Raw genomic sequence first — 288,358 nt, 5'->3', positions numbered from 1 at the left:
ACAGAATACAAGGAAAGTGAGAGAGAGAGAGAGAGAGAGAGAGAGAGAGAGAAGAGGAAAGAGGTAATGAGAAGTGACAGCTCTGATAGATGGCAGGATGATGTCGGAGAAATGAGACAGATAAAGTTAAAAGGAAATATGAAGGAAAGATGCAATGCAAAGAGATATGGGAAGAGCTGGATGATCCACTGTCTCTTTATTCTCCATGCAGAGAAAAAGACCACATGTGTCTCCACAAGGATTTCAAGAGAGATTTCTCAAACTGTGCTCATATGTGCCAAGATACCAAAGTCTGCATTCAAAGTGATGTCAATATTAACTTTTCTCATGTCCAAACTATGTGCACTGAAATCCACATTATTTGTATCGTTATACTATACAGTGTGTCAACAATTGTTATTTTTGATTTACCCTAAGGACACATCTGAAGCAATGTTAATACCTGAGAGCTCCTTTGAAACAATAACCTCTATGCAGTAACATTTACTGATTTACTCATTTTTTTAAATGTCACTCTAAATATAACAGTAATGTGATAATTGACTATATGTTTCTTTGTTTGAAATATTTCTTACAGTGGGAGGTTTGTAATGGTTAGGTTTAGCATGTCCCCAGAGCAGATGCTTCTTATTCTATTAGACATGCTCAGAAAAGCCCTTTTATGTCCTGTGTTGCATATTGAAATATTTTTGGACTATGTGGGTGGAAGGTGCAAAGTGGATAGAGAGCAAGCAAGACAGAGTGAGAGTTTTGTATTTATTGATTAGGAGATTTACATAACCAAAATAATAGAATTTAGACTTATGTCTCCAGTTTTTCTTTTATATTTCAGTTCTGCTTCTGCCAGATTCTGAATCTTTTATGTACACGGATGAAGCTAAAATAGGTTATTCTTGTGCCTAAAACCATAAAGAAAAACATTTTCTCATATCATTATGAAATAACGTGTCCACACTGTGCAGTAAATTTCAGTGGTGCAGCAGTCATCTAAAAAGCATATTAGGCTGCTTGTGTTTGTGTGGTTTATGTTGTAAGAGAGCAGCAGGATTCACTCAAACAGGAGTATCAGCTCACAACAGCTGCAGTGAGGTTCAGTCCAAGAGATGTGCTTCAGTTCTGAAGGTCTAACACCTCTTTTTCTGCAAGCTGCTGGATGCATCTCTCTGTGATACATTTGTAGAGGAACAAAATGATATATTCAGAAAAAGCATATATTACACTTAAATATGTGTGTTCTTGGATAAGTGCTTCATAATGCAAATTTATTCTTAACTCTTACATTAACTCATATACCTAGCTATACCGTCGTTATAGATATGTACCATTCTTGCTATCATAAGCCAAGACAGCTTTGTAAGACCTACACTGCACGTAACCGCTGAGCTATATTGGTTGAATGACAAGATCATATCGTACAACGTTTAAATAGACAGAAACATCAGGCTAAGTAGCAGAAAAGATGCACAGATGTCATTTGACATGCTATCGCGTTTCATTTTTATTCATATAGTTTACATGTAGCCTATCATATTATACAATGTTTTAAACATTTAAATACACATCAAATAAAATAATACAAAATGTGTATGATGTAGTGTTTTAGGTGATAGTAGCCTGCTCTTGACAATGAAGTATGGCTCCAAATACTAATCCATCTGAAAGCACTGCAAGTTTGAATGTACATTTGAAAAAGCAACACGCGTCACACATCTTTTCAGACATGATAAGCATTTAACATCTTGTCCAACAAAAGGCAACATTTAATAACATGTTTTACTCCAAACTCACTTCATAACAACTGTTGAGCATCCTTCTGTGAGATGATGTGGTTTCTCACACAGAATAAGGCAGTCGTGTGTTTATTAGTCATGTTTAATTCAGCTACAGTGATATGATGCGTGTTATCTTCTGCAGCAGAGCATATTTTGAGTTTCTGCACAAGAGCGCATTCTGGCTTTCAGATGGAGAAGCATTTACAACTGATCACAGAGCTGTAAAGCTCTGACAAGCTGTGCATTAAATAATTGCAGCTTTTGCCAAATTGTGTGCAATTTTCGCGATAAAGCCCTAGCAGCAAATACATATATATATATATATATATATATATATATATATATATAGACCCCTTAAAAGTTTGTAAACATTGCAACATTTCCTGGTGGGCGGGGCTTAGCTGGAGGCAAAAAGAGGCACTTGACGCAATGTTGACAAGCGTAAGCTCGCACGTTTTAGGAGGGATTTATTAAACATGGATGCAGAAGAAGGTTCGGAACTGTCCGAATATGTACAGTCACTGACTCTGCGGGACCGTGACAGCTATTTTTGTAAATTAACTCTCGCGGATGGAAGCAGGCTGCCTGACCCGTATGCCATACGGCCACGGGAGTGGCATGAAGACTTGACGGGGCTGCCGAGGGTGGAGTGGCCGGACATCTACACTTATAAAACATTATAAATTATAATTATATAATTATATATAATTAATTATAATTATAATTAATATAATAATTATAATTATTATAATTATTATAATTAATTATAATTATTATAAAACAGAAACTTGCTGATTTGTACTAGATAAAACCAACACACCAGTACATATGCATAGATTATTTTACCTGATATGAAGTGTGCACTGCAAACAGGAGCATTATTTATGATCATCTCCGTCCAGTCTGTACACCGTATTGCATTCAACCACAATTGTCTTCTTAATTTCTGTGAAGGAATGTCTGCCGGGATCCGGTAAAACTTTAGTTTTGAACCAAAAGTGCTGTTCCTTCTATTCTGACAGCCAAAAACACAACAAGACGACATTTTAAAGTCAAAAACTCAAACTTTTAGCGCGCCTGCTATGAGTTCTTCCTTATGTTTTGCCTCCAGTTAGAGCGGTGACGTCACAGTGACGTAGGCGATTAAGGGGTTTATACATACATCTCATGTTTTTGCATTAAATAATAACAATTATAATAACAATTATTATTACATTCATATATATTAATGCATATTAGAAAAGATGGATAGATAGATAGATAGATAGATAGATAGATAGATAGATAGATAGATAGATAGATAGATAGATAGATAGATAGATAGATAGACTTATTGGTTGACCTCTAATGTTTATATACTTTAGAAAGTGGCTCCTAAAATATCAAGCACACAGAGATCTCTCAATGATGGACTGCATACAGCTTCCGATCCTCCAGTGTGCCCATTAAAATGATGCCTTCCCTTCCCAATCTATCCCACAAAGTCTGTGCTCCTCAAAAATGTCTAAATGTTCTTTGACACACACAGACTCACACTAGAGACTCAGTTGCCATTACATCACACTGTCTGAAAGCACCCATCTCAGGCTATTTTTACTGCTAACCATTTAATGAAGCTGCCACGATTTACATTTACACACAAACACACAGTGATAAACGCACACACGCTTAGGGCAGGAAACTGCACTCAGCACTGTTGAATTAACCTTCAGACTCCTCTTTAGCTCCCTTGCACCTGTTCTATCCCACTGCACTGAACAACACAGTCTTCTAGACTGCTTAGCACACTTATAGTGTGAAAATATAATTAAAGAACTGAATCTATTATAACTGAACTTTTTAAAATACTTAGTTCATGCATTAATCTAGTGATGATGATTATGAGTTTGTAAGAGTATGCTTACACGTATCATGTATGAGTCAGAACTGCAGTATTTATTTTGCTGTTCCATTTTAGATACAAGCAGTAACAATAAAACACGAGACTACAGATTGTTTATTTTGCGAAATAAAAAATTGAAAGAAGCAAACAATATAATAATAATAATAATATATTATATAATTATTACATTTCATATATATATCCCATTGCCCAACCTTATCTGCCAAGCTGAAGAGTGTTTTCTTGCTTGCCCTCAATACAGACTTTCAGTTAGTGCCAGACTGTACTGTGTGACTGACTCATTCACATTCAGTTTCAGCTTGAATACACACCTCTTCAATCACTCTTGCCCTTTACTAGCACTCTTCTTACTCACCTGTAATATTTGAACTGTACTTATCTTCAAAACTACTTATTTTAATTCATAATCCAATGCCTAGAGTACTTGACTCCTACAATAGTATCTGTTATTTATATTTTGATTTAAGTACTTTGCACGGTGTGGTTTTTTTTCTTTTCTTTTTATATAAGCAGCAGTCACTGCACCATCCCAGTAACAATTCTTCCAGATCCCTCCTCCTTCCCATCTCCTCCTCTATTTCTCTTATTCTTCCTCTGCACAGTGCCGTTATAGGAGGTTCAAGCCACCTTCAAGGACAACAAGCCAAGTTTGTTTACTATTAACTATAAAGACTGAATGGGAAGTTGAACTTGAATGTAATAACCAATATACTAATATAAGGTAAAACTTTTTACAGTGTCTTTAGCCACGTTTTCTCTCGCGATAAGTCATTCCAAAAATCATGGCAATGGATGTTGGTAGGTTTACTATATTCCAGCCACTGCACTAGGCATTATTTTTAATCAAAGGAGACAAAGGCGTGTTATCCAAGCATTTATGGCAAGGATAGCCCTTTATACTTGGGAGCAGCCACGTATGAGGTGTTTCTGGCTGTTTCTCCCTTCTATCTGCTTTGAGGTCTTGATAAATTCAAATTGTGGCATTTCTTTGTTGTTTAGAACCCAGTAGTCCCGTAATACTTTTGTCTTTTATGAGTTTAATGAAGAACTCTCATCTTCCGTCCAAACATACCGCGCCATCTTTAAAGAATGATCAACTTTTACATACGGCAGGTGACATGTAAATGTTTCCATTGCAGTTTTGCGAAATATTCCTTTTTTGAATTGCCTGAAAAACAATTTTTTTTAAATATATGGGAGTTTTTGCGAAATTGACGTGTTTCCATTGGCGTATTTTCAATTCGCAATTTTAATTTGCGCAATTTAAAAGGTAATAGAAACGTGGCTATTGTTACACATGTTACATGCAGTTGCTGTAGTAATAACTATAAATTATGCATAATTACATGCAATTAACTCTAAACCAAACCCTCATCCTATAACCCCAACTCTATAGTTAGTACATGTAGTTAATTATTATTACTCAGAACTTAAATGTGTAATTACACTGTAATACTGACACCTTAAAATAAAGTGTAACCTAATATAAACAAATGAATTCATAAAAATATGTTAACACTTTGTTTTGATAGTCCACTTTAGACATTCTACTAACTATAAGTAACTTTGCATTTGTGTAAACTACTCGTAATTAGAGTATTAGTAGACTTTCTGCTTACTTTCTGATAAAACTTTATTTTGAAGGTCTGCCAACAGACATTCAGTAGACTTTAAATAACTTTGCAAGTAGGCCTACATGTCAACTTATTCTACTAAGTCTAACCCTAACCTAACAGTCTACTAACAGTCTACAGTCTACTAATACTCTAATTAGAGTTAGGTGACTCTAGGGGTGAAACGGTTCTCGTTAAAAAAAATAAAAAAATAAATAGAACCGTACCATTCTGCACACTAGGTTCAGCATGCCCTTGCAGGTTCATCTTTTATCTGACGACACATACACATCTACAATATGGTTTGTAGAAAATAAATAAAAGACAGACAGACAGAGTTAGGCTAATGTATGTTTCTGTCGATGGATACACATTCTGGCTTCCCCTTAACTTAACTGTTCAATGCGAGTGCCGTATGCTCTATATGACCAGTCATTTACGTTGTAATCTAGCGTGTTGATATCGCGCGAGCGCAGGTGAGACCTAAACTACGGAAGAGGATTAGGGCCAAGCAACAATAAAAAAATAAAACCATCTCGAGATTAAAGTTGTTAAATTTAGAGAAAAAACTCGTTAAATTTCGAGAAAAAAGTCGAAATAAAATGTTGAGAATAAACTCATTAAATTACGAGAAAAAACTCATTAAATTTCAAGAAAAAAGTCGAGATAAAAAGTTGAGAATAAACTCGTTAATTATGAGAAAAAACTTGTTAAATTTCGAGAAAAAAGTCGAGATAAAATGTTGAGAATAAAGTCATTAAATTACGAGAAAAAAGTCGTTAAATTACAAGAACAAATTCGTTAAATTATGAGAAAAATGACGTTAAATTTCAAGAAAAAAAGTCAAGATAAAATGTTGAGAATAAACTCATTAAATTATGAGAATAAAGTCATTAAATTACGAGAAAAAAGTAATTAAATTATGAGAACAAATTCGTAATTTAACGAATTTGTTCTCGTGATTTAACGACTTTTTTTCTCATAATTTAATGACTTTATTCTTAACATTTTATCTCGACTTTTTTCTCAAAATTTAACAACATTTTTCTCATAATTTAACGACTTTTTTCTCGTAATTTAACGAGTTTATTCTCAACATTTTATCTCAACTTTTTTCTCGAAATTTAACGATTTTTTTCTCGTAATTTAACGAGTTTATTCTCAAGATGGTTTTATTTTTTTATTATTGCTTGGCCCTAATCCTCTTCCGTACTGAACAGAAAACGTTGCTATCTGCATTTAAACTAAACTTATTTAAGCCTTGCCAATTTAAACAGTAAAGTGCAAGGCGTGAAAAGAACATAGGCGCGCTCTGTGAGAACATTTGCGCACTCATCCGAAGCGCGCACACGGAAGCGCGTGTACAGCGCGCAAATAGTCTCTTTCAAGTCTTGTGCTTGAACGGACAAATTCACACAAAATTATGTCAACATGCCCGTCTTGCCGAGTATTCTAGCAAGTATAGTCGGTTATGTCTTAAGTGAACTTAAACACTCGAGAAAGAACGCATGTGTTCAGTATCAGTGTAGCCTACTGATCCGTGTATTATGTCTTAAAGAGACAGCAGCCCTTGCATTCCTGCTGTCTGAAAGTGTTGTTAATGTTAATCAAACAACAAAAGACAAGGAAATCACTCAGTGCTCATGACTGAAATAGACTGAAACGATATGCTCGGTCACGATATGGTATATCTTCATACTGGGTTCACGATACGATACGTTTCATGTTATTTTGAACAAAATTTTAAAAATGAAATATTAACAAAAATATTTGTTGTACATACAAGATCACATTGCAAGGTTTAATAAAAACCTTTTTTTTTTTTTTTTTTTTTTTACCGTTGTCCTGTCGCGTGACTGGAAAACCAAAATGCTGCTAGACATCGGACTTATAAGAAGACAGGGCATCTTCAATTTCAGTTTCAGCCGAACTCATGTTGCCCTACTAATGTGCAGTTCAAGTGATTTCTGCAACTGCGATGAAAGCACACACGACGCAGTTGCAGAGTAGGTCACGTCGGCAGCTCAACCAATAGGATTAAACTGCCGTCATATCGTAAATGTAACGCCACCACTCTACATATTGTAACATTTTTGCATTGTGAAATATTGTACTGCTATATCTTGTTATACCCCTAACTTAATAATTAATAAATATTGATCTTTATTTAATTTATTCAGTGAAGATTATATGCAATGTTGTTTTACATTTTTATGGCTACTTTATTCAATTTTCTGAACCTGTGAACTGGATACATGAAAAACCAGAAAAGCGATATTTATTTGTATCATTGCTTTACTGTATTTATTTGTGCTGTTTGATTATTTGTTCTTATTTTCTTTATTTTTATTTGACAGTAAATTTTTTTTACCTGAACATGGCACATATTGAACCGTACCAAAACCGTGAACCTAAAACCGTGATACAAACCGAACCGTGAGTAATCTGAACCGTTGCACCCCTATTTGACACACAGTTGTAAAGTTACTTAGAATAATATCTAAAGTGGACTGTCGAAATAAAGTGTAACCAAAAATATTTTCTTAATATAAAACTTTTAGTCTTTTTAAGAAAAATAATTATATCTTCTTTTAAAAATGTTTGGATATTTTGTACTGGAAAAACAAGAGAGAGAGAGAGAGAGAGAGAGAGAGAGAGAGACAGAGAGAGGACCAAACAAACTGTGGGTCATTTTGCAGCACTGAAATCTTCTGATTACCAATGGCTTCTAACTTCAGTTAGTTTATGGGAGAGAGAATGAGAGAGAACGTTAATGATCTAGAGACAGTTAATATGATCAAATGAGGTAGTGGTATGGCATAAATGTAATTTATGAAGAGAGATAATAATACATTATTAGGATATAATGATATAAAGCAAGACTAATTTGCACTCACAAGCCAAAATTATAAAGCTATATATGACACCTAATGGATAACACCACACTACCCCTCCGCTATCCTGCTACACCTGTGTAAAGTAAGATACCACAGCCAGTGCATAAATGTGATAATGGACAGAGCATGTGTGATTTGTGCATTTGATAGGTGACAGATAGCAGGTGTCAGACAGTTGTGGCACCACATCTCAAAAGTGAACTGGAGGCAGGTTTCAAACTGACAGAAAGATACACACCTGCAAAAGCTTACAGAGCAAAGACTCCATATCAGCAGAGAACACTATATGGTTCAAATGGGTTAGTTTAGAACCACTGGTATGATATATTTCTTTTTTCTCGTTTACATATTATACAAATGATCCCACCACTTTTCGGATTTTGTTGAGACAACCCTCCTCCAATCTGACACTTTCGTTGGAGCACCAATGCATAAATACTTTTAAATAAACAGACTCATGATAGGCCTATGTGGGCTCACGAGTGAGCAGGAAAGAAAGGAAGCAAATAAAAAAGTATAAGGAGGGAAAGCTGTGATTTCCACTCTAATCAATGTGTGTGGCACAATGCAGCGAAGACAAATAGCTTGTTTTGTGTTTTCTTTTTTAAAGGTGCTCTAAGTGATGTCACGCGTTTTTAGGCCAAAACATTTTTTTGTGACATACAGCAAACATCTCCTCACTATCCGCTAGCTGCCTGTCCCCTGAACACAATGTAAAAAACGCGGTCTCTGTAGTCGCCACAAGCTCTGAAAACGGCAACAAAAACATACTGGTGCAGCCTGGACCACAAAACATAATAAACATGCTCCAGCCAATAACCGACAAGAATGATTTTAAATGCGCGTTCATGACTGTTTCAGGAAGCACGGAAGGGAGGGGGAGGAGGAGGAGGAGGGAGGGTCTAGCTAGCCTCTGTTTTGTTTGACAACACTTCGAAGGAAGTTACTCCACCCAGGATCGCTTAGAGAACCTTTAAAGAACGTTCACATGTTAGTAACTAACCGGTGAGTAGGTGGTGCTTCTGAATGTTTACACTACAACTGCGATGTGGTAACACGTGTTTCTGAGTACCTTCATATGTGGTTTCAGCGATACGATTACAAAACGATTTAGACTCTTTTAGGTCGAGGCCATTCACAAAATCGAACTAAATTGTACTTAAGTTCCAGGTTGATGATGCAAGATGCATATCCAAAGTAGCACACATTCTCCTTGCACAGCACCGAATGAGCCAATAAGCATGTCCCAACGGGTTATTGAACCTAAGAACCAGTTTGAAATGAACTTAGAAAAAGGAACCAACTCAAAAAGAACTAATGAACCGGTTCTAACTGTTGATGTTTTCAGAGGACAACTTTGTCACATTTCGAACCGATTCTTTGGTAAACTGGTCTGTTCCAACGTGGTCCATGGTGGCCCATGAAGGCATTTTCATAATCAACCATATCAACCATCTTTAGGGTATAGTTAGTTTGAGGTATGGTTACCCCATGTGATTCAGGATGCATACACCTGAAGAAGACAAAGAATACATGAAGAAGCTTCCAGCTTCTCATGGACACAATGGCTCACAAAATACTGTGATTTGGCAATGCAGCATGTATCCACTTTCTCCTTGTGTTCTGGATGGAAACAGTGTTAAACCTAATGTCACCTGAAGTAAAAATAGAAACTGTCTTCTAGACCCTGACTCACATGAATGCCCCTGAATGAAACCATGTGATGCTGCTCCCCCCTCCCATTTCCACTCTTTTCTCTGTACACAATATAAACAATTCTAAGAAACATACAATCCACTGTGCAGGCTATTTCTACCACCAGGCTGTTTTGTGCTTGTTTCACTCATATTCACACGTTTAGATAATTGTTTTCTTTGTATCCCCTTGGGGAAAGAATGCGTTCTTTAATCATGCTGCTTCACTTCAGCGTTCTGACCATCCATGTCCAGGAGAAATCCCTCCAGGCTCTTTCTGTCATCATAATCTTGCTTATCTTGAATGTTTTTTCCTGGCTGCTGGTCTCATGTGATTGGCTATGTTCTGGTGTTTTAAACTTTGGGGGTTCTTTTGAGACATAAGGTCTGCTTTGCATTACACTGTTAAAAATAAAAGTTCCAAAAAGAGGTTTCTGCAGCAATCCCATAGAAGTTGCATTTTGGATTCCCCAAGGAATGTTTCAGTAAACAATTCTTAAAAGAACCATTTTTCCCCCAAATCCGAAGAACCTTTTTTCCACTACAAAGAAACTTTTGTGCAGTGAAAAGTTTCCATGGATGTTAAAGGTTCTTTGTGGAACCATTGATGCCAAAAAGAACCTTTATTTTTAAGAGCTTTGCTGAATGAATGAATAAAGGGGACCTTCAGTCTAGCTTCCTTCACCTTCTGCATTGAAATCAGTCTGTGCTAAATAAGAATTTTTATTTATTATAATTTTATAATGCTTCATTTTATTGTATCACGGTCATTCTTGTAAAATGTACTGAGAGCATTTGTGGAACTAGTGGTTTCTGTTACCTCAATATTGCAGTAGGAGTGCTCCTTGAGACTCGTTGATGATTGGACCTTCCTGTCATGTGACTCCTTACATCAGCACATTTCAGCTGCCCTGAACAGAAACGGTGAATTAATCAGAGTTTCGCCCTTGTGAGCAAAATAGAGCACAGTTTTACGATCATTAAATATGAAAGACTAAGAGTAAGCAATGAAGATGCTGGCATAAGGAAATTTACATGGAAATCAATGCTGTGAGGTTCAAGGGCAGGGGGATCCAAGAGAGAGATTTCTAAGTGTTTGGGTTAAAGTTAGTGCACAAACACTAACACTCAAATGCACATCATAGTTATGTAACCAAAGGAGACAGAACACTTTTAGACTACAGTGTTTCATACCTCACTGGGCTAAGGACATTTTCAGTAACTCGCTCTCTTTTTCTCTGCATCTATAGTGCTTCTTGTTGTAATATTTGGTTATGACTGTCATAACTCATCTTCTGAAAGAGAAAAAGTGATCCACACAGTACTATTAGTGTCCATGAACAATGCACACACACACACACACACACCAACCAACAAATCCATGTCCAAAGCTCTCCAGGGGGTAAAATCTGCCACAAAAAATGGAATAGTTTATTGCGCATTTATATATTTACTAGAAAGAGAAAAAGAAATAGACTGCCATTTACTCCATTCTAGAGATTCAAGGCATACTTTATCCAAATATGAAAATTCTGTCATCATTTACTCATAGCTTTCTAAATCTGTATAACTTTTTTTTTTCCTGGCTGCTCTTTTCAGTGTAATGAAAGTTAATGAGGATCTTTTTTATATGTTCCACAGAAGAACGAAAGTCATACAGTTTTGGAATGAAATGAGTCTGAGTAATATTGACAGAATTTTCATTTTTGGGTAAACCATGCCTTTAAATTGTGGACAAAATCATTCTTTTGTACCAAATATTTTCAATGAATTGGTTGACCAAGTTCACAAAATCGATCTGAATGATGTGTGTAATCTGAATCTTGAGTTCAGCTCACTGGCTCAGTTAGGGTACAAGTCATGTGGACTACTTTTATAACACTTGTAGTTATTTTGAGTATTTTTTGAAGCTTAAAAGCTCCAGTCCACATTCATTGTGATTGCATTAAAAAGAGCAACCAGTATAACCATAACTATTTCCTTTTTGTTCTACAGAAGAAAGAAACTCATACAGGGTTTGGAATGCTGGTGAGTGAATGCAGATTTCTTTTAATATGTCGAAGTCATCCTTGCAGAGGTCAGCTTTGATAATGCACATTTTACCAGAGCTCCATATCTTAACTGATCCTGGAAGCTGAGCTTCAAAAAAAAAAAAAAAAAAAAAATGCTCACAGTAATGTCATTACTACCTAAAACAAGAGCAGAAATAATGTACTGTCCTCAAGAAAATTTAGCATTGGCTTCTCCTTCGATCTCTGTAAAAACACTGCATACAAAATCAATGAAGCATAGTCGATCTTCTCTCTCTCTCTGTGTGTGTGTGTGTGTGTGTGTGTGTGTGTGTGTTTCTCCTTCAATTTCAAGGGATGATCTGTGTTATATACAGATGGAAAGATTGTAGAGGGGGAGCTTAATTCAATATTTCATGAAGGATATGGTCAAAGGGGTACATGCGTAGCATGCTTAGTGTTGTGCATCTGCATGTGTATGTGGTTTATATTTTACTAGTCTGGTGTGTGATCTATAATAAGGCTTTGTCAACATTAATTCTATAATCTTGTCTTAGTAGGCCTATGTTTAAAAAAATCTAGAAATGCATATATTCCTATATTGTACACAACTGCACGTTTTAGTCGCACCTGCCCTGTTTGTGAATTCCACACTCCATGCTTCTTTCTGTGTGTGAAGAAAAGTAATTGCTGAAGCTTTGTGTTGGGCTGGGACTCAATGCTGTCAGTAATAATCATTTATTTAGGTCCCTGCTTGCACATGAAGAAGTACTATTCCAGCCCTGACACAGACGCTGCCCTCATTCCCTGTCCCTCATATCTATACAGGTAGGTGAATAAAGGCTAATGATGTTTAAGAGCTGTTATTGAACTTAAACTGTAAAAGGTGACAGGAGATCTAACAACTAATAACAGCCCAAACCTCAGGAGGCACACCTTGTAATAAAAGTTTGCATGTACTTTAATGTGATTGGATGAATGGTAATTACAAGATTTATGCATTCAGCTCTAATTACAGAAGACAGAGAAGAGGCTTAAACTTTTAAACCTGCTCCATTTGACCATGAGAGGAAAGCCCTGAGGTACTCAGAAACGATTGAGAGGCCAAAAAGTGTATCTTAAAAGCTTATGTATACATAAAGCTTATACAGTATCTCACAGAAGTGAGTACACCCCTCACATTTTTGTAAATATTTTATTATTTCTTTTCATGTGACAACACTGAAGAAATGACACTTTGCTAAAATGTAAAGTAGAGAGTGTACAGCTTGTATAACAGTGTAAATTTGCTGTCCCCTCAAAATAAATCAACACACAGCCATTAATGCCTAAACCGCTGGCCACAAAAGTGAGTACACCCCTAAGTGAAAATGTCCAAATTGGGCCCAAAGTGTCAACATTTTGTGTGGCCACCATCATTTTCCAGCACTGCCTTAACCCTCTTGGGCAGGGGTAGGCAAGTTTGGTCCTAGAGAGCCACTGTCCTGCTGAGTTTAGCTCCAACCCTAATCAAACACACCTGAACAAGCTAATCAAGCTCTTCAGGATTACTAAGGCTATAGGCAGCTGAAGGTTTTTTTTCAGGGTTGGAGCTAAACTCTGCAGGACAGCGGCTCTCTAGGACCGAACTTGCCTACCCCTGCTCTTGGGCATGGAGTTCACCAGAGGTTCAGAGGTTGCCACTGGAGTCCACTTCCACTCCACCATGATGACATCACGGAGCTGGTAGATGTTAGAGACCTTGCGCTCCTCCACCTTCCGTTTGAGGATGCCCCACAGATGCTCAATAGGGTTTAGGTCTGGAGACATGCTTGGCCAGTCCATCACCTTTACCCTCAGCTTCTTTAGCAAGGTAGTGGTCGTCTTGGTGTGTCTGGGGTTGTTATCATGTTGGAATACAGCCCTGCGGCCCAGTCTCCGAAGGGAGGAGATCATGCTCTGCTCATTCATGGTTCCCTCAATGAACTGTAGCTCCCCAGTGCCGGCAGCACTCATGCAGCCCCAGACCATGACACTCCCACCACCATGCTTGGCTGTAGGCAAGACACACTTGTCTTTGTACTCCTCATCAGGTTGCCGCCACACACGCTTGACACCATCTGAACCAAATAAGTTTATCTTGGTCTCATCAGACCACAGGACATGGTTCCAGTAATCCATGTCCTTCGACTGCTTGTCTTCAGCAAACTGTTTGCAAGCTTTCTTGTGCATCATCTTTAGAAGATGTTTCCTTCTGGGATGACAGCCAGACCAATTTGATGCAGTGTGCGGCGTATGGTCTGAACACTGACAGGCTGACCCCCCCACCCCTTCAACCTCTACAGCAATACTAGCAGCACTCATATGTCTATTTCCCAAACACAACCTCTGGATATGACGCTGAGCACGTGCACTCAACTTCTTTGGTCGACCATGGCAAGGCCTGTTCTGAGTGGAACCTGTCCTGTTAAACCGCTGTATGGTCTTGGCCACCGTGCTGCAGCTAAGTTTCAGGGTCTTGGCAATCTTCTTAAAGCCTATGCCATCTTTATGTAGAGCAACAATTCTTTTTTTTTTTTTTTCAGATCCTCAGAGAGTTCTTTGCCATGAGGTGCCATGTTGAACTTCCAGTGACCAGTATGAGAGAGTGAGAGCCATAACACCAAATTTAATACACCTGCTCCCCACTCACACCTGAGACCTTGTAACACTAACGAGTCACATGACACCGGGGAGAGAAAATGGCTAATTTAATACATTTGGACATTTTCACTTAGGGGTGTACTCACTTTTGTAGCCAGTGGTTTAGACGTTAATGTTATTTTTTTTTTAGGGGACAGCAAATTTACACTGTTATACAAGCTGTACACTCACTACTTTATATTGTAGCAAAGTGTCATTTCTTCAGTGTTGTCACATGAAAAGTTAAAATAAAATATTTACAAAAATGTGAGGGGTATACTCACTTCTGTGAGATACTGTATATATATATATATATATATATATATATATATATATATATATATATATATATATTCAAAAAGACTGAAGATAGATGGCAAAGAGATGGCAAATGGCATTTAATCATGTTATTTATTACATTTTGATGGTTACAAATTAGTGTTAAATCATTCTAGTACACTTAAGTAAAACAGTCTACTTCTGGTGTCTTTTGGTGAGAAAAAGTTTTGTCTTGTTTAGGCGTGCACAGCATTTTATATCAGTATAAATCAATATGATGTTATAAAATACATATTGTAAAGGAGATAAAATACTTACTCTGAGTTTTCCCTGTTAAAGTAGCCACCTCGTCTGCTCCACAAGGCGATTTAAAGAAAATGTCTCTGAGAAAAGTTTAGGCATGTGCACACAGTACATAAATATCATTATACTATGATGATGTTATAAAATACATATCGTAAATCAGATAAAACACTTAATTTCTGTGTTTTCCGTTCTCGTCATCGCGAGTCAAAGAAAATGGCGTCTGTGAAAAAAGTCTCAGCTAATTTAGGCGTGCATGGCACGTAAATGTCCCGGATGTAACTAATTCCACTCATGGGGTTGGGTGCTGTTTACACTAGCCTAATCCATTGAAATTCAACACCAGAACTGTAACTTTTTAAGTCCTTAACACCAGGGTTTCAATTTTGCTGTGTGGTCGTTACGTGGAAATACTATTTTAAAAACTAATTTGGATGAGTTAGACTAATGTATCAGTTTTAACGCAGAGGTCCATGAATTAGTTTGTTAACAGACAGTCAGGATAAGGCTATACTGTCATCTATTGGTTGTATAGTGGTTAATTCACACAATCCAACACGAAATGATAAATAAGTGCCATTGTGAGTCATCAACACTATGTACAGTAGGCTATTTATAGCTGCAGCTATAGGAAGTTAACCAATTAAAAAAAAAAAAAAAAAAAAAAAAAAAAAAAAAAAACGGCCACACTCTCAGTTTCACAATAAATTGACGCATAAACAAAGGTAAGCAGGAGGGCGTGATTCAATATCTACACCGACTCGCAGGTCATTTCCTCATTAAACAGAAGGATCACAATGGACAAATATTATCCCTGTAGGCCTATTGTAGAGGGAGACTGAGGGCCTGAACACGCTGTGTTAAAAAAAAAGAAAAGAAATGAAATGAAAAAAAAAGTTTCCCTTTCAGATTAAGATTAAATCTAATGGAGGAGTCTGCGTCATCTATAGGCTAATGACAAGAGCGACTCTGTTACAATTCTGTTCAAATCAATTTTAGCTCTAGCCTACACATCCCAGACGTCATCAATTCAATAATACCTATTTATGAACATATGGTCTATCATAAAATTATGAAAATAATTTATGGTAGGCTACAGATACATTTTTAGTGTTTCTCTAGGAAGATAATTTCTCTAAAAAGTCTGGAGTAGATAGAACAAATAACTCTACTTATTTGGTAGTGCTCTATATTTACACAGTCATAAATGCTTTAAATTTTTTGTGGTTTCAGACAAAGTAAGCAGCATGTAGAAAATCAGAAAGCAAGTAAGTAATCATCTGGATCATGTACGTGCGATTTTTTATTGGTTAGGTTATCTTACTGTTACAGCTGATGTACTTAAAACACTCATATTCAAATTTAAAGACATGGATTAGGTAGTTACCTAATTGATTTAAAATTATCTTGAATTGTCTGTATTATTCGGTTCATTGAAGGGGGACTTAAACATATCAATTTTACTTTTCCTTAAGATCACTTTTACGTTCCCTTAGATCTAACTGGGATGTGTTGTGACTAATGTCTCAGTTTTAAAGTTCATGTCCATAAATCAGTGACTTCAGCGTTCTCAGAAAGTCAGGATAAGGTTGTACTGCCATCTGTTGGTTGTAAGGTACTGTTACACAATCTGATAAATAGCCTAAGCATTATTTTGAGTCATTGTACAAACACAAATGCACAGTATTTAGCTGCCCTGTATTATGTATATAGGTAGTTATACTGGGCTGCTGAATGCTTGATTTTGATTTGTTGATGAACATTTTGAGATGTGCAGTTATTTTCCAGTTAACGCATGGCTAAAGTAGTTCCAGGCAGGTCTTGGCCGCCCACATTACAGTTCCATATCACTTCTCCAAGTTATTTCAAAGGTCCTTACGGCCTACAACAGCAAAAGAACCTATATTGGCATTGATTTTTTGTATTTTTTTTATCTGTTGGTATTTTCTAGAATCTGAACAAGATGCTGTACCGTTCACACGAACCTTACACACAGGGTACTTTTTATCCCATCTGGTGGGTTTGCTGATCATTGAACCAGGTCCGTTTTGAAGTTCCAGTCGTGTCTGACAACTGAATATAAAAGATATATATAAAAGACTTTCTGAAATAATGCTAAAATATTTTGCTGCATACCCCTTTAACACTGGATAGTTGCGCCCCTGGTCCTACCTACTGTAAACTAGTGATGGGATTTATGGCTCTTTGAGGGGATCCGGATCTTCGCGATCCGTTCCTTTCAAAGAGCCGTTCAAAAGAACGGCTCTTTTGGCTCTTTTTAAATATTTAGTCAGTTTTAAGAAGCCAGCTTGGGGGCATCTCAGTTTATCCTGGAAATAATCACTGGGAGGAATGATGAGGTGAGATTTGTAGTTAAATAATTAAAACTCGGATATCACACACCAATATCTGAGTTTGAATTATTCTGAAATATTGATTATTACCTCATTTGTCATGTGTGGACTATATTCCATAGGGTTGCACAAATCCCTCTGCTTAGACAGTGACATCACTATTTTGGATTTACCTTTAGTACAAAGTGTGTGTGTGTGTGTGTGTAAAGCTACGTTGACTTATGTTATTCATACAATACCTACTCACAAATAAACATCAAAAACAAAGCCGGCTGCAATGAATTTCTGTGCAAAACAGCTTTTACTACAAACACTTCCACAGAACATTGTTATCACACAAGAACATTTTGATAGAAAACAAAAAATATTTAAAGTAGATAAAATTAGAATAAATAAAATGGAAATGTCTACATACTACATAGTATGTAGTACAGCTTTTACTACAGTATGTATGTAGTACATACTATTACTACTGTAAACTTTGCAAATAGGACATCAGCCCCTTCAAGTCAATGAACAATAACAAAGTGGGCTGCAATGAATGTCTGTGCAAAACAGCTTTTAGTGAAAAATTTCAATACATTTTTTTTTTCCTGATAATTTTTTTCCACTGGAGTACTCACGTGAAGGATGCGTGCACAACTAATAACTAATATCATCACGCTATAAAGGGTTGGCCTGCGCTGGGTGGGTGCGCCCCTCCCCTATAACTGTTCTGTCTCGCGGAGGAGCTCATTTGTGTGCATCTGTGTGAAACACGCATAGGAAAAAAGAACGACAGAAAGAACGGCTCCCCTCCAGCCGCGACTCGGCTCCCATCGTTCATGTTTATGAGCCGTTCAAAAGAATCGGTTCGTTCGCGAACGTCACAACTCTACTGTAAACGCCTCCTCAGTTTCACGTTCACAGTATTATCTCAGAAACAAAAGTGAAAATAAGCAGGAGGGCGTGATTCAACTATGAACACTTGACTCTCAAGTCATTTCCGCATTAACCAGAACGATCACGATGGAAGAATATCCCATCGTTGTAGAAGGAGACTGGGGGTCTGAACACGCAAAAAGTGTGAAAAATAAACTTCATATTCACTTTCAGAGCAAGAAGAAATCCCAAGGAGGAGACTGCGTCGTGCAATATAATGACAAGAGCGACTCTGCTACGATTCTGTTCAAATCATCTGACAGTAAGTGATAAACATAAAACATGCGTTTTTACATATATTTATAAATAAACGCATTTCATGTTGTTGTTAAACATAATATATATACTACCTACTCTATCACTGTCAGAAAGAAAGAAAGAAGAAGAAAGAAACAAAGAAATCTCACTTTGAAAAATAATGGACTTAAGGCACAAAAAAAGAACATCTGTTTGTGAGAGAGAAATGTTGTATTGAAATGTATCTAAATCTGATTGTTTGTGTTTAAGTCCGAGATGCCGTCCTCTCCCAGGCAGAACACATTATTACTATTGACACTAAGAAAATCAAGTTGAAAGTGTTCAAACCCAGCGATGTAGAGGAACGAGCAGACAGCACTGGACACAAGGTGCGTATTACTTACGCAGTTATAGCTACACATCCCTTTAGGCTATATCAAGTCTATATATTTATGAACAATATGTGTGAATTACCTCTAGCGGTCTCTAGTGGCCACTTACAATATGGTCTATCATAAAATTCGATGAACTTAACATACTTAACTTGTTTACTAGTGTTCTCCATTTATAGGCAAGTCATAAATGCTTCCTGTTTTTTTTTTTTTTTGTGTGTGTTCAGAAGGAGCAGGCATGTGGAAATCAGAAATCAAGTAAGTCAATCATCTAGACTTTGGTCTCCAGCTGCTTGTGATCTTTTATTGGATATTTTACTGTTATTGTCCATGTATTTACTAACACATTTCTTTTGGTAAAGACATCAGTTAGGTACCTAATTCATACAAAATATTCTTGTATTATTTTACTGTATAAAATTGCCTACATAGGGAGCCTTAAACTCCTACCATTAACAAGAGAAAAATGTGTTGTGATGTATCTGACCAAGCCTGATTGTTTACGTTTAAGGCCAAGATGACATGCTTTCCAAGGAGAAACATGTTATTACCACTGAGAGTCAGAAAGAGTTCAAATCCAGTGATGCAGAGAAACAGGCAGACAGCACTGGACAAAGAGTGAGTAGAATTATTTTATAATGCTAAATTAGGAACAGCAGTGCTTTTCAAATAAACCATGGACAAGTGGCAAGTGCAAACCAAAACCTTTAGATTGGATCAAGTCACTGTTTTATATGGCCTATTAGAATGTTACTCTTTTATGGTTGAGAGAAACATTTTAGAGTTTCTCTAGGAAGATGGTTGTCATTTTTTTGTAATGTCTCAAAAGGGTGGAGATGAAAGAACAAATAACTTGCCCTACTTGTTTAGTAGTGTTCTCCATTTACATATTCTAAATATTTTTCATTTGTTTTGTTTCAGATGGAGCAGGCAAGTGGATATCAGGAACCAAGTAAGTAATCGTCTGGAAATATGAATATGTGATCTTTTTTATTGATTAGGTTATCTTACTGTTTTAGCTAATGTGCATAAAACATTTTCAGATTCAACTGTAAAGACATTAGGTAGTTACCTGTATAAAATGATCCAGGTTAAGTTAATTGTAGGAGGACTTAAACAAGTGTCACTTTTAATTTTCCTGAAGATCAAAGTGTCCTGCAAACAAATTTGGATGTGAAGAAGCCTCAAGAGTCAAGGTCTGTGGTCCTGGAAGACCTTCCAGATGGTTTTAATCAAGATGTTTTGACTCTTTTGGTGGAGAACATCACCAGTCTTTCTGAAAATGACTTTGGCATGGAATTAATACCGGAATTAAGAAAAGCTGTTGTGACCTTTAAAAATCCCAGTGGTAAGTTGTTCTACTCATATAAAATATATTTACAATTATTGTTTACATAATAATATTTACATTTTCACATAACAATAATTATTATCATTTTGTTGTTATTATTATTACTTATTTTTAATCTATGCATAAAAGATGTGATATAATTTATAACACAACCCCCACCTCTCCCTCAAAAAAACAAAAAACAAAAGTCACTAAAAACTTAATTTAGCTTAATCTTCATTTAGCTCTATAGAAATATACATCAGGCAAAACTTTAATATAGCTGTAGAAAAAATGATCCAAAATGTTATCAATAGTTGTTAGTTGGTTACAATGTTCAGTTGTGTGTTGTGTCTTAAGGACATGGATCCTGACACTCCTATCTTACTTGGAATGGTTCAGTGTCTGGATCTGACTCCTCATGCTCCATGTTTGTCTTTTGTTGTGAGAACATGGCTGTTGATCTTGTTTCATTAGCTGTGTGCCATGTTCATTGTGAGCACATGGTATGTGCACTTCTCTGATCTTGTGTGTTTGGTAACACTTTAAAATGCTGTCCCGTCATTTATAAATAACTATACAAGAACAAATGAGTAACTATTAATCTATTAAATGAGACATTTTAAAATTTCATTGTTCATCTATTATTAATATTATTAATATTATATTACAGTGTAGTTAGTAATTTGTTCTCTATGAGGAATTGTAATATGTAATTACAGTATTAACAGCTTACCCAAATCATAAGTCTGCTATACTTATTGATTAAATAATCTTGTGTAACAGTAGTGGTTAAAATGTTAATGTAGCACTGGTCATTTGGCCTGCATTAGCTATTGATTAGTTTCACATTCATTATGAAACTGTGTATAGTTTCTGATGTAATAAGGAGATCCAGGTCAGCTGATTAAATTGATTTATTGCTTAATAATAAATGATCAAATAATAAATGATAGACATATTGTTTTGGAATAATCAGAATTAAAGGTGATAAAGAGGATCTTTTCGCCGACTGAGAAACCAAAGACTGTTACTGAGTTTTTGAAATGAGCGCATGCGTAAGAACACCCCCCCCTCCTTTCGAGGGAACGCCTCCCAAAACTCGTGCACGAGTATTGGAACACGAGTGTTTACCACCGGCATTCGCTGTATCGTGTTAGTGGATTCATTATGTCGGACTCACCGCAGGTAACTCATAATCTGCAGTTGTTACTCCTGTCTCCGGACAAAAACATCGCATGCGGCGCCTGTGGAGTGTGGAAAGTTACTGGAGCGCGCAGCCACGCTCGTCTCTCACAAGGAACGTCATGGCAGTGATTGACAAGCCAGAGGGCCAGTTGTTTACGCGATGATCGCGTAAACGATTGGCTGATGTTTTTAAGGCCCTACCTCGTGCACAGATGATGTATAATATTATTCCTTTCAGTGCACCTAATAAATAGTGCATAGACAGTTTGAAGTAATATTGCAAAAATGTATAAAACAAAACATCCTCTTTAGCACCTTTAAAATTTAATAAAGAAAATGAACATGATAAATAGAATAACTGTTAGAAATAAACTTCTAATATCTTGGAAATATTAGTCAAAATCTAAGTAAAATCTAAATAAAATATGAGTAAAGTCTGAGTAAAAGATTTTTGCTTAAGGAAAAATAAAGTTGTCGAGAGCTCTCTTTAAGCCAGAATGCTATAGAGCATAGGATAAGTCAAGATAGAGACTGACTAAACAGAAAATCTGTTACCCTTATATGCTTGTAAAACAATGGGCATAAGCAGTTCCCCTTTTGTATGGCTGAGACCAGTAGACCACAAAAGCCGCTGCTGCAAAAATGCTGCACTGCTGCCTTGAAGAAAAGTTCATAAAAAGAAACACTAAATAGATATTTAATAACATAAAAATATATGATTTCTTTATTATGAAAATATGATTGATTGGATGATAAAACATAAACTGGGAATATTAATTTTTTTCTTCAGATCGACACCAGTTTCCTAGTAGTAGTAAAATTAGTAGCTATTGATTAGCTAATAGTGAACTAGTGCATTCAACTGAGCGCTATTACCAAGCGGCAACCTCAACCAGTTTCTCTTGAAACCAATACAGAAGTGACATAAACTGTGATTCATCGACTGACCGCTAGGGACAGGCTCCAAAAGAGTGCAGAATCTCATTGAGTCCCATGTTAAAACACCCAACTTTACAGCAGAAAAAAAATAACGTTTACAACCTGGATCAAATAACTCATCAGTTTAAATTATATTAAGCCTTAAAGTTCTGCATGATTAAGGGCGTGGTCACTTGAGTGACAGGTTTGCAGCTGCTGTCTGTGAGCCGTCATGTTACTTCAGATAATTCCAGTCGCTGACTTTGGCATCTCTGCCGTGTTTGTGCTTTTTTCTGTATTATTTTATACAATTATCAAATAATATGGCTTGCTTTGTGGTTATATGGTTGAGACAGATGTGCGTCTGTGTACACGTGCACACATGCGGAAGATAAACAGAACACACATTGTTGGATCGTCTTGGCATTGGATAGAAGTTTTGTTGGCACATAATTTCTTGAAGAACGATGATGGAGAGCAGATCATTCAGAAGAATTATGATGCAAACAATGGACAATATATCAATATTTCGTGGATTCAATGCTTTTGTGAACAAAAAGTGTTTTTCATTGGACGCTCATGGACATTTTACCCAAGTGCGACAGATTGGATTGATCTGATTGATATTGATCTTTCATTACAAAGGTATGGAGTCCTGTTTTGATTTTGCATGTTGTCATTTGCACACCCGACACAAATTACAATTACTGGTGTTGGGAGATCTATATCGTAAAAAAGACACCGTAGATAGTAAACCTTAGAACTTTCAAATGATATAACTTGTTATCTTTATTCATATTTTAGATAGTGTCTAAGATAGATAGATAGCTCCTTTGCCTGCTAACATGATCATGTCGCGCTAGGCGGGTGTGGTTTGAGCAACCAGGCACCTCAGTTCCAACCATGTCCTGCCTCTTTGCCCATTTTCAGTGATCCGGTGACGTGCTGCTAAGATGGCAGCGGCCTCAATTTCGCTTCAAAAATGCTCTTCAGAAATCTACGGGTGACGTCACGGACACTATGTCGTCCATATTTTTTTTTACAGTCTATGGCTATTTCTTAGTAATTCGTTAATCAGAGTTTCTTGTTTGTTTAAATTGGCTACTAGAATGTTATTATTGAGTTACTTATTTTTTCCTAATGACGGAACAATATTCTAAAGTGTTACTGTGTTTTCACTGGCCATGTGCTCGTGTGTCCGGTGTGAGAACATGGCTTATGTCGTGTTTGTTTCTATGTGCCATGTGTTCTTCTTTCTAATGCGTTGACCCTGCCCCTGACCCCGTTATCTCATTATTAGTTAATTTGCCTCATCTGCTCTCCATTTTCCTTTACTTTTCATTCTTCCTATGTGCTCTGTCTTGTGGCACATTGTTGTGGAGTGGCTCCCAGTATAGGTGTCCTGTCTTGCACAGCCTGCCTTGCCCTTTGTGTCATGCCAGCGTGCCGCACCTCTGTTTTGTCGTTGCAAGCCCTGGACTGTGTTTTGTCCCCATGGGGTAGTTCATGTATTTCTTTTGTTGTGCTACTCTGTACATTTCCCCCATGCATAATAATATGAGTGAACCATCCTGGTACAGTCTTTGGTTTGAGTAAGTGTTTTCACTTGTGTGGATAGTTCTAGGAATTAATTACATCATTATATGACAATTTAAAACTTTTTTAACTGTTCATTGAAACAAATTGCACAAACTGCTTCACATAAAAAAAAAAAAAACTAAAAAAAACATTTTTTTCCCATCACTATTATCATATGACATCTGTGCAACTGTATACTTTGTACATACAGTTGCACATTGTTGATAATATGACTTCATCAAATGTATCTAGCACATCTGTAAAATATATTTTCTTATAGACGCAGGAAAGTTCCTTGTGGACAGCAGGACACATGAAAAGTTCAAGAAGAATAATCTGAGGGCCCGTGCACTGGAGAGAAGCACGGGTGTGCGGGTGGAGAACCTTACAGATGAGGCCAGCAAAAACAAGATGCTGCTGGAACTGTATTTTGAGAAATGGGGTGGTCCAGTAGAGGAAGTTATCACAATTCCATCAGAACAAGCAGCCATTATTACCTTTAAGGAGGAAGAAGGTATAAATACAGTACATGTGCAACTGCTGGTAGTCTACGTTGGTACAGTTTCATATTTAGTGATAACATTTCTAAAAATCTTATAAATCACATAAAATCTTATTTTATTGACATAAATGCATTTATTCATTGTACCTGCAACTTACATTCTTTTTTTCAGCCAGAGAGAAAGTTTTGAAGCGAGAGAATAACATCTGTGATGTTCCAGTCAAGATATATCCCTACTTTAAATCACTGGATACAGTCTTGTATGGTGGAAACAGACCACATTTGAAGCTGCCTGATCCCATTACAGTCAGTGTACATCCTGCCATCAGGGAGTTCCTCCTCAAGAAAGGGGAGATTTCCTTTATTAAAAACCAGATGAGCTCACACTTCTGCCAAATAAACATGGACAAACCTGAAGCTTTGCTCAGTCCTGATTCAGCATTACTAAAACAGAAAGGAGTTACCAGAAGACACGTTGATGGCTGGAGTAAGAATGCCTGCGATGCCTTCAGGAAAATAATGTCAAACTACACAACGTCTGAGTGGCCGGTATCACACCCCTTGTGGTCTAAAGTGGAGAGTGATGTTAAGGGACTGGTGAAAGATAAGGTTTTCACAGATATGAATGCCTCTAAAGGGATCCTGACACTGGCGGGAATGACCCATGAGATAACTGGACTGAAACTCATCATGGAGAAAATTTTAGAGAGAGCAACAAATCAAATAGAGATAGAGAAGAACAGTGTGACAGAGCAAATAAAGATGTCTCCTGCCTTGTACTCTCTGCTTTTACAAGATGGTCTGAAAAGTGCTGTTTCTCCAAACCTACACATTGACTACAACAAAAAAATAAACAGCTTGGTTTTATCAGGTCTTAATACAGAAATCCTCATGTTCAAGAACTTTGTCCTTGAGAAGAAAATAAATATGAAACAGAAGTCCTTAAAGATTGACCGTTCAATCCTGGAGTTCCTGAGATCAGTGAATTGTGATGAAATGTCCACAGATCTCTTTATATCTCATGGAATAACTGCTGTCTACACAATTGAAAAAGGAGATGTTGTTGTGATTGGGAGCACAGAAAAAGCACTTGTTGAGGCAGAGAAGAGGGTGAATATGGTTCTTACATCCAAAGACCTCATTATAGAAGATCAGGGTGTCCTTCAAATGCCAGAGTGGCAGGATCTCAATAAACAATTGCAAAAATCATTCAATACATCCAAAAAACTTTCTGTGTTTATAAATCTTTCACAGAGAGACAAAGTAATAGTGACTGGATTCAGAGATCCAGTGATGGAGGTCAGTGAGAACTTAGGAAGTTTCATTGTAGAACACGCTAAAATTGAAGAAACAGTTCGTGTCAAATCACATGCAGCAGTTAAATTCATAAAAGACAGAAAATCACAAGACTGGCAGCATTTTATGAAGTCTGATAAAATTAAAGTGAATTTTGATTCCAAGAGACCCTGGATCAAACTGTCTGGAGAGCGTGGATTTGTCCAGCCAGCTTTGACTTTCTTTAAAGCGATGGCAGATTCTCTCCACACAGACACACACATCATTAAAAAGGCAGGAGCAAAGAAGTACTTCAAGGAACAGGGTAAAATGATGTTCTCAATGCTGTTGAAGGAAAAAAGATTTGTGGTGGTGCTCCAGGAAGATGACATGCTGGAACAGGAAGAAGATGAATTTACTGAACGCAGTTTTGAAGATTTTGGCCAGGTCTCTTGTGAAGTTCGAATGCCAGGTGGAGTAACTGTTACTGTCAGGATGGCGGACATTTGCAAGCTCAGTGTTGATGCTGTGGTCAATGCTGCTAATGAAGATCTGAAGCACATCGGTGGTTTAGCTTTCGCACTTCTCCAAGCTGCTGGACCATGTCTACAGCATTATTGTGACCTACACACAGAAGTAAATGGGCCTCTGAAGCCTGGAGAAGCCCTCATCACTGACGCTGGTCGTCTTCCCTGTAAATATGTGGTACATGCTGTTGGACCTCGCTTTAGCGATTCAGACAGACAAACCACTGTACAACGCCTGAGACGTGCTGTGAGGGAAAGCTTGAACCAGGCATCGAGCAAAAACTGCTCCTCCATTGCAATTCCAGTTATTAGTTCTGGGATATTTGGTTGTCCTCTTGAACTTTGCACTGAATCAATTGCCAAGGAAGTGTGTGAGTACATCGAAGATCAAAACCGCAGAGGGTCCAGTAGCACATTAACTGAGATACAGTTGGTGGACAATAATGGCAACACTGTAAAAGCCATGGCTCAAGCTGTCCGAAAGGAGTTTGCTGCTTTTAACCCCAAAATGACTTTCCCTCATCAAACCAAACCTCATGGGTATAGTAACAATGAACAAGGCTATCGTGGACAATGGTCGTGGCCGTGGCCGTGGACATGGAAACAGCTATCGTGGTCATGGAAATTATGGTCGAAGAAACCAAGAGTTTGAAGGTCCCAATGTCCGTGGTAATAGAGAATTTGAAAGACAAGCACACTCAAGCTCTGGTAGCAGATCAGATAGATTTGAAGGATTGAGTGTTCTTGAGACCAAAACTACAAAAGAGGGACTAAAAATCAATCTGAGCAAAGGGAACATCCAGGATGCATGTGTAAGTGAATCATTGTTAAAAACTAACAGAAAGACCATAGCAAAAAAATATGCTAGAGTTTTTAAAAATATATTTTTAATTAGTCTGTTTTCACTTAAAAAATAAAAAATCATAAAAAAATCTAAAAATCCTTAAAACAAGAAAGAAAGAAAAAAAAGAAAAAAGAAAACTTGAGAAGCAACACTGCATAAAGTTTGTTATCATGTAGGCCACATCCACACAAAGCCAGAGCTTTCCCTATCCAATCTTTTTTTTTCCTTGTTCTAAAAAAAATATTCCGAAACCACTGAAATGGACTCAAAACTATATTGTATTTGCTACACCAGTATGTGGTGCTGTAATTCTGGGGTTGAGATGTGGGGTGATGACATCATCGTTTCACAAAAATATACGGATTGGATGTACACACAAAAACACAAGGGTGTCGTTTTCAGATTTATCCACTATGGGACCTGGTTTCAAAAAATAGTGGTTTCAGGATCCCAAAACATAATATTTGTCTGGGCGATACAAAATTTTTACATATACAGCACGTCTCTGTGTCATTCCAAACCCCATTCCACAACAGAATTTTCATTTTTGGCTATCCCTTTAAAGATACACAACATCTTATGCAGTGTTGCTTCTCAAGTAATTTTTCTTCTTTATACTGTAGATAGATATTTTTACTGGAAAATTAGACCATTTTTTTATGAACACTTTTACTATTGTGCCTTTTCTATACCAGAATACAGGTCAGAAGTATTTTATATTATTTTTATGTTAATCAGTGATGACGAATTTCTCCAAAAGAAGTCTCTCTTTTGTTTCTCCAGGCTGATGTCATTGTAAACACTATATCGGAGGACATGGACCTCAGTAAAGGTGCCGTCTCCAAAGCACTCCTTCAGGCTGCTGGTCATCAGCTCCAGACAGAAATCACCAGAACTGCTCGCTCAAACAATCTGAATTATGGTGAAATGGTCATCACAGATGGTTATAACCTGAAATGTCGAAAAGTCTTCCATGTAGTTTCTCCATTTTGGAAACCAGGCTCAGCAGATATGGTGAGAATAACAATCTTGTAATTGAAATTTAACAAAATTGTCATTAAATGTGGTAATGCTGGCTGATTAAATGATGCGCCTCATGTGTAGGTTCCATTTATTTATTTATTTAGATGGTACTTATTTAATGATGATAATGGACATATTTATTTACATTGTAAAAGGTACTCATTCAGATCATTAGAGATTGCCTGAAAAAAGTAGATACCTGGAGAATGTCTTCAGTCGTCTTCCCAGCTATCGGCACTGGGAATCTTGGCTTTCCAAAAGATCTGGTGGCCAGAATCATGCTGACAGAATTCCAGGAATTTAACTCTACAAATCTTCAAGAGGTAACTGTGATTGTGCACCCATCTGACCAGGAGAGCATTCAGGTGAGTGAAGGAAAAATAGATCAAAGTCAAGGTTTTTTTCCCATCACATACAGAATGATCAACATGTGCTTTTATTTTTTTAACTATAAACTTTGAATAATATAACATAGTTGCTCATGTTAATTTTCTCTTGTATATTTTTGTGCTTTATCTTTTAGTGCTTTACCAGCATCTTTAGAAATGAGATCCAGGGACCTACCACAAAAAGACCAGATCGACTTTCCATGAATAAAACAAATATTTCTGGCAAGTCAGCACAGACCTCTGGTAACACTTCCTGATGTCCATTACAATTATTTTTGTGTACATCCTATTGAAAGATATTTTCTGATCAAAAGTATATCCAAATATCACATGATATATTTAGGATAGTGACAAAATAAAACTGTAGAGATTTTCCATACACTGTACATCTTTTTTGATTTTCTTTAGGGCTTGTTGGCAAAGTCTCCTCTCCCTCTCTTGGGGTGCACACTATGCGTCTGGGTCAAGTGACTCTGGAGGTTTCATCTGGAGACATAACTAAAGAAAAAACAGATGCAATTGTCAACTCCTCAAATCCGACATTTTCTCTGAAAGCAGGTTAATCCTACTTCACACACTATCTTGCTTATTTTAATGAATCTCTGTTTCATATATAATTTATTTCACTTTTGAAGAGAAGTATAATGTAACTGTCAATTTTTAATTGTAATCCAGGAGTATCAAAGGCCATTTTAGATGCGGCTGGATTACAAGTGGAACAAGAATGTTCACAGATTGGTTTGTATATTCTTTAATTATCTATTATCATTTCTTGTTGATGGACATTACCTTTTTGAATCCTTCAAGAGTGATCTAATGAACTTTAGATACTGTTGGTAAACCCATTTTTTTCCAATAGTGGGATCATCAAACATTCAGCAAACAGAGATTGTGACCTCAGCCGGGAACCTGCCATGTGGAAAGATCATCCATATTATTGTACGCAATGGCCCATCTGAAATTAAGAATGTAGTTTTGTCTGTTCTGAAATTGTGCGAGTCACGCCAGATTACCTCTGTCGCCTTCCCAGCTCTTGGCACTGGTAAGATGCTTTGTGTGGTCTTATTTTTTTTTTTTTTACATAATGGCAATAAGAGTTTTGTGTGAATGAGATATTTTGTGTGAATTATTCACTATTGTTTTTCCTTTTTTGTCTTTAACCCTTTAGGTCAGGGTGGTGCAACACCAGCTGATGTCGCAGATGCAATGGTTGATGCAGTTGTTGACTTTGTGAAGAGAAAGAAACCTGTGCATGTAAAGTTTGTGAAGTTTCTTATATTCCAGACAAACATGTTGTCAGACTTCCACAAAAGCATGGTCAGAAGATCTGGTGAGAATGTAGAAGAGGATAAAGGTATTTTTTCCAGAATTAAAGGTCAGTAAACCATAATAAAAAAGAATCCTAATCCTATCCATTCTTGTTTTTCTTAAATACAGTAATTTCTCTCTCTATTTCTTTCCATCAAACATGTACTTGGGAAAAAAAAAGACTATATTTTTGGGGAAAGTTCAGAATCATCCAAAAATGAAGATTTTGTGATGGTGGGTGAGGAAATTGAGCCAGCTGTGTTCCAACTGTGTGGAGAGACACCAGAGGACCTGAGGGAAGCCAAGGATATGATACACAGCTTAATAGTACGGGAGCATATGACCATCCCAATCCGTGATCCAGCCATTGCTCATTTCACCAAGGAGGATGTAGAAATGCTAAACGGCATGCAGAGGGAGTTCACAGTCAGTGTTCAACTCGAGAAGAAAGGACAACATTCTGTCGTCACATTGGAAGGCCTGACAAGAGACGTTCACAGTGCAGAGAGTCGTATTCGGGACATGATCCGCAAGGTGGAAAGAAATGAAAGCCAAAGACGCGAGGCATTTATGGTCAGCAGTATGGTTAATTGGCAATATCAGGAGAATGGACGCAACCTCAAAAACTTTGATATGTTGACTAATAATGAGCTGGAACAGGCCTATCAGAAGAGACAGCCTTCAGTGAGAATCAAGATTAATAATGATGAATATGAGGCTGATTTAGTTCGCAAAGAGGCCACAAGAGGGAGAATGAGGATTGAATTGATCAGAGTAGATCTGAAAGGTGATAATATTTTATAATCTAGACATTGATTAAAAGGCAATAATGTACAAAGATTAGTTATTCATGTTTTTGTTCTTCTTGTCCATAGAAGCAGCTGCAGCAGCAGCTCAAAGCCCTTTGCCTTCACACTGGGAGGACATGAAAGGAAAGTCAGTTGTTCTGGTAAAACTCACAGCAGGCTCAAAGGAATATAACGAAGTGGAGAAAGAGTTCAGAAGAACCAATCTAACCTCTAACATCATTGAAGTAAGACTAGATGAAGGGGAAAGAGAAATCTCCTGTTTATTAGTTTCATTTTATTACTGTAGTGTAATACTAATATTTATTTTTGTCTTTAGATTGAAAGAGTTCAGAACAGCGCACTTTGGAGAAACTATATGATCAAAAAGGAGGAAATGGAAGACAAAAACAAGCACAAAAACAATGAAAAGCGTCTTTTCCACGGCACTGGCCCTGATAAAACAGATCAGATCAACCATCACGGTTTCAATCGCAGCTTTGCTGGGACGCATGGTATCAGTCAAATTCAGCATAAACATTATTTGCTCTTGTATCCATTCATGTCAATTGTCTAATGCTCTTGATCTGTTTTTAGGAGCCATGTATGGGAATGGTACATATTTTGCTGTGGACCCTAGCTACTCAGCCCAAGGCTACTCTAAACCTGATGTCAATGGACAAAAACGCATGTATCTTGCTAGGGTGCTTGTCGGTGATTTCACTCAAGGAAAACAAGGCCTTCCTGTTCCCCCTGCGAAGAGCTCCAAAAGTGCTGATCTCTATAACAGCGTGACTGACAACATCAAAAGCCCAACCATGTTTGTGATTTTCCATGATGTCCAGGCTTACCCAGAATACCTAATCACCTTCCAGTAATGATTATGAGTCTCAGTTTCTGTTCAGCTAGTGTTTTTGCTGCTGTTAGGTTAATTTGGTGTAGCTGAACACACTGCTATGTGTAATTTTTACTGGCAATGTAGACTGTAGGTAGCATCATGCTTATGTAAATGACAAAAACTAAGAGAACAGTAATTTATCCTGAGAAAGTCTTTGTCCAATCCCCAAAATTTTAGACTGTCCATTTTGTCTTGAGCTGGTTTTCTGAAATTGGCTGTTTAATGTTATGGTTTGCTTCTAATCTATACTTACACTAATCAGCAGATATTTGTTGTCATATATTAAAGAATTGCCTAACAAAGGAAATAGTTTGTTTTTAACATATATATTGGGATTATGTTTATGTGGATTAAGGAGCACATTGATTAAAATTAGACATATCATTATGTAACAATAAATAAAAAAAATACAGAGCCTATTAATTATGATTGGTGAATTTAAAAAAAAAAAAATGTTATTTTTTTACTACATCCTTTAAACATTCCAAATAAATTGATTTTCAGTGGATATTTTTAGATTTTTTTGTGTAATACTGCACTGATTTATCACAGGATTCTTGAGAAGTGGGACAAAACAGGGTTTTTTAATGTTTTAAAAGAAGTATCTTCTGCTCACCAAGCCTGCATTTATTTGATTAAAAATACAAACAAAAACAGTAATATTGTGAAATATTATTCCAATTTAAAACAGCTGTTTTCTATGTCAATATACAGTAAAGTGTAAATTATTCCTGTGATCAAAGCTGAATTTTCAGCATCATTACTCCAGTCTTCAGTGTCACATGATCCTTCAGAAATCATCATGTGACACTGAAGACTGGAGTAATGTTGCAAAAGGCTCTGGACGATTCTGTATTCAGATGAGGCCACATTGCTGAGTGTCCAGGACATTCAGCGATGTGTATTTTTCTAATGTCAGGTATTCATCTTTTACTCTTTTGAGCATTTGATGTTTTATATTGATCATCTTTGAATTGGTTATGTAATTGGCATGATACATTTACCTGACTAATAAATTGTTACATTTGATTTTATTCTGACTTACTCTGAAATTATTGACTTCAGTAGATTACGATGTATCCATTGTTACCGCAAATCTGCGTCAGGTTAGTAGGCCTACCAGACTAAAGTCCAGTTTTGAGTGGAGCATAGGGCACGCCAACTGAGATTTTAGAGCTCCGGCTAACGCTTGGCATTAGTTCAAGTATACTTAGACTGTAAAGGCTAAAAAGGGAATTTCCAAAATGTTGATTGACCAACCTAAATAGGGTGAGCCTTACCTCTGTTTAATGTAACGATACTCTAGCTAAGTGTACATGGGAAACGTACTCGGTTACTAATGTAACCTCGGTTCCCTGAGATACGGAACGAGTACTGCGTATGGGGAAAGGTCTCCTTTTTCCCTGTTACTGAAGCCTTTTTCAATAACGCAGTGTAACTGCATCGTCATTGGTTCACTCATAGACAAGTTGTTGAACCAATGACGGCGCGGCATAGCTGCGCGGCCTATGGCGACAAAGCCCACGAATATTCCCGCCGAAATGGGCGGGGTAGCTATATAAGCAGGCGCTTCGCCATAGGATTTCAGGTCATTCGACTGAAGCGACGACACTGAAGCCGCAGCCTCGTGGCACGGCATGTAACGCAGTACTCGTTCCGTATCTCAGGGAACCGAGGTTACGTTAGTAACCGAGTACGTTCCCTTTCGAATACTTCACTCGTACTGCGTATGGGGAACGAATTCAACCGCGCCGTGCCATGACAGGGAACGACTGGACTTGTCTTGGACACCGCGAGGAAACCAGAGGACAAGTGAGAAGGCTGGAGCCGTCGAACCCTTGTTACACTACCAAAAGGGGAGTTAACTCCCAGAGGGGCATGAAGCGGAGCTCAATAGAGGCCGCTGGATCATACCAAGATGACCGAGCTTGTAAGGTCGGGACATCCAAATGATAAAATCTGACAAAAGTGGACGGCGAGGACCAGCCGGCTGCCTCACAGATGTCTTTAATCAAAACTCCACTAGACCAGGCCCAAGAGGAAGCCATTCCTCTAGTGGAGTGGGCTCTAACTCCTATGGGGCAGTTGAGGCCCATAGAGGAGTAACAAAGAGTAATAGCATTGACTATCCGACACGCAAGACGTTGCTTTGAGACCGAAGACCCTTTGGTGCGGCCACCAAAGCAGATAAAGAGCTGATCGGATGCCGGAAAGATCACGAATTCCAGCTCTCGCTCGTCCGACAAGGGAGGAAGCACTGAGAGGGAAATGACCTGTGCTCTGAAAGGAGTCAAGAGCACCTTATGTAGCCTAGGTTTCAAAACGACCTTGGAGTCATTGGGCCCGAACTCAAGGCATGCAGGGCTCACGGAGAGGACCTGCCAGTCGCCAACACACTTAACCGATGCTAGTGCAAGTAGCAGAGCGGTTTTGAGCGTCAGGGGCCTGAGGTCAGCTGAACACAGTGGCTCAAAGGGAGGCCCTTTGAGAGCTCTGAGGACCAAAGAGAGATCCCAGGTGGGAACGGTAAGAGGATGAGGTGGATTCAATCGCCTAGAACCTCTCAAGAAACGCACCACAAGGTTTCGTCCCACTGAATGGTCAGCGATAGGAGAGTGAAACGCTGCGATGGCTGCTACGTAAACTTTGAGCGTTGAAGGGGTGCAACCCAGTTCTAAACGCTCCTGGAGAAAAGACAGTATCAGAGATACATCACACTCCACTGGGTTTATGTTGCGTACAGAACACCAGCCATCAAAGACTGACCATTTCTGGGCGTAGAAGCGTCTCATGGACGGAGCTCTCGCCTGAGAGATGGTATTCAGCACGTCCCTGGGGAGGTTAGCAGGCTCCCATCGAGGGACCAGAGGTGCAGAGCCCAGAGTTCTGGCTGGGGATGCCAAATCGTCCTGTTCGCCTGAGAGAGGAGGTCCCGTCTCAGGGGGAATCGGCCACGGACCTTTCGTGGAAAGCCTGAACAGCTCTGAGGACCAAACTTGGCACCTCTAGAGCAGGGCCACCAGGAGGACTCTGTGCTTGTCTTCCCTGATTCATCTGATGATCTGCGAGATCAGAGCAATCGGGGGGAAAAGCGTAAAGGAGGGTGCTGGGCCAGACGTGAGCCAGTGCAATGTCCTCCTAGAAATAAATTGGGCAGTGAGAGTTGTCTTCTGAGGCGAAGAGGTCTACCTCTGCCTTCCCGAAGAACTCCCAGATCGTGAGAACCGTCTGGGGGTGGAGCATCCACTCGTCTGAGGGGACATTGCTCCGGGATAGCATATCTGCTCCTAAGTTTGTTCTCCCGGTTGCGTGAGTCACTCTGAGTGACTGAAACCTCGGTAATGCCCATTCCAGAAGACGCTTCGCCAGAGCGCATAAGCGGCTGGATGAAAGACCACCCTGGTGATTTATGTATGACACCATTGTCATGCTGTCCGACTAGACTTAAGACGTTGCATCCCGTCAGGTGTGTCTAAAACGCGTGAAGGGCTCGAATCACTGCCAACATCGAGGCAGTTGATGTGCAGATGGCTTCGTGAGACCACGAGCCGAAGGCCGGTCTGCCCTTGCAAAGAGCACCCCAACCTGTGTTGGGTGCATCTGTTGAGAGCACCGTTCTTCTGAGCACCTCCTATAGGGGTACACCTTGACTGAACCATACAGGGTTCATCCAGGGTTTCAGAGCTGTCAAACAGGCCTGATTGACCCCGAGACGCAGGCGGCCGTGCCGCCAGGCGTGAGGGACCCAGAACTTCAACCAGTATTACAGAGGCCGCATCTGAAGAAGGCCGCGCTGCAGAACCAGGAAGGCGGAAGCCATCAGCCCTAGCATCCTCTGGAAGTACTTCAGAGTACTTTCAGAGCTTTCAGTGAGCGCATACATCCTCATGAACGTGGCTTGCAGGGGCAGGGCCGGCAAACGACACGCAGAGAGACTGGAATAAATATGCTACATCAACTGATATGCTGAATATAAATAACATAGGTCTCACCTTAGAGAGGTGAGAGTGTCGTTATATTTCTCAAAGGACGCAGTTTGCAGGGCAGAACCGGCAAGCAACGCGCTGAGAAATTCAGCAAACTCGGCAGAAATATGCTGTATCAACTGAAATATATACATATATATAACATATGTCTCACCCGAGACGGGGGGGAGAGCGACATGTTATATTTCTCAATGAATGCGGCTTGCAGGGCGGAAGCGGCAAGCAACGCATAGAGAAACTCAGCGCAAACAGCAGAATCAGCTCCATTAATACAGTATAAAAACATGTTTCTCGCCCGACTCGGGGGAGAACGTCACGTTATATTTCTCAATCGACGCGGCTTGCGGGGCGGAACCGGCGAGCGACGCGCATTGAGATAAGGAAAAATACACTCACACAAATAGAAAACGTATCATCAGTCTCATTCTAAGTCAAGAGCATCATGTCAAATTCAGCTGACAGATTCAGTTAACTTCTGCAAAAATCTGCTATATAAACTGAATGTTTATAACATGGATGTCACCCAAGAGGGGGGGAGAGCGACATGTTATATTTCTCAATAAACGCGGCTCGCGGGCAGAACCGGCGAACAGCGCATAGAGAAGACTCAATGCAAACAGCAGAAAGATGCTCCATTAAATTAAGCATATAACATGTTTCTCACCCAAGCTAGGGAAGAAAGACATGTCATATTTCTGAATTAACGCGGCTCGCGGGGGAGGGACCGGCGAGCGACGCACATAGAGATAAGGAGAAATAAACTCTCACATAGGAAGTGTATCATGAGTCTCGCCTAAGTCAGGGGAGAGCATCATGTCAAATTCAGCTGAGAGAGCGAGAGCTCGCATCCTCAACGAACGCGGTTTACGGGGGAAGACCCGGCAAATGACGCGCTCGGAGAGACGGCGTTTGAAGCAAACGCCAGCGAGAAAGTAGAAAAATAAGCTCTGTACTCACCTGACGGAAAACGGCAGGGAATAAGCTGAATGCTCTCAGATGCTGAAGGCGGCACGAGGGCGACGCAGTGAACAGCTGCTAGAGAGCGAAGATCCGCGGAGCGAAGCTCTGCATGTGCCACAGCTGTGGCGTGGCATTGAGGCAACGCCGCCGCCGTGAAAACGGCGATTGTAGCTCTTTTAGAGCAGCGAGAGCCGCTGGTAAAGCTCTTAGAAAGCGACGTTAAGCCGCGGGAAAAGCTCTTTAAACGGCGCCGGATGGCGGCAGGAGACGCGCTGAGAGGCGGCCGGAAGCGGGAAGCGCGGCTCGAGAGCGGCGCTCGAAGCGGCAGTCTGCGAGGGCGCCGGCGCTGTCTTCGTTCGGCGGTCTCAGCTCAGTCCGCTGCGGGAGCCTCTTCGACGGCGGCGAGATCTTCTCCCAGTCGAGCTTCTTCCAGGCGGCGAAGGCTTCAGCCGGAGATCAGCGAAGAGCGATATGAAGTCGTCGCTGAAGGAGAGAGAACTGAAATCCTATGGCGAAGCGCCTGCTTATATAGCTACCCCGCCCATTTCGGCGGGAATATTCGCGGGCTTTGTCGCCATAGGCCGCGCAGCTATGCCGCGCCCTCATTGGTTCAACAACTTGTCTATGAGTGAACCAATGACGATGCAGTTACACTGCGTTATTGAAAAAGGCTTCAGTAACAGGGAAAAAGGAGACCTTTCCCCATACGCAGTACGAGTGAAGTATCGAAAGGGAACCATGGCATAACCAAACCAAAGCTACTATCAAAGAAGTAATATTGGTCAGCTTATCTGTAGTAGTGGTTGTGACCTCTGACTAGAGATAGTGTTAAATTAATTCAAGTGTATACAGATCAATGGGGACTAAACAAAATACTTTCAGGTAGAGCAAAAGCGGCCTTCTAAACAGTAAGACTGGCGAGTTTGTGATTGTGGGCCCACATAATACATAATAATAATTTTCCAGAACTGCAACCTACCTGGAGTCTCCAGAAGTGCAAGGTGTCAAGATCTCAGAGACTTAGGTTAGCTAAAGAATCCTAAAAAATGACCCGCTTTTAATAAGAATCACAAGCGGAAGTGTTATAAAATACATGAAGACTGGGTTTTTATAGGCCTTATAGACAGACAGATTGAGAGTGACTCCTGAAGGACCAGCACCACATCCTCTTTTACCACTGTTTGAAGAATTTATCTTCCAGAATCTGGTAGTAAGTTTTGGAAGATCATTTTTAGTCCATCTCTGCAAGACGGATATTTCAGGATTAGAGAGGGACTAAAAGTGAACTCCCACACTTTACTGACAGATTCTGGAAGATAAATTCTTCAAACAGTGGTACAAGAGGATGTGGTGCTGGTCCTTCAGGAGTCACTCTCAAGCTGTCTGTCTATAAAGCCTATAAAAACCCAGTCTTCATGTATTTCACAACACTTCAGCTTGTGATTCTTATTAAGTGTGGGTCATTTTTTAGGATTATTTAGCTAACCTAAGTCTCTGAGATCCTGGCACCTTGCACTTCTGAAGACTCCAGGTAGGTTGCAGTTCTGGAAAATGGTGGCGGTGGAGACTAAAGGGTTCCTGATGGTTTCACACTTAATTCTTCACCTTAATTCTTAACTCTTTTGCAGTTAACATGTGTCTTTTCTTTTCCACCTGATTTTGTATGACCCCGCTGACCCAATGAGCATTTTGCTTTCCCTTGGTCATGCTTTAACTTTGCAATTTCTAGTATTGCATTAGTATTGCGTCCTTCTCATGAGTATTTAATAATTTTTGACTTTTCAGTCTGAGTTAAATCTCTTTTTTGGCTCATTTTGCCTGTAAAAGCAAACCTGCCTAATAATTCTGCACACCTGAATATAAGGCATTTTTCATTTCCAGCCTTCATGAACAATTATATATCACTTATAAATGATTAAAAACAATATTAATAGTAGTTATTAAGATTGATGTGGATTGGAATTGGTAAAATGTGCTTAGAAAAAAAATATGATCAGAAAATCAACTTGCCTAATAATTCTGCACACAGTGTAAATGAATGGCCAGTGTGAGGACCCTGAGAACTGAATGAACGAGTACAATAAGAGTAAAGAGTTAAATAAAATATTCAAATGTCTAGATAAATTATAAATGATGCAAAAGCCTCTAAGTGCTGTCTGAAATTTTCTTCTAAAATGAGCATTTCTATCAAGCTTGTATGTTTAGGTTCAGTAATTTCACTTTAATGGCAATTCATAGGTCCTTTTTATAGATTAATGTTTAATAAGTAAAAATAAAATTGTGCCTTTCTTTTTTTCTTTTCTCTCTTTTTTCTAATATATTTATTTACATTTATGGTATATGTACTCTTGTATGTAGGCTACAATATATTTTGTTCTTATAAAAAACGAGTGCAGTTAAAGGTCAATATAATAGACATACCCCACTGTTTTTTTGTATTAGATGTTCTCGGGTAGTTTAAACAATCTCACTACGATCGTTCCTGTGTAGGCTATGAATTTAAACAGGCCACATTCACTGTCGGTTTCATGGTGAACTTACGCAGAAACGAAAGAGAATGAAAATTAGAGGGCGTGATCAGCTATATACACTGGCGTTGTTCAATTGGTTATCATTGGAGTAACTTCCTCGTTGACCAGAAGGATCACGATGGACGAATATTATCCTATCATTGTCGAGGGAGACTGGGGACCTGAATACGCTAAAAGTGTGAAAAATAAACTTTATATCCACTTTCAGAGTAAGAAAAAATCTCAGGGAGGAGACTGCATTGTGCAATATAATGACAAGAGCAACTCTGCTACGATTCTGTTCAAATCATCTGACAGTAAGTGCAAAAAAGCTTAATATGTTAAAAAACAGCACGTTTTGTCAGCACGTCAAGATGTAATTTCAGGTTCAAATAGTGCGACAAACTCTGATTAAGTAGCCTAGATACTTGTAATCTGTGAATCTTCCGTGATTCGGTAATATTTCAAACTTGACTTTTTAAACGGGTGGTTAACCAAAATAAATAGGTAAAATGTTTTCACAATACTTTGGTATGTCCATTATAATGAATAAAAATAATTATTACATTTTAATAATTTTTATCATAAAATAATGTCTTATTTCTATCGTAGCCTACACTAAGCATTTTGTCATGTCCCTGAGGCACTTAACTGAATTTGTACTTAGAAAATATTTATCAAAATGTGCACAATATCTATAATTTTTGGCAGTATTGAAGGTAATTATTTGTGTTACTTTCGTGTGAAAATAATTTTCTAAAAAAATTTCAAAATATTTTATAAAAAGACTATAAAGTTATTGGCTATACCTCAGTCTGAACTCAACCCCGTCACGCAAACCATTCTCCGCTCATAATAATTTAGGCTCCACCCATATGTGACATCATTTTGGCTACCAGAAATGACATCATTCAGTGGTGCAGAAGTATTATTCATATCTTTGAGGCTTATTATAGTCAGGGAGGGTACAAGCTTAACAACTCAACCCCCTCACAAAAAAATGAAGATGAAAAATTATTACTTTTAAAAATTTTACTTTAATCCATGCAATGTACTTATTTTTTGCTGCCATGCACTGCAAGAGGAGCAGTGGCCATTTTGAGCAAAACACCTCAACCCCATCACATATATCTGTATATTTCTCATTGTTTCGGGGTTTAAAAGAGTTTTTTATAATAATAATAATTTAATAATAATAATAATAATGAATTCTCATGATTTCAGGTAATATACTTACTAAAATCATGACAAAATAAAAATAGAATATTTCACATAATGTGTGCACTTAAACATTGACAAACATCCTATGTCAGAAATGGCAGCCACATCAGCAGCAGATGGAAGGGCACAATATGAAAGAGAGACAAAAAAACAAAACAAAAAACATTAATAATCTAGGGTTTAATATGGAGTTGGCCCATCCTTTGCAGCTATAACAGCTTCAACTCTTCTGGGAAGGCTTCCCAAAAGGTTTAGGAGTGTGTTTATGGGGATTTTTGACTATTCTTCTAGAAGCGCATTTGCGAGGTCAGGCAGTGATGTTGGCGAGAAGGCCTGGCTCGCAGTCTCTGCTCTAATTCATCCCAAAGGTGTTCTATCGGGTTGAGGTCAGGACTCTGTGCAGGCTAGTCAAGTTCCTCCACACCAAACTGGCTCATCCATGTCTTTATGGACCTTGCTTTGTGCACAGTCATGTTGGAACAGGAAGGGGCCATCCCCAAACTGTTCCCACAAAGTATTTAAAACTTAATGCTAAAGCATTAAGAGTTCCTTTCACTGGAACTAAGGGGCCAAGCCCAATCCCTGAAAAACAACCCCACACCATAATCCCCCTCCACCAAACATTACACTTGTTGGCACAATGCAGTCAGGCAAGTACCGTTCTCCTGGAAACCGCCAAACCCAGACTCGTCCATCGGATTGCCAGACAGAGAAGCGGGATTCATCACTCCAGAGAACATGTCTCCACTGCTCTAGAGTCCAGTGTGGGTGTGCTTTACACCACTGCATCCGATGCTTTGCATTGCACTTGGTGATGTAAGGCTTGGATGCAGCTGCTTGGCCATGGAAACACATTTCATGAAGCTCTCTATGCACTGTTCTTGAGCTAATCTGAAAGCCACATGAAGTTTGGAGGTCTGTAGTTACTGACACTGCAGAAAGTTGGCGACTTTTGCGCACTGTGCAACTCAGCATGCGCTGACCCCGCTCTGTGATTTTACGTGGCCTACCACTACATGGCTAAGTTGCTGTTGTTCCCAATTGCTTCCACTTTGTTATGATACCACTAAAAGTTGACCGTGGAATATTTAGTATTGAGGAAATTTCACGAATGGACTTATTGCACAAGTGGCAACCTATCACGGTACCACGCTTGAATTCACTGAGCTCCTGAGAGCGACCCGTTCTTTCACAAATGTAGAAGCAGTCTGCATGACTAGGTGCTTGATTTTATACACCTGTGGCCATGGAAGTGATTGAACATATGAATTCAATGATTTGGAGGGGTGTCTTAATACTTTTGGATATATATATATATATATATATATATATATATATAATTGAAGGCAATGTCTCCCTTCAGTGTTCAGCCCCATCACTCTATTCTCAAGTATTATTGTGGAAAAATAATAGGTAAGATGGTTAAAAATGAAGGCATTTCTTGCTGATTACCACCTGACATGTTAAGGACTAACACATTAAAATTGTGGTTTTAGTTAAACGTCTAAATTTAAAACATTTTTTACAAAAATAAAGAGACCGGAGACACACAATTTGTTTATTTTTAACTTCAGTCCCATAAAAATGTGAAAATTATCATAAATATTACATTTGTAGTTATTAAATAGTTATGAGGGACATATGAGCAGTAGGTATATGTATGTTTTATAGGAAGTTTTGCGTAAAATCCTTTTTAAACCAATTCCATTTTGTCTGTTAAGTGGTTGAGAATAAAAGGTGTTTGAATCTGAAAAAAAAAAAAAACTGAAAATAATGAAAGATCTTTAATGCCTGAGGTGAGAAAATATGATTCCCTTTCATGGGAACATCGACGCTGCGTAGTCGCTTTGGGAACGCCTCTGCGCGTTTTGTCTTGAAGCACTCGTGAAATCGAACCAATAGTGTGACGTCAGTGCGGGTGACGTCACGGACCAGGAAGCTATAAAGCACTCCTGAGAACAAAGAACGCCAGCTTCTGTGTCTTCAGCAGCGCTCTGTGTCATCGTGTGTCTTATTTGGTGTTGTCTGTCATTTACATATACAGAAACGATCTCTTTTGTTTGAGAACAAGAGTATCAGTATTACACCACATATATATGTATATAAAAGACACTATAATGGCGAGCAAACAGCATCAGACCGTGTGTTTCCCTACTTTCATTACTTCACGGGTGGGGATACACACGAGCTCTGTGTTGTTTGTCTGGGAGCGGAGCATGCCCAGGCGGCCCTCGAGGGGGTTGTTTGCGAGTATTTTAATATAAAACCTCTCCACTCCCGCCGGGCGCTCTCTGAGGAAGGTGCCGCGGCTCGCGTTCTTCGTGGTCGGGTCCCGCGCATCTGCCGAGGCAGAGCGGCGGCTCAGATCATGGAGTTCGCAGATGAATTTGGCAGAGGGGTTAGAGACGGGCGCTGCCCTTTCTCTGCCCTTACCTGCCAGTTTCAGTGCCGTCTCCCAGGTGGAAGCACGCTCTGCGGTTTCTTCCCCCGGGTTGAGGCACCGGTACTTCACATGTCCAGCTCTGAGGAGGTGGATATTGTGATATTGATTTGAGGACTCGCCACCTCACACACATATCGTGTTTCAAAATCACACGTTTATTCTAACATCAAAAACAAATCAGTTGTGTTTGAAAGCCATGATTATTTTGTTTAATATTCAGACCGTGAAATACTTGTCTGATTTTCTCGATTTAACTGAGAAGTTAAATATCTTTCTGAATTTGTCAACTTGCAAATATTGAAGATATATTTGTATATATAAAGAAAGTGAACAGCAGTTTGAGTTGCGTTCCTTCCAGTGCTATACTACAAAGCGAGTAAGGATGCACACGATGTTTTGTTTGCTGAGAGTGGAGCATGCACGTCAGTTCACAGCTGACAGTGTTCATTCATAAAAATGTCCCGAAGTGTAAAGAGAAGTATGCACTAGCGAGAGTTTTTAGCTCCACTCCTGTTGGCTTTATTCTCGAGGGAATAAAAGTCTAACGCAAGGCTCGAATCTCGCGTTTGCCGCGGCAGCGCGTGGATTAAGCCTGCAATAAAGAACATAATAGCTCGGATCTCGCGTTTGCCAAGGCAGCGCGCAGATTAAGTCCGCAATAAAGAATATACGGCTCGGATCTCGCGTTTGCCGAGGCTGCGCATAGATATCGTGCCCGTAATATATATATATATATATATATATATATATATATATATATATATATATATATATATATATATATATATACGTTTATATATATTTGGAGGGAACTGAGTAGACGGGAGTTCCCTTTCTCTCTTTCCCTAAAATATTGCAAACTATTTCGAGCTATAATTCTTTTTGTATTCTAATATATTCAGCCTGTCATTTTTGACTGTTTGTTTTTGGCTGCATTTAATTTGAGAATTAAATGAAATATTGAATACATTAAATTCTGAGGAATTTAAAAAGAAAAGAGGCCGGTCTGCCAACCCTGCCACCTCGTGTGCTTCAGGGCGCAGCGGTTTCCAGTGATCCTCCAAGGAAAGGAGGGTCATAGAGTGGTCAGTTCAGTTGTTACCTGCCGGTTCGCCATTTCAGGGCACTGGTCTGACCGTTCATTCAAAAAAAAAAAAGTGTCGCCACCCGTGCTCCCCCGCAGAAAGCTTGGGGACCGGGACAGGCAACACAGCTGAAGTCTTTGTGGAATCTGCGGACTGTTATTATCACCAAGAAGGCTTCGAAAAGGTCCTGACGCCAGTGGCATGGGACAATCGAGGGTAGCCCCCTTCCGAAGAGGGTTCTTTACCACACTATATGGTATCCGCCCCTCCTCGGTGCCCTCAGGGGGCCGTTCTGCCAACCCTGCCACCTCGTGTGCTTCAGGGCGCAGCAGTCTCCACTGACCCTCTGAGGAGGGCCGGTCAACATTTGATTTGGTTGTTCCCTGCCGGTTCGCCGCTTCAGGGCGCTGAGTCAAATGCTCAAAAAAAAAAAAGAAACTCCAGAGGCCAGTCTTGAGAGACTGGTTCCCTTAGTAGATTTCTGGTAGATGGAAACTTCCAAGTATTTCTCAGTGGGTACTGCTCACAATAGAAAAGGGTTACAGAATTCGGGTCTCGCCCGCCCCAATTTAACAGGGTCTTCCCTATAGTGGTGGACCCCTTGCAGTCTCTGGTATTGGAACACATAGTTCTGACGCTCTCGCAAAAAGGAGCTATAGAAGGGGTTTCTCCTCCCGGCAAGCTGTCAGGGTTTTACAGTCTGTACTTTGTTCCAAAGAGGGTTGGAGGGTACTTTCATGTATCCATCCATCCTCAGCACAGGAGGTTCCTCAGATTTGCTTTCAGGGGGCGAAACTTATCAATACAGGGTTCTTCCTTTCTGCCTAGCTCTTTCACCCCACACCTTCACAAAATGCGTGGATTCAGCTCTGGCTCCTCTGAGACTCCAGGGCATTCGCGTGGTGAATTATATCAGCAATTGGTTGAATTTAGCTCAGTTTGAGCATATAGCAGTCCAACATCGAGATGTTGTTCTGTCTCACATCAGAAGGCTAGGGCTGGAATTAATGCCAAGAAGAGTGTGCTTCTTCCAGCTTAAACTACCAACTATCTAAAAGGGGTAGTCTGGGATTCCATCACAATGCAGGCACGTCTGTCTACTGCTCTGATGCTTTCCATTCTCTCGGCCATGAATGGGGTGAAATTAGGCCAGTCACACACTGCAAAACAGTTTCAGAGACTGTTGGGTCTTACGGCAGCTGCGTCCAACGTGATACCTTTTGGCCTGCTGCACATGAGACCCTTACAGTGGTGGCTCAGGACCAAGGGGTTTTCTCAGAGAAGAAATCCTTTTCGCATGATTAAGGTCATGCGGCGATGCCTTCGTGCCTTAGTCATGTGGAAGAAGCCTTGGTTCCTGTCCCAGGGACCTGTGTTGGGGGCTCCTTGTCGTCGTGTAATGCTAACGACAGATGCTTCCCTCACAGGCTGGCGGGCGATCATGAGTGGTCGCTTGGCTCAGGGTCTTTGGGAGGACCATCTACTTTCCTGGCACATAAATCATCTGGAAATGATGGCGGTATTTTGAGTACTCAATACTTCCTCCCAGACCCAAGGGTCGCCACTATGTGTTGGTTCGCACAGACAACATGTCAGTGGTCTCTCATATCAACCATCAGGGGGTCTGAGGCCTCGCCAGTTGTGCAGATTAGCCCATCAGATCCTCTTGTTGGCCCTGGGGAAGCTCCTTTCCCTGAGAGCAGCACTTATCCCGGGGCATCAAAATGTGGGGGCAGACATCCTGTTGAGGCAGGGGCCGAGGCCCGGGGAATGGAGTCTCCACCCTGAGGTGGTGGAGCTCATTTGAGAACTTTGGTCGTGCAGAAATTGACCTATTTGCTTCGGAAGAACATCTCTTTGCCCACTGTGGTGCTCTCTGACTAATCCACCCCTCTGGGGTTGGATGCCATGGTGCAGACGTGGCAGAGGTTACGTCTGTACACACTATTTCCTTGATCGCTCTGTTCCCAGGAGTTCTGGAGAGGGTTTGCCTAGAGACGGTCTATCTCATACTGATAGCCCCGTTCCGGCCAACCCGAGTTTGATTTGTAGACCTAGTGTCTCTTCTACACTGCTCCTCATGGAGATCCCTATCAGACAGAACTTTCTGTCTCAAGTGGGCGGCATGATAATTTACCCCCGCCTGGAGTTGTGGAAACTCTGAGCCTGGCCTCTGAGGGGGCTAGGCTCATAGAATCCGGTCTCCCAACTGAGGTTGTCGAGACTATACTCCACTCCAGAGCTCCTTCCACGAGAAAGCTATACAGACAAATAAATGGAAGTTGTTTTCTACTTGCTGTAGACAACGTCAGCTGGACCTGTTCCACTCTTCTATCAGTCTTGTGCTGCAATTTCACCAAGTATAAAACTTGGATGGTTTATCTCCTTCTACCTTGAAGGTTTATATAGTGGCTATTTCCACTTATCATGCTTTGTTGGGGGACTCTTCTGTGGAAGAGACTCCCCATTTATACGCTTTCTCTGTGGTACCCAGAGGCTGAGGCCTTCTGTGCGTACAAAACTCCGGTCTGGGACTGGGCTATTGTGTTGGAAGGGTTAGCTGAGGCTCCCTTTGAACCATTAGAGGAGGTGTCTGGAAGATTCCTCTCTCTTAAAACTGTCCACCTGTTGGCAATATCATCTCTCAAAGAATTGGAGATCTTCAAGCACTTTCGGTTGCTCCCTCATGTTTGGAATTTGCGGCTGGTATGTTCAGGGCTTTCCTTCATCTTAGACCTGGTTATAAATCCAAGGTCCCCACCAACGTCCCAGGACCGATTGTACTGCAGGCCTTTTGTCCTCCTCCTTTGATTAATCCGGATCAGGAAGAATGAGCAAGTGGGTGGTCGAGGCCATCTCTCTTGCCCATGAGTCATACGGGCAGCTTTCACCTTTGGCTGTCCGGGCACACTCTACTAGGGGTATGGCTGCCTCAAAGGCTTTGATCTCGGGGGTTCCCATTAACGAGATATGTGATGCGGCTGGGTGGTCATCTCAGCATACCTTCATTAGGTTGTATAACCTTGATTTGGGCTCCACTCCAGGGTCCTCGGTGCTCTCGTCGTAAGATAACAGACAGGCACTTGGTCTTATGGCCTAGTTGGGATAGCGTTCCCAAAGCGACTACGCAGCGTCGATGTTCCCATGAAAGGGAACGTCTTGGGTTACGTCTGTAACCCTGGTTCCCTGAATAAGGGAACGAGACGCTGCGTAGCTTAGCCATACTCCCTGCACGCCTGTGAGCGTCTGCTTCATCCATATCAGAAGCTGGCGTTCTTTGTTCTCAGGAGTGCTTTATAGCTTCCTGGTCCGTGACGTCACCCGCACTGACGTCCCGTCACACTATTGGTTCGATTTCACGAGTGCTTCAAGACAAAACGCGCAGAGGTGTTCCCAAAGCGACTACGCAGCGTCTCGTTCCCTTATTCAGGGAACCAGGGTTACAGACGTAACCCGAGACGTTTTTTGGAGGTTTGATATGTGCCTATGTGCCTACAGATGTAGGGTATTTAGAAAATTAATTCTATAAAAAATACAATATCAAAGGTGGAATATTACCAAATCCCAGGAATGACCCAGTTACTACTCTCTCTAGCCACCGTTGTCATCCATTTAAAGAAAAGTAAAGAAGTGAATACTTATAAACATAGCAGACTAAACCTGACATGTGCTTACTTTGCAAGTAATTAACAATAATAATAAATCCCTGTCTTCACTCATTACCAAGAATTTTTATATTTGGGACTGGAAGAATTTTGAGCTTATAGGCTGTTGTAGATTTTCCCCTACGCACCTGACATAAGTTTACCTGGGGCGTCTCCTAGTCGACACCCAAGCGTCTACTGGCGACACTAAAATAATTATACTCTAGCACTGCGTCTACTAGTCGACAACTGGCTTCGAGTCGGTCAACGTCTTGACCCGTTTGAACACTATCACTTGGGAATAAGGTCTCTAGTGTTCCCTAATTTGCTGCACAGCAATAACCAGATAGACTCCAGACCAGCAAAAAGAATACAACAGTTTATATAGGATAGGAGAATGGTAATTGGATTGGTTCTTCATATGTCAAACCATTCTGTTACTAGGTAAAGCAAGATATGCCCAAATCAAGTGTTTATTAGTTTGTTGGTTACTCAATATCATGGAGCTATCTTATTTAGATGTAGCTTGTTTTTTGTCTAGCTGTCCCTAAGTTTCATTTCCACTTTTCTTATTTTTGGATATGATTCAGACAGACACTGACTTAGGCCCAAAGTTTGAGGACATTTAGGTTTTAAATGCATATCAATGTTATTCCTGCAAGGAAAAAGAAATGTTAGTTATGATTAATTAAAAAATTCCATCACAGTATCCCCCCTTACATGATCAAAATAAATTGTACTTGAACACCTGATATCCCTCATAATTTTCGTTTTTCATATTTCTTCCATCAGCATTCAAAGCTGGAATGAAAATACAACCAATTCCCATGCATTTCTTTTGAAAAATTTAAGATTTGGCTTTTTTTTTCTGCACATTTAACCATTTTCTTAGCCTTATTTTGTCAGCTTTTAATGCAAGCAGGCGATGGTCTTACTTAGCAAGTTCTGTTTAAGGACCTGTGTAATAAGGTCTAACCAGAATTTTTTTTTTAGAATTCCTAATATCATAAATTATCATTAAAGTCCCACTGAAGTCAATAATTTTATCCCTTAATACTCATATTTGATCACAAAAATTACATATTTAAACAGTTTTTCCTGTGAAAAAAGAAAAATTCTTCAAGCCTTAAAATAGTTTGAATTTAACTCTACACCCTTTCTTCATTTAGTATACTTGGAACCATGAATATGCAAATATCTCTGCCTCCACTTACACACACTAGCTCAGAGACCCACTCGTTCAACTTTTACTCAAGTTACTATAGTAAATGCCACATAAAGGTATCACTTAATACAACATCGGACACATAACGGTAATTAATATGATTAGCCTTTAGTTAGACTACATTACCAAACAGCTAATAATGTGTTATACAACCATGTTCCCATTCACCATCTCATTCTGTCTTCTAAAAAGCAGCATCAAGAAATGCTTTGAACATCATATAACCTCAGTGGAGAAGGGATTATAGTTCATCATAACATATACACAATTCACCCGCCATATAGCTAAATGTACAGGTATGTCTTCTCTTGAGACACCCCTGCTTTGCAGCATAGTAATGATATTATAGTTTGTGATGGCAGAAACACCAGTGAATTCAAACCACATTTTTTTTAAACTATCTTTGTTTCACTGGACTATTAAGGTGAAAATACTCAGCAAAGGTGTTGGCTTATGAATTTGCACATGGTTTGTCTGAAAGCATATTTATAAAAAAAAAAAAAAAAAAAAAAAAAAAACACCATATAGACATATAAACAACACTGAAAACTTGATTTTCACCACAGGGGGGTCTTTAAGTAATGTAATTTTTATCATTAACGCAAATATCTTGTCTAATTTTGCATTGTTTCAAAATGAACTCTGTATAACCCAGCTCTTGTCATAAGAATAGCCTTAGCTGCTGACATGGCATTACATTTTTACCTACCTCTATACAACCATATTTCCCAGAGTCAATTGATGAACATGACATGTCCTACCTCTATTTAAACTAACTCGGAGCCAATTTAGGTCATTTCTGCAAAGCGGAATAGTTCATAATGGATCCACTGATCCAGATCATCGACTTGGTAAACACATTGCGAATCAAGAAAGCTTTTCAGAATTTTCCTGTTTGAATTACTCTATTTTTTTCTGGGATGTCCAAACTGTTCAGATTCATGTGGTTTGGGTCACATTTTTAGGTTTTAGCTTTGTGTCCCCCTATATAACTTGTTTTAATTCATCCAAGCTTTATTAAAACATTAAAATCTTTATCAATATGTCAGGAATTTGGCTATGCTATATAGCCATACAACTAATAATAATCTAGAAATTATGTGTTTCCTTTACAAATCAAGTTAAATTGTTGTGATGTATCTGTCTAAGTCTGATTGTTTGTGTTTAAGTCCGAGATGCCGTACTCTCCCAGACAGAACACATCATTACTGTTGACAATCACCAAATCAAGCTGAAAGTGTACAAACCCAGCGATGTAGAGGAACAAGCAGACAGCACTGGACAAAGAGTGAGTTGACATATTACAAAATGCAGAATTAAGACCAGAATGCTTTTACTTAGTGGCTTTATAAATCAAATTCTTTAGATTGCATCAGGTCAAACAACATTAACAAAATTATAAAATATTGATTCAGTTTATACAGGTATGAGATGTAGATGCATTTTAGAGTTTCTGTATGATGTCATTTCTCTATATTGTTGAAACATGCTATAGTAGAACAAATAGCCTAACTAACTCTACTTGTTTAGAGTTTCCATTTACATAATTGTAAACAGTGTTTGGAGTAATGCATAATGTGAGTTATACTAATCAGATTATACTTTTTCAGGTTGCTAGTAAAGTAATGCATTACTTTTAAATGTACAACACAATATCTGAGTTACCTTTTGCTCTAATGTCCCCATGTTGAGAAAAATTGGTAGTGATGTGCAGCAGTGTAAACATGATGGTTATTGTAGTTCTAGACTAAATGTGGGCATTAATTTACTCATCTCACTTGCACAAAAACAGATTCAGTATCCCTCAAAATGAATAAAAACTATATTATGCAAGCCTGATATGATTGTAAAGCACTTTGGGTGTACAGTTGTACATAGGAAAGCGCTATATAAATGCCTCATTCATTCATTCAAGCCTGCAATAATTAAATGTTAAATTACACAGATATACTTTGTATTTAATCTCACTTTAATTACAAGTGTCTTTGCTGCTGACCTTCGATGATCCAATTCAACCATATGAATAAGTAAAAATTACTTTAGATACATCACACTTCTTCTACTGTTTATAATTCTTCTTTAATCCAGAATGGCAGCACAGCTGAAAGGTTTGTTTGAGCTGTGCCCTCTGCAAATTCTGGCTTGAATTTGCATTTCCTTCAGCCTGATGCTTATTAATTTCACTTTTGGTGTGAAAGGGCCTTTATTTGCCAAAAATAGATTTTTTTTGTTGTTGTTGTTGTTGTTGTTTATTAAAAAACAAACAAAGCAAGTCCAGCCCAGATGATAAAACTTAGTTACATAAAAGTTACTATAACTAAGTAATGCAATTAGTTACTTTTTCAGGGAGTAACACAATATTGTAACGCATTACTTTTAAAAGTTACTTTCCCTAACAATGATTGTAAATGCTGTGGTTTCAGGTGGGCCAGGCATGTGGAAGTCAGGAACCAAGTGAGTAAATAATCTGGACTTTGGTCTCTGACTGTTTACGTGCATGTGATCTTTGTGATTAGTTAGGTTATGATACTGTTATTGCGGATGTACTCGCTAACACATTTTTTTTTTTTTTTTCGGTTTAAAGATATCAGTTGGGTTACTAAATGATACAAAACATTATTTTGTTTGTTAACAGTTGATTCTGACTTTACAAAAAAAAAAAAAAATGAATATGTGTCACTTTTATAGATGAAAGTCCCCCTCAAACTGAGTTGGATGTGAAGACACATCAAGAGTCAAGTGCTGTGGTCCTGGAGAACCTTCCAGATGATGTTAAACAAGATGTTTTGACTCTTTTGGTGGAGAACATCACAAGCCTTTCTGAAAATGACTTCACCATTGAATTAATAAGAAAAGCAGTTGTGACATTTAAAAATCCCAGTGGTATGTTCTTCTATAAAATATACACATACATGTACTTTTTATCATAATGTAAGCATATTTCACTTAGTCAAGTTTTTTTTTTTTTTTTTTTTTTTTGCATCAAAAATGTAATTAAAATTAATCTTGATTACACAATGCTTAAACTTTACATGACTGTCTTTTTGGCCTGGAGAAAATGAGAAAACTGAAGAAAATTGTTTATCTGAAAATTAGATTTTTAATAAATTAACACCTTTTGATATTTTTGCTGGTATATATTGTATAGTTGTATGTTACTATGACTTGATCAAATGTGTCTAAGCACATTCTGTAAAATATAATTTCTGACAGATGCAGAAAAGTTCCTTGTGGACAGCAGGACACATGAGGAATTAAAGAAGAATAATTTGAGGGCCCGTACATTGGAGAGAAGCACGTGTGTGCGGGTGGAGAATCTTCCAGCTGAGGCCAACAACAACAAGATGCTGCTGGAACTGTATTTTGAGAAATGGGGTGGTCCAGTAGAGGAAGTTATCACAATTCCATCAGAACAAGCAGCCATTATTACCTTTAAGGAGGAAGAAGGTATAAATACATTTGCAATTGCTGGTAATCTTTGCTGTTACTGTTCATTTGGTAACATTTATATACCTCATTTGACAATTTGAATGCATTAATTCACTGTACCTGCAACTTTCATTCTTTTTCAGCCAAAGAGAGAATCTTGAAGCAAGAGAATAACATCTGTGATGTTCCAGTCAAGATATATCCCTACTTTAAATCACTGGATACAGTCTTGTATGGTGGAAACAGACCACATTTGAAGCTGCCCGATCCCATTACAGTCAGTGTACATCCTGCCATCAGGGAGTTCCTTCTCAAGAAAGGGGAGATTTCCTCTATTAAAGACCAGATGAGCTCACACTTCTGCCAAATAAACATGGACAAACCTGAAGCTTTGCTCACTCCTGATTCAGCATTACTAAAACAGAAAGGACTTACCAGAAGACACGTTGATGACTGGAGTAAGAATGCCTGTGATGCCTTCATGAAAATAATGTCAAACTACACAACATCTGAGTGGCCGGTGTCACACCCCTTGTGGTCTAAAGTGGAGAGTGATGTTAAGGAATTGGTAAAGGATAAGGTTTTCACAGATATGAATGCCTCTAAAGGTGTCCTGACACTGGCGGGAATGACCCATGAGATAATTGGACTGAAACTCATCATGGAGAAAATTTTAGAGAGAGCAACAAATCAAATAGAGATAGAGAAGAACAGTGTGACAGAGCAAATGGAGATGTCTCCTGCCATGTACTCTCTGCTTTTACAAGATGGCCTGAAAAGTGCTGTTTCTCCAAACCTACACATTGACTACAACAAAAAAATGAACAGACTAAATTTATCAGGTCTTAATACAGAAACTCTTGCCTTCAAGAACTGGGTCCTTGAGAAGAAAATAAATATGAAACAGAGGCCCTTAAAGATTGACCGTTCAATTCTGGAGTTCCTGAGATCAGTGAATTGTGATGAAATGTCCACAGATCTCTTTATATCTCATGGAATAACTGCTGTCTACACAATCAAAAATGAAGATGTTGTTTTGACTGGGAGCACAGAAAAAGCACTTGTTGAGGCAGAGAAGAGGGTGAATATGGTTCTTACATCCAAAGACCTCATTATAGAAGATCAGGGTGTCCTTCAAATGCCAGAGTGGCAGGATCTCAATAAACAATTGCAAAAATCATTCAATACATCCAAAAAACTTTCTGTGTTTATAAATCTTTCACAGAGAGACAAAGTAATAGTGACTGGATTCAGAGATCCAGTGATAGAGGTCAGTGAGAACTTAGGAAGTTTCATTGTAGAACACGCTAAAATTGAAGAAACAGTTCGTGTCAAATCACATGCAGCAGTTAAATTCATAAAAGACAGAAAATCACAAGACTGGCAGCATTTTATGAAGTCTGATAAAATTAAAGTGAATTTTGATTCCAAGAGACCCTGGATCAAACTGTCTGGAGAGCGTGGATTTGTCCAGCCAGCTTTGACTTTCTTTAAAAGGTTGGCAGATTCTCTCTACACGGACACACACATCATTAAAAAGGCAGGAGCAAAGAAGTACTTCAAGGAACAGGGTAAAATGATGTTCTCAATGCTGTTGAAGGAAAAAAGATTTGTGGTGGTGCTCCAGGAAGATGACATGCTGGAACAGGAAGAGAATGTTTTTTTCCCAGGTACAGGTTACACAAACACGCGCGAACACACACACACACACACACACACACACGCACACACGCACACACGCACACACGCACACACGCGCACATACACAAACACACAAATGTAGGAAGATAAAAATTGAGAAATTGAGATCTCTTATACATCTTTGTTTTTTATCTTTAGGACGCCTTGGCAGAGTCTCCACTTGGCAGAGTCTCCAAAAAAAAACAAGCATATTCAGAATATCCAGTGAAAAATTAGTGGCCAGTACATTTAAGGGTCAGTAAATGAACTAAGAAACAATCAATCAATTTAATTGAAAAAGTTTAACAAAAATTATTGAACCCTATTTTCTTTTTATCAAACCTGCAGACCATTTGGGGGAGATAAACTCTGAATCTCCCACAAATGAAGAGTTTGTGATGGTGGTTGAGGAAATTGAGCCAGCTGTTTTCCAACTGTGTGGAGAGACACCAGAGGACCTGAGGGAAGCCAAGGACATCATCAACAGCTTGATAGTACGGGAGCATTTGACCATCCCAATCCATGACCCAGCCATTGCTCATTTCACCAAGGAGGATGTAGAAATGCTTAACTCCATGCAGAGGGAGTTCACAGTCAGTGTCCAACTCGAGAAGAAAGGACAAGATTCTGTCATCACATTGGAGGGCCTGACAAGAGACGTTCACAGTGCAGAGAGTCGTATTCGGGACGTGATCCGCAAGGTGGAAAGAAATGAAAGCCAAAGATGCCGCATCAGAAACTTTGATGTGCTGACAAATTATGAGTCTGAACAGACCTATTGGAAGAGACAGCCTTCAAGTAGAATCAGTATTAATAAAGGAGTATATGTGGCTGATTTATTTGGCAAAGAGGCCATAAGAGGGAGAATGAGAATTGAACCAAACAGAGTAGATCTGCAAGGTGAGAATATTATTTAAATTAGACATTGATTAAAATGCCATCATGTACAAAGAATAGTTTTTCATGTTTTTGTTCTTCTTGTCCATAGAAGCAGCTCAAGGTTCTTTGCCTTCACACTGGGAGGACATGAAAGGAAAGCCAGTTGTTCTTGTAAAACTCACAGCAGGCTCAAAGGAATATGCAGAAGTGGAGAAAGAGTTCAGAAGAACTGGACTGTACTCTAACATTATTGAAGTAAGACTAGACTGAGGAGGAGTACTGTCCATTTGTTAGTTTTGAAAGGTTTTGGTGTTGTAATTTAGCACTATGGTGTAATGATGTTTTATTAATCTGAATGTTTATTCTTGTCTTTAGATTGAAAGAGTTCAGAACAGCGCACTTTGGAGAAACTATATGATCAAAAAGGAGGAACTGGAAGACAAAAACAAGCACAAAAACAATGAAAAGCGTCTCTTCCATGGAACTGGCCAAGATAAAACAGATCAGATCAATCATCACGGCTTCAATCGCAGCTATGCTGGGACGCATGGTATCAGTCAAATTCAGCATTCATTTTATTTGCATGTTGTATCCATCCGTGCCAACAGTCTAATGCTGTTGTTCTGTTTTTAGGAGCCATGTATGGAAATGGGACATATTTTGCTGTGGACCCGAGATACTCAGCTCAAGTCTACTCTAAACCTGATATCAACGGACATAAACGCATGTATCTTGCCAGGGTGCTTGTCGGTGATTTCACTCAAGGAAAACAAGGCCTTCCTGTTCCCCCTGCGAAGAGCTCCAATATTGCTGATCTCTATAACAGTGTGACTGACAACATCAACAGCCCAACCATGTTTGTGATTTTCAATGATGTCCAGGCTTACCCAGAATACCTAATCACCTTCCAGTAATGATTATGTGATCTCAGTTTCTGTCAGCTAGTGTTTTTGCTGCTGTTTTACGTTGATCTGGTGAATCTGAACACAGAGATATGTGTAATATTTATGTTTATCATAATGCTCATAAATCATAAAAACTGAGAGAACAGTCATTTAATCCTGAGAAAGTCTTTGTATAAACCCTAGTACTTTTAGACTGTCCACCCTTTTTAGCTACTGATTTTTACAAGGTAGCTGTCTGACTCTGAGATGATGAATGGGAACATGGTTTGAATAACATTAGTAACACATTATTAGCTGTTTGATAAAAGTCAACCCAATTACTGTTATGTGTCTCAACATTGTAGAGAGCGATACATAAAACGCATTACGATTCCGATACATCGACTTGTAGATGACCCTATATAATTTACTCTTCCTCTTCTTCTGAATCAGTTTCTGGTTCAAAAATATATGGCTGAATTAAACCAGAATTTGCACTTGCCACTGTGCAGCGTTTACTTCAGTAAAGTTTACCAAGTGGATCAGGTATTCTGAGCTGGTGTGATTGAGTGGAGGCGGGGACTAATTTTTATATTCATGGATCCGCGTATGCTAAATGAAGCAAAGGTGTAGAGTTACTAGTGCCAGTGTTCTGAAATATTTGGTGTCTGAGATTTTCAGTGACACTGGGCGGAGCTTACGTGAATATTCACGAGTTTCCCGTTTCGTGTTAAAGCGCCACTGAAAAAAGTAGTGCATGGCACGCTGCTCGGATTACAGAATCTGTTTTCGGTAACATAATTGCATGTCAGTGTTAGGATGGCTTGAGGGTGAGTAAATCATGGGATAATTTTCATTTCTTTAAAGAAATGTTTGTTTCAATTTCCCCACAACAAAAATCACGAATGTCCCACCTTTTATCAGTAATGATGTCATCAGGAAAGAGTTGCAAAGATTTGGATTAATAGCAAGCCCAGTGAGAATGATTCCTGTTAAATGGGTGGTTGATTATGAGTTCACTTTTTAAACTTTAGTTAGTGTGTAATGTTGGTGTTAGAGCATAAACAACATCTGTAAAGTTACTACGCTCAAAGTTCAAAGCAAAGGGAGATATTTTAAAGAATTCTCTGTTACAACAAACGGCTGGTAGGGACTACAACAAGCTTCTTTATGGGTTAGTGACATCACTATCCCTAAAATTTACATAAACCCTGCCCCCGAGAACATGCAACAAAGGGGTGAGGCCGTTATTGCAATACGGTATGTAAGATGATAACATATGTTATAACCTTAATTAAACTAAACTGTTCTGTCTTCATGCAGCATATATTCTTTGGCTCTGTAGGCATCTTACAACAGTTCCCACACAAGCAATTTATAGATTATCATGACAGAATATGTTAATCAATGACTTTAAGATAGTTAACTCCACATCAGCTACATAAATTAATGAACTAACCATTCAGAAATATCCTGTTGCATTCTACATGCTGTCACTTCTTTAAAAATTCTAAAAAATGTCTGTGATGTCAAACAACTTCCCTGTGCAAAGGATCATGGGGGCCCGAAGTGTCCATCAGTACCCTTCGAAATCCTTCATTGTGAAGGGTCCTTTGAAGTGAGCACTTCAGTTTGGAATGACCCTTCAATATGGCGGCCATGATTGTTTTCACCCCAAAGTGCCCTTCGATGGGTGATATATCCCGTTTGGAACGTACCGAAGAGCTCTTGAAACTCCACCCTCTTCTTGAGAGCAGCAGCTCATTTGCATTTAAAGAAACACAAAAACTGAGCGTTTTTGCTCACCCTCAAAAAGTGACAAATGTAACATGCTATAAAAAATTATCTGTGGGGTATTTTGAGCTAAAACTTAACATACACACTCTGGGACATCAGAGACTTATTTTACATCTTGTAAAAGTGGCATTATATGACCCCTTTAAAACATTGGGCTTAAACACTTCTGTCCACCGCCAGGTCTGTATGTTTTTGACTTCGCCGGAGTGTACTCTGGAAGTTTTGTTCCATTAATCAAGGAGAGAACTCATGATTTACACAAGCACTGAAAGCTTGTGGTGTTTCTTTGAAAGTGGTCACCTAGGACACAAACATTTTACATGCCTACATGTAGACAATCAGTGGCCGTCTACATTATGTGGGGATGTTAACGATGCAAACAAACCAATATTAACACGCTACAGAAAAACAGAACTGAGACACAGGAGAAAGGAGCTTCAGAAGAGGTGAGTGATGATAATTTAAATGCTGTAAGAATTGAGTGTTTCTGTTCCTGAACAAGTTGCGACTGTAACTGATATGAGTGAAGCTTAGGGAGGTGATGAAGGAATGTGTGAACACAAGCAGGAGTTTCTGAAGAAAATATGACTGATGAATTAGATGAAATGAGGTTTCGGTTAACAAAGTACTGTTATTAGACGGGAAAAAACAGGAAAAGCAAAGATAACGAGAGGAAAAGCAAAAGAAAAATGCAATAATTTTCTCTGGATATTTACTTTCTTTCTTTCCTTCCCTCTTTCTCATGGAAGTATTGCAGGTGGGATCCTTTAATGTTAATGCGATGAGAGGTGGGAGAAAAAATTTGCTAGTTTCAGAGGTTATACATTTGAAAGATATAGGTGTGATTTTCTTACAAGAGACTCATAGTGATCACAGCAATCAGGCTGAATGGGACCTATGATGGGAAGGAGAAAAAGGTTCTTTGTCATGGGTCCAGTTTCAGTGTTGGTGTAGCAGTGGTGTACTTTTTTCTTCTGTATACTGTTAAAGTGAAAATCTTATCTGTATCTAATCTTATCATTAGTAGCCAATGTGATTAAAAATCTGAACCTATCTTATGTATGGAGGGAACTGTTACAGTCACCGTCACGTCACGTTCTATTTGTTTTGGTTTGCATTTTGTCACGTTCCTTTGTTCTGTTTCCCACCACATTCAGTCACCATGGACACTCATTGGACCACGCCCCCTTGTAAACCTGTTAAGCTTGTTTGTGTCAGTGTATGTAAGTTCCTGTCTGTGTTCATTTGTTTGTCAGGTCTTGTTTGTACTTGGATGTGTTGGTGTATGCTCTGCTCTGGATTCTGTGTTTCTCCCTGTTTGCTCTACCAGCATCCGTAACCGGAATATAATCTGTTTACACATCAGTATGCATGGGTGAAGAATAATGAGAAGTAATGAGAAGGTTTCTGCTGCATTGTTGGTTAGACTTTATACATCATGTAATATAAGGAGTTAACTATTTTCCCACATCAATGTCTGATCAAAAATCTCTATAGAGTGTACTTTACTAAAAATAATGCATAAATGTCATTATTGGCATTTCAATGCTAAATTATTAAAATAAATATTTTGGTGAGACTTTCAAGTTATTTTGGCAGACTTAGAGAGTGAAAAGAATTGCTATGAAAATTGCATTCAATGGTAGGAAATAGGTATGGTACAAATATGGAATTTTTGCCAAAAAAGCTGCAGCCTAACTTTTCTTGGTTAAAAATGATCCATAACCAGCCAGTGTTCAAAACTATCTCCTTAGCCCGATTTGCAATAATAAGCTTGAAATAATGTTTTTATTTGGAGTGGTACTGGTAGGTTTCCACAGAAAAAAACAATTTCCTTCTGAAAAATTCAGATGAGCAATATAGAAACTAACTGCTTTAAGACCTTCCAGTTTTAACCACATAGCACTTTTTTTTTGTTTTTTTTTTAAAGAGACTGAGCTTACAAGTCACGGCTGCAGTTAAAGTACTTTCTAATGGACTTACTAATGGAATAGTCGGACTGTATACCAAATTTTACAAGGCATTCCGGCCTGTTCTTGGACATGATTACTTTGAAGTTCTTCAAAAAAAAGTATCACTGAAGGAATCCTTCCAAAGACCTTTCAGGGTGCAGTTCTAATGCTGCTCCCTAAGAAGTTGGATTTAACACTCTTAAAGAACTGGAGACCTGTGGAAATTTTGTGTTCGGATTATAAAATCATTTCCAAATGTTTGGCAAACAGATTAAATAATGTACTGTATGTAATCATATATAAAGATTAATATACTGCATAACAGACAGATCTATTGTAGATATTATACATTTATTAAGAGACTTGTATGACTATGCTTGTATACTTGTGTCCGTGAGATCTCGTCTCACTGTGAAAATGTTACTACATTCAACAGTTGTGTGGTCTTGAGGTCCAGACAAATCTTCTAGTGTGTGCATTCGGAGGATTATCATGCTAAAAATCAGTTTTGGTCTCCCTCAGTTTTGGTCTCCCACAGTTTTAAAATCGGTTAAAATTTGAAAATAGTCTAGTGTGTGGCCAGCCTTAGCAAACGGGTCAGTGCACAAGAATAAAGCTAAAGTGATGAAAGCAAGCAATGGAGTCAAGAGGGGCAAACAGAATGCTGTAATTTTACATCATCTTACCTAACATGAGCAGAGTAGAATAAAGAAAGTGTTCAGCATGACTGATATTCAAAAATGTAAGCAGACGCTGCTTTGTTTATGGTTTACACCTTTTTGAATGACAAATATACCCTACCCTAAGAAAAGAACTAGCAGAAAAATTGTGAGGGCCTGTTGGAGAAAGTATGTGCTCGGTTGTCTCATTAGAAATGATTCCCAGCCCCAGCTGTCCTACAAGGAAAGGGTGCTGATATGTAATAACCTATAGCCTCTTCCCGTTTTGGCACAGAATGATGATCCTTGAACCTCCAGAAGACCTTGTGAGACAACTTCAGAGATAACTGGTGGATTTTTTTTTTTTTTCTGGTCAGGACAGCACTGGTTAAAGGCACCAGTGCTGTGTCTGCCATTGAAGAACCATTGCTTTTTAAGTCTGCACTAAATCTGGACATCAAGACACATTACTCAGGAAAAGTCTGTGGGCTGCAAAAATTACAAAAATCGGACACCTAATACCTGAAGGTGAATGGATGTCAGCTGAGATTTTTGCTGTAAAACTGAGCATTAGATTATGCAAAGAAAATTGTGGCAAAGAAAATTATGACTCAGTTTTTGCCACAGAGTTATAGACATTCCTTTAAAATGTTTAATGGAGTGATGGACGTATTTAACTTTCTAGAAGTGAAAATTGCAGTTGAGACTGAAACTGAGGGTGGCCTTTTATCTTTTAAGACACCTCAGTTGGGAGTTTTCAGTAAAGATACTACATCCTCATGTTCTTCCAAATGAAAAGAAGTCTAAATTGCAAGAGGTGTTTGAATTAGGTGCATCCCCCAAGGGCAGCTGGAGAACCTTGTACAATGAAAAAATAATCTTCAGTGGAGGTTTATGCATTGTATAATATCTACTAACAGACATAGAGCAGATAGAGTTGAGAAAGAGGCTTAACACAACTTCATTAAAACATTAACTTTTTTCAAGATTTCTTATCAGAATATATAATCCATTAACAAAATTCACCAACAATAATACAATAAAATATATACATAAATACAAATGTATACCTTTACACTTCATATATGCACACACATCTCTAAATCTTTAAAACCAACATATTTTCCAAAACCTCACACAAAACAGAAAACATTTAAATATCATTAATCAATGTAAAATATGTAGGCCTATATTCAAGATTAATTCTGGCATTCACCATTGTTTTAAAAATGTAACTTTAAAATGTACAAAATTTTCTTACGGGGGAGCATGCCCCTGGAACCCTAGAGCAGTGGTCTCAAACTCAATTCCTGGAGGGCCACAGTCTTGCACAGTTATGCTCCAACCCTAATTAAGCTGTTTCCAGTGCAGAAACTTCCCCAGGATCTAGGGACTTTGGAGTGGTAATCGGTGTGTTTTGACCACAGGGACCAAATTAAGTTCTGGGTAAAATCTTTCCCCTCAGAAATTCCCTGCTCACTAGGTAGTACTTTTTCAAAGTTCAAGAACCTTCTGGGGTAGGACTTGGGCACTGAACATGCTGATTGGTTGAGTTCATGCAGCATTTTGATTGTTTGACTCCATGCAGAATTTTATTTTAACCACCATTTTTTAAAGTTTTTTGCAGAGTGTGCAGTAAGAGTTGTTTGCTATTCGAATCAACAATGGAGTTTAAAAATTACAACCGATGGACCGACGATGAGTTTCAGGCTTTTTTATGCAAAGTTCACACTACATGATTATAAGCCTGATTTAAGCCAGATTTTCAAGTTAACGAGCTCACCGACAGGTCAGGCTGTGATCGGGGGCAAATCAGCAGTGTTCGCCAATCTTAAAGTGTGAACTACTCAATGGTGCATCAAAGAGCTTTGCTGATGCCTCTGCGACGCCTCACCGATGCTAGAGACCAAATATCTAGCATGTGGTGTCAAGTGTTACGGCGAGCTACAGCCAATAGCTGTTTCCATCACACACCGTGAACACACACCCAGAACAGTGAAAAATATCTGAATGGGTGAAATGCAGAGCACGAATTGTATGGGAAACATACTTGGCTACATGTCACACCACTAAATTAAATTATTGGTTAACATTTAAATGTAAATGTGGGGATTTTTCAACTTGTGTTTTCATTTTTGTGTCTAGTGACGAATGGCAAGGACATCGAGAACAAGCTTGAAAACACAAAGAGCAACACTGATTCTGAAGGTACCATGAAGCACAGCTTGTTGCAGCTCATGTATCCACTTTTACTACTTAAACTTAAACTACTGAAGCCCTTGTTTACTTTGAAACTACTATAGTGTTCTGACATTTGCTGGTCTAGTTTGACACACTATTTTCACATCAGTGCTAGAACAACTATTAATATGGGAAAAGAGGTTTGTAGGCTAACATTTCTGACTCGGTGGGTTCGGGAGCAGATGGTGACAGATCTTCACCAAATGAATCCCAGCTCGATGGTTCAACACCAGCAACACTGTTTCTGGACCTGTTCCTCTGCAAGGCCTACTCCCAGAAGTGGGGAGCTGACACCCTTCTTAGAAACCCTCCTGACACAACAGCAGGAGCAAGCTGAGAGATATAAACAGAGTATTCAGTCCATTTCCTCTATTCTTGGTCATGCAGTGCAGTGCTTCAAGCGCAGTGCACAAGCAGCAGAGATAAGCACGTGGTTGTGAGGCCCTGGTTAATTTGGGGCAACAAGACAACAACATATTACAACTGCACAGCACAGACACCGCATTGGTTAAAGTCACTAATGACTTTCTAGTAGCTTCTGACTCAGGCTCCCTGTCTCTTCTCATTCTCTTGGATCTTAGTTCTGCCTTCGATACTATTGACCATGCATTATTACTTAATCGTCTGGAAACTGTATTTGGTTTGTCAGAGACAGTTCTTGGCTGGTTTAGGTTCTATCTTACTGACCGCAGTCAATTTGTTTTTATGGGTGGCTATAGGTCCAAAGTTGGTTCTGTACATACTGGTGTCCCACAAGGGTCAGTATTGGGTCCATTACTGTTTAGTATGTATATTTATCCACTTGGTCAACTACTTAGATCACTAGACCTTAATTATCACTTTTATGCCGATGATACGCAGATTTATATCCATTCAAGACCAGGTCAACATATCAGGGTTCCTACACATTTTCCATTTCAAAATTCCATACTTTTCCAGACTCAAATTTCCAGACCTCCTTCCAAACGATTTTCTGCCATTGGTAAGCCTCAGTCTCCTTTTCTATGTTTTCTCTGCTTCATGTTTGTAGTAGGGGTCTTACAGTCTTTTAGTGATTTTTAAATCAGTGTTTGATTGTTGAAATAAAGTTTTGTATTTAGTATTCACATCTAGGCCCTTCTCTTCTTAAAACTACGTTCCTGTGTGACTTCTGTTGGGGATTAATCTACAAGTATTAATATATTCCCTGTTTAAAAGGGTAGTGACTTTGTTTCCCTTTCTGACCATACCACTTGCTACATAGGCGTAAATATTTAATTTGTTTAACATTCTAATAATTCAACACATTTACTTCGTAGACATCCTTCTCTGATTTATCCATTCTGTTCTGTTGTCAGTATTTGTTGGTATCAAAACATTTCTATAGAGTAGCCTACGAGTACGAGTAGCCTACAAAAGCGCAGTATCAGTTTCCGTAATATTTTAGAAATTCATAAGTTTACAAACATCTGCAAAGTAAAAAGAGGTGTAAAAGGTGATGTGTAGGGGGGTCTGGGGGCATCCTCCCCCAGGAGAAGATTTTTGTGATTTTAACATGTAAATTAAGCATTCTGGTGCACTCTGACAAGAAAATAAATGGGAAAACCAACATTTGCTTCAAGTAAAAAAAATAAAAATAACTAAAAATAATAATAAATTATTGACAGTAGGGCTGAGAATTGACACAAATTTCACAATTGAATGCGATTTTGATTCAGAAGCTTGCTTGATTTTGATTTTGAAAATTTTGATTTTGAACATTTTTGAAAATTTGATTTGATTACCTTCGATTCAATATTGATTCATTTGGGGCCTATCAGGTACATGGCAAATTTCCTCAAAGAAAAAAAAAATCTCTCAACTAATGCTATAAATTTTACAAGGAACCACAGCTGGTACATCATTATAATATTAGGTTAAAACTGATTTGCAAGCTACTTTCATATAGGCTATATTACACATAAGGAAGTTTATATAAATTTTTAATGACAATTATTTTTCTACTCTTTTTTTTTTTTTTTATCTAGGCCTAAACATTTAAATGGTAGCCTATACCTCAGAAAAGCCGTTCAATGGCCAAAAACAGATACATTTAATATCGAAGCACATGTTAAGTACAAATACAATGAATATGCAATAGCCTATAGTGCATATATTTAGCAAAATGCTCCTCTTGAAGTTCATTTTTGTAGCTGAATAATGAGTTTTTGGCCATTGAACAGCTTTTCTGAGGTAGGCTAAATGTGATATTTTACATGCTGTTTTATTGATGCCTTTCTGCAGTTGAAACAATGATTGATCGATTGCATGTGATACAGAATTCAGTAAGTTGTACTTTATCTTTCAACATACCTTCGGATGTTCAATCATGTTTATTTTGTGCCGTAACTAGTAAAGCAGAAGAGATGGTCGGTTCACTAGCGCTACAGCGATCTATCATGCCACAGAGCACCAAGAAAGATCACGACTCACTCCAGTCTATGGGAAAGTAGCCCATTTTCGATTCTTGTGAGAATCCTGAGACACACACTCGCCCTGAAAAAAACCTCTTCGGATCTACACGATTCACATAAATTATGTATTTTGAATCAAAAGAGCTCATTTCGCTGTAAAGTGTCTAGTTTGCAGGTATAATAAATTAGAAAACTGAATAGAGACAATAGTCTGGAAACACAAATATTTTTCCATACTCTGATTTCTTTTTTCCATACTTTTCCAGACCTGGAAATTACTCAAATCAAATTCCATACTTTTCCATACTTTTCCAAACCGTGTAGGAACCCTGACATATGGACATATTTAAATGGCTCTAAAACGGACATTATGCTCTTAGGCTCTCCTCATCAACTGCGAAATGCTGGTGGTTCTCTTAATTTGTCTATTGATGGTGTCACCTTGGAGTTTCAAGGCAAACTAAAAAATCTTGGTGTCATCTCTGATGCCACGCTGTCATTTGAACCTTTTGTTCAGAATACGGTTAAGACATCCTTTTTTCACCTCAGGAATATAGCACATTTACATCCTATGTTGTCCTTTGCTGTGGCTGAGAAGTTGATAAACTCTTTTGTCTTTTCACGTCTTGACTGCTGTAATGGTCTTCTAGTTGGAGTATCTAAATCATTACTCAACAAACTTCAATATTTGCAAAATTCGGCTGCTAGAGTACTGTCTGGGGTCAGGGCTGGTGATCATATTACCCCTGTCTTGAAGTCTTTGCACTGGCTCCCTGTCAGGTATCGCATTGATTTTAAAGTCCTTATGTTAACATATAAGGCTTTGCATGATCTGGCTCCTCAGTACTTGACTGATCTTTTAATGCCTTACACACCATGTCAAAATCTGTGTTCCTCTCAGAGTGGACTCTTAGTTGTTCCTAAGACACGGCTTCGCTCCAGGGGTGATAGAGCATTTTCTTCTTATGCTCCTAAGCTTTGGAACTCTCTCCCAGCTGACATCAGGGAAGCAAATACATTAGTGACTTTTAAATCTCTTCTTAAAACATTCTATTTTAGGATTGTTTTTACTTGATTAATCTTTTTATTTTATTTTCTATTTCTTTGATGTATATTTTATGTGTTGTTTTCTTGTAAAGCCACTTTTAAAGGCGCTATATAAAATAAAGGTATTATTACCCCTGCTGGTACCAACGTGTAATTCACATCATACTTAAACCTGTAGTAGGGAGTAGGCAACAAAAAGTATGTGTTCCTTTTTCAATCATTTTGTAACACACTAGTGACTCATTATATTTGTATAAGGCCATTTGTTCTACTTGTAGTATCTGATGACCTCAGCTATGTTTTTGATCTTATTCTCAACTTAAGGAAAGAGTTATGTTCACAGATATTGTTGATTGCACTATCCAGAATATCTTTTTTTTTTCTTGTGTGCTTTGTTTTTAAATATTATTAAAATAAAAAAGTACACTTAGTTCTCAAAAGAGTATCATTTTATTTGTCTGTTTTGTCTGATTTTACTATACTCTTTTTTTAATCACTCTTGTGACATTCTCAACAAATGTATCATGTAACTGAATGTTCTAAAGCTGCCAAATGAAGACTTGACATATGGCGGACAAGGGCATCCCTGATTTCCTGTGTCTCTGTGTTGAGATGATCATTATAGTGCTGATCACTAGGCTGAGGTTGGGGGTTTACAGGGGGGTCCAGCCAGGCAGGTGGGCGCTGTTGCTTCTCTTTCTCACACATATTGTGAAATACACAACATGCACATCTGACCTCTTGGCACAAATATGCCATCTTGCCTTAAAGTGCCCAAATGTGTGTTCAACTTTAACACGAATAGCACTGAGCTGAACATTGAAAGCCTCTTCCTCCTGTGAAAGGTTTGAACTGGAGAACCCTTTCATGAGCCATGGGAGTATGGGTATCCTGGGTTTCCAACGTTTGTGCACAGAGGTACCTCATGATTTCGGACAGACTTCTGAGGCGGTGCAACAGTTTAATGATCTACAGCAAAATAGAGTGAGCTTTGGTGAGAACTAAACAAATATTTAATTACTACAGTAGTAATTCCTCTGAAGTCAAATAGGTAATGTGACATTTCTCCAAAACGCTGCAGTAAAATGGTTTCATATGAGGTATGTATACTGTATGGGATGTCCCCTAAGAAGTGGCATTTGCTTTTATTGTGTTTTTATTGTGTTTTTAAATGACTTATTTCCAAAACGCTGGAGTAAAACGTTTCCATATGAAGTGTGCATACAGTGTGGGTGATTGAATTCAAGAGAAACTGTCATTTTAATACTGTATAATAATAATAATAATAATAATAATAATAACAATAATAATAAGAGGTATTAAGTGTATACTTTATTTTAGTTTTTTTTCTGCTTTTTGCAAATACTTTTGCCCAAACCTCGACATAAACATGTCTTGAGATGTGACCTATAAAGAAAAAAACAAAACATTAGTCAAAGAAATACACAACTGTCAAAGACAATAAAAAGGTTAACTGAGGTACAAAAGGTAAAAAATTCTCAAAACATGCCAACTCTGAAAACGCGTTCTCTCTCTGCTGCTCCTGAAATAGTAATAGGCGCACACGTGCTTTTTTTTCTTCTTCTTCTTTTTTTTTTTTTTTTTTTTTTTTTTTTTTCGCGGCTGGCTTGACCGTAATGAAATTCTCTAACCGGACTCAATCCCCCCGCGTTACCCTCCATTTCCAGCCCTGAATATAACTCGTCTTTAATAGTTAAACCACTGTTTATTAGCTGTCGTCGGGTCGCCTTACTGTCGGGTCTGTGTTGTAAACAGACCACACTCTCGGTTTCACAGTAAATTGACGCAGAAACGAAAGTGAAAGTAAGCAGACGGGCGTGATCAACTATATACACTGACTCGCAAGTCATTTCCTCGTTGACAAGAAGGATCACGATGGACGAAAATTATCCCATCGTTGTCGAAGGAGACTGGGGACCTGAACACGCTAAAAGTGTTAAAAATAAACTTCATATTCACTTTCAGAGTAAGAAGAAATCTCAGGGAGGAGACTGCGTCGTGCAATATAATGACAAGAGCGACTCTGCTACGATTCTGTTCAAATCATCTGACAGTAAGTACTAAGCGTAATATGTTTACAAAATAACATGTTTTTTATTTTATTTTATTTGGTAATGTAATCAACCTGTCGAGACACTTAGAGTAATTTCAGTTTGAAATACAAAGTGCGACAAACTAACGAAGTTGCTGTGAATCTTCCGTTCAGATAGTTACTACTCTTTCTCTAGCCACCGTTGTCATCCATTAAAGAAAAGTAAAGAAGTGAATACTTAATAACATAGCAGACTAAATAAACCTGGCATATGCATACTTTGCAAGTAATTAATGATTAAATAAAATCCCTGCTGTCACTCATTTCCAAGCATTTTGGATCATGTATTTGGGAGCTAGTGGAAGAATTTTGAGCTTATAGGCCTAAATGTAACATTAGCGTTAATAATCTAATGTTAACTTTAACTAAAATCCCGTAATGATATATAACGTTATGTGTTATTTTGTGTTATGTTCTTTGTTTTAAAGTGTTGTGATGTAGCTGTCTAAGTCTTATTGTTTGTGTTTAAGTCCGAGATGCCGTACTCTCCCAGGCAGAACACATTATTACTTTTGGCAGTCACCGAATCAAGTTGAAAGTGTACAAACCCAGCGATGTAGAGGAACAGGCAGACAGCACTGGACAAAGCGTGAGTACAAAATGCAGATAGGACCACAATGCTTTTACAATCAAACGTTGGATGAGTGGCTTTGTAAATCAAATACATTAGACTGCAGCACTATATAGCCTATGAACATAATGGTCTAAAATATTAATTCAGTTTTATGGTTGAGATGTAGATGTATTTTCTCTAGGAAGATGTTTGTCATTTCTCTATATTGTTGGCTGGAATAGAGAGAACAATAACTTGTTTAGTAACGTTCTCCACTTACATAATTGTAAATGCTTTATGTTTTTGTAGGCGAACCAGGCATGTGGATACCAGGAACCAAGTATGTAATCATATGGACTTTGGTCACTGACTGCTTACGTGCAAGATTTTATTGGTTAGGTTATCTTACTGTTATTGTGGATGTATTATTAACACATACGTTTTCAATGGTAATGATATCAGTTAGGTTACTAAATAATACAAACCATTATTTTACTTTTTCTAATTGTAGCTGACACTACTAGCTGACTTCATAACAAACAACCTGCAATGACATTTAATAAATATGTGTCACTTTTATTTTGCCTGAAGATGAAAGTGCCCCTCAGACTGAGTTGGATGTGAAGACACATCAAGAGTCAAGTGCTGTGGTCCTGGAGAACCTTCCAGATGATGTTAAACAAGATGTTTTGACTCTTTTGGTGGAGAACATCACAAGTCTTTCTGAAAATGACTTCACCATTGAATTAATACTGGAATTAAGAAAAGCAGTTGTGACCTTTAAAAATCCTAACGGTATGTTCTCCTATAAATATATACAAATACATGTACTTTTTTATCATAATGTAAGCATATTTCATTATTCAAGATTTTTTTTGCACCAAAACATGAATTAAATGTAATCTTGATTGCACAGTGCTTAAGCTTTACATGATGGTCTTTTTGGCTTGGAGAAAATTAGAAAACTGAAGAAAATTTGATATCTGAAAATTAGAATTTTAATAAGTTAACACCTGTAATATTTTGATGGTATATATAGTTTTATGTTATTATGACTTGATCAAATTTGTCTAGAACATTCTGTAAAATATCATTTCTAACAGATGCAGAAAAGTTCCTTGTGGACAGCAGGACGAATACAAAGTTCAAGAAGAATAATTTGAGGGCCCGTACATTGGAGAGAAGCACGTGTGTGCGGGTGGAGAATCTTCCAGCTGAGGCCAACAACAACAAGATGCTGCTGGAACTGTATTTTGAGAAATGGGGTGGTCCAGTAGAGGAAGTTATCACAATTCCATCAGAACAAGCAGCCATTATTACATTTATGGAGGAAGAAGGTATAAATTTATGTGCAATTGCTGGTAATCTTCACTGTTACAGTTCTAGATTTGGTAACATTTATTTATCTCTTTTTGACAATATCGATGCATTTATTCATTGTACCTGCAACTTTCATTCTTTACAGCTAAAGAGAGAGTTTTGAAACAAGAGAATAACATCTGTGATGTTCCAGTCAAGATATATCCCTACTTTAAATCACTGGATACAGTCTTGTATGGTGGAAACAGACCACATTTGAAGCTGCCCGATCCCATTACAGTCAGTGTACATCCTGCCATCAGGGAGTTCCTTCTCAAGAAAGGGGAGATTTCCTCTATTAAAGACCAGATGAGCTCACACTTCTGCCAAATAAACATGGACAAACCTGAAGCTTTGCTCAGTCCTGATTCAGCATTACTAAAACAGAAAGGAGTTACCAGAAGACACGTTGATGGCTGGAGTAAGAATGCCTGCGATGCCTTCGTGAAAATAATGTCAAACTACACAACGTCTGAGTGGCCGGTGTCACACCCCTTGTGGTCTAAAGTGGAGAGTGATGTTAAGGAATTGGTAAAGGATAAGGTTTTCACAGATATGAATGCCTCTAAAGGTGTCCTGACACTGGCGGGAATGACCCATGAGATAACTGGACTGAAACTCATCATGGAGAAAATTTTAGAGAGAGCAACAAATCAAATAGAGATAGAGAAGAACAGTGTGACAGAGCAAATGGAGATGTCTCCTGCCTTGTACTCTCTGCTTTTACAAGATGGCCTGAAAAGTGCTGTTTCTCCAAACCTACACATTGACTACAACAAAAAAATAAACAGCTTGGTTTTATCAGGTCTTAATACAGAAGTCCTCATGTTCAAGAACTGGGTCCTTGAGAAGAAAATAAGTATGAAACAGAAGCCCTTAAAGATTGACTGTTCAGTTTTGGAGTACCTGAGATCAGTGAATTGTGATGAAATGTCCACAGATCTCTTTATATCTCATGGAATAACTGCTGTCTACACAATCGAAAATGAAGATGTTGTTTTGACTGGGAGCACAGAAAAAGCACTTGTTGAGGCAGAGAAGAGGGTGAATATGGTTCTTAAATCCAAAGACCTCATTATAGAAGATCAGGGTGTCCTTCATATGACAGAGTGGCAGAATCTCAAAAAACAATTGCAGGAATTGTTCAATACTTCCAAAAAAATATCTGTATTTATAAACTTATCTAAACAGAGAGACAAAGTAATAGTGACTGGATTCAAAGAACCAGTGATGGAGGTCAGTGAGAACTTAGGATGTTTCATTGAGAAACACACAAGAATTGAAGAAACCGTTCGTGTAAAATCACATGCAACAGTTGAATTCATAAAAGACAAAAAATCACAAGACTGGCAGCATTTAATGAAGTCTGATGAGGTAAAAGTGAGTTTTGATTCAAAGAGACCCTGGATCAAACTATCTGGAGAGCGTGGATTTGTCCAGCCAGCTTTGACTTTCTTTAAAGGGTTGGCAGATTCTCTCCACACAGACACACATATCATTAAAAAGGCAGGAGCAAAGAAGTACTTCAAGGAACAGGGTAAAATGATGCTCTCAATGCTGTTGAAGGAAAAAAGATTTGTGGTGGTGCTCCAGGAAGATGACATGCTGGAACAGGAAGAGGATGAATTTACTGAACGCGGTTTTGAAGATTTTGGCCAGGTCTCTTGTGAAGTTCTAATGCCAGGTGGAGTAACTGTTACTGTCAGGATGGCGGACATTTGCAAGCTGAGTGTTGATGCTGTGGTCAATGCTGCTAATAAAGATCTGATGCACAGTGGTGGTGTAGCTTTTGCACTTCTCCAAGCTGCTGGACCACGTCTACAGCAATATTGTGAACATTACATAAAACAAAATGGGCCTCTGAAGCCTGGAGATGCCATCATCACTGACGCTGGTCGTCTTCCCTGTAAACATGTGGTACACGCTGTTGGACCTCGCTTCGGCGATTCAGACCGACGCACCACCGAACAACTCCTGAGACGTGCTGTGAGGGAAAGCTTGAACCAGGCATCGAGCAAAAACTGCTCCTCCATTGCAATTCCAGTTATTAGTTCTGGGATATTTGGTTGTCCTCTTGAACTTTGCACTGAATCAATTGCCAAGGAAGTGTGTGAGTACATCGAAGATCAAAACCGCAGAGGTTCCAGTAGCACATTAACTGAGATACAGTTGGTGGACAATAATGGCAGCACTGTAAAAGCCATGGCTCAAGCTGTCCGAAAGGAGTTTGCTGCTTATAACCCCAAAATGACTTTCCCTCATCAAACTAAACCTTATGGATATAGTAACGAAAGACAAGGCTATCGTGGAAGTGGTAACAGAAACTATGGCCAAAGAAACCAAGTGTTTGAAGGTCCAGAAGACCATGGTAATAGAGAATCTGAAGGACAAGCACACTCAAGCTCTCAAGGATTGAGTGTTCTTGAGACCAAAACTACAAAAGATGGACTAAAAATCAATCTGAGCAAAGGGAACATCCAGGATGCATGTGTAAGTGAATCATATACTATTTGTTACTAATAAAAACATAAAAATAGTTTTTAATAAACACTGCAATTCCAAGAGGGTGCTTGGGCCCTATTTAATTTGGCATCCAGTCAAAATATCTAAAAATCCTTAAAACAAGAAAAGAATGATCCAAGAAGATATTACACTGCATAACATATTATTTTTAAGTAAGTTTCTACCCCTTCAGAAATTACTCATTAGTTTCTCCTGCAGGCTGATGTCATTGTAAACACTATATCGAAGAACTTGGACCTCAGTAAAGGTGCCGTCTCCGAAGCACTCCTTCAGGCTTCTGGTCATCAGCTCCAGTCAGAAATCACCAGAAATGCTCGCTCAAACAATCTGAATTATGGTGAAATGATCATCACAGATGGTTATAAACTAAAATGTTCCAAAGTCTTTCATGTAATTTCTCCATTTTGGAATGGTGGACAAAACTCAGCAGATAGGGTGAGACATAATTTAACTCTGTCAAATTTATCCTTGTATTTCAGTTAATAAAAATGTTTATGTTGAATTCAAATGAACATTATTGACATGCTTTGCAATGTACTGTACAGTAATTGCTGGCTAATTGTAAATAGTTAAATAAAAAATGTAAATGTGCCTCTTATGTAGGCTGTGCTTATTTACTTAAATGATACCTTTTTTAAAGATCATAACAGATGTTTTTCTTTAATTTATAAGGTACTCATTCAGATCATTAGAGATTGCCTGAGAAAAGCAGAAACCCGTGGAATGGCTTCAGTCGTCTTCCCAGCTATCGGCACTGGGAATCTTGGCTTTCCTAAAGATCTCGTGGCCAGAATCATGCTGTCAGAATTCCAGGAATTTAACTCTACAAATCTTCAAGAGGTAACTGTGATTGTGCACCCATCTGACCAGGAGAGCATTCAGGTGAGTGAGAGAAAAATAGATTTAAGAACCATAAAACAACATAGTCTTTTAATAAAAACCATAAAAAAAGTTTTTATACCAACATTTTTATATTCTGTTATTTAAACTACTTTTTTCTTTAATATTAGGTAATCTTCCATAGTTGCTCATGGTAATGTTGTTTTGTATATTTCTGTGTTTTATCTATTAGTGCTTTACCAGTATCTTTAGACACGGGATTCAGCGTCCCACCACAAAAGGAGCATCTCATCATTTCATGCCTAAAATAAAGATTTCTGGCAAGTCACCATTTTTTTTCATTTGTTACTGGACACATTTTGTTAAAAGATTTATTCTGATGAAATTATAGCTAATTTATTATCCAGATTATAAAACCAAATGTGGCCTCTAGTGGTCAATAGTAAAAGTTCTAACATACATAAAGTATGATTGAGTTTTGATATTTGTATGATACAGTATGAACTAAGAATATTATTAACCAAAAAATTTCTAACCAATAAATTAATCAACAAATGCAGGATAGTTAAATTGTGTAATCGGGTTAGCGTTGAGTTTTTTTCTGTGTTTTATTATTTTCTTATAATTAGGACTTGTTGGCAAAGTCTCCTCCACCTCTCTTGGGGTGCACGCTATGCATCTGGGTCAAGTGACTCTGGAGGTTTCATCTGGAGACATAACTAAAGAAAAAACTGATGCAATTGTCAACTCCTCAGATAACACATTTTCTCTGAAAGCAGGTTAATCCAACATCACACACACTGTTACTTATTTCAGATTCAAAGTGAATTACAAAGTAATTGCCAATTTCTCTTTGTTAATCCAGGTGTATCCAAGGCCATTTTAGATGCTGCTGGATTACAAGTGGAATATGAATGTTCACAGATTGGTTTGTATTCTTTCAAATTTAAAATATTTTATCTTCTAATTTATACTTCAAGAGTGATTTAATGAACTTTAGGAGCTATTGTAAAACATCTTTTTCCAATAGTGGGATCATCAAACATTCAGCAAACAGAGATTGTGACCTCATCTGGGCACCTGCCATGTGGAAAGATCATCCATATTATTGGACGCAATAAGCCATCTGAAATTAAGGATGTAGTTTTGTCTGTTCTGAAGTTATGTGAGAAAAACCAGTTTACCTCCATTGCCTTTCCAGCTCTTGGCACTGGTAAGATGCTTTGTGTGGTCTTATGTTTCTACATATAGTAGTTGCAGTACATTGTTGATTATTTACTTTTTTTTTTTTTTTTGGTAAATTTGTCTTTAACCTTTTAGGTCAAGGTGGTGTTAATCCAGCTGATGTTGCAGATGCAATGGTTGATGCTGTTGTTGACTTTGTGAAAAGAAAGAAACCTGTGCATGTAAAGCTTGTAAAGTTCCTTATATTCCAGACAAACATGTTGTCAGACTTCCACCAAAGCATGGTCAGAAGATCTGGTGAGAAAGTAGAAGAGGATAAAAGTCTGCTTACCAAATTTAAAGGTCAGTAAAAATAAAACCAATGCTTTTTCCATCTATTTATGTGGAAAAGTTTAATAAAAAAATAATTTATTCCCATTTTCTTTCTATCAAACCTGCAGACTTTTTTTGGGGGGGAAATTCAGAATCACCCACAAATGAAGAGTTTGTGGTGGTGGTTGAGAAAATTGAGCCAGCTGTGTTCCAGCTCTGTGGAGAGACATCAGAGGACCTGAGGGAAGCCATAGACACGATCAACAGCTTGATAGTACGGGAGCATTTGACCATCCCAATCAGTGACCCAGCCATTGCTCATTTCACCAAGGAGGATGTAGAAATGCTGAATGGCATGCAGAGGGAGTTCACAGTCAGTGTCCGACTTGAGAAGAAAGGCCAAGACTCTGTCATCACATTGGAGGGCCTGACAAGAGACGTTCACACTGCAGAGAGTCGTATTCGGGACATGATCCGCAAGGTGGAAAGAAACGAATACCGAAGACGTGAGGCATTTATAATCAGCAGTATGGTTAATTGGCAGTATCAGGAGAATGGACGCAACCTCAAAAACTTTGATATGTTGACTAATTATGAGCTGGAACAGGCCTTTCAGAAGAGACAGCCTTCAGTGAGAATCAAGATTAATAATGATGATTATGATGCTGATTTAGTTCGCAAAGAGGCCACAAGAGGGAGAATGAGGATTGAACTGAATAGAGTAGATCTGCAAGGTGAGAATATTTTATAATTTAGACATTGATTAAAAGGCCATAATGTACAAAGAATAGTTATTCATGTTTTTGTTCTTGTCCATAGATGCAGCTCAGAGTTCTTTGCCTTCACACTGGGAGGACATGAAAGGAAAGCCAGTTGTTCTTGTAAAACTCACAGCAGGCTTGAATGAATATGCAGAAGTGGAGAAAGAATTCAAAAGAACTGGACTGTCCTCTAACATCATTGAAGTAAGACTAGACTGAGGAGTATTAGTTTTGAAAGCTTTAGGTCTTGTAATTTAGCACTAATGTGTAATAGTAATGTTTTCAAAAAGTTGAATGTTTATTCTTGTCTTTAGATTGAAAGAGTTCAGAACAGCACACTTTGGAGAAACTATATGATCAAAAAGGAGGAACTGGAAGACAAAAACCAGCACAAAAACATTGAAAAGCGTCTCTTCCACGGCACTGGCCCTAATAAGACAGATCAGATCAACCATCACGGCTTCAATCGCAGCTATGCTGGGACGCATGGTATCAGTCAAATTCAGTATAATCTTTATTTTTTGCACTTGCATCCATTTCTTTTAAATCAACATTCTATTACTCTTGATCTGTTTTTAGGAGCCATGTATGGAAATGGGACATATTTTGCTGTGGACCCGAGATACTCAGCTCAAGGCTACTCTAAACCTGATGTCAATGGACATAAACGCATGTATCTCGCCAGGGTGCTTGTCGGTGATTTCACTCAAGGAAAACCAGGCCTTCCTGTTCCCCCTGCAAAGAGCTCCAATAGTGCTGATCTCTATAACAGTGTGACTGACAACATCAACAACCCAACCATGTTTGTGATTTTCAATGATGTACAGGCTTACCCAGAATACCTAATCACCTTCCAGTAGTGATTTGTTGTTTTTGTTGCTGTTTTCATTAGGTTGAACTTAGTGGTATTGGCCACTCTGTCACAACTTAGGCAACGAAAGGATTAATCTTTTATTTTTTTATGATTTGTGCATTGTTAAATGTTAGGTAAGTGGCATTTCAAAAAACGCTGTTTGGAACTTAGTCAGACCAACAACATTTCATTCATCGTCTTGCTCTTTATTTTTCATAAAGCATTATTTTGTTGTGCATCAGCTGCGATACACAGCCATCCACTCTCACATTTAAAAGCAATCTGAAGCAGGCTGTATGTTGAGAAGTATATTTGTGTGCAATGCAGACATTTTTGGTGCCTGTCCTTATTTTTCAATGTGGAGGTGTCTATTTTCTGTTGATGTGCAATATGTCCAATTCCTTAGTTGCTATACACCCTAAACATTATCAAAAGTATATTATGGCTAAATATGTCAATTTAAAAATGAAATATTAGTGCATTTGGAATGTTTAAGTCTGCATTTGTATATTGTTGAATCTCTGTATTATTATTCAAGAGTCATTGCAGGCCATTCTTATCTTCATTTTGGGATGCTAGCATACTTAAAAGGCTTTTCACACTACGCTTAACCCTGGGTTATCATCGTCCTAAACACTGCTTTTAACCCCAGGTAAAGGAACGTTTCACACTTGCAATTTTGAAACGGGGTTAGCACCGCTTTTTACCTGGGGTTATGAAACCCTTGTTACGTCCATGACCTAATACAATATATATCGGTTCTGTTGTTGTTGCTGATTGGTCCTGGACGTAATCTGAGGCTGCCCCCCTGAAACGCAATTGGGCTAGTTTTGAGTAGCAATTGGACGGGTTTTGATATGAAAACCTGGCAACCCTGGAGTGCTGTTAGCCCCTTTGATACAGTGTGACCCTTATGTCTAAAACATCAATGTCCTGCTGATCATGTTTGTAACTTCTTAAAGGTGATAGAGAGGATCTTTTCGTCAACTGAGAAACCAAAGACTATTAGTGAGTTTTTGAAATGAGCGCATGCGTAAGAACAACCCCCCTCCTTCACAGCTCATTTCAAAGAAACGCCTCCTAAAACTTGTGCACGAGTATTGGTTACCACCGGCATTCGCTGTGTCGTGTTTTTTGGATTCATTATGTCGGACTCACCACAGGCAACTCATAATCTGCAGTTGTTATTCCTGTCTCCTGACAAAAACATTGCATGCAGCGCCTGTGGATTGTGGAAAGTTACTGGAGTGCGCAACCGCGCTCGTCTCTCACAAGGAACGTCACGGCAGTGATTGACAAGCCAGAGGGCCAATCGTTTATGCGATGATCGCGTATGAATCAATGACACTGACACCACAAATATGCAAATAAGAACATTAACCCAGGGTTTAGGAAAGTACAATGTGAAAAGTCAGTTTATGAATACCCAGGATTAGTTGTTAATCCCGGGTTAATTACAATCAGTATGAAACGTGAATCAAGAAAACCCAGGATTCCATTTACCCCAGGGTTACCCAGGGTTAACTATTTCAAGTGTGAAAAGCCCTTCAAGTAGGCTATGCATTCACTGCAGTTAATCTCTCAAAGTGTGAGATGAGTCCTGGTATAGACCACTGCGTTTTTCGTTGTATAGCTATAGTCTGTTTCCTTTAGAAGGGGTGAACAAAAGGCATTTCCCCCTGATTGCTGCGTCTACAGCAGAGAAGCTGTGCGCATGCCCGACGGAAATCCCGGTTTAAGGCTGGGTAGAGAATGGGGTTCAGTGCAGAGTTGAGGTATCCCAACCAAAGAACAATAGAGTGAGTCAGTTTGTTCGGATGGGTCTCTGCCCACATTCCCATGTATGTGAAGTAGGTGAAATAGGGAAACCAGCAAATGACAAAAGCACCAAGCACTGCAGCCAGGGTCACTGTGGCTTTGTGTTCCCGTGCAGTGGCAACTGCATTTGCAGCCTGAGCAGACGAAGGAGTAGTTGCCCGTATACGACGCACCTAAAAGTGAGACATGAAGAGAGTGAGAAAGTGAACAGAGAAATTGCAGTTTTCTTTTTCTGGGGGGATGCAATGAAATATTTGATATAATATTTATGAGACGAGACGAGGACAAATGAGAGTGTCCACGCTGGTGGTTGGGGGTCAAATTGTGTCATGTTGTTTTAAAAACATTTTTTTCAATTTTTATCAAATTTTAAAATTAGTGACTGTCACAGTGTAACCATAAAATAAAATAAAAATAAAGCTAAAAACATTTTACAAATTTCACGATTTACAAATTAATTAAATACTTATTTTGTTTTACAACCTAAAAAAAATTTTGATCTTGACAGTCATGAGTCTCTCTGTGATGTCATTTCCTGTTTTTATGCATGCTTCTACATGCTGGTCTGCATCACATGACCCTATTCTAAATGTAAAGCAGTGCAACTTTTTTATTGACATTTTTTACTTCTAAGAAGATTATGTCAAACTTAATAAGATTATGCTGAATGCAAATGTGTCTTATTATGCTTAATAAGGTTTTCTTTTCAATAATTTAACTATTTTAATCATTTTTTCCTATTTATTTTGATGTCAGGGCAAGTTGTATCACCCATACATTTTTCTGATACCCCCCACAAATACAAAATTAATTTTAATTCAGAAATTAAAAACATGTCCATCATAGAAGAGGTGTATTTAAGTCATTGCATGCTTGAATTGAATAAATATATTAGGGACATAATTGTCATGTCATTGACCCAAGTAGAGAAACGTACCTGCTCACGTGCAACACAGAATATTCGATGGTACATTCCACACATGACCAGCAGAGGGAGGTAGAAGATTCCAAATGCTTTCAGCAGCACATAGTTATTATTCCATTCATAGCGGCAGGTCCTGCCTTCCTCTCCTTCATCCCACATGTTCCAGTCCAGGTTTTGCACTCTGAAATCAGGTGTGTTCCAGCCTAGGTTAATAGACACAAAGGACACTGCCAGAGAGCATGTCCAGATTGCGGTTAGAGTGATCGCCACCCTCCTAGGTGTGACCCTTCTGGGATAGCTGAGTGGGTTGGAAATTGCAAGATAACGATCAACACTAATGGCTAGTAGAGTGAGGATTGAAGCACTGCAGAGCATTACATCCAGAGAGATGTAGATGTTGCAAAAAACACCTCCGAGAGGCCATCTCCCATTGCGTAATTCCAGCATGGCAGAGAGTGGCAGTACCAGCAAACCCAGCAGCAAGTCTGTCACAGCCAGTGATAGTATAAAACAGCTACTAATCTGGTGAAGACGCCGACTGGTGGCCACAGCCAGACAAACCAACACGTTTCCACAAATGGTCAGAGCGATGAAGGTCACCAGTACCACCCAACGCAGGGCAGTGAATGTCATTGTTAGCTGCTGAAGCAGGAAAAGCTTGGAGAATTTTGTCCTCCTATGTCAAAGTGATATCCAGACTAGTTTAGTCAGTACTCCACGTGTCATCTGTTTTTCTCAAACATTTACATTGGGCGCTATAAAACTGCCATAACATTAACATCTATGGCCCCTGCTCAGATATCAGCCCAGGTTCATTCCTACAAGAAAAAGAACATGGTTATAGGAGGGGAAAAGCAGCCATTTTGGGTACCTTTAGTAAAAGTGAAATGTATAATACTTCAAATGTTACAGTACTTCATCCCATCCCATTTTAAAATGCAATTATAGCTGTAGGTTTATTTGAAAATTATAGGCCTAACACTGTGGCGCCTTCAAAACATTTGCTTCAGATTCCCGACCCTTCCACATTAAAGGGTTAGTTCACCCAAAAATGAAAATTCTGTCATTTATTATTACCCTCATGCCGTTCCACATCCGTAAGACCTTCGTTAATCTTCGGAACACAAATTAAGATGTTTTAGTTAAAATCCAATGGCTCCGTGAGGCCTCCATAGGAAACAATGTCATTTCCTCTCTCAAGATTCGACACACAGCATTGTTTTGAAAGCGGCCATCACTAAATAAGTCGTTATTTTGTTATTTTTGGCGCTCCAAAAATATTCTCGTTGCTTTATAATATTAATATTGAACCACTGTGCTCACATGAACCGATTTAAATATGTTTTTACTACCTTTATGGATCTTGAGAGAAGAAATGTCATTGCTCCCAATGGAGGCCTCACGGAGACATCGGATTTCTACTAAAATATCTTAATTTGTGTTCCGAAGATAAACGAAGGTCTTACGGGTGTGGAACGGCATGAGGGTAAGTAATAAATTACAGAATTTTCATTTTTGGGTGAACTAACCCTTTAACTCTACCAATGGTGTGAGTTTGAAAGGGCTATCCATTTTGACCAACCAATAGTAGTTGGGGGAGCATATTTAGAAACGTTATTTAAAAACAATAATTCTTTTTGACTAGATGGTAGACATTTTCCCACAGAAAAGGCTTAAAGGGTTAGTTCACCCAAAAAATAAAATTCTGTCATTAATTACTCACCCTCATGTCGGAGCGCGTATCAAACTGCCAAAGTCATGTGATTTCAGTAAATGAGGCTTCTCTCCAATGTTTCACCACTGGGAGGCGTGACATTGGCAGTTTGATACGCGCTCCGAACCACTGATTCGAAACAAAAGATTCATAAAGCTTTGAAGCTTCATGAAGCAGTGTTTTGAAATCATGCATCATTAGATTTTTTAATTATTTATTTTTTAATTTTTTTGGCACACAAAAAGTATTCTTGTCGCTTCATAACATTAAGGTTGAACCACTGTAATCACATAAACTGTTTTAAATACGTCTTTAGTAGCTTTCTTGGCACTGAAAGTGTTAATTGTCTTGCTGGCAAGCAGGCCTCACTGAGCCATCGGATTTTATGAAAAATATCTTAATTTGTGTTCCGAATATGAACAAAGGTCTTATGGGTGTGGAACGACATGAAGGTTAGTAATTAATGGCAGAATTTTCATTTTTTTTTTGTGAACTAACAGCCTAGTCCCAGACTAAAATGCATGTTTGAGATGTTAATTGAAAGCAGCATTGTTTTGTCTCAAGATGCACACCAGTAATGTTGTTTTTTTTATTTTTTTTTTTATGTATGTTTATAAAATCTACTTTAATGTCCTAATTGAACTAAGGCCTAATCTTGTCTTAATCTAAGCCCTGTGTGTGAAAGCCAGACCTTCATCAGTTTATTGAAACCTGGGCTCATTGGAAAAACATGTCTCTACCAAGTGGTGAGCACTTTCAAAACACTGCTTTGTGAAGTTTTGAAGATTCTGAAAATCTTTTGTTTCGAACCAGGCAAATACATGTGTATGTTTTTGCATGTGATGGCATGCTTAGTCTGTGTTGTAGCATTAGGTGAGTTTGACTTAATGCGGCATTGCGCAGACCGATTGGTGCCTAACAAATGCAATGCATTTTGGTTAGAAAGTTTGTCTGACTTTGAGCATCTGACTTTGCCATCAAAGTAACGTGAGATCGAGACGAGACCAGGGTCAGGTGCTGCAGTTGCCCCAAATGAGCTCAGACGGATTCACCGAAGACAATGATCTGATCACATGTGTTTTGTGTTTATTCTGATAGAGCATTAATCTTTTAACACCACTTGCCAGACATTTCATTTCTGACTTGCTATGTTATGTGCAACAACTAACAATATAGTGTCACGAAAAGTGCAAGGAGCAACATATTGTCATTTTGCAGAAGCGTTGTCAAAGGCATGTTTTTCCAATGAGCCTTGGGTGGCTTATTCTCATGCCATTCATATTTTGAGACGTATGTGTTGGCACAAAGAAATGTTAATGAATGCACTTGTCTGATATGGTGTGGTATTATGTCTTCTGGAAGGTCACCAAAAAAAAAAAAAAAAGTAATGCAAATCTGAATCTAAATTAAATGCAAATTTAATGCAAAACTTCGGCCGCTGTTTACTGCAAGGACAAAAAGGCCTAAATTATACAAGACCTCAGAGAATCAGATATCTCTCTCCATTGTAGCTTATTTCTTCTTGTTGTTTGTTTTTAATATTATTTTTTTAAATTTAAATCACATTGGTGGGGTGCTTGGATGTTGATTTATTTTCTTTTACTTTGCATTCAAAGCTACATTAGTTGCTGATGATGAACACTTGAGATAAAATCACAGTATGAGATGACAGTGGGTTGAACAGATACTTGTAAAGGAAGGCAAGCACATGCACACACTATGTCATTGGTATCCATGTGGATTTTACAGCACCATAAAATATAGATGCTCATAAAATAAATTCAATTGCTTGCAACTCTTTATGGTCTTTTCGGAGGAACAAAGTGGTAGTTGCGTAGACCGTCAATGGAGGGACAGAAATCTCTCAGATTTCTTTTAAAATATCTTCATTTGTGTTTTAAAGATGAACAAAAGTCTTATGGGTATGGAACGACACGAGGGTGAGTAATTGTTTTTTTTTTTTTTTGGTGAAATAACCCTTCAACATATGCCTAAACTACAAGTGTTTACAAGTGTCTACAATTTATAATGTTTTTATTTGCACATTCATGATTTAATGACAGGCATTACAGCAAATCAGCCCTAGTCTACATTGATTTCAGTGTGTAGTACTCTTCCTCTGTACCTTGTGCTTTTATTATTATTTATTATCGTTTGTTGAATACAACACTGCTTGTAACGACCAAATCATCATTAGTTCTCATTAGTGACCATTTGTCACTGTGTACCTGGATGATACAGAAAAATAATCATTAAAACACATGGATGATCTATTTTGATAACAAACATTCATTCAATATTATTTGATAAAGGTTGAACGTTCTTTAATTATGAATGAGCTTTAATTAAAGGTGCCCTAGAACGTCTTTTTAAAAGATGTAATATAAGTCTAAGGTGTCCCCTGAATGTTTCTGTGAAGTTTCAGCTCAAAATACCCCATAGATTTTTTTTTATTCATTTTTTAACTGCCTATTTTGGGGCATCATTAACTATGCACCGATTCAGCGTGGCCCCTTTAATTCTCGTGCTCCCCCTCCCCCGGAGCTTGCGCTTGCCAACAGCATAAACACAGTTCACACAGCTAATATAACCCTCAAAATGGATCTTTACAAAGTGTTCGTCATGCAGCATGTCTAATCGCGTAAGTATTTATTTGGATGTTTACATTTGATTCTGAGTTTACATTTGATTCTGAATGAGTTTGATAGTATGCTCCGTGGCTAAAGCTAACATTACACACTGTTGGAGAGATTTATAAAGAATGAAGATGTGTTTATGAATTATACAGACTGCAAGTGTTTAATAATGAAAATAGCGACGGCTCTTGTCTCTGTGAATACAGTAAGAAACGATGGTAACTTTAACCACATTTAACAGTACATTAGCAACATGCTAACGAAACATTTAGAAAGACAATTTACAAACATCACTAAAAATATTATGATATCATGGATCATGTCAGTTATTATTGCTCCATCTGCCATTTTTCGCTATTGTCCTTGCTTGCTTACCTAGTCTGATGATTCAGCTGTGCACATCCAGACGTTAATACTGGCTGCCCTTGTCTAATGGCTTGAACATGGACTGGCATATGCAAATATTGGGGCGTACATATTAATGATCTCGACTGTTACGTAACAGTCAGTGTTATGTTGAGATTCGCCTGTTCTTCGGAGGTCTTTTAAACAAATGAGATTTATATAAGAAGGAGGAAACAATGGAGTTTGAAACTCAGTGTATGTCATTTCCATGTACTGAACTCTTGTTATTCAACTATGCCAAGGTAAATTCAATATTTAATTCTAAGGCACCTTTAAAATTGACTACTTGTCAAAAATGAAACTTTTGTAAACTTTTAATTTATAATAAAACATACCACATGGAATAAAGATTGTATTATGGTCTTTATTAGCCTTTTATTACTGAAAGTTGGTGTGTAATGGAGTGTAATGGAGTAGACACATTAGCTACATTATTTAAGAGTTGAAATTATGTTGAAAGCAGCACAAAAGCAGCGTTTACCCTGCTCGGGAGCAAGGTTTCATAACCCCGCTTCTAAATTACAAGTGTGAGATGTTCCTTTACCCGGGGTTAAAAGCGGTGTTTAGAACGATGATAACCTAGAGTTAAGCACAGTGTGAAAAGCCCTTGAGTGTAAACATGATGAAATACTGATAAAGACTCTAAGAGAAACCTCTGTTAGTGTCATCTGATCAAAAATACTTGATATTTTCAAGGGAAATGTCACAGCACAACATTGTCGAACAAAAAGTATAGAAATACATAAAAATGCATGCATAAGCATGCAAATGTAAAATGCGGTTGTAGGTGGAAAGGAATACTAATAGAAGAAACTCTTTCAGTCAAAGGTAGACAAATTTAATGGTATACAAACTGAATAAAAGTGTGACTGAATATAAGACAATATCAATTTGCACTGTGCAATTTCTTGTGTGTATATATGATTTGGTATCTTCCTGTAGTTAAGACTGTAATATCTCTCCCCGCCTTTTAACCATTCGTTTGTTACCACAGAAACATATTTACACAAGAACAAACATTTTCATTTTACACCTTTATGACAGAGGTCAGAAAAATGATAGATTGCAAGGAATGCTCAAACATAAATGCAGGTGAGAGACGGCTGATAGCAACAGCAATTAAGACACTTTCATTCAGCATTCTCTACAGTGTAGAAACATGAGCTTAATGTTTCCATGACAAAATTCCAAGCTCACCAAGTTATACAACATTTGTCCAGTGTTTTCTTAGACCGATTAAAAGACCTTTTGCTTTAAACAGCGTGAACATTAACTGGTCAGATGAATATATTACATTGCACGACTCCTGTTTTTCCACCTCTCCTGAGAGAGAATCACATGCTCTGGCCCTTTCACATGCACAGAAATGTGTGTTCATGCTCTAGATACTCACTCAGTGAATCATGCTGAAATAAATGAATAGTTTAAGCATGCAAGTATGAGGTTGATGACAATATTGCCTCTTCAGTTAACAGTGAATCAAACAGTTGGAGTGGTAATTAACAGTAGAGTGCCTGAACTCCCTGGGCTGTCAATCTAGACAGCCACCAAAATAACTAACAAACGGCCTACTAAACGAATATCTTTAAACAAAATATATAAACAAACTGAGGACAGTTTCTATGTGTGTGGTCTCATAGCAAACAGTTTGCTGAAGTGTAGCCTGAACAGAAGTTGATAACTCATCCATCTTTAAACAATTATGAAAAGTAATAATTCTTTCTACATACCACCTGGCCACCTTCGTCAATGTTTAGCGTCTTTGCTTGGAATCCAGAAATAAATGACCAGGTGGCAGTCTGCAGATTTTCCAAAATGTAGAACAAACACTAATATCTATATTTTATCAGTTGTTTATGTTAAACATAACTGCTTATGGGCTTGCTTATGTGATTCACAATGCTTTTCACAATGCCAAGTCTTTAAACTTAATCAGGTCATCTCATGCTTTAAGTTTGGGGTCAGTGAGTTTTTTTTAATTTTTTTTATATGAATACTTTTATTCAAGGATGCATTAAATTGAACAAAAGTGACATTAAGCACTTATAATGTTGCAAAAGGTTTATATTTCAAATAAATGATGTTTTTTTTTTTTAGAATGCTATCAAGAATTCAGAAAAAGAATGTATCAGGGTTTCCATAAAAATATTAAGCAGCACAACTGTTTTCAACATCGATAATAATATGAAATGTTTTTCGAGCAGCAAATCAGCATATAAAAATGATTTCTGAAGGATCATGTGACACTGAAGACTGGAGTAATGATGCTGAAAATTCAGCTTTACCATCACAGGAATAAATTACATTCTATAATTCTTAAAACGTAAACCCAAAGATATCTTTACTTTCCAAAAAAATTAAACCTTGAATTTGATATCCATGTTCTGCAGTTTAGTATATGAAACTGCAAGGAAGATATAAAATTATTTTCACTCCAATGTTAACAATCTTACAAAAAGGCAGTGAAAAGATGTAACTCACATTCTGCAGGTGATTCACGGTTGCGAAGTAGAAGCTCCAGGTTCCTGCATCAGCTGGTGTTCACAGCACTGTAACAACGAGATAATGCCTGTCTGTTTGCGTTTGTGTGTCTTTCAGTGCTTCTGTGCTCTTTTTCCTTTTAGTTTCACACCTCTATTTTCCCTCCCTGTGTCTCCCACTCCCTCTGTCAGACAGTATTTATAATCTGTTTATTAAATTAACAGTGTTATCTTATCACTGTACACGCACACTTACTGTAGTTCCCTTTTTCTCACGGGACAACATGCTACTGTTTTGGGCAGATAGGAGACTTTGGGGTAAATACAGAATCTCTGTCTCCGTTTCTTGATCTTGTTAACATTGATCTGCTGATCTTTAAACTCATTTAAAGGAAATATTTAGCAGGAGGGTTAATAAAGTGATCATTGCTGGGGTTTGTGTGAATCTAGATGCGTAACAGAGAAGCTGAAGTTTATGACATATGATATGTAAACTTGTCATATCACAAAATCCAGAAAAAACAAAAGAGCTTTGATATCCATATTATGTGATTATTGCAACTGCAAAGTGACCATGCGTGCAGGCTACAAATGCTTTTAAATTTTTGATATTGTCCTCATAAACACCATTAAATTGCTACATGTTAACAGGTTGTAGCATTCATGCTGAAACGCTGTAAGCTTTTTAGTAGCATTATCTATTGCAATATAGAATTTCATGAAGTAATAGATTAATGCAGACAGCTGCTACTCACCCATTGGATAAAAACTACCCCTGTCAGGCTTGATGCAAGTTCCACATGCAGTGACAGGCATATATGTGCTACTCATGAAAATTCAATTTAATCCTGATAATGTTTGTAATTCATAAACCCTATATTTGTGGAGACAGTGTCAGTGATTGGACGAACACTGCACGCGATATATGTTTACACAAAGGGTCCATCAAGTTTATACTGAATGGACTTTTCAGACTATAAAGGTAAGAATGAAACATTCTCTTCTTCACTTCTTCACTGTACAAGTTTGGCACCGCAAAAACCCGGAGCAGGGTTTCATAACCCTGGGTAAAAAGTGGTGCTAACATTGCTTTTAAATTACAAGTGGGAAGCATTCCTTTACGTGGGGTTAAAAGCGGTGTTTAGAATGACGATAACCCGGGGTTAAGTGCAGTGTGAAAAGCCCTGGCTGCTTTCTAATAACTATTTTATAATTTGTGTCCATTTTTAAAGGAAATACTCAATGTACTATTAAACTAAGAAATCGCTATTTTCTAGAGCCACACTTCTTTTATGCAGGAGAAACACTGGTGGCATGAAAGCACAATTCAGACCTGTTGTTGATCGCTGCTTACGCACATCATTTTTTTTAATCAAAGTGATAAGGATTCCATGAAAGATTCTTTAAATTTATTAATTGTTAGTTGATAAGATGTTCAACGTGACCCATAATGATTGACAGCCTGATGGTTATATGTTGCCATGTCCTTTAGTTTTATCTGTGTAATTAGGGAGCATGCAGTGTGGACTGATAAGAACATACAATATGTGGTCCATTATTAAAGACATGGATGAACTGATAATTTTCCAGCCTTAAATGACTGTGTGAAACCTAAAGGGCAGCTGTAGCTGGTGTTGATGACACTCGACTAGAGAGAGATTATCATCATCATGCCACTTTGTTAAGTCAGATCTACTGATTTAGAAGAATGTGAGTAATGGTCTTGAAAAAATTAATACATTTTAAACTTTTAAAGAGAATTCAACACACACACACACACACACACACACACACACACACACACACACACACACACACATTTTCTTAAATCTGGGTTAGCATTAATTTATATATAATTTATATAAATATCATGTACATTCATAATTAATTGATTAATATTATGCAACTTGAAATTGCACAATGCATTAGTATATGCAGAAATTAAAAATAAACTACATTCAATGTAATTAACAAATTACAACAAATTTAGATTTTAATATAAATATTATAATATATTATTTCAGTTTGTGTATATATATATATATATATATATATATATATATATATATATATATATATATATATATATATATTAAAATATTGTAAAAATGTACAAGGTAAATATATATATATAACCCAAAGTATAAACTTCATGTAGTCCCGCCCTTTTTCAGTGCTGCGCTTGTTGTCTTCTGTCTTCCGGTTTGTATTTCCACAGCATGAAGGTAAGATCTTACGGATTTATGAACAAATCGCTCATTTTAAAATCTTCCCGGTCTACTGACATTTGTTATTACAGCCACTCAAAACATTACAATGCTCATGATAACTTTTGTTAACTCTACAATAAGTAAATCCACTTCACCCTAATATACAGAGCTAATGCAAAAATGGAAGTTCAAACACAAAATTCTTAAGATGGTTTCTCTGGCGCATAAAGCCCAAAGTATACTTCAGCTGTCTGTGTTCCACAACAGTCTGTGTGAAGTAATTTTCATCATCAGGAGAGTCCGCTTGCAGCCCAATATTTGTGTCACGCGGACAGTGCGTGTACAATAGTGCATGTGCGAGTGACTTGAGGGCTGCGTCCGAAAACCTAGGTAGCTGCCTTGCTGCCTCGCTGTCTTATAAGAGAATGACTTGTACGGTAGCGTTTGTGCATGAAGGTACCTCACGAAATTGATTTCGGACAGACTTCTGAGGCAGCGTAACAGTTTAATGATCTACAGCAATATAGCGTGAGCTTTGGTGAGAACTAAACAAATATTTAATTATTACAGTAGTAATTTCTCGATAGAAATGATATCAAAATTGAAATATGTTGGTCAAAATCGTACATTTATACACAAAATGAGCAGCAAACGCAACTTTCGGACGCCATCTTTATTTTTCTAGCTCAACTGTCACAGAATGGAAAGCACAGGATTGTGGGATATCAAAGGCAGCTAAGGATACATCCATGATTCCTTCAAAAATCGATCTGAGGAAGGTATCTCATGAGACAGGAAGTGAAGCTAACATTGGATTCGGACGTGCCTTGATGCCTTACTACCTTGAAATGTGTCCTCAGAAGGCAGCATTTTCCAGTTTTTGGACGCAGCCGTAGTCTTGAAAACATAGTCCACAAGATTCCACGCTAGCTCAAGGCCAAAAGAGTATACTTTGAAAGTCTTGCGCCCTCAACTGTGCGTGAGACGGAGCGGAACTCTTTTGTCTCAACATTTACCTTGCGCATACACTGTTGTACGTGCACGGCTCATGCGTGCAGCCCCATTTTTGTGTCTGCATGGACAGTGCATACAAAAGAGTACACTAGGTGGCAATACGCAGTTGTGATGAAGTAGTATTGTGAAGTAGTCGAAGAAGAGTGCGAAAAGAGTGATACAAAACAGCACGCTGTTCCAAGAACAATAAACAAAGCAGCATATGCCATTCTCCATTGTTTTTGTTTTGGTTTTTGTTCTAAACTGGCATGCAATGGCGGATCCACTAAATGACACGACTCAGTGCTGCCCTCTGATGTCTTGGAGAGTATAGAAATGGAATTTGTTTTGTCCACCAGCTTTCATCCAGCATGAGTATACTTTGAAAGTTGTGCAGATGCATTAGTATACCCAAGCCATTAGGTGAATAATATAGAGTGCAAGAATATTTGATGTCTTTTTGTTACTGTGCCAGTCAGGCTGACTTGTATTTATAGATTTATAGAAAACGCATCAAGTTTCATCAAGTTGCAAAAGACCTTCAATTATTTTACTGGGAGATACCTGACAATAGTTTGAAAAAGCGAAAAACATCTTTTTACAGCATCTGAATATCTATGGCACTCTACAAATTACTGTGTTTGTGTCTAACGATTTGAATTCGGCATCTATGTCATAGAGGTTTGTGTTTGTTTGAAGGACGTTTCCTGTCAGCGGGATTATTTTCGCTCCATGCCTCTTCTGGGCCAATTAACAGGGATTCAAAATATCTTCTGGTGCTTAGATCCTGTCTATGTATATCATTCTCATTTAAGTTTGTGTGTGTGTGTGTGTGTGTGTACGCGAACAGGCCAGAAGGAGCCTCTACTCTTTGCTTGTCATTAAGCAGCCCAAACATGACCAGTGACGTCTCAGCACTAAGCTTGATGTCAAGGGTCTACAGTCACGTCTGTTCTCTGATCTTCCTGTCGAGAGTCACCTAGCAACTCCAGACCTCCACGACCCCTTGTACTGCTCAAAGAATGGACTGCAAAGATGAACAGCTGAATTGAGACGATATTAAGACAGAGAGCAAACATCGAAATGAGGTTGTTGACTCAATAGCAAGTCTCTCCTGGCTGTTGTTTGTTGTTCCATCATGATGGAATATTCCAAGTAAATAAATTAAAGGGTTTTAACAAAGGTGAGAGAGGAGAGAATTTCCTCCTGGCTAATGTTATCTGGAGACTTTTTTGTGCTTGTTTAATATGATTAAAGCTGTTATTGAGAAACATTCTTCTGTATCCGATGGCTTGTTAAAGAGAACCAAAGTTTCTCTTTGCAAGCAAAGCTTCTGTCAAAGGAATTGTTCCTTGGAGATGATGTGTGTAATTTTTTTGAAGTTAAAATAGTTTCTCCCATTCTGACTTAATGTGTGGAGACAAATTTACGTAAGCCGTTTGTAAGTTGATTTCCTCAAAAAGTGTAAACACTGTGGATCTGTAGCTTTTTCTGCATTGCTCATTTGTTTGTGCAGGCCGACACAGCAACATTGCCCAGCCAATGCTGTCCAAACAATGTCTGAAAAACGGGGAAAGAGAGTGCGAAACCTCTTTTTTTCAGTTCAGTTTGGTGCTGCTAATGATGCAAAAATAATACACTGCATCTTTTATGTTTTGTAAAACCCAACTTAACAAAGAACATTTCTGTACTGTAAGGCACTTAGAAAATAATTACAATTAAACTTTAGTCTTTAGAAAGCAGAATGAAATAGTAATTTTACATGTAAAAAGTGGATGTAAAATATTACACTCAAGAAAGCTTTTAACTGATTAAAAATACACAATAAAACTGTGAAATATTATTACAATTTAAAAAAAAAAATTATTAAAATGTAATTTATTCCTGTGATGCAAAGCTAAATTTTCAGCATCATTACTCCAGTCTTCAGTGTCACATGATCCTTCAGAAATCATGCTGATTTGCTGCTCAAGAAAAATTTCGTATTATTGTAATTGTTGAAAACAGTTAAAGGTACACTATGTAACTTTTGTCCCATGCAAAAAAACAGAACAAACAAACAAACAAACAAACAAAAAAACATGCATTTTGCAGTAGAACATTGTTTTACTTTTGCTTTGCCTCTGCGTGAGACTGTGTGGACTAATATGGTTATCCTACTGCTCATAAAACATTCACTACTAGGTTTATGAGTAGTGCCTCATGATTAATTGTTAAAAGGTCGTGATCTCGATTCAAATACTCACACTATCTTATTCCTATAATTGACAATGATTCATGTGTCTATTAAACCTTTGACAAAAATATAACCGGAATATTCAAACATGCGACGCCGCTGTCGCTGACCCAGACCAGCTTTGCAAACAGTCTTTTCAGAACAGTCAACCACACAGTGTTATTATTTATGTGTATTTTTTTTTCTGTGTTATAAATGTTACAAAAGAACTGTGATAAAAGTTTATAGTTTGGATATAAACACTGTCTATGGTAGTGATCAAAATGGATCACCTTTTGAAAGCAATATGGCGCTTCAATGATGATTGTATCGATTACATTGTTCACCAGATAGCGACAAGTGACTGTAAAAAATGTATTTGTCATTGAATCATTCATTCAAAAGATTCATTCAAAAACACTGATTCATCCAGTAATGAAACAAGCGAAATATTTAGGAGTTACTGAATCAATCATTCAAACTGATTGGTCCCACTTTATATTAAGTGGCCTTAACTACTATGTACTTACATCAAAAAATAAGTACAATGTACTTATTGGATTCATATTGAATTGCAAAACACATTTGCAGTTATTGAGGTGGGATACGGGTAAAGTTAGGGACAAGTTTGGTGGTATGGGTAGGTTTAAGGGTAGGGGTAAGGGTTAAGGGATGGGTCAACAGTGTAATTATAAATGTAATTACAGAAATTAAATACAGATGTAATTACATGCAGGTGTTTTTAAAATATAAGTACAATGTAAAAACATGTATGAACACAATAAGTGCATTGTATTAAATTATTAATTTATATGTAAGTACATAGTAGTTAAGGCCACTTAATATAAAGTGGGTCCAACTGATTTTTTAAAATAATTCATTAAAAAGTTTAAATAGACTGCAGCGATTAACATTTTGTCAGAACCTCTGGTACATGTTTTTTTTTTTTTTTTGTTAGCTGTCTGTTCAGAATCTCAGGAGAATTGTGATATCTGTTTGAAAAAAAAAAAAAAAAAAAATGTAACCTAACTCTGAACTTACATCAGCATGATAAAAACTATGTAAAATGACAGAAACCATCTTTGAAGTGGGCGGGGTTTATGACCCCACCCACCTGGAGGTGATCAGGTGCTTTGGCATTTTATGGATTTGTGCGGCACACTTGATGCCACTCCCTCACCATACACGCGTAAAAGTAGCAAGAACAACTTTTCTTTATTTACAGATAGGACGAAACACGCACGGGTGCTTGAGGCTTTTATTTGAAATAGAAATATTTTGTATATTATAAATGACTTTACTGTCACTTTTGATCAATTTAATACTACCTTGCTAAATAAAAGTATTAATTTCTTTCTTTAAAACAAAAAAAAAAGCACTAAATGACTATTTACTTACAAGATCTGAACAATAAGGCCATGATAGACATTAAAAAGCCAGTTCAAAATGCCTTATAATTAGTATTTTGGATATTACTGTTTTCTTTTCTTTTCTTTTCTTTTCTTTTCTTTTCTTTTCTTTTCTTTTCTTTTCTTTTCTTTTCTTTTCTTTCTGAATTAAATGTCAACTCAGCCTAAAAATAGTAATGAGGGAAATTCATTTTGGACCTTGTAACCATAAAAAAACTTAAGGAATCTAAACAGATGGTTTTATCCAAAGCGACCTATGCTGGTCTGACACATTCCCCTGAAACAGCATGAGGTTAAATGTCTTGTTCAGGGGCAAAACGGTGATACAGCAGGACTGTGATTTCATTGGCTCTTCAACTGTTGGTTCACCCTGACGCCTTAGCAACTTTGGCACCAAAAGTACAACCTCTCCGGAAACAGCTTGGAGCTGTTAGAACTAAGCTATCATCATCCCCTCTGCCTGTCAGGATCTCTCCTTGAATATGTCGAGATATTTAGAGCAGCAAAATTAGTGAGCTGACTGATTTCAGGTCAGCCCCTTCATTGAGATGACTGTTTGTTTTACCATTTTTGGTTTTGTAGCTGAGTGTGTGCGCATATTATATGTCAGCACATGTCAGTATCTGTGCGTGTAGATCTAAGTGTGTAAGCTGTGACCCTTCACTGCAATCTGTCATATCATATTCTCATCCTACGGAACACCGACCTTATATCTCCAGAGACACATGCTGCTCTGATCTGCATCCCGCCTCTGGAGAACCCCACCGGGAGAAGAATGGAGGGAGTTAATGCACCCTCATGTCCCACCCGAACTAAAACACAAGCTCCCCTGGGAGGGGTCAGAGAGAACGCAACCCGTCACACATTGTCTCCAGCCTCCACCATCTGAGTTACAGAGGCACGCTTGCTTCCTTTTTTAGGAGAAGTGATAGGAAGGGGCTGTTCTACTTTTGAGATTAGCAGAGAGCGAGGGGGGGTGGGGTGTGGTGGTGGTGGTGGTGGTGGTGGGGGGGGGGGGGGGGGTGTAGAAATGGACAGTGCATATAGAAAAAGAGATATAGAGACAATAAAACTGAAGAGAGAAAGGCAGACTTGATGTTCATATTTGATGCACAACATGTTTTTTTGTACATATATATATATATATATATATATATATATATATATATATATATATATATATTCTGTTTCTGAAAAAAATCAGGCTTAATCCTTACATATTTATATCTTGTCTGTAAACAAAGAAAAAAAAAAGGTTATATGGTGCAGATACTGTGCTACTTTGGATATATCTTATAGGATTTTCTTATCACTTGCTATCACTGATCTTGGTGTAGTTAATCTGTTTTGATATGATGACATGCAACATTCATACCTCATGAACAATAGCAGTTAGTTTCTCCTCCACTAGTAACTAGCAATTTTATGTTTCAACCAAAGATGTCGATAGAGAGCACATGCTGTAGTACACCTTCATGATAGAAATTCCTATAGGAATTCTTCCTTTAGAATTATCTGGGAAAAAAAATGAAAATAATGCCATTAATTACTCATCCTCATGTCATTCTACACCCATAAGACCTTTGTTCATCTTCGGAATACAAATTATGATCTTTTTTTGATGAAATCCGATGGCTCTATTGCCAGCAAGTTAATTCACACTTTCAGTGCCCAGAAAGGTACTAAAAACATATTTAAAACAGTTAATGTGAGTACAGTGGTTCTATATTAATAATATAAAGCGACGAGAAAACTTTTTGTGTGCCAAAAAAACTAAATAACGACTTTTCAACAATATCTAGTGATGGGCGATTTCAAAACACTGCTTTGAATCTTTTGTTTCGAATCAGTGGTTTGGATCGCATGTCAAACTGCTGAAATCATGTGACTTTGGCGCTCTGAACCACTGATTCAAAACAAAAGAACGACTTGAGGGTGAGTAATAAATGACATAATTTTAATTTCTGGGTGAACTAACCCATCAAACACTTTTTAGTCTCAAATATATCAGGGTTTGCATTAGCACTCAGCTACATGGCCTTTAAACACACCACAGACTAAAAGTAGACAGTTAATTATTCATTTTTTAAAACTGCACCATACATTATATATGCAAATTAAATATTCACCTTCACTAGCATCATACAACATCATGAAAGTGACCTAATCTGATCTAGCATTGCTTAGCAATGCTGCCCTTTCTGGTTTGTTTTGTTCCAAAGCCTCTGGCCTGTAAGAGTGTATTACAATGGCACTCGCTCTCTTGGACGAGGGCTGGCTGTGAGGTCCACTTGCTCTTTGGCATGGCGAGAGAACCCAACCCCTCGGTGCAGTGGAGAGATGCTGACATTTGGGGCTCCTGTCACTTTACACGCACTGCAGAGATTCAGTTTTTTTAGATACTAAGTTAAGGCAGAATCTAGTCCAAAATAGTGCATAGCCCCTGGCAACAGCTTATTAATCAAAGGAAGCTACCAGGGCATGAATAGCTCTGGAGTGGATTTGTGTTTAAGAGTGTGCTTCTACATATAAAACCATGAGTGTGTTGGGCAGCCAAACTTTTAATTCATCATAGGTTCTTCATGCTTCGCCACGCTCTTCCTACATTGTTTGACTTTCAAAGTCTTTTAAGAAAGCCTGTTAGGCCACAGATTGTTTAGGGCTTTGGAGACCTGAAGCATGCGTCCACTTCCCTTTGGGAGTGCCAGGAGCGGAGCTGATTGCTTTCAGACCAACCGCCTGTCTCTCCTCATTGTGTATCAGGACAAACGATTGGATACACATTTGTAACATTGTATTCTAACAACAATTTCTCGTATGAACTTACAGTCAAAATGTTTGTTAATGATGCTTTTTTTGAAAAACGCAAAAAAGTATAAACCCACTAGATATTAACAATAAGTAACAATGTATATATAAGAATCACTTTTAATAAAAACAAGAAAAAATAAAACACACACACACACACACACACACACACACACACACATATATATATATATATATATATATATATATATATATATATATATAATAATACATAATTGTAATATTATTAATTTCAGGAGAATTTGGTTTAATTTTGTACTTCCCATTAGCTAATATGTTATTTTTTAACTGAAATTAGATGCCAGTAAAATTGATAAAAAAAAATATATATATATATTGAATATGACATGACGAAACTTAAAACTAAATTTACAGGATATCTTTGTCAAAAGACAAACAACAACAGCTACAATTTTTTTTTTTTTTTTACATAGATGTGGATATAATAATTGTGAATAAAGTGTATCATAAATATAATTGAAATATATCCAAAAAAATTGAAATTTAAACTGCTACTGCAAACAATCTTACTAAAAAAAACAGTAAATTAACACCGTTAACATACTGTGTTCTTTCATGTGAAAGTCATCTTTTTATATTTGAGCATGTGTGGGGAGGAAGAGAGGCTTGATTTAAAAGAAAAGAGACAAAACATCTTTGTTGCATAACCTTGAATCTGTGATTTATTCAGCTAAAATTCAGCCATTGAAGCTCCATATGTCAGTCCCATCACAGTCCTCTGGCTTTAACAGATGATAGCTGTCCATTTGGAAGATCAAAAAGGAAGTGAAGTATATCCTCATCATGTCATGTCCCAAAAAAGCATCTTAAGTGCAAAACCCTTCATATTTAGTCAAGGCAAGCATAATGTTCCTTGTAACTGTAGGGAATTTAGAATGAATTTTTAAAGTAAATCTTGTACAATTGCATTCACCAAGGAAAACTATTTTCATAATTTAAAATCCTTGGTAGTTCACAGTCACAGAATGCCATGTAATATTGCTCCATTCCACAAAATATGTCAGACTTCAGATTGCATTACGACCAAAAGGAGTTGTGACTCCGCATACCAGAGGGTTGAGAGTCATGCATGAAAATCAGATACTTGGCATGATGTAGTCATTTCCTTTGGACTTTGTGTGGCAGCCAGCCGAACAGCTTCCTGCATAATTTCTTCCTCTTGATTTTGGCCTTGAACAGGCACTGATTCTCGGGGTGAGCTTGAGATTGAATCTGAGGCATAATCTGAATCGGAGGCAGAAGTGGAGGCATAATCTCAGTCTGAGACTTAATCTGAGATATAATCTGATTCTGAGATTGAATCGGAGGCGGAATCTGAATCTGTGAGTGAGGCTGAATCCGAGATACGATCTGTGGCTGAGCCTGAGGCAGAGACTGAATCTGTGACTGAGAATGAGTTTGAATTTGAGAATGAGCCTGAATCTGGCACTGAATCTGAGAAATAATCTGAGGCTGACTTTGGGTTTGACTCTCAGATTGACTACGGGTCATAATGTTGGCATTTAGCTGGTGTAATTTGTGATTCTGAATGAGTAAGGCGAGTAAAGAAAGAGATTCTTCATATCCTTCTCTCCTCTCTGGGGATGGTGGACAAAGACTCTGGAAGAGCTCCTTGAATCTTCTCTCCTGTTGCCGGAAGTCATACTCCACACTAACTCAAAGAGTGAGTAAAAAAAAAAAAAGCGGGAAAGAGAGAAGAGAAAAGGTCGGGCTATAGAAATGAGAGCATTTCAAGTTACTTCTATTTCTCATAGTTCATGCTTCATAATTTTTCCCCCTTAAAAATTGGACACATTTACAGTAGTGTTCAAAAGTCAGTAAGATTTTTTTAAATGTTTAATTTGACTTATCAAGGCTGCATTTATTTAATCAAAAATACAATAAAAACAGTAATATTGTGAACTATTTCAATTTAAAATAACTGTTTTCTACTTATTATGCATATGCATTTAATGTTATTTATTTCTGTAATATGCTGATTTGATGCTTAACATTTCTTAACAATAAACATTTCTTATTACTATCAATGTTAATAACAGTTGTGCTGCTTCATGGTTTTTGAGGAGACTGCGACACATTATATTTAATATATAATAGCTATAAAATAAAATAAATAGAAGCACAAATTGTATTTGGAATTACACATGTATTCTGTATACATAAAATACTGTACAAATATATGCTTGTGTGTGTGTAATTGCAAGTAAAATTAGTTTTCATTTTCTCCCAACACCCATACTTTAATAATAATGCAAATATTATTATAAAAATATTATTAATAAATGCATATGCATTTCTTTTCTTTAAAAAAAATGTGGCTATGGAAATAAATAGAATTTGAATCTAATTGTATCAAACTGGAATATGAAACTTCTGTCATCATTTACTCACCCACATATTCCAAGCCTGTATGACATTCCATCTTGTGACATTCCTTTACAAAAGAAGATAAAATAAGAACGTTGGAGTCCAAACAACATTGGACCCCATTCACTTTTATGGACAAAAAAATTGTCAAAATATCTATTTTGTGCTTCACAGAAGAAAGAAGTCTTACAGGTTTGGAATGGCATGAGGGTGAGTAAATGATGACAGAAATTTCAATTTTGGAGGAACTATAGATGCGTTTACACCATGCATTCACGTCCTTGTTGAGCTCAATTACAATTTGTAAGGTGAAAAAATTTTGAGAGCTCCAACTGCAGATTCATTTAGGCGTTGATAGTGTTGCCATAGAAATGCATACTCTAATTCCGAGTCCAACGACTTGTACAGCTCCGAGTAGACCGCCATGTGTTGTCATCTCAAAATTGTGGTAATTACGACATGCTGTGAATGCAGAATATCCCTTTAAAATGGTTGATAGTCTCACTGGGTACTCTCACCTGTAGACAGCACATGCAGTCTTCTGACAGGTGGAACAGTCACTAAGGTCTTGGCCAGTCCGAAAACATCGGCGACTACATACGTAGCAAACAGGCAAAGAAAAGGATTTTAAAAAGCATTGTTTTAGTATGCCTTTGGCCTTGCACTCACATTAATAAATGCATTTAGAGCTCATTTACAGCCCTTATTGACCTCCGCTTGGAGCTAAAACCAAATGTACAACAAATTAAACCACAACTACCTTCTTTTCCTGCAGCTCCGCTCTGAGAATTTTTCACAATTACCTTTAACACATCCATCACGCCGGTCACACTTGTCTATTAATCTTTGAATAACTCAATCTCTCACCCTTTGCTGAGTGCGTGGCTCATCTCCAGGTCCTGGATACAGTTGAGAAGAGTTGTGATTCTTTCCTTGTTGGAATGCAGACTCGCCTCTACTGTCTCTAATCTATGCTTAGGGTCCCGTGGACTGCCACAGTGAGGCGATGCTGGCAGCAACCGGACCACAGAACCCGGATGGTCGTGCGCTAGGGAACAGTGTTCATTTGGGACAGACCCAATTGCTTCAGAATGAGATTCCATCTGTGTTTTTGAGTTCTGGAGATTCCCGTCATTCGGTGAGTACTGGTTAGGCAAACTGCCTGAAGGTGCCAGAGGTGGATTTTGGTTAGAGGCCACATTCAGGCCTCTGTTTTCACTGCCCCTCTGTATGAATTTAAAAGTTGGTGCTTTCGGAGGTGCAGAAGAAGGTTTGGGAGGTCGACAAGCAGGGTTCACAGAGGGAGGTGGTTTGTTTGGTGGCTGAAGCGAGTGTTGTGAGCCATTGATCATTTGACGTTCTGGTTCTGCTGACTTAATTTGAGTTTGTTTCTTTGACTCTGTGTCACTCCAAGACTTAAACTCATTCCCATTGAGTGTTTTAGCTTGAGGAAAAGCCCTAGCGGAAGCGATGGCTAGTAATGAGGACTCAAGAGTGTCATTATTAAGCTGATTCAGGACAGAGCGTCTGAGAACCGTAGGCTCTGTCTGTCTACGTGGCGTTTTCGAATGAACGCACAAAGCGCGCGAGGCTGTTTTGACCCCGGGGCTAGTTTGAGAACGTTCTTTGGTGTATGATTGCACCTCCACCTCAGTCTGAGTGGTGGTAAATGCCTTTGAGAGGTTCTGATGGTTGATTATTTGCGTTGTAAGTGTTGCTTTGTGATGGGTTGACATATCTGGGGCATGTGAAAATAAGCGAGTGTCATTTTGGCTTTTTGACTCCCGATAAGGATGTGACAGTGCGTCTTTATGTGTGGATATACCCTGCAGTGATGTTCCACTGGTGTTTGTTCGCTGCGTGGATGTGTGGGAAGCTTGCTTGTGTGTGTCGGCGGGCGAAAGAGTGCCGGTGTGTGTTGATGCGTGGCGTGATTCACTGTGAGGCCCTGAGAGTTTATGTGTGTGTGTTACCAGAGCAAAATGCAAACGTGAATCCGAGGTTGAGGATTCTGACTCTGTGTCAGCGTAGATTTGCGTCCCGCTTTGAGGTTTAATGCCGAAATTCGTGTGTGAGCACATTGATGGTTTAGTGTGCGTGTCAAACTTGGACTCTAATCCATTAGGGAATTGAACCTGTCTGTGAATGTTTGAAGCAGTGGAGGATATGACACCTTCATTCACACAACTCTGCACTATAGTTTGGTGTTTAACATTTGAATGTAAATGAAAACAGGTAGGAGATTTAGAAAGCGTACTTGTCTGACTTAATCGTGAGCAATCGCCGTTTTGAGGTTTGGAGTTCTGTGGTGTGCTAGTTTGGGGGGATATCTGTTGTTTCAAAGTAGTTTGCAAAGGTTTGATGTGTGGTTTATTTTGTGGCTGGGTAGGCTCTGAGTGTGTGGGTGCAGCTTGGTTTTCTTGATTTGGTTGTTTCTCATCAGGGTTTGGCTGATGAGATGATCTAAAGTGGGTGTTCGCATATGGTATTCTGGTACTTGTCACCTGTGTGGCTGCTAGCTTCTCTGTTGGGCTGTTTTTGTGTGTTTGGGGAGGGTTAACAGACACAGGTCTGCGGGGACAAGAGTTGTGAGGTTTGTGAGCATTCAAGACTGTGTTTACGACCTTTGTTGAAGCTCTATCCTCTTTCACGGTAACAGTGAGCGTATGTGTATTTAGAGCCGATGAGCGACTGGTATGATTAATGTGTGTGTCAGCAGTAGATTCCCTCTTGACTGCGTGATGATTAGTGAGGTTTGATGCCTCACTCTGCTGAGCAGGCAGCAGAGATAATGGCCATTCCTTGTTTATATTCATGTTGAGATAAGAATGAAGGTTAGGGCTCACGGGGTGCTGCTCTGACTGTGTAACGCTGCGGTCGGTGTGCCTTTCTATCTGCGTGTATTTCTGCACGTCCCTCCCAGGGTAAAGAGGAGATGAATGTCTCGACTGGAGTCCTAGAGAACCTGCAGAAGTTGGCGGCGTAATTGTCCTGGATTGGTTGTGGAGTCCAGGAGGTGCTGGATTCTGCCTTCCTCCACAATTACTGCAGATGGTCATAGGAGGTCTGTGAGGAGGTGAACGCAGAGGTAAAGTTTTTTTCTGTCCAGTCGAAGACTCCTCCCCTTCACTGATGTCGCTGCTGATCCCACCCATTACCTCAGAGTCAACCACACTCCCATTTGTGAAGTGACAATTACGTCGCGGTTTTAGCCTGCTGTTTGACACACCTCTTAACGGAGGACTGGTTCTGATTGGACGGTTATGGCACTGCACTTCTTCCCTGATGCTTTTACAAATATCCCTCTCCAGCCCCTCAAAGGTCACACCCTTTTTCATTTTAGTCTCCAGACTTCTTCGTTTAATAATGATACTTCTTGTTTTTTCTTTCCCGTTATCTTCCTTTTTACCAGCCTCGTTTGGGATGTGGCCATTAGGTGGCATGATCACTGTTTTTTCTGATTGATTGCTGCAAGCGTCCCTATGTTTGCCGTCCAGCTGCAGTTGGTTGTTTCTCATTGCAGGTGATGTCTGAACACCGACGTTACAGTGATGAGTCAGTGTGAGGGCCGCCATACTACTGGTCCCATTTGCCACGGTCCTCCAGACACGTGTCCCCACGAGGGCGGGCTCTCCGAGAACTGGCACCGGAGTGGTGTGATCAGCTGCCCGTCTACCCATCTCAAGTATAACTGGTTCAGGCAGACTTGAGTAGAAATCAATGTATTTGACCACTATGGTGCACCTGGGGTGGAAGGAGAAAGAGAACTTTTGAAAGTAAATAGACTGAAAAAGGCAGACAAAAGGTGAATAGTAATGAATGTTATTTGGACTACAAAAACCATACTCAGAAAACTGTGCCATTTTTGCTTAAAAAATTCTACATTTATTTTTTTGTTTTCATGTATAAAAAAAATCTTCAGAAAATTCTATTAAATTATAAGAAATTTTAAAACCCTATGACAGGGTTGTCCAACCCTGCTCCTGGAGGGCCAGAGTTTAGCTCCAACCCCAATTAAACACGCATGAATCAGCTAATCAAGGTCTGACTAGGCGTACTAGAAACTTGGAGAAAAGCAGTTGGAGTTAAACTCTGCAGGACAGTGGCCCTCCAGGACCGAGTTTAGACACCCTAAACTGACATTTGTCTTCTCTTTTGTGTCAACCCAGTTTCATTCAAAATGTTTTGGGGTTGTATGTAATAGGATTAAATATTAGTGCAAAAATGTATTTATATTCATGTATAATCATAAATTATTGTGCTTTGTGTCAAGAACAATATTTTTCTGTTAAAAATACATGATTTTTCCCATAACAGAGAGAGATTGAACTTAGGCCAGTATAAACATAAGTAAATATAAAAATAAAGACTATAATAGAAGTGTCTCTCTGTTTGAATTATGTGTTATGGTGTCACATATAAGAAATGCATTAAAGGGTTAGTTCACCCAAAAATGAAAATTCTGTCATTTATTACTCACCCTCATGCTGCTCCACACCCGTAAGACCTTCGTTAATATTCGGAACACAAATTAAGATATTTTAGTTGAAATCCGATGACTCAGTGACGCCTCCATTGCGAGCAACGATATTTCCTCTCTCAAGATCCATACTAAAAACACATCTAAATCAGTTCATGTGAGTACAGTGGTTCAATATTAATATTATAAAGCGACGAGAATATTTTTGGAGCGCCAAAAAAACAAAATATCGACTTATTTAGTGATGGCCGATTTCAAAGCACTGCTTCATGAAGCATCGGAGCATAATGAATCAGCGTGTCGAATCAGCTGTTCGGAGCGCCAAAGTCACGTGATTTCAGCCGTTGGCAGTTTGACACGCGATCTGAATCATGATTCAATACACTGATTCATTTATGCTCCGATGCCTCCTGAAGCAGTCTTTTGAAATCGGCCATCACTAAATAAGTCGTTATTTTGTTTTTTTTGGCGCACCAAAAATATTCTCGTCACTTTATAATATTAATATTGAACCACTGTACTCACATGAACCGATTTAAATATGTTTTTAGTACCTTTATGGATCTTGAGAGAGGAAATGTCATTGCTCCCAATGGAGGCCTCACTGAGCCATCGGATTTCAACTAAAATATCTTAATTTGTGTTCCGAAGATTAACGAAGGTCTTACGGATGTGGAACGGCATGAGGGTAAGTAATAAATGACAGAATTTTCATTTTTAGGTGTACTAACCGTTTAAGTATTTAAGGAAAAAATCTATTTTAAACTCTTTTAAAATCTTAAACTCATGTTAGTCAAATATATATATATATATATATATATATATATATATATATATATATATATATATATATATATATATATATCTATATAACCGATTTAAATGTAATGCTGATGAAAACGTGAAATGTGTTATATTCAGAAACGAAATCTAACCTTTAAACAAAATTAAAGTTTTATTTGATTAAAGATTTAGTTTGCATTACACGCTTTTCGGAGTCAAATCTATCAGCTAATGTGACTAAGTTCAGTATTCTGTAAATTATATAATTAGTCAGTCATGGGGACACACATTCATGTGGCAAAAATGGCACTGTTTTCTGACAATGACCCACATACAAAACTATCAACCATCTGCTACCGCCTGCAGTTACTTTTGAAATGAATACTTTATATCAAGACATTCAATGAAAATGCAAAATTGGGGTGCAATCTATTATGAGGTGTATGATTTGAAAAAATGAAAAGAAAGAAAGAAAAAAACCTCATACAATGCTTCAATAACGACTGTGCTATTTCAGAGCACAAGACCTTATAATAGAATGTACAAAAGACCTTCATGCTTAAACCAGATGAATCCAATTTGGAAAGAGTAAGCAAAAAGATGAGAGAGAACATGGTGAAATCAAAAGAACAGAGTGATATCAAACAGAGAGAGAAAGAGAGTACAAGTGCGCTGTCACACATTCAGATTCCATTACCTCTGATCTATCTATTCAAAAAACGAATACAGTTTACAGAAATATAGAGAATCTGTAGTCTTTTTGCTCTGAGTTAAACTGTGTCAACATTTGCGTGTGTGTGTGTGTGTGTGTGTGTGTGTGTGTGTGCGTGACTAATTAAATATTTCACACACTGACAAACGTTTTGTTCTGCTCTGACCTGACTCTCTCTCCTTTCCGCTGCTACACCTGGCCCCCCGCCAGCCAGGCTCAACTGCCCTCTCTCATTCAACCCACCTTGGGCACCTTGATAATTCGCCTGACAAAGAGGGTGTTAATCAGCGACTGACAGTAAATTTTCTAATGAACCACTCTAATAAGTGGCTGTTATAAAAATGTGTGTGTGCGACATTTTGCGTACATTTTAGGCACCAAATGTCCTTAAAAGGAAAGTGCAAACTGAAATCAACTATATTGTGGAGACCAGCTCATATGGAAATATGATAAATAGCATACTCAATGTATGCTAATGTAATGTATTAATGTATTAATAGAAATGTTTAAAAAAATACTGTCTGCACACTTAAAGATGCAGACTAGATACATTATATATATATATATATATATATATATATATATATATATATATATATATAGTATAATAAATTGGTTTGAGAACATATACAGTATATAATATTATATATTATATATAATTTTATATTTTTTTGTTTTTTTAACATTTGCATTCACTCATTTTTCATTACACTTCTTTATTCAGTGTGTAGCTTAGAATGAATTAAAGTGTAAAAATCAGGTTTTGCGAAAGGTTGGGATGAAAATATAATTTGCTCAGAGTAAAACAATTTAAAAATGGAAAGTTCTGCTCCATGATAGAAAAACAAAAACGTCATGTATGTATGTATGTGTTTTTAAAATATATCATCATGACATGAATAAATAGAAAAAATCATGGGACTTTGAAGTGTCACAATAAACTACTGTGAGGCAAACCTCGTCACTTTCCGTCATCACTTACTGTTTCGCCATCACATTTCCAGCGAACACACACACACATTCCCTCAGCCCACAGCCTTGAATGTGCAAACATTTCAGATCATCTTGTTGTTCATTCCCCCTAGCATCTCTCTTTCTTGATGTTCTGTTGTGGATGTCAAGCTGACCCCTCTGGGTGGCACCAGGCTGTGGCACCACACATGACAACAGCCTGAAGTCAGTCTAGGAAAGATTGTAGTCTATGAAGCACAAGACTCACAGTCTTTCCTTCAGAAATCACAACAATCATGCAGCCTTTTATTGCAGATACACACAAAAGACAGTGAGAAAAACGGGGGAATGGGATCAAGAAATGTTGCGAGCAGGATTCAAACTCGTATCGTTTACATGAGCACCACAGCTCATGCGCTAACCGCTAGGCCACGGCTCTGGCACAACAACTATCCAGTTCTAATCAGTAGCAATTTTACATTGTGCAGAAATTAGATGAAGACCACAACACAAACAATAGACTTTTATTTTGTACATACACAAGCGCCTACCTTCAGTTACATCCTGAGACCCAAACCTTAGAGCTTCCTGGCATGTTGCAGGTATTTTTCTGTAGGTTTCAGTATCCACAAGAGGTCTTGTTGTCCAGTAAGTGGGTGCAGTAAAGATACTCTAAGATGACTCAAATCCGCACATAAGCTTGTGTTCAAACAGCACCTGCCTTGACAGTCACTCCTTTAGCTCTCCGCAGACAGTAATCATCCTCCCTCAGAGGCTGATTGGAGGCTGTTTGCTTCTCTCCAGAGGCGTCTGCTTTTCATTTGTTTTGATTTGCTCTCACCTTCACTTGCTGAGGCAGCAAGCACAAAGATGCATTGATCTGTGTCCTCAGCCTTGCGCACTCTCTCTGTTTCTCTCTCTCTCTCTCTCTCTCTCTCTCACACACACACACACACACACACACACTGAGTCACTCTTCCTGTCTGTCCCTGACCCTCTCTCGCTGTCTCACCCTCTTTCACATATGCATATCCAGTGCTGGGTCAAAGGCATCCTAAATTCAGCTGAAATTAGGCAGGGTGGGGAGAGAAAGCGAGATAGAAAAGGAGAGAGACAGAGAGATAGAGAGAGAGAGAGAGGGAGAGGTTCTGCATGCCAAGGGGCCGTTTGAAAATTACCAACATAATAGAAAAGCAGATTGATGGATGTAGTTAAGGGATGTTTGAATTTTTACATAAAACTTGTCCACTATGAAATTAAATGTAATTTGTTATATGATACATGCAATTTAGATTTATTTTAATAGGTAGGGAAATGCAAATAACAGAAATGACTTTTAAAAATGATGTTATTATGGGGAAGACTGGATTTAAAGATTGTCTTCTGTATAATACAATGTGATTTATATTATTTTAAAACTGCTGTACGAAATGCATAAATAACTTTTAAAATTCATGTTATTGTGGGCATGATCAGATTTGATAGTTTCACAGGATATTCATTTAAAGGTTAGTTTAGACAAGTTCAACTGAGTTTAAACTAGTTCCAGAATCAAACAATTCCCACTTGACCATCTCAAAAATTTGTTAGGCTAAAAGATCTCAAAAAGTAAATGTCAAAAAGGAAAAAAAAAGATGTCCATCATTTTGCTGATGTTATATTTTAAATCTATAATCTACAGGTATTTTTAATTTACAATTTACAAATCTTTATTGTAACATTATAAACTAACTAAAAATAGCTAATTGGTCTGTTTAATGATGTTTTTCACTACATGTTCAGAATTCAAAAGCTCAACACTAGATGTCACCATTTAACAACAATATGACCAGAGATTCTGCAGATCACAGTCAAATGTAATTCACTAAAATCACATAAATATACCTATTCAGTCTTTTTTTATTTTCATTCTCATTATTTTTCTGCCCTAAAAGTGTGTGGGCATCAGAGATAAATTGTAAATCGTAGAGACCCCAAACCTAGTAGGATGGTCGCAGTCGTTCACGCTATACTCAGGTGCACAGCCACACACCAGTCTGACATTAGTTGGCACTATAATAAGGCGATTTGCATTTTGGGTCATAACTTTAGAATCCTAATGTAGCAAATTATCTCAAAATAAATATGATAATTAATAATAAATAGTTATAGTTAATTATACAAATGTGGATAAGTTAATAAAATTAACTTAATGTAATAAAATTAATATTACAATCAATGAACCTGTTTTGCCAATGTACACTCATTGTTTATTAATTCTAAGAAATTTTCATTTCCAGGTTATGGCAAATAACATTCTTATTGTACAGTACTACTCAGAGCATGTAGTCAGGATCGGCATAATTAGGGACTCCAGTATATAAGCATGAAACACAGACAACTTTACGTGTGACATGAACAAGACCTTATTAACTAGACTAAACACTTAACTACTCTAACATTCACACACATACATGCTGTAAAACTTTTTCAGCTGATGGTTAAACTTAGAAATGAAAGTTCATCTGCTGCCTTAAAATGTGAGTTAAAGGATTAGTTCACTTTCTAATTAAAATTTCCTGATAATTTACTCACCCCCATGTCATCCAAGATGTTCACGTCTTTCTTTCTTCAGTCGAAAAGAAATTAAGGTTTTTGATGAAAACATTCCAGGATTTTTCTCCATATAGTGGACTTCAATGGAGCCCAAACGGTTGAAGGTCAAAATTACAGTTTACAGCGATCCCAGACGAGAAATAAGGGTCTTATCTAGAGAAACCTTTGCTCATTTTCTATTTTTTAATATTTTAACCACAAATGCTCTTATTGAACTAGCTCTCTTCTTCTTCTCTATTTGAATTCCAGGAGTGTAGACACTGCTAAGTGTATTACTGCCCTCCACAGGTCAAATTTTGAACTAAATTGTCATATACAATATTCTAGTGCAAGTATATAACAATTAGTTCAAACTTTGATCTGTGGAGGGCAGTAATACACTTAGCAGTGTCTACACTCCTGGAATTCAAATAGAGAAGAAGAAGAAGTGAGCTAGTTCAAGATGAGCATTTATGGTTAAAAATTATATAATTTATTTATTTATTTATTTTTAAGAAAATGAGCAATGGTTTCTCTAGATAAGACCCTTATTCCTCGTCTGGGATCGTGTAGAATGCTTTGAAGCTGCAGTGAAACTGTAATTTTGACCTTCAACCGTTTGGGCTCCATTGAAGTCCACTTTATGGAGAAAAATCCTGGAATGTTTTCATCAAAAACCTTAATTTCTTTTCGACTGAAGAAAGAAAGACATGAACATCTTGGATGACATGGGGGTGAGGAAATTATCAGAAAAAAGTTGACTCAATTAAACATAAGTTAACAACTTGAAGATAACATTTGTTTCAACTTACAAATAGTCAAGACAATGCATTACTTTAAGTTTAATTTTTAACTTAAAGTAATGTGTTGTCTTGACTATTTATGAGTTGAAACAAAGGTTATCTTCAAGTTGAGTTAACTCAGAATTTTAAGGCAGCAGGTGAACTTTCATTTCTAAGTTTAACCAGCTGAAAATGTTTTAGTTTAAATAGTTTATTAATCATTTACTTACATTTCCTAAATGATCTGACAACTCCTAAATAACTGGTTTGTAAATAATGTAATACTTAATTTAGAAATGATAAATTGATCATTAATAAAGTATGAAAATACAATTATTAAACACATTATAGATATGCTTATAAATCTAGAACAAAGCATTTAGGTGTATTTATAAACTGCTTATTAATGTCTATTAATGCTTTATAATGAATTGACTGTTTACTAATGCTTAACTGATGCTTCATAGTGTGCAGTTATTATAAAGTTTTACCAAATTAATTTCTTTATTAAAAATAAATAAAAAATAAATAAATAAATAAAAAACATTCATAAAAAAATTAAGAAAATTACTCCTAGGCCATTGGCCCAATCTTTACCAAATTAGGCACATGGCAACCGGTCCTACTGACCTGTTCCGTGTGGAATTCAAACCGATGTCTCTGGCATGGGAGGCGTTCTGCCGCTAGTGTGCCTCTTAAAGGGTCATGAAACCCCCCTCTTTCAGCTCAAGTCTAGCTCACAATCTTTTTGGAAAATGCAACTTAAATGGGCGTGGTGGCTGTGAGAGGAGAGGAGAGGAGAGGGGAGGGGGGAAACTCTCATCGCCAGTAGCCCATGCATATCGACTGTCACTAAAAATCAGTGGTAAAACGTGAGGAAATACTACAATTTTTTAAAAAACTGGAAAAGTTAAAATCTAATGAAATACACTGACACTTTATTTTTGTCTTTTCAAGAGTTACTGAATGCCCTGCTACATATATCCTACAGTAATCGTAATTCTATTTAAAACATATTAATGTACATGTGTAATTACAGTCATTATAAAATATATAGTTGTTTATATACACACTATACATGCATATATTTGAAAAAAAAAAAATAACGCTTAAAAAAAAACCTTGCGTACATAGCATAGATCTACGCGCCGCACCTGCAACACGCTCAGTCAGTCAGGCTGCGTGTCGACTGGAGCAGAGCAAGCGACCAGAGTATTTTTAGATTCATTCCTATGGAAGTTGAGCGTCACATTTAACTTACGCGCGGCTCAACTTCCATAGGAATGAACCAAAAACACTCGCGCTTACCCGCTCGCTCCGCGCCAACGGACACGCACCATCAGTCAGTCAGTCTCTCTCGCTGTTTAGTGCCGTTAACCGTCCTCGTCATTGGAAAGATCCACGTGGTGTCATGAATAATTAAGAGAGTGTCTTCTCATTGGATAAAAAACTCAGTCTCGTTAATAATTATGAAACACCGATGAGTCATCAAAGCACTATCGTGCTCTGCCACGTCACAGCCTGTGACGTGGACAGGATGAAGATTTTAAACCCGGAAGACGAAAATAGCGTACTAAAACTAAAATTTAACCATTTCCCCCCTACTATTAAATCTAACAGATGCTAACATTGTCTTCAATGGTGTTCAACACACATACCTCTGTTAAAATCTCAGAAATTTTGGTTTAGGGTTTCATGACCCTTTAAGGACAGGGGAGTGAGGTTTACACACACAGGGTGCTTCTCAATATCCCTCCTCGTTTCCTCGCTACTCCTCCATCCTATGACCCGGAAACCGATCGAGCTCAGCCATCTTGAAGGATATCTCAATTCTCTAATTGCACCGCGAGGATCGAGGAGTGAGGAGGCTTCCTGAGGAGTCATGAGCGAGGATACACAGGTGCATCCTTTGCGGAAGTCTTTCTCGTCGAGAAACCTGACGCACGCATAAATTCTCCTCCCCCTTCATATCTGTCGCAATAATTTAAATGTATGCTTTAATGTAGGCCTATGCAGTTTAAATAAAGTTTACATCTTACATATTTCAACGGAGTATCTTGCTTTATTAATATTTATTATATATATATTTTAAATAATCAACTTTAACAACATATGGGTAGATCCCTCGCGTGCAGCTAATGACGCTTTGAAGTGACGCTAAAGGGAGCGAGGATATAATTTCATTTGATTCAATTCCTTCGTCCTCGCATCTTTTCCTTGTGTCCTTCCCTCGCATCCTGAAAGGGTGGAGCTAAGACGCGAGGAAACGAGGATGCACAAATAAGAGTTGAAAAGCACCCACAGTTTTACGAGCTTGCCTACATTACACTCACCCCCTAAACCTCATTCCCATCCGGGTCATGGCACAAAATGTAACCAGTCCTGCTCGATCTGCTCCACACGGAATTTGAACTGGTGTTTCTTGGCATGGGAGGCGTCCGTGCCAACAAGGACACTAAAGATGCTAGTGCGCCTCAGTGTGAGGTATACTCGCACAGCTCTTTCTAGCTTTCCTCCATTAAATAGGAATGATGTTGGCAAAAAGTTTTCAAAATAATTTTGATTCATTGAAGTGTTTCAAATTATTGTGAACTGAAGGGCCTAGCAATGTTCATTTTTCACAATTTGACTTACATCTCCTGTAAAATATTTTCAGTTGGTTAAACTTAGAAATGAAAGTTCACCTCTTTCATTTCATTTCTTTCATTTCGAAGTTTAACCAGCTGAAAATGTTAATACATAGACCACAGGACATTTTGAGGTTGCACACCAAGTCACATCAACATCACTCATTTTTATGTTTTTCTATAAAAAATTATCTGCCATTCTAATTATCTGCAAAACACTTTTTCAAACTCATTTCATTCATTTCACATGACTTTGTCTTCCTATGACATGTGATTAATCTGAATTTAAATGTTGAATGAGTCCACACATCTACACCAAATATATTATGATCAATATCTTACGACAGTAAACAACGGCAAAGGATTTTTAATCAAACTTCTTTTAATCTAACACTAAGAGGGAGTGATTGCTTTTATATCTTTTATATAGTTTTTACATATCTCAGCTCTGTTCATTAATTGTATTCATTTTAAAGTGTGAAAGACAGTAGATGACAGTAGATTTTTGACCCGAGTTCATGAAAGGGAGCTCTGGGACCGTAGTGGGTTCAGAAGAAACAGAAATAACTTCTATAAGAGCCTCAAAGGCAACTATGTCAGGGCAAAGTACTATGAAACTCTAACAGTGCAATAAAAATACATATTTATTGTACATAAATATTAACAATAAAAGAAAAAATGTTTTACAATTTTTTATATATATATACAGTGACAAGCAGGGTGGGGCGAGAGCCATGAGAGAACGGAGCGAGGCTGGTGGCGTGATTTGCTAAGGAGCGCCACCTGAGCACTGCACCGGTCTTGTATCTCTCACGTTCGCCGGTTCCTGCCTCCTTCTTCCCGTATACACAAACTGCGTTACATTGGTGCCGAAAACCGGGAGGAAGGAGGGACATGCTGTCGGACAGCCCTCGCTGCTGAGGGGGATTGCAGTGCTGAGGAGGTCAGGCAGCACAGAAGAGTGAAGACCACGAGTGGCTGCCCGAGGCAGTGGTGCTGGAGCGATGATACAACAGGTAGGACGGAGAGCTCGCTGCCGTGTTCCTGGGTCGAAATGGGGTGGCTGCCATCCGAAAAGGGAGCGGAAGAGTCGCCGTCGTTCGCCATGGGCCAGAGCCTGCTGCCGTCCACCATGATGGGGAGGAGCAGGGAACGGGGGACTTCGCTGCTGGCTGCTCTTGGCTGCCCCTCTAGTTTGCACCTGCCCGCTCCAAGCCCGTCCGCATGGGAGGTGGGCACTCTAACAAGGAAGACCACAGTCTCTAGTGTCAGTCGAAAGAGCACCTCTTGAGTTATATATATATATATATATATATATATATATATATATATATATATATATATATATACAAATAACAACTATTGTTTACAGATCCCAAAACAAGCAATGTTTTGGGAAAAACATAAATCAGCATTATATCAATGCCGCTGGATGCAAATATTGCTGCTTCAACTCAAGGCTCCAGACACTCACAGGACTTGCAGGCCCCGCAAGACTCTATGGCCCAAGTGGAAGGATGTAAACGCCATTCATGTCAGCCTGCCAGACACAAAGCTGACTGAAGACAGAACAACAGGATGGCGTGACAGGAGTTGTTTGCTGATGTTCTCCATGTCTTATTCCATGACCTAAAACAAAAACATAAATCAGCATTATATCAAATTTGACTTACCCTTTGACTTAACCCTATGATAATTATATGACTGATGATCAAACTAAAACTAAACAACAAAATGAAAAGAAAAAAAAAACATTTAGCTAGTCCTAGACTCAGTACCTTTAACCAGTCATGAAGATGCATCTTCTCCAGAGCGAGTCTCTTCTGTGGTTGAGGGTGCAGACAAGCACAAATCATATTGCAGCATTCTGTGCAAAAAGACAAGAGATATGTCAGATTATTAGCTTATACTTTACACCTGCTCTCTTTGAAGCTATTGGTCTTTTTTGTATGATTTAGAATTCAAATTGTCCTTCTTTGTTCATTGATGAAGAGCTCACCTTGTGACAGACCAGGACTGGTCCAGATGTTGGCATAGATCATGAACAGGTCGTCTGCTGTGGGATAACCTCCGCACACCATTATGAACAGGAGGACCCCAAGTGACCACACTGTCGTCGGCTTTGCATGGTACTTGCCGTTGTATTCGACCTCTGGTGGACAGTAACCTTCTGTGCCTGGTGGAAAAAGATATCGTCTGATGTTTAATACATTTCAATAGCACGTTGACTATATATAAGATGAGTTTCTGTGAGCTAATTAACAGAGCGGTCCATAACACATACCATTGAAGACTTTGAAGGCAGATTTCTTCATGAGCGCACCGCACCCAAAGTCAATCAATTTAACCTCCATGGTGTCCTGGTTCACCAGGAGGTTCTCCGGTTTGATGTCCCGATGGAATACACCACGCTCACAGCAAACGTTAGCGGCGTGTATGACCTGTCGCATAACACGTCGTGCTATCCCCTCATTGAGGCTTCCTCCTTGGAGCTCCATGAAACTAAACATGTCCATGCAAGGCAAGGGCCGCTCCATGACCATGATGCAGTGGTCTGCGTCATCCTGCCAGTCCAGCAGTTGAATTATTTGAGGAACGCTGGGGCCCTTATTGGCCATCAACATCAGGCCGATCTCCAAGGGGAGGCGTTTGGGATGACCAGGCTAAAAGAAGCAAAATATGACAGTTAAATGGAAGTGGTTTTCCAAATAAAATCTTAGTCCACAAATCAAACAATTTGGCAACTAAAAAAAAAAATAATTTGTAGTATGAATATAAGACTTTATAGTATAAATTGAAAACAGTGACTGAAAAACACTAACACAACGCAGTACTCACCACTTTGATATATGGCATGTCTGGCATCTTCACTGAATATTTCACAGCCACCTGATCAACAAAATAAAGAATTAACAATTAGCATGTGCCATGTGCACAAATGTCATATGTTATGATCTGATATGTCAAGTTTTGTAAGAAAAAAAAAAAAAAAAAGGAACCTCAAGTCCATCCTTGCATCGAGTCCCTGCATACACAGAGCCAAATCCTCCTTCGCCCAGCTTGTTGCCAACTTTATAATGGCTGCAAATGTGGGCTATTAAAAGATAAACAATTGTAGTTAGTGTAGTTAGTAGTTATATATTTTTTTATATGGTAACACTTTACAATAAGCTTCATTGGTTAAACATTAATTAATGTATTAACTAACATGACTATCCATGAGCAATACATTTGTTACTGTAATTACTAATCTTCGTTAATGTTAGTTAATGAAAATACAGTTGTTCATTGTTTGTTCACGTTAGTTCACAGTGCATTATTTAATGTTAACAACATTTTAATAATGTATTAGTAAATGTTGAAATTACCATTAACAATGATTAATAAATGCTGTAGAAGTGCAGTTCATTGTTAATTCGTTAACTAATGTTAACTAACGAACCTTATTGTAAAGTGTTACCTTTTATATAATAATTTAAAATAACATTTTCTAATTCTCATTGATTTATTATTCTTACCATTGTCTAGGATGCCCTGCTTCAGCTGTTCCTCAGCAGCAGGGCGGACTTCAAAAGTTGGAGCTATATTTGAAAGTTTTCGGTATAATCCGGCCTCATTCTGATAGTCTTTCTCAGCCTGAACCAGGTCGTATTTTGCAGATCTGGGAAAGTTGAGACCGGGCCACTTCCAGAATCTTGTTCTCCTCCTTTTCTCCTCTCTCCCTCCATCACTCTCACAACCAACAGGCGTCTCATCAACCCACTGAGGTTGGTTCTCCGCAGTGTTGGTGGTGTAACTGAGTAATGTACAGGGTTCGAGTATACACTCATTAGACGCTTTGTTCGGTCGCGAACTTAGCTGTCCCATGATAAAACCGTTGTCACTCTGATACCAGATACTCCGAAACTTCAGCCTACAAAATGAGAAAGAGACTTTCACGCCTTTAAATATTAGACTATAATAATAGGTAACGCGTTCTAAATGTGACGTCATAAAGACTCGCGCAAAGGTGCTGAGGAGATGATTTACATTTGATTCACCTGGAAATTCTAAATGATAGTATTCAGATTTAGCATTATTTGAAATTATATAATTTGCTGTGTCCTGTAGGCATATATTGCGGTCTCTAAATATAGCCGCGCAAACCATGACTGCTTAAGTGTTTGACATGTTAAAGCGAATGAGAAACAGCGCAGGAACTGATTTATTTGATTTATTTTGTTAATAGTTATTAAGCGCAATAAACCGCGACACAATCGGTTACGTCCTGAGTGAAGGTAAACAGTTGGAAGGTCTTAAAGTGACAGAAACCTAATATACCCGCTGCTGTTTCTGTGTTCTTTTAATGAAACTTAGCTTTAATAAGAATTAATGTAGGCTACATTTAATTGATTTCAGCTGAAAAGGCTGTGATATTAATGTTGTCCACTACAGGGAGCCACAGGAGAAGAAATCTTTTAAGCCTAATCTTTCATATCAGTTTTCATCCTTTAGAATGGAAATAAATGAAAAGATCTAGTTTTATTTGTATAACTAGGGTGTACAAAAAGTATTGTTTTATATAATTACTGTACACAGAAATGCGTATAGTTTTCTAGACACCAATAAAACATATTTTTTCATGTTTGCCAGAGATGATTCAATATATTGCTGTCCACTTAAAATAAAGAGACAATTTTATTTGTAATCATAAAGATACATTCTCATTTAACCTGACAGTAGCTCAGAAGCACATACAGCCAAACAGTTATTTCATTTATTTAGTTATTTCGTTTTTTTAACATGTTATCTAGTCTTTTCTAACATGTTGTCAATTGCAGTATTACTATATCATAATTTGCACAAAACTCTTTACATTATTTATTTACTCTGTTTTAGCTTCACTTCTACCACACATTTCACATTAGACTTTAGCAAAACAGGCTACACATATTATTGAAATAAACTGTAAAAAATGAAAAAGGCCTTATTATTATTTAATAATACAAAACACACACACACACACACACACACACACACATATATATATATATATATATATATATATATATATATATATATATATATATTTATTATGATTATTATTATATTTTTATAATAGAGGATAGAGAATTTATTTAATGCAAACAACAGCATGTAAAATCATTATCACAGTTACTGACTTTTCCATGGTACAGTATAAGCTTAATACAGCATAAGTGTGATTGTGAATTTTCTGAGAGCAACCAATTATGTGGTTGTAGTTATAATTCAAAACTAATGTAGAAAAAGAGCATAGATGAGAATGAACATCCAGAAGATCAACAAAAGCGTCCATGTTGTAATATAGTTGTGAATGGCATGGTTAATCACTATAATGGGTAAATGAGGAATCCACTGAAAGTGCTGAGGTTATCTGGACTGTCGTAGATGGTGTAACCCGGGAGGAGCTTCATGCAAACTACATCATCCACTTCCAGCTGCAGGACAGCTCCATTTGATGCGTATCGGTGCTGATCGTGATTACGCCATTGTCCCACTGACACAATCTTCTGCCCATTTTTATATAAACTTGCACCCAGTGATTGTCTGATTTGAACACCACATGCAGTGAATCTGAAGTAGTAGACTCCTTTAACTGGTGCAGTGAAGAGACCTGCCATTGACAAAACCATCAGATCAAATGTAAAATGGGTCTGATGAAAATCAGAACTGGAAAATTTCCTTTAAGCAAGACATTGGCTAGCTCAAAGTACCTGTTATTGGGTTGTAGTTGTTACCAATATTCGTGAAGACATTGTTGAAGGTCAGTGTGATCTCAGTACTGTGGGGACCTAAATCACCACGGATCCCTAAGTCAGCTGAAAATGCCACTTTAGGTTGTTCTGTGGACAGAAAATAAAATAAGAAAATCATTTAAGCTCTTTAATAACACCAGAAAAAAATAAAAGCAATGTTCAGAGCTATTGTGCATTAAAGGCAGACTGTAAATAACACCTTAAATGTATAAAAAGGACAATTTTGATTAGTTTACCTGCATGTTCTCTCTTAAAGGCGTCCAGCTGGGTTTCACCTATTTTCATTCGCTCATTCATCGCTAAAAGTATTCAAATTCGTTAATTCTAGCTGAAATATATATTTAAAGAAGGAATATGGTGCATTTTCTATGTGAAATAAAGTTCTTAATTTTTTTTTCTTCCCACACTAGAACATATCATGCTTCTTAATAAGGCATTTAAATTGTAATTTTCACACATTTTGTTACATTCCATTTTCTACACTTTTGAGTACCTGCATTCTCTTTCTTCAGCTCCAGTATTTGTTCTGCCATTTCTATAAAACATTACGAGTCTATTTATTTAAATGACTTATTTAATGTTGCATGTGATTTCCTTTAATTTAAAGATAACTAAAGGGTGACAGAAGCAACCACTAGTACTAACTTGCATTTTCTTTCATCGCCATATCCAACTTGACTCTTAGCTCCACCATCATGTCTCTTAAATCTCTCACCTCAGTCCAGATGTTGGGCTGGTTGTTTTCTCCATTGGCCACCAAATCTTTTACCTGAGTTTGTCCATCACTGAGTGACAGACAGCACAGCAGCAGCAGAGCAACACTCACCTTCATCCTGAGAGACAAAAAGACTCTTTTGTTTATGAAAATAACACATAGTCTTTGAGGTAGTTAATCATTATTATTGACACAGATATTTCTTATCCAATTAAATGGCAGAAATTGAGTAAAGCCAAAAGCCAAAGGGTAAAGACACAGTATCTGCACGTTAATGATTAATCCAAGTGAATCCAAACTGCAAAGTTCTCTTTGTTTCTGAAAAGCATGTGCACTTGAGTTTCTGTCTGGGTAAATTAATCTGAAATTATATTTTAAGCAAAACATAATGATGTAGTGTAACATAAGAAGCATAGACTTCTTTTCATTGACTAGTTTTTACTAAAATAAAAACTAAAATATAAATAAAACTGTATTTAATATCACTAGAGGTCGCCCTTTTACTACAAATGATAGTCAGGCTATTACTCTTGAGGGCTTATAGGATTGGCAGAAGATGGTGTATTTGATGCTTTTAACACTTATCTTGTGTTTACTTATGCATGTTATTTGTTTGTGTATATACACTTGTGTAACCGCACGCAGTGGCACGTAAAGATTCAAAACAAATTTTTAGTAACACCATTTTTTATATAAATGAAAATGAATGAGGTTAAATGACAACTTGCTTTTTACTTGGAATGTAAACTAGATGTCTTAATGCGAACTGTCTTTTAAAATATATTATTATTACTATATTTTAAATTATATTAAAATATTTTAATATAACAGATTCATTTAAAACATTTTACTAAAAAGAAATAATTTTACATTTATATTTCAAGGTTAAAATACCTCAGTATGATTAAGGTCTAAAGTCATTCACAAACGCTAAGTCTGCAAAGAGGTTTTAGTATCAGGCCATTTCATGAAAATGGGAATATCTCTAAGGCCACCCTTGCCTGTTTGGTTATTACCAGTTCTGTTAAATGTAAATAAAAAGAGCCTGCCTAATGCTGTGTCAGTGTCATCACATAGTGCTGCAGTCAAGTGCACTCTCTTGCCTGCCTGATGCCCTTGAGACTCAAGCACAGCTCTTTAAAATGCAGCGAGTGTTGCCAGGACTGGGCTGCAGCAAAATACTCTAAAACTCTTTATGCTTCTTCATTATGCCCCCTTTTATCAGCCAATTACTCATTATTGTGCAGAAGATTGTTCTTCTGGGCCCAAGAGCTCAGGTTTATTTCTCTGGAATTGAAAGGGCTGCTTTCCGTTTATTTATTTACCTTAAAAAATTAACTTCTTCATATTCTTTCTACTTAAACCCCATAAATAAAATCACTTGCATCATCCAGACAGACAATGGAGAGAGAAATAAGAGGTGAGAGTAAGCATAAACAGGTCCTGAGGGAAAAGAAAAATAATTACTGCACAATAACCTCTGAATTTCCAATTAAATTATATTGATGTGTTCCTCTAACCTCAAAACCAATGCACGTTTTAGAAAGATTTGCCATTGGTTTCACAGATGTGATTATATTTAATCAAAATGACATTTACTAAATGAACAAACAATTCAGTTTGATATGTATACTATATATATATATATATATATATATATATATATATATATATATATATATATATATATATATATATATATATATAAATATACAGTACACAAGTTTAGGACTTTAGGATGCAGCCAATGCTGGTGATCATAAACAACACATTCAGAATGGCTTTCTATTCTAGTTTGTAAAACTTTCTGCTTGATATTTGCAATAGGAATGTTACAGACTTTAGTGTCATGCATAAAGTTTTAAAGATGTTGGGTGTAAAATATTCTTTAGGTGAGTTAAAAAATATAAAATAGCATTTATTATACATATTATTAATAATATTAGAAGAAGAAGAAGATTGCAATACTTTATCAATTTTACCAGGTGTCTGTAGTACTCTTCTTTAATAATTGTTTAACCAACAGGTTATCAGAAGCCTGTTATTTCACTAAATGATGTGATCATATCAAGGTTTTATTGATATGCAGAGCAAAGTCATGTGATTAAAACCCATCAGCCTTATTTGGGAAGAGCAAATAAAAAGTACTAGTAGCCTAGTTGTTTTTGAAAGATTTTATATACGAAATGGAATATTTAGAAATATATTGGAATACGTAAATACATGTGTCAGACTGGATTGCATTTTTTGCGCATATTTAATTATCTTAATTTATATTTTGCGCTGTTTTAACACACAAAAAACTAAGAATTTATTAAAAAATAAAATATACACATGTAGTTACACAAATCATACAGCAGATGTGCGCAAGTGAGCTGCTCTGAAACCCCTCCTTCTGGGCGGATCTTCCCTGGTTAGTCCCTCCTGCTTCCTGTCAGACACCCTCCTATTTTCTCCCCCTTCTCCAGGCCCCACCCGACCATCTGCCACAGGGCCGACATTTCCTGCACTCCAGCTGCCAGCCCTGAGTTTATTCTCTTCCTGCTTTTCTGCAGCTAACAGGATGAACGGATCCCATTCATCCATCGCCCCCCTCCCTCCCCTTTTCCTTTATTCCATCTCCCGGGAAACAAGCAACTTTGAGGCAAAAGAGAATGCCGCATAAACACACATGCTGTTCTTGCGCCAGGCGTCCGCACGCGGAAAGGTGTGGTTTGAGTTTTAAAGTTTAAAGAGACACAATGCTAAAACTTTTTTACTCACAAAAAAACAAAGGTTTTTCTAACCACAACGACAGAACAACATGACAAATGATCTATCTATCTATCTATCTATCTATCTATCTATCTATCTATCTATCTATCTATCTATCTATCTATCTATCTATCTATCTATCTATCTATCTATCTATCATTTTATTTATTTATTAGACAGAGAAAGTGTGGTTAATGGGGAGTTAATACAAGATGGATTTTCTTCACATTATGTTGAAATTCTAGGTCAGTCCCACCCCCCCTCACTTTTGGCATTCAGAGTAAGTCCACTGCTCAAGACCTTTTAAGGGAAGAAAAGAGTCAGATAGCAGAGAGAAACCTGAGCACAGACAGAACTAATATTGTTACACATTAACTCTGTGTGAGTGAAGAGAGGATACACACAGAAGTGAATGTTAAAGAAGCAAATGTGGGACTTGGATGTTTTCATACAAATGGAATGTCCATGTTATCTGCTGTTGAATGTGTCCTTGAGAAAGACAAAAGTGAAAAACTGACCAATGAGCAAAACTTTACACTGCTTTACACTCTTTTCTTGTTTTGATTGTGCATGTGATGATTATTATAGAGTCTGCTATGTTTGGAATGATCATATGGTTCTAGTTTATACCCTTGAGTCTGGTGAAATTCAATTAGTTTAGAATTCTTCTCCCGTCTGTCTTACCCTTCATCTTATTCAGCAGTCAGTAGAGGGAGCTATTGAACTATGGATGAGGCTTATTTGTGTCTCCCCAGGAAAGTTTCAGCCATTTCACAGATGTTTTATAACTTAAACTCTTGTCCTCCATGTTAATAATACACCAGTACTCACATCAAGTGAGAGGTATTTTATTCTAAATCAAAACTTAACTTTTATCCATTCATTATCCAGTCTATCCCCCCCCCCCATGTGAATCATGCTTAGTCACACTGACACATATTTGGCTTGGAAGAATGAAAGAAGGGAGGTTTAAGGGGGGCTCTAAAAGGGACAGACATGTTGACTACCAAAGCACTTTGTACAGCAGTTGTGGATTAGTAATTTCAGCCATCTGTCTCTTTCTCTTTTTCAAATGTTTTTGTGTAAGAAACAGAAAAAGAGTCCACTCTGTGCCACTCAGTTTCTGTTTTTTTTAATATATATATATATATATATATATATATATATATATATATATATATATATATATATATATATATATATAAACTGACTTCCATGTATGTTTTTCTAGGTATAATGTAGAAATATTACAATAATGATATAATTAGAACAATAATAAAAGAGTGTAAGCCTATATGTATACATACACATAAAAAATTTGAGGTCAGAAAGATTTTTAAAATCTTTTTGAAATAAGTCTCTTATGCTCACCAAGGCTGCATTTGTTTAATAAAAAATACAGTAAAAACAGTAATATTGTAATATTATGAGATATTATTACAATTTAAAATAATTGTTTTCTATGTTAATATATATTATAAAACAATTTATACCTGTGATCAAAGCTGAATTTTTAGCATCATGACTTCAGTCTTCAGTGTCACATTGATCCTTCAGAAATCATTCTTATATGCAAAATCTTTTTTTCTTTTATATATATATATATATATATATATATATATATATATATATATATATATATATATATATATATATATATATATATATCACGTGGGTAAATGAGAGAAAACCCATTGCCTGTGACCTCATTCTGTCCATAGGCCTTACACAGAGAGATTACAGAGCACAGATAATCATAAGCGTTCCATTTTATTTTTAAAAATAATTGCTGTCTTGTTCCTCACAGGACATGCATTCCAGTCATCTCCCATTCATTCTCTCTGTGTGTGTGTGTGTGTGTGAGAGAGAGAGAGAGAGAGATAGAGGGGTGGGGTCCCCCTTCGTAAGAATGCCAATGGATGCAGCTGCTTGTTTGACCCCTGTAGTGTCAGGTTATTCCTGGAACAGCTGTCAGATTGTGTCTGGGTGAGTGTGGGTGAATGGTCGAAAAAGGAAACTACTGGAATAGAATAAGAAGTGTCTTTTGTGCTTTTGTGCTCCTATGCAAAGTAACTCTTTGCTGTTGGTAAACAAGCCATGTGTAGGCCTCCTAACATATCTTAAAGGGGTAGTTCTTCACAAAAAAGGAAAATTCTGTCATGATTCACTCCCAATGCTGCTCCAAAACTGAATGACTTTGTTTCTTCTGTGGAATGCAAAGAAGTTATTTTGGGAAATGTCTCAGTTTTTTGTTGTCCATACTATGGGCACCAATGTTATGTGGGTCTCCAACGCTCTTCAAATTATCTTCTTTTGAATATCTTGATTTTTTAGGTGAACTATAACTTTAAGCAATATTCAAAATATCTATGTGGCTAGTACTTACATCTGTGTTGTGAGCTGGACTAAACAATACCTGAATGCTCTTTTATTACCATTTTGGCCTCATGTAAATCAGCTTCCATGAGGCTTCGACTAAGTGTTTGCATTCAGGGTCACATATTTTGCAAATGTGCAAATAAAAGTCAGTATTTGCATTCACATTGTAGTTGCGCCCAGCTGTGTTAGAAGAGGTTTAGGCATAATGTGATCATAATCGTATATTCTGTGTAAAACATTTTACTCTGTTAACTTTTGGCCTTTTATATGACTAATAGCATTGTTAGCTTGAAATAAATATTAAATATGAGGCTCTGAATATCTGTCCACAACAATCTGCTCTTTCATTCCTTTGCAGTTTTATTGTGAGGACAGTTGGGGGCACTCCAATATCATAATATGTCTGTCTACGGCTGTTAAAGGTGTGTGTTTATCTTATGTCTCCTGTTTGTCTCTGTTTGTCTGTAAAGACCTTGGAAAAAGAGTCCTGTGGTTTTCTAGAGTCTGTAAACCCTCTTATCAGTGTAGGCCACTGCCAGTCGCGGGATGTGGGAGGATGAGAGCAAGATTAGGACAACTATACTGGGATGGATGGAAGTGTTTTGGGTATGAGGTGAAGGCTGCTTGTTCAGTTTATCTGCTTAGGCCCAAAAGAGAGAAACCGTATATCTCAAAGCTTCTTAGAGCAAGTTACAATTCAGACTGGTAAAGACTGATTGTGTGTGAGGGGAGAGAGCAGAAAGGGGGGAAAGCATGAAAGCATCTAATCCACTTATTCTGCTGGAGATGTGGGACTACACTGGTAATCTGGGACTCTGTATGCGAGCTTTGTCTGAATGTGTGAAGAACAAGAGGGTCTCGTGTTCCTCTGCTCTGAATGGCTCTGCAGAGACACTGCAATGTCCTTTATGTAATACCACATGTCCTTTTTCTCTCTCTTTGCTTCCATCCATCTTCATTTTCCTCACAAAAAAGTGGTTGTACACTTAAACTACATGTTAAAAATGCTGGTTCCAAAGTTTTATGTATTTATTTTAGTAAAATGTCTGTTATCCTCAAGTTCACACAGGTGTAAATTCATCACATTAAAACCATAATAATGTTAATAATTATAATACCAGTAATAATATTTTAAACTTAACTGTTTCTTGACAAAGATGTCTTTCTTCAAACTTTCTTTAAAAACAAATGTGACTCTGGACCACAAAACCAGTCATAAGTTGAACGGGTATATTTTTAGCAATAGCCAACAATACATTGTATGGGTCAAAATTATAGATTTTTCTTTTATGCCAAAAATCATTAGGATATTAATGAAAGATCATGTTCCATGAAGATATTTTGGAAATTTCCTACCGTAAATATATCAAATTTATTTTTGTGAGTGGATATGCATTGCTAAGGACTTCATTTGGATGACATTAAAGGCGATTTTCTCAATATTTAGAATTTTTTGCACACTCAGATTCCAGATTTTTCAAATAGTTGTATCTTGGCCAAGTATTGTCCTATTCTAACAAAGCATACATCAATGGAAATCTCAATTTTGAAAAAAAAAAAAAAAAAAAAAAATCCCAGAGGAAAAAAAAAAGAAGAAAAAAGACCCTTATGACTGGTGTTGTGGTCCAGGGCCACAAATGCAACTTTCTGTCTCACGCAATGACATTTATACTTTTTGTAAGTCTCTAAAAAACTTTTTAGGCTACCTTATTTTATATTAAGATATTATTTAATGCATACATGTTTGAGTATATTTTTTAAAAAAAGGTTTTGCACACAAACAACACAGCCTTGCTGCTTTTACAGTCCTCGTTTTTCTGCCAGCTTTGCGTTCTAAAGCCCCATGAGTGTTTTTCTGTGTGACTGAGCACATCTGTTTCTAATCAAGCTGTCGTACCCCACATTCCTGTGTGAGAGTTATGACTTCTAGTCTCCCACACTTTCATAAACAAAAATTTGCATGCAGCCTGACTTTGTATGATGAATTCAAGTTGCTTATAATGTAACCTAAAGAATGTTTCCTATGTTGTTTTTTCCATTTGTTCAGGGTGTTTTGTAATACATAGTAACTAGAGGAAATCCTGGGGTGAACTTTTTTTCCTGGTTGATGAGTCAGTTTTTCCATCCTCTTCATGAGTACTGGCCAGTGAAGAAAACAGAAAAGAGGAGAAAGAGAAATGCTGTTGAGTAACCTGTGCTGTTGTTAGTTTTTATGCCTTTAACATTGTAGGCCATTTAGATGTAGTTTCCTGTCTTGACCAGTAGAGGTTAGTATTGTTTTGTGAAGAGCAGAAATTAGCGATTATTATAGTATGGTTGTGTATGTGTGTTTGCGCATGTGTGTTAGTAGGTCAGCTGTAGTAATGCGGTGTGTCCTGTAGTAGTCAGTATTGCTGGAGAAGTTGCACTAGGAGCTGTGTCACTGTAAATGAAGATTTTCACGATTTTAGCCAGGTGGTGCTCATGTTGTTGCTTGAAGTTAAAACGAAATCAGTCAGGTTTAAAACATCTAACCTGTTCAGATATCAGATTTTATTTTCCCTTCCTTCGGAGGCACATGGGTGCAGTTCTGCATGATTTGTTTTGTTCCACCTTCTGTTTACTTTTGTTTTTATTCAAATACATAAGGCAAGATTCATTGACTTCAAATACTATATATATATATATATATATATATATATATATATATATATATATATATATATATATATATATATATATATATATATATATATATGCGCACAAAAAAATAAATATCCATTTTAAAAAATGAAGGTATTGAAACAGTAATACAGTATGTATTTGTGCTTCACATGGAGCCTGATTCTTGAATATAGGGAGAATGCCCACTAGATGGGGCGTAGGACCAATACTGCTGTAAGAAATTGCTTATGTCATTGGGAAGAGACCATCAGAGAAATGCAATGGGGGAGTATTGCCTGAAAGTGTGTCAGTAGGGGAATTATGCGAGTGTAGGACAGCCATAGAAAGCAAGCTGTGAGAGAAAGGGGAGAGGGAGCTCTTGCTTCAAATTTGATTGTGATTTGTAAAGCAGGGCAGGAACATTGTTTGTTTGTCCTGTTTCCAGGTTATGAGGCCAAAGCATATACATTGCTGTTTAAGTGATGGCTTTAAGCACATGGGATATGAATGTAATACAATAATTGTATGTGTATGTCTCCGTAAAAGCTTTTAAATATGAATCATTTTGGTGAAAATTTCAAAAGCCTGCACTGTATTACTGTCTTTTGTTCTGAAACATTCATAATCCTATGACTCTACAGGATTTACATTTTATTGTTATTTTTTTTTTATTATTATTCATGGAACATCCATATTTGAAAATATAATATATCATGGATGAAGACCATCAGGTAAAGGAGGTTAGGGATGTGCCATCTGTTTTCGTTACAGTATTAGAGTGCCTCCTTGCAGTCACATGATCACTAATCATCATGTTTGTGTTTGTGGTCTCCCTAAGATATCTGGTTGGCAGACATGATGGGTTGAACGGGTCTGATGAGCCAGATTGGAGTCTTTATCAGATTACAGACCCTATTAAACGATCTGCACAGCAGCCGTGCCGGATGAGCGTGTCATCTGACTGCAACATTGGCTGTGATCGTATCTCAACCTTGCAAGAGGTCAGTGTATTAGAGGTTTTGGTAACTCTTTACAATAAGGTCTCATTTTTTAACTTAGTTAATGCATTAACCAATATGAACTAACAATAAGCAATATATTCTAACAGCATTTATTAATCTTTGTTAATGTTAGTAAAAATGTTCCTATTCACAGTGCATTAATGCATAAAACACATAACACATAAAACTTTTGATCTTAAAAAATGTATTAAATGCTGAGATTAACATTGTAACAGGCCTTTAAGAATGAGAAGTCAGGGTCGGTTTAAGGTGGACTCGGGTCCTCGTTATTAAAGAGTTGTTCACCCAAAAATGAAAATTATCCCATGATTGATTTACTCACCCTCAAGCTATCATAGGTGTACATGATTTCTTCTTTCAGTCAAACACAATCGGAGTTATATTAAAAATAATTTCTGACTCTTCCAAGCTTTATAATGGGAATGGTAACCAGTATTTTGAAGCCCCCCAAAAAAAGCACATCCATCCATCATAGAAGTAATCCATACGGCTCCAGGGGGTTAATAAAGGCTTTCGGAAGTAAAGCAATGGATTTTTGTAAGAAAAATATCCATATTTATAACTTTATAGACTATAATCACTAGCTTTTGGTAACGTCCGTCCGTGTGTTCAGGAAAGAGTCAAGTTCCGACGTATGACATAGGATGTAGGAGTAGCGTAAGCTTAGGTGAGAGTAGACTCCTCTCATGGTTCAAACATAGGGCTGGGCAACAAACTCAAGCTCCTCTGACATTTCATTTTAGACTTCTAATTCATGAACGGAGTTTTGTTTTGCTCTATCCTCTGCGCTTCTGCGTTCGTCAATGCGTCATGCGTCAAATCAAAGTTCACTCTTCCACCGAAATCGACTCGTGTACGGAAGCCAGTGATTCTAGTTTATGAAGTTATAAATATGTTTTGTTTGTTTTTTTCTTACAAAAACACATTGCTTGACTTCAGAAGGCCTTTATTAACCCCCTGGAACCATATAGATTACTTTTATTATGGATGGATGTGCTTTTTTGGACTTCAAAATCTCAGTTACTATTCACTCCCATTATAAAGCTTAGAAGAGTTGGAATATTTTATAATATTACTCCGATTGTGTTTGACTGAAAGAAGAAAGTCATATAAACCTAGGAAGGCTTGAGGGTGAGTAAATTATGGTATAATTTTCATTTTTGGGTGAACTAACCCTTTAACACCACACTTGTGGGTACTGAAAACAGAAACAAAAACACTAGCGGCACATGTGCTTCTCAACAATAAATCACGTTCTTCAGTTGTTAGATTCTCATATAAGTTCTCTGTGTGCTCGAGTCCACCAGTCTCTCTCTCCTTTTGGTCCATTTGTCTCCTGACTTGTTCTCCCATTGCCAGCTGAAACACGCCCTCTTGCCACAAACATGAACTAAGATTAATAAATGCTTTAGAAGTATTTTTCAGTAGATGTAGCTAACTAATGTTAACAAATGAAACCTTATTGAAAAGTATAAACAAGATTTCTTCAAATTGAAACAGACTATTTTGCTTGTTAGATAAAAAATGATTACTACTAATAATAATAGTAGTAGCCATTTTCAATGCATAAACACTCTTTTAGTCTTTAATAGAGTTTGGGAAGATTTTGTCCCAAAACCATAGATGATATAGATATGGTAGATAATAAATATAGTTTCTCTGTAGATATTCATTTAAAATGTTTGGCAGTACTCCTGTGCACTCAGTCAGCATTTGTGGCACTGGCTTGTTTTGCACATGAACAAAGTGCTATTCTTGGGTTAAATAGATGTCATCTTTGGCAGGATCTGAATAATGGTCACATTCAAAGCTACAGGCTGAAATACTAATGTATTCCAAACTGCATCCTCCTCCTGGACACACTTCCCTTCCCTCACAAAATCCGGATCCCTTTCTGTCCCCCCCCCCAGCTTTGTATTAGAGAACAAAGGCTGAGCATGTGCCACTGTAAAGAGCCATGCCTGCTGTGCTCTGTGTTGGAATGGAGCCTGTGTGTGTGTGCGGCCCTGGTAAACTCTACATTATAAGGACAAAATGTCCCCACAAAGATGGCAATATCTGAAATCCTTGTCCTTGAGGGGACATTTTTTGGTCTCCATGAGGAAAACGGCTTCTAACATCAGAAAGTTTTCTGTGGTGGGTAGGTTTAGGAGATAGAATATGCAGTTTGTACTGTATAAAAATCATGTCCCATAAAACACAAAAACCCAACCCTGTATATGTGTGTGTGCACGCATGTTTTTGTGACATATCAGGACACAAATTTGTATAATGACATGGGTATGACATAGGTATTACAAGGAGAGGGTGACTTATGAGGACATTACCCAATGTGCCCATTTTTCAAAAGGCTTATAAATCATACAGAATGAATGTTTCCTGTGATGGGTAGGTTAAGGTTTAGGTGTAGGGTTCGTGTAGGGCGATAGAAAATGCGGTTTGTACAGTATAAAAAACATTACGCCTATGGAATGTCCCTACAATTCACAAAAACAAATCACTGTGCGTGTTTGTCCGTGTGCACGTCTGTGCGTGTGTGTGCGTGTGTGTGTCAATAGGTCATATAGCAAAATGCCATCAGTTTCTCAATAAGGGACATCTGCACAGCCATCTCTCTCTCTCACACACACACACACACAAAGAAAACATTTACCATCACAATAGCAGTGAGCAGTTCACACCCACACACAAGTACTCAATAATTCAACATTCATCAAAAAGGAGCTGCCTTTACTCCGGTACTGAGCTTGGAGGAGTAACAGTTTAGAATAGACCCGGAAGTAGTTTAATGTCAAACTTTGATATAATGTTCCCATATTTGTCTGATTTTGCACTCTTTCTACTTTACATACATTTGCAATGTTACAACCCACCTTACTTCTGGATAAGTTGTAACAATTTAATAATTAAACAATTCAATAATATTTTACTGTAGTAATTAATTTTTTTTTTTTACTTTACAGATTTACTTAAAGGTGCTAAAGAGGATGTTTTGTTTTATACATTTTTGCAATATTACTTGAAACTGTCTTTACTGACTGATATAAGACTATTTATTAGGTGCACTGAAAGTAATAATATTAATATACATCATCTGTGCACGAGGTAGGGCCTTAAAAACATCAGCCAATCATTTACGCGATCATCGCGTAAACGATTGGCTCTCTGGCTTGTCAATCACTGCCGTGACGTTCCTTGTGAGAGACGTGCGCGGATTGGCCCTCTGACTTGTCAATCACTGCCATGACGTTCCTTGTGAGAGACGAGCGTGGCTGCGCGCTCCAGTAACTTTCCACACTCCACAGGCGCCGCATGCAATGTTTTTGTCAGGAGACAGGAGTAACAACTGCAGATTATGAGTTACCTGCGGTGAGTCCGACATAATGAATCCACTAACACAACACAGCGAATGCCGGTGGTAAACACTCGTGTTCCAATACTCGTGCACGAGTTTTGGGAGGCGTTCCCTCGAAATGAGCTGTGAAGGAGGGGGCTGGTCTTATGCATGCGCTCATTTCAAAAACTCAGTCTTTGGTTTCTCAGTCGACGAAAATATCCTCTTTAGCACCTTTAATCATTTTATAGCAATATCCACATTCACATTGTTTCCATGTTTTTAATTCATGCCAATCATGAACATTAATGCAAAACAGCAAAAAAAAAAAAAAAAGAAAAAAGAAAAAAGAACCCCCTCCCCAGTCCCCACACAACACATACAATTTATTTTTTATTTTATTATTTATTTTTGTAAGTTCGTGTATACACCCCCCTGTATTATATTTAAAATCTCTTTACTTTTGTGACCTAGTTTTATATGTCTATCTTCAGGGCAGAGTTATTTAAGTTTTATTCCCCAAGTATCCAGGCATTATACTGGGCCATTTGTGCAAAATTCAATTAGTGTTTTGCGTTTTTTCTGCTCGCGCCTCAACACACTATTCCTCACAGGAACAAGGGTGTAAATTGAACGCAGTCAATTCCCAGAATAGAAACTCTAGAAGTGACCTTAGAAGTTTACAGACATTAAATTTACTGTTATCCTTCTGCAGTACACATAGCCTACATAGCGCCATAGGCAAGATGTCCATTTAAATGAAGAACACCGCAGAGAGAGGTACAGAGAGAATTAATGTTTAGGATCGCAGGGTCTTTGTCCTGGTTCACTCAGGCTGTGTTTAGGAACAGATGGACCATTAGTGCACTCAGGCTTTACATCTGCACACTTCAAACCTGGACTAAATATAGTCAGTGGATTATAGGTGACGTCACATCTCTTATATGACCAGTGTGACCTGTAAAATTGTGCATGAGACCACCACACGCATGTGCAAAGTCACCATAAACACATACGGGCAAGCTTTGTGCAGATACCTTTTTTATGGTGTATTGAAACGGCAGTGCTTCCAAGCGCCACTAGTTGGCAGCACTAGTGATTGCCTTTTTACACACCTCCTAGCTCTTTTTCCTTTTGTCCTTCGATTCTCTCGTCTCCTCATCTGACATGTTGTTTTTTCATCTGTATCCTTTTTTCCCACTTCTCACACTTTGTCTCCTTAACTGACGTCTCTGTATTTTCCCCTTTTTTTGGTTATTCTGTAATCATTTATATGGTTTAAATTTTTGATACTGTTATGTGACTCTTGTTCTTCACATATATCTGACCTAAATCAGACATCTGCTCCATCAGCTTTGGCTGCGTGACAGAATTTCGTCACACAGCCAGCAAACTGTTCACCTTGGCAGTCAGGCATGTCACTGCAGTTTTCCTTTCCAATCTCCCCACTGAACACTGTTAGCTATAACGCTCTCAGTCGGCTGTCAATCGTCGTCTCTTTTACCCCTTCCTAACCACCACACCATCCGGTTCGCACATGGACACACAGAATGGCATGTCAAGGGTTAAAGACCCCACCCTTTCAGAATCTCACTGTGACCTATATAATCCAAAATGGCTGCTATAGAGCTTCATATATGAAAATGTATCTCACCCCTCCCTTTCTTGTTTTCCATCCATCTCCTTCTGTTTCTCTTTCTCTCTCTTTTCTAATTCTCTGTCTGCATTAGTTTATTACTGGGATTTGACTTGAAATCAATTTGAGGTGCTTTACATGTGATTCTTTCAAGTGGACAAGAGCAAATGTTTTTTTTTTTTTTTTTTTTCAATGTAGCTGTGCTTGGGTGAGCGTTTTCATTTAGATGGATATATGAGGATGCTGTCAGCTGATCTGAAGTCCTGTGGTCTCCGTCAGGAGCATGGTGTTAACAGCAGGCGCATTCGCTTAATGTGGGTGTGTGGTTCTAGTGTGTGATCAGTGTATCTCACCGTGTGTTTCTCTGCAGGGATGAGCTCTGTTAATCCTTCGTCTCTGAGCTTAACACAGATCAGATCAGCAGTTTGGGTTATTTGTTTTTATTTCTGGCATGTGCGGTTGGAAATTCAGTCTCACAGTGGCAAAATGTGTGTCAGGGAGCTATAACCAAAAATAACCCACACTGTTAACCTCCATTGTTTGAGCGAATGTTCTATTTATTTATGGATTGGATGTATTTGCCTTCTGTTTGCATCGAAGTCACTGGACATACTGCATTTTATTCCTTATGAAACTTCAGTCAATCTTAGTGTAACATCTAGAAAGTAGGCATCATTAGTCTCATCTATGCCTGGATGAACATTTTTGGAGTGGGAATAGAAGATTATCTCATATTCAATCTGAATCTATAGCACAGTTTTACAGCAAACTTAGAGAGTTGAGTGACTTCTGGGAAATGGTTAGTTATGGCTGTGCTTTGATATAGGAATACATGCATTTTTATTAAAGGATTAGTTCCCTTTAAATGAAAATTACCCCCATATTTACTCACCGTCAAGCCATTCTAGATGTACACTCTAAAAAATGCTGGGTTAAAAACAACCCAAGTTGGGTTGAAAACGGACAAACCCAGCGATTAGGTTGTTTTAACCCAGCGGTTGGGTTAAATGTTTACCCAACTTGCTGGGCAGTTTTATTTAAACCAACTATTGTTTAAAAATTACTATATGGCTGTCTTAAAATGAACCCAAAATAGCTGGTTTATTTTTAAAATAAAAAAACAGATGCAATTAGAGGCAACAATAATAGTCAAAAGGTGAACATTTATTAATAAGAAATTTAATAAATGTTTATTGTTTAATAATTATTCATTGAACATTAATAAATGTTCATTTCCAACATACTTTGGGTTAATTTTAATTAAGCAATACAGTAATTTTTAAACAATAGTTAAGTTAAATAAAACTACCCAGCAAGGTTGGGCAAACATTTAACCCTACCGCTGGGTTAAAACAACCCAGTTGCTGGGTTTATCCATTTTTAACAACTTGGGTTGTTTTTAACCCAGCATTTTTTAGAATGTACATGACTTTCTTCTTTCTGATGAACACAATCAGAGTTATATTAATAAATATTCTGATGCATCCAAGCTTTATAATGGCAGTGAACAGGACCAACGAGTATGAAGCTCAAGAAAGTGCGTCCATCCATCAAACGTACTCCACACGGCTCCTGGGGGTTAATAAAGCCCTTCTGAAGCAAAGCGATGCATTTATGTAAGAAAAATATCCATATTTAACAAGTTATAAAGTAAAATATCTCGCTTCCACCAGACCGCCTTCTGTATTCAACTTACTAAAAAAGCGACGTCAGTTACACTTTTTCGTATGTTGAATACGGAAGGTGTAGAATGTAGCGTTTTGAACTGTGGGAGGCATTACACTTTCTTTGTAAGTTGAATACGGAAGGTGGTCTGGAAGCTAGATATTTTCCTAACATAAGAGGAAGATGAATGTATAACTGTGGGCATCTAAATATATATATATATATATATATATATATATATATATATATATATATATATATATATATATATATATATATATATATATATATATATATAGCTAATATCTAATTTCTTTGTTTGCTGGTAGAGCTGCAAACTCTTCAGCAGAACTGCACACAGTAGGTATCAGATGTCAGATCAATGTGATCGTTTTTAAATTTGTTTCTAGCTCAGAAACAGGTCAATCAGATAACTTGCTCAGAAACAGGCTCATAGAGACTGATATATCAACTTAAAGTACTTAGTTAGCTAGTACTGTGATCCTAAAACATTATGTAATGTAGATGATTGATTCTTAATTAATTCATATTGGTACAAACCCAATTTTCAGACAACTTAATCCCTTCTTTGTGTTTCAGGTTGGCTTATAGCTGCTGAATATTAAGATTTGATATTTGAATGGCTACAAAAACATGCTTTATTTATTTATTTATTATTTTTTTTTCATGTAGCCACCCCCTTAGAAAACAAAACGGTTCATTACATGTTGGGGTCACAGCCAGATCAGACTGTCTCCTATAAACTGCCAGCCCACTACTTCAGTCATCACATGAACGCATTATTCTGCCTGAGGGCACAGACAGCCAATCAGCTATGAGAACTAGATGTAGCTGCTAGCTGATTGGAAGAGGGATGTGGAAGTCTCCAGGTAAAACAACTCACCCTTGTGAGGAAAAAAAAAAAAAAAAACATCCCTACCACTGTTGTCCCCCTTTTGCTGAAGTCAGCTACATAGAAAATTTAACTAGATACATACATAAAGATATACATAGACAAACATAGACAGATAGATACATAGATAGATATTGTTTAATCTTTTATGATAAGCATAGAAAGTCTGGTCGTCTGAAGTGACGTCTTCATCCCTGTTAAATTACAGTCACCCTCATTAGCCTTTATGAGAGCAATCTCAAACATACGCTGCAGATTACATGGCTGTGTGTAAAACGTGTACAGTGTGGAATCACACTTCCATGGCTGTTTAGAGCAGAACCAGAGAGAGAGGCATCTTATCTCATCACCCTGCCCTTCATCTGTCAGTCTGTCACAACTCAATTAGCTTCAGGCTAACCCCTCAAAATGGCGTCCGTCACCTCATCATCACCTCATGTTACATTCGAATATGGAGAAGTGGATGTGATCACGGTGGTTATTTATGCATTGAATGACTGCGAAATACTCACTCTGAATTCACCTCAACACTTACAGGCGCTTTTTCAGGTCTACTAAAGATGTTTACTGTATTGTAGCTAAACGAATAGAAGTACACTTTAGCATACTTTTTAAATCGAGTTCATATTACGGAAATAATATGGTTTAAAAGATTATGAAAGTGTACTCTTTTTAAGTGTCTTTTTCTATCATTATTAATACATTATCTGCAAGTACAAATTTTTTTTTTTTTTAAATATCCTTTTAAGATTTAAAGTATACACTAAAATGTACACTGTGAACTGTTAATATAAATTAGATATCAAACCTAGGGGCATTTTTTTTAAAAGAAAGTTAGTACATTTTACTAATATATTAACAGTATATGTTCAAAATTAAGTAAAAGATTTGTACTTTGGTTGTCAAATGTTTATATGATAAACTCCACCTGCATTTACTCTGCTAGGACTTGAATCTAAAAATTCATTTTGAGACCAGTGGGGTAGTTAAAGAAATACTAGTTATTAATTTGATGTTATATGATTCATAAGTATAGTGTAAGTGTCCAAATACTTTGAGGGCAACTGTATTAAGGCTGAAAATGAATCATTGGTTATGTGGGCAGTAAATTTCCAATAATAGGTGACATTAAGGTTACTGTTTGTTGTGTAAGGAATTACCACCTTACTTCCTACACATAATTCATGCGTAAATCTCTCCAGGAAAAAAACACACCCACTTTCTGCTAATCGAATGTTGAGGGGGTGTGTGGTTTAGTGTGTGAATCTGGGACAGCTTTTATGGTCATAGTCAGTGCTGATTGGTAAGATGGTGGGGTGGGTCACTGTATGAGGTCACATCCTCCTAAAGCCTTCAGGCTGTGTGAAACCGTATAATCAACTGTTACTGTAGTTCTGTGTGATCAAACTGTGCGTATTAGATCGACTCGCTGACTGACCGAACTAGATTACAGTATATTGTCTCTCTCTTTTTCTGTGCCAGCTTGTATTGACTGTGACATCAGACCAGTCAGTGGCTTGACCCACAATCAGAAGGCAGGGGGCTATAATCAGGCTTCATAAAGAAATAGGGGAGGGTAAGCTCTGCTCAAACAACAACACATTTGACCGACTGAACGGCTATCTGCCTCTTAAGCCCTTCCCACACTCGCCCCCTCACCCTCTCACAGGTGATTATGCCACCATTATAAAAAAAATCACTATAGCACACACATCCAAAACAGCCAGAGAATGACACACTATATACACATTTGATTGAATTGAGCAGCTTGGAAATGTATTAGACATTTTTATCATGTTTCTTTCATGTTTCCAATGTTATTAAAAGATTAAATGGTAACATTTTACAATAAGGTTTAATTAGTTAAAGCATTAGGTATCATGAACTAACTATGAACATCAGTTTTTTTTAGCATTTATTAGGTTAAGGTAATTTATTATTATTATTATTATTATTATTATTATTATATACATATGCGCATATACAGGACATATGTAATGTAAAAAAAAAGTGAGAACAAAATGGCTTCTTTAAGCAAAAATCAGTATTCATTGTGACCTCCTGGACTTCTTTATCTCATTATATATATATATATATATATATATATATATATATATATATATATATATATATATATATATATGTGTGTGTGTGTGTGTGTGTGTGTGTGTGTGTGTGTGTGTGTGTGTGTGTGTTTTTGAATGAAGTCCCTTATGCTCATTAAGGCTGCATTTATTTCATAATAAATACAGAAGAAAAAAAAAAAACAATAATATTGTGAAATATTATTACAATTTAAAATTATGGTTTTCTATATTAATATACTTTAAAATATAATTTATTTCTGTGATGCAAAGCTGATTTTTCAGCATCATTACTCCAGTCTTCAGTGTCACATGATCCTTCAGCAATCATTCTAATATGCTGATTTGATACTCAATTATCAAAAACAGTTGAAAACTGTTGTGTTGCTTAATATTTTTTTGGAACTTGTGATACTTTTTTAGGATTCCTTGATGAATAAAAGATTAAAAAGAACAGCATTTATTCAAAATATAAATCTTTTCTAACAATATAAATCTTTACTATCACTTTTTATTAATTTAACACATCTGTGCTGAATAAAAGTATTAATTTCTTTCAAAAAAAAAAAAAATTTACGGTAGTGTATATTGTTACAAAAGATTTCTATTTTAAATAAATGCTGATATTTTTTTTTTTAACTTTTTATTCATCAAAGAATCCTGAAAATGTATAACAGGTTATAAAGTAATATTAAGTATAGCAAAACTGTTTCCAAAATTGATAATAAATCCGCATATTACAATGATTTCTGAAGGATCAAGTGATACTGAAGACTGGAGTAATGATGCTGAAAATTCAGCTTTGCATCACAGAAATAAATCATATTTTAAAGTATATTAAAATAGAAAACCATAATTTAAAATTGTAATAATATTTAACAATATTATTGTTTTTTCTGTATTTATTATGAAATAAATGCAGCCTTAATGAGCATAAGAGACTTTGTTCAAAAACATTAAAAATAGTAATATATTTTTAGTAATATATTACTAAAAATATATTTTAGTAATATATTTTTGTAAATTCTTACCAATTGAATAAGCCATTAGACATTTAATTGAAAAGAATGAATTGAAAATATGAGTACTTCTTGCATTCTCGTTAAAAGTAATGCAGATAAAAATAACATTGCTGTCTTATTGCAAACCATTTCCTTCCTCTGTTCACCCTACAAAATGTCGTCATCCCTTCTTTGTCTGTTGCCATGGTTACCTTGTTCCTTGTTCATGATGAGGTTCCTCTCCCCCAGCCTGTGTGTGCATGTGTGTACATGTGTGTACTTGCTGCAGGCATCTCTCCATGTGTGCTATCATACATACCTTTGATACCTGCTAGAAAGACAAACAAAAGAATTAAAATAAAAACATGGAAGGAACCAGGCAGGATTGATTCAGAAGGAATAAGAACAGAAGGACTAAAAGGGGGATGGGGGAGACTGACAGTAATCTTCTTACATTGATGCCACACTGTGTGATAGTTTTGGCACAGAGCTATAAGAAAGACGATACACTGAACGGATGAAAGACTCAGTGGGTTGCGTACAATTATTTTCAGTACATTTCCTACTCCACTGACCTGCAAAATACTCACAGCTGCTGCTCAGGTGGGTTAAGGTCGGACTATAAGCCTGCGGTAGTGAAATGCAGACTGGCATGTAGGTTTAGGGATGCGAGGTTGCTATGGAAACGGTCACGGTGGATGGAAGCGGGGGGACAGACCGGTTTTATGAACCTACGCTCTGCGGAGCCTCTGCGGTCTATGAATATTATATAGGACAAAGACTCACTCCACTGACAAGAATCTATAAATATAGACAGCCTTTGAAAGAAACGATGTATAGCAGGGAGAGAGAAAAAAAGATAGAAAGAAAAAAAGAAAGAGAGAAGAAGGAAGAAGGAAGATTCTGGTGGGGGTTTAGTGGGAAAAGCTGACGTCATGTTGCATCCCTTTTGGTAAGCGTTAAGTGGGGCAATGAAGCATTGCTTTTCTTAGAAGAAAATCATAAATCTTTCACACTACTTGCAATCTGCTGCAGGCCTAAAGCGAGGAAAGGACTGTTTTCTGGGGGGTTTTGTTATTTTAGTTACAATCTTTAGTGCTTTTGATTCTGTATTTGATTCTGTAATTTTTCTCCACAATTAAGACATTGGACACAACACATTATCACATTTTACATTTTACATTACACATGCACAAACCTGAGATGAAGAGAAAGACAGTCACTTTGTCTCCCTTCTTTTAGGGTCTCAAAATGTCGTTTTTGGATGCTCAAAATCCCTGTGTTGGTGGGAGGGCTCGGCTGACGGCCTTGTTTCTATGACAACGGCAGCTGCAGAGGGTTTTTTTTTTTTGTGAGGCTGTCGACTCTATATTCACTGTGTCTGAGCAGGGAGGGGGGAGGAAGCGAATGGAGGAGTGGGGTGCGGGTGCTTGTTCTCCTGGCAGATGGAGTCCTTTTATTCCTTGCTTGCGTTTTCTCACTGAATGACTTCACTGCTGTCTCACAAAGCAAAGAGAAGCAGCAAATCTGCGTCCAGAAACACCAAACCATCCGTCAAGAGTTTTTATGAGCAAATTAGTGCACAAAAAAGCCAGGTCTTTTGAAAAATAGTGTCTCCTGACAGTGAGCAAGTTATTTTTGCAGTATGCATGATTTGAAAGAACCAACCTGCCGGGTATGAAGGACATTATTGGTCAGCTGACCTTTTACAGATAATTGTCTGCAGTGTTTTAAGAGGAACTGACCTTTTCCTGGTGGAATGACCAGTGGCACTGTGTAATGGCAGCTGAAAAGACCATCTGCCCTGCTAGTGTGCAGTGATGCTTCTGTTTGTGTGGGGCATTTACTGGCAAGTCCACGTGGTCTGCAGGCTCTGATCAATGACCTTGTTTATGCTGGTTAACAGGCAGCTCTGATTGAACCGCCTAAACGGGTCCATTGAATGATGCCAGATAGTAAAATCAGAGATGAGGATCTTTTTTTTTTAATTATTATTTATTTATTTGGTGATGTAAAACAAAAGCAAGGTAAAATAGATAGTATATCTATATTTGGGGTCATTAAATTGATTGGGATGCATTAAATTTGGAAGTCAATGAAAACAGATTGTGGAAAAGTACATAAAAAAAAAAAAAAAAAACAATATCAAGGCCTAAGGAGGCAATTACCCCCCCTATTTTAGGAGTGTGCATGTATGTTTGTTTGTTTAATTGAGTTTTTTGTGTAAAATATGTTGTTTGCTCTCTGACAGCAGCAGTGATAGGTCTTTCATGCAGCCCTGTGTGTGATTTTGTTGACTTGCTGATTGGCTGCATAATCTCCATGGCAGGGAGGAAATGGAGAGTTTAGCGCTGAAGCAGCTGCTGTCTTGGAGAGTTGCCCGTCTGAAGCAGTGTGTTAATGCTGTCATGTCCCAATACAGCATCTTAGACAGATTATGTAGGGATAGCTTCCTATATATCTATAATACCTTCATTTGGATAGCGTATAAAATGATGCTAGATAGCATGTGCTTAGAACTTGCAGTTAATAGGAAATGACCTCTAATCCAGCTGCAGTCCCACTTCCCTGCAGCGTTTCTCAGGCTTCATTTGCAGTGGTTTGTTTAAGGTTCAAATTGTGCCCTTTGATGCAACATTGGAGATACTTAAGAAGTGCAATTTTTAAAGAAAACCCACATTATTATTTTGTATATTTCACTGTTGAACATTTCGTTTGACCCCTGTGAGGTCATTGATTTGTATTGTTAGCTGTGTGTATGGATGTTGTATTGTACACATTTCACCTGACTGATTCTGCTGTTTCTCAGAATATTGGAGTCCTTCTCTCATCACCAAGGCAACCGCTGCAGTTGTGCAAGGTATCGGCCATTTTGTGGGGGAGAGGAAACAGCTTTGCTGAGAGCAGGTCTGCTTTAATAAAATGGAGGGTTAAGCCTTTAAAGTTACTCATCTAATTTGACCATGTTCTCGACTGTGCTTGATACAATCTATAATGTGATTGTGTAAGTGAATCCAAGATCACATGACCTTCAGTATAAACCGCTCTCTGGACTGTAGTCAGCTTTTCTAGTTACATCAATACAATCACTTTAACATAGAAACTAACAGTTTTGTATGTGATGGACACTTCGCCCATGGCATTTTGTTACTGTTATATAATAGCTGGTGAGTCAGTGAATACATGACTGTGATTTCTGAAGATGAAAATGAGAGCAGCAATTTTTCCCACAATTCATTTAGACAAAACAGCAATTAAACTAAATGTCCCCAAACGTACGAATAGCGGATTGGGCTAATGGTTTTTAAAGTTTTTAAAACCAAAATGGTTTTAATGGTTTATAATTATATATTTCAAATGTTTTGTGCTTGCTTTAATATGAGCAGGTGTTTGGGATCTTGCATAAGCTTCAGAATATATCAAGCTGTTTGATTGATCTTTTGTTTATCCAATTTTCTGGACTTTTTCCAGTGATTCCTTTACAGTCATGGTGAGGAGTCGTGTTTCTCTCCCATTTGGAGTGCCTCCGTACACGTATGTCTCTGCTATATATGGATTCACGAGATCAGAGCTGATGTCCTACTTCCGAAATCTCTGCAGAGCTCCCTCCTCCTGACGCCAGCAATCTTATTCTTCTTTCTGAACTGAATCAATAATAGTTCTTAAATTGGGTCATGTGCAATAAAGTTGCAGATATGAACATTTGGAATTCTTTTTGGGCATCAGTGAAGCACGTCCTGGGAAAATCTCATCATTAATGCATTATATTGCTCTGGGGTCGGTAAGATTTTTTAGATGTTTTTGAAAGGAGTCTCTTCTGCTCAGAAATACAGTAAAAACAGAAATATTGTGAAATATTATTAGAATGTAAAATAACAGTTTACTATTTGAATATATTTTAAAATGCAATTTATTCCTGTGATGGCAAAGCTGAATTTTCAGCATCATTACTCCAGTCTTCAGTGTCACATGATCCTTCAGAAATCATTCTAATTTGTTGATTTCCTGCTTAAGAAACATTTATTATCAATGTTGAAAACAGTTGTGCTGCTTAACGTTTTTACCATGATAGGGATCAAGATTATATGAGGAATAAAAAGTAAAAAAAAAACAGCATTTATTTCATATACAAATCTTTTGTTACATTATAAAAGACTTTACTGACACTTTTGATCAATTTAATGCATCCTTGCTGAATAAAAGTATTAATTTCTTTCAAACTTTTGAACTGTATACCTTGTTTACATGTCCACAGACCAAGCAACTTAAAAAAAAAAATACAGCTCAGCCATGACTGTGAGTTCTGACAAAATTTTATTTCAAATGTAAGTGTTCCAATAATAAAGTAAAACATAAATCAACAGTGATATAAATATTAGCTTGTAAAATAAAAAGGGTAACATGAGGTGCTAAGCATTTCTTAAAAGGAATCACAGTCAAATACAGAAAGGTAGCCAAGCAGCAGACAGACATTTATATATATAGATAGATATTCATAGTCAAACAGACAGGAGTGGCATTCCAGTATCATTACCGACTGATTGGAATTACAAGCACAGAAAAGTACAGTAAGATGTGGGGAGGGGTGGTACTCTAATGACAGTAAGTATCGTCTGTTATCTTTCAAAGTTTTAGGTGACTGGAGAAAAGGAAAGAAAGTGTAATCAAAGGGGAAAAACACAAAAATATGCACATAATCCACAAGCCTTAAGCTACGATTGCGTGTCTTCAGAAGTTTCGTAGTATGTACAGTTTGGTTAGTCAATGATCTTGCAGGTTTTCTTCCTACAACACTACATTGGATCTTTTTTTTTTCTTTTTTTCTTTTTTTCTATTGTCTTTTTTGTTGCTTTTTTTTAAAAAATACTGAAACATTCCTGTAACAGCCAGCCCTTGTGGCTCTAATGTTTGTACAGACAGGTTACACATTTTATATACACTGTGGTGGTGGTTGGTGCAGAATAAAGGACGGAATCCTTCCATCTAAGATCCATTCAAGTACAGTGTTGTGCTTAAGTTAGTCATTAGTCTTTCCACATATTCATTGTTTCTTTCTTTTTCGGTGCACTTCATGTTTTTCACCGACTCAAACTCTTTAGCACATTCACTTTGACCTAAATCAATCTCTGATCTTGACCTTACAAAGGCTGAGATTTTCTTTTCTGAGCTTTAAAAACACTGTTTACATTACTTGCGATTCCAAAGGATTCTTATACCACACTAACAGAAAGTTATAGCAAAGAATAGTCAAACGGTGTTAACCTAACATTCAGCTCTGCTTAACTGGCTATTAAGAAGTTAATGAGAAGACTGAATCTATTTTTAAATACCAGGCCAACAGTCCAGTGTCTCACCGTCTGGTTTTAGACAAATGTAAATCTATTCTCTTATTCCGAAAACAATCTAAATATACTTTAACGTGTCCCCTTGTTTTACAGTATCCTCTTTGCAATGCATAGTTCAGCTCAACACTCATTTTTTTTCAGTCAAGGTGAGAGTTGTGGTACATTGTTAAAAAGCCTAACAGCGTTTCATTTTGTGACCACAAGAAGCATCTACTTTGCTTTGAAAAGAACACAGAAAGCCTAAAACATGACATCTGGAAAAAAAAAAATAAAAGAAGAAATGTATGTTTTCTTCTTGTTTTAGTAATGCTATTTACAGGACAGAGTTATCTGTCGAAGAACGAGCTTCAGGAATCTGAACACACCTCCTCTCGTTCAGTCGTTTACTGTTCCATTTCAGCGACAGGACAGGGAATGCTTGTTTTTTGGGGGGTTATTGAGTAATACATCATCATAGAATTCAAAATCCAATAAATTAAAAAGGGTAAACCTAAAGCAAACAAACAAAAACCTCACAGACATAAGCATTAAATCTAAATCTTTAACCAAACCCGTGGAGACGCTTTGTGAGGAGAGATGCTCAGATCCCGGCACTGTATTTCTGCAGCTCTGATAGTGCTTCCATGTGTCTTACTTCTTGTCTTTCTTGGTGGGCTTCTTCTTGCTGGCGGGTGTCTGAGCTGCTTTGGGGACTTCGGCGGGGGGAAGGGCCTGGGGAGGGGGAAGGGCCTGCTGGGGTACCTGTTGCTGAGGGTTGGCCGTGAGGGTGGCGGTACTACCCGGGATGTAGACATTCTGGCGGTAGTCTGGGCCATACTGTGGATTGTAGCGAGGGCCGAGAGTTGCAGTGGCTTCACTTACTTCTGAGAGCAACGGTAGGGTGAGAAAGAAAGAAAAACAGCAAGAAGAAACAGAAGGAGGTATAGAAGAAGAGGAGAGAGAGATGGGAAAGGTTATAGATGGGTTGGTTCAGCACAGAGCTCATAATTCAGTCACTCAGGAACCGCATTGCAGCTCCCTCAGTGACCTGCTTCTGCCTGCCCATCCCCCATGCCTTATGAATGCAGTAACATCGACACATTACATACTCAGCAACACGCTTACAGGAACAGAATACATGTGTACTGCATATACAAGAATAGCACACTAAAACACACTATTTTCACAGTTCTTGTAAAATGCGTCGTAAATGGAAGTGGCATTGTCCTCTAATGGCAGTGAGGCTTTTGTTCCCACAGCTTAAATCTGATTCCCCCCACAAATTCACAAGTCAAAACTGTGGTCAATTTAAAAATAAGTACTTAATTGGCTTGAATGTGCACTTGTATTGTACTCTTAAAGGTATATATGATATATGCCACTTAAATGTACTTAAAGAGAGTAAACATTCATAATTGTTTCTAAACACTCTTAAGTACACTTTAAAAAACTGCACTTTGTAATAATGTTAAATTAATAGTTTTAATTTAAAGTACATTTTAAGTACATACATCATGCTTTAAAAAAGGACACTTTATTTTGTGTTGACTAACATACCAAAGCACATGTAAAGTATTTGATTATAATTTTAACAGTATTGTGTTCGATAATACTATACATTTTAAGTTAATATATTTTAGAATGTGTAATTACAAATATTTAAATACATGACATCCAAGTTTCAACAGAAATGACACTAAAGTGTATTTTAGTTTACCATGCTTGTCATTACATTCGACAGTACACTTTAACCTTATTTCAAAAGTAACCTATTCACATGTAAATGCGTATCAATAGTATGCGCATGTAATCTTGTGGAATATATATATGCTAAAATGAGTTTTGGCATGCATATGATATGCAGTTTTTCGTGTGCATATGATACGCACTTTATGAACCCCACACCACTAATCCTACCAAAGACTACCAAGAGTATTATATGCACGCCATAAAGTGAGTTTCATATGCATGCGAAAACTCATTTTTGTGTATATATTCCATGAGATTACACATGCGTACTATTGATATGGATTCTGAAATTATATATAATGTACTTAAAGGTGGACTGTGAGGAATTTCAAAAACACTGTTTGGAAGTTAGTCAGGCCGAGACCAACAACAAACGTCTAACCAATCTGCATTAGGGGGCGTATGACGGTCGAGGAGAGAAAAGGAGCAAGAGGGAGATTTGAAAATAAGAAAGAAAAAAAAAACTGCAGAATAAGAGATGGGACACAATTCAAAAGCTCAAAAGAATATCACTGGAATTAAGGTTTATGACTGGGCAAGCGCTTTAGGACTGCGTTTATATTAGAAAAGCTTTCCAGCACCTGAGAGAGCTAAGTCGGAAGACCTGAAAACAGAGTTTTGACTTTTGTAGGCGGAGCAATGAAGAGAGGGGTGGGTTTGTTTGGGTTGATTTCAAATATCAACAATGTCCAACAGCGTTTTTCAAAATCTACTTACTGCACTTTTAAGTCCTTAAGAGGGACAAAAAGTAATGACTGCATTTAATATAAATATAAATTATAATATATTGTTATTTATTTGCAATTTACAATGCAATTAAGTGTCCGAAAACATTGCATCCAGTTCACACTTAAGTATATTCTTTTAAAGTATTTAAAAGTACTCTTTTTCTAAAATGTACTTTTTTTTCACAAGGGCATGTCCAACATATAATTCATTAAAATCTGTAAAAGTGTATTGTATTACTAAATATATGTATGTAACTTACTAATACATTTACATGGCCTTACGTCTTTTTCAAATATAATGAAAGTGTTTTATTTTGACTAAAATCCTACCAGCCCTGTGTGAATTTGAACAGATCTAGATAATGCTTCATCTGTGAACGTATAGTTGATGACACTCTTGAGATTCTGTTTTATAGAAAGACTGCATTCATCTTGGCTAGAGAAGAACACCAGCACAGTGTTGTTGTTTTGACTGCAGCTGCTGAGAGGGAGAAAGTCTCCTTTGTCTCTTTACACTCAATTAGTTTGACTCTATAACAGTCAATAAATTGTGAAATCCATTGTACCCTAGTAGCCGCACTCTCTCTTTTCTTTCTTCTCTCACTCAACGTCTCCCTTCCCTTACATCATCCAGTTACTAACGGTCTTCAGAGTCTGACCTTGAGGACTGATGGCTCAAATACAGTATATGTGTATAGCTTCCCTCCTTTATAGACCAGCATATGCTGTGTTTTGGATGCTGGTGGGCTGATTTGCCCCCGGCGGGTTGCTTAATTAGCTTACCAAGCAAGATTATCATGAAAATTTAGCTTGTAAAGCTGATCAGCCAGAAGGATGTTTTCTTCTTACAAGCTAAGTTTTGCTGGTTTAAAAGTTAAATAAATTACATACAGTATGTGAAATATAGCAAAGGCTAAATGTGCTAATGCTTTCTCCCCATATTTTGCTCTCTTTCTAATGCAGTTTTATAAGAGAGGGAGTTATAAGTGAGATTGAGATTCACCGTTCGCTGCCGCCATCAGAGCCTGGAGCTGTTCAGCTTCGGTAGGGGGGTTGGGCCACGGTCCTGTTCCCGCTATCACACCAGCGCCGGCACCTGCCTCGTCAGGACGCACTCCAGCCCTACACAACAGAGAACGGGTTTAGTGACTCGACATGTGCTCAGACACATTCATGGTGCCTTTTTCTCACATTTTACCTCTTGCACACACATATGAAACAGCAGCCACCAAGTTTGCTAGCATAAACGCACCCGGTTCATTAGCTGAGACAGCCATTTTGTGTGACAGGGCAGGACAGTGCAGTGCAGTCAGAAAATGGAGGCTAAAGTCGACAGAGCAGAGGTAAGCATGATGTAAACAGACAGATGAGCTGATCAGAATACATTTTTTTGTCTGATTACATCATGTGGCATGACAACACATACACTTTGCCCTTTGATCAAATAACAACAAGCTTCATTTAAAGGGATAGCTCACCCCAAAAATATTTTTTCTCATTTAGTCAACCACATGTTTTTCCAAACCTGTAGGACTTTCTTGTTCTTCTGTGAAACACCAGAGAAGATATTTTGAGAAGTCTCAGTGTGTTTTTGTCCATACAGTGGAAGTCAATGAGGTCCAGTGTTTGAAATATCTTGTTTTGTGTTCCGCAGAGAAAAAAAAAGAAAAAAAGTCATACAGGTTTGGAACGACACGAGGTTAAGTAAATGATGATAAAACTTTCATTTTTGGGTGAACTATACCTTTAAGTATATTTCTGTTTATCACAGGCTGCTCAGTTTCAAAAAGTCATATAAATAAAAAGCTGATTTTTACTCTCTCTGCCCACACAAACAGATTGATAGCGTAGTCCGTACATGAGGACAGAAATATTTCTCTACTCTTTAGGGACAGACTTCACAGACTTGGCTCTACAAAGCCAAAATAAGCCAAATTAGAACAAACAAGTTTACTAAGCACAGGTAAACACAATGCAACGACAACCTGCAGAGCAAGATGCAACGAACAGCTATCAGCGATACACATACATCCAAAAGCCTTATCCTTGAATGAACCGAACTGCATGTAATTTGCGTTTACATTTATATGTGTAGGAACAGACTGGACAGCATGTCGCTGGAAGCTGCAGGACACATAATCTGAAGGACCTAAACACAACATTCCACTAGAAGGCCACACGCCAGGTGAAGCCAAACGCTACCACACACTAGCTTTCTCTTCGCCTTCACTCTACCTGGACTTCTCGTATGGAGTCCATCTCTGCTGCAGGGTGTGGAACCTGTGTGTACTGAAACATAAGCACAGGAGCATGCAGCCGTCACTCAATCACCCCACGCCCAGTGAGGACGAGACTGACCAGAGCACATGGATGGGCGTTTTCTTGAAGTTAATACCTTATATACTTTAAAGACGTTGTGTCTCACAGGTAGTTGGTTAACCTTTGTACACTCTAAAAAAAAATGCTGGGTTAAAAACAACCCAAGTTGGGTTGAAAATGGACAAACCCAATGATTGGGTTGTTTTAACCCAGTGAATGGGTTAAATGTTTGCCAAAGCTGCTGGGCAGTTTTATTTAACTCAAATATTGTTTAAAGGTCCCGTTCTTCGTGATCCCATGTTTCAAACTTTAGTTAGTGTGTAATGTTGTTGTTAGAGTATAAATAAAATCTGTAAAATTTTAAAGCTCAAAGTTCAATGCCAAGCGAGATATTTTATTTAACAGAAGTCGCCTACATCAAACGGCCAGTTTGGACTACATCCCTCTACTTCCTTCTTTAATGACGTCACTAAAACAGTTTTTTGACTAACCTCCGCCCACAGGAATACACAAGAGTTGCGTTTGTAGAGTGTGTTTGTCGCCATGTCGTCGAAACGCTGTTATTTTCATCCCGCAGTCCAATCACCGGGTCTGATTCCGGCTCAAATTGATAGGGTAAAATTAAAGACATGTTTACAATAACACTGAGCGCGTGCATCTCCACGTTATGGTAAGAGGCGTGACCTTTCGGGCAAGGTGCGCTAAACTGCTGTCGAATCACAACACAGGAACCGCTGGCACAATCAGAACTCGTTACGTATTTCTGAAGGAGGGACTTCATAGAACAAGGAAGTCATCAGCCCGTTTTTATGACAGTGGAAACAGCGGTATACAGATAAGTAAATTATGTGAAAAATACTGTGTTTTTTTACACGCGAAACATGAACACGTTATATTGCACACTATAAACACAATCAAAGCTTCAAAAAAACACGAAAAACGGGACCTTTAAAAATTACTGAATTGCTTGCTTTGTTGGAAATTAACATTTATTAATGTTTAATAAATAATAATAATTTATTAAATTGCTTATTAATAAATGTTCACCTTTTTAGTATTATTGTTGCCTCTAGGAATTGTCTGATTTTTGGTTGATAGGGCCTACCTGGTTTCTTTTGCAGAGTTTTTTTTTTTTTTTTTTTTTTTTTTGCAGGATTATGGAATAGTGTTGAATTGTCACTAGGATCTATAATATTCATAATGGCAATAATGGCAGTATTTTGGACTACATATAGAGATGAAAACATGAATGAAAATGTAATAAATAATTTAATGTTTTTCTATTTGTTTCTTTTTGTCTATGAGTATTATTTCCTTAACTCTTCTTCTTGCTGACTAATTTCAGAAAACGGCGGCCACTAAAAATCTGGGCACTCAAATGTTTATGGGTAATCCCTGATTTTTCTCTCTTATTATGCTCCGTTATCTCATTCCAATCAAACAGATTAAATTAAAATTATTACAAAATAGAGAACGTAATACCACATGGATAATCTCAAATGTATTTTTAGGTTTTGTGAGACAAGTAAATTGAATCCAACACTCACCCGCTTGGTCCGGGCCTCTGGTTTGGAGGAAATCGCCAGTCAGAGTTAGGTGGCTTTTGCTGAAAATGAGAAGAAAAGATTTTTTTGTCAAAATCTATTGTTTGGCACAGAGATTCATATGCACTAGTAGTCCATTATGGAGAGCAGGTCCCTCCATCCTTGTCATATAAGGTTGTAGTTCTGAAACACAAATTTGTATTATTCACATCAGAGTACAATTTGATGCATGTCTTCTGTCTCTCCTCAGGACTGTTTGAAACTGCACCTTTGCCAGAACAGAAATAAAAATCTGAGGGGAGTAGTGAGAAACAGAGCAACAAAGAAGAACATAGGGTGGAAAATAAATTGAGGGAGAGTGTGTGTGAATAATTTAAACTTCGATCATGTTGCTGTCATGCATGAGTGCGTGTACATGAGGAAAATACACACAAGTCTGTCTCAAACAAAATATGAGCTCACCTGTGGGTGGATTATGGCTAAAATTATGAAATATGCCCCCCCAACAAAAAAAGGGGGTGTGGGTATATTTCATCATTTTATCTTTTTTTTTTTCTCCATTTCCTTATTATCCCACACAATTCGACTGCATTTCCCCACACCGAGTTGAGCCATTATGTTGCAAGAGGCTATTCAAGGTATGTGCAATGTCACACTGTTATGATCCTCTAAACTCTAGTACAGATTACACAAAGACAAGCAGCCATTTTGGACTACATAGCATGCATACAGCTTCATCCAACTGCTTCTATTTCTAAATTATAACGATTACAAAAGTCAGCTTCATCTGGCTAGAATGTTTGGCTATTTTTAATCATAACTATTCTCAGATTCATATTGTTGAATTATCTGCTGTGTCACTGGGCCTGGAAATAGCTCCAATCATGACCTGATTATTAATACACTTAGCATTACAGAGCTTAGCCCAAAAGTGAGTCATAGTGACTGAAGCCTGCGTCATTAGTAATTAATGGACATATACAGCATGATTTCCATTTTGCTAGAAATGATTTTGAGAAATTGTGTAACAGTAAAATTCAGACCTCAAACACATGAGGCTTGTATCATTTTTGTTAATGGCTGCAAAATAGTTTGACTTAAAAGTAAATATGAAAATTTGGGGTCAGTAAGTTTTTAAATAAATTATTGCTTTCATTCAGCAAGGACATATTACATCACTGACAGACAGTGAATACATTTATAATTGTACAAAAGATTTCTATTTCAAATAAATGCTGTTATTTGGTACTTTGTATTCTCAAAGAATCTTGAAAAAATATCAAAAATATTTCCACAATAATATTAAGCCAGAACAGTTTTTAACATTGATAATAAGAAATGTTTCTTGAGTACTAATTAGCATATTAGAATTATTTCTAAAGGATCATGTGACACCGAAGATTGGTGCTGAAAATTCAGCTTTGCCATCACATGGTTATATTTAAACATATATTAAAATAGAACACGGTTATTTAAAATTACTCTACTCTTTTTTGATCAAATAAATGCAGTCTTGGTGAGCATAAGTGACTTCTTTCAAAAACATTAAAAAATCTTACCAACCCCAAACTTTTAAACGCTAATGCATAATGTTTCCTGAAACTCTCACCTTCATGAGTGAGTGAGCGAAGAGTCTTTTTGACAGTCGCGTGCTTAGAGTGCTCTGTGGGGCCTTAACAAACACAAAGTCGCTTCTGCTGGAGATGGTGGAGAAACCAGGTGCATATGTGTGTTTGTGGAAATCCCGAGAGGCCCCCACAACCTCCATGTATCTAACAGGACCATCAGTATTTAGCTGCAGGTGGAGGTCATTGTGTTGGTGCTCATGAGGTGCATGCTTGAAACCAAGTTTTTGCATGAGGCACATAATGTAACCACGGTGGCCGAGCCAGCGCACTGCTATAACAATTATAGCCAGGAATGAGACAGCAATAATGAAGGATAAAGTGATTATAAGATACAAAGTGAGGTCAGGCCCTGTTGGTCTTTTGAAGGTAGAGCTCCTGCGTTCAGAAGAGACGTCTGAGGCTTTTTCAGCCAGGGTGATGTTAACTACCACGCTAGTGGAGAGAGAAGGCCTTCCGTTATCTTTTACAATCACAGTGAGACTAAAGACCGATTTGTTGTCCTCTGCTGTAAGTTTACGGGCTGTACGCAACTCTCCAGTGTGTGCACCTATGTGAAACATTTCAGCATCAGGGCCTGAGATTCTGTAGAATAACCAGGCATTGTGGCCACTATCACTATCTACAAATGCAATGCGATTGACAAGGTATCCGATACCGGCTGTGCTAGGTACTAAAAACTGTAATGTTCGATCAGATGGGGGAGCAGGGTATATAAGGACAGGAGGGTGATCATTCTGATCTTTAATAAACACATGCACCGTGGTGTTGGAGCTTTGAGCTGGAGTTCCTCTATCAAGAACCTGCACCACGAATTGAAATGCATTCAATTGCTCATAGTCAAACTTTCTCATGGCATATATCTGCCCACTATCTGGGTTTATATATACATATGAAGACGCAGACATACCGAGAGCCTCGCTCTCCAGAATTGAGAAAGAAACTGTAGAATTCTCTCCCACATCTGGGTCTGATGCAGACACAGACAGAAGGGGAGAATTTGGGGCATTGTTTTCAGCTATGTCTACAGAGTAAGAAGGCTGTGAAAAGACCGGGGGGTTATCATTAACATCTGAAAGACGTAACACAAAAGATTCCTGCGAGGAACGAGGCGGGGAACCAGAGTCTGTGGCAATCACAGTGATGGTGTATTCAGCCAAAGCCTCTCTGTCCAGCTGGCCATCGGTCATTAAAGTGAAAAGCCCCTTATATGGCGAACTCATCTTGAAAGGCATTCCATAAGGGATGTCCACACTCACTTTGCCATTTTTCCCTGTGTCTTCATCTCTGACTTTGATGAGGGCGATGACAGTGCCTGAACTCACATCTTCAGAGATTACAGGAGAAACCACATTAATGCTGATAGCAGGAGTGTTGTCATTCATGTCAATAATCTCGATTTTGATGTTGCACGAGCCCTCCATGGGGGGTGTTCCTTTGTCCCTAGCAAGAATAGTGACGTCATACACATTAGCGAGCTCGCGATCGACCAGTCCTGTAACTCTAATTTCGCCCGTCACAGAATCCACGCTAAAGAGTTTCAAAACATTATCAGGGGTGTATTTATCGAACATGTAAGATATTTCACCATTTTGACTGTGATCTGCATCGGAGGCATTAAGAGTTGTAACTAATGTACTATGAGGTGAATTTTCTAAAAGCGTGACTCTTTTTGTAGGATTATGAAAGTGTGGCGCATTGTCATTGACATCTAAAATCTTTATAAAAATGGCAGTATTTCCGGACTTTTCTGCACTTCCACCATCAACTGCAGTTAAAATCAATCTAAACTCACCCGTCTTTTCTCTGTCAAGACGCTTGTTTAAGACTAAAATTGGGATTTTACTTCCATCACTTTTAGTTTCTACTTTTACAATAAAACAATCGTTTTGACTAAGAAAATAAGCGCGTAGTGAGTTCACACCAACGTCAGGGTCATGCGCACTTTCTAAGCGGAACATCGTGCCGGGCGCAGCCGCTTCTGAAACTTCCAAAGAAGTGTTCCGGCTTTGGAAATGTGGCGCGTTGTCGTTAACATCCACAATTTCTATCGTAACGCTGTGCATTTCCAATGGATTTTGAAGCGAAATCTGAATCCTAATGTGACAATGTAAATTTCCTCCGCACATGCTCTCTCTGTCCATTGTTTGCTTGACCACCAATGCTCCAGATGTCAGGTCTACGTCAAAATATTTATCATTAGATTCCGATATTATTTGCATCTGTCTTAGAAGTATCACTTGAACGTCCATTCCTAAATCTTTAGTCAAGTGTCCAACAATAGTTCCTGGTTTAGATTCCTCCGCTGTGAATATAAAAGTTCCGAAGCGTGCGTTGCCAAACAAAACGCGTTGCCAAAAACAATCCAAATTGCAGCCCAGTCCAAAGATCTCTTAAAATGCTCTTTACTCTCCATTTTTAACTGAGTATTTTCACTAGAACCTATTGACTCCTTCGAGATTTTAATTTATGCATATCCTAGACCTAGCAAAAAGTTGCCAGGTATGAGAGATATCTTTTGTTTTTTATCCATGATCTCCACCATTGGTTGTAAGTTTCTAAAATAACAATATAGATGAGCAACAAATGTGGGGGTCTTGGATAAGAGTGAAAAGAGGTGGGGTTATAATCATGCGTTTCTATTGGAGGAAAGTTACTCCGCTCAGACAAAAGCACACACGGTGCTGTCCAAGGTGCTGAAAGCAGCGTCCCTTTATCACTGTTACGTAAACATAACATATAGTGAATGTATAAACATTAACTTGTTTGAAACGAGTTTGTCTCACCTGTTGGCTCTCGAACGTCCACGCGCTGTCTGGTAATGACGCATCAAGCACGTTTAGCGTGTCTGTAAAGTTTGTGGTGCTGCTGGGCTTAACGAGGGTGAGATCACTGAATTCTGACATTGGAGAGAGATAGGAGCCAAAGGACTGACTCTGAGACATCATGTCTCCTCCCAGAACCTCCACATACTTAATGGGCCCGTCAGTGTTGAGCTGGATCTGCAGGTTTCTGTTGGGGTTCTTGTATTCAGAATCAGTTCTCCTGATACAGCAGCTTGAGCCGCCTCTACTGCCTCGCGCACATTTCACCAGTAGGATGAAAAATGTCACCAAAGACAATAAAGACACAGCAGCTAATGAGATGATCAGGTATAAAGTAATTTTTCCACTTTTTTTGTTAGGCTCTACGTTTTTCTTATAATAGTCTGAGATGGGCTCATGAAACCCGTCCTCTATTAGTATATCCACCGTAACCGTAGTAGAAAGCTCCGGGCCTCCATTATCCTTTATCTCTATCATCAGTCTCTGAGAGGAGTCATCCTGCTCTGAAACAGCGCGTTTAGTCCTCACCTCTCCCGTATGTAAATTCACACTGAACAGTGACGCGTCCGTGGCCTCCGCGAGCCTGTAGAAGAGCCAGGCGTTATGACCCGAGTCCGCGTCCACTGCTGTTACCTTAGTAACGAGATGTCCTGCTTTAGCAGAACGGGGCATCCTCTGATGAGAGAGAGACCCCATGAGTGCGGACGGGTAAATGACAGAGGGAACATTGTCGTTCTGGTCCAAAATAAACACATACACTGTGGCTTACCGCTTAGAGATGGAGAGCCATGATCTTTAGCTTGAACGATAACCTCAAACACTTTTATTTTTTCGAAGTCAAACGAATGCATGCTAAATATGCTTCCATTGTCAGAGTTTATGTACATATACGATGATATTGGGGCATCCCAAACTTTAGGGTTCTCAATGGAGTATGTTATTTTGGCATTTACTCCGACATCAACGTCTTGGGCGGATACTGAACAGATAATAGAGCCTGGAGAGTTATTCTCTGTTATGTACACATAATACACGCTATCAGAGAACTTTGGGGAATTGTCGTTAACATCAAGAATTTTAACTGGAATTATTGTTTTGCTACTTAAAGGCGGAGAGCCTGAGTCAAATGCAGTGATTTCCACGTTATACTCCGGGAACGATTCTCGGTCTAAAACACCATTTGTAACCAACGAATATTCATTTGAGAAAGATGGTTTTAAAATAAATGGAAGGTCAGACTGTGTCTGTAGTCTGACTTTTCCATTTTCACCAGAGTCAATGTCCCGTGCACTTATTAACGCTACAACTGTCCCGCTTGGCGCGTCCTCGCGCACAGGACTAGGTTTAGACGTAAGCAGTATCTGCGGTGGATTGTCGTTAATATCCGAGACTTCTATTTTTACTGTGCAATGGCCCTCCATTTCGGGGACACCTCTGTCTCTGGCACGTATCTCAATGTTGTACATAGGAGTGGTTTCATAGTCTAATTCCCCGTTTAGAAATATTTCCCCGGTTTTCTCATCGATGTGAAACAACGAGCGCAAAGCATCAGATGTGTGCTCTCCTAAGGAATATTTTATCTCTCCATTTTGACCTTCGTCCAAGTCTTTTGCTTCAACTTTTAGAAATGTCGTACCTTGTTTAGTGTTTTCAGCAATAGCTATTTTGTAAACATTTTTCTCAAATACGGGATTGTTGTCATTGATATCCAGCACTGTGACATTAATTTGGGACGTTCCAGATCTAACCGGGTTCCCTCCGTCTAAGGCAGTTAACATCAGCTGATGCATCGGTTTCTTCTCGCGATCCAAAGGTTTCTCCAGAACTAATTCTGGTAGCTTTCGACCATCACCAAGATCTTTTATTTTTAAACTGAAACATTCGTCTTTACTCAGCGTGTACGATTTCAAAGAGTTACTGCCTACATCTGGGTCTACTGCGCTCTCCAAAGGAAAGCGCACGCCAGGGACAGTGGATTCTGCTATTTTTAAAACGCGGTCCGTCGACTGAAAATGAGGGTAATTGTCATTAATATCCTGTATGTCGACTTCCACTCTGTAAAGTTGTAAAGGGTCCTCGATAACGATTTGAAGAGGCAACAGACAATTTGCGTTTTCTCCACAAAGGATCTCTCTGTCGATTCTCTCATTAACTACTATCTCTCCTCTGCGTAAATCCAAGCTGAAATACTGCTTACCTGATTCAGAGGCTATTCGCAATTTACGGTCATACAGCTCAGATATTTTCAAACCTAAATCTTTCGCAATATTTCCAACAACAGCGCCCACATTTAATTCCTCTGGAATTGAGTAGCGAGTCTGTCCTTCTGTCGTACTCCACAAAAGAAGAAAGAGAAAAAAGAAGAGCAAATAATGCCTCCGCCATCTGAATGCCACTTTCTTTGCCATTTTGATTTAAAATCCAGACGATTCACCGTGCTGATAAAAGCTAGGGATCCCACCACGACGACAATTTAGCTTGACCATTTGCCTAAAAAATATGTTAAAATCCATTTTATCGGAGCGATTAGAGCATCCCTCGCCTCCGCTTGCACTGAACGTTGTAATGTCAGTGGGGGAGGGAGTAGATCTCTTTGTACAATTCTGCATGTGATTGGTGTAGGCATAAAACGCAATAACCAATAGCAAGAGAACAGCCTCTTAAAGGCACAGCATCAGCACCTGCTGTCAAACTCACACCAAAGAACCTTACAATGGAAGAGTATGATGCATCATGCGTCACCATAGTTTTATTTATGCTCTCTGTACAAATTAAATATTTCTAAATCAATTATTTAAAGCTACTATATAATTATTTGGTATTATTATTATTATTATTATTATCATCATAATGCATTAATGTTCAAACGTCAGCATGTGTTATATCTAGAGGACGTTTAATACACACACACACACACACACACACACACACACACACATATATATGTGTGTGTGTGTATATATATATATATATATATATATATATATATATATATATATATATATATATAAACGTCCTCTAGATATAACACATGCTGACGTTTGATATACGTTTATATATATATAATTGTGTGTGTGTGTAATGACTTTCAGGTGGGGTTATAATCATGTGTTTCTACTGGAGGACATTTATTCTCAGACAAAAGCACACACGGCGCTGTCCAAGGTGCTGAAAGCAGCGTCCCTTTATCCCTTTATCACTGTTACGTAAGCATAATATATGGTGAATGTATAAACATTAATTTGTTGAAATGACATTAACTTGTTTGAAACGAGTTTGTCTCACCTGTTGGCTCTCAAACGTCCACGCGCTGTCTGGTAATGACGCATCAAGCACGTTTAGCGTGTCTGTAAAGTTTGTGGTGCTGCTGGGCTTAACGAGGGTGAGATCACTGAATTCTGACATTGGAGAGAGATAGGAGCCAAAGGACTGACTCTGAGACATCATGTCTCCTCCTAGAACCTCCACATACTTAATGGGCCCGTCAGTGTTGAGCTGGATCTGCAGGTTTCTGTTGGGGTTCTTGTATTCAGAATCAGTTCTCCTGATACAGCAGCTTGAGCCGCCTCTACTGCCTCGCGCGCATTTCACCAATAAGATGAAAAACGTCATCAGACACAACAAGGACACAGAAGCCAAAGAGATGATCAGATATAAAGTAATTTTGCCATTTTTCTTGTTGGGCTCGATAGTTTTCTCACGATAGTCTGAGATGGGCTCATGAAACCCGTCCTCTATCAATATATCCACTGTGACTGTGGTGGACTGGATCGGTTCTCCATTATCCTTTATCTCTATCATCAGTCTCTGAGAGGAGTCATCCTGCTCTGAAACAGCGCGTTTAGTCCTCACCTCTCCCGTATGTAAATTCACACTGAACAGTGACGCGTCCGTGGCCTCCGCGAGCCTGTAGAAGAGCCAGGCGTTATGACCCGAGTCCGCGTCCACTGCTGTTACCTTAGTAACGAGATGTCCTGCTTTAGCAGAACGGGGCATCCTCTGATGAGAGACAGACCCCATGGAGGTGGACGGGTAAATGACAGCAGGTGCGTTATCGTTCCCGTCCAGAATAAACACATGAACTGTAGCGTTACTGCTCAGAGATGGAGAGCCATGATCTTTAGCTTGAACGACAACACTGAACAATTTTACCTTTTCATAATCAAAGGTGCTCATGCAGTAAATTGTTCCATTTTCAGAATTAATATAAAAATAAGATGATACTGGCACATAATTTGAACTTGAATCCAGAATTGAATAAGAAAGGAGAGCGTTTTTATCCTGATCAATATCAGAAGCAGATACAGAAAACAATGAAGTGCCTGCCAGATTATTTTCGTTTATGTAAACGTTATATGAGGACTGTGAGAATACTGGAAAGTTGTCATTCACGTCAAATACTTTCACAGTTACCGTTTTCACAGATTTTAAGGGTGGTACACCGGAATCCATGGCCTGTATTTCTACATTATATTCAGAATGAACCTCACGGTCTAATAATGAATCAGTTATCAGTGAATAATGATTGTGAAAAGGTTTCAATTTAAATGGAACATCCGGAGGGACAGTTAGCTCAACTTTGCCATTATTACCGGAATCCAAATCTTTGACGGTAATCAGAGCCACCACAGTTCCCACCGTTGCATTTTCAGGGACAGGGCTCGGTAAAGATGTCAGTATAATCTCTGGAGGATTGTCATTCTCATCTATGATATCTATCTGAACCGATGACTGTCCCTCGAGCTCTGGATTTCCTTTATCTTTAGCACAGACATCAAATGTATATGACTTTTTAGTTTCGTAATCTAATTTTCCAACTACTGTGATTTCGCCGGTTTCGGCGTTCACACTTAAAACATTTCTTACTTGTTCAGGCGTGTGCGCACCGAATGAATACTGTATTTCACCATTCAGACCTTCATCCAAATCGGTCGCTTTTATTTTAAGCACACTTGAACCAACAATGGCTCTTTCTAAAACAGATGATTTATATGCAGCAACTTCAAACTTTGGTTCGTTGTCATTTATATCCTGAACTATTATTTGCAATACAGACGTGCCAGATTTTACTGGATTACCGCCATCCAGAGCTGTTAATATTAGCTTGTGTATAGACTGTTTCTCTCTATCTAATGGTTTTTCAACCACAAGTTCTGGTACTATTCTTCCATCTTTTAGAGTTTTAACATTAACACGGAAGAAATTGTTATTGCTCAGTGTGTAAGACTTTAAGCTATTGCTGCCAACATCGAGGTCCTCGGCACTTTCAAGGGTAAATCGTGCACCGGGAGCAATCAGTTCAGATATTTTTAATGTGGCATCTTTTGTATGAAAGTTTGGAGCGTTATCATTAATGTCTTGTATTTCTATCTCTACGCTATGTAACTGTAATGGATTCTCAATAATGATCTGCAGTGGCATCAGACAACTGGCGCTTTGTCCACAGAGCGTCTCTCTGTCTATTCTGCCATTAACTACCAGATCACCCTTCCCTGAATCCACATTGAAATACTGTCTATTTGACTCGGATGCTATCTGTAACTTACGCTCGGCGATATCTGAGATGTCAAACCCAAGATCCTTCGCGATATTCCCAACGATAGATCCTTCCTTTAATTCTTCAGGTATTGTGTAGCGAATCTGAGCTCCAACTGTATTCCACAATAGAGAGAAAACGAACAGCCAAAGCGCTGCCCATTTCCATTCTCTGATCCTCCTGTGCCTCATTTCTCTGTGCTTGATATTCCCATCAACAAATCGTTATTCTATATCCACAGCAAAACAGAATGATATTCTTCATTTTTAAATTCGTCTACTCAGCCCATCCTCATTGTGGTGATCAGCCTCATAAAGCGTTCATGTTCCCTCTCGCTCTACAGCTCTCAACATTGTACTCCTCCTCTGGCTGGGGGAGGGAGTAGATCCCTTTGTGCGGTCTGAAGCACGATTGGTACAGAGCTCAGCGCTCACTCATCCAATAGATGATTTTCTGTTTCTTAAAGACACAACCAGCCATCTGTTGTTTCTTTTACGGCATCCAGTGGAGAAATGTGCTCTAAAATATTTCAGATCTATTTCTTATACTCTTAAGCGGGCAAATGTTTCTGTAAAGAAAAATATGTTAAAGTAACAGGGTTTTGCCATTTTTTCCCCTAGCCAATAAACCATTTTTAGATTTCCGTGTTTGCAACGCGGAAAATAACTACAACAGGGTAGACTTTTATAGTGGTTCACCGGAGACCATCGCAAATGTTTCTGTTCCCATTTGTTCCAAACGCAAAATAAAATAAAATAAAATAAAATAAAATAAAATAAAATAAAATAAAATAAAACGCACTATATTACTTTTCCACGACTTTTCAAAAGAGGATACATATGAGCTGGATTACCGCAGTCAAAAGAAAAGCATGTCAAATTTACATTCAGAGCCACGGCGGATTTATTAGAAAATTCTGTACATATTTTTAATCAGGGCACAACCTAGATAACACAAGTATATTGCTGTCAATGTACTTTTTAAATAATGAAAATATATTTAAAAAACGTTGCTACGTTTATGTGGAAATGCATCATCTGTGAAAGAGGTCAATTGGCGTTTATTTATAATTTCGCATGTAGGCCTAGCTTTTCAGTTGTGCATTTATAACAAATGCAGTCCCGCTGTCCAGAAGGGTGGTGCTGAAGATTAAAACAGTAGCGCTCTCTCTCATATACACAGACACACTAACAAACTTGTGCAGTATTACATAGTATGAAGTGTAACCAACAATATATCAACCTTAAAATTACAAACTAGTGGCATAAACGTATATTACGTTTACGCACTATTTCAAAGAATAAAACTATCGCATGAAATTCTCCAATGATGCTTAGTTATTGTTCTTTCTCACCTGTTGGCTCTCGAACGTCCACGCGCTGTCTGGTAATGACGCATCAAGCACGTTTAGCGTGTCTGTAAAGTTTGTGGTGCTGCTGGGCTTAACGAGGGTGAGATCACTGAATTCTGACATTGGAGAGAGATAGGAGCCAAAGGACTGACTCTGAGACATCATGTCTCCTCCCAGAACCTCCACATACTTAATGGGCCCGTCAGTGTTGAGCTGGATCTGCAGGTTTCTGTTGGGGTTCTTGTATTCAGAATCAGTTCTCCTGATACAGCAGCTTGAGCCGCCTCTACTGCCTCGCGCACATTTCACCAATAAGATGAAAAACGTCATCAGACACAACAAGGACACAGAAGCCAAAGAGATGATCAGATATAATGTGATTTTGCCATTTTTCTTGTTGGGCTCGATAGTTTTCTCACGATAGTCTGAGATGGGCTCATGAAACCCGTCCTCTATCAGTATATCCACTGTGACTGTGGTGGACTGGATCGGTTCTCCATTATCCTTTATCTCTATCATCAGTCTCTGAGAGGAGTCATCCTGCTCTGAAACAGCGCGTTTAGTCCTCACCTCTCCCGTATGTAAATTCACACTGAACAGTGACGCGTCCGTGGCCTCCGCGAGCCTGTAGAAGAGCCAGGCGTTATGACCCGAGTCCGCGTCCACTGCTGTTACCTTAGTAACGAGATGTCCTGCTTTAGCAGAACGGGGCATCCTCTGATGAGAGACAGACCCCATGGATGCGGACGGGTAAATGACAGCAGGTGCGTTATCGTTCCGGTCCAGAATAAACACATGAACTGTGGCGTTACTGCTCAGAAATGGAGAGCCATGATCTTTAGCCTGAACTACAATGCTGATTAATTTCGTTTTCTCATAATCAAATGAGCTCATGCTGTAAATAGTTCCGTTCTCAGAGTTGATATAAAAATAAGATGATGCTGGAACGGGATTTGAACTTAAATCCAGAACTGAATAAGTGAGTAGAGCGTTCTTGTCTCGGTCAATATCAGTCGCATACACAGAAAACAATGAAACACCTGCCAGATTATTTTCGTTTATGTAAACATTATATGAGGACTGTGAGAATACTGGAGGATTGTCATTCACGTCAAGCACTTTAACATTTAACGTCTTCACAGTTTTTAAGGGTGGTACACCGGAGTCCATGGCCTGTATTTTTACATTATATTCAGAATTAACCTCACGATCTAATAATGAGTCCGTTATCAACGAATAGTGATTATCGAAAGAGGGTTTCACTTTAAAAGGAACATCCGGAGAGACAATTAGCTCGACTTTGCCATTATTACCGGAATCCAAATCTTTGACGGTAATCAGAGCCACCACAGTTCCCACCGTTGCATTTTCAGGAACTGGGCTCGGTAAAGATGTCAGTATAATCTCTGGAGGATTGTCATTCTCATCTATGATATCTATCTGAACCGATGACTGTCCCTCGAGCTCTGGATTTCCTTTGTCTTTAGCACAAACATCAAACGTATACGATTTTTTAGTCTCGTAATCTAGTTTTCCAGTTACTGTTATTTCGCCGGTTTCAGTGTTTACACCAAAAACATTTCTTACGAGTTCAGGCGTGTGCGCACCGAATGAATATTGTATTTCAGCATTAGGACCTTCATCCAAATCTGTTGCTTTTATTTTTATCACACTTGAACCAACAATGGCGCTTTCTAGAACAGATGCTTTGTATGCAGTAACTTCAAATGTTGGTTCGTTGTCATTTATATCCTGAACAATTATTTGCAATAATGATGTGCCAGATTTTACTGGATTACCGCCATCCAGAGCTGTTAATATTAGCTTGTGTATAGACTGTTTCTCTCTATCTAAAGGTTTTTCAACCACAAGTTCAGGTACCATTCTTCCATCTTTTAAAGTTTTAACATTAACACGGAAATAATTGTTATTGCTCAGTGAATAAGTCTTTAGGCTATTGCTGCCAACATCGAGGTCCTCGGCACTTTCAAGGGTAAATCGCGCACCTGGAGAAATCAGTTCAGATATTTTTAATGTGGCATCTTTAGTATGAAAGTTTGGTGCATTATCATTAATGTCTTGTATTTCTATTTCAACTTTATGTAACTGTAATGGATTCTCAATAACGATCTGCAGTGGCATCAGACAACTGGCGCTTTGTCCACAGAGCGTTTCTCTGTCTATTCTGCCATTAACTACCAGATCACCCTTCCCTGAATCCACATTGAAATACTGTCTATTTGACTCAGATGCTAACCGCAACTTACGCTCGGCGATATCTGAGATGTCAAAACCAAGATCCTTCGCGATATTCCCAACGATAGATCCTTCCTTTAACTCTTCAGGTATTGTGTAGCGAATCTGAGCTCCAACTGTATTCCACAATAGAGAGAAAGCGAACAGCCAAAGCGCTGCCCATTTCCATCCCCCGATCCTCCTGTGCCTCATTTCTCTGTTGCGCTTGATATTCCCATCAACAAATCTTTATATTATATCCATAGAAAATCAGAATGTCATTCTCCATTTTCAAATAAGCGTCTACTCAACGTATCCTCATTGTGGTGATCAGCCTCATAAAGCGTTCATGTTTCCTCTCGCTCTACAGCTCACATCATTGTACTCCTCCTCTGGCTGGGGGAGGGAGTAGATCCCTTTGTGCTGTCTAAAGCACGATTGGTACAGAGCTCAGCGCTCACTCATCCAATAGATGCCTTGGTGTTTTTTAAAGCCATAACCAGGCCTCTGTGGTGTTACGGCATCTAGTGGAGAACTGTGCTCTAAAATGTGCAATGCAGCTAATCTCAGGCTAATTATTCAGCATAGACAGCAAATGTTTCTGTACACAAAGTGACGTTAAACTAATGAGCAAATGTAATTTATTTGTTCATAAAATTCTGTGGAAAATAATTATTCTAGAAAATGTTTTTCATGTAGTATTGAACATTTTAACGTCCTCTTTTGACTTTTCAATGATGAGCAAATACAGTGTTCCATCAAATGTTATTTTATTTTATTTTATGAATGATGCAACAATGCCTTCTAAAGCTGCACCGCGTCACGTTGTTACGGGAGCTGTCCAATCCAAAGTGCTGAACACAGTCAACACTTTTGCTATTATCTCTGAGCGTTTCGAAATAATAAAATATGGAGCAGACAAGTTGTTAAACATGGAAACTGTGCGTCAGTAAAAGTTATTTAACATTGTATAATTTAGTAAAAACTGCTAATAATAGCGTTGCTGGCTCGTGGTTTTAGAAATATTGACGCTCAAGGCCAAATTGATCAATAAATATTGAAAATACTCTAGTGAACTACTCCAATAGGTAAGTGATATTGTGAAACATACACATATATTTTTAAATGCGTTTTAAATAGCTTTTTACCGGCAGTCAAAATTTTTCAGACTTTAGAAATGACTTAAAATTTCCAAGTGGTGGTTAAAATGGTGATAGGCCTACTCAAATAATCCAGAGGAGCGATCTCTGAGCCAAGGTCCCCCAACCCCAACCCCAACCCCGTCTCCCTCTCCCTCTCTCTCTATCACACACACACACACACACACACACACACACACACACACACACACACACAATCAAGCGTGTCACACATCACATTTCTGAAAGTATAATATATCCGAAATTATATATTTATACAATGTTTCGAAGAATAAAATAATCACATACAATTATCTATTGATGCTGAGGTAATCAATTATTCTGCGTCTCACCTGTTGGCTCTCGAACGTCCACGCGCTGTCTGGTAATGACGCATCAAGCACGTTTAGCGTGTCTGTAAAGTTTGTGGTGCTGCTGGGCTTAACGAGGGTGAGATCACTGAATTCAGACATTGGAGAGAGATAGGAGCCAAAGGACTGACTCTGAGACATCATGTCTCCTCCCAGAACCTCCACATACTTAATGGGCCCGTCAGTGTTGAGCTGGATCTGCAGGTTTCTGTTGGGGTTCTTGTATTCAGAATCAGTTCTCCTGATACAGCAGCTTGAGCCGCCTCTACTGCCTCGCGCACATTTCACCAATAAGATGAAAAACGTCATCAGACACAACAAGGACACAGAAGCCAAAGAGATGATCAGATATAATGTGATTTTGCCATTTTTCTTGTTGGGCTCGATAGTTTTCTCACGATAGTCTGAGATGGGCTCATGAAACCCGTCCTCTATCAGTATATCCACTGTGACTGTGGTGGACTGGATCGGTTCTCCATTATCCTTTATCTCTATCATCAGTCTCTGAGAGGAGTCATCCTGCTCTGAAACAGCGCGTTTAGTCCTCACCTCTCCCGTATGTAAATTCACACTGAACAGTGACGCGTCCGTGGCCTCCGCGAGCCTGTAGAAGAGCCAGGCGTTATGACCCGAGTCCGCGTCCACTGCTGTTACCTTAGTAACGAGATGTCCTGCTTTAGCAGAACGGGGCATCCTCTGATGAGAGACAGACCCCATGGATGTGGACGGGTAAATGACAGCAGGTGCGTTATCGTTCCGGTCCAGAATAAACACATGAACTGTAGCGTTACTGCTCAGAGATGGAGAGCCATGATCTTTAGCCTGAACTACAATGCTGATTAATTTCGTTTTCTCATAATCAAATGAGCTCATGCTGTAAATAGTTCCGTTCTCAGAATTTATATAAAAATAAGATGATGCTGGAACGTGATTTGAACTTAAATCCAAAATCGAGTAAGTGAGTAGAGCGTTCTTATTATGGTCAAAATCAGACGCAGACACAGAAAACAATGAAACACCTGCCAGATTATTTTCGTTTATATAAACATTATATGAAGACTGTGAGAATACTGGAGGGTTGTCATTCACGTCAAGCACTTTCACATTTACAGTCTTCACAGTTTTTAAGGGTGGTACACCGGAGTCCATGGCCAGTATTTCTACACTATATTCTGAATGAACCTCACGGTCTAAGAAAGAATCAGTTATCAGTGAATAATGGCTATCAAAAGTTGGTTTTAATTTAAATGGAACATCCGGAGAGACAATTGGCTCAACTTTGCCATTATTACCAGAATCCAAATCCTTGACGGTAATCAAAGCCACCACAGTTCCCACCGTTGCATTTTCAGGAACTGGGCTCGGTAAAGATGTCAGTATAATCTCTGGAGGATTGTCATTCTCATCTATGATATCTATCTGAACCGATGACTGGCCTTCGAGCTGTGGATTCCCTTTGTCTTTAGCGCAGACATCAAATGTATATGATTTGGTAGTCTCGTAATCTAGTTTACCAATGACTGTTATTTCACCGGTTTCAGCGTTCACACTAAAAACATTTCTTACGAGTTCAGGCGTGTGCGCACCGAATGAATACCGTATTTCAGCATTAGGACCTTCATCCAAATCAGTGGCTTTTATTTTGATCACACTTGAACCAACAGCGGCGCTTTCTAGAACAGATGCTTTATATGCAGCAACTTCAAATGTTGGTTCGTTGTCATTAAAATCCTGAACAATTATTTGCAGTAAAGATGTACCAGATTTTACCGGATTACCGCCATCTAGAGCTGTTAATATTAGCTTGTGAACGGCCTGTTTCTCTCTATCTAGTGATTTATCAAGCACAAGCTCTGGTATTTGCCTTCCGTTTTTAAGCGTCTTTAAATTTAAACGGAAGAAATTGTTATTGCTCAGTGAATAGGACTTTAAGCTATTGCTGCCAACATCGAGGTCCTCGGCACTTTCAAGGGTAAATCGAGTTCCTGGAGCAGTCAATTCAGAAATGTTTAATACGCCATCTTTATTGTGGAAGTTCGGTGCATTGTCATTAATGTCTTGTATTTCTATCTCTACCTTGTGCATCTGTAATGGATTCTCAATAACGATCTGCAGTGGCATCAGACAACTGGCGCTTTGTCCACAGAGCGTTTCTCTGTCTATTCTGCCATTAACTACCAGATCACCCTTCCCTGAATCCACACTGAAATACTGTCTATTTGACTCAGATGCTAACCGCAACTTACGCTCGGCGATATCTGAGATGTCAAAACCAAGATCCTTCGCGATATTCCCAACGATAGATCCTTCCTTTAACTCTTCAGGTATTGTGTAGCGAATCTGAGCTCCAACTGTATTCCACAATAGAGAGAAAGCGAACAGCCAAAGCGCTGCCCATTCCCATTCTCTGATCCTCCTGTGCCTCATTTCTCTGTTGCGCTTGATATTCCCATCAACAAATCTTTATATTATATCCATAGAAAAACAGAATGTCATTCTCCATTTTCAGATAATTACGTCTTCTCAACGCATCCTCGTTGTGGTGATCAGTCTCATAAAGCGTTCATGTTCCCTCTCGCTCTACAGCTCTCAACATTGTACTCCTCCTCTGGCTGGGGGAGGGAGTAGATCCCTTTGTGCTGTCTAAAGCACGATTGGTAAAGAGCTCAGCGCTCACTCATCCAATAGATGTATTGGTGTTTTTTAAAGCCATAACCAGCCCTGTGTAGTGTGTGTTACGACATCTAGTGGAGAATTTTGCTCGAAAATATGCAATACCGATAATATGAGAGTTATTTCGTGTCTAGATGGGCAAGTGTTGTTGTACGCAAAACGTTAAAATAACATGGTGAGCATTTGAGCATAACAGCTAGAGAAGAGAAAGAATAATTTAGTTAAAATGAAGTGGTAAATAATTATTACGGCACATTTTATTTGTTTATATATATTGTATTGTTTGTTTGTAATAAATTATGCAACAATGTCTTTCAAACCAGCATGCATAATGTAGCACCTAAAACTGTGCAGCATAACACCGATACGGGAGCTGTCCAGTCAAAAGTGCTGAACACACAGTCCAAAAACTTTCGCCATTATCTATCATAGTTAAAGCATTAATGCATTGAATATCATAATTAATGCATTAATGCATAATCCTGATGAAAATGTTTCATAATGGCAGTTCCATTATGAAACATGCACATCTCTTTTAAATTATTTTTTTTTTTTGCCGACTGTAACGTTTTTATCAAGCTTATTACTGATTTTCCTCTGCGTTTCTTCTAAATCCTAAAAAAACAAAAAACAAACAAAAAACAAAAACAAACAAACAAACAAACAAACAAACAAAAAAAAAAACCCAGAAATTATAGCTGATGCTGACCTCTGTCCAAAATGGTTTATGCTAAAAATAAACCAGGTAGCGATCTTTAAGCCCACCGCTCCGCCCGTCACACACACACACACACACACACACACACACACACACACACACACACACACACACACACACACACACACACTATCAGGCTTGTGCACCATCATGTGTATATGTTAAATTGTGGTTATGCACTGATTAGAAGAAGAAAAAAATATCACATACAATTATCTACTGATTCTGACGTAATTAATTATTCTGCGTCTCACCTGTTGGCTTTCGAACGTTCACGCGCTGTTTAGTTATAAATATAAAATTATATATATATATAATTTTGTGTGTGTGTGTAATGACTTTCAGGTGGGGTTATAATCATGCGTTTCTACTGAAGGACATTTATTCTCAGACAAAAGCACACACAGTGCTGTCCAAGGTGCTGAAATCAGCGTCCCTTTACCCCTTTATCACTGTTACGTAAGCATAATATATAGTGAATGTATAAACATTAACTTGTTGAATTATCTTGTTTGAAACGAGTTTGTCTCACCTGTTGGCTCTCAAACGTCCACGCGCTGTCTGGTAATGACGCATCAAGCACGTTTAGCGTGTCTGTAAAGTTTGTGGTGCTGCTGGGCTTAACGAGGGTGAGATCACTGAATTCTGACATTGGAGAGAGATAGGAGCCAAAGGACTGACTCTGAGACATCATGTCTCCTCCCAGAACCTCCACATACTTAATGGGCCCGTCAGTGTTGAGCTGGATCTGCAGGTTTCTGTTGGGGTTCTTGTATTCAGAATCAGTTCTCCTGATACAGCAGCTTGAGCCGCCTCTACTGCCTCGCGCGCATTTCACCAGTAGGATGAAAAATGTCATCAGACACAACAAGGACACAGAAGCCAAAGAGATGATCAGATATAAAGTAATTTTTCCACTTTTCTTGTTGGGCTCGATAGTTTTCTCGCGATAGTCTGAGATGGGCTCATGAAACCCGTCCTCTATCAGTATATCCACTGTGACTGTGGTGGACTGGATCGGTTCTCCATTATCCTTTATCTCTATCATCAGTCTCTGAGAGGAGTCATCCTGCTCTGAAACAGCGCGTTTAGTCCTCACCTCTCCCGTATGTAAATTCACACTGAACAGTGACGAGTCCGTGGCCTCCGCGAGCCTGTAGAAGAGCCAGGCGTTATGACCCGAGTCCGCGTCCACTGCTGTTACCTTAGTAACGAGATGTCCTGCTTTAGCAGAACGGGGCATCCTCTGATGAGAGACAGACCCCATGGATGCGGACGGGTAAATGACAGCAGGTGCGTTATCGTTATGGTCCAAAATAAACACATGAACGGTGGCGTTACTGCTCAGAGATGGAGAGCCATGATCTTAGCTTGAACTATAACACTGAACAGTTTTGTTTTCTCATAATCAAATGAGCTCATGCTGTAAATAGTTCCGTTCTCAGAGTTGATAAAAAAATAAGATGATGCTGGAATCTGATTTGAGCTTAAATCTAGAATTGAGTAACTCAGTATTGCGTTCTTATCTTGGTCGATATCAGACGCAGATACAGAAAACAATGAAGCACCTGGTGGGCTATTTTCCTTTATGTACACCGTATATGAGGACTGTGAGAATACTGGAGGGTTGTCATTCACATCTAGTAATTTTACATTTAAAGTTTTCGTAGATTTTAAAGATGGTACACCAGAGTCTGTTGCTACTAATTCTATGTCATATTCTGCATTAGCTTCACGGTCCAAGAGGGAGTCAGTTACCAAAGAATAGTGATTGTCAAATGCTGGTTTTAGTTTAAAAGGAAAACGAGTGGAGATGGTAAGATTTACTTTCCCGTTATCACCAGAATCAAAGTCTTTTACGTTGATTAAAGCTACAACTGTACCAACTGATGAATTCTCTGACACTGGGCTAGGTAAAGATGTCAAAATGATTTCGGGAATATTGTCATTCTCATCAATGATGTGCAGCCTAACCGAAGAACGGCCCTCCAGTTCTGGGCTCCCTTTGTCTTTAGCGCAGACATCAAACGTGTATAATTTTGTTAACTCGTAATCTAGTTTCCAATCACTGTAATATCTCCGGTTTCAGCATTGATATTAAACGATTTCCTTACAGCATCTGATGTGCGTGCACCAAAAAAATACTGTATTTCGCCGTTTAGACCTTCATCTAAATCAGTGGCCTTTACAGTTGAAGACGCTTGAACCAAACGTCGCACTCTCCTGCACAGATGCTTTATATTGCGATTGTTCAAATTTCGGCTCATTGTCATTAATATCTTGAACAAGTACTTGTATCAAAATAGTTCCCGATTTGACAGGATCGCCACCGTCCAATGCTGTTAAAATGAGCTTATGTACAGATTGTTTTCTCTGTCAAGTGGTTTATCAATTATTAGTTCTGGTACTCTCTTACCATCTTCAAGTGTTTTCACATTTAAACGGAAAAAGGCGTTATTATTCAAAGTATAGGATTTTAGACTATTACTACCAACATCTAAATCCTCGGCACTTTCAAATGGAAATGTTGCGCCCACAGCTACTGATTCAGCTATTTTCAAAACATTATCTTTTGTATGAAAATTCGGTGCATTGTCATTTATATCTTGTATTTCTATATTCACACGATATAACTGCAAAGGATTCTCTATAACCAGTTGTAACGGCATCAGACAACTGGCGCTTTGTTCACAGAGCGCCTCTCTGTCTATTCTACCATTGACTATCAGCTCACCGTTCCTTGTATCCACATTAAAATATTGCTTAGTAGAATCAGAGGCTATCCGTAACTTACGATTAGCGATGTCTGAAATGTCCAGACCAATGTCCTTTGCAATATTTCCAACAACAGACCCTTCCTTTAGTTCCTCAGGTATAGTGTAGCGAATTTGAGCTCCAATTGTGTTCCATAATAGAGCGAAAACAAACAGCCAACGCGCTGCCTGTTTCCACACTCGGATGCTTCTCATTTCCACAGTGATTTGAACCTCTCCATCAATTAGTGCTTCAGATATATCCAGAAAATAACCTCATTCTTCTTTTATTAAGATCGCAAATCCATTTCGATCGAGGGGTCGGTTTTGTAGTGATCAGCGTCATAACCGCGAGTATATTCTCCTTCTCTACAGCTCACTCATTGTAGCCCTTTCCTGCTATGGGAGGGAGTAGATCCCTTTGTATAGTCTCGCAGCTCATTGGCGCTGAGCTCAGTGCGCTGCTGTCCAATAAAGGACAGAATCTCTCTTAAAGGCAAACATGCCTCTATTTTCATGAAAATGCTATATGCTGTTAGTTCTGTATTGTCACAAAAAGAAAACGCCTATAAAGGTATAATGAAATTCACGAATGTGCTGCATAGACAAAATAATGTCTTTTTTAATATATATATATATATATATATATATATATATATATATATATATATATATATATATATATATATATATATATGCACCTGTTTCCTTTTACATTCAATGTTTACAATTTAAGCAAATGTTACTCTTTGTATGTAGAAGGCATCCACAAAATGGTGTTGGGGAAAAAAATGCTATATTAAATCGATTATTATTACCTCAAAATTATCTAGCTGCAGTAAATGATGACCAATAAGAAACTCAAAACAATGTACTAAATTTGGACAAACTTTTGTCGCTGTCCACAGCTGTGGTTCTGAAATTTGCTCAATCAACTGTTTTCAGTACCGTTTAACCCAAACGCGCTTTAAAACACACACACTTGTCTATTTTTAACATGATTAAATATAAATAAATGTAACAACGTAATTTAGAGAGACATTTGTATGTACATACAAATGACAGCTCTGAATGCAGCAAAATAATTATTTGTCTCACCTGTTGGCTCTCGAACGTCCACGCGCTGTCTGGCAATGACGCATCAAGCACGTTTAGCGTGTCTGTAAAGTTTGTGGTGCGGCTGGGCTTAATGAGGGTGAGATCACTGAATTCTGACATTGGAGAGAGATAGGAGCCAAAGGACTGACTCTGAGACATCATGTCTCCTCCTAGAACCTCCACATACTTAATGGGCCCGTCAGTGTTGAGCTGGATCTGCAGGTTTCTGTTGGGGTTCTTGTATTCAGAATCAGTTCTCCTGATACAGCAGCTTGAGCCGCCTCTACTGCCTCGCGCGCATTTCACCAATAAGATGAAAAACGTCATCAGACACAACAAGGACACAGAAGTCAAAGAGATGATCAGATATAAAGTAATTTTTCCACTTTTCTTGTTGGGCTCGATAGTTTTCTCACGATAGTCTGAAATGGGCTCATGAAACCCGTCCTCTATCAGTATATCCACTGTGACTGTGGTGGACTGGATCGGTTCTCCATTATCCTTTATCTCTATCATCAGTCTCTGAGAGGAGTCATCCTGCTCTGAAACAGCGCGTTTAGTCCTCACCTCTCCCGTATGTAAATTCACACTGAACAGTGACGCGTCAGTGGCCTCCGCGAGCCTGTAGAAGAGCCAGGCGTTATGACCCGAGTCCGCGTCCACTGCTGTTACCTTAGTAACGAGATGTCCTGCTTTAGCAGAACGGGGCATCCTCTGATGAGAGACAGACCCCATGGATGCGGACGGGTAAATGACAGCAGGTGCGTTATCGTTCCGGTCCAGAATAAACACATGAACTGTGGCGTTACTGCTCAGAGATGGCGAGCCATGATCTTTAGCCTGAACTACAATGCTGATTAGTTTTGTTTTCTCATAATCAAATGAGCTCATGCTGTAAATAGTTCCGTTCTCAGAATTAATATAAAAATAAGATGATGCTGGCGCTTGGTTTGAACTTAAATCCAAAACTGAATACGCGAGTAGAGCGTTTTTATCTTGGTCAATGTCAGATGCAGATACAGAAAACAATGAAACACCTGCTAAGTTATTTTCCTGTATATAAACATTATATGAATTCTGTGAGAATACTGGAGGGTTGTCATTCACGTCAAGTACTTTAACATTTACAGCCTTTACCGTCTTTAAGGGTGGTACACCAGAGTCGGTCGCTACTATTTCTATGTTATATTCTGCATTTACTTCACGATCTAAAGATGAGTCTGTTACCAGTGAATAATGATTATCAAAAGACGGTTTCAATGTGAATGGAACCCCAGGGGATATATTTACGTTTACTCTGCCATTAACATCAGAATCTAAATCATTTACGTTAATTAAAGCTACAACTGTTCCGACAGAGGCATTTTCAGGCACAGGGCTGGGTGATGATGTTAAAATAATCTCTGGAGGGTTGTCGTTTTCATCAATTATGTCTATTTGAATCGATGAATGACCCACTAGTTCTGGATTCCCTTTGTCTTTAGCGCTGACGTCAAATCTGTATGATTTAGCAGATTCGTAGTCGATATTTCCTATAACTGTAATTTCCCCTGTGTCCGGTTTCAAAGCAAAACATTTTCTCACAGGTTCGGGTGTATGCACACCTAAAAAATATTGTATCTCGCCATTGTCACCTTCATCTAAATCCGTGGCTTTTATAGTTAGCACAGTTGAACCAACGGGAGCACCTTCCCGTAAGGATGCTTTGTATGCTGGCAAGTCAAATTTTGGAGCATTGTCATTACTATCCAGAACATTGATATGTATTAAAGTAGTCCCAGATTTGGCAGGCTCACCGCCATCTACAGCAGTTAAAATTAGTTTGTGGACAGATTTTTTCTCTCTGTCCAGTGGTTTATCAACTACAAGCTCTGGTACTTTCCTACCATCTCCAAGTGTTTTCACATTTAGCCGGAAACATTCATTATTGCTTAGCGAATAAGATTTCAAACTATTCCTCCCAACATCCAAATCCTCGGCACTCTCAAGCGGAAATCGGTCTCCCGGAGAGATGGATTCAGCAATTTCCAAAATACCGTCTGATGTGTGAAAAATCGGTGCGTTATCATTTATATCTTGTATCTCTATCTCGACTCTATGCAATTGTAACGGGTTTTCTATAATAACCTGTAATGGCAAAATGCAGCTTGCGCTTTGAGGGCACAGACTTTCTCTGTCAATTCTGCTGTTCACGACCAACTCACCCTTTTCTGAATCAACGCTGAAATACTGTCTGCTATTCTCAGAAGCTATCCGTAAATTGCGATTTGCAATATCCGAGACATCAAGACCAAGATCTTTAGCGATATTTCCAATAGCTGACCCCTCTTGTAGTTCTTCTGGTATAGTGTATCGAGTCAGAGCTCCGACTGTATTCCACAAAAGAGAGACACCGAGTAGCCAAAGCGCAGCCCGTTTCGATTCTCCATTCCTCCCGCGTCTCATTTTCACGATATATTTTCCCATTTCGGTTACATATTCCTCTATTATGAACAGTTTAACAAAGAATAGCTCTTCATTTTGTGGTAATAAAATCCCATGAAGGTGTCCGTTTTGTTGTAATCGGCTTCATAGCAGCATGTGAAGCTACCTCCCTCTCTCTTCTGCTCTCTTCATTGTTCTGCTGCTCTGACTGGGGGATATAGTAGATCACCTTGTACGTTCTAGTATGTGATTGGTGCAGAGCTCTCTCATGTCACGCTGTCTCCCCCTTTAACTGTCACCCTCCCACCAGTGGGACGTTTGCCATTATGTATTTAAAACAATAATATCTTAGTCTAAACCTAAAGTAATATTGAAAAACTATTTATCGTTTGAAAGCTTAAAAACTCTAGTTTTCATATTTGGTGTCCGATTGTCAATGCAAATGATAGAGGAACAGTAATTTATTAATCTGCATCAAAAATATTTTCAGATTCATATAGCGAGTTCAGACCTTTGCTTCGAAATAGCAATGCACATGAAAAAGCAGGAAATATTTGTAGAAACCTTAGTATGATTTTCCATGTCTGAAAATGTTTTAAATATAAAGAAAAACAAAAACAAAAAACAAAAAAAACATTTGATTCTCCATTCGTGATGCAGCGAGCTATAACGCACATCCACATTCTTTCCGCATGTCTTTTATGTTTGTTAGAGGTTCACTTCTGAATAGGATGTCTACTTCATTAAAATTATGGAAATATAATGGTTCAGATCAATCAAACCATAAATGGAAATTGAAGATTGCTAATATGGTCATTAATGGTGCCTGAATGCTATCTAGTGGAACAGTTTGGTACTGCATCCAAACAAAATTTTACTGAAAGCTCATTTTTTGAGATATCAACCTAACATTTGGAAGACAACTTGTTCAGATTTTTGGCTTTAGTTTTCTTGCAGTTTTAGGGTCCAACATGTTTTGTAATATATATATATATATATATATATATATATATATATATATATATATATATATATATATATATATATATATTTTTTTTATTATTATTATTATTTTCTCTTTTAATATGTTTCATAAACTTAAACTTCTATAACTTTTTTTTTTTTAATTTCACTTTCTTTTTCCCCCACTTCTAAGTGTCTTTAAGTCTGTGCTCCAACGTACTCAAGATTTATAACAGTTTAAGTTGGAAATGTCATTTTGGGTTCTGTGCCCCAAAAATAGGACTGACAGTTAAATACATAACCTAACCATTTTTATTTACCAGTACAGTGACTTTGGTGTAGAGCATGCAGTTTTGTTGTTGTTGTTGTTGTTGTAAGAAAAGCACAAATCCAAATTAAAATGATTGAATATAAGATGCAGATGCTTTTTAATACGGTTCTACTCGTTTATTTCAATGTATCTTCTACAGCCTTCTCAGATTTACACTTGTTTTAAGCTATTTTTAAGAACTGATGATAGATAGATAGATAGATAGATAGATAGATAGATAGATAGATAGATAGATAGATAGATAGATAGATAGATAGATAGATAGAATGCACACATGTGCATGAATGTGGTCGCTGTCCAGAATGTTGGTGCTGAAACATACCAGTTTGTGTCTACATCTCCTCCACTCTCTCAAAAACACACACTAATTTCATCATATAATAGCAAAACATTAGCATGATATTATATGCACACGTTCCACTCACAAGTATAAACACTCTAGGACCTGGAATGACCTAAATGTGCGGTACTGTCAAATGATAATATTTGCATTAAATATTATGTTCTTATACTTTTTGTCTCACCTGTTGGCTCTCGAACGTCCATGCGCTGTCTGGTAATGACGCATCAAGCACGTTTAGCGTGTCTGTAAAGTTTGTGGTGCTGCTGGGCTTAACGAGGGTGAGATCACTGAATTCTGACATTGGAGAGAGATAGGAGCCAAAGGACTGACTCTGAGACATCATGTCTCCTCCCAGAACCTCCACATACTTAATGGGCCCGTCAGTGTTGAGCTGGATCTGCAGGTTTCTGTTGGGGTTTTTGTATCCAGAATCGGTTCTCCTGATACAGCAGCTTGAGTTTCCAATGCTGTTTTTAACGCATTTTACAATCAACGTGAACAATGTCAACACAGATAAAACTGACACGGTGCCTAAAGAGATGATCAAATACAAAGTGATTTTTCCGCTTTTCTTGTTGTTGCTATTTTCTGAAGTTTTCATACTATAGTCTGAGATGGGCTCATGGGCGCCTTCCTCTATCAGTATATCCACTGTGACTGTGGTGGACTGGATCGGTTCTCCATTATCCTTTATCTCTATCATCAGTCTCTGAGAGGAGTCATCCTGCTCTGAAACAGCGCGTTTAGTCCTCACCTCTCCCGTATGTAAATTCACACTGAACAGTGACGAGTCCGTGGCCTCCGCGAGCCTGTAGAAGAGCCAGGCGTTATGACCCGAGTCCGCGTCCACTGCTGTTACCTTAGTAACGAGATGTCCTGCTTTAGCAGAACGGGGCATCCTCTGATGAGAGACAGACCCCATGGATGCGGACGGGTAAATGACAGCAGGTGCGTTATCGTTCTGGTCCAAAATAAACACATGAACTGTGGCGTTACTGCTCAGAGATGGAGAGCCATTATCTTTGGCAAGCACGATTATATGAAAGACCTTCATATTCTCATAGTCAAAAGAGTGCATGCTAAATATACTACCGTTTTCTGAGTTTATGTATACGTATGAAGAGACAGATACGTCTCGACTATTAGTATCGAGAACTGAATAGACAATTTTGGCATTTTCTCCTGTATCTAGATCTGAAGCTGTGACCGATGCTAAAATTGATCCCGGGGCGCTGTTTTCTTTAATATAAACAGAGTACACGCGTTCAGAGAAAACAGGAGGATTATCATTGACATCTAGTATATTTTACTGTAATGCGTTTGCTAGATAACAGTGGAGGTGATCCAGAGTCTGACGCTTTGAGCTCAATATCATATCTTGGGAACTTTTCTCGATCTAATTGTGCATCTGTCACTAGTGCGTAATGGTTTGAAAATGTTGGCTTTAATTTAAAAGGAGTATCAGGTGAAATGCGGAGCGTTACGTTCCCCGTTCACACCTGAATCCAAATCTTTAACATTTATTAACGCTACCATAGTCCCAGCGGGCGCATCTTCTCGCACAGGTTTGGGTGAGGAAGTGATGGTGATCTCAGGTGCATTATCATTTATATCTAAAACATTCACCTGGACTCTACAATGTCCCTCCATGACAGGTGCTCCTTTGTCTCTGGCGCGTATGTCAAATTTATATGTGATGCTCATTTCATAGTCAAGACTCTTTGATATAGTTAATTCGCCTGTATCCGAATCAATGGAAAAGGAATACTTTATTGCCTCTGGTGTGGCAGATCCTAACGAATACTCAATTTCACTATTTACACCATCGTCAAAGTCAATTGCTTTTACTATCTGAATGATCGTACCTGGAGCAGAGTTCTCCATCACTTTAATTTCATATAAATCTTGTTCAAACACAGGCGCATTGTCATTCGCATCCAACACTCTAACAGTAATCTGAGATGTGCCAGATCTTGCCGGATCACCTCCATCAATACCCGTCAAAATCAAATGGTGTACAGATTGCTTTTCTCTATCAAGTGCTTTTTGTAAAACAATTTCTGGGACTTTTGTTCCGTCTTTGTCGTTTTTAACATGTAAGACAAAATATTCATTTTTATTTAAAGCATAGGTGTGCAAAGAATTTGACCCAACATCTGCGTCTTGCGCAGGTTCTAAATGAAATCTAGCTCCGGTTAGTGTGGCCTCTGATACATCAATAATTTTTGTGTCTGAATGGAAACTCGGAGAATTGTCGTTTATATCTTGGATATCAAATTCGACACGATAAAACTGGAGTGGATCCTCGATTATGACTTGTAAAGGCAACATACAGCTCGCGCTTTGTCCGCAAAGGGTTTCTCTGTCTATTACTTCATTGACAAGCAGCTCGCCATTCCGCAAATTCAGACTGAAATATTGCTTACCAGACTCAGATGCTATCCGTAATTTACGATTAGATATCTCAGATACATCCAAACCGAGATCTTTAGCTACATTTCCAACAATAGATCCCTCCTTCAGCTCCTCCGGTATTGTATAACGAAGCTGCGCGTCTGTATCGCTCCACAAATCAGCGAAACACAACAGCCACAGCGCCCGCCAGAGCAAAATTCTCCTTTGTACTTGAGTCCTCATTTCCAAACACGATAAATGATCCTTGATACCAGTATCCTGACATACATGTTACGCCTATAAGCCGTCACAAAAATGTATAGAACTCCAGGTTATATTCCGTTGTTAAATACATTGCAGCGAGTGCAGTGCATTTTGTCTCAGGTCTGTGCGTAATGGTTTCAGCATTATGTCAAGGGGAGGGAGTAGATCCCTTTGTGCAGTGCGGTCCCACTATTGGATGAGCGCTCACCAGTCACAACACGAATCAGTCTTAAAGAGGCAGAGCAAAGCTACGCGCAACAACCATACAGACAATATACAGTTCTTTTATAGCTGGCTTTACATTGAAATGACGACCCCGAACCCCCCACCCTATTTACTCATCTAAAAAAAAAAAAAAAACCGATACATTTAGAAAGGACATATTGTAAAATCAGTATTCTTAAATATAGTACTCTTTAAGGAGATGCTGAAGAAAATGGATGCTCAAATTTGTAAAAGGAATATGTCTTTCTAAATACATAACACACACACACGCATATATATATATATATATATATATATATATATATATATATATATATATATATATATATATATATATATATATTCTACGAGATTACAAACTCGTACTATTGATACGCATTCTCATGTGATCGTGTTGCATAACACACACACACACACACACATATATATATATATATATATATATATATATATATATATATATATATATATATATATATATATTCAGAATCTATACAAAATTTCACGCGCTCACCTGTTGGCTCTCGAACGTCCACGCGCTGTCTGGTAATGACGCATCAAGCACGTTTAGCGTGTCTGTAAAGTTTGTGGTGCTGCTGGGCTTAACGAGGGTGAGATCACTGAATTCTGACATTGGAGAGAGATAGGAGCCAAAGGACTGACTCTGAGACATCATGTCTCCTCCCAGAACCTCCACATACTTAATGGGCCCGTCAGTGTTGAGCTGGATCTGCAGGTTTCTGTTGGGGTTCTTGTATCCAGCATCGGTTCTCCTGATACAGCAGCTTGAACTTCCGATGCTGTTTTTAACGCATTTTACAATCAACGTAAACAATGTCAACACAGATAAAACTGACACGGTGCCCAAAGAGATGATCAAATACAAAGTAATTTTTCCGTTTTTCTTGTTGTTGCTATTTTCTGAAGTTTTCATACTATAGTCTAAGATGGGCTCATGGGCGCCTTCCTCTATCAATATATCCACTGTGACTGTGATGGACTGGATCGGTTCTCCATTATCCTTTATCTCTATCATCAGTCTCTGAGAGGAGTCATCCTGCTCTGAAACAGCGCGTTTAGTCCTCACCTCTCCCGTATGTAAATTCACACTGAACAGTGACGCGTCCGTGGCCTCCGCGAGCCTGTAGAAGAGCCAGGCGTTATGACCCGAGTCCGCGTCCACTGCTGTTACCTTAGTAACGAGATGTCCTGCTTTAGCAGAACGGGGCATCCTCTGATGAGAGACAGACCCCATGGATATGGACGGGTAAATGACAGCAGGTGCGTTATCGTTCTGGTCCGAAATAAACACATGAACTGTGGCGTTACTGCTCAGAGATGGAGAGCCATGATCTCTGGCAAGCACGATTATATGAAAGACCTTCATTTTCTCATAGTCAAAAGAGTGCATGCTAAATATACTACCGTTTTCTGAGTTTATGTATACATATGAAGAAACAGATACGTCTCGAGTATTAGTATCGAGAACTGAATAGACAATTTTGGCATTTTCTCCTGTATCTAGATCTGAAGCTGTGACCGATGCTAAAATTGATCCCGGGGCGCTGTTTTCTTTAATATAAACCGAGTACACGCGTTCAGAGAAAACAGGAGGATTATCATTGACATCTAGTATATTTACTGTGATGAGTTTGCTAGATAACAGTGGAGGTGATCCAGAGTCTGACGCTTTGAGCTCAATATCATATCTAGGAAAATTTTCTCGATCTAATTGTGCATCTGTCACTAGTGCGTAATGGTTTGAAAACGTTGGTTTTAATTTAAAGGGGGTGCCCGGTGACATGCTAAGTGTTACGTTTCCATTTACGCCTGAATCCAAATCTTTAACATTTATTAACGCTACCATAGTCCCAGCGGGCGCATCTTCTCGCACAGGTTTGGGTGAGGAGGTGATGGTGATCTCAGGTGTATTATCATTTATATCTAAAACATTCACCTGGATTTGACAATGTCCCTCCATGACAGGTGCTCCTTTGTCTCTAGCACGTATGTCAAATTTATATGAGGTGCTGGTTTCATAATCAAGATTCTTGGAAACGACTAATTCGCCTGTCACAGGATTAATAGCAAACACATTTTGAATTATTTCAGGTGTATGTGCCGCAAAGGAATACTCAACCTCACCGTTTATACCATCATCTAAGTCAATAGCTTTTACAGCAAGTATCATTGTACCCGGGACTGTGCTCTCCATTACTTTAACCTCATATAATTCATGTTCAAATATAGGAGCATTATCATTTGCATCAAGAATTTTTACAGTAATCTGGGTGGTTCCTGACCTCGCTGGATCACCCCATCAATACCTGTCAAAATCAGATGGTGCACAGATTGTTTCTCTCTATCTACAGATTTCTCTAAAACTATTTCTGGGACTTTTGTTCCGTCTTTATCATTTTTTATGTTCATAACAAAATGTTCATTTTTATTAAGCGCGTATGTGCGCAAGGAGTTCGTTCCAATGTCAGGATCTTGAGCAGGTTCCAAACGAAACCTCGCTCCAGTTAACGTTGACTCTGGCACCTCAATTGTGTTTATTTCCGACAAGAATATTGGAGAGTTGTCGTTAATATCTTGAATGTCCACCTCGACACGATAAAACTGGAGTGGATCCTCGATTATGACTTGTAAAGGCAACACACAGCTCGCGCTTTGTCCGCACAGGGTTTCTCTGTCTATTACTTCATTGACAAGCAGCTCGCCATTCCGCAAATTGAGACTGAAATATTGCTTACCAGACTCAGATGCTATCCGTAATTTACGATTAGATATCTCAGATACATCCAAACCGAGATCTTTAGCTACATTTCCAACAATAGATCCCTCCTTCAGCTCCTCCGGTATTGTATAACGAAGCTGCGCGTCTGTATCGCTCCACAAATCAGCGAAACACAACAGCCACAGCGCCCGCCAGAGCAAAATTCTCCTTTGTATTTGAGTCCTCATTTCCAAACACGATAAATGATCCTTGATACCAGTATCCTGACATACATCTTACGCCTGTAAGCCGTCACAAAAATAATGTGACATTTTAAAATGTATAGAACTCCAGGTTATATTCCGTTGTTAAATACATTGCAGCGAGTGCAGTGCATTTTGTCTCAGGTCTGTGCGTAATGGTTTCAGCATTATGTCAAGGGGAGGGAGTAGATCCCTTTGTGCAGTGCGGTCCCACTATTGGATGAGCGCTCACCAGTCACAACACGAATCAGTCTTAAAGAGGCAGAGCAAAGCTACGCGCAACAACCATACAGACAATATACAGTTCTTTTATAGCTGGCTTTACATTGAAATGACGACCCCGAACCCCCCACCCTATTTACTCATCTAAAAAAAAAAAAAAAAACCGATACATTTAGAAAGGACATATTGTAAAATCAGTATTCTTAAATATAGTACTCTTTAAGGAGATGCTGAAGAAAATGGATGCTCAAATTTGTAAAAGGAATATGTCTTTCTAAATACATAACACACACACACGCATATATATATATATATATATATATATATATATATATATATATATATATATATATATATATATATATATATATTCTACGAGATTACAAACTCGTACTATTGATACGCATTCTCATGTGATCGTGTTGCATAACACACACACACACACACATATATATATATATATATATATATATATATATATATATATATATATATATATATATATATTCAGAATCTATACAAAATTTCACGCGCTCACCTGTTGGCTCTCGAACGTCCACGCGCTGTCTGGTAATGACGCATCAAGCACGTTTAGCGTGTCTGTAAAGTTTGTGGTGCTGCTGGGCTTAACGAGGGTGAGATCACTGAATTCTGACATTGGAGAGAGATAGGAGCCAAAGGACTGACTCTGAGACATCATGTCTCCTCCCAGAACCTCCACATACTTAATGGGCCCGTCAGTGTTGAGCTGGATCTGCAGGTTTCTGTTGGGGTTCTTGTATCCAGCATCGGTTCTCCTGATACAGCAGCTTGAACTTCCGATGCTGTTTTTAACGCATTTTACAATCAACGTAAACAATGTCAACACAGATAAAACTGACACGGTGCCCAAAGAGATGATCAAATACAAAGTAATTTTTCCGTTTTTCTTGTTGTTGCTATTTTCTGAAGTTTTCATACTATAGTCTAAGATGGGCTCATGGGCGCCTTCCTCTATCAATATATCCACTGTGACTGTGATGGACTGGATCGGTTCTCCATTATCCTTTATCTCTATCATCAGTCTCTGAGAGGAGTCATCCTGCTCTGAAACAGCGCGTTTAGTCCTCACCTCTCCCGTATGTAAATTCACACTGAACAGTGACGCGTCCGTGGCCTCCGCGAGCCTGTAGAAGAGCCAGGCGTTATGACCCGAGTCCGCGTCCACTGCTGTTACCTTAGTAACGAGATGTCCTGCTTTAGCAGAACGGGGCATCCTCTGATGAGAGACAGACCCCATGGATATGGACGGGTAAATGACAGCAGGTGCGTTATCGTTCTGGTCCGAAATAAACACATGAACTGTGGCGTTACTGCTCAGAGATGGAGAGCCATGATCTCTGGCAAGCACGATTATATGAAAGACCTTCATTTTCTCATAGTCAAAAGAGTGCATGCTAAATATACTACCGTTTTCTGAGTTTATGTATACATATGAAGAAACAGATACGTCTCGAGTATTAGTATCGAGAACTGAATAGACAATTTTGGCATTTTCTCCTGTATCTAGATCTGAAGCTGTGACCGATGCTAAAATTGATCCCGGGGCGCTGTTTTCTTTAATATAAACCGAGTACACGCGTTCAGAGAAAACAGGAGGATTATCATTGACATCTAGTATATTTACTGTGATGAGTTTGCTAGATAACAGTGGAGGTGATCCAGAGTCTGACGCTTTGAGCTCAATATCATATCTAGGAAAATTTTCTCGATCTAATTGTGCATCTGTCACTAGTGCGTAATGGTTTGAAAACGTTGGTTTTAATTTAAAGGGGGTGCCCGGTGACATGCTAAGTGTTACGTTTCCATTTACGCCTGAATCCAAATCTTTAACATTTATTAACGCTACCATAGTCCCAGCGGGCGCATCTTCTCGCACAGGTTTGGGTGAGGAGGTGATGGTGATCTCAGGTGTATTATCATTTATATCTAAAACATTCACCTGGATTTGACAATGTCCCTCCATGACAGGTGCTCCTTTGTCTCTAGCACGTATGTCAATTTTATATGAGGTGCTGATTTCATAATCAAGATTCTTGGAAACGACTAATTCGCCTGTCACAGGATTAATAGCAAACACATTTTGAATTATTTCAGGTGTATGTGCCGCAAAGGAATACTCAACCTCACCGTTTATACCATCATCTAAGTCAATAGCTTTTACAGCAAGTATCATTGTACCCGGGACTGTGCTCTCCATTACTTTAACCTCATATAATTCATGTTCAAATATAGGAGCATTATCATTTGCATCAAGAATTTTTACAGTAATCTGGGTGGTTCCTGACCTCGCTGGATCACCCCCATCAATACCTGTCAAAATCAGATGGTGCACAGATTGTTTCTCTCTATCTACAGATTTCTCTAAAACTATTTCTGGGACTTTTGTTCCGTCTTTATCATTTTTTATGTTCATAACAAAATGTTCATTTTTATTAAGCGCGTATGTGCGCAAGGAGTTCGTTCCAATGTCAGGATCTTGAGCAGGTTCCAAACGAAACCTCGCTCCAGTTAACGTTGACTCTGGCACCTCAATTGTGTTTATTTCCGACAAGAATATTGGAGAGTTGTCGTTAATATCTTGAATGTCCACCTCGACACGATAAAACTGGAGTGGATCCTCGATTATGACTTGTAAAGGCAACACACAGCTCGCGCTTTGTCCGCACAGGGTTTCTCTGTCTATTACTTCATTGACAAGCAGCTCGCCATTCCGCAAATTGAGACTGAAATATTGCTTACCAGACTCAGATGCTATCCGTAATTTACGATTAGATATCTCAGATACATCCAAACCGAGATCTTTAGCTACATTTCCAACAATAGATCCCTCCTTCAGCTCCTCCGGTATTGTATAACGAAGCTGCGCGTCTGTATCGCTCCACAAATCAGCGAAACACAACAGCCACAGCGCCCGCCAGAGCAAAATTCTCCTTTGTATTTGAGTCCTCATTTCCAAACACGATAAATGATCCTTGATACCAGTATCCTGACATACATCTTACGCCTGTAAGCCGTCACAAAAATAATGTGACATTTTAAAATGTATAGAACTCCAGGTTATATTCCGTTGTTAAATACATTGCAGCGAGTGCAGTGCATTTTGTCTCAGGTCTGTGCGTAATGGTTTTCAGCATTATGTCAAGGGGAGGGAGTAGATCCCTTTGTGCAGTGCGGTCCCACTATTGGATGAGCGCTCACCAGTCACAACACGAATCAGTCTTAAAGAGGCAGAGCAAAGCTACGCGCAACATCCATAGAGACAATATACAGTTCTTTTGTCGCTCACTTTACATTGAAACGACCATTATATTTCCATTTACTTGTTTCAAAAGCAATTACAGATAATTAGAATATTTAGAAAGGATAATAACAAACATAAATCTGTATTATTATTATTATTATTATTATTATTTTTAAATAGAACAATGTGCAATTACTCTTAAAATGTAACATGTTTAGATATAGGTTTAGCATGCAGGATCATGACACATCACCCAATGTGTTATTAGGGGAAATTAATGGAAACATTTGATTACTTATTTGTCATTAGCACAAATTATGAAATTATTCGCCCCACTATGGGGTAAGATAGCACCCTACATAGGGCAATTGGGCCTTCTGTGACAATTTCAAAAATCTAGAAAGCATTAATGTGCCTGCAAATCCCTCATTAACAAATAGACACCAAGACTTTTATATTAAACATAATACAGATCATCACTATTTTCCAGACAGTTTACCTCAAAACTGTTTCGACTGACTAAATCTCACAAATGTGGATATTCAGATGAAACAATGAAGTCAAGAAGAGCGTAGCCATTTATTAAATGAGTTGAGATGAGATTTTGTGCCATGTATGGTCAAAATAAAAAATATGGTGTGGGTCATCTTGCCCCATTGGGCCATCTTAACCAACTAATAAAGGAAATGTTGCAGAAAACACACGTATGCACAAGTATAAGAGTCGAGATCAGTATAAAAAAGTAAAACCAACTCCCGTAATCATAGCAATTTTCATTAGAGCTATTAAAACTACAAAGCTATAGCCTATAGTTTTGGTCCAAATAAAGTGTTACTTTATAATGATAAAAGTGTTTATAATTAATTATTCGTGTTTTTACATAATGAATTAACGCCATACAATACACAATATTCATATAACAAATTATTTTCTAAATATAATGTACAAAATTTCACGCGCTCACCTGTTGGCTCTCGAACGTCCACGCGCTGTCTGGTAATGACGCATCAAGCACGTTTAGCGTGTCTGTAAAGTTTGTGGTGCTGCTGGGCTTAACGAGGGTGAGATCACTGAATTCTGACATTGGAGAGAGATAGGAGCCAAAGGACTGACTCTGAGACATCATGTCTCCTCCCAGAACCTCCACATACTTAATGGGCCCGTCAGTGTTGAGCTGGATCTGCAGGTTTCTGTTGGGGTTCTTGTATTCAGAATCAGTTCTCCTGATACAGCAGCTTGAGCCGCCTCTACTGCCTCGCGCACATTTCACCAGTAGGATGAAAAACGTCATCAGACACAACAAGGACACAGAAGCCAAAGAGATGATGAGATATAATGTGATTTTTCCATTTTTCTTGTTGGGCTCGATAGTTTTCTCACGATAGTCTGAGATGGGCTCATGAAACCCGTCCTCTATCAGTATATCCACTGTGACTGTGGTGGACTGGATCGGTTCTTCCATTATCCTTTATCTCTATCATCAGTCTCTGAGAGGAGTCATCCTGCTCTGAAACAGCGCGTTTAGTCCTCACCTCTCCCGTATGTAAATTCACACTGAACAGTGACGCGTCCGTGGCCTCCGCGAGCCTGTAGAAGAGCCAGGCGTTATGACCCGAGTCCGCGTCCACTGCTGTTACCTTAGTAACGAGATGTCCTGCTTTAGCAGAACGGGGCATCCTCTGATGAGAGACAGACCCTATGGATGTGGACGGGTAAATGACAGCAGGTGTGTTATCGTTCCGGTCCAGAATAAACACATGAACTGTAGCGTTACTGCTCAGAGATGGAGAGCCATTATCTTTGGCTTGAACGAGGATCTGAAACACTTTGATTTTCTCGTAGTCAAATGACTGCATGCTAAATATGCTGCCGTTTTCTGCGTTTATGTAAATATAAGAAGACACAGGCACGTCTTGAACTTTAGAGTCCAAAATGGAGTAGGAGATTTTAGCATTTTCGCCCAAGTCTGGGTCACGCGCGGATACTGAGCACAATATTGAGTCATGAGCGCTGTTTTCTTTAGCGTAAACCGTATAAGACTTCTCAGAGAACATTGGAGGGTTGTCATTTACGTCTGAAATGCGGATTGTGACTGTTTTCCCACTAGATAGTGGTGGCGAACCAGCATCAACAGCGTTTAATTCAATTTTATATTCAGAATAAGTTTCTCTATCTAGAGGACCGTTAGTAACTAGCGCGTAATGATTGGAAACTGTAGGGCTCAATCTAAACGGTGTCCCAGGAGCCAACGCAAGTTTCACTTTCCCGTTCTCTCCTAAATCTGCATCTTTTGTACTAATTAATGAAATAACTGTGCCATTTGAGGAATTCTCAGGAATTGGACTTGAGAGAGAAGTTATAATTATATCAGGTGCGTTGTCATTTATATCATTAACCTTAATCTTTACACTGCAGTGGCCCTCCATTTGAGGATTTCCTTTGTCTTTGCAACTATATCAAATTTATGTAAGCTTGCTTTTTCACGGTCCAGTTCTCCTTTAATTGTAATAGCACCTGTTTGTTGATTAATAATAAAAACTGTCGTGTCTGATATTTGGTCTGCAAAGAAATATTCAATCTCCCCATTTAACCCTTCATCCAAATCTATAGCCCTGACTCTCAAAATTTCTGTATGAATCGGTTCGTTTTCATCGACAGTAGTCTCATAAAAAGGTTTCTCAAATTCAGGACCGTTATCATTATTATCCAAAACCACAATAGTAATCTCGCATGTGCCCGTGCGCACTGGATTCCCTCCGTCAGCTGCAGTCAATATTAGCTTATGAACAGCCTGTTTTTCTCGGTCAAGAGGTTGTTTGAGTATTAATTCTGGAATTTTGACTCCATCTTGAGTTTTTACATTTAAAGCAAAATGTTCATTAATGCTCAGACTGTATGATTTTAAAGAATTGGACTGTACATCCGAGTCAATTGCGCTCTCTAAGAGGAATTTTGCTCCTGAATTAATAGATTCTGGACATTCAGTATACGCTCATTAGATTTGAAATTCGGCGCATTGTCATTAATATCTTGTACTTCAATCTCAACTCGATGCATCTGCAGAGGATTTTCTAAAACGGCTTGAAGAGGCAAAACACACGGGACATTGTATCCACATAAACCCTCTCTATCAATTCTCTCATTCACAATAAGATCACCCTTTTCCACATCCACAGCGAAATACTGCTTACCAGTCTCAGATGCTATTTGTAGTTTACGATCTATAATCTTAGACCCATCCAAACCTAGATCTTTAGCGATATTTCCGACCACAGATCCTTCTCTTAGCTCTTCTGGAATTGTGTATCGAATCTGCGCCTCTATTGTACTCCAAGGAAGAATAAAGACACAGCACCACCAAATTATCCTCAAAAAGAAAAGAGATTCCATCATCTCCGGCTCCAAGCTTTTGACGATTTATCCAAGTTTTCTTAAGGTTTCAAAATATTCACAACAGTTACATAATCCCAAACAATATATTGATGGCATATTCCTATTTAGTGTAAGAGGTCCTTTTGATAAAAACGAGTAATACATGCGTTCTCTGTGCTCAAGCTCAGAAAGATGCCACAGCCGAGGGAGGGAGTGGATCTCTTTGTCCAAGTATGAACCTCATTGGTCGACTGTACATTTCTCTTGAACCAATCCAATTATTTAAATATCTTAAAGGGGTAGTACGAGGCAGAGGAGCCACTACACATCTAGAGAAGAGAAATGTAAATATAATAATAATAATAATAATAATAATAATAATATGAAAAAAAAAATAATTATAATAATAAAATGCAATTATTATTGTTGTTATTTATTATGATTATTATTATTATTCTCTATGCGCTTATTATTCGATTATTATTATTCTCTATGTGTGTGTGTGTGTGTGTGTGTGTGTGTGTGTGTGTGTGTTTGTATCCACTTCATTTAGATATAGCTTCAGTTATCTTAAACAGAAAGAAAATGAACGTGTGCCGTCATGTGGCGACGGAGAGAAGCGCAGCCAGACCCGTATCTTTTGAGCTGTGCGTGCATTGCAGTGTTGTGGAAGTTACTGGTGGAGGCACATATTTTTACATTTTAATCAGATCAGCTGTCATTTTTATAAGTATTTCAGTTGTAATTATCGCCTTTAAAAACATTATGAAATAATATAAATTCTCATATAGTTACTGTAGAATGTCCTTTATCCGTACAAGACTGCATGATTCTCTTGCAACAAAGGACCCAACCATGAGCAGGGGGGGACGACAGGCAGCAAGAGTGAAGTGAGCGTTTCAGCACCACGCGGGTGGACAGCGCCACACAGGCGGCCTGTTCCAGCAGCTACACTCGTGTTCAGAAGGAAGGAACGTATAGTCTCATGCTTTCCATCTCGGTCAACCCAGACTGTGTGTATTTTTATATTCGCTAAAATACTTGTCACGCATGTTTTAACGTCGTTCAGAAGCGGTAAACGTTCACAGTAACGTCTTGAATATGCCACTCACTTACCTTGAAATCTGCATTTGATAATCTTCTTCTTCTTCATTTTATTTTGTTTTTTATTTCTTGTTTATTGTGTTTCTATTAGTGTGTGGAATGAAAATGGCAATACACATCTGCCTAACTGCCTCTGCAAATAGATGTGGGTACAATGGGGCTAAAAGCACCCTTAAGGAATCTTTTCCCTTTATCATTGTGTATGACAATCAAAATATTGCTTTTTATTTCATTTTAATGGAACAATATAATTCAAAACACAGTAAATGTAATAGGAGCTAGAGGCGTCTTTTACTGAACATTCTGGATAAAGGCCACCATCCTGGACAAAAGGCCAAATACAAATTCAACTATATATTTGATGTAGCAATACAATATTTATCTAAGTATTTGAGTACAATTTAATATCACTGTAAAAAAATAATAACGGAAAATGTACTGGTAATTTTAATTTTACAGAATTTAATTTAATTTTACAGAAATTTCAGTTAACCCTAAACACAACACAATGCAATACATAATTCAAAATACAGGTAAAACACCTTTTAAAAAAACAATATGGAAAATTTCTTCATATTTATACAATACATCGTGCCGTATTTTTACAGACTTTTTTTTTTTTTTACAGTGTACAGTGTACAATTTAATTACACTGAACAGAGCTAAAACACATATTTTGACTCAAAACATTTAATCATCACTTCAGGGATTTTCATTTAGCTACATAAACAAAGTTTTTAAAATGTTAAAATCAGATGTCTTCTTTTTTTTCTTATTTGCATGTGATGACCTTGTGCATCAGGACAATTCCTCAGTGCATATAGTGACAAACAGGTGTTGTTGTTTAGAGCTGAGAAAGAGAATCAAAAGTGCTTTGAGCCCCACTGTACCCTACATCTGAAATATATATGTATGTGTGTGTATATATATATATTGTACTCATCCAATTTCATATTGAAAATATATGATTACAAGAAATTGTTTGCTCAGGTAAATATAATAAACTACATTTCAGAGGCTTTTTGTCATTGTTAAACACATTTTTAATATACAAAAAGGAAATTTGCTCTTACCTTTGTTGGTGAAAGCCAGGTAAAGGGGTGGGATGTGCAAGACAAAAAAGAAAGAGGAAAAAAAGAGAAAAACATGGTTAGGATTGTAATAACAATTTATTTATCTGCATTTCTATTAATCTGAAATTAACTAATGCAATATTTTATAATGCAGTTAATGTATATAATTTATACATAAATTGTGATGCACAGCAATTATTTAGTAGCTACCTCCAGATGTTTGATCATCTCTACTGCTAAAGGAGCAGACCATGATCAGTATGCAATCAAAACATTCCACAATCAATAGTAATTGTACAGTATGTACAAATTTAAGAAAAAAAACAAAAAAAAAAAACACTAATAGTGGTATACACTTCTATTAGGCACAAGAGGGAGCATGGGAGAGACAGAAATGGGCGTGTACAAGTCTCACTCTTTGGCTTAAAGCGTCCATAAAAACATCACCATCCCCCACAAAAACACATGGATGTACCCCTGTAAGGAGGAAGTGGAATGGTCTGACTCAGTCTGTTGTCATAGAAACGCATGTTGCCAAGGGAGTAGCGTGTGTGTTAGAGGAGAAAGATATAGTGTATGGACATGCATAGCTGTAGGTGGAGTGGGTTGTGTTCAAGCTGTCCGAGCAAACAGAAGCAAGCAGATAAAGGATAAAAAATAAGAGGGATTCGTTTAAAGCACTGTATATAAACATTTATATTACATATGTAAAGACCTGTGACCTAAATTCTGAACATTAGCACAAATTTGAGATTATTAGAAAATAAGTACAAAGAAATTTGCAATATATATATATATATATACATTTTTTAGTGTTTGCATCCAGTTCTGGTAGGCATACACAGGCACAGCAGGTTTGAGGAGGCAAAAGCAGGACAAAGAATCTCACTGCAGAGAGAAAAGGCCCCTCCTTCCCCCTGGCTGAGAGTCTGCATTCTCACAAACACCACCACAGATCTCATCTGCTGTCTGAGCTTTACTCACATTGAGGCTAAGGCTCAAATTTGGTGTAAAATTCACTATAGTACATTTGCACTGATCACTGTATTTAGATAGATGTTAGTAATGTGAAGACACCATTTTAGTGTAAGGGAAGAGGGTCACTGTAACAAACAAAATTATTATGCTAACTCATGTTCAAATGTAAACAATATATATATATATATATATATATAGAGAGAGAGAGAGAGAGAGAGAGAGAGAGAGAGAGAGACCTAATCAGTGTTTTCAATTTTTCTGTAACTATAAACTGAATCAAACATTTTTTGCATATTGTAAACATCACAGAAAGGGGACCTTAGAGACAGGATTAATCCTTCAGCTGACACAGATTTAATACTGAATGATGTTTCAGATATCTGGCTGTACACGCATTGCAGAGAAGCCACTCCCAGCATTTACGAGAGTTTAATGCAGAACCCACACCTAGACCTTCAGCAGTTGTAATACTAATAACACAATAAAAATCATCCTGGTGTTTGTCATTATTCTGAATGCGGATTAAGAAAGGGGTTTAAAATCCGAATGTGTCAAATACACAAAGGCAGTGACAGGAAAAGAAGAAAGCAAAAGAAAATAGACCCCTCACTCATTTACTTCTCCACAGTAACTTTTTGGGCCTGTATGTGTAGAACGCATAGAAAGGGTTTTGCAATTCTTTATACACAGAGAGTGTGTTGTGAGTGTGTCAACTTAATGCACAAAAGCTCACTGTGCAGGGTTTCAGCACTGGAGGACAGAGACTCATTTAACAGAGAGTGAAAGAAAATCAAAGCAGTAAAACTCTATTCTGTTCTAAACACAGTATCAGTGTTTGTTATCTGTATTTGAACACTTCATTTAACTTAGTGAGACTATGAAGTTAGCAAATACATTGTCAGACTTTACAATCATCTCATAACAAGGTTTGCATGAAAAGTCCATCAAAATAGATGTTCATGATGTACTATCAGGCTGTAATAAATTTGAAAAATCAAATTGATGACTGAAAAGTATGCCTGTATCTGATAAACACTATGGACAAATGAGTACAATTTTCAATATTGCATTTCAGTTGATATAGCATATAGCATATGGTAAAAACAAACAAACAAATAAAAAACAGATTTAGCATTAAGCGATACCTTCTAAAGAATAAAATGCAACAATAATAATGCAGAAACAATAGAAGAATGTTTGCAGTATTACAAAGCCCTGATATACTGAGCCAAAAACGAAGCTCTATATGAGATCACTTGGAAAGGGAAAGTACAAAAAGGAACAAACGTTATAGCGATATTTAAGGCAAATACAGCATAAAGCCTGGACAAATGTACTGTAGAATTATCTTACAAAATCACACAGGATTGTAACAGTATTGGAGTTTTATATCGAAGAGACCATCCAATATACAAAGTTGTTTTTTTTTAAACTGTGTATTATAATGAAATTTTACTTTATATATTGCTAAAAATTTAAATATTACTTCTTGACTGTATAAAGGCCAGAGAAAAATAAAATGCCCCCTGAGAGTGTCAACACTGTGGGTGTTTATGGGTGGAACCGAGTTCACTTCACCAGCATTGCGATGTATTTGAGAGAAAGAACATGTAGTCCAATTTCTCAAAACTATATGTACATATCAACATCTACTAACATGTAAGGTTTTTAAAATGGATAGCTTAGTTTCTCTTCTCAACTAAAAGGATACAGCTCTTAACTCCTGAAACTCCTATTGCTGCAATGACAGCTTATGAGAGAGAGAGTCTCACCTCTAAAGTCAGGTCATCAACCTCCTGCTCCTTCTTTTCTCTCTGAACTGTTCCCAAACGACTCTGGCTCACCAGTGTGTTCTGACTGTAGGGCCTGACAAACTTCATGTCACTCATTCTTGAATCAGTTGTCCCGCACATTTCATAATTATACACATGCTGTAATGTGCCGTCTGCGTAGACTGGAGGGTAATATGGAATTACAGGTAGATTTGCCCCTGATTTATAAAATAACTTATTCTGCCTCCATCTGTAGATTTTCACTGAAATGATTGAAATAACTGAGACTATGAAGAGCAGTGAGACTACCGCAAGAGCCAAGACTAAATAAAATGTTAAGTTGTCATTATATTGTTTTTCATGTGTAAAGTCTGTGAACTCTGACAACACTTCAGGAAAGCTGTCAGCCACAGCCACATTAATGGAGACCACAGCTGAGCGAGAGGGCTGTCCGTTATCCTCCACAACAACAGTGAGTTTCTGTTTGACAGCATCTTTATCAGTCACTTGTCGCACAGTTCTTATTTCTCCATTCTGTAAACCCACTTCAAACAGCGCTCTGTCTGTAGCTTTCTGTAGTTTATAGGAGAGCCAGGCATTCTGTCCAGAGTCCACATCAACAGCCACCACTTTAGTGACGAGATATCCAACATCTGCAGCACGAGGCACAATCTCAGCCACCACTGAACCTCCAGTCTGTACCGGATACAGAACCTGAGGAGCGTTGTCATTCTGATCTTGAATGATGATGTTTAGAGTCACATTGTTTGATAAAGGGGGTGAGCCCCCATCTTGAGCTTTGACTTGCATTTTGAATGATTTCAGCTGTTCATAATCAAAAGATTTTTCCGCATAGATTACTCCAGTTTCTGAATTTATAGAAATGTAAGATGCCAGAGGTGCTCCGTTCAAATCTCCATCGATAAGAAAATATGAAACCTTTGCATTTGGCCCCCAGTCCATGTCTTCTGCTTTGACAGTCAGAATAGTTGTAGACTGTGGATTATTTTCAGCTATAAAGGCTTTATATGATTCCTGTTCAAACTGAGGTGCGTGATCGTTTACATCAGATATCTTTAGGTTCAAAATCTCTTTGCTTGAAAGAGGTGGGTTTCCCCCATCTACAGCAGTTATAGTGATATTGTACTCTGCTGTCTGTTCCCTGTCTAGTTCTGACTCTGTCACCAGATTGTAATAATTAGTTAATGAGGATACGATTTTAAATGGAGAGTTCAGATCTATTGAACATGTAATCTTACTGTTGTCACCTGAATCCAGATCCTGAACATTTATCATTGCTATAACAGTTCCAGGTGCAGCGTCCTCAGATACTGCACTGGAAAAAGACATTATTGTAATTTTGGGAGTGTTATCGTTTACGTCAATGACGTCAATAATTATCTCACTCGAGTCAGTCAAACCTCCGTGATCTTTAGCTTTGACTTTGACTGTAAACTGCTTGTGTTTTTCATAATCTATATCACCTATGACTTTAACCTCACCTGAATCCGCATCGATAGAGAACAAAGCTTTTACCGCAGATGTCGCGTGCTCAAAATAGTACTGAATGCCGTGACTAGACTCGTCAGCATCGGTTGCACTGACTTTTGTTACGATTGTGCTTTTAGGAGCATTTTCAACAACTGATGTTTTATATGACGACTGGCTAAACGCAGGTGCATTGTCATTGACATCGAGAACAATAATATTAATCTGCACAGTTGCAGACCTTTGTGGTTTTCCACCATCGAAAGCCGTCAGAACTAAATTATGATGCTTTTTCTTTTCTCTGTCTAGGGGAGAATGAAGAACCATCTCGACGTTTTTGTTCCCACCAGCGCCATTCTGAACATTAAGCTTAAAATGATCAGTGGGTTGAAGAGTATATTTCTGAAGCGTGTTCACTCCTACGTCTGGATCTATCGCGCTCTCTAAAGGAAATCGCGCACCCAGTACCGCTAATTCGCTGATTTCTTGTTCGATTTTAGATTTCGGAAAGACGGGGCTGTTGTCATTTATGTCCTGTATGTCGACTGTCACTCGATAAAGCTCCATCGGATTATCAAAAATGACATCAAAGCTGACACTACATGCTGATATCTCTCCACATAGCTCTTCTCTGTCTATTTTATTCTTAACAATCAGATGCCCGTTCTCCTTGTCTAGTCCAATGTACTCACTGCTGTCCGAGGTGAAAACACGCGCTTTTCCAGAAATCAGTCTCTTTGGCTCAAGCCCAAGGTCCGAGGCAATATTACCAACAAATGAGCCCACCGACATTTCCTCGGGTATAGAATAACGAATCTGTCCGGTCACGCGAGAGGAAAATAAAGCCAACGCGCATACTATATAGAAGAGGAGCGACCCATGCAACCATCCTTTTCCTCCCGACTCCATTTTTGATCAACAAAGATCAAGCAGAAGCATCCAAAGAAAATTATTTGATAGATTATATGTGTCCAACCAAAAGTCCCTTTCTCTGGCTTGAAGAACCTGGAGACAAACTGAACACGGTTTTTGCGGTCTGTTTTGTAGCATCCAATGTTATCTGTTGACGATGTATAAATTATGCCTTTGCTTTGGGTTTCGTTAAAGGGAGGGATAAAAACCACACTCTAACTTCATACGTTGAACAGCGGCCCTTAGAGTCCGAATACAGTACTACGGAATGGTCACTTGCTCAAAAAATATACCATCAAGGACTGAAACTTGAAAAAGTGTTAAATATCCCATATTTATGGTTATGCACTGTGTCGTGTAACATGCCACAAAAAGAACATGTTTCTGTTAAAAGAGCAAAGGGTGAGAGGGCAGAGATGATTGTGACAAATGCTTCACAAATCTGAGAACCTCAAACTAGGGGTGACAGGGGAGTGTTGTAATACAGGTTGTAGGCCTAACACATTTAACGTAACCAATTATTAAAGTGATATAACCCCGCAAAATGAAAATTGTATAAACATTTTTTTTTTTTTTTTTAACTTCTGTGAAACACAAAAGATATTATGAAGAACACTGGGTGCCAAACAACATTGGAGCCCATTGACTTCCCTTTTATGGACATAAAAACACTAAGATGGTTCTCAAAATATCTTCTTCTATGTTCCAAAGATGAAATGAAGACGTACAGATTTAGAAAGACATGAGGGTGAGTAAAAGATGAGAATTTTAATTTCTGAGTGGATTATCCCTTTAATTTATCCAGTGGTTAAACTGACATCATATACAAGACCATCATTGTCCTAAAGCGACAGCAGCCGGTGTAACACTCTGTGTAAAAATATGAAGAACTTATTGTACTAATACTGCTAATAATAACTTTGAGGTTCAAAATAAGCATTTCACTTCTGGTTTATAATTTGATTTGTGTTCAAGCTAATGTATGGTAGAAATGAAAACATACATCATCTAATTCAGCAGATTCTCTAGTCTAATAGGAAATATAACATCTCTTCCAAGTATTCACCTAAAATATAAATGAATGAACAGAAATATATTTATTTAATATCATGGAAATATAAATATATTCTGGACTAACAAAGATTGTACAAAATGGCACAGACCGACAGACTAACATTCAGCATAATTGTGAGAGTGATTAACACACGCGTTGTCTGTTCATTATTGCTATCATATTTTATGCACTTGTTTCATATTGATTTTCTTTTTCTTCAAATATTGCCAAAGATAAGTAAAAGTCATAAATATCAAAACAACTTCAAGCTGCAGTGGCTAAATGTGGGAAAATTATATCATAGTCTGAGTTACAGACATCAAAGCAAAAAGTATTACAACACTCCCTGTGCTCTTATTAAATGAATCTCAGTGAGATGATTTTAAAACATCAAACCATGTCTCACCTCTAAAGTCAGGTCATCAACCTCCTGCTCCTTCTTTTCTCTCTGAACTGTTCCCAAACGACTCTGGCTCACCAGTGTGTTCTGACTGTAGGGCCTGACAAACTTCATGTCACTCATTCTTGAATCAGTTGTCCCGCACATTTCATAATTATACACATGCTGTAATGTGCCGTCTGCGTAGACTGGAGGGTAATATGGAATTACAGGTAGATTTGCTCCTGATTTATAAAATAACTTATTCTGCCTCCATCTGTAGATTTTCACTGAAATGATTGAAATAACTGAGACTATGAAGAGCAGGGAGACCACCGCAAGAGCCAAGACTAAATAAAATGTCAAGTTGTCATTATATTGTTTTTCATGCGTAAAGTCTGTGAACTCTGACAACACTTCAGGAAAGCTGTCAGCCACAGCCACATTAATGGAGACCACAGCTGAGCGAGAGGGCTGTCCGTTATCCTCCACAACAACAGTGAGTTTCTGTTTGACAGCATCTTTATCAGTCACTTGTCGCACAGTTCTTATTTCTCCATTCTGTAAACCCACTTCAAACAGCGCTCTGTCTGTAGCTTTCTGTAGTTTATAGGAGAGCCAGGCATTCTGTCCAGAGTCCACATCAACAGCCACCACTTTAGTGACGAGATATCCAACATCTGCAGCACGAGGCACAATCTCAGCCACCACTGAACCTCCAGTCTGTACTGGATACAGAACCTGAGGAGCGTTGTCATTCTGATCTTGAATGATGATGTTTAGAGTCACATTGTTTGATAAAGGGGGTGAGCCCCCATCTTGAGCTTTGACTTGCATTTTGAATGATTTCAGCTGTTCATAATCAAAAGATGTTTCCGCATAGATTACTCCAGTTTCTGAATTTATAGAAATGTAAGATGCCAGAGGTGCTCCGTTCAAATCTCCATTGATAAGATAATATGAAACCTTTGCATTTGGCCCCCAGTCCATGTCTTCTGCTTTGACAGTCAGAATAGTTATAGACTGTGGATTATTTTCAGCTATAAAGGCTTTATATGATTCCTGTTCAAACTGAGGTGCATGATCGTTTACATCAGATATCTTTAGGTTCAAAATCTCTTTGCTTGAAAGAGGTGGGTTTCCCCCATCTACAGCAGTTATAGTGATATTGTACTCTGCTGTCTGTTCCCTGTCTAGTTCTGACTCTGTCATCAGATTGTAATAATTAGTTAATGAGGATACGATTTTAAATGGAGAGTTCAGATCTATTGAACATGTAATCTTACTGTTGTCACCTGAATCCAGATCCTGAACATTTATCATAGCTATAACAGTTCCAGGTGCAGCGTCCTCAGACACTGTACTGGAAAAAGACATTATTGTAATTTTGGGAGTGTTATCGTTTACGTCAATGACGTCAATAATTATCTCACACGAGTCAGTCAAACCTCCGTGATCTTTTGCTTTTACTTTGATTTTGAACTGCTTGTGTTTTTCATAATCTATATCACCTATGACTTTAACCTCACCTGAATCCGCATCGATAGAGAACAAAGCTTTTACCGCAGATGTCGCGTGCTCAAAATAGTACTGAATGCCGTGACTAGACTCGTCAGCATCGGTTGCACTGACTTTTGTTACGATTGTGCTTTTAGGAGCATTTTCAACAACTGATGTTTTATAAGACGACTGGCTAAACACAGGCGCATTGTCATTTCCATCAAGAACAATAATATTAATCTGCACAGTTGCAGACCTTTGTGGTTTTCCACCATCGAAAGCCGTCAGAACTAAATTATGATGCTTTTTCTTTTCTCTGTCTAGGGGAGAATGAAGAAACATCTCGACGTTTTTACTGCCATCCTCACTATTCTGAACATTAAGCTTAAAATGATCAGTGGGTTGAAGAGTATATTTCTGAAGCGTGTTCACTCCTACGTCTGGATCTATCGCGCTCTCTAAAGGAAATCGCGCACCCAGTACCGCTAATTCGCTGATTTCTTGTTCAATTTTAGATTTCGGAAAGACGGGGCTGTTGTCATTGATGTCCTGTATGTCGACTGTCACTCGATAAAGCTCCATCGGATTATCAAAAATGACATCAAAGCTGACACTACATGCTGATATCTCTCCACATAGCTCTTCTCTGTCTATTTTATTCTTAACAATCAGATGCCCGTTCTCCTTGTCTAGTCCAATGTACTCACTGCTGTCCGAGGTGAAAACACGCGCTTTTCCTGAAATCAGTCTCTTCGGCTCAAGCCCAAGGTCCGAGGCAATATTTCCAACAAATGAGCCCACCGACATTTCCTCGGGTATAGAATAACGAATCTGTCCAGTCACGCGAGAGGAAAATAAAGCCAACGCGCATACTATATAGAAGAGGAGCGACCCATGTAACCAGCCTTTTCCTCCCGACTCCATTTTTGATCAACAATGATCAAGCAAAAGCATTTAAAATAGCAAAATGTGCGATCAGTTATGTTTCCAGCAATCTGCGTCTTCGTTCGGGTTAAAGAATCCGGAGACCAATCTGAACTCGATTTGGTGGTCTCTTATGCAGCATCCAATGTTAGTTGTTGATGCTGTCTGAATTATGCCTTTGCTTTGTTTTTTTTGTTAAATGGAGGGATACAAGCACACCCCAGAAAGGCTACAGAGGTTGAACAGCGGCACTTAGAGTCGAAATGCAGCACTACAGAATTGTCACTTCATCAAAAATACTGTACTATCAAGGACTTAGAAGAGTTAAATAGCCTATATATAAAGTTATGAATTGGGTTATGTAACATGGCACAAAGTAAAAAAAAAAAAAAAAGACAGAGGGGGTTGTGACAAATGCTTCACAGGTTGGAGAACCTCAAAAACATCAGAGACCTGGAGAGAGATTTGAGTTTAACCAATTGCATCTTACGTACATTGAAATCCTTATTATAAATGACCATGACCTTCATGAGGTGACAGTAGAAGTTATAAGGCTCTGTGTAAAAATTACAAAGTAAAAGTATTTAGGTAAGAAAATCAACTTTTCACTTCTTGTTTATAAATTGATTGGTGATCAAATAAAGTATTTTAAATGCCAAAATGTGTATCACCTGATTCAGCATATTTTCCTCTTTCATTTATGTAATCACATAAACTTTAAATGCTTGAGGAGATGGGCAGGGCTGACATGACTTTCCACATTTATTCTACTGGGCTCACAAAGACTGCACAACATGAGAAGGTGTGCTTTGGGCCTAAAAGGCATTTATAGCCTACTCTTTTGGACACCTATGTCACATTGATGTTCATTGCATTAGATACAAAATACCAAAAGCAAGTCGAATCAGCAAGCAAATGATAGCAGAAATTTCCTCAGAACTAACTTTACTTTTTTCAGATACTTTTTAAAATTGTTTTTAATCGACTGGTCTTAATGTCATTAATTTATTAGCTCATATTTTTAACCTAAGAAACTTTCACTTTATGAAATGTTTTCATTGAAAAGTGTGTTTGTGCTATATTTCTTTAAAGTAAATGCCATTTGCTTTGATATTTTGTTATATAAAGCATATACATTTTGAATTATGGCTTAAATATCCAATAACCATACATTTAGGAATCACTGTAAGTGATACAATTGACACAACTGTGAGAGTGAATATGCACATGCAAACTTTGTATCAACATAATATGTTTATATATTTATTAAATATTTTTTTTACTTAAATTCCTATTAATTAATTTAGGTATAAGTCAAGAAAGAAAAACACAATAAAAAAAAAAACAACAATGTTAATTCGTAGTAGACAAACGTGGGGAAATTATATCCAAGTTTGAGATACACAGCACAATGAAAAGTACTGTTTTATAGTATTTTTTTTTTCACTGGAATACGGATGATATGATTTTAAAACATCAAACCAGGTCTCACCTCTAAAGTCAGGTCATCAACCTCCTGCTCCTTCTTTTCTCTCTGAACTGTTCCCAAACGACTCTGGCTCACCAGTGTGTTCTGACTGTAGGGCCTGACAAACTTCATGTCACTCATTCTTGAATCAGTTGTCCCGCACATTTCATAATTATACACATGCTGTAATGTGCCGTCTGCGTAGACTGGAGGGTAATATGGAATTACAGGTAGATTTGCCCCTGATTTATAAAATAACTTATTCTGCCTCCATCTGTAGATTTTCACTGAAATGATTGAAATAACTGAGACAATGAAGAGCAGGGAGACCACCGCAAGAGCCAAGACTAAATAAAATGTCAAGTTGTCATTATATTGTTTTTCATGCGTAAAGTCTGTGAACTCTGACAACACTTCAGGAAAGCTGTCAGCCACAGCCACGTTAATGGAGACCACAGCTGAGCGAGAGGGCTGTCCGTTATCCTCCACAACAACAGTGAGTTTCTGTTTGACAGCATCTTTATCAGTCACTTGTCGCACAGTTCTTATTTCTCCATTCTGTAAACCCACTTCAAACAGCGCTCTGTCTGTAGCTTTCTGTAGTTTATAGGAGAGCCAGGCATTCTGTCCAGAGTCCACATCAACAGCCACCACTTTAGTGACGAGATATCCAACATCTGCAGCACGAGGCACAATCTCAGCCACCACTGAACCTCCAGTCTGTACCGGATACAGAACCTGAGGAGCGTTGTCATTCTGATCTTGGACAGTAATTTTCACTGTCACGTTACTACTGAGTGGAGGAGAGCCTCCATCTTGCGCTTTTATCCGGAAGTGGAAATGTTTCAGTGTCTCATAATCAAAAGAGCGCATAGCTGTAATCAGTCCGCTGTCAGGTTGCACTGACACATATGATGAGACAGAGACTCCATTAACAGTGCTGTCTTCTAGAATATAAGAAACACGAGCATTCTGATTCCAATCAGCATCACTGGCTTTAACTGAAAATATAGAGAGACCAGGTGTGTTATTCTCCAGCACACAGGCCTCATAGTTAGTTTTCTCAAAAACAGGAGCATTGTCATTCACATCTGATATCTGTAAAGACAGAGAGGCGCTGCTGGAGAGCGCGGGCACCCCCTGATCAGAGCACGTGACACTGATATTGTATTCAGCATCTTTTTCTCTGTCCAGCTGCTGCTCTATACGCAGACTGATGAAATTGCTGGATGGTGATGTCAGAGCAAATGGAATATTATCATTTATGATGCAGTGAATCTGGCCGTTCACACCTGAGTCAGCATCATCTACTTTCATCATAGCAACAACTGTGCCGGGTGTGGAGTCCTCAGACACAGAGCTTGACATAGAGAGCACGTTTATCACTGGTTTGTTATCATTAATATCCAGCACATCAATAATCAGCTTACAGGAATCAGAAAGCCCTCCTTGATCTTTAGCCTGGATATCAATCTGGTAGTTACTTGCTTTTTCAAAGTCGACTATGCCATTTAAGGTGATTTCGCCACTATACTGATCAATAATAAACATGTTTCGTACAATATCGTCCGTGCTTGCAATGTAGTACGTCACCTGACCGTAAGATCCTTCGTCTGCGTCAGTAGCACTGACTGTGATCAGTTTAGTCCCTTTCGCTGCAGTTTCAGTCAGTGTGGCTTTATATACTTTTTGCGAAAATACGGGAGAATTATCATTGGCATCAAGTACAGTAACATGTATCTGAACAGTGCCAGACAACTGCGGATCACCGCCGTCAATGGCGGTTAGTAATAACGTAACCACTCCTCTCTTTTCTCTATCAAGTGGGCTTTGCAAAACCATCTCGACGTTTTTATCTCCGTCTGGTTGACTGAGCAGCTCAAGGATGAAATTATCAGTTGGTTTAAGAGAATAGCTTTGAAGACCATTAACTCCTACATCCGCGTCCACGGCTCTCTCTAACATGAATCTCGCGCCCGTTACAGCTGACTCGCTGATTTCAAAATGAATTCGCTTTTTCTGGAAAGTGGGTGGATTATCGTTGATATCTGTGATTTCAACCGTAATCGTGTATAATTCCATCGGGTTTTCCAAAATCAGCTGAAGGTGCAAAGCACACGGTGTCGTTTTTGCACAAAGAGACTCGCGATCCATTTTCTCTTTGATGAGCAGCAAGCCAGTGTCTTTATTGAGGCCAATGTATTCAGTACTGTCCCCTGTATATATGCGCGCTTTTCCTAACCTCAATCGTTGTAAATCCAAGCCCAAATCCTGCGCGATATTTCCCACAGTGGAACCTTTAGCCATTTCTTCTGGAATAGAATAACTGACCTGTCCTCGTGCCGAATGAAGCAGGATGAAGGAAAACAATACCGAGTACCACATCACGACAGCAGACATTTTCACGATTTCACAAACAAACCATAAAAACGATCTTTACGATGTCCAAAAGGTGTATTCTAAAGAAAGATGGTATGCAAATCCTTGAAATCGGAAAAAAAGTTAAAGATGTTGCGTTTGTTTAAAGACACTCGACAATAAGCGATCCTAAAAGCTTTCCCCTTTCCTCTCTCACTGTGAATATGGGATGATGGGGCTGGGTTTAAAATGCACAAGTGAGTGTGTTACATTGACAAACAGCGGCCCTGTGAGTCTAAACCAAGCACTACAAATAAATCACAGCAAAATGTCAATTTATAGCATACAAGGGTTTTTCAAAATGATTCTAAAAAAAAAAAAAAAAAGTAATAATAATAATAATAAAATAAAAAATCAAGATATTAAGAGAAAATTTTATGTTTAGTTAATGAAGAAAAACATGTGACCGATTATTGTCTAATTTAATAAACTGGCATGACTAAAGCCGCTGTCCATGTGGTGCTGAAAGCAGGCTAAATTGACATTTTAGTTTGACACAAATAACAAATATAAAAAATAAACTAATAATATTGATTTAAATATTATTTAAATATATTTTGATCAAACAGTTTGATTCTGTTTGTTTGTTTGTTTTGTCAAGAATAAAGGATTTTTTTCTTACCGATGTCGAATATTCACCTTCCAAATCGTTATTTTTCTTGATTGTATGCTGCATCGTCTCAGTGAAACTCGGGTCCACCACTAAAACATTCTGTCCACCGAGTGTAGAAAACTTACAGTCACTCTTCCTCGAGTCAGTCGTCATGCACACTTCATAATTATACCCGTGCGGCAGAGTTCCAGTGACTCCTGTGTCTGCGTAATGCGGTGGATAGTACGGAATAACAGGCAGATTGGACTGATAGAGGAAGCGAGATTGTCTCCATCTGTAGATCTTTACTGATATTATCACAACCACACAAGTGATAAATAGGAAAGAAACAGCGGCCAGTGCGAGGACTAAATAAAAAGTCAGGTTGTCATTATATTGTTTTTCATGCGTAAAGTCTGTGAACTCTGACAACACTTCAGGAAAGCTGTCAGCCACAGCCACGTTAATGGAGACCACAGCTGAGCGAGAGGGCTGTCCGTTATCCTCCACAACAACAGTGAGTTTCTGTTTGACAGCATCTTTATCAGTCACTTGTCGCACAGTTCTTATTTCTCCATTCTGTAAACCCACTTCAAACAGCGCTCTGTCTGTAGCTTTCTGTAGTTTATAGGAGAGCCAGGCATTCTGTCCAGAGTCCACATCAACAGCCACCACTTTAGTGACGAGATATCCAACATCTGCAGCACGAGGCACAATCTCAGCCACCACTGAACCTCCAGTCTGTACTGGATACAGAACCTGAGGAGCGTTGTCATTCTGATCTTGGACAGTAATTTTCACTGTCACGTTACTACTGAGTGGAGGAGAGCCTCCATCTTGCGCTTTTATCCGGAAGTGGAAATGTTTCAGTGTCTCATAATCAAAAGAGCGCATAGCTGTAATCAGTCCGCTGTCAGGTTGCACTGACACATATGATGAGACAGAGACTCCATTAACAGTGCTGTCTTCTAGAATATAAGAAACACGAGCATTCTGATTCCAATCAGCATCACTGGCTTTAACTGAAAATATAGAGAGACCAGGTGTGTTATTCTCCAGCACACAGGCCTCATAGTTAGTTTTCTCAAAACAGGAGCATTGTCATTCACATCTGATATCTGTAAAGACAGAGAGGCGCTGCTGGAGAGCGCGGGCACCCCCTGATCAGAGCATGTGACACTGATATTGTATTCAGCATCTTTTTCTCTGTCCAGCTGCTGCTCTATACGCAGACTGATGAAATTGCTGGATGGTGATGTCAGAGCAAATGGAATATTATCATTTATGATGCAGTGAATCTGGCCATTCACACCTGAGTCAGCATCATCTATTTTCAACATAGCAACAACTGTGCCGGGTGTGGAGTCCTCAGACACAGAGCTTGACATAGAGAGCACGTTTATCACTGGTTTGTTATCATTAATATCCAGCACATCAATAATCAGCTTACAGGAATCAGAAAGCCCACCTTGATCTTTAGCCTGTATATCAATCTGGTAGTGACTTGATTTTTCAAAGTCGATGAGGCCATTTAAGGTAACTTCGCCACTATGCTGATCAATAATAAACATTTTTCGCACAATATCTTCTTTGCTTGCAATATAGTACGTCACCTGACCATTAGATCCATCGTCTGCGTCAGTAGCACTGACTGTGGTCAATTTAAATCCATTTGCTGCATTTTCAGTCAGTGTGGCTTTATATTCCTTTTGCGTAAATACGGGAGAATTATCATTGGCATCAAGTACAGTAACATGTATCTGAACAGTGCCAGACAACTGCGGATCACCGCCGTCAGTGGCGGTAAGTAATAACGTAATCACTCCTTTCTTTTCTCTATCAAGTGGTCTTTGCAAAACCATTTCAACTTTTTTATCACCGCCTGGTTGACTAAGCAGTTCAAGGACAAAATTATCAGTTGGTTTAAGAGAATAGCTTTGAAGACCATTAACTCCTACGTCCGCATCCACGGCTCCCTCCAGCATGAATCTCGCGCCCGTTACAGCTGATTCGCTGATTTCAAAATGAATTCGCTTTTTCTCGAAGGAGGGTGGATTATCGTTTATATCCGTAATTTCAACCGTAATCGTGTATAATTCCATCGGGTTTTCCAAAATCAGCTGAAGGTGCAAAGCACACGGTGTCGTTTTTGCACAAAGAGACTCGCGATCCATTTTCTCTTTGATGAGCAGCAAGCCAGTGTCTTTATTGAGGCCAATGTATTCAGTACTGTCCCCTGTATATATGCGCGCTTTTCCTAACCTCAATCGTTGTAAATCCAAGCCCAAATCCTGCGCGATATTTCCCACAGTGGAACCTTTAGCCATTTCTTCTGGAATAGAATAACTGACCTGTCCTCGTGCCGAATGAAGCAGGATGAAGGAAAACAATACCGAGTACCACATCACGACAGCAGACATTTTCACGATTTCACAAACAAACCATAAAAACGATCTTTACGATTTCCAAAAGGTGTATTCTAAAGAAAGATGGTATGCAAATCCTTTAAATCGGAAAAAAAAGATAAAGATGTTGCGTTTGTTTAAAGACACTCGACAATAAGCGATCCTAAAATCTTCCCCCCTTTCCTCTCTCACTGTGAAAATGGGATGATGGGGCTGGGTTTAAAATGCACAAGTGAGTGTGTTACATTGACAAACAGCGGCCCTGTGAGTCTAAACCAAGCACTACAAATAAATCCACAGCAAAATGTCAATTTATAGCATACAAGGGTTTTTCAAAATGATTCTAAAAAAAAAAACAAAAAAAACAAAAAAAAAAAAACAAGAATATCGGTATTAATGTTATTAAAATCAAGATAATTAAGAGACATATTTTATGTTTTAGTTAATGAAAGAAAAACATGTGACCGATTATTGTCTAATTTAATAAACTGGCATGACTAAAGCCGCTGTCCTATATGTGGTGCTGAAAGCAGGCTAAATTGACATTTTAGTTTGACAACAACAAATTATAAAAATAAACTTAATATTGATTTAAATATATATTTGAAACCATTTTTATCAAATATCACGAACAGTTTGATTCTGTTTGTTTGTTTGTTTTGTCAAGAATAAAGGATTTTTTTCTTACCGATGACGAATATTCACCTTCCAAATCGTTATTTTTCTTGATTGTATGCTGCATCGTCTCAGTGAAACTCGGGTCCACCACTAAAACATTCTGTCCACCGAGTGTAGAAAACTTACAGTCACTCTTCCTCGAGTCAGTCGTCATGCACACTTCATAATTATACCCGTGCGGCAGAGTTCCAGTGACTCCTGTGTCTGCGTAATGCGGTGGATAGTACGGAATAACAGGCAGATTGGACTGATAGAGGAAGCGAGATTGTCTCCATCTGTAGATCTTTACTGATATTATCACAACCACACAAGTGATAAATAGGAAAGAAACAGCGGCCAGTGCGAGACTAAATAAAAAGATACACAGCACAATGAAAAGTACTGTTTTATAGTATTTTTTTTTTTCACTGGAATACGGATGATATGATTTTAAAACATCAAACCAGGTCTCACCTCTAAAGTCAGGTCATCAACCTCCTGCTCCTTCTTTTCTCTCTGAACTGTTCCCAAACGACTCTGGCTCACCAGTGTGTTCTGACTGTAGGGCCTGACAAACTTCATGTCACTCATTCTTGAATCAGTTGTCCCGCACATTTCATAATTATACACATGCTGTAATGTGCCGTCTGCGTAGACTGGAGGGTAATATGGAATTACAGGTAGATTTGCCCCTGATTTATAAAATAACTTATTCTGCCTCCATCTGTAGATTTTCACTGAAATGATTGAAATAACTGAGACAATGAAGAGCAGGGAGACCATCGCAAGAGCCAAGACTAAATAAAATGTCAAGTTGTCATTATATTGTTTTTCATGCGTAAAGTCTGTGAACTCTGACAACACTTCAGGAAAGCTGTCAGCCACAGCCACGTTAATGGAGACCACAGCTGAGCGAGAGGGCTGTCCGTTATCCTCCACAACAACAGTGAGTTTCTGTTTGACAGCATCTTTATCAGTCACTTGTCGCACAGTTCTTATTTCTCCATTCTGTAAACCCACTTCAAACAGCGCTCTGTCTGTAGCTTTCTGTAGTTTATAGGAGAGCCAGGCATTCTGTCCAGAGTCCACATCAACAGCCACCACTTTAGTGACGAGATATCCAACATCTGCAGCACGAGGCACAATCTCAGCCACCACTGAACCTCCAGTCTGTACCGGATACAGAACCTGAGGAGCGTTGTCATTCTGATCTTGGACAGTAATTTTCACTGTCACGTTACTACTGAGTGGAGGAGAGCCTCCATCTTGCGCTTTTATCCGGAAGTGGAAATGTTTCAGTGTCTCATAATCAAAAGAGCGCATAGCTGTAATCAGTCCGCTGTCAGGTTGCACTGACACATATGATGAGACAGAGACTCCATTAACAGTGCTGTCTTCTAGAATATAAGAAACACGAGCATTCTGATTCCAATCAGCATCACTGGCTTTAACTGAAAATATAGAGAGACCAGGTGTGTTATTCTCCAGCACACAGGCCTCATAGTTAGTTTTCTCAAAAACAGGAGCATTGTCATTCACATCTGATATCTGTAAAGACAGAGAGGCGCTGCTGGAGAGCGCGGGCACCCCCTGATCAGAGCACGTGACACTGATATTGTATTCAGCATCTTTTTCTCTGTCCAGCTGCTGCTCTATACGCAGACTGATGAAATTGCTGGATGGTGATGTCAGAGCAAATGGAATATTATCATTTATGATGCAGTGAATCTGGCCGTTCACACCTGAGTCAGCATCATCTACTTTCATCATAGCAACAACTGTGCCGGGTGTGGAGTCCTCAGACACAGAGCTTGACATAGAGAGCACGTTTATCACTGGTTTGTTATCATTAATATCCAGCACATCAATAATCAGCTTACAGGAATCAGAAAGCCCTCCTTGATCTTTAGCCTGGATATCAATCTGGTAGTTACTTGCTTTTTCAAAGTCGACTATGCCATTTAAGGTGATTTCGCCACTATACTGATCAATAATAAACATGTTTCGTACAATATCGTCCGTGCTTGCAATGTAGTACGTCACCTGACCGTAAGATCCTTCGTCTGCGTCAGTAGCACTGACTGTGATCAGTTTAGTCCCTTTCGCTGCAGTTTCAGTCAGTGTGGCTTTATATACTTTTTGCGAAAATACGGGAGAATTATCATTGGCATCAAGTACAGTAACATGTATCTGAACAGTGCCAGACAACTGCGGATCACCGCCGTCAATGGCGGTTAGTAATAACGTAACCACTCCTCTCTTTTCTCTATCAAGTGGGCTTTGCAAAACCATCTCGACGTTTTTATCTCCGTCTGGTTGACTGAGCAGCTCAAGGATGAAATTATCAGTTGGTTTAAGAGAATAGCTTTGAAGACCATTAACTCCTACATCCGCGTCCACGGCTCTCTCTAACATGAATCTCGCGCCCGTTACAGCTGACTCGCTGATTTCAAAATGAATTCGCTTTTTCTGGAAAGTGGGTGGATTATCGTTGATATCTGTGATTTCAACCGTAATCGTGTATAATTCCATCGGGTTTTCCAAAATCAGCTGAAGGTGCAAAGCACACGGTGTCGTTTTTGCACAAAGAGACTCGCGATCCATTTTCTCTTTGATGAGCAGCAAGCCAGTGTCTTTATTGAGGCCAATGTATTCAGTACTGTCCCCTGTATATATGCGCGCTTTTCCTAACCTCAATCGTTGTAAATCCAAGCCCAAATCCTGCGCGATATTTCCCACAGTGGAACCTTTAGCCATTTCTTCTGGAATAGAATAACTGACCTGTCCTCGTGCCGAATGAAGCAGGATGAAGGAAAACAATACCGAGTACCACATAACAACAGCAGACATTTTCTCGATTGCACAAACAAACCATGAAAACGATCTTACGATTTCCAAAAGGTGTATTCTAACGTAGAATGTTAAATGTAAAACCTATAAATCGAACAAAGTAAATGATGTCGCATTTGTTCCAAGATACTCGGAAATGATAAACGATCCAAAAGCTTTCCCCTTTTCCTTTCTCACTGAAAATATGGGAATGATGGGGCTGGGTTTAAAATCCACACAGATAGTGTGTTACATTGACAAACAGCGGCCCTGTGAGTCTAAACCAAGCACTACAAATACAATCACAGCAAAACTATAGCAGACAAGGATTTTTGAAAATGTTTAAAAAATCAAAATAAAATGATGTAAAGAATAATAATAATAATAATAAAATAAAAAAATCTAGATATTCTGGAGAAATTATATGATGTAGTTATTAGAAGAAAAACATTCAACCGTTTACTGTCTAATTTAAAAATGGCATGACTATATGTCCGCTGTCCAAGATGTGGTACTGAAAGTAGCCTAAATTGAACATTTTTATTACACAATAATAATAATAATAATAATAATAAATAATAATAAATGTTGTAAATATTTATTTAAATATATGTTTGATATAATATCCATTAATTATTCTGTACACCACGATTATAAAGTATAAAGCATTTCTCTTACCGATGTCGAATATTCACCTTCCAAATCGTTATTTTTCTTGATTGTATGCTGCAGCGTCTCAGTGATACTCGGGTCCACCACTAAAACATTCTGTCCACCGAGTGTAGAAAACTTACAGTCACTCTTCCTCGAGTCAGTCGTCATGCACACTTCATAATTATACCCGTGCGGCAGAGTTCCAGTGACTCCTGTGTCTGCGTAATGCGGTGGATAGTACGGAATAACAGGCAGATTGGACTGATAGAGGATGCGAGATTGTCTCCATCTGTAGATCTTTACTGATATTATCACAACCACACAAGTGATAAATAGGAAAGAAACAGCGGCCAGTGCGAGGACTAAATAGAAAGTCAGGTTGTCATTATATTGTTTTTCACGCGTAAAGTCTGTGAACTCTGACAACACTTCAGGAAAGCTGTCAGCCACAGCCACGTTAATGGAGACCACAGCTGAGCGAGAGGGCTGTCCGTTATCCTCCACAACAACAGTGAGTTTCTGTTTGACAGCATCTTTATCAGTCACTTGTCGCACAGTTCTTATTTCTCCATTCTGTAAACCCACTTCAAACAGCGCTCTGTCTGTAGCTTTCTGTAGTTTATAGGAGAGCCAGGCATTCTGTCCAGAGTCCACATCAACAGCCACCACTTTAGTGACGAGATATCCAACATCTGCAGCACGAGGCACAATCTCAGCCACCACTGAACCTCCAGTCTGTACTGGATACAGAACCTGAGGAGCGTTGTCATTCTGATCTTGGACAGTAATTTTCACTGTCACGTTACTACTGAGTGGAGGAGAGCCTCCATCTTGCGCTTTTACCCGGAAGTGGAAATGTTTCAGTGTCTCATAATCAAAAGAGCGCATAGCTGTAATCAGTCCGCTGTCAGGTTGCACTGACACATATGATGAGACAGAGACTCCATTAACAGTGCTGTCTTCTAGAATATAAGAAACACGAGCATTCTGATTCCAATCAGCATCACTGGCTTTAACTGAAAATATAGAGAGACCAGGTGTGTTATTCTCCAGCACACAGGCCTCATAGTCAGTTTTCTCAAAGACAGGAGCATTGTCATTCACATCTGATATCTGTAAAGACAGAGAGGCGCTGCTGGAGAGCGCGGGCACCCCCTGATCAGAGCATGTGACACTGATATTGTATTCAGCATCTTTTTCTCTGTCCAGCTGCTGCTCTATACGCAGACTGATGAAATTGCTGGATGGTGATGTCAGAGCAAATGGAATATTGTCATTTATGATGCAGTGAATCTGGCCATTCACACCTGAGTCAGCATCATCTACTTTCATCATAGCAACAACTGTGCCGGGTGTGGAGTCCTCAGACACAGAGCTTGACATAGAGAGTACGTTTATCACTGGTTTGTTATCATTAATATCCAGCACATCAATAATCAGCTTACAGGAATCAGAAAGCCCACCTTGATCTTTAGCCTGTATATCAAGCTCATAATGATTTGCTTTTTCAAAGTCGACTATGCCATTTAAGGTGACTTCGCCACTATGCTGATCAATAATAAACATGTTTCGCACAATGTCTTCTGTGCTTGCAATGTAGTACGTCACCTGACCATTAGATCCTTCGTCTGCGTCAGTAGCACTGACTGTGATCAGTTTATTCCCTTTCGCTGCATTTTCAGTCAGTGTGGCTTTATATTCCTTTTGCGTAAATACGGGAGAATTATCATTGGCATCCGTACAGTAACATGTATCTGAACAGTGCCAGACAACTGCGGATCACCGCCGTCAGTGGCGGTAAGTAATAACGTAACCACTCCTTTCTTTTCTCTATCAAGTGGTCTTTGCAAAACCATCTCGACGTTTTTATCTCCACTTGCTTTAAGTTGCTGTTCAAGGACAAAATTATCAGTTGGTTTAAGAGAATAGCTTTGAAGACCATTAACTCCTACGTCCGCATCCACGGCTCTCTCTAACATAAATCTCGCGCCCGGTACAGCCGATTCGCTGATTTCAAACTGAATTCGCTTCCTTCTGGAAAGAGGGTGGATTATCGTTTATATCCGTAATTTCAACCGTAATCGTGTATAATTCCATCGGGTTTTCCAAAATCAGCTGAAGGTGCAAAGCACACGGTGTCGTTTTTGCACAAAGAGACTCGCGATCCATTTTCTCTTTGATGAGCAGCAAGCCAGTGTCTTTATTGAGGCCAATGTATTCAGTACTGTCCCCTGTATATATGCGCGCTTTTCCTAACCTCAATCGTTGTAAATCCAAGCCCAAATCCTGCGCGATATTTCCCACAGTGGAACCTTTAGCCATTTCTTCTGGAATAGAATAACTGACCTGTCCTCGTGCCGAATGAAGCAGGATGAAGGAAAACAATACCGAGTACCACATCACGACAACAGACATTTTCACGATTGCACAAACAAACCATAAAAACGATCTTTACGATGTCCAAAAGGTTTATTCTAAAGAAAGATGGAATGCAAATCCTTGAAATCGGAAAAAAAAGTTAAAGATGTTGCGTTTGTTTAAAGACACTAGACAATAAGCGATCCTAAAATATTTCCCCCTTTCCTCTCTCACTGTGAATATGGGATGATGGGGCTGGGTTTAAAATGCACAAGTGAGTGTGTTACATTGACAAACAGCGGCCCTGTGAGTCTAAACCAGGCACTACAAATAAATCCACAGCAAAATGTCAATTTATAGCATACAAGGGTTTTTCAAAATGATTCTAAAAAAAAAAACAAAAAAAACAAAAAAAAAAAAAAGAATATCGGTATTAATGTTATTAAAATCAAGATATTAAGAGACATATTTTATGTTTTAGTTAATGAAAGAAAAACATGTGACCGATTATTGTCTAATTTAATAAACTGGCATGACTAAAGCCGCTGTCCTATATGTGGTGCTGAAAGCAGGCTAAATTGACATTTTAGTTTGACAACAACAAATTATAAAAATAAACTTAATATTGATTTAAATTTGAAACCATTTTTATCAAATATCACGAACAGTTTGATTCTGTTTGTTTGTTTGTTTTGTCAAGAATAAAGGATTTTTTTCTTACCGATGTCGAATATTCACCTTCCAAATCGTTATTTTTCTTGATTGTATGCTGCATCGTCTCAGTGAAACTCGGGTCCACCACTAAAACATTCTGTCCACCGAGTGTAGAAAACTTACAGTCACTCTTCCTCGAGTCAGTCGTCATGCACACTTCATAATTATACCCGTGCGGCAGAGTTCCAGTGACTCCTGTGTCTGCGTAATGCGGTGGATAGTACGGAATAACAGGCAGATTGGACTGATAGAGGAAACGAGATTGTCTCCATCTGTAGATCTTTACTGATATTATCACAACCACACAAGTGATAAATAGGAAAGAAACAGCGGCCAGTGCGAGGACTAAATAAAAAGTCAGGTTGTCATTATATTGTTTTTCATGCGTAAAGTCTGTGAACTCTGACAACACTTCAGGAAAGCTGTCAGCCACAGCCACGTTAATGGAGACCACAGCTGAGCGAGAGGGCTGTCCGTTATCCTCCACAACAACAGTGAGTTTCTGTTTGACAGCATCTTTATCAGTCACTTGTCGCACAGTTCTTATTTCTCCATTCTGTAAACCCACTTCAAACAGCGCTCTGTCTGTAGCTTTCTGTAGTTTATAGGAGAGCCAGGCATTCTGTCCAGAGTCCACATCAACAGCCACCACTTTAGTGACGAGATATCCAACATCTGCAGCACGAGGCACAATCTCAGCCACCACTGAACCTCCAGTCTGTACTGGATACAGAACCTGAGGAGCGTTGTCATTCTGATCTTGGACAGTAATTTTCACTGTCACGTTACTACTGAGTGGAGGAGAGCCTCCATCTTGCGCTTTTATCCGGAAGTGGAAATGTTTCAGTGTCTCATAATCAAAAGAGCGCATAGCTGTAATCAGTCCGCTGTCAGGTTGCACTGACACATATGATGAGACAGAGACTCCATTAACAGTGCTGTCTTCTAGAATATAAGAAACACGAGCATTCTGATTCCAATCAGCATCACTGGCTTTAACTGAAAATATAGAGAGACCAGGTGTGTTATTCTCCAGCACACAGGCCTCATAGTTAGTTTTCTCAAAAACAGGAGCATTGTCATTCACATCTGATATCTGTAAAGACAGAGAGGCGCTGCTGGAGAGCGCGGGCACCCCCTGATCAGAGCATGTGACACTGATATTGTATTCAGCATCTTTTTCTCTGTCCAGCTGCTGCTCTATACGCAGACTGATGAAATTGCTGGATGGTGATGTCAGAGCAAATGGAATATTATCATTTATGATGCAGTGAATCTGGCCATTCACACCTGAGTCAGCATCATCTATTTTCAACATAGCAACAACTGTGCCAGGTGTGGAGTCCTCAGACACAGAGGTTGACATAGAGAGCACGTTTATCACTGGTTTGTTATCATTAATATCCAGCACATCAATAATCAGCTTACAGGAATCAGAAAGCCCACCTTGATCTTTAGCCTGGATATCAATCTGGTAGTGACTTGATTTTTCAAAGTCGATGAGGCCATTTAAGGTAACTTCGCCACTATGCTGATCAATAATAAACATTTTTCGCACAATATCTTCTTTGCTTGCAATATAGTACGTCACCTGACCATTAGATCCATCGTCTGCGTCAGTAGCACTGACTGTGGTCAATTTAAATCCATTTGCTGCATTTTCAGTCAGTGTGGCTTTATATTCCTTTTGCGTAAATACGGGAGAATTATCATTGGCATCAAGTACAGTAACATGTATCTGAACAGTGCCAGACAACTGCGGATCACCGCCGTCAGTGGCGGTAAGCAATAACGTAATCACTCCTTTCTTTTCTCTATCAAGTGGTCTTTGCAAAACCATCTCGACGTTTTTATCACCTCCTGGTTGACTGAGCAGTTCAAGGACAAAATTATCAGTTGGTTTAAGAGAATAGCTTTGAAGACCATTAACTCCTACGTCCGCATCCACGGCTCCCTCCAGCATGAATCTCGCGCCCGTTACAGCTGACTCGCTTATTTCAAAATGAATTCGCTTTTTCTCGAAGGAGGGTGGATTATCGTTTATATCCGTAATTTCAACCGTAATCGTGTATAATTCCATCGGGTTTTCCAAAATCAGCTGAAGGTGCAAAGCACACGGTGTCGTTTTTGCACAAAGAGACTCGCGATCCATTTTCTCTTTGATGAGCAGCAAGCCAGTGTCTTTATTGAGGCCAATGTATTCAGTACTGTCCCCTGTATATATGCGCGCTTTTCCTAACCTCAATCGTTGTAAATCCAAGCCCAAATCCTGCGCGATATTTCCCACAGTGGAACCTTTAGCCATTTCTTCTGGAATAGAATAACTGACCTGTCCTCGTGCCGAATGAAGCAGGATGAAGGAAAACAATACCGAGTACCACATCACGACAGCAGACATTTTCACGATTTCACAAACAAACCATAAAAACGATCTTTACGATTTCCAAAAGGTGTATTCTAAAGAAAGATGGTATGCAAATCCTTGAAATCGGAAAAAAAAGTTAAAGATGTCGCGTTTGTTTAAAGACACTCGACAATAAGCGATCCTAAAATCTTTCCCCCTTTCCTCTCTCACTGTGAATATGGGATGATGGGGCTGGGTTTAAAATGCACAAGTGAGTGTGTTACATTGACAAACAGCGGCCCTGTGAGTCTAAACCAAGCACTACAAATAAATCCACAGCAAAATGTCAATTTATAGCATACAAGGGTTTTTCAAAATGATTCTAAAAAAAAAAACAAACAAACAAACAAACAAACAAAAAACTAAATAAAAAACAAAACAAGAATATCGGCATTAATGTTATTAAAATCAAGTTATTTAAGATAAATATTTTATGTTTTAGTTAATGAAAGAAAAACATGTGACCGATTATTGTCTAATTTAATAAACTGGCATGACTAAATCCGCTGTCCTATATGTGGTGCTGAAAGCAGGCTAAATTGATATTTTAGTTTGACAACAACAAATTATAAAAATAAACTTAATATTGATTTAAATATATATTTGAAACTATTTTTATCAAATATCACGAAAAGTTTGATTCTGTTTGTTTGTTTTGTCAAGAATAAAGGGTTTTTTTCTTACCGATGTCGAATATTCACCTTCCAAATCGTTATTTTTCTTGATTGTATGCTGCATCGTCTCAGTGAAACTCGGGTCCACCACTAAAACATTCTGTCCACCGAGTGTAGAAAACTTACAGTCACTCTTCCTCGAGTCAGTCGTCATGCACACTTCATAATTATACCCGTGCGGCAGAGTTCCAGTGACTCCTGTGTCTGCGTAATGCGGTGGATAGTACGGAATAACAGGCAGATTGGACTGATAGAGGAAGCGAGATTGTCTCCATCTGTAGATCTTTACTGATATTATCACAACCACACAAGTGATAAATAGGAAAGAAACAGCAGCCAGTGCGAGAACTAGATAAAAAGTCAAGTTGTCGTTATATTGTTTTTCATGCGTAAAGTCTGTGAACTCTGACAACACTTCAGGAAACCTGTCAGCCACAGCCACGTTAATGGAGACCACAGCTGAGCGAGAGGGCTGTCCGTTATCCTCCACAACAACAGTGAGTTTCTGTTTGACAGCATCTTTATCAGTCACTTGTCGCACAGTTCTTATTTCTCCATTCTGTAAACCCACTTCAAACAGCGCTCTGTCTGTAGCTTTCTGTAGTTTATAGGAGAGCCAGGCATTCTGTCCAGCGTCCACATCAACTGCCACCACTTTAGTGACGAGATATCCAACATCTGCAGCACGAGGCACAATCTCAGCCACCACTGAACCTCCAGTCTGTACTGGATACAGAACCTGAGGAGCGTTGTCATTCTGATCTTGGACAGTAATTTTCACTGTCACGTTACTACTGAGTGGAGGAGAGCCTCCATCTTGCGCTTTTACCCGGAAGTGGAAATGTTTCAGTGTCTCATAATCAAAAGAGCGCATAGCTGTAATCAGTCCGCTGTCAGGTTGCACTGACACATATGATGAGACAGAGACTCCATTAACAGTGCTGTCTTCTAGAATATAAGAAACACGAGCATTCTGATTCCAATCAGCATCACTGGCTTTAACTGAAAATATAGAGAGACCAGGTGTGTTATTCTCCAGCACACAGGCCTCATAGTTAGTTTTCTCAAAGACAGGAGCATTGTCATTCACATCTGATATCTGCACACGGAGAGAGACACTGCTGGAGAGCGCGGGCACTCCCTCATCAGTACATATTACACTGATATTGTACTCAGACTCTCTCTCTCTGTCCAGTTCCTGTTCTGTTTGCAAGCTGAAGAAACTGCTAGATTGAGATGTAATAGCAAAAGGAATATCCTCACTTATGAAGCACTGAACCTGACCATTTACACCTGAATCAAGATCATCAACATTTAACATTGCAACAACAGTACCAGACTTAGAACCTTCAGATAAGGAATTGGAATTAGACACGATATTAATACTAGGTGAATTATCATTTATATCCAGCACATCGATAATTACTTTGCATGCGTTAGAGAGTCCTCCTTGATCTTTTGCCTGAATATTAAGCTCATAATGGCTCACCTTTTCATAGTCAACATGACCATTTAATATTAATTCACCAGTTTTTTCGTTAACAAGAAACATGTCGGCCACATTACTGTCCATTGTGTCAGATATGTAGTACGTCACTACACTGTTCGACCCTTCGTCTGCATCAGACGCGCTCACGACGGTTAATATAGTACCCTTTGGTGCGTTTTCTGTAATGGTGGTTTTATATTCTTTTTGTGTAAAAGCAGGAGCATTATCATTATTGTCTAACACAGTAATATGTATCTGTACAGTGCCAGAGAGCACTGGATCGCCTCCATCAAACGCTTCTAACAACAATGTAAATGAGCTTTGTGTTTCTCTATCAAGGGGTTTTTGTAAAATCATCTCGACATTTTTACTACCATCTGCGTGATTGTGCAATTCAAGCCGGAATTTATCAGTCGGTTTAAGCGAGTAACTCTGCAGACCATTTGTTCCTACATCCGGATCAAAAGCTCTCCCCAGCATAAAACCAGCTCCCGCCACCGCCGATTCGCTGATCTCAAATCTAAAGTCCTTTTTCTGAAAACTGGGAGCGTTATCATTTATATCTGTAATTTCGATTGTAATTGTGTAAAATTCCATCGGGTTGTCCAAAATCATTTGCAGATGCAAAGCGCACGGAGTTGTTTTTGCACAAAGAGACTCGCGATCCATTTTCTCTCTGATAAGCAGCCATCCTGTGTTTTTGTTCAGTTCGATGTACTCGGTGCTGTCTCTTGTATATATCCGCGCTTTCCCTGATTTCAGTCGTTGTAAATCCAAGCCCAAATCCTGCGCAATATTTCCCACCATCGATCCTTTTGCCATTTCTTCTGGAATGGAGTAACTGACCTGTGCTCGCGCTATGTGAATCAGAAGACTCAAAAACAGCACCGAGTGCCGTATCATTGCATCAGGCATTGTCTAAACTGCACCGATGATCGAATTAAGACACAATAATCTGTCAGTTGATCCTTAAAATATATGTGAAAAATACCACGTACATTCACTTGGGTTATCTGTGCACACGTCAACGGGTGTTGTATGGAAAATCCGCGCAAGAGAATAATTTATGAGCTGGTAGCTTTTCTTCCTTTCTCTCTGATATTTTGTAGTGATGCTGGGGGTGGGTTTGTAAAATACAGTTTCTCCGCAGTTTGTCGACGAACAGCGGCCCTCTGAGTGTAAATTGAGAACTGCATATCAAATGTATCCTTAAACCTACAGCGTATTTTAGCAGAGACATATTATTATTTTCTAGGTGTATATCACATTCCATAGAATCAGTTATGGAGAGCCATGCTGATTAAATAAAGCACATACATATGTTGGAAGTAGAAAAGAAAATCTGAAGAATAAATCTGTATGGAATTAACAGTGATATTAACAAAACTATAATACCTGGAGGTGCAGTACATAATGAAGAAAACCACAGTCCTTCCTTTAGCAGCCTAGAACTTTTCCTAAGAGGCGCTGTTCAGCGAAAGTGGTGCTGAAAACTGTCAAAAATCCCTTGCGTTTTTATTAAATAATTCCTAATAATTTAGTTGAACAAACTTTTAAAAATGTTTTATAGCCCACAACAAAAATGTTACGCTGCTGGGAGGTTTCATTATCAAGTAATTTTTAGTTTAGTAGGTAATGTTCAGTTCGGTGTTTACTTAGGGGTTGTGATATTATTTCCATAACTAACGCGCCACTTGCGAGTTCTCTATTATATTTCTTGTTTTGTCAGTTTAAACGAACAAACAACTAATAGTGTGACCAAAACTTTCTTACCGATTCTGTCGAACCCAGACCGTCGATGGAGTTATTTTTCTTGATTGTATGCTGCATCGTCTCAGTGAAACTCGGGTCCACCACTAAAACGTTCTGTCCACCGAGTGTAGAAAACTTACAGTCACTCTTCCTCGAGTCAGTCGTCATGCACACTTCATAATTATACCCGTGCGGCAGAGTTCCAGTGACTCCTGTGTCTGCGTAATGCGGTGGATAGTACGGAATAACAGGAAGATTGGACTGATAGAGGAAGCGAGATTGTCTCCATCTGTAGATCTTCACTGATATTATCACAACCACACAAGTGATAAATAGGAAAGAAACAGCAGCCAGTGCGAGAACTAGATAAAAAGTCAAGTTGTCGTTATATTGTTTTTCATGCGTAAAGTCTGTGAACTCTGACAACACTTCAGGAAAGCTGTCAGCAACAGCCACGTTAATGGAGACCACAGCTGAGCGAGAGGGCTGTCCGTTATCCTCCACAACAACAGTGAGTTTCTGTTTGACAGCATCTTTATCAGTCACTTGTCGCACAGTTCTTATTTCTCCATTCTGTAAACCTACTTCAAACAGCGCTCTGTCTGTAGCTTTCTGTAGTTTATAGGAGAGCCAGGCATTCTGTCCAGAGTCCACATCAACAGCCACCACTTTAGTGACGAGATATCCAACATCTGCAGCACGAGGCACAATCTCAGCCACCACTGAACCTCCAGTCTGTACTGGATACAGAACCTGAGGAGCGTTGTCATTCTGATCTTGGACAGAAATTTTCACTGTCACGTTACTACTGAGTGGAGGAGAGCCTCCATCTTGCGCTTTTACCCGGAAGTGGAAATGTTTCAGTGTCTCATAGTCAAAAGAGCGCATAGCTGTAATCAGTCCGCTGTCAGGTTGCACTGACACATATGATGAGACAGAGACTCCATTAACAGTGCTGTCTTCTAGAATATAAGAAACACGAGCATTCTGATTCCAATCAGCATCACTGGCTTTAACTGAAAATATAGAGAGACCAGGTGTGTTATTCTCCAGCACACAGGCCTCATAGTTAGTTTTCTCAAAAACAGGAGCATTGTCATTCACATCTGATATCTGTACACGGAGAGAGACATAGCTGGAGAGCGCGGGCACTCCCTCATCAGTACATATTACACTGATATTGTACTCAGACTCTCTCTCTCTGTCCAGTTCCTGTTCTGTTTGCAAGCTGAAGAAACTGCTAGATTGAGATGTAATAGCAAAAGGAATATCCTCACTTATGAAGCACTGAACCTGACCATTTACACCTGAATCAAGATCATCAACATTTAGCATTGCAACAACAGTACCAGACTTAGAACCTTCAGATACTGAATGAGAACTTGACAGGATTTGAATACTAGGTGAATTATCATTTATATCCAGCACATCGATAATTACTTTGCATGCGTTAGAGAGTCCTCCTTGATCTTTTGCCTGAATATTAAGCTCATAATGGCTCACTTTTTCATAGTCAACATGACCATTTAATATTACTTCACCAGTTTTTTCGTTAACAAGAAACATGTCGGCCACATTACTGTCCATTGTGTCAGATATGTAGTACGTCACTACACTGTTCGACCCTTCGTCTGCATCAGACGCGCTCACGACGGTTAATATAGTACCCTTTGGTGCGTTTTCTGTAATGGTGGTTTTATATTCTTTTTGTGTAAAAGCAGGAGCATTATCATTAATATCTAACACAGTAATATGTATCTGTACAGTGCCAGAGAGCACTGGATCGCCTCCATCAAACGCTTCTAACAACAATGTAAACGAGCTTTGCGTTTCTCTATCAAGGGGTTTTTGTAAAATCATCTCGACATTTTTACTACCATCTGCTTGATTGTGCAATTCAAGCCGAAATTTATCAGTCGGTTTAAGCGAGTAACTCTGCAGACCATTTGTTCCTACATCCGGATCAAAAGCTCTCCCGAGCATAAAACCAGCTCCCGCCACCGCCAATTCGCTGATCTCAAATTTAAAGTCCTTTTTCTGAAAACTTGGAGCGTTATCATTTATATCTGTAATTTGGATTGTAATCGTGTATAATTCCATCGGGTTGTCCAAAATCATTTGAAGATGCAAAGCGCACGGAGTTGTTTTTGCACAAAGAGACTCGCGATCCATTTTCTCTCTGATAAGCAGCCATCCTGTGTTTCTGTTCAGTTCGATGTATTCCGTGTTGTCTCTTGTAAATAGCCGCGCTTTTCCTGACTTTAAACGTTGTAAATCCAAGCCCAAATCCTGCGCAATATTTCCCACCATGGATCCTTTTGCCATTTCTTCTGGAATGGAGTAACTGACCTGTCCTCGCGCTATGTGAATCAGAAGACTCAAAAACAGCACCAAGTGCCGTATCATTGCATCAGGCATTGTCTCAACTGCACAGTTGGTTAAAAAAAAAAAAAAAAAAAAACACACAACAATCAATCCGTGTGTACTTTAAATATATGAAATTCCAAATGTAGACATTAACTCCGTACACGACGACGAGAGATGAATAGAAGCATCGTGTAGAAAAAGAATTTGAGGGGGCCGTTATATACTGCCTTTTTTTCCTCCGTGAAATAATGTGATGCTGGGGGTGGGTCTGTGAAATATTGTTTCTCAGCTGTTTGTCGACGAACAGCGGCCCTCTGAGTGTAAATAAGGAACTGCATATCAAAGTTATAAACCTACACCTAAGATGCATTTTATCAACGAATGTTATTTTCTAGGCCTTTATCACACTGCAAATAAAACCAGTTAATATCATATATACACTAGAAATGCAGGGTTAAAAACAACCCAAGTTGGGCTGAAAATGGAGAAACCCAGCGACTGGGTAGTTTTAACCTAGAGGTTGGGTTAAATGTTTGCCCAATGTGCTGGGCAGTTTTATTTAACCCTACTATTGTTTAAAAATGACTATATGGCTGGCTTAAAATGAACCCAAAATAGGTTGGAAATTAAAAATCAGACACACAATTACTAAAGGCAACAATAATAACCAAAACGTGAACATTTATTAATAAGCAAATTAATAAATGTTTATTTTTTAATTATTATTAATTTAACAGATTAATAAATGCTAATTTCGAACATATTTTGGGTTCATTTTACGCAAGCAATGCAGTAATTTTTAAACAATAGTTGTGTTACATAAAACTGACCAGCACACAGGGCAAACATTTAACCCAACTGCTGGGTTAAAACAGCCTAGTTGCTGGATTTGTCCATTTTCATCCCAAATTGGGTTGTTTTTAACCCAGCATTTTTTAGAGTGTAGAATGCCATAGCCTACTTTGTTTGTTCCAGTACCATTACTAATTAAATAAAAATATATTATGCAGGTTGGATGGGCAAATTATTCCTTACAGTATAAGTGAAATTTGTAACAGTCAGAATTTAAGTAAAATTATAGTACTTGCGCTAAGCACAATGCAAAGAAGACCATAGTCCTCTAGCCCCTCATCCAACAAGGCGCTGTTCGGCATAAGTGGTGCTGAATGGTGTCAAACTTCCCTTGCGTTTTTTTCCCCCCGATAATTCACTCGACCAAATCTTAACATGTAATGTACATATAGACTGCATAAAAAATAACACGCTGTTGGTAATTTTTATATTATTTTTCTTTCTATTTACTACAATACATAATATCAGTCACGTGAAAACATGAAAACTCTTTCTAATCTCTATGTTCCACAAAGTTAACATATGCACAGCCATACTTTCTCGAATCAGTTGTCATGCACACCAAAACAACTATAGACGAGTTTACCAGTTCATTGTCAAACAAGCATATGATTATATCAGCACCCATGGCAGTTAAACAGTCTTCTTGCCTATTGTTTGATACAGTCTCAGAAAATTGCCTGGCAGTAAGGAACGGCAAGCAATGAACACAAAGAGCTTTGTTTTCACCGTGTGGAAACCTTTGTATAAGGATGAGATACTGGTAATAGAATTAGAGAAAACCAACACAGTCTCATGCCAATATCTGTTGTACTTTTTTGAGAATTGGTAGCAAATTAATATAAATTCTTACGATCTCATTCGTAGGTTTTCGTATCTGTTCACGTTCAGGTTTAGAGGTGCAGATTATGGGGCATTACGATGGTGAGAATGTAAGTTTTGTTTTACTTCTATAACACAGACGTGTAAATATTAATCGTATATGCACTTGTAGGGTGATCATATTGTTTTTATTCAATATTTATATTCTCATAATAGACAATGCGGATGAATATAGGTCATATTGAGTTCGATAGTCAATAGTATGCAGGTATTTGAGAGATTCAGTTACTGATTACTGATTTCACTTGCATTCAGGTTATTCATTTTAGAAACCTTGCATTTTCTTTTAGTGTTCTTAGCATATTTATTTGTTTATGGTCTACTTGGTTAGCTTTGTATTCATTTTTCAGTTGAAACAAAAACAAAAAAACCCCAATAATTGTCAAACCAAAACTTTCTTACCGATTCTGTAGACGCGAGACCATCAATGGAGTTATTTTTCTTGATTGTATGCTGCATCGTCTCAGTGAAACTCGGGTCCACCACTAAAACATTCTGTCCACCGAGTGTAGAAAACTTACAGTCACTCTTTCTCGAGTCAGTCGTCATGCACACTTCATAATTATACCCGTGCGGCAGAGTTCCAGTGACTCCTGTGTCTGCGTAATGCGGTGGATAGTACGGAATAACAGGCAGATTGGACTGATAGAGGAAGCGAGATTGTCTCCATCTGTAGATCTTTACTGATATTATCACAACCACACAAGTGATAAATAGGAAAGAAACAGCGGCCAGTGCGAGGACTAAATAAAAAGTCAAGTTGTCATTATATTGTTTTTCATGCGTAAAGTCTGTGAACTCTGACAACACTTCAGGAAAGCTGTCAGCAACAGCCACGTTAATGGAGACCACAGCTGAGCGAGAGGGCTGTCCGTTATCCTCCACAACAACAGTGAGTTTCTGTTTGACAGCATCTTTATCGGTCACTTGTCGCACAGTTCTTATTTCTCCATTCTGTAAACCCACTTCAAACAGCGCTCTGTCTGTAGCTTTCTGTAGTTTATAGGAGAGCCAGGCATTCTGTCCAGAGTCCACATCAACAGCCACCACTTTAGTGACGAGATATCCAACATCTGCAGCACGAGGCACAATCTCAGCCACCACTGAACCTCCAGTCTGTACTGGATACAGAACTTGAGGAGCGTTGTCATTCTGATCTTGAATAGTAATTTTCACTGTCACGTTACTACTGAGTGGAGGAGAGCCTCCATCTTGCGCTTTTACCCGGAAGTGGAAATGTTTCAGTGTCTCATAGTCAAAAGAGCGCATAGCTGTAATCAGTCCGCTGTCAGGTTGCACTGACACATATGATGAGACAGAGACTCCATTAACAGTGCTGTCTTCTAGAATATAAGAAACGCGAGCATTCTGATTCCAATCAGCATCACTGGCTTTAACTGAAAATATAGAGAGACCAGGTGTGTTATTCTCCAGCACACAGGCCTCATAGTTAGTTTTCTCAAAGACAGGAGCATTGTCATTCACATCTGATATCTGTACACGGAGAGAGACACTGCTGGAGAGCGCGGGCACTCCCTCATCAGTACATATTACACTGATATTGTACTCAGACTCTCTCTCTCTGTCCAGTTCCTGATCTGTTTGCAAGCTGAAGAAACTGCTGGAAGATGCAATAGCAAATGGAATATTGTCATTTATGTAGCAATGAACCTGACCATTCAATCCAGAGTCAAGATCATTTACATTTAACATTGCAACAACAATGCCAGGTCTAGACTCTTCGGATATTGAATTTAACATAGATACGATGCTTATCATTGGTATGTTATCGTTTATATCCGTGAGATCAATTATAACTTTACATGAATCAGACAGTCCTCCTTGGTCACGTGCTTGTATGTTAATTTGATAACGACTTGCCTTTTCAAAGTCAGCTGTACCTTTTAAGGATATTTCCCCGCTTCTTGCATCAACCATGAATAAATCATTTACATCTCCAGTGCCCGACATGTAATACGTTATAATCGCATTCGAACCTTCATCTGCATCAGTAGCACTGACAGACGTGATAACAGTGTCTTTAGCTGTATTTTCAGCAATAGTGGCTTTGTACACTCTGTGATTGAACACAGGGGGATTGTCGTTATTATCTAGCACTGTAACATGTATCCGCACAGTACTGGTCAACTGAGGCTCTCCTCCATCCATTGCTGTTAACAACAAAGATAACTGTTCTTTGTTTTCACGGTCTAGAGCCTTTTGTAACACCATCTCCATGTTTCTGTCGCCATCCGTTTGACTTTGCAAACTTAATACAAAATTATCTGTCGGTTTAAGTGAATAGCTTAGGTGACAGTTAGATCCAACATCCAGATCAATCGCATTTTCCAACATGAATCTTGCTCCGATTACAGCCGACTCGCTTATTTCAAATGTAATCTCACCTTTTGGAAAAGTCGGAGAGTTATCATTTATATCAGTGATTTCCACCGTGACATCATACCATTCCATAGGATTTTCCAAAATCAGCTGAAGATGTAAAGCGCAAGGAGTCGTTTTAGCACAAAGAGCCTCGCGGTCTATTTTCTCCTCGGTGAGAAGAATCCCCCTCTCGATATTTAATCCGACGAATTCGGTGTTGTCTCCAGCAAATATGCGCGCTTTCCCTGATCTCAGTCTTTTTAAATCCAAACCCAAACCTTGGGAAATATTTCCGACGATCGACCCTTTTGCCATTTCTTCTGGAATGGAGTAGCTGATCTGCCCTCTCACCGAGCATCGAAACAGAATCATAAAAAACGCAGCAGCCTGCCACATTGCAGACCTTGCCATTTTTCCCCTTTGTTATGCAGATCCTTAAGATCGATCAGTTTAAATACAAAATAAAGACGTTACATGTGAAAATAAGACCCAGCATGAAATCTACTGTACAATGAGGATCTCTATTTACAGAACATCCGATAAAATTAATGTTTCGAGTCATCAGGCTTCCGTTCACTGTTCTCTGACATCACTGGGTTTTGAGGGTAGGTCTGAGAAATATAGAGCGACTGCGCTGTGTTGATCAACAGCGACCCTACGAGCCTTAACTTAGAATTGCCTTAATTTGTTTATGTTTCAATCACATAAGAGCAGGACACCAGTGAGTTGTCAAACTAAAAGTCCGGTAAACAAACCAATAAACTAAAATATTTGTCTGTTAGATCTCTAAAACATTAACGCTTCAACATCAGGTGTCAAAAATTTAAATAGTTTCAATTCCTGCAGTGCATTTAATTAGTAAGTGGCATTGAATATATATATAAAAAAAACCCGTATAAAATGCTATTAAATAAATAAATAAATAAATAAATAATAATAATAATAATAATAATATAATGTCTTGCAAAATTATTTGACTGAACTCTAAAGAAGGTAAACAACTAGGTAATTACTGCGTTTAGCGCTGTCCAGTAAGTGGTTCTGAAAACTGTCCGAGCCATCTTAAACGAATGGCCTACTGTTTAGCCATCAAATACACCATTAGAGAACATAAAAGAAAAGCGTTTAAAAAGGACGTCATCTTACCAATTCAGAAAGACTGTTTTCTTCCATAAAGTTCTTTTCCTTCATTGCGCGCTGCATCGTCTCAGTGAAACTCGGGTCCACCACTAAAACATTCTGTCCACCGAGTGTAGAAAACTTACAGTCACTCTTCCTCGAGTCAGTCGTCATGCACACTTCATAATTATACCCGTGCGGCAGAGTTCCAGTGACTCCTGTGTCTGCGTAATGCGGTGGATAGTACGGAATAACAGGCAGATTGGACTGATAGAGGAAGCGAGATTGTCTCCATCTGTAGATCTTTACTGATATTATCACAACCACACAAGTGATAAATAGGAAAGAAACAGCGGCCAGTGCGAGGACTAAATAAAAAGTCAGGTTGTCGTTATATTGTTTTTCATGCGTAAAGTCTGTGAACTCTGACAACACTTCAGGAAAGCTGTCAGCCACAGCCACGTTAATGGAGACCACAGCTGAGCGAGAGGGCTGTCCGTTATCCTCCACAACAACAGTGAGTTTCTGTTTGACAGCATCTTTATCAGTCACTTGTCGCACAGTTCTTATTTCTCCATTCTGTAAACCTACTTCAAACAGCGCTCTGTCTGTAGCTTTCTGTAGTTTATAGGAGAGCCAGGCATTCTGTCCAGAGTCCACATCAACAGCCACCACTTTAGTGACGAGATATCCAACATCTGCAGCACGAGGCACAATCTCAGCCACCACTGAACCTCCAGTCTGTACTGGATACAGAACCTGAGGAGCGTTGTCATTCTGATCTTGGATTATAATGTCCAAAGTCACATTAGTGCTTAGGGGTGGAGAGCCTCCATCTTGTGCTTTCACACAGACACGAACACTTTTCATTTGTTCATAGTCAAAACCGCGCAGTGCGTGTACCACTCCACTGTCAGCATTCACTGATATAAAAGAAGAAACAGGGGATCCACCCACTGTAGCTTCATCAAGAAGATACGAAATACGAGCGTTCTGGTTCCAGTCATCATCTTGAGCACTCAGAGTAAATATGGACAGACCAGGAGAATTATTTTCAGTAACATATGCAGTGTAAACACTCTTTTGAAACCTGGGCGGATTGTCATTAACATCTGATATTTTCAATTTTAAGGTTTTTTGATTGGAAAGCTCAGGAGACCCTGAATCTGTCGCTGTGATTGTGATATTATAATCTGCCACACGTTCTCGATCTAAAGCAGCATCAGTGACTAAAGTGTAATAATTCCTCAGTGAGGATTGTAATTTAAATGGAATATTTTTATTTATTGTACTGACGACCTGCCCATTGTCTCCTGCATCTGCATCTTTGACACTGAAAATAGCGATAGTTGTTCCAAGAGGTGCGTCTTCAGTCACTGGGCTTGAAAATGACATAACACTGATAACTGGTGCATTATCATTAACATCAATTAAATCAACTATGACTTTAGCCGAGTTTCCCAATCCGCCTTGGTCCTTTGCTTCGATGTCAATTTCGTATTTCTTTGCTTTTTCATAGTCAAGCATTCCAGTTAGAGTTATAACACCTGTATTTTCATCAATTTTAAAAATGTCATTTATATTCCCTTTAAAATTAGCAAAACTGTATGAAATCAAACTATTTGCACCACTGTCTGCATCACTAGCATTAACAATTGTAATATAGGTTTCCTTAGGTGAATTTTCTTTTACTGTTGCCCTGTAAACTGACTGGTTAAATACTGGTGCGTTGTCATTTGCATCTAGTACAGTGACTTCTATTTTCATGTTACCAGATCTTTGAGGGTTTCCTCCGTCGACCGCTGTGAGAATGAGAGACAGTCGTGGATGCTGCTCTCTGTCTAGAGGCTTCTGAAGCACCATTTCAGCATATTTGACTCCATCGGGGCGCGATTGTTCTTTAAGAATAAATTTATCATTAGATGACATTATATAATGTTGTAGTGCGTTTAGACCTACATCAGGATCATCTGCGCCTCCTAGTAAGAAACGAGCCCCAGGTGCGGCCGATTCACTTATTTCAAGATTAATTTCATCCTTAGCAAATGTCGGTGAGTGATCATTTACATCCAATATTTCCACCGTAACATGGTGTAGCTCCATCGGATTATCAAGTATTATTTCAAATGTGAAGCTGCACGGAGTGGTTTCAGCGCAAAGCTGCTCTCGGTCAATTCTCTCCTTCACAACCAAAATCCCTTTGTCTGTTTTCAGCTCTACATATTCAGTGCTGTCGCCAGACACGATACGAGCCCGACCCGCGCGCAGTCTTTGAACATCCAGACCAAGATCATGAGCAATATTCCCGATAAGCGATCCTTTCTTCATTTCCTCTGGAACTGAGTAACGAATCTGCGCGTTTATGTTTGAGATCGAATAAACGGCCATGATGAATAAGACCCTCCATAGGAAAACACGATCCAATTGCTGTCCTCGCGACTGGTCACAATGAATCCTTCTACACATTGTAATCACACACATTTTAAACATTATGTATTTAAATTACAACATTAAGATGATGCTCAGCAATTAGAATATGCACAAAGTAATCCAGCTCGGCTGCTTTTAGTCAGTGACTGTCTCCCTTCATCGAATCTCTTTAGTCTCCTCCACAATCTCCTAACCAGCATCAGCACAACTCCACCAATCACAGGAGATCACATACATGCTTTTCTACAAATCAACAGCGGCCCTTAGAGTTGAGAAAGAGAAACAACACATATAAAACCTGTGAAGTGTCTCAGAACTAGGATTACCTCATTTGATCTCAACTAAAATAGAACAGGATGAAACATCCCAAAAGAACTATATAACCAAACAACCGCCCATCGTTCTCGTAAATTTTAATATTACCGTGCGTATGGCAGTGAAAAGATAAATAATAACTATCTAGTAATATGAGAGATAAACTCCTTTACAGACAGGACCTTATGAATGGCACTTTTTTTTAAGATAATACTGCACAAATAGACCTAGCTTCAGTTTGTTAACACATGGCTAATGCACTAGGTATGAACTAACAATGAACAATAACATTTAATGATCTAGGTCAATATTATTTAATAAATATACTATTGTTTATTCCCAATTCATTTTGGTTCAAAATACGTTAACAGATATTGAGTTATACAACCTGGAAAAAAAATGTTAAAATGTTAGAAATGTATAGTAGCCTATACAAAAATTAACTGCATTCTATATAAATAAATGTTGTAAAATATGCTATTTTTAGTTCATGGTAGCTAATGCATTATTTAATGCTAACGAACTAAACCTTATTGCAAAGTGTTACAGATAATGTAACGCCCTTTCTAATATTACTAGCTATAATTTACTGCATGCAATTTTAAGATTATATATGCTTTATATCAGTTTTTTAAGAGCAGGTGATCTTACCATTTCTTGCAATTCTGGATCTTCTGAGCAGTTTTTTTCCTTCATTGCGCGCTGCATCGTCTCAGTGAAACTCGGGTCCACCACTAAAACGTTCTGTCCACCGAGTGTAGAAAACTTACAGTCACTCTTCCTCGAGTCAGTCGTCATGCACACTTCATAATTATACCCGTGCGGCAGAGTTCCAGTGACTCCTGTGTCTGCGTAATGCGGTGGATAGTACGGAATAACAGGCAGATTGGACTGATAGAGGAAGCGAGATTGTCTCCATCTGTAGATCTTTACTGATATTATCACAACCACACAAGTGATAAATAGGAAAGAAACAGCGGCCAGTGCGAGAACTAAATAAAAAGTCAAGTTGTCGTTATATTGTTTTTCATGCGTAAAGTCTGTGAACTCTGACAACACTTCAGGAAAGCTGTCAGCCACAGCCACGTTAATGGAGACCACAGCTGAGCGAGAGGGCTGTCCGTTATCCTCCACAACAACAGTGAGTTTCTGTTTGACAGCATCTTTATCAGTCACTTGTCGCACAGTTCTTATTTCTCCATTCTGTAAACCCACTTCAAACAGCGCTCTGTCTGTAGCTTTCTGTAGTTTATAGGAGAGCCAGGCATTTTGTCCAGAGTCCACATCAACAGCCACCACTTTAGTGACGAGATATCCAACATCTGCAGCACGAGGCACAATCTCAGCCACCACTGAACCTCCAGTCTGTACTGGATACAGAACCTGAGGAGCGTTGTCATTCTGATCTTGGATTATAATGTCTAAAGTCACATTAGTGCTGAGGGGTGGAGAGCCTCCATCTTGTGCTTTCACACAGACACGAACACTTTTCATTTGTTCATAATCAAAACCGCGCAGTGCGTGTACCACTCCACTGTCAGCATTTACTGATATAAAAGAGGAAACAGGGGATCCACCCACTGTAGCTTCATCAAGAAGATACGAAATACGAGCGTTCTGGTTCCAGTCATCATCTTGAGCACTCAGAGTAAATATGGACAGACCAGGAGAATTATTTTCAGTAACGTATGCAGTGTAAACACTCTTTCGAAACCTGGGTGGATTGTCATTAATATCTGATACTTTCAGATTTAAAGTTTTCTGACTGGAAAGCGCAGGAGACCCTGAATCTGTCGCTGTGATTGTGATATTATAATCTGACACATGTTCTCGATCTAAAGCAGCATCAGTGACTAAAGTGTAATAATTCCGCAGTGAAGACTGAAGTTTGAATGGTGTGTTTCGATCAATTGTACAGTCAACGTGGCCATTGTCTCCTGCATCTAGATCTTTGACACTGAAAATAGCGATAGTTGTGCCAATAGTTGCGTCTTCAGTCACTGGGCTTGAAAATGACATAACACTGATAACAGGTGCATTATCATTAACATCAATTAAATCAACTATGACTTTAGCAGAGTTTCCTAAACCACCTTGGTCTTTTGCTTCAATATCAATTTCGTATTTCTTTGCTTTTTCATAGTCAAGCACCCCAGCTAGAGTAATAACACCTGTTTTTTCATCAATTTTAAAAATGTCATTTATATTCCCTTTAAAATTAGTAAAGCTGTATGAAAGCAAACTATTTGCGCCACTATCTGCATCACTAGCGTTTACAGTTGTAATATAAGTTCCTTTGGGTGAATTTTCTTCTACTGTTGCTCTGTAAACTGATTGGTTAAATATTGGTGCATTGTCATTTACATCTAGTACATTCACCTCTATTTTCATATTACCAGATCTTTGAGGGTTTCCTCCGTCGACCGCTGTGAGAATGAGAGACAGTCGTGGATGTTGCTCTCTGTCTAGAGGCTTCTGAAGCACCATTTCTGCATATTTGACTCCATCAGGTCGCGAATGTTGTTTCAGAATAAAATAATCATTAGGTGACATCATATAATTTTGTAGTGCGTTTAGACCTACATCAGGATCATCTGCGCCTCCCAATAAAAAAAGAGCTCCAGATGTGGCCGATTCACTTATTTCAAGATTAATTTCACCTTTAGCAAATGTCGGCGAGTGATCGTTTACATCTAATATTTCCACCGTAACATGATGTAGCTCCATTGGATTATCAAGTATTATTTCAAATGTGAAGCTGCACGGAGTGGTTTCAGCGCAAAGCTGCTCTCGGTCAATTCTCTCCTTCACAACCAAAATCCCTTTGTCTGTTTTCAGCTCTACATATTCAGTGCTGTCGCCAGACACGATACGAGCCCGACCCGCGCGCAGTCTTTGAACATCCAGACCAAGATCATGAGCAATATTCCCGATAAGCGATCCTTTCTTCATTTCCTCTGGAACTGAGTAACGAATTTGCGCGTTTATGTTTGAGATCGAATAAACGGCCATGATGAATAAGACCCTCCATAGGAAAACACGATCCAATGGCTGTCCTCGCGACTGGTCACAATGAATCCTTCTATACACTGAAGCTACAAACATTTTTTTTTTTTTTTTAATTAAGCATTCAGATTACAAACTTTAGATGATGTTCAGCAATTGAAATATCCACAAAGTAATCCAGCTTGTTTGCTGTCAGTCAGTGACCGTCTCCCTTCATCGACTCTCTTTAGTCTCCTCCACCATCTCCTAACCAGCATCAGCACAACTCCACCAATCACAGGAGATCACATACATGCTTTTCTACAAATCAACAGCGGCCCTTAGAGTTGAGAACGAGAAACGACACTTATAAAAGCTGTGAAGTGTCTCAGAACTAGGATTACCTCATTTGATCTCAACAAAAATAGAACAGGATGAAACATCCTAAAAGAACTATATAACCAAACAACCGCATATCGTTCTCGTAAATTTTAATATTATTGTGCGTTTGGCAGTGAAAAGATAAATAATAACCATCCAGTAATATGAGAGATAACCTCCTTTATAGACAGGACCTTATGAATGGCACTTTTTTTTTTTTTTTTTTTTTTTTTTTTAAGATAATACTGCATAAATAGACCTAGCTTCAGTTCGTTAACACATGGCTAATGCACTAGGTATGAACTAACAATGAACAATAACTTTTGATGATCTAGGTCAATATTATTTAACAAATATACTATTGTTTATTCCAAATTAATTTTCGTTCAAAATACGTTAACAAATATTGATTTATACAACCTGGAATTTTTTTTTTAGAATGTTAGAAATGTATAGTAGCCTATACAAAAATTAACTGTATTCTATATAAATAAATGTTGTAAAAATGCTATTTTTAGTTCATGGTAGCTAATGCATTATTTAATGTTAACGAACTAAACCAAGTGTTACAGATAATGTAACACCCTTTCTAATATTACTAGCCATAATTTACAGCATGCAATTTCAAGATTATATGCTTTAAATCAGTTTTTTTTTTTTTTTTTTTTTTTTTTTTTTTTTTTTTAAGAGCAGGTGATCTTACCATTTCTTGCAATTCTGGATCTTCTAAACAGATTTTTTCCTTCATTGCGCGCTGCATCGTCTCAGTGAAACTCGGGTCCACCACTAAAACATTCTGTCCACCGAGTGTAGAAAACTTACAGTCACTCTTCCTCGAGTCAGTCGTCATGCACACTTCATAATTATACCCGTGCGGCAGAGTTCCAGTGACTCCTGTGTCTGCGTAATGCGGTGGATAGTACGGAATAACAGGCAGATTGGACTGATAGAGGAAGCGAGATTGTCTCCATCTGTAGATCTTTACTGATATTATCACAACCACACAAGTGATAAATAGGAAAGAAACAGCGGCCAGTGCGAGAACTAGATAAAAAGTCAAGTTGTCGTTATATTGTTTTTCATGCGTAAAGTCTGTGAACTCTGACAACACTTCAGGAAAGCTGTCAGCCACAGCCACGTTAATGGAGACCACAGCTGAGCGAGAGGGCTGTCCGTTATCCTCCACAACAACAGTGAGTTTCTGTTTGACAGCATCTTTATCAGTCACTTGTCGCACAGTTCTTATTTCTCCATTCTGTAAACCCACTTCAAACAGCGCTCTGTCTGTAGCTTTCTGTAGTTTATAGGAGAGCCAGGCATTCTGTCCAGAGTCCACATCAACAGCCACCACTTTAGTGACGAGATATCCAACATCTGCAGCACGAGGCACAATCTCAGCCACCACTGAACCTCCAGTCTGTACTGGATACAGAACCTGAGGAGCGTTGTCATTCTGATCTTGGATTATAATGTCTAAAGTCACATTAGTGCTGAGGGGTGGAGAGCCTCCATCTTGTGCTTTCACACAGACACGAACACTTTTCATTTGCTCATAGTCAAAACCGCGCAGTGCGTGTACCACTCCACTGTCAGCATTTACTGATATAAAAGAAGAAACAGGGGATCCACCCACTGTAGCTTCATCTAGAAGATACGAAATACGAGCGTTTTGGTTCCAGTCATCATCTTGAGCACTCAGAGTAAATATGGACAGACCAGGAGAATTATTTTCAGTAACGTATGCAGTGTAAACACTCTTTCGAAACCTGGGCGGATTGTCATTAACATCTGACACTTTCAGATTTAAAGTTTTCTGACTGGAAAGCGCAGGAGACCCTGAATCTGTCGCTGTGATTGTGATATTATAATCTGACACACGTTCTCGATCTAAAGCAGCATCAGTGACTAAAGTGTAATAATTCCGCATTGAAGACTGAAGTTTGAATGGTGTGTTTCGATCAATTTTACATTCAACATGGCCATTGTCTCCTGCATCTATATCTTTGACACTGAAAATAGCGATAGTTGTGCCAATAGTTGCGTCTTCAGTCACTGGGCTTGAAAATGACATAACACTGATAAAAGGTGCATTATCATTAACATCAATTAAATCAACTATGACTTTAGCTGCGTTTCCTAAACCACCCTGGTCTTTGGCCTCAATGCCAATTTCGTATTTCTTTGCTTTTTCATAATCAAGTACCCCAATTAATGTTATAACACCGGTTTTCTCATCAATTTTAAAAATGTCTTTTATGTTACCTTTTAAATTAGCAAAACTGTATGAAATCAAACTATACATTCCACTATCTGCATCACTTGCATTAACAGTCGTGATATAAATTCCTTTAGGAGCATTTTCCACTATTGTTGCCCTATAAACTGACTGGTTAAATTCTGGTGCATTGTCGTTTACATCTAACAGAGTGACTTCTATTTTCATATTACCAGATCTTTGAGGGTTTCCTCCGTCGACCGCTGTGAGAATGAGAGACAGTCGTGGATGCTGCTCTCTGTCTAGAGGCTTCTGAAGCACCATTTCTGCATATTTGACTCCATCAGGTCGCGAATGTTCTTTCAGAGTAAAATAACTATTAGTTGACATAGTATAATGTTGTAGTGCGTTTAGACCTACATCAGGATCATCTGCGCTTCCTAGTAAAAAACGAGATCCAAGTGTGGCCGATTCACTTATTTCAAGATTAATTACATCGTTAGGAAATGTCGGCGAGTGATCGTTTACATCCAATATTTCCACCGTAACATGATGTAGCTCCATCGGATTATCAATTATTATTTCAAATGTGAAGCTACACGGAGTGGTTTCAGCGCAAAGCTGCTCTCGGTCAATTCTCTCCTTCACAACCAAAATCCCTTTGTCTGTTTTCAGCTCTACATATTCAGTGCTGTCGCCAGACACGATACGAGCCCGACCCGCGCGCAGTCTTTGAACATCCAGACCAAGATCATGAGCAATATTCCCGATAAGCGATCCTTTCTTCATTTCCTCTGGAACTGAGTAACGAATTTGCGCGTTTATGTTTGAGATCGAATAAACGGCCATGATGAATAAGACCCTCCAAAGGAAAATACGATCCAATGGCTGTCCTCGCGACTGGTCACAATGAATCCTTCTACACAATGTAATCACACACATTTTACACATTATGTATTCAAATTACCAAATTAATATGATGCTCAGCAATTGGAATATGCACAAAGTAATCCAGCTCGGCTGCTTTTAGTAAATGGCTGTCTCCCTTCATCGACTCTCTTTAGTCTCCTCCACAATCTCCTAACCAGCATCAGCACAACTCCACCAATCACAGGAGATCACATACATGCTTTTCTACAAATCAACAGCGGCCCTTAGAGTTGAGAACGAGAAACAATACTTATAAAAGCTGTGAAGTGTCTCAGAAATAGGATTACCTCATTTGATCTCAACTAAAATAGAACAGGATGAAACATCCCAAAAGAACTATATAACCAAACAACCGCCCATCGTTCTCGTAAATTTTAATATGACCATGTTTGGCAGTGAAAAGATCAATAATAACTATTTAGTAATATGAGAGATAACCTCCATTATAGACAGGACCTTATGAATGTCACTATTTTTTTTAAGATAATACTGCACAAATAGACCTAGCTTCAGTTCGTTAACACATGGCTAATGCAAGGTATGAACTAACAATGAACAATAACATTTAATGATCTAGGTCAACATTATTTAACAAATATACTATTGTTTATTCCAAATTAATTTTGGTTCAAAATATGTTAACAGATATTGATTTATACAACCTGGAAAAAATGTTGAAATGTTAGAAATGTATAGTAGCCTATACAAAAATTAACTGTATTCTATAAATAAATGTTGTAAAATATGCTATTTTTAGTTCATGGTAGCTAATGCATTATTTAATGCTAACGAACTAAACCTTATTGCAAAGTGTTACAGATAATGTAACACCCTTTCTAATATTACTAGCTATAATTTACTGCATGCAATTTTAAGATTATATATGCTTTATATCAGTTTTTAAGAGCAGGTGATCTTACCATTTCTTGCAATTCTGGATCTTCTGAGCAGTTTTTTTCCTTCATTGCGCGCTGCATCGTCTCAGTGAAACTCGGGTCCACCACTAAAACGTTCTGTCCACCGAGTGTAGAAAACTTACAGTCACTCTTCCTCGAGTCAGTCGTCATGCACACTTCATAATTATACCCGTGCGGCAGAGTTCCAGTGACTCCTGTGTCTGCGTAATGCGGTGGATAGTACGGAATAACAGGCAGATTGGACTGATAGAGGAAGCGAGATTGTCTCCATCTGTAGATCTTTACTGATATTATCACAACCACACAAGTGATAAATAGGAAAGAAACAGCGGCCAGTGCGAGAACTAAATAAAAAGTCAGGTTGTCGTTATATTGTTTTTCATGCGTAAAGTCTGTGAACTCTGACAACACTTCAGGAAAGCTGTCAGCCACAGCCACGTTAATGGAGACCACAGCTGAGCGAGAGGGCTGTCCGTTATCCTCCACAACAACAGTGAGTTTCTGTTTGACAGCATCTTTATCAGTCACTTGTCGCACAGTTCTTATTTCTCCATTCTGTAAACCTACTTCAAACAGCGCTCTGTCTGTAGCTTTCTGTAGTTTATAGGAGAGCCAGGCATTCTGTCCAGAGTCCACATCAACAGCCACCACTTTAGTGACGAGATATCCAACATCTGCAGCACGAGGCACAATCTCAGCCACCACTGAACCTCCAGTCTGTACTGGATACAGAACCTGAGGAGCGTTGTCATTCTGATCTTGGATTATAATGTCTAAAGTCACATTAGTGCTGAGGGGTGGAGAGCCTCCATCTTGTGCTTTCACACAGACACGAACCCTTTTCATTTGTTCATAGTCAAAACCGCGCAGTGCGTGTACCACTCCACTGTCGGCATTCACTGATATAAAAGAGGAAACAGGGGATCCACCCACTGTAGCTTCATCAAGAAGATATGAAATACGAGCGTTCTGGTTCCAGTCATCATCTTGAGCACTCAGAGTAAATATGGACAGACCAGGAGAATTATTTTCAGTAACATATGCAGTGTAAACACTCTTTTGAAACCTGGGCGGATTGTCATTAATATCTGACACTTTCAGATTTAAAGTTTTCTGACTGGAAAGCGAAGGAGACCCTGAATCTGTAGCTGTGATTGTGATATTATAATCTGCCACACGTTCACGATCTAAAGCAGCATCAGTGACTAAAGTGTAATAATTCCGCAGTGAAGACTGAAGTTTGAATGGTGTGTTCCGATCAATTGTACAGTCAACATGGCCATTTTCCCCTGCATCTACATCTTTGACACTGAAAATAGCGATAGTTGTGCCAACAGTTGCGTCTTCAGTCACTGGGCTTGAAAATGACATAACACTGATAACAGGTGCATTATCATTAACATCAATTAAATCAACTATGACTTTAGCGGAATCTCCCAAACCGCCTTGGTCCTTTGCTTCAATGTCAATTTCGTATTTCTTTGCTTTTTCGTAGTCAAGCAGCCCAGTTAGTTTTATAACACCGGTGGTTTCATTTAACTCAAATATCTCACCAATGACCTTTATATTCGTAAAACTATAGGAAATTAATTTATTAGCCCCGCTGTCTGCATCACTTGCATTAATTGTTGTTATGTAAGTTCCCTTTGGCAAATTTTCTGCTATTGTTGCTCTGTAAACTGACTGGTTAAATACTGGTGCGTTGTCATTTACATCTAGTACATTTACAGCTATTTTCACGTTACCTGATCTTTGCGGATTTCCTCCATCCATTGCTGTAAGAGTGAGAGTAAGTTGTGGATGCTGTTCTCTATCTAAAGGTTTCTGAAGCACCATTTCAGCATATTTGACACCGCCTTGTCGTGCATGCTGTTTTAAAATAAAATTATCATTCGGTGATAAGACATAATTTTGGAGAGCATTCACGCCCACATCAGGATCATCTGCGCTTCCTAGTAAGAAACGAGCCCCAGGTGTGGCCGATTCACTTATTTCAAGATTAATTTCATCTTTAGGAAATGTCGGCGAGTGATCGTTTACATCCAATATTTCCACCGTAACATGATGTAGCTCCATCGGATTATCAAGTATTATTTCAAATGTGAAGCTGCACGGAGTGGTTTCAGCGCAAAGCTGCTCTCGGTCAATTCTCTCCTTCACAACCAAAATCCCTTTGTCTGTTTTCAGCTCTACATATTCAGTGCTGTCGCCAGACACGATACGAGCCCGACCCGCGCGCAGTCTTTGAACATCCAGACCAAGATCATGAGCAATATTCCCGATAAGCGATCCTTTCTTCATTTCCTCTGGAACTGAGTAACGAATTTGCGCGTTTATGTTTGAGATCGAATAAACGGCCATGATGAATAAGACCCTCCATAGGAAAACACGATCCAATGGCTGTCCTCGCGACTGGTCACAATGAATCCTTCTACACACTGAAGCTACAAACATTTTTTTTTTTTTAAATTAAGTGTTCAGATTACAAACTTTAGATGATGTTCAGCAATTGAAATATCCACAAAGTAATCCAGCTTGTTTGCTGTCATTCAGTGACCGTCTCCCTTCATCGACTCTCTTTAGTCTCCTCCACAATCTCCTAACCATCATCAGCACAACTCCACCAATCACAGGAGATCACATACATACTTTTCTACAAATCAACAGCGGCCCTTAGAGTTGAGAACGAGAAACGACACTAATTAAAGCTCTGAACTGTCTCAAAACTATAATTGCATTCCGTCATTTATTCTCAACAAAAATAAAATATGATCAGATACCAAAATAACTATAGAATCAAACAGCCTTCCAACTTTCTTGTAAATTTTATTGTACGTTTAGTAGTAAAAAGATAAATAACCTTTATTCTTATAAATATGTGAGATAAAGTCCTTTATAGACAGAACCTTATAAATTTCGCATTTAAAAAAAAAAAAAAAAAAAAAAAGACACTACTGTACAATTAGCTTTCATTCCTTAACACTGGCTAATGCATTAGGTATGAACCAACAAAGAACAATACAACATTTCATAATATAAGTCAATATTTTTTAACAAATATACTATTGTCTATCAACAAATTAATTTGTATTCAAAATTCGTTAACAAATATCAGTTAATACAACTTAAAAATATGTTAAAGTGTTTTAATAATTTTAAAATTAACAGTTACATTAACAGTTAACTAAATAAATAAATGTTGTAAGAATGTTTGTTTTGTTTTTTGTTTTTTTTGTTTTTTTTAATTCATGGTAGTTAATGCATTGATTAATGTTAACGAAGTGGGCTGGATTTCCCGATAACGTTGTCTCTTAGCATGCTACGAAGACCCTAAAGGTATACCGTAACTGAAGATATACCTTTTTTAGGCGTGTTCCCCGAACTATACCTTAGGAGGTTGCTTAAGATATACCTTCTTAAGTGCGACGTTACCAGGTGCTGTCCATGGCGCTGGTGCTGAATTGGTTTATATCAATGGCTCGAGAATCGATAATTCACTCTATGCAGGGGCTGCTTCACTGTGTTATGTGAGAAACGGTGATCTTTATAAAAGAAGCACTTCAGAAGTAGAAAATACATTTATCAGGACTCATTGGATCTTATAAAAATAATCCAAATTACAAACTAAATCTATATTGTAATTTATCTATAGTCTAGGGGCTCTATTTTCTAGCTGAGCCCCCAGCGTGAGTTTAAGGCGACCGATATTTTGAACATAATTTTAGAATGTTTTAATTCCTTGGAGACGCGTCATGCAGCTGGCAGATATGTATGCAACTCGTTTATATCGTTTTTATATCGTTTTCATATGTGTATTTAAATGTCTGAAACCTAAAATAAACCTGATGTGGGGTTGAAAACACTAAATATCGTTGTATTAAATAACAAGCGCTGAGCGAGTCTGTCTCATTTGAATTTAGCAGTGAATCTTTGCATTTTATTCTTTGCCAACATCCTAATTGAACACTGGGTGCATTACAACTTCAGAATTATATTCGTATAGACTGTCAGCAGTGATAGGGTATAGTTAAGAGTGGTCCAGACAAACCTTACGAACGAATGACTTACAGAAGGTATACTTAACTAAGAATGTTTCGGGAAACACGTATTGACGTTCAGGTACAGCTTAAGGTATAACGTAAGAAGGACGTAGAGTTAAGAAGGTTTCGGGGAATTCAGCCTTGAACCTTATTGTAAAGGGTTAAAGAAAGCGTGGGCTATTATTAGCCACAATTTACTGCATGTAATTTCAACATTATTTCAGTCATTTTAAGAACAGTCGATCTTACCATTTCTTGCAATTCTGGATCTTCTAAGCAGATTTTTTCCTTCATTGCGCGCTGCATCGTCTCAGTGAAACTCGGGTCCACCACTAAAACATTCTGTCCACCGAGTGTAGAAAACTTACAGTCACTCTTCCTCGAGTCAGTCGTCATGCACACTTCATAATTATACCCGTGCGGCAGAGTTCCAGTGACTCCTGTGTCTGCGTAATGCGGTGGATAGTACGGAATAACAGGCAGATTGGACTGATAGAGGAAGCGAGATTGTCTCCATCTGTAGATCTTTACTGATATTATCACAACCACACAAGTGATAAATAGGAAAGAAATAGCGGCCAGTGCGAGGACTAAATAAAAAGTCAAGTTGTCGTTATATTGTTTTTCATGCGTAAAGTCTGTGAACTCTGACAACACTTCAGGAAAGCTGTCAGCCACAGCCACGTTAATGGAGACCACAGCTGAGCGAGAGGGCTGTCCGTTATCCTCCACAACAACAGTGAGTTTCTGTTTGACAGCATCTTTATCAGTCACTTGTCGCACAGTTCTTATTTCTCCATTCTGTAAACCCACTTCAAACAGCGCTCTGTCTGTAGCTTTCTGTAGTTTATAGGAGAGCCAGGCATTCTGTCCAGAGTCCACATCAACAGCCACCACTTTAGTGACGAGATATCCAACATCTGCAGCACGAGGCACAATCTCAGCCACCACTGAACCTCCAGTCTGTACTGGATACAGAACCTGAGGAGCGTTGTCATTTTGATCTTGGATTATAATGTCCAAAGTCACATTAGTGCTGAGGGGTGGAGAGCCTCCATCTTGTGCTTTCACACAGACACGAACACTTTTCATTTGCTCATAGTCAAAACCGCGCAGTGCGTGTACCACTCCACTGTCAGCATTTACTGATATAAAAGAGGAAACAGGGGATCCACCCACTGTAGTTTCATCTAGAAGATACGAAATACGAGCGTTCTGGTTCCAGTCATCATCTTGAGCACTCAGAGTAAATATGGACAGACCAGGTGAATTATTTTCAGTAACATATGCAGTGTAAACACTCTTTTGAAACCTGGGCGGATTGTCATTAATATCTGATACTTTCAGATTTAAAGTTTTCTGACTGGAAAGCGCAGGAGACCCTGAATCTGTCGCTGTGATTGTGATATTATAATCTGCCACACGTTCTCTATCTAAAGCAGCATCAGTGACTAAAGTGTAATAATTCCTTAGTGAGGATTGTAATTTAAATGGTATATTTTGATTTATTGTGCTGACAACCTGCCCATTGTCTCCTGCGTCTAGATCTTTGACACTGAAAATAGCGATAGTTGTGCCAATAGTTGCGTCTTCAGTCACTGGGCTTGAAAATGACATAACACTGATAACAGGTGCATTATCATTAACATCAATTAAATCAACTATGACTTTAGCAGAGTTTCCTAAACCACCCTGATCTTTGGCCTCGACGCCGATTTCGTGTTTTTTTGCTCTTTCATAGTCAAGCACCCCAGTTAGAGTAATAACGCCTGTTTTTCCATCGATTTTAAAAATGTAATTTCTGTTACTTTTGAAATTTGCGAAACTGTATGAAACCAAACTATTTGCTTCACTATCTGCATCACTAGCATTTACAGTTGCAATATAAGTTCCTTTAGGCGCATTTTCCACTATTGTTGCCCTATAAACTGACTGGTTAAATTCTGGTGCATTGTCGTTTACATCTAATAGAGTAACTTCTATTTTCATGTTACCAGATCTTTGAGGGTTTCCTCCGTCGACCGCTGTGAGAATGAGAGACAGTCGTGGATGCTGCTCTCTGTCTAGAGGCTTCTGAAGCACCATTTCAGCATATTTGACTCCATCGGGACTCGAATGTTCTTTCAGAATAAAATTTTCATTAGCTGACATAGTATAATGTTGTAGTGCGTTTAGACCTACATCAGGATCATCTGCGCTTCCTAGTAAGAAAAGAGCTCCAGTTGCAGCCGATTCACTTATTTCAAGATTAATTTCATCGTTAGGAAATGTCGGCGAGTGATCGTTTACATCTAATATTTCCACCGTAACATGATGTAGCTCCACTGGATTATCAAGTATTATTTCAAATGTGAAGCTGCACGGAGTGGTTTCAGCGCAAAGCTGCTCTCGATCAATTCTCTCCTTCACAACCAAAATCCCTTTGTCTGTTTTCAGCTCTACATATTCAGTGCTGTCGCCAGACACGATACGAGCCCGACCCGCGCGCAGTCTTCGAACATCCAGACCAAGATCATGAGCAATATTCCCGATAAGCGATCCTTTCTTCATTTCCTCTGGAACTGAGTAACGAATCTGCGCGTTTATGTTTGAGATCGAATAAACGGCCATGATGAATAAGACCCTCCATAGGAAAACACGATCCAATGGCTGTCCTCGCGACTGGTCACAATGAATCCTTCTACACAATTTAATCACAAACATTTTATACATTACTTATTTAAATTACAAAATGTAGATGATGCTCAGAAATTGGAATATGCACAAAGTAATCCAGCTCGGCTGCATTTAGTCAATGGCTGTCTCCCTTCATCGACTCTCTTTAGTCTCCTCCACCATCTCCTAACCAGCATCAGCACAACTCCACCAATCACAGGAGATCACATACATGCTTTTCTACAAATCAACAGCGGCCCTTAGAGTTGAGAACGAGAAACGACACTAATGAAAGCTCTAAAGTGTCTCAGAAGTATCAATGAATTCCTTCATTTAGTCTCAACACAAATAAAACGATATAAATCAACCCAACAGAACAATATAATAAAATAGGCAACGACTCTCCAGCATTAACGTGAATGTTAATCTTGCTGTACTCTGAGTAATGCGAAGACAATATTTTTACCTAGATAAAACAAATTTAATAATACTATTTTACGATACGTTTCAGTTTATTAACATTAGTTACTGCATTAGGTATGAACTATAACGAATAATACTTATACAGCATTAATTATTCTAGGGTAATTTAATAAATGAATATGCAGTACTTTTTTTAGATTAGTGATCTTTCAAAGTATATTAACTAATGGTAATACATACAACTTGAATTGTTGAAAGTGTATTATAGAAGTTGACATTAACCTAGATCAATAAAAGAAAAATACGTTTTATCTTAAGTTATACAAGCTATTATGTTAACTAATGTTAACGAATTATTGAACCTTATGAAGTGTTACAGATTAATAAGTCTACCAGGTTTTCTAATGTTACATAACTACAATTTATTGTATGTAATTTTAATATTATATAGAGTTTATTTTAGTCATTTTTAGAAAAGGGCATCTTACCATTTCTTGCAATTCTGGATCTTCTAAGCAGTTTTTTTCCTTCATTGCGCGCTGCATCGTCTCAGTGAAACTCGGGTCCACCACTAAAACATTCTGTCCACCGAGTGTAGAAAACTTGCAGTCACTCTTCCTCGAGTCAGTCGTCATGCACACTTCATAATTATACCCGTGCGGCAGAGTTCCAGTGACTCCTGTGTCTGCGTAATGCGGTGGATAGTACGGAATAACAGGCAGATTGGACTGATAGAGGAAGCGAGATTGTCTCCATCTGTAGATCTTTACTGAAATTATCACAACCACACAAGTGATAAATAGGAAAGAAACAGCGGCCAATGCGAGGACTAAATAAAAAGTCAAGTTGTCGTTATATTGTTTTTCATGCGTAAAGTCTGTGAACTCTGACAACACTTCAGGAAAGCTGTCAGCCACAGCCACGTTAATGGAGACCACAGCTGAGCGAGAGGGCTGTCCGTTATCATCCACAACAACAGTGAGTTTCTGTTTGACAGCATCTTTATCAGTCACTTGTCGCACAGTTCTTATTTCTCCATTCTGTAAACCCACTTCAAACAGCGCTCTGTCTGTAGCTTTCTGTAGTTTATAGGAGAGCCAGGCATTCTGTCCAGAGTCCATATCAACAGCCACCACTTTAGTGACGAGATATCCAACATCTGCAGCACGAGGCACAATCTCAGCCACCACTGAACCTCCAGTCTGTACTGGATACAGAACCTGAGGAGCGTTGTCATTCTGATCTTGGATTACAATGTCCAAAGTCACATTAGTGCTGAGGGGTGGAGAGCCTCCATCTTGTGCTTTCACACAGACACGAACACTTTTCATTTGCTCATAGTCAAAACCGCGCAGTGCGTGTATCACTCCACTGTCAGCATTTACTGATATAAAAGAGGAAACAGGGGATCCACCCACTGTACCTTCATCTAGAAGATACGAAATACGAGCGTTCTGGTTCCAGTCATCATCTTGAGCACTCAGAGTAAATATGGACAGACCAGGAGAATTATTTTCAGTAACATATGCAGTGTAAACACTCTTTTGAAACCTGGGCGGATTGTCATTAACATCTGACACTTTCAGATTTAAAGTTTTCTGACTGGAAAGCGCAGGAGACCCTGAATCTGTAGCTGTAATTGTGATATTATAATCTGACACACTTTCACGATCTAAAGCAGCATCAGTGACTAAAGTGTAATAATTCCGCAGTGAAGACTGTAGTTTGAAGGGAGTATTCCGATCAACTGTACAGTGAACGTGTCCATTGTCTCCTGCATCCAAATCTTTGACACTGAAGATCGCAATTGTTGTACCAAGAGGTGCGTCTTCAGTCACCGGGTTAGAAAATGACATAACACTGATAACTGGAGCATTATCATTAACATCAATTAAATCAACTATGACTTTAGCAGAGTCTCCTAAACCTCCTTGGTCCTTTGCTTCGATATCAAATTCGTATTTCTTTGCTTTTTCGTAATCAAGCACCCCATTTAGAGTTATAACACCCGTGTTTTCATTAATCTTAAAAATCTCACCAATTACTTTCACATTCCCAAAGCTATAATAGAATAATCCATTTGTTCCACTGTCTGCATCACTAGCATTGACGCTGGTTATAAACGTTCCCTTAAGTGCATTTTCTGTTATTATTGACTTATATACTGATTGGTTGAACACTGGCGCGTTGTCATTTATATCTAGTACAGTGACATCTATTTTCATATTACCAGATCTTTGAGGGGTTCCTCCATCGACCGCTGTCACAACGAGAGAAAGTCGTGGATGCTGCTCTCTGTCTAAAGGTTTCTGAAGCACCATTTCTGCATATTTGACCCCACTTGGTCGTGCATGTTGTTTTAAAATAAAATTATCATTCTGTGATATGACATAGCTCTGTATAGCATTCACGCCCACATCAGGATCATCTGCGCTTCCTAGTAAGAAACGAGCCCCAGGTGTGGCCGATTCACTTATTTCAAGATTAATTTCATCCTCAGGAAATGTCGGCGAGTGATCGTTTACATCCAATATTTCCACCGTAACATGATGTAGCTCCACTGGATTATCAATTATTATTTCAAATGTGAAGCTGCACGGAGTGGTTTCAGCGCAAAGCTGCTCTCGGTCAATTCTCTCCTTCACAACCAAAATCCCTTTGTCTGTTTTCAGCTCTACATATTCAGTGCTGTCGCCAGACACGATACGAGCCCGACCCGCGCGCAGTCTTTGAACATCCAGACCAAGATCATGAGCAATATTCCCGATAAGCGATCCTTTCTTCATTTCCTCTGGAACTGAGTAACGAATCTGCGCGTTTATGTTTGAGATCGAATAAACGGCCATGATGAATAAGACCCTCCATAGGAAAACACGATGCAATAGCTGTCCTCGCGACTGGTAAAAAAGCTTTGCACTTAATATAATTATTTCCATTTTAAGCATTCCGATTAGACACACCAGATGTCGTTGGATAACAAAAATAGTCCCACAATAATTCTGTTCATCGGCTGCACTTCAGTGACTCTCTCTTCATCTACACACTTTGGTCTCCGCCACAATAGACTAGTCAACATCACCAGGGCTCCACCAATCACAGGCGGTGACGAATCAAGAATAAGTGTTTATACACATTTCTGTTAACCAACAGCGGCCCTTAGAGTTGATAACGATGAACAACATTTAAAAATACTATATGAAACAACTAAACACTAAAGAAAGACAATTAATTTAAGCAGAATCTTTACACAACCTTGCTAAAATATCGAGATTGCAAATCTAACTGTAAAATTGCATGCAAAACATAAATAATAAAAACCCATAGTATTCTCAAAGTCAAAAAATGAAAATTTCCCCAAAAGATACTTAAACAAATAGATAATATTAGTCTACGCATGATTTGAAGATAAAAATGTGGCCATATTTATTTAAAATTACATGATGTATTATATTATATTATATTATATTATATTATATTATTGATGCTGTTATGTATGCATTCATTCATTCATACATACAGTGCTCTTACCATTTCATGTAGTTCAGAATTTTCAAGTATGCTCTTTTCTTTCATTGCGCGCTGCATCGTCTCAGTGAAACTCGGGTCCACCACTAAAACATTCTGTCCACCGAGTGTAGAAAACTTACAGTCACTCTTCCTCGAGTCAGTCGTCATGCACACTTCATAATTATACCCGTGCGGCAGAGTTCCAGTGACTCCTGTGTCTGCGTAATGCGGTGGATAGTACGGAATAACAGGCAGATTGGACTGATAGAGGAAGCGAGATTGTCTCCATCTGTAGATCTTTACTGATATTATCACAACCACACAAGTGATAAATAGGAAAGAAACAGCGGCCAGTGCGAGAACTAGATAAAAAGTCAGGTTGTCGTTATATTGTTTTTCATGCGTAAAGTCTGTGAACTCTGACAACACTTCAGGAAAGCTGTCAGCCACAGCCACGTTAATGGAGACCACAGCTGAGCGAGAGGGCTGTCCGTTATCCTCCACAACAACAGTGAGTTTCTGTTTGACAGCATCTTTATCAGTCACTTGTCGCACAGTTCTTATTTCTCCATTCTGTAAACCCACTTCAAACAGCGCTCTGTCTGTAGCTTTCTGTAGTTTATAGGAGAGCCAGGCATTCTGTCCAGAGTCCACATCAACAGCCACCACTTTAGTGACGAGATATCCAACATCTGCAGCACGAGGCACAATCTCAGCCACCACTGAACCTCCAGTCTGTACTGGATACAGAACCTGAGGAGCGTTGTCATTCTGATCTTGGATATTAATATTTATTGTCACTTCAGCGCTCAGTGGCGGGGATCCTCCATCTCGAGCTGTCACGTTAAATGAAAACGATTTTAACTGTTCAAAATCAAAGGATTTTACTGCATGAATAGTTCCAGTAAGTGAATCTACAGACACGAGAGAACTCAGCGGTGCGCCACGCATGTTTTCATCCTTCAGGAAGTAGGACAATTGCGCGTTTGGACCCCAGTCAGCATCATTTGCTTTAACAGTCAGTATAGTCAGACCAGGAGAATTATTTTCACTAACAAAAGTTTTATATTCCTCAGCATCAAATATGGGCGGGTTGTCATTGACGTCAGATATTTTTACAGTCAGTGTTTTGTTTGCGTGTCGCGCTGGACTTCCTTGGTCCGATACCAAGATCGTTATGTTATATTCAGCGAAACTTTCTCTATCAAGAATATCATCAGTAATTAAACTATAATAGTCTGTGAGAGATGACTCGATTTTAAACGGTATGTTTTGATTTATTGAACAATGAACAAGACCATTTTTACCAGAATCCGCATCCTCTACATTAATGACGGCTACAGTTGTTCCCACTGGGGAATTTTCAGGAAGGGTGTTTGAGAAGGACATAAGCTGTATGCTTGGAGAGTTGTCATTTTCATCAATAACATCTATGACAATTTTGCAGGTATCTGAAAAACCTCCATTATCTTTTGCATTAATGTTTAATTGATAACTATTTTGAGATTCGTAATCTAAATTATTAAGAAGTCTAATCTCACCTGTATCTGCGTTTATCTCAAAAAGCTCCCTTGCTTCTTTGCTGGCTACAGCGAAGGAGTAGGAAACATGGCTATTTACACCTTCGTCAGCATCAGCAGCACTAACAGAACCAATGACAGTACCAGCAGGTGCATTTTCTCCAACTTCAGTTTTAAATACTGACTGTTTACACACCGGGGCATTATCATTAACATCCAGAACAGTAACGTGAATTTTTACAGTTCCTGATTTCTGAGGTGATCCGCCATCAGCTGCTACAAGAACCAATTTAATCTCATCGCGCTCCTCTCGATCTAGTTCTCGCTGCAAAACCATCTCAATGTATTGGTTTCCATCGGTCTGACTATGAACCTCCAGTTTAAAACTATCAGATGGATGAAGTTTATAGCTCTGTATACTGTTTAGACCGACATCTGCATCTATAGCGCTATCCAAAGGGAAGCGAGCTCCCAAAACTGCATTTTCAGCTATTTTCAAATAAACATTTTCTTTCGGAAATAACGGAGCATTATCGTTTATATCTTGCACCTCAACTGTGACTCGATGCAGCTGGATAGGGTTTTCAACGATCAGATCAAAACTGAAGCTGCAGGGCGTCGTTTGCTTACAGAGCTCCTCGCGATCTATCCTTTCTTTAACTACTAGAGTTCCTTTGTCTCTGCTCAGGTCGACATACTGTCGTCCGCCCTTTGTTACAACGCGAGCTTTTCCAGATATGAGTCTACTTATCTCTATCCCCAGATCCTTGGCGATGTTGCCTACGAATGATCCCTCTGGCATTTCCTCGGGGATGGAATATCTCACATTGCAATTTACATCCTCCATTCCGTAGAAGCAGAGAATGAAAAACACAACCTGCCATTTTGAATGCGTAGAAACCATCCAGGGAATGTCAGAATTGCTCAATAAGCTGAGAAAAGCCATCTAAACTGTGTGGTCAAACGAAGTGGTTTCAAGTATGAAAAAAACATCAAAACCCTAAATGCAAAATTACGTGTTCACGTTATCTTCCCTGAAAAACGCTGCATATGTCCAACCTACATCCCCGTCATTAAGGGACTGGCAATACAGGCTATACAGAGAATCACGCGCTTTACTCAGATGTTAATCAACAGCGGCACTCAGAGCTTTAAAGTCGCAAATACAACACCAGTAGCCTCAAAGCGGCTGTATGAGCCAAACGTGAAACATATACACCACTATAGGAATAATAATAATAATAATAATAATAATAATAATATGTAACTGCATCACGTTGATATATTTAACTGAGTCACATGGTGTTCAATCAGTAACAAACAACTGGAGGAAACCGTTGACAATTTCAGCACCATCTGAATGAACAGCACCCGACCAATTCAATCCTGAATACAATGTTCGACTCTCAGACGCTCATTAAAATTAAAATGAACATAAAGTCGAAAATACATAAATGAATAAATAGAAAAGCGCAAAGCTTTATATCGTTTAATCAAAGACAAGACACTAGATTATTATTATTATTATTTATTTATTTTTTTAATTATTATTTCTATGATTTGGAATTTTGTTTTTATCCGTGTTCAACTCAAAATATAGTAATGATTAAACTAGACAACTAGTTCTGTGTGACCCTAATTAAACACATTTTATAGTTTTAACATGTTAAAATGTAAAAGTAGACACATGTTAAACACATCTCCCTTAATTCAAGTTTAAACAACATCAGTAGATTGTAATAGGTTGTGCAAACGAATATATTTATGATCAAACGGCATTCAAGACGTCCAACATTATTATTATTAATATTATTATATGCATTCATTCATTCATGCAGTGCTCTTACCATTTCATGTAGCTCAGAATTTTCAAGAATGTTTTTTTCCTTCATTGCGCGCTGCATCGTCTCAGTGAAACTCGGGTCCACCACTAAAACATTCTGTCCACCGAGTGTAGAAAACTTACAGTCACTCTTCCTCGAGTCAGTCGTCATGCACACTTCATAATTATACCCGTGCGGCAGAGTTCCAGTGACTCCTGTGTCTGCGTAATGCGGTGGATAGTACGGAATAACAGGCAGATTGGACTGATAGAGGAAGCGAGATTGTCTCCATCTGTAGATCTTTACTGATATTATCACAACCACACAAGTGATAAATAGGAAAGAAACAGCGGCCAGTGCGAGAACTAGATAAAAAGTCAGGTTGTCGTTATATTGTTTTTCATGCGTAAAGTCTGTGAACTCTGACAACACTTCAGGAAAGCTGTCAGCCACAGCCACGTTAATGGAGACCACAGCTGAGCGAGAGGGCTGTCCGTTATCCTCCACAACAACAGTGAGTTTCTGTTTGACAGCATCTTTATCAGTCACTTGTCGCACAGTTCTTATTTCTCCATTCTGTAAACCCACTTCAAACAGCGCTCTGTCTGTAGCTTTCTGTAGTTTATAGGAGAGCCAGGCATTCTGTCCAGAGTCCACATCAACAGCCACCACTTTAGTGACGAGATATCCAACATCTGCAGCACGAGGCACAATCTCAGCCACCACTGAACCTCCAGTCTGTACTGGATACAGAACCTGAGGAGCGTTGTCATTCTGATCTTGGATATTAATATTTATTGTCACTTCAGAGCTCAGTGGCGGGGATCCTCCATCTCGAGCTGTCACGTTAAATGAAAACGATTTTAACTGTTCAAAATCAAAGGATTTCACTGCATGAATAGTTCCAGTAAGTGAATCTACAGACACGAGAGAACTCAGCGGTGCGCCACGCATGTTTTCATCCTTCAGGAAGTAGGACAATTGCGCGTTTGGACCCCAGTCAGCATCATTTGCTTTAACAGTCAGTATAGTCAGACCAGGATAATTATTTTCACTAACAAAAGTTTTATATTCGTCAGAATCGAATATGGGCGGGTTGTCATTGACATCGGATATTTTTACAGTCAGTGTTTTGTTTGCGTGTCGCGCTGGACTTCCTTGGTCCGATACCAAGATCGTTATGTTGTATTCAGCGAAACTTTCTCGATCAAGAATATCATCAGTAATTAAACTATAATAGTCTGTGAGAGATGACTCGATTTTAAACGGTATGTTTTGATTTATTGAACAATGAACAAGGCCATTTTTTCCCGAATCTGCATCCTCTACATTAATGACGGCTACAGTTGTTCCCACTGGGGAATTTTCAGGAAGGGTGTTGGAGAAGGACATAAGCTGTATGTTTGGAGAGTTGTCATTTTCATCAATAACATCTATGACAAATTTGCAAGTATCTGCAAGGCCACCTTTATCTTTTGCTTTAATGTTTAATTGATAACTATTTTGAGATTCGTAATCTAAATTATTAAGAAGTCTAATCTCACCTGTATCTGCGTTTATCTCAAAAAGCTCCCTTGCTTCTTTGCTGGCTACAGCGAAGGAGTAGGAAACATGGCTATTTACACCTTCGTCAGCATCAGCAGCACTAACAGAACCAATGACAGTACCAGCAGGTGAATCTTCCCTTACTTCAGTTTTGAAAACTGACTGTTTACACACCGGGGCATTATCATTATTATCCAAAACAGTAACGTGAATTTTTACAGTTCCTGATTTCTGAGGTGAACCACCATCAGCTGCTACAAGAACCAATTTAATCTCATCGCGCTCCTCTCGATCTAGTTCTCGCTGCAAAACCATCTCAATGTATTTGTTTCCATCGGTCTGACTATGAATCTCCAGTTTAAAACTATCAGATGGATGAAGTTTATAGCTCTGTATACCGTTTAGACCGACATCTGCATCTATAGCGCTATCCAAAGGGAACCTAGTTCCAGAAATCGCATTTTCGCTTATTTCCAGATTAATATTTTCTTTCGGAAATAACGGAGCATTATCGTTTATATCTTGCACCTCAACTGTGACTCGATGCAGCTGGATAGGGTTTTCAACGATCAGATCAAAACTGAAGCTGCAGGGCGTCGTTTGCTTACAGAGCTCCTCGCGATCTATCCTTTCTTTAACTACTAGAGTTCCTTTGTCTCTGCTCAGGTCGACATACTGTCGTCCGCCCTTTGTTACAACGCGAGCTTTTCCAGATATGAGTCTACTTATCTCTATCCCCAGATCCTTGGCGATGTTGCCTACGAATGATCCCTCTGGCATTTCCTCCGGGATGGAATATCTCACATTGCAATATACGAAGTCCATTCCGATAAAGCAGAGAATGAAAAACACAACCTGCCATTTTGAATGCGTAGAAACCATCCAAATACTGTCTGAAATGCTTAATAAGCTGAAGAAGGCCATCTTGATAAACAGTGTGGTCAAACGAAGTGGGATCAAAAACGAAAAAAAAACAAAAAAAACGTTAATTTCTTAAATCCAAAATAGCGCATTCATGTTATTTCCTCGGAAAAATCTCTGCATACGTCCAACCGCGTCAGTAAGGGACTGGCAATACAGGCTATACAGAGAAACATACACTCTACTCAGATGTTAATCAACAGCGGCACTCAGAGCTTTAAAGTAGCAACTGCAAGACCAAGCCAATCGTATATCAATTCCACAAACAAATAAACAAATAAATAAAACTGCATTAAGTTGATATACTGTATGTGAGCCACAAGCAGTTTAATCAATAACGGGCAACTAGAGGAAACCGTTGACCATTTTCACCATCTGAATGAACAGCAGTCAATGAATGAATAACAATTTAATCCAGAATCCAGAATACATTCTTCGACTCTCAGACTCTCTTTAAATTAAAAAGCTGTATTAGACGCCCTGTACTTTCTGCTCTAGCCAGGACAGACTTTGGACAGTGTGGATGTTCCCCCCCTCCTCCATGGGACAAATCGCTTTATTTTATTTCATATAAGATAATTTTGAGGAAAAAAAAGTATTTTAAGTAAATACATGTTAATTTATTCGGATCAAATCTCCTATATCACAAATATTTTTTTGTTTTCATCAGCCACCATCAGCAGTGAATCAACCAGCTAACATCTTTACAGTTTTCACGTTAAACTATACATCAACAGGCTGTGCCTGCTGTACAAGTGAATGTGTTTACGGTCATTTGTCCATATAGATGTCCAATCTTTTCAGTCTCTATTAGAAACATCTTAATTTAGAATCATTCATCATAAGCATGCATCTTACTTAATTTAGAGTAAATAAGAGTTGTTCTTACCTATAGAAGAAAATCCAGCATTGGTTCACAGAGAAGAGCATGAAAGACAAAAATGAGATTAAACAGGTTAGGGCTGTTTACATTAAACCTTCACACCATTAAAGCTGAAAAAACAACAAGTATTTGGTGTTAAACAGAATCAATAGTAGGCCTAATCATACTTTTTTTAAGCATACTTTTTTTTTTCTTTTCTTTTTTCTTGTTTGGAAGAAAGTGAGATGTAAATAAATGTTTCAGTTTAACTCCACTGTACTAATGCAAAATTATATATATATATATATATATATATATATATATATATATATATATATATATATATGTGTGTGAAAAAAAAACAACTGTCATGTATCACTGTCAATTTTCAGGAAGTACTACTAGGAGAGAAATAAGGAGCGGAGACAAAAACATTTATTAATTTCTCATCAAATTTTAACTTTATTAGACAAGTCATTGTTTGTTTGTCATGCACAGTACAATACCAGATTGAAAGATACACTAAATAACATTGAACATATATTTAAAACAATTTAGTAAAATGTTTACATTTCTTTTCTGATACTTACTTATAATTAATATAAATTTACAGATGAATTAATATGTATTTTGAAATTGGTGAATAAACATTTCAGAAAACATTAAATGACTATAACTGAGAGAAAATAATGCTGACTGTGCAACTGATGATACACACCACAGATCAGAACTTTGTACAATCTTATAAATGCTTTTAAAGAACACATAAATCAGGGAAATGAAGAAGTAGCAACCTTCAGACTCACACACAGTCTCACAAAAAAAAAAAAAAAAAAGAAAGGAAGTAAAGAAACAAATGAAAATGTGAAGTCAAAACTAATCAAATTATTAGTTTACCAGAGTGGGATAGCTGAGTTCTTCGCCAGTGGTGTCACTACATACGTTTGATGTTTCCGTGTCACACAACGTTTGAGAGAAAGGAACCGTGTTTTCATTGTAAGATGTGATGAACTTAAAGTCACTTGTGCGTGAGCCTGTGGTTAAATATGTATCATAATTGTAGGAGCTGCGGAGAGTTCCTGCTCCATCCACCTCTGCATAGTTGGGAGGCAGATAGGCGCTGGGAACAGCAACTGCTCCATCAAACAACAGTCTGGGCTTTCTCCTGTGACAAAACTTCACTGCCAAGATCAATATGATGAACGTCAGGAAGAAGGTACACACGGAAACTAATGCAATGATCAAGTATGATGTTAATTTAGAGTTGTTGTTCTCATAAGTCATATCTTTAAGTTCAGGAACTTCAGAAAGGTTGTCAGAAATCAGTAAATTCACAGCACAGGTTGTAGACAGAGAGGGCTGCCCGTTATCTTTCACTGAAATAACAAGATTCTGCTTCATATTGTCAGATTCAGAAATGTCTCGTTGTGTTTTGATCTCTCCACTATGGAGACCAATGGTGAAAAGTCCCGGATCAGAAGATTTCAAGATCTGATAGGACAGCCATGCATTCTGTCCAGAGTCAGCATCTACAGCGATAACCTTGGAGACCAGAGAGCCTGAGAGAGTCGATTTAGGGACCATTTCAGTCATTAAAGACTTTCCATCTGGAACAGGGTATAATATCTGTGGAGAGTTATCATTCTCATCTGTTATGAAGACTTTCACAATCACGTTACTGCTGAGAGGAGGAGAACCATTGTCTCTGGCAACAACTTTGACACTGAAGTTTCTGAACTGCTCATAGTCAAATGATCTTACAGCATGAATCACCCCTGTATCTCCATTAACAGATAGAAAGGAGGACACTGGGAACCCATTGACTTCACTGGGTACCAGAGAGTACAGTACAGTCCCGTTCTGTCTCCAGTCTGGGTCATTTGCACTGACAGAACAAACAGAGGTGCCTGCTTTGTTATTTTCTCTTATATAAGCACTGTATGACTGCTGCTCAAATACAGGAGGATTGTCATTCACATCTGAGACAAATAAATGAATCGTCATGGAGGTGGATAATGGTGGAGATCCCCCATCTGTGGCTGTGATGGTAATGTTGTAATCAGATTCTTTCTCTCGGTCTAGAGCTTTTGTACTTATTAGAGAGAAATAGTTTTTAACAGATGGGTTCAGTTTGAAAGGAACATTTTGCTGAACAGAGCAACGAATCTGCCGGTTTTCTCCTGAGTCTTTGTCTTGAACATGAATGATTCCCACCTCAGTACCTGACTCAGAGTTTTCAGGTATCGGGTTATTCAAAGATTTAAGGATGATTCTAGGTGGATTATCATTAACATCAGTTATATCTATGATGACTTTAGCAGTTGAAGCCAATCCAGATGCATCTTGAGCATGAATTCCTATTTCAAAGTTTCTTTCATTTTCATAATCAATCTCTCCAGCAACCACAATTTGTCCTGTTGTTTTATCAATAGAAAATAATTTTGCGTTCTTATCTGACAATCTGCTGAATTCATACGTCACTTCCCCGTTTGGACCTTCATCAGCATCTGTGGCGCTCACTCTGATTATTTCTGTTCCTGAAGGTGTATTTTCAGCCAGAGTGACCTTATAAACAGGCTGACTAAATACTGGAACATTATCATTGGAATCAAGAACAGTGATGTGAATGACAGCAGTGCCAGACCTCTGCGGTGAACCTCCATCAGTGGCTGTGAAAATCATATCTATCTCCTTCTGCTGTTCACGATCCAGCTCCTTTTCCAACACAAGTTCAGCATATTTCCCTCCGTCTGCAGTATCATGTACAGTCAATATAAAAAATTTTATTTTTCTCCAGTGAATAGCTATTAATAGCATTTTGTCCGATATCCGTGTCATGCGCCTCATGCAAACGAAATCGCTGGCCTTTATCTGCTGATTCTGTGATTTCAAAGTTAAAACGGTCACTTGGAAATTGTGGCGCATTGTCATTTATATCTTGAATATTCAGAATTATTCGGTGCACTTCAAGAGGGTTTTCCAGGACGAGCTCATAACTGAGAATGCAGGACATTCGAGATCCACAAATCTTCTCTCGGTCTATTGTCTCTGCCACGATTAAATTACCAGTATTCAGATTAATATCACAATACCGTTTGCTGCTGTCCTCCGTGTCTATCCGAGCTTTACGTGCAGATAATAGTTTAACATCCATGTTGAGATCCTTGGCTATATTTCTAAACACATACTGGCGCTTCGTTTCTTCCGGAATATTGTAGCTCAGATCTGCACAGAAGGTTTTCAGAGGAAACAGAAGGAGAGCCACGAAACACGTAAATAAAGGACCTGGAAATAATCTGTATCCCATTTTTGAAGATTTGATGTTGCACCTGTCCAAAAGTAAATAATCTTTCACGGATGATTTTCCAATAATTCGATCAGCGTCGATGGACGGTTACTCCATTTTGTGCGGCGTTTATTCTAGCAGACAGAGCTCATACTGCACACATTAAGTGTGGGAGGAGAGACGCATCAGTCTGCACTCTTGGTGAATAGCGACACTGTGAGTATTTTTCTGCTCATTACAACATGCATTTAAGTAATGAAAACGACAAAAGAAATCATTAACCAAGTAAAGTCTGATGTTTGTCAACTCGTATTAGTGTAAAATAATCAGTTACATTCATCTATGTATTGGAAAGGAACTAAAAATGTCACGCATTCAGAGATAAACAACAGACAGAGCTGTCGCTGTCCAGACCTGTGGTGCTGAAACCTGATGACCTTAAAGACATTGAACAAGAAATAACTTACGTAACTTTGAAATATTAAATATACGCGTAAATTCGTTGTAAAAGAAAAGCGAGGCGTATCTCCTTTTTCACCGTTTCAAACTAATTTAGATAGTAAGATTAAACGTAGATGTAGATGATACTATGAGCCTCAAAATGAAATATTCAAACACTTTTAGAACATTCACGTTAAAACTCACTCTAAATATAGTTATTATGTAAACATATAGCCATAAATACAATATAATAGGGAAGAAGAAGAAGACAATATACAGAGGAATTCCTCAAAAACTGACCTTTGTATTTGTGTCCAGAATTGATGAATGCAGCGTTCAAGTACTGTTAAAGGTGTGTAGGAAGTATACATTTATGAGATCCGATATTCGCGACCTACATAATCTGGACCATTTAATTGTTTTCATTATAGTAGTGGCAAAAGTATTTGACACAGAAGATAATATGAAATGCGGTAAAAGAAGAATGATAGTACTTTTAATAGATACAGTATGTAATGCAGCGTGAGCTTCTAACAAATTAACGCCCAAATACGTTGTTTAAACTGGAACCGCCTTAATGACATATTATTATTAATGCTAATATCACTTTAAATGTATAATTAGCGGAGACAAGAAACGCAAATATAAAAAGGAGTCCAGAGAAGTTAAGAATCTCTTACCTCATCTTCATTTCCTGTAACATCTAGTGTTATCATGCTCGAGCCAAACTGAATATTGTCTTCCTTTCTCAGAGTCCCACCAGCAGGAAGCGTGTTTTCATTATATGATCTCACAAATTTAAAGTCACTTGTACGCGAGCCTGTGGTTAGATACGCGTCATAATTGTAGGAGCTGCGGAGAGTTCCTGCTCCATCCACCTCTGCATAGTTGGGAGGCAGATAGGCGCTGGGAACAGCAACTGCTCCATCAAACAACAGTCTGGGCTTTCTCCTGTGACAAAACTTCACTGCCAAGATCAGTATGATGAACGTCAGGAAGAAGGTGCACACAGAAACTAATGCAATGATCAAGTATGATGTTAATTTAGAGTTGTTGTCCTCATAAGTCATATCTTTAAGTTCAGGAACTTCAGAAAGGTTGTCAGAAATCAGTAAATTCACAGCACAGGTTGTGGACAGAGAGGGCTGCCCGTTATCCTTCACTGAAATAACAAGATTCTGCTTCATATTGTCAGATTCAGAAATGTCTCGTTGTGTTTTGATCTCTCCACTATGGAGACCAATGGTGAAAAGTCCCGGATCAGTAGATTTCAAGATCTGATAGGACAGCCATGCGTTCTGTCCAGAGTCAGCATCTACAGCGATCACCTTGGAGACCAGAGAGCCCGAGAGAGTCGCTTTAGGGACCATTTCAGTCATTAAAGACTTTCCATCTGGAACAGGGTATAATATCTGTGGAGAGTTATCATTCTCATCTGTTATGAAGACTTTCACAGTCAGGTTACTGCTGAGAGGAGGAGAACCATTGTCTCTGGCAACAACTTTGACACTGAAGTTTCTGAACTGCTCATAGTCAAATGATCTTACAGCATGAATCACCCCTGTATCTCCATTAACAGATAGAAATGAGGACACTGGGATCCCATTGACTTCACTGGGTACCAGAGAGTACAGTACAGTCCCGTTCTGTCTCCAGTCTGGGTCATTTGCACTGACAGAACAAACAGAGGTGCCTGCTTTGTTATTTTCTCTTATATAAGCACTGTAGGACTGCTGCTCAAATACAGGGGCATTGTCATTGATATCAGAAACTGAAAAGTGTATTATTTTGGAGGATGATAACGGTGGGGTTCCTCCATCAGTAGCCACTAGAGTTATGTTATAATAGCTGTTAAGTTCGCGATCCAGAGGGCCCGTTGTGACAATTGTGTAATAATTTTTAATAGACGGATTTAGCTTAAAAGGGACATTTTCTTGAATAGTACAATAAACCTTTTTGTTATCCCCCGTGTCTTTATCCTGAACATTTATAATAGCCACTTCAGTGCCAGGTTCCACATTTTCAGGGATTTGAATATCATTAGATTTCAAATGTATAACAGGAGTGTTGTCATTAATATCGATTATATCGATTTCAACTTTTGAATTAGAAGCCAAGCCAGAACCATCCTTGGCCTGAATACGTATCTCATAACTGTTTTTATCTTCGAAATCTATCGGTCCAATCACTGTAATTTCTCCACTGGTCTTACCTATAGAAAAAAGTCTGGAAGCCTTCTCTGAAATTTGGCTAAATTCATACATGACATCCCCATTCACTCCTTCGTCAGCATCTACAGCGCTTACTTTGATTACAATGGTATTTAAAGGAGAGTTTTCTAAAATGCTGGCTTTATAAACAGGCTGAGTAAATACAGGCACATTATCATTTGCATCTAGGACAATGACATGAATTACAGCAGTCCCGGATCTCCGTGGAGTTCCACCATCGACTGCAGTAAGAACCAAATCCATATTCTTCTTTTGTTCACGATCTAGTTCTTTTTGCAGTATCAGTTCGCCATATTTTCCTCCATCGGCAGTCGAGTGAACTGATAAAGAAAAGTGTTCGTTTTTCTCAAGTGAATAATTCTGAATACCGTTTTGACCGTCATCCGCATCATGCGCCTCCTCCAGGGGGAAACGTGTTCCTGTGCCCACAGATTCGCCAATTTCAAGTTTTATTAGTTCATTAGGAAATCGCGGTGAATTGTCATTTATATCCTCTATTTTCACTGATATGCGATGCAGCTCTAGCGGGTTTTCTAGAACTAGGTCGTATTTCAAGACACATGATGCTTTTGAACCGCACAATTCCTCTCGGTCGACCCTCTCCGCCACAATAAATTCCCCTTTTTGCGGGTTGATCTCACAAAAACGATTTCCATATTCTTCCGTGTCTAACCGAGCTTTTCGTGATAGTAGCCCATCGGTTTCAAGACCAAGATCCTTCGCAATATTTCCGATTATCGATCCTTGTTTCATCTCCTCTGGTATGGAGTAGCTCAAATCCCCATTACTTTTGCGCATAAACAGTAAAATGAAAGCGATGCACGTCGACCAAGGAAATAATCCGAATATTATTGCCATTGCTTGTTTCAGTTAATGTTAAATCCAGCCTCCACAATCCACTGTGATGTTTACATCAGCCCACAGACCGTATACAATGATGCGTGTGAAAAAGGTGTGTCGTGATTTAAAGTATTACAATGACAGTCACACAGGCTATCGCATACTTGGTCAATAGCGACCCACTGAGTTCAAGTGGCACATTACAAATATTCTTACATGTGGCTTCAAAAACAAATGACAAGGAAAGCTGCGTTCTCCTGAAGATAACAGTAAATACACCGGAAGCGGGCTAACCACAGAACCTCATTCGATTAATCTAACGTTATCAATAAAATCTGGCACAAGAAGAAGAGTGGAAACCCTGGCATAAAAACATTGCAGGCCTATACTTTAATTCATTAATGATGTAGGTAGAAAAAAAAAAATGCACGACAGGAGTATCTAAAGGATATTTGACAGATTTTTTAAACACATGCATGTGAAATGAGACAAAGTAATGTTAACACCATAATATTGATATTCAAAACAACCTTTAGCACGCTTCTCTCCTTTTATTCAATACCATCCATGCCTAACCAAACACATGCCATCTCCTGGTTACCTGACAAAGAACATACGAACTTTAATAATATAAATTCCAGCCTCCTTTCATTCTTTGAAAAAAATAAACCATCTATTTAATGTTAAAGGCTGTTTATAACTACTAATGTTAGCTATATGCTTTATAATTTATTGTGGCTGATAATACTGCTTCTACTGATCAGTAACTTCGTCACAGTTGTAGCAGGATATTTTAGTTCTTGAAGTGTTTGAATGAGAATGTACTGATTTTAAGACACAAGTGTAAAACTTTACTTTAAGTTTTTATGTATAATGTGTTATAAAGGTATTCATAATATACATTGTAATGCATTATATCTTTTCATAAATAATTGTAACCACGTTAAAATCCATTATATTTGTTGATTCCTTGTTACATCTGTTTTAATGCATTATACATGGTAAATGTGTAGCACAATGTATTATAACTGTGGTTACAATTATCCATACAATGCATTATAATGTGAATTTGCAAGGCATATATGAAGCTCTAAAATACTTCATAAAGGCTAATACAATAAAGACTTAAGATAAAGTCTTACTCATCCACAAAAATGTATAATTTGCTTTATGAATGAAACAGCAAACTGAGATAAATATTTGTAGTGCACAGCTGAAATGAGGCAAATATTAAGAAAATACCAGGAAAATATTATTAAGCCTCATACCTCTTCTGTCTCTTCTGTGTTGATAAGAGTGACAACGTGTGTTCCAAACGAATCACTTTGATCTGATTTCAGAGTCCCACCAGCAGGAAGGGTGTTTTCATTATATGATCTCACAAATTTAAAGTCACTTGTACGCGAGCCTGTGGTTAGATACGCGTCATAATTGTAGGAGCTGCAGAGAGTTCCTGCTCCATCCACCTCTGCATAGTTGGGAGGCAGATAGGCGCTGGGAACAGCAACTGCACCATCAAACAACAGTCTGGGCTTTCTCCTGTGACAAAACTTCACTGCCAAGATCAGTATGATGAACGTCAGGAAGAAGGTGCACACAGAAACTAATGCAATGATCAAGTATGATGTTAATTTAGAGTTGTTGTCCTCATAAGTCATATCTTTAAGTTCAGGAACTTCAGAAAGGTTGTCAGAAATCAGTAAATTCACAGCACAGGTTGTAGACAGAGAGGGCTGCCCGTTATCTTTCACTGAAATAACAAGATTCTGCTTCATATTATTAGATTCAGAAATGTCTCGTTGTGTTTTGATCTCTCCACTATGGAGACCAATGGTGAAAAGTCCCGGATCAGAAGATTTCAAGATCTGATAGGACAGCCATGCATTCTGTCCAGAGTCAGCATCTACAGCGATCACCTTGGAGACCAGAGAACCTGAGAGAGTCGATTTAGGGACCATTTCAGTCATTAAAGACTTTCCATCTGGAACAGGGTATAATATCTGTGGAGAGTTATCATTCTCATCTGTTATGAAGACTTTCACAGTCACGTTACTGCTGAGAGGAGGAGAACCATTGTCTCTGGCAACAACTTTGACACTGAAGTTTCTGAAATGCTCATAGTCAAATGATCTTACAGCATGAATCACCCCTGTATCTCCATTAACAGATAGAAAGGAGGACACTGGGACCCCATTGACTTCACTGGGTACCAGAGAGTACAGTACAGTCCCGTTCTGTCTCCAGTCTGGGTCATTTGCACTGACAGAACAAACAGAGGTGCCTGCTTTGTTATTTTCTCTTATATAAGCACTGTACGACTGCTGCTCAAATACAGGAGGATTGTCATTCACATCTGAGACAAATAAATGAATCGTCATGGAGGTGGATAATGGTGGAGATCCCCCATCTGTGGCTGTGATGGTAATGTTGTAATCAGATTCTTTCTCTCGGTCTAGAGCTTTTGTAGTTACTAGAGAGAAATAGTTTTTAACAGATGGGTTGAGTTTGAAAGGAACATTTTGCTGAACAGAGCAACGAATCTGCCGGTTTTCTCCTGAGTCTTTGTCTTGAACATTAATGATTCCCACCTCAGTACCTGGCTCAGAGTTTTCAGGTATCGGGTTATTCAAAGATTTAAGGATGATTCTAGGTGGATTATCATTAACATCAGTTATATCTATGATGACTTTAGCAGTTGATGCTAATCCAAAGGCATCTTGAGCATGAATTCCCATTTCATACTTTTTATCTTTTTCATAATCAATTTCTCCGGTCACAACAATTTGTCCTGTTGTTTTATCAATAGAAAATAATTTTGCAGTTTTATCTGATATTCTACTGAATTCATACGCCACTTCCCCGTTTGGACCTTCATCAGCATCAGTGGCGCTCACTCTGATTATTTCTGTTCCTGAAGGTGTATTTTCAGCCAGAGTGACCTTATAAACAGGCTGACTAAATACTGGAACATTATCATTGGCATCAAGAACAGTGATGTGAATGACAGCAGTGCCAGACCTCTGCGGTGAACCTCCATCAGTGGCTGTGAGAATCATATCTATCTCCTTCTGCTGTTCACGATCCAGCTCCTTTTCCAACACAAGTTCAGCATATTTCCCTCCGTCTGCAGTAGCATGTACAGTCAATATGAAATTTTTATTTTTCTCTAGTGAATAGCTATTGACAGCATTTTGTCCGATATCCGTGTCATGCGCCTCATGCAAACGAAATCGCTGGCCTTTATCTGCTGATTCTCTGATTTCAAAGTTAAAACGGTCACTTGGAAATTGTGGCGCATTGTCATTTATATCTTCAATATTCAGAATTATTCGGTGAACTTCGAGAGGGTTTTCCAGGACGAGCTCATAACTGAGAGTACAGGGAATTTGAGATCCACAAAGCTCCTCTCGGTCTATTGTCTCTGCCACGATTAAATCACCAGTATTCAGATTAATATCACAATACCGTTTGCTGCTGTCCTCCGTGTCTATCCGAGCTTTTCGTGCCGATAGTAGTTTAACATCCATACTGAGATCCTTGGCTATATTTTCAACCACATACTGGCGCTTCGTTTCTTCCGGAATATTGTAGCTCAGATCTGTACAGGCGGTTTTAAGGGGGAACAAAAGGAGAGCTACGAAAAACCCAAAGAAAGGAAATGAAAATATCCTGTATTCCATATTGACGATTTGATGTTGAATCTGCCCAACAGTAAATAAATCTTTGACGGATGATATTCAAATAATTCAGTCAGCATCGACGGACTGTTACTCCATTTTGTGCGGCGTTTATTCTAGCAGATAGAGCTCATACTGCACACATTAAGTGTGGGAGGAGAGACGCTTCAGTCTGCACTCTTGGTGAATAGCGACACTGTGAGTATTTTTCTGCTCATTGCATTATGCGTGTATTCTATGAAATGACTACAGGAATGAACCAAATAAAGTCTGACGTTTTTCAAAGCCTGTTACTGAGCAATATTTATTAACTTAAAAATAATTATACTGTAAAAACTAACAAAAAACTGAGACTCTTTTCGAGGTAAAGCACAACAGTCAGTACTGGCGCTGTCCATTCATGTGGTGCTGAAACCGGATGACCTCACAGACAGATTCGATGAGAAGATTGTGACTCAACCCTAAATTCATATTAAATGAGTATATTCGTTGTAGTAAGGAAAGTATTTTTCACCCGTTCAAACAAACTTAGTTTTTTTTTAGTAAATTTTAAATGTTGTGCATTCTATTAACGGCATCAGAATGATACATGATCTAGAACAACATCTGAAAAACGTAACAAAAGGCCTTGAAACTATTAAAGTTGGAGATATTAAATAAATGTCGTACAATTCACTACTTTTATAGACAATTTGAAAGACCTCAATGCCAATAAGGAAAACATGATAAGGGGAAAAAACAAGAAAGGTAAATGCATCAGAAGTAGACCTTTGTATTTTTCGCGAATTACTGTAAGCAACAGAGGTGGGTAGAGTATCCAAAAACTGTACTCAAGTAAAAGTACAAGTACTTATAGAAATATTTACTCAAAGTAAAAGTGAAAGTAATAATCCTAATAGTTACTTGAGTAAGAGTAAAAAAGTATCCAATAAAAATCTTACTCAAGTAGCTCGTTACTAGTTACTTATATATATATATATATATATATATATATATATATATATATATATATATATATATATATATATATATACACACACACACACACACACACACAATAGCATGTTATTATTTAATGTTTATTATTTAAATAGATATTTAATTTATTATCATAATTAGATATCTTTGCAACAAACAAACATAGAAGAGACAAGCATTATTTCTAGCATCTGTAACCCGAATGTATCGTTACTATATTAATAACGTATACAGCTAACGTTACATTTTAAAGAAGAGAGAAAACTCTTTGCATGTGCTCGCGCTCATATCTGAACTTGACACAAACAATGATCAAATACACATTGACGGATCTTCTTCGGTCTGTTCTCCAAAATGTAATCAAATGTATATTTCAACTGTGTCAACGCAAAGCGTTCATTTTCAAGACGAACAGGTGGCTGGCGCCGCCATTGCGCAATAGTATATGTATAAATTAATGTATAAATTAAGATATATGCCCATAAAACGGTAAAGAAATACTACATACTTTTGTTATAGTGACGTAATAATCTGTTTGGTTGTAAAATGTCGGCTATTGGCTCGGCTGTATCATGAAGTAAAATCAAATGAAATCGATAGGCCTAACGTTACCTGTGGAATTGTTCACAGACAGCATACGCAGCTCAACTAATAAAGATCTTCATCGCTGGCAAACAACTGTATGCATTTGCAGATTTGCTTTTAATTGACTGTAGGTCCACTGCCACTTCATCCGCTCCGAGTGAGAAACCGCTTCAAACGATTCAGCGCGTGCAGGAACTGAACAAATCATTCAAACTGATTCGCGAATCAATTTAGACAGCTTTACCAACTTGTTTGATCAAGTCTTTGAACAGAATCGACTCAAAAGAGTGATTCATTTGTGAATGGGGCATCGTTCATGAAAAAAGAGACAGCGCGCATGGAATAAACTACGCATTTCTTAACATTTATAGTATTGAATTAAAATAAAGTAACGAGATGAATGTTGCCCATTGTAGCGAAGTAAAAGTACAGATTTTTCATTACAAATTTACTCAAGTTAAAGTAAAAGTACCCACATTTTAATCTACTCTAAAAAGTACAAATTTTCCAAAAAACTACTCAAGTAAATGTAACGAAGTAAATGTACTTCGTTACTACCCACCTCTGGTAAGCAATGTTCAAGATTTTTTAAAGGCGTGCAGGAAATACACAAATTTATGAGATCAAAATGTCTCCTTAGCAGTGGCAAAAGCGTTTTATATGCTGACATCAAATGCAAGGAGACAAGAGACATGATAGTCATATGAAATGAGATGTAAAATATTTATTAATTACCATCGAAAAACAATTTGTTTTAACCACAATAGCATTATTAGAGTGACTATTATTGTTGATAGAAATATAGTAACAAAATGTATTATCAAGAGAAACACCAGGATATACAGTGTACCTTCTATAAGACAGTCCAAAGCAGTTAAGACTCTCTTACCTCATCTTCATTTCCTGTAACATCTAGTGTTATCATGCTCGAGCCAAACTGAATATTGTCTTCCTTTCTCAGAGTCCCACCAGCAGGAAGCGTGTTTTCATTATATGATCTCACAAATTTAAAGTCACTTGTGCGCGAGCCTGTGGTTAGATACGCGTCATAATTGTAGGAGCTGCGGAGAGTTCCTGCTCCATCCACCTCTGCATAGTTGGGAGGCAGATAGGCGCTGGGAACAGCAACTGCACCATCAAACAACAGTCTGGGCTTTCTCCTGTGACAAAACTTCACTGCCAAGATCAATATGATGAACGTCAGGAAGAAGGTGCACACGGAAACTAATGCAATGATCAAGTATGATGTTAATTTAGAGTTATTGTCCTCATAAGTCATATCTTTAAGTTCAGGAACTTCAGAAAGGTTGTCAGAAATCAGTAAATTCACAGCACAGGTTGTAGACAGAGAGGGCTGCCCGTTATCCTTCACTGAAATAACAAGATTCTGCTTCATATTGTCAGATTCAGAAATGTCTCGTTGTGTTTTGATCTCTCCACTATGGAGACCAATGGTGAAAAGTCCCGGATCAGTAGATTTCAAGATCTGATAGGACAGCCATGCGTTCTGTCCAGAGTCAGCATCTACAGCGATCACCTTGGAGACCAGAGAGCCCGAGAGAGTCGCTTTAGGGACCATTTCAGTCATTAAAGACTTTCCATCTGGAACAGGGTATAATATCTGTGGAGAGTTATCATTCTCATCTGTTATGAAGACTTTCACAGTCACGTTACTGCTGAGAGGAGGAGAACCATTGTCTCTGGCAACAACTTTGACACTGAAGTTTCTGAAATGCTCATAGTCAAATGATCTTACAGCATGAATCACCCCTGTATCTCCATTAACAGATAGAAAGGAGGACACTGGGACCCCATTGACTTCACTGGGTACCAGAGAGTACAGTACAGTCCCGTTCTGTCTCCAGTCTGGGTCATTTGCACTGACAGAACAAACAGAGGTGCCTGCTTTGTTATTTTCTCTTATATAAGCACTGTAGGACTGCTGCTCAAATACAGGAGGATTGTCATTCACATCTGAGACAAATAAATGAATCGTCATGGAGGTGGATAATGGTGGAGATCCCCCATCTGTGGCTGTGATGGTAATGATGTAATCAGATTCTTTCTCTCGGTCTAGAGCTTTTGTAGTTACTAGAGAGAAATAGTTTTTAACAGATGGGTTCAGTTTGAAAGGAACATTTTGCTGAACAGAGCAACAAATCTGCCGGTTTTCTCCTGAGTCTTTGTCTTGAACGTTGATGATTCCCACCTCAGTACCTGGCTCAGAGTTTTCAGGTATCGGGTTATTCAAAGATTTAAGGATAATTCTAGGTGGATTATCATTAACATCAGTTATATCTATGATGACTTTAGCAGTTGATGACAACCCAAAGGTGTCTTGGGCATGAATTCCCATTTCATACTTTTTGTCTTTTTCATAATCAATTTCTCCGATCACCAAAATTTGTCCTGTTGTTTTATCAATAGAAAATAATTTTACAGCTTTATCTGATATTCTGCTGAATTCATACGTCACTTCCCCGTTTGGACCTTCATCAGCATCTGTGGCGCTCACTCTGATTATTTCTGTTCCTGAAGGTGTATTTTCAGCCAAAGTGACGTTATAAACAGGCTGACTAAATACTGGAACATTATCATTGGCATCAAGAACAGTGATGTGAATGACAGCAGTGCCAGACCTCTGCGGTGAACCTCCATCAGTGGCTGTGAGAATCATATCTATCTCCTTCTGCTGCTCACGATCCAGCTCCTTTTCCAACACAAGTTCAGCGTACTTCCCTCCATCTGCAGTTCTATCCACAGTTAATATAAAATGTTTGTTTCTCTCCAGTGAATAGCCACTGACCGCGTTTTGCCCAATGTCTGAGTCATGAGCTTCATGCAAACGAAATCGCTGGCCTTTAGCTGCTGATTCGGTGATTTCAAAATTAATACGCTCATTTGGAAATCTCGGTGCGTTGTCATTTATATCCTCAATTTGCAGTATAATACGGTGCACTTCGAGAGGGTTTTCCAAAACGAGCTCATAACTGAGAGTACAGGGAATTTGAGATCCGCAAAGCTCCTCTCGGTCTATTGTCTCTGCAACGAGTAAATCACCAGTATTCAGATTAATATCACAATACCGTTTGCTGCTGTCCTCCGTGTCTATCCGAGCTTTACGAGCAGATAATAGTTTAACATCCATCCTGAGATCCTTGGCTATATTTCCAATCACATACTGGCGCTTCGTTTCTTCCGGAATATTGTAGCTCAGATCTGCACAGAAGGTTTTCAAAGGAAACAGAAGGAGAGCCACGAAAAACGCAAAGAAAGGAACTGAAAATAACCTGTTTTCCATTTTTGAAGGTTTGATATTACACCTGCCCAAAAGTAAACTAATCTTTGACGGATGATATTCCAATAATTTTATCAGCGTCAACGGACTGTTACTCCATTTTGTGCGGCGTTTATTCCAGCAGACAGAGCTCATACTGCATACATTAAGAGTGGGAGGAGAGACGCATCAGTCTTGGTGAATAGCGACACTGTGAGTATTTTTGTGTTTATTGCATCTTTCATGTATTTATTGATAAGACGACATGCAGGGATCAACCAAGTGAAGTCTGATGTTTGTCATCGCATATTATTGTAAGATAATAATTTACATAAATATATAGGATATGTATTGGAAACAAACTAAAAGGGTCTCGCATTCAGAGAAAAAGTACAACAGATATTGTAGTCGCTGTCAAAGCGTGTGGTGAAACTATTATTTTTATTTATTTATTTATTTATTTATTTATTTATTTATTTATTTTATTCACCGCTTCAACCAAACGTAGTCTTGTAGGTTTTAACGATCATGTACACCGTACCATCGGTCTCAAAGTGATAAATGTTCAAACATCTAAATTTATCACATTTATCACATAACATTTATCACTTTGAGTATCATTGGTCTCAAAGTGATAAATGTTAGACCATCTACGTTAAAACTTTCTAAAGAGCTAAGCTTGGTTTAACAACTACAGAAAATAGCAACAAACTTTTAAATCTAGCAGAGATCAGATACAAACTTGGCAAGCAAATGCCTTATTATTATTTTCCAAACACGCTTGAAGACCACAATTCATGTTAATAAAATATAATAGGAAAAAAATAATACAGTGTATTTCCTCAAAAACAGACTTTTTTTTAATTTCAGAACTGATGAATGCAGCGTTCAAGTACTGATAAAGGTGTGCAGAAAGTATACAAACACAGGTACAAGCAGCGTATTGAGGGACATTTTGATGACAACAATCCCGGCATCTGTGGAGATGCATTAAAGCCATAACGGATTGGTGAACATGATATCACCAAGTACAACGAGTTCCTGGATCAACATCTTTGTTGATCCTGGAACAACATTCCAATCAACCAATCAGATTTGAGGGACAAGTTTACCATTTATGTCAAGTTTGGGCTTACAACCTGGGTTAGGTACTTCCACAACAGTGTTATTCAACTATCATTTCCCTTTGATTTTAGGGATAAGTTATGGGTAGGGTTAGGTTTAGGGGTTGGGAAAAGCTCAGGACTAAATTTTCAGATAGGAATGTTGTTCCAGGATCAACAAAATATGCTGATCCAGGAACATGTCAAGGGCAGCAAACAGATGATCAGTCAGGATGAGGCACTCCCTGACACCTTAAATCAGTTCTTTGCCCAATTTGATTTACAAGGGAGCAGAGAGATGTTCAAGTTATCCCAGCTGGAAGAACAGCAGCAGTGGACTCTTGTCCTTCAGTGCCACCAGATGAAAGCTGCACTGAGAAAGATCGACGTAACCAAAGCTTTGGGGGGTGGGGGGGGGGGGGGGGGTGGCAGACCAGGTGTCAGGATGGACACTGAAATTATGTGCAGACCAACTTTCAGGAGTGTTTCAGGACATCTTTATCCTCTCCCTGCAGCTCACTATAGTCCCTGTCTGCCTCAAATCCTCCATTATTGTACCTGTGCTTAAAAAGTCAGCTGTCACCTGCTTCAATGACTATCGCTTAATTGCTCTGACCCCTGTCATGATGAAATGTTTTGAGAGGCTTATCCTGCAGCACATTAAGAACGTTACACCTCCTGAACTAGACCTTCACCAGTTTGCCTACAGGGGGAATTGATCTACAGAGGACGCAGTCACCATAGCACTCCACACAGTCCTGTCCCATCTGGAGCTGTCTAACACATATATTAGGAGGCTATTTGTCGACTTCAGCTCTGTGTTTGATACAATAATTCCCCACAAACTGGTACACAAACTCCGTAATTTAGGTCTGCCCATCTCACTGTATTCATGGATCAGAGACTTCTTAACCAACAGACCACAAGTGGTAAGAATAGGGGATAATACATCATCTACCCTCATTCTGAACACAGGTACTCCGCAGGGATGCATGCTTAGTCCAGCCCTTTTTACTCTCTTCACACGACTGCACTCCTATCCGTGCTTCCAACACCACTGTCAAATTCGCCAACGATACCACTGTAGTGGGTCTCATATTGGACAATTTTGGGACCCACTACAGAGAGGAGATCCATCACCTGGCCCTGTGGTGTTCGGAAAACAAACTGGTTTCAAACGCCACTAAAACCAAAAGTTCATTGTGGACTTCAGAAGGTCTGGAAGGACAGCACATGCTCCACTGCTCATACAGGGGGTGGAAGTGGAGCGTGTGGATAACATCAAGTTTCTGGGTATCCACATTAAAGAAGACCTCACTTGGGCTCTTAACACCTCCCACCTGGTGAAAAAAGCTCAACAAAGACTTTTATTCCTCAGGAAGTTGAAGGTTGGACTCTCTCCTTGGCTGCAGATACATTTCTACAGGAGTGCCATAGAGAGTATCCTTTGTCACTGTGCGAATGAATGGTATGCCAAGTGCACAGCACAGGACAGGAGGGACTTGGCCCGGGTGGTTAAAACAATGCAGAGGATTGTGGGGAATCCACTTCCAGATCTGGACTCTGCGTACGCAGAACGCCTCCAGAAGAAGGCCAGAAACATTGCCGCGGATCCCACCCACCTGGGTCATAGACTGTTTGTTCCACTGCCCTCAGGGCGGAGATACAGGACTATGAAATCACACACAAACAGGCTGAGAAACAGCTTCTTTCCGAGAGCTGTGACCTCCATTACACCCCCTGCACATACACATTCACCTTCCAGATAGTGACGTAATTGCACTTTGCATAAATTGCACTTTATTTTTATGTAATTGCTGCCATTTGTTGATGTTGTTTGTTATCTGTTTTAAGTGTTTTTGATTAGTTCTGTAACTGAGATTCACCAGACAGAATTTTGTTGTACTGTGTATAATGACAATAAAGTCTAAGTTTAATCTAATCTAAATCTAATCTACAAATTTATGAGATCAAAAATTCATACCTACATAATCTGTACCATGTAAATAGTTTTCATTATTAAAAGATGAAATATGACAGTAGTTTATACAATGAGAGATTATAGCAGTTTTATATGTAATACAGCATGAGGTCTAATAAATTACCCAAATACTTCTACATTTTTAATGTGGAACTGCTTTAATAAAGTACTGTATGTGATGTTATTGATAAAAATATCATTTAAAATGTCAGTGGAGACAATATGAAATGCAAAAATAAAAAATAGTTGAAAAGACTAAAGCTGCTCTTACCTCATCTTCATTTCCTGTAACATCTAGTGTTATCATGCTTGAGGCAAACTGAATATTGTCTTCCTTTCTCAGACTCCCACCAGCAGGAAGGGTGTTTTCATTATATGATCTTACAAATTTAAAGTCACTTGTGCGCGAGCCTGTGGTTAGATACGCGTCATAATTGTAGGAGCTGCGGAGAGTTCCTGCTCCATCCACCTCTGCATAGTTGGGAGGCAGATAGGCGCTGGGAACAGCAACTGCTCCATCAAACAACAGTCTGGGCTTTCTCCTGTGACAAAACTTCACTGCCAAGATCAGTATGATGAACGTCAGGAAGAAGGTGCACACGGAAACTAATGCAATGATCAAGTATGATGTTAATTTAGAGTTGTTGTCCTCATAAGTCATATCTTTAAGTTCAGGAACTTCAGAAAGGTTGTCAGAAATCAGTAAATTCACAGCACAGGTTGTAGACAGAGAGGGCTGCCCGTTATCCTTCACTGAAATAACAAGATTCTGCTTCATATTGTCAGATTCAGAAATGTCTCGTTGTGTTTTGATCTCTCCACTATGGAGACCAATGGTGAAAAGTCCCGGATCAGAAGATTTCAAGATCTGATAGGACAGCCATGCGTTCTGTCCAGAGTCAGCATCTACAGCGATCACCTTGGAGACCAGAGAGCCCGAGAGAGTCGCTTTAGGGACCATTTCAGTCATTAAAGACTTTCCATCTGGAACAGGGTATAATATCTGTGGAGAATTATCATTCTCATCTGTTATGAAGACTTTCACAGTCACGTTACTGCTGAGAGGAGGAGAACCATTGTCTCTGGCAACAACTTTGACACTGAAGTTTCTGAACTGCTCATAGTCAAATGATCTTACAGCATGAATCACCCCTGTATCTCCATTAACAGATAGAAAGGAGGACACTGGGACCCCATTGACTTCACTGGGTACCAGAGAGTACAGTACAGTCCCGTTCTGTCTCCAGTCTGGGTCATTTGCACTGACAGAACAAACAGAGGTGCCTGCTTTGTTATTTTCACTTATATAAGCACTGTAGGACTGCTGCTCAAATACAGGAGGATTGTCATTCACATCTGAGACAAATAAATGAATCGTCATGGAGGTGGATAATGGTGGAGATCCCCCATCTGTGGCTGTGATGGTAATGTTGTAATCAGATTCTTTCTCTCGGTCTAGAGCTTTTGTAGTTACTAGAGAGAAATAGTTTTTAACAGATGGGTTGAGTTTGAAAGGAACATTTTGCTGAACAGAGCAACGAATCTGCCGGTTTTCTCCTGAGTCTTTGTCTTGAACATGAATGATTCCCACCTCAGTACCTGACTCAGAGTTTTCAGGTATCGGGTTATTCAAAGATTTAAGGATGATTCTAGGTGGATTATCATTAACATCAGTTATATCTATGATGACTTTAGCAGTTGAAGCCAATCCAGAGCCATCCTGAGCATGAATTCCCATTTCATAGTTCTTTTCATTTTCATAGTCTATTTCTCCTATCACCATAATTTGTCCAGTTGTTTTATCAATAGAAAATAATTTTACAGCTTTATCTGATATTCGACTGAATTCATAAGTCACTTCCCCGTTTGGACCTTCATCAGCATCTGTGGCACTCACTCTGATTATTTCTGTTCCTGAAGGTGTATTTTCAGCCAGAGTGACCTTATAAACAGGCTGACTAAATACTGGAACATTATCATTGGCATCAAGAACAGTGATGTGAATGACAGCAGTGCCAGACCTCTGCGGTGAACCTCCATCAGTGGCTGTGAGAATCATATCTATCTCCTTCTGCTGTTCACGATCCAGCTCCTTTTCCAACACAAGTTCAGCATATTTCCCTCCATCTGCACTATCATGAACACTTAAAACAAAATGTTTGTTTTTCTCCAGTGAATAGCCATTGACCGCGTTATGCCCAATATCTGAGTCATGCGCCTCATGCAAACGGAATCGCTGGCCTTTATCTGCCGATTCCCTGATTTCAAAATTAATACGCTCAATTGGAAATCGTGGTGAGTTATCATTTATGTCCCGAATTTGCAGAATTATACGGTGAACTTCAAGAGGGCTTTCCAGGACGAGCTCATAACTGAGAATGCAGGACATTCGAGATCCACAAAGCTCCTCTCGGTCTATTGTCTCTGCCACGATTAAATCACCAGTATTCAGATTAATATCACAATACCGTTTGCTGCTGTCCTCCGTGTCTATCCGAGCTTTACGAGCAGATAATAGTTTAACATCCATGTTGAGATCCTTGGCTATATTTCCAATCACATACTGGCGCTTCGTTTCTTCCGGAATATTGTAGCTCAGATCTGCACAGACGGTATTCAGAGGAAACAGAAGGAGAGCCACGAAAAACGCAAAGAAAGGAACTAAAAATAATCTGTATTCCATTTTTGAAGATTTGATGTTGCACCTGTTCAAAAGTAAACTAATGTTCACGGTTGATATTCCAATAATTCAATCAGCGTCGATGGACTGTTACTCCATTTTGTGCGGCGTTTATTTTAGCAGACAGAGCTCATACTGCACACATTAAATGTGGGAGGAGAGGCGCTTCAGTCTGCACTCTTGGTGAATAGCGACACTGTGAGTATTTTTCAATTCATTGCATCTTTCATGTATTTAATGAAAAGACAACAGTGATAAACCAAATGAAGTCTTATGTTTGTCGACGCGTATTTTTGTTAAATAGTAAGTTACATTTATCTATATTTATTGGAAGGAACTGTATATATATATATATATATATATATATATATATATATATATATATATATATATATATCATACATTCAGAGATAAACAACAGACACTGCTGTCGCTGTCCAGACTTGTGGTGCTGAAACCGTATGACTTCAAATACGTTGGACGGGAAATTACTTACATAACATTGAAATCATATTAAATAAACGAGTAAACCCGTTTTAAAAGAATAGAGAGGCTTATCTCTTTATTCACCGCTTCAAACTAATAATTATGTAAGTTAGATTTAAGGTAGATGTAGACTGTACTATCAGCCTCAAAGTAGAAAAACTCAAACAATTCTAGACCATCTATGGTCAAAATTTTTTAAAAAAATAAGTTGTGTTTAGACTAAAACAACAACACAATATCGCAACGAACTGTTAAATATGACAGAGATCAAATACAAAACGTTACCAGCCAATGCCATACTATATTTTCTAAACACGCTTGAAGACCGCTATACCATTAATAAAATACAATATGACAAATAATACAGAGAGAAATTAGAAATTCCTCAAACACAGACTTTTGTATTTGTGTCCAGAATTGATGAATGCAATACTCTGAATGCAATGTATATATAATTATGAGATAAAAAAATCGCGACCTACATAATTTGTACCATTTAAATTTTCATTATAGCAGTGGCAAAAGTATTTGATAGAGAAGATAATATGAAATAGTGTAAAAGAAATACAGCGTGAGCTTCTAATAAATTACCTTCCAAAATACATTGTTTAAACTGGAACCGACTTAATAAAGTATGTGATATTATTAATGCGAATATCATTTAAAAATGTATAATCAGCGGAGACACCAGGAAATGCAAACATTAAAAAGTAGTCCAGAGGAGTTACACCTCTCTTACCTCATCTTCATTTCCTGTAACATCTAGTGTTATCATGCTCGAGCCAAACTGAATATTGTCCTTTCTCAGAGTCCCACCAGCAGGAAGCGTGTTTTCATTATATGATCTCACAAATTTAAAATCACTTGTGCGCGAGCCTGTGGTTAGATACGCGTCATAATTGTAGGAGCTGCGGAGAGTTCCTGCTCCATCCACCTCTGCATAGTTGGGAGGCAGATAGGCGCTGGGAACAGCAACTGCTCCATCAAACAACAGTCTGGGCTTTCTCCTGTGACAAAACTTCACTGCCAAGATCAATATGATGAACGTCAGGAAGAAGGTGCACACGGAAACTAATGCAATGATCAAGTATGATGTTAATTTAGAGTTGTTCTCATAAGTCATATCTTTAAGTTCAGGAACCTCAGAAAGGTTGTCAGAAATCAGTAAATTCACAGCACAGGTTGTAGACAGAGAGGGCTGCCCGTTATCCTTCACTGAAATAACAAGATTCTGCTTCATATTGTCAGATTCAGAAATGTCTCGTTGTGTTTTGATCTCTCCACTATGGAGACCAATGGTGAAAAGTCCCGGATCAGTAGATTTCAAGATCTGATAGGACAGCCATGCGTTCTGTCCAGAGTCAGCATCTACAGCGATCACCTTGGAGACCAGAGAGCCTGAGAGAGTCGCTTTAGGGACCATTTCAGTCATTAAAGACTTTCCATCTGGAACAGGGTATAATATCTGTGGAGAGTTATCATTCTCATCTGTTATGAAGACTTTCACAGTCACGTTACTGCTGAGAGGAGGAGAACCATTGTCGCTGGCAACAACTTTGACACTGAAGTTTCTGAACTGTTCATAGTCAAATGATCTTACAGCATGAATCACCCCTGTATCTCCATTAACAGACAGAAAGGAGGACACTGGGACCCCACTGACTTCACTGGGTACCAGAGAGTACAGTACAGTCCCGTTCTGTCTCCAGTCTGGGTCATTTGCACTGACAGAACAAACAGAGGTGCCTGCTTTGTTATTTTCTCTTATATAAGCACTGTAGGACTGCTGCTCAAATATAGGAGGATTGTCATTCACATCTGAGACAAATAAATGAATCGTCATGGAGGTGGATAATGGTGGAGATCCCCCATCTGTGGCTGTGATGGTAATGTTGTAATCAGATTCTTTCTCTCGGTCTAGAGCTTTTGTAGTTACTAGAGAGAAATAGTTTTTAACAGATGGGTTGAGTTTGAATGGAACATTTTGCTGAACAGAGCAACGAATCTGCCGGTTTTCTCCTGAGTCTTTGTCTTGAACATTAATGATTCCCACCTCAGTACCTGGCTCAGAGTTTTCAGGTATCGGGTTATTCAAAGATTTAAGGATGATTCTAGGTGGATTATCATTAACATCAGTTATATCTATGATGACTTTAGAAGTTGAAGCCAGTCCAGAGGCATCTTTGGCTTGAATTCCAACTTCATAGTTCCTTTCATTTTCATAATCAATCTCTCCAGTAACCATAATTTGTCCTGTTGTTTTATTAATAGAAAATAATTTTGCAGTTTTATCTGATATTCTACTGAATTCATAAGTCACTTCCCCGTTTGGACCTTCATCAGCATCTGTGGCGCTCACTCTGATTATTTCTGTTCCTGAAGGTGTATTTTCAGCCAGAGTGACCTTATAAACAGGCTGACTAAATACTGGAACATTATCATTGGCATCAAGAACAGTGATGTGAATGACAGCAGTGCCAGACCTCTGCGGTGAACCTCCATCAGTGGCTGTGAGAATCATATCTATCTCCTTCTGCTGTTCACGATCCAGCTCCTTTTCCAACACCAGTTCAGCATATTTTTCTCCATCTGCACTATCATGTACAGTCAATATAAAATTTTCATTTATCGCCAGTGAATAGCCATTCACTGCATTATGCTCAATATCTGAATCATGCGCCTCATCCAAACGGAATCGCTGGCCTTTAACTGCCGATTCGGTGATTTCAAAATTAATACGCTCATTTGGAAATCGTGGTGAGTTATCATTTATGTCCTGAATTTGCAGAATTATACGATGAACTTCAAGAGGATTTTCCAGGACGAGCTCATAACTGAGAATGCAGGGAATTCGAGATCCACAAAGCTCCTCTCGGTCTATTGTCTCTGCAACGATTAAATCACCAGTATTCAGATTAATATCACAATACCGTTTGCTGCTGTCCTCCGTGTCTATCCGAGCTTTACGAGCAGATAATTGTTTAACATCCATCCTGAGATCCTTGGCTATATTCCCGATCACATACTGGCGCTTCGTTTCTTCCGGAATATTGTAGCTCAGATCTGCACAGACGGTTTTCAGAGGAAACAGTAGGAGAGCCGCGAAAAACGCAAAGAAAAGAACAAAAAATAACCTGTGTTCCATATTTTGAAGATTTGATGTTGCACCTGTCCAACAGTAAATTATCTTTGATGGATGATATTCCAGTAATTCAATCAGCGTCGACGGACTGTTACTCCATTTTTATTCTAGCAGACAGAGCTCATACTGCATACATTAAGTGTGGGAGGAGAGGCACATCAGTCTGCACTCTTGGTGAATAGCGACACTGTGAGTCTTTTTCTGCTCATTGCATCTTTCATGTATTTGATGAAAATACGACCGTGACCAAGAAAGTGAAGTCTTAATTTTATCAACGCGTATATTTTGTAAAATAATAATCTATATATTGGAAAAGATCTAAACATGTCACACATTCAGAGAAAAACAACAGACAGTGCTATCGCTGTCCATACATGTGGTGCTGAAACCTAATGATCTCAAAGACACTGATCAAGAAATTACATACGTAACATTGAAATCATAATAAATAAACGAGTGAATTCGTTTTAAAAGGAAAGCGAAGCTTGTCTTTTTTCCACCGCGTAAAACAAAATTAGTTATTTAAGATTTGACGATGTACACTGTACTATCTGCCTCAAAGTGAAATATTCAAACGCTTCTAGACAATCTACGTTAAAACTTACTAAAAAAATAAATTCGTTTTTAAACTAAAACAACAGCAAAATATCGCAACAAAACTGTTAAATGTAGCAGAGACCAAATAACTTTACTAGCCAATGCCATTTATCTTATCTTATCTTATCTTATCTTATCTTATCTTATCTTATCTTATCTTATCTTATCTTATCTTATCTCATTATATTTTCTAAACACGCTTGAAGACCACTATACCCATTAACGAAATATAATAAGGGAAATAGAGAAATTCCTTAAAAAAAAAAAAAAAAAAAAAAAGACTTTTATATTTGTGTTCGGAGTTGATGAATGCAGCGTTCATGTGCTGTTGAGGTGTGCAGGAAGTTTATGAGATTAAAAATTCGCAACCTACATAATCTGGACCATTTAAATTATTTAATTATAGCAGTGCCAAAAGCATTTGATAGAGAAGATAATATGAAATGGTGTAAAAGAAATAAATTCTTCTAATAAATTACAACCCAAATACACTGTTTAAACTTTAGAAAGTATGTTATATTATTAATGCTAATATCACTTGTAATATCAAACAAAAATGTATAATCAGCGGAGACACCAGGAAATGCAAATATAAAAAGGAGTCCAGAGGAGTTAAACCTCTCTTACCTCATCTTCATTTCCTGTAACATCTAGTGTTATCATGCTCGAGTCAAACTGAATATTGTCCTTTCTCAGAGTCCCACCAGCAGGAAGGGTGTTTTCATTATATGATCTCACAAATTTAAAGTCACTTGTACGCGAGCCCGTGGTTAGATACGCGTCATAATTGTAGGAGCTGCGGAGAGTTCCTGCTCCATCCACCTCTGCATAGTTGGGAGGCAGATAGGCGCTGGGAACAGCAACTGCTCCATCATACAACAGTCTGGGCTTTCTCCTGTGACAAAACTTCACTGCCAAGATCAATATGATGAACGTCAGGAAGAAGGTGCACACGGAAACTAATGCAATGATCAAGTATGATGTTAATTTAGAGTTGTTGTCCTCATAAGTCATATCTTTAAGTTCAGGAACTTCAGAAAGGTTGTCAGAAATCAGTAAATTCACAGCACATGTTGTAGACAGAGAGGGCTGCCCGTTATCCTTCACTAAAATAACAAGATTCTGCTTCATATTGTCAGATTCAGAAATGTCTCGTTGTGTTTTGATCTCTCCACTATGGAGACCAATGGTGAAAAGTCCCGGATCAGTAGATTTCAAGATCTGATAGGACAGCCATGCGTTCTGTCCAGAGTCAGCATCTACAGCGATCACCTTGGAGACCAGAGAGCCTGAGAGAGTCGCTTTAGGGACCATTTCAGTCATTAAAGACTTTCCATCTGGAACAGGGTATAATATCTGTGGAGAGTTATCATTCTCATCTGTTATGAAGACTTTCACAGTCACGTTACTGCTGAGAGGAGGAGAACCATTGTCTCTGGCAACAACTTTGACACTGAAGTTTCTGAACTGCTCATAGTCAAATGATCTTACAGCATGAATCACCCCTGTATCTCCATTAACAGATAGAAATGAGGACACTGGGACCCCATTGACTTCACTGGGTACCAGAGAGTACAGTACAGTCCCATTCTGTCTCCAGTCTGGGTCATTTGCACTGACAGAACAAACAGAGGTGCCTGATTTGTTATTTTCACTTATATAAGCACTGTAGGACTGCTGCTCAAATACAGGAGGATTGTCATTCACATCTGAGACAAATAAATGAATCGTCATGGAGGTGGATAATGGTGGAGATCCCCCATCTGTGGCTGTGATGGTAATGTTGTAATCAGATTCTTTCTCTCGGTCTAGAGCTTTTGTAGTTACTAGAGAGAAATAGTTTTTAACAGATGGGTTCAGTTTGAAAGGAACATTTTGCTGAACAGAGCAACGAATCTGCCGGTTTTCTCCTGAGTCTTTGTCTTGAACATTAATGATTCCCACCTCAGTGCCTGGCTCAGAGTTTTCAGGTATCGGGTTATTCAAAGATTTAAGGATGATTCTAGGTGGATTATCATTAACATCAGTTATATCTATGATGACTTTAGCAGTTGAAGCCAATCCAGATGCATCTTTGGACTGAATTATAATTTCACAGTTCCTTTCATTTTCATAATCAATTTCTCCGGTCACAACAATTTGTCCTGTTGTTTTATTAATAGAAAATAATTTTACAGCTTTATCTGATATTCTACTGAATTCATAAGTCACTTCCCCGTTTGGACCTTCATCAGCATCTGTGGCGCTCACTCTGATTATTTCTGTTCCTGAAGGTGTATTTTCAGCCAGAGTGACCTTATAAACAGGCTGACTAAATACTGGAACATTATCATTGGCATCAAGAACAGTGATGTGAATGACAGCAGTGCCAGACCTCTGCGGTGAACCTCCATCAGTGGCTGTGAGAATCATATCTATCTCCTTCTGCTGTTCACGATCCAGCTCCTTTTCCAACACAAGTTCAGCATATTTCCCTCCGTCTGCAGTATCATGAACATTCAAAACAAAATGTTTATTTTTCGCCAGTGAATAGCCATTAACAACGTTATGTCCGATATCCTTGTCATGAGCTTCATCCAAACGGAATCGCTGGCCTTTAGCTGCTGATTCGGTGATTTCAAAATTAATACGCTCATTTGGAAATCGTGGTGCGTTATCATTTATGTCCTGGATTTGCAGAATTATACGGTGAACTTCAAGGGGATTTTCCAGGACGAGCTCATAACTGAGAATGCAGGACATTCGAGATCCACAAAGCTCCTCTCGGTCTATTGTCTCTGCCACGATTAAATCACCAGTATTCAGATTAATATCACAATACCGTTTGCTGCTGTCCTCCGTGTCTATCCGAGCTTTACGAGTAGATAGTTGTTTAACATCCATCCTGAGATCCTTGGCTATATTCCCGATCACATACTGGCGCTTCGTTTCTTCCGGAATATTGTAGCTCAGATCTGCACAGACGGTTTTCAGAGGAAACAGAAGGAGAGCCACAAAAAACGCAAAGAAAGGAACTGAAAATAATCTGTATTCCATTTTTTGAAAATTCTATGTTTCACCTGGTCAAGAATTATGTTTGACGGATGATATTCTAGTAATTCAATCAGCGTCGACAGACTGTTACTCCATTTAGTGCGTTGTTTATTCTGGCAGACAGAGCTCATACTGCACACATTAAGTGTGGGAGGAGAGACGCATCAGTCTGCACTCTTGGTGAATAGCGACACTCTGAGTATATTTTGTGTATTGCATCATTTGAGTATTTAATGAAAAGACATTAGACATCAAATAAGTTAAGTGTGCGGTATTTCAAATCTCGTTATTGTGAAATAATGATTTCCTTAAGAATAAGACATATTGGAAAGTAACTAAAAAAGGTCACGTCTTCAGTTCAACAGTACAACGTACAGTACTGGCGCTGTCCAGAAGTGTGGTGCTGAAACCGAAGAACCTCACAGACAGATTACGTAAGAAAATACTGAAGTAATTCGGGAATTCAAATTATATAAATGAGATAATCCGTTTTAAACAGAAAGGAACAAATGCCTTTCTATGCATTATTTTAATTAAACGTAGTTCTTTAGTACATTGTAACTTGAATGCTCTGCGCTGTACAAATAAATAAATAAATAAATGAAAAAATAAATAAATAAATAAATAAATAAATAAATAAAAAGCAGCAGAAAATTATATAAACTGACTTACGAACAGTTAGATCTACGGGAAGTTAAATTCACAAAACTAATAATGGTTGAGATATGTAATGGTTAATATGACATTAAATATTAAAGACTGCAATGGCTCATTAACAAAGATAAAGAAAGAGGAAAAAAAAAAAAACCGGCAGAGTATTAGCCTACCTCAGAAAATAAACTTGTGTATCTTGTCAAAAATGAATCAATTCAACGTTCTATTCAATCACAACAGAAACTGATAACAGTATGCAAACAATGCAATATATATATATATATATATATATATATATATATATATATATATATATATATATATATATACATAAAAAACTAGTCAAACATTCAATCTGTTCAACTTAAATAGTTTCACTAGAGCTGTGACCATCGTGTTTTACAGGTACCTTCACATGAAAGGCAGAAAGTGAAGACAGCTGATAGAAATGTAATACAAACAAATTATAATGAGGTATGAGCTTTTCATAAATAATCACCCAGAAAGTTTAAACAAGAACCGCTTTAAAAGGAAGTATAGCTGACATAATAATAGATATGTAATTATTTATATATATATATGAAGAGTTTCGTTGCAAAACGAGATAACTCCGTTTTTAACATTTGTCAAAACATGTTTATTATTATGTTATCATATTATTATTTTGTTTTATGGTGCTACTTAGCTGTATTTTTTAAGTTATGAAGGTTTAAATCAAAACAAACCAACTGCAGTTGAATTGATATTAATTGGAATGCACAACCAAAATACAAGATTTTTGAAAAAATAAAAAAACGGAGTTATCTCGTTTTGCAACGAAACTCTTCATATATATATATATATATATATATATATATATATATATATATATATATATATATATATAACATAGACACCACGAAATACAGTTATTAAAAGGAGTCCAGAGGAGTTCTGCCTCTCTTACCTCATCTTCATTTCCTGTAACATCTAGTGTTATCATGCTCGAGCTAAACTGAATATTGCCTTCCTTTCTCAGAGTCCCACCAGCAGGAAGCGTGTTTTCGTTATATGATCTCACAAATTTAAAGTCACTTGTGCGCGAGCCTGTGGTTAGATACGCGTCATAATTGTAGGAGCTGCGGAGAGTTCCTGCTCCATCCACCTCTGCATAGTTGGGAGGCAGATAGGCGCTGGGAACAGCAACTGCTCTATCAAACAACAGTCTGGGCTTTCTCCTGTGACAAAACTTCACTGCCAAGATCAGTATGATGAACGTCAGGAAGAAGGTGCACACGGAAACTAATGCAATGATCAAGTATGATGTTAATTTAGAGTTGTTGTCCTCATAAGTCATATCTTTAAGTTCAGGAACTTCAGAAAGGTTGTCAGAAATCAGTAAATTCACAGCACAGGTTGTAGACAGAGAGGGCTGCCCGTTATCCTTCACTGAAATAACAAGATTCTGCTTCATATTGTCAGATTCAGAAATGTCTCGTTGTGTTTTGATCTCTCCACTATGGAGACCAATGGTGAAAAGTCCCGGATCAGTAGATTTCAAGATCTGATAGGACAGCCATGCGTTCTGTCCAGAGTCAGCATCTACAGCGATCACCTTTGAGACCAGAGAGCCCGAGAGAGTCGCTTTAGGGACCATTTCAGTCATTAAAGACTTTCCATCTGGAACAGGATATAATATCTGTGGAGAGTTATCATTCTCATCTGTTATGAAGACTTTCACAGTCACGTTACTGCTGAGAGGAGGAGAACCATTGTCTCTGGCAACAACTTTGACACTGAAGTTTCTGAACTGCTCATAGTCAAATGATCTTACAGCATGAATCACCCCCGTATCTCCATTAACAGATAGAAATGAGGACACTGGGACCCCATTGACTTCACTGGGTACCAGAGAGTACAGTACAGTCCCGTTCTGTCTCCAGTCTGGGTCATTTGCACTGACAGAACAAACAGAGGTGCCTGCTTTGTTATTTTCTCTTATATAAACAGCATAGCTCTGCAACTCAAATGTAGGGGAGTTGTCGTTGATGTCTGAAACTTGTATATTCAGAGTTATATTAGAGAATAAGGGGGGTGTACCTCCGTCCTTTGCTGTTATTGTCACATTATAATTTTCGATTTGTTCTCGATCAAGCGAAGTAGTTGTAGTGATAATGAAATAAGACTTGATGTACGGCTGTAGTTGAAATGGCAGACTCGTCGAAATGGAACAAGTAACCAGACTGTTTTCACCTGAATCTTGGTCCTTTACGTTTATTACAGCGATCTCTGAACCAGGTGGGATGTTTTCTGGGATTTGGTTTTTCAGAGACTTTACAGATATAACCGGCGCGTTGTCATTGACATCATCTATTTCAATAATAACTTTACAGTGGCCTGTCTGACCTCCACCATCCTCCGCCTGCACTTCCATCTCGTACGAGGAGGCCTTCTCGTGGTCCAACTGTCCAGCAACAGATATTTCTCCGTAATTTTCGTCAATTTTAAACAATTCTTTAGTGTTGTCGGATAGGTGATTGATATAATACGTAATCTGTCCATTTGCGCCCTCATCCACATCGGTTGCAGTAATTTTGATGACAGAAGTTCCGAGTGCTGAATTTTCAGATAAACGAGTCTTGTACAAAGGCTGCGAAAACACTGGTGCATTATCATTCACGTCTATCACGAGCACTTCAATAACAACAGATCCAGATTTAGGAGGATTCCCCCCATCGACCGCTGACAAAATCAAGGAATGCTCTCCTTTTGTCTCTCTATCCAGACTGTTTTTCAAAACAATGTCCACATACCTGTCTTTATTTGATTTTGTATCAAGAACAAAATGTTTGTTTTGACTGAGAATATACGTCTGAACTGAATTAATTCCAACATCCAAATCCCGTGCGCGAGCTATTTGTAATTTGCTTCCGGATGGTGCCCCTTCGCTTATCTCAAGTTTAATTGAGTCTTTAGGGAAAACAGGAGGGTTATCATTGATGTCCTGGACCTCCAAAACAACGTTATGAAGCTCTAGAGGATTTTCAAGAATGAATTCAAAGTGCATGAGGCAGGGGGAGGCAGTGCCGCATAGCATCTCTCGGTCGATCCTTTCCGAAACAAAAAGATTTCCTGAATCTAGGTCTACTTCACAGTACCTTCTCTCCCCTTGATAATCCAAACGGGCTTTGCGAAACCTCAAGCTATTAGAATCCAAACTAAGTTCCTTACTTAGACTTCCGATAACATGTTTTGTTTTTTTTTCCCTTCGGCACAGAATAACGAACATCAGCACTGGTAACGCAAAAGAGAAGCGACGTTATCCATAATCGCCATTTGGCCCAACACAATTTAGATGTTTTCGCCATATTTTCTTGTATCTAATAAAGTAAAAAAGTTCAAAATCCTCCTCACAAACAACTGATTTATGCCGTGGATAGCACTGCTATTTCGACAAATGACTGCTGTTAAAAGAATGTGGTGTGTTCTAATGCCCAGAAAGCACAGTTAATCAACAGCGACACTGTGTGGTTCAGTTGAGTTTAGGTAAACAGCTTGTGAGGTTGTATGGTGTGCATACGCTCCGTATTTACAGAGATTATTCTGATAATGCGGGTTTAAATTACTGGCATGCCAAATATAACTATGAAACATTATTATTGACAATATGTGAAGAAGTGCTTCCTACAAAACTCTCAATACAAACAAAATATTGTAAACAAAATTGACTTTTTGTGCAAAAAAAAAAAAAAAAAGTAGGCATACTATTATGATATTACAGTCTTAAAAGTGTTTATATTTTAACTGGATACTCTACCTTTTGTGAGCATTTATATTGGTCATTTCTATATCGTATACATTTTTAGAACTGCATACTTTATTGATGTAGTTCATACCATCTACACACGCCACAAACGCACGTTTTGTTTTGTTTTTAATCAGCACCATGGACAGCTCACTTTGTAGCCACCGGACAAAACTGCTGGAAATAAAATGTGCAAGTGCTATCATGTCTGTATGATGACATTTGATTTAAAAAGGTATTACAGTTTTTCTTGATTGTTTACACACATTTTCTGAAAGCATGCCTCATACTCTCAGAACTCTACACACAAATCAAAAAACACACACACAATGGGCAAAACCCCTCAATTCTCCTGCAAAATGAAACTTTACATTCAAAACAATGTTCTTTCTTCTCAAAATGGTATTTTGTTTTCAAATGACACACACAAACCATCATATGAATAGACATTTATAAGAACCAGTTGAACACTGATGTGCTCTATGTAAAACACTATGATGAATGGAAAGCACTTCTCCATTCATCATAATGACTTTGGTCTTTATTTGGTTCAGTGTTACACTTACTACAGACAGTACATACATAAGTGTGTTGTAAAATATTTGTAGTATATATATATATATATATATATATATATATATATATATATATATATATATACATACATACATATACATATACATACATATTTACATATAATATATATATATATATATATATATATATATATATTATATATATATATCAGAACACACAAATACACGGTAACAAATAATTTTATTTTTCCAGAGCAGATGAGATACATTGTCATATGGGACAATGTAAATTCCCACCTATGTACAGTGCAATATGCCTCATTCAAGCCATGGAGAAGGCCTGACCGAACTGATGCAGGGTCTGTGCAAGGATGGATTCACCTTTCAAGAAGATTCTTCCCTCGCTGTCTTGCGTGAAAGGACATCGCCTGAGATGTGGATGAAGCGCTATGGCCAGATCCAGCTAGGCCAAGAGATGATGCTTTGGTGTTTTGTCTCCACAAATATTTTTGTTCATGTAATATATTATATTTAGAATATGTTCTAATTTTCAGTGCAAA

The 288,358-nt window shown here is 38.5% G+C and overlaps 17 protein-coding genes and 7 pseudogenes across 58 annotated transcripts; 2 read left to right on the top strand and 22 right to left on the bottom strand.

Annotated features, from left to right (window-relative positions):
* Positions 1-18,426: 18,426 nt before the first annotated feature.
* Positions 18,427-56,050, top strand: parp14rs4 (poly(ADP-ribose) polymerase family member 14-related sequence 4). The gene is given in 20 exon segments (XM_048177836.1): positions 18,427-18,668; positions 18,914-19,032; positions 19,263-19,293; positions 19,547-19,653; positions 19,957-19,987; positions 20,180-20,383; positions 24,330-24,563; positions 24,724-26,924; positions 26,926-27,165; positions 27,981-28,211; positions 28,376-28,585; positions 28,744-28,852; positions 29,018-29,167; positions 29,285-29,347; positions 29,469-29,651; positions 29,778-29,984; positions 30,099-30,704; positions 30,793-30,950; positions 31,043-31,217; positions 55,296-56,050. Coding segments are annotated over 20 exon segments (5,715 nt in total). The 5' UTR covers positions 18,427-18,493; the 3' UTR covers positions 55,577-56,050.
* Positions 56,051-67,296: 11,246 nt separating this feature from the next.
* LOC125259861 (protein mono-ADP-ribosyltransferase PARP14-like) lies at positions 67,297-76,661 on the top strand. The gene is made up of 17 exons (XM_048177824.1): positions 67,297-67,748; positions 68,258-68,376; positions 68,650-68,680; positions 68,932-69,135; positions 69,444-69,677; positions 69,806-72,189; positions 72,421-72,657; positions 72,895-73,104; positions 73,295-73,382; positions 73,692-73,841; positions 73,928-73,990; positions 74,093-74,275; positions 74,383-74,589; positions 74,688-75,293; positions 75,379-75,524; positions 75,635-75,809; positions 75,900-76,661. Exons 1-17 carry the CDS (start codon positions 67,571-67,573, stop codon positions 76,178-76,180), a joined length of 5,496 nt encoding a protein of 1,831 aa, XP_048033781.1. The 5' UTR covers positions 67,297-67,570; the 3' UTR covers positions 76,181-76,661.
* A 1,117-nt stretch (positions 76,662-77,778) lies between these two features.
* Positions 77,779-79,830, bottom strand: hrh2b (histamine receptor H2b). The gene is made up of 2 exons (XM_048177810.1): positions 78,929-79,830; positions 77,779-78,164 (listed from the first exon to the last, which is right to left on the bottom strand). The coding sequence occupies exons 1-2, from the start codon at positions 79,547-79,549 to the stop codon at positions 77,823-77,825; spliced, it is 963 nt and encodes a 320-aa protein (XP_048033767.1). The 5' UTR covers positions 79,550-79,830; the 3' UTR covers positions 77,779-77,822.
* Positions 79,831-96,467: 16,637 nt separating this feature from the next.
* LOC125259842 lies at positions 96,468-106,240 on the bottom strand. 2 transcript variants are annotated; one of them, XM_048177790.1, is made up of 5 exons: positions 105,673-106,240; positions 105,153-105,352; positions 99,063-101,939; positions 98,714-98,788; positions 96,468-97,479 (listed from the first exon to the last, which is right to left on the bottom strand). In XM_048177790.1, exons 2-5 carry the CDS (start codon positions 105,161-105,163, stop codon positions 96,927-96,929), a joined length of 3,516 nt encoding a protein of 1,171 aa, XP_048033747.1. In that variant the 5' UTR covers positions 105,164-105,352; positions 105,673-106,240; the 3' UTR covers positions 96,468-96,926. The 2 variants fall into 2 exon arrangements, with proteins under 2 accessions (XP_048033747.1, XP_048033756.1); XM_048177799.1 differs by lacking the exon at positions 105,153-105,352 and having other exon boundaries at positions 105,673-106,237.
* A 5,419-nt stretch (positions 106,241-111,659) lies between these two features.
* Positions 111,660-115,034, bottom strand: LOC125262885 (serine/threonine-protein kinase pim-2-like). Of its 2 annotated transcripts, XR_007183655.1 has the most exons (8): positions 114,623-115,034; positions 114,104-114,198; positions 113,943-113,993; positions 113,389-113,767; positions 113,104-113,280; positions 112,883-112,971; positions 112,579-112,733; positions 111,660-112,344 (listed from the first exon to the last, which is right to left on the bottom strand). XR_007183655.1 is itself a non-coding variant. In XM_048181726.1 (7 exons), the coding sequence occupies exons 1-7, from the start codon at positions 114,969-114,971 to the stop codon at positions 112,722-112,724; spliced, it is 1,152 nt and encodes a 383-aa protein (XP_048037683.1). In that variant the 5' UTR covers positions 114,972-115,034; the 3' UTR covers positions 112,532-112,721. The 2 variants fall into 2 exon arrangements, 1 of the variants encoding a protein (XP_048037683.1); XM_048181726.1 differs by lacking the exon at positions 111,660-112,344 and having other exon boundaries at positions 112,532-112,733.
* A 1,159-nt stretch (positions 115,035-116,193) lies between these two features.
* Positions 116,194-117,740, bottom strand: cbln17 (cerebellin 17). Its single transcript, XM_048177779.1, has 5 exons — positions 117,527-117,740; positions 117,375-117,416; positions 117,118-117,180; positions 116,840-116,968; positions 116,194-116,739 (listed from the first exon to the last, which is right to left on the bottom strand). Exons 1-5 carry the CDS (start codon positions 117,711-117,713, stop codon positions 116,456-116,458), a joined length of 705 nt encoding a protein of 234 aa, XP_048033736.1. The 5' UTR covers positions 117,714-117,740; the 3' UTR covers positions 116,194-116,455.
* A 23,582-nt stretch (positions 117,741-141,322) lies between these two features.
* LOC125259562 (protocadherin gamma-A5-like) lies at positions 141,323-282,947 on the bottom strand. 40 transcript variants are annotated; one of them, XM_048177399.1, is made up of 5 exons: positions 280,419-282,947; positions 148,695-148,753; positions 147,064-147,117; positions 145,832-145,950; positions 141,323-143,235 (listed from the first exon to the last, which is right to left on the bottom strand). In XM_048177399.1, exons 1-5 carry the CDS (start codon positions 282,825-282,827, stop codon positions 143,003-143,005), a joined length of 2,874 nt encoding a protein of 957 aa, XP_048033356.1. In that variant the 5' UTR covers positions 282,828-282,947; the 3' UTR covers positions 141,323-143,002. The 40 variants fall into 40 exon arrangements, with proteins under 40 accessions (XP_048033356.1, XP_048033389.1, XP_048033317.1 ...); XM_048177432.1 differs by lacking the exon at positions 280,419-282,947 and adding an exon at positions 276,792-279,851; XM_048177360.1 differs by lacking the exon at positions 280,419-282,947 and adding an exon at positions 273,158-275,829.
* LOC125259825 (protocadherin gamma-C5-like) lies at positions 153,632-156,016 on the bottom strand. Its single transcript, XM_048177773.1, has one exon. It carries the CDS (start codon positions 155,547-155,549, stop codon positions 153,771-153,773), a length of 1,779 nt encoding a protein of 592 aa, XP_048033730.1. The 5' UTR covers positions 155,550-156,016; the 3' UTR covers positions 153,632-153,770.
* LOC125259741 (protocadherin gamma-C5-like) lies at positions 159,996-162,644 on the bottom strand. The gene has a single exon (XM_048177639.1). It carries the CDS (start codon positions 162,474-162,476, stop codon positions 160,011-160,013), a length of 2,466 nt encoding a protein of 821 aa, XP_048033596.1. The 5' UTR covers positions 162,477-162,644; the 3' UTR covers positions 159,996-160,010.
* On the bottom strand, positions 163,560-167,043 carry LOC125259727 (protocadherin gamma-C5-like). Its single transcript, XM_048177615.1, has one exon. It carries the CDS (start codon positions 166,198-166,200, stop codon positions 163,714-163,716), a length of 2,487 nt encoding a protein of 828 aa, XP_048033572.1. The 5' UTR covers positions 166,201-167,043; the 3' UTR covers positions 163,560-163,713.
* LOC125259817 lies at positions 167,228-170,180 on the bottom strand (annotated as a pseudogene).
* LOC125259755 lies at positions 178,437-181,040 on the bottom strand (annotated as a pseudogene).
* LOC125259748 (protocadherin gamma-C5-like) lies at positions 181,677-184,315 on the bottom strand. The gene has a single exon (XM_048177653.1). The coding sequence runs from the start codon at positions 184,153-184,155 to the stop codon at positions 181,690-181,692; it is 2,466 nt and encodes an 821-aa protein (XP_048033610.1). The 5' UTR covers positions 184,156-184,315; the 3' UTR covers positions 181,677-181,689.
* On the bottom strand, positions 185,382-187,996 carry LOC125259766 (annotated as a pseudogene).
* On the bottom strand, positions 189,687-206,563 carry LOC125259803 (annotated as a pseudogene).
* Positions 196,088-199,265, bottom strand: LOC125259773 (protocadherin gamma-A5-like). Its single transcript, XM_048177698.1, has one exon. The coding sequence runs from the start codon at positions 199,000-199,002 to the stop codon at positions 196,582-196,584; it is 2,421 nt and encodes an 806-aa protein (XP_048033655.1). The 5' UTR covers positions 199,003-199,265; the 3' UTR covers positions 196,088-196,581.
* LOC125259790 (protocadherin gamma-A11-like) lies at positions 200,456-203,015 on the bottom strand. Its single transcript, XM_048177711.1, has one exon. It carries the CDS (start codon positions 202,868-202,870, stop codon positions 200,471-200,473), a length of 2,400 nt encoding a protein of 799 aa, XP_048033668.1. The 5' UTR covers positions 202,871-203,015; the 3' UTR covers positions 200,456-200,470.
* On the bottom strand, positions 206,956-209,575 carry LOC125259795 (protocadherin gamma-A11-like). The gene has a single exon (XM_048177725.1). It carries the CDS (start codon positions 209,390-209,392, stop codon positions 206,993-206,995), a length of 2,400 nt encoding a protein of 799 aa, XP_048033682.1. The 5' UTR covers positions 209,393-209,575; the 3' UTR covers positions 206,956-206,992.
* On the bottom strand, positions 209,991-212,753 carry LOC125259780 (annotated as a pseudogene).
* LOC125259760 (protocadherin gamma-A5-like) lies at positions 212,918-216,124 on the bottom strand. The gene has a single exon (XM_048177677.1). The coding sequence runs from the start codon at positions 215,493-215,495 to the stop codon at positions 213,042-213,044; it is 2,454 nt and encodes an 817-aa protein (XP_048033634.1). The 5' UTR covers positions 215,496-216,124; the 3' UTR covers positions 212,918-213,041.
* Positions 216,196-219,428, bottom strand: LOC125259812 (annotated as a pseudogene).
* On the bottom strand, positions 237,034-240,030 carry LOC125259735 (protocadherin gamma-A3-like). The gene has a single exon (XM_048177629.1). The coding sequence runs from the start codon at positions 239,643-239,645 to the stop codon at positions 237,168-237,170; it is 2,478 nt and encodes an 825-aa protein (XP_048033586.1). The 5' UTR covers positions 239,646-240,030; the 3' UTR covers positions 237,034-237,167.
* LOC125259720 (protocadherin beta-7-like) lies at positions 267,094-270,015 on the bottom strand. Its single transcript, XM_048177603.1, has one exon. It carries the CDS (start codon positions 269,956-269,958, stop codon positions 267,400-267,402), a length of 2,559 nt encoding a protein of 852 aa, XP_048033560.1. The 5' UTR covers positions 269,959-270,015; the 3' UTR covers positions 267,094-267,399.
* Positions 282,948-283,502: 555 nt separating the features above from the next.
* LOC125262689 lies at positions 283,503-286,948 on the bottom strand (annotated as a pseudogene).
* Between the last annotated feature and the right edge of the window lie 1,410 nt (positions 286,949-288,358).

This window comes from Megalobrama amblycephala, linkage group LG2 (assembly GCF_018812025.1).
Source record: "Megalobrama amblycephala isolate DHTTF-2021 linkage group LG2, ASM1881202v1, whole genome shotgun sequence".
Lineage (NCBI taxonomy): Eukaryota > Metazoa > Chordata > Actinopteri > Cypriniformes > Xenocyprididae > Megalobrama > Megalobrama amblycephala.
This window is presented reverse-complemented; position numbering and strand designations above follow the sequence as displayed.

Excerpts from the sequence above, each read along its gene's own strand:
- hrh2b (XM_048177810.1), bottom strand. The coding sequence starts at position 79,549 with ATGACATTCACTGCCCTGCGTTGGGTGGTACTGGTGACCTTCATCGCT. Across the intron at positions 78,165-78,928 it reads TCTGTGTTGCACGTGAGCAG|GTGCGTCGTATACGGGCAAC; the intron begins GTACGTTTCTCT and ends TCTCACTTTTAG.
- LOC125259720 (XM_048177603.1), bottom strand. The coding sequence starts at position 269,958 with ATGAGCTCTGTCTGCTGGAATAAACGCCGCACAAAATGGAGTAACAGT.
- LOC125259562 (XM_048177263.1), bottom strand. The coding sequence starts at position 173,481 with ATGGGAAAATATATCGTGAAAATGAGACGCGGGAGGAATGGAGAATCG. Across the intron at positions 148,754-171,015 it reads GGACGTTCGAGAGCCAACAG|CAAAAGCCACCTAACTCTGA; the intron begins GTGAGACAAATA and ends TCTCATTTTCAG. Across the intron at positions 145,951-147,063 it reads ACTCCATACGAGAAGTCCAG|GGCTGGAGTGCGTCCTGACG; the intron begins GTAGAGTGAAGG and ends TCTGTTGTGTAG.
- LOC125259825 (XM_048177773.1), bottom strand. The coding sequence starts at position 155,549 with ATGGCAAAGAAAGTGGCATTCAGATGGCGGAGGCATTATTTGCTCTTC.
- LOC125259741 (XM_048177639.1), bottom strand. The coding sequence starts at position 162,476 with ATGAGGCACAGGAGGATCGGGGGATGGAAATGGGCAGCGCTTTGGCTG.
- LOC125259773 (XM_048177698.1), bottom strand. The coding sequence starts at position 199,002 with ATGGAGTCGGGAGGAAAAGGCTGGTTACATGGGTCGCTCCTCTTCTAT.
- LOC125259760 (XM_048177677.1), bottom strand. The coding sequence starts at position 215,495 with ATGTCTGCTGTCGTGATGTGGTACTCGGTATTGTTTTCCTTCATCCTG.
- LOC125259727 (XM_048177615.1), bottom strand. The coding sequence starts at position 166,200 with ATGAGGCACAGGAGGATCAGAGAATGGGAATGGGCAGCGCTTTGGCTG.
- LOC125259795 (XM_048177725.1), bottom strand. The coding sequence starts at position 209,392 with ATGTCTGCTGTTGTTATGTGGTACTCGGTATTGTTTTCCTTCATCCTG.
- cbln17 (XM_048177779.1), bottom strand. The coding sequence starts at position 117,713 with ATGAAGGTGAGTGTTGCTCTGCTGCTGCTGTGCTGTCTGTCACTCAGT. Across the intron at positions 117,181-117,374 it reads GCTGAAGAAAGAGAATGCAG|CGATGAATGAGCGAATGAAA; the intron begins GTACTCAAAAGT and ends GAATACTTTTAG. Across the intron at positions 116,740-116,839 it reads CAACTACAACCCAATAACAG|GTCTCTTCACTGCACCAGTT; the intron begins GTACTTTGAGCT and ends TGTCAATGGCAG.
- LOC125259748 (XM_048177653.1), bottom strand. The coding sequence starts at position 184,155 with ATGAGGACTCAAATACAAAGGAGAATTTTGCTCTGGCGGGCGCTGTGG.
- LOC125259735 (XM_048177629.1), bottom strand. The coding sequence starts at position 239,645 with ATGTTTGTAGCTTCAGTGTGTAGAAGGATTCATTGTGACCAGTCGCGA.
- LOC125259861 (XM_048177824.1), top strand. The coding sequence starts at position 67,571 with ATGGACGAAAATTATCCCATCGTTGTCGAAGGAGACTGGGGACCTGAA. Across the intron at positions 67,749-68,257 it reads TCTGTTCAAATCATCTGACA|TCCGAGATGCCGTACTCTCC; the intron begins GTAAGTACTAAG and ends TTTGTGTTTAAG. Across the intron at positions 74,590-74,687 it reads TCTGCTTACCAAATTTAAAG|ACTTTTTTTGGGGGGGAAAT; the intron begins GTCAGTAAAAAT and ends TCAAACCTGCAG.
- LOC125259842 (XM_048177790.1), bottom strand. Across the intron at positions 98,789-99,062 it reads AGCCACGCACTCAGCAAAGG|TCGCCGATGTTTTCGGACTG; the intron begins GTGAGAGATTGA and ends CTACGTATGTAG. Across the intron at positions 97,480-98,713 it reads ACTGCATGTGCTGTCTACAG|TGTGGAGTATGACTTCCGGC; the intron begins GTGAGAGTACCC and ends TCTTTGAGTTAG.
- LOC125262885 (XM_048181726.1), bottom strand. The coding sequence starts at position 114,971 with ATGGGACAGCTAAGTTCGCGACCGAACAAAGCGTCTAATGAGTGTATA. Across the intron at positions 114,199-114,622 it reads GCAGGGCATCCTAGACAATG|CCCACATTTGCAGCCATTAT; the intron begins GTAAGAATAATA and ends ATCTTTTAATAG. Across the intron at positions 113,994-114,103 it reads GATGCAAGGATGGACTTGAG|GTGGCTGTGAAATATTCAGT; the intron begins GTTCCTTTTTTT and ends TTTGTTGATCAG.
- LOC125259790 (XM_048177711.1), bottom strand. The coding sequence starts at position 202,870 with ATGTCTGCTGTCGTGATGTGGTACTCGGTATTGTTTTCCTTCATCCTG.